The sequence below is a fragment of the Symphalangus syndactylus genome, chromosome 8 (genome assembly GCF_028878055.3).
Source record: "Symphalangus syndactylus isolate Jambi chromosome 8, NHGRI_mSymSyn1-v2.1_pri, whole genome shotgun sequence".
NCBI classification, from domain to species: Eukaryota; Metazoa; Chordata; class Mammalia; order Primates; family Hylobatidae; genus Symphalangus; species Symphalangus syndactylus.
The window spans coordinates 24,303,455-24,509,029 of record NC_072430.2 but is presented as its reverse complement, the minus strand read 5'-3'; the positions used below and the strand labels follow the sequence as shown (position 1 = coordinate 24,509,029).

Here is a 205,575-nt window from a genome sequence, read left to right as displayed (position 1 = left end):
ATTCCTGAGTCCTAGCTGCCATGGGTGTCACCGCAAACTTTAACATGCACACGAATCAGTTGGGTATCTTGTCAAAAAAGCAGATTCTGGTTCAGCAGAAATGGGATGAGGCCCAAGAGGCTAGAGTTCTAGCAAGTTCCCAGGTGATGTCCGTGCAACCGGTCAACATTGAGCAGTGAGAAGATAGATCAACCCTACTCACACCCAAGCCTGCTCACAGACGGGGCTTCTTATCAGTCTGCAGCAAAATGAGTACAGAAATCAAGAGAGAATATAAACATTGATGGAAATGTGATGAGTAATTTTGTTGGAATCTGGTTTTTTGGAAACTGGTTGCATCTTTCCAGTAATTTCTTTATATTGCATTACAAAAATGTCAGTCCACAATGGATTAAAATTATTTAAAAATATTGTTTGAATCTTGCCCACAGATAGTTCAAGAAGTTCTACTTTAGATGGGCTAGAAAACCCTTTCATTATAGCTCATTCCAGTTCATCTATGAGATAGGGTCCTTCCTACTTTGTAATTGATTTCCTGTCTTGGTCATTCCAGTGCATGGGCTTTGTGGATTCTTCAGGCCTTGTACTCAAGGCTCTGGGCATCCCAGTGTCCCTCATGGTATCTGGCACTTCATCGCTTACAAAGCCAATGAAACAGAATGGGTGTCATCCCCCCTTTACAAAGGGGTCTCTAGGCTAGTGACTCTGAGAACCAGCCTGAGAAGCCACGGCCCCTTCCATTGCCCAGGGCTGCCCGGAACAGATAAGGGAGCAGTGGTTCGGCTGAATCCGATCTGCCTGGGAGCTCGCCCCCTCAGCTGCCTTCACAGCCACAGCTCAGTCTCTTATCAGCTTGGTTTCTTTGCTTTTTGTTTTGGATTTGCTGTTTGTTTGCTTGTTTGTTTCAGAGACAGGGTCTTGCTGTGTTGCCCAGGCTAGACTTGAACTCCTGGGCTCGAGGGATCCTCCTGTCTCAGCCTCCCAAGGACCTGGGACGACAGACCTGGGCTACCACACCAGGCTTTCTCAGGTTGTTTTTGATGTTTCCTAAAAGTTGCTCCAGGCAATTGCAAGTTGACACAGGTCCTGGTGCAGGTGGTCTGCTGGTCCTCTGGTTCCAGGAGCAGGCCTCTCCCGGGCTTCTGTCACCTACATTTGCTGGCTGGTGTCCACCAGGAAGAGCAAAGTGGTAGAGTGGGGAGGAGACATGGGAGTGGGTTCTGACCTCTCTCGGTCCTCACCAATGGACTCTCTTCCACGACTCAGTCTCCACTCACTGCCTGTGAGGTCTGAACATCCTGTCCTCTGCCTTGAATGTCAGATCATGATAACCCTGGGCTTTTGCTCTCCTTGGTCATTCTGCAGATTTTAATACTGTAGATAGTGTCCTCCCGAATAAACAAATTCTCTCTTCGGATTCTCCTCTGCTTCTTCTTCTTCTTCTTCTTCTTCTTTTTTTTTTTTTTTTTTTTTGAGACAGATTCTTGCTGTGTCACCCAGGCTGGAATGCAGTGGCACGATCATAGCTCACTGCTGCCTTGACCTCCCAGGCTCAAGTGATCCTCCCATCTCAGCCTCTTGAGTAGTTGGGACTACAGGCGCATACCACCAAGCCTGGCTAATTTTTGTATTATTTTGTAGAGACGGGGTTTTGCCGTGTTGCCCAGGCTGGTCTCAAACCCCTGGGCTCAAGAGATCTGCCTGCCTCAGCCTCCCAAAGTGCTAGGATTACAGGAGTGAGCCATGGTGCCCGGCCTCCTTTGCGTCATCATTTCTCATCTCCTCACCTGGCTTCTCCTCCACCTGCTCCTTATACGAAAGTGTTTCCCTGCATTCCAACCTGGAGCCTCTTTCTCCTGCCCAGTGGTTCTCCATCCTGGCTGTCCACTGGAGTCATCTCTGGACTTGAAAACACACAGACACAGAAACATTTGTTGACTTCCGATGGCCTCAGTGGGTGACCTGAGGTGACCTGTCTCATATTTCTAACATCATCACACAGGAATGTCCCTTCTCCTTCTCCCTCTTTATCTTGCATGACTCTGTGCCTGTCCTCCTGCTACTCCCTCTGCTTGAAACAGCTTCTCCAGTCCTCTGTCCTGCAGAGGAGAGCCCATACTTCCTTGAAGGCCTTCCCAGACCCCCAGGCCAGAATGAATCACCTGCCTCTGGTTTTTATGATCTTTTGTTTATAAGCTTGCTTCTGTTGTTATTTGGTTATCATTCATTTGGAATGTTCTTGAACAAACTCAATCTGAAATATTCTCACCTGTGGCCCCCACCAAACATGGGTACAATCTGGGGATGTCTAAACTCATCTCTCATACTGGCCTTTGAAACCTAGAAGCAGCACAAAGGTTCTTTTTCACACATTGACTCATTCAACAAACGTACTGAGGGCCTATTCCGTCCCAAGCATCATGCCAAGTGCTGGCTGCAGAGATGGAGGGAGCTAAGTGTCCCCCAATTCTGGGAGGAGGTGAACTCAGGGGAGCTGCAGGAGCCCAGAGAATGGGCACCCAACCATCTCAGCAGTCAAGGAAGACATGGATTCAAGCCAAGGCTTAAAGAATGAAAGGTGTCAAGGGTGATGAAGGGGAGTCACGCACATAGACATACATTTAAATCACAGCAAACATCTTGTGATTTAAAAGGAGACAATGAATAACCAGGAAAAAGCACGATATAGAGATTATGAAAGAATTCCAAGTAGCTCAAACCGGAAACTTCATGGGGGCTACAGTGGGCTGAATAATGCGCCCCAGAGATGTCCACATCCTAATCCTCAGAAGCTGTGACTATGTTTTCTTACATGGCAGAGGGGAATTTGCAGGTGTGATTAAGTGAAGGATGTTGAGATGGGGAGATAATTTTGGATTATATGGGTGGGTCCGAGGTCATCACACTGTGCTCGTAAGAGGTGGCCAGGAGGGTCAGAGAGAGGAGATGAGCTGATGGAAGCAGAGGTCAGAATAATGTGGGGTCCATGAGCCAAGGAATGCAGGAAGCTTCTAGAAGCTGGGAAAGGCAGGAAATGGATTCTCCCCAAGTCTCCAGAAGGAAAGCATCCCTGCTGACACCTTGATTTTAGCCCAGGGAAACTCATTTTTAGATTTTTGACCTTCCAAACTGTAAGGTTATAAATGTGTGATGTTTTAAGCCACTAAATTTATGGTGATTGTTAGATCAGCCGTAGGACATAGCACAGGGCCCAGGAGTGAGAGTGGGAAGAGAGAGAGATGCAGGTGAGGGTGCATCTGAGAGTGGGAGGGCCTTGAGGGGCAGCCAGTGGGGAGCCACTGAGGGCGGCTTCCCAGAGCAGCAGCTGCTCTGGATTCCAGTTTCTGAAGGGCCACCCGATGCAGTGTGGAGAATGGCTGGGATGAGGGAATGGTAACAAGACCAGAACAACAGCCATCAGCCAGGAGCCAGAAGCCCAGAAATGAGGTGAGGCCGTTTGCGGAGAGGAGAGCTCGTCTCAGGGCAGATGTTCAGTGTTTGCAGGGTGACTTGTAGGTGCATGTGGAGGTGCTGTCACCCATAGAATTTGTGAACTGATTATTGAGAGAAGGGGGAGAGAGGAGGAGAGCAAAGCTCCCAGCCCTCTGACAGGGAAGCCCAGGGGAGGACCAGGTTTGGGGCATGGGAGATGATGAGTCCCATTTGGAATCGTGGCATCTGGGAAGTCTTTGGGGTTTGGGCTGCGTGATTTGGCCCCTCAGAGACCCTCATCTCATCCTCTGCAAAACTAGGATGGTGAACCGCCTGCAAAGGGTTGTTGAGCCCATGATATGAGATAATGCATCCCTGTCACCTGGTCTGGTGCCTCCAACTTAGCCAACACCTATGCATGGCCACCATGATGGCAGGCAGAACGCAGACACTGTGCAGCAAGGAGGAACTGCTCCCCTCAAAGCTTCCACTCTTGTTCCCTTGCTGCCTTCTCTCCAGAAGGCTGGTCTCCCCAGGGCGAAGGAGGACATGATCTGGAGCTCTTAAAATTTGAACACTGGGCTTGGGCGTGAAGGGGATTCTGGAGCCTCGTGAGTGCCTCAAGCCTGGGTGCCTGGGATGAAGGTTTCTCCTACAAGGTGGGAGACGGCTGCCAACCTTGAGGCTTGGCCCTGGGGCTTGGGGATGGAAGAGGAGATGGGATGGGAGCCTCTCAGACTGCCTTCTCCAGGATTTCGGCTGTGGAAGGAAGAGTGTTGAGAGAAAAGCTGTGGGAAGCAAAGGGGGCCTAGAGCCCTTGCCATGCTCCCCCTTGGGCCTCTGGAGGAAGCGCTGGGCATGGTGGTCAAAGCCAGCTGGGCTGGCCCACAGAGTCCAAGGGAGGGCAGCATGGCCGGGCATGCAGGGAGCCAGCTTCCCATGTGTGGTGCTGCTGACCTGCAAGCAGGGGCTGACTTGGGCCTTCTGGGCCAGAGAGCTGGATGTGGCAGAGGGGTCCATAGGTCCAGTGAGTTGCTGGACGCTGAGCCGGCACAGTGCAGCCAATGGGTTGCGACCAGGCTGGGACTGAACTTCTTGTGTCCCCGGCAACCCCTCAGGCTGGGGCAAACTAACATAGTCAGTCGCCCCAGGCCAGGGCCAGCTTCCTGGGGATGTGACCCATGCAGTTGCACAGGGCTTGTGCTTAGAGGGGGCCCACACTTAGAAGCGTCCTGCGCTAGGCTTAATGCTCTGCTGTTGTAATGTGTAATTCTTGAAATCTGTGCTTTTTTTTTCAGGAGGGGGCGAGTGTTTTTATTTTGCACTGGGTCCCAAACATCTCATAGCACATCTTCCCACAGGCCAAGGTCACCCATGAGGACCACACCCTGCAGGTCAGAATCTGCAGCTTCTGTCCACGAGGCCCTTGGGAGGTGGAGACATTGAGTCTCCCTAGCTGGTCCTCAACATCACCTTGTCCGAGGCTTCACTAATTAGTGGCAGCTGAATTGAACCCAAACTTATCCAAACACGCCTCTTGGCACCCCTGTCAGGGGAAGGGCACCAGACGGAAGGCATTGAAGAGCCCACCGAACTAGACATCTGTTCTACTCTTATAAAAATCAATAAAGGAAAAAAATTAAAAATAAATCAATAAAGGGAAACTGACATGTGTCATGAACTTACAATGTGACGGACACTGTTAGCCACTTTCCATATAATCCTCACAAGCAGCCATGGGGTAGGTGTACCTCTACCCATCTTCCAGAAGAGAACACTTGGGCCCAGAGAGGGTAAGAAGAAACTTGCCTAAGGTCACACAGCCAGCAAGTGGGGCTGAGACAGGAACCTGGGCTGTGTGGTTCCAAAGCAGCCAGAGCTTCTGCCCCTCCCTGCACCCCCGCCCCACCCCCCGCCGGCACCCAGCCAACCTCAACAGCTCTTTAAGGAAGCGAGTCCCCATTTGGGAATGTTCTTACCTGAAGTCCCAGAAGCCTCCTGCTGAGTGCACACCTGTCTGCAGACTGTCACCTGGGATGACAGCAGAAGCCCAGGCTGGGATTGTGGCTGAGAAGACCAGTGTGGGATCAGATTTCCCCTCAAACTGACTGGCTTGTTGCCACACCGTCGTTTCGAATGAACCACCCTGGTTTATTACAGTGAAGGACACTTGAGAACACATTTGATTTTCAGAGGAAGTAAATATCCCCAAAAAGGAGAAGCGAAACAAAAACAAATCACATCCTTACCCCCAAGTAGTTAGGGAACATCTTTTTTGCTAAGCACACTATACAAGGAAGTGTCAGAGGCAGTCCTGGTCCTCCAAGCAAAAGACAGGCGAGCAGGATTAGCAATGATTAGCAGTTGCGGCACCTCTCAATGATGGGCACTTAAGTTTTCCTAGGCGGTACAGGCATACCTCGGAGACATTGCAGGTTCGTTGGTGGTTCAGTTCCAGACCAATTCAATACAGCGAATATCACTTTATTATGCAAGTCATGTATTTTTTTGGTTTCCCAGTACATATAAAAGTTATATTTATACTGTAGTCTATTAAGGGTGCAATAGCAGTATATCTACTGTGAGAAACCAATGCGCATACCTTAATTAAAATATGCTTTATTGCCAAAAAATGCTGACGATCATCTGAGCCTTTTTGCTGGTAGAAGGTCTTGCCTTCATGTTGGTGGCTGCTAACAGATCAGGGTGGTGGTTGCTAAAGGTCAGAATGGCTATGGCAATTTCCTAAAATGAGACAAGAATAACGTTTGCTGCATCGAAGGACTCTTCCTTTTCGTAAAAGATTTCTCTGTAGCGTGCAATGCTGCTTGATAGCATTTTACCCACCGTAGAACTTGTATCAAAATTAGAGTCCGTTCTCTCAAACCCAGCTGCTGCTTTATCAACTAAGTTTACGGAATATTATAAATCTTTTGTTGTCATTTCAACAATGTTTACAGTGTCTTCACCAGGAGTAGATTCTATCTCAAGAAACCACTTTCTTTGCTCATCCATAAGAAGCAACTCCTCATCCATTCGTTTTATGAGATTGCAGCAATTCGGTCACATCGTCAGGATGCCCATGTAATTCTAGTTCTCTTGCTATTCCCACATCTGCAATGACTTCCTCCACTGAAGTCCCGAACCCCTCAAAGTCATCTATGAGGGTTGAAATCAACTTCTTTCATACTCCTGTTAGTACTGATATTTTGACCTTCTCCCATGAATCACAAATGTTCTTAATGGCATCTAGAATGGTGAGTCCTTTCCAGAAGGTTTTCAATTTATTTTGCCCAGGTCCATCAGAGGAATCACTATATGTGGCAGCAATAGCCTTAGAAAATGTATTTCTTAAATTATAAGACTTGAAAGTCTAAATTACTCCATGGCCCATGGGCTGCAGAATGAATATTGGTGTTAGCAGGTATGAAAACAATGTTAATCTCCCTATACATCTTCATCAAAGCTCATAGGTGATCGATCAGGTGCATTGTCAATGGGCAGTCATATTTTGAGAAGAATCTTTTTTTTTCTTTGCAGTAGGTCTCAACAGTGGGTTTAAATTTTCAGTAAACCAGATGTGCTGTTTACTGTAAACCAGTAAACAGATGTGCTGTCATTCAAGCCTTGTTATTTCATTTATAGAAATAATGAAATGTTATTTCATTTATAGGAAGAGTTGATTTATCATAATTCTTAAGAGCCTGAGGATTTTCAAAATGGTAAATGAGCATTGACTTCAACTTAAAGTCACCAGTTGCATTAGCCCTTAACAAGAGAGTTCAGCCTGTCCTCTGAAGCTTTGAAACCAGGCATTGACTTCTCCTCTCCAGGTATGAAAGTCCTAGATAGCATTTTCTTCCAGTAGAAAGCTGTTGTGTCTCCACTGAAAATCTGTTGTTTACTGTAGCCGCCTTCCTCAGTGATCTTAGCTAGATCTTCTGGATAACTTGCTGCAACTTCTATATCAGCACATGCTCCTTCACCTTGTACTTTATTTTTTATTTTTATTTTTTTAAATACCCCTTGGTGATCTGCACACCTTGTACTTTTATGTTATAGAGATGACTTCTTTCCTTAAACCTCATGAACTAACCTCTGCTAGCTTCAAACTTCTCTTCTGCAGCTTCCTCACCTCTCTTAGGCTTCAGAGAATAAAAAAGAGTTAAGACCTTGCTCTGGACTAGGCTTTGGCAGAAGGGATTGTTATGGCTGGTTTGATCTTCTATCCAGACCACTCAAACTTTTTCCAACTCAGCAATAAGGCCGTTTTGCTTTCTTGTCATTTGTGTGTTCCCTGAAGTAGCGCTTTAATTTCCTCCAAGAACTTTTCCTTTGCATTCACAACTTGACCAACTGTTTGGTCAAACAGCCCTATCTTTTGGCCCATCTTGGCTTTCAACATGCCTTTCTCACTAAGCTTCATCATTTCTAGCTTTTGATGTAAAGTAAGTGAGAGATGTGTGATGCTTCCTTTCACTTGAACACTTGCAGGCTTCCATTGCAAGAGAGGGACCATTGTAGGGTTATTAATTGGCCTAATTTCAGTATTACTGTGTCTCAGGGAATAAGGAGGTCCGAAGAGAGAGAGAGAGTAATGGAGTAATGTCTGGTTGGTGGACCAGTCAGAACACCACATTTATGCGTGCAGTTTATGGCACCCTAAAAACAATTACAATAGAAACATCAAAGATCGTGGATTAGAGATCACCATAACAGATACGGTAATGATGAAAAAGATTTTAATATTGTGAGAATTACCAAAATGTGACACAGCGACATGAAGTAAGCACATGCTTTTGGAAAAGTGGCTCTGATGGACTTGACACAGGGTTGCCACAAACCTTCAACTTATGAAAAATGCAGTATCTGCAAAGTGCTGTAAAATGAAGCACAGTAAATCAAGGTAGGCCTGCAGTTCTTTCCCTCATCGCTATCTTGAGAGTTAAGAGAGGTCTTGCTTCTAGACCTTTCTGTATACCATCTCCTCTCACTAGGATGCCCTTCCCTAATTTCTACCTGTTGAAATCCTATTCCAGAAAACTCCAAAGAACAGTGATTTAAAGAGAATAGGGCTCTATTTCTCCCTCTTGTAGAAGACGAAGGCACTCAGTGCAGGACTGGTGCTAGTGACCCAGACTCCTTCTGTATTGTTGCTCTGCATTCCTTAGCATATAGCTTCTGCCTCATAGCCCACAATGGCTGCCTGACCTCATCTTGACTGCAACCTCATGAGAGAGCCTGAGCCAGACCAACCAGTTAAGCTGCACCTGAATTCTTGACCCACGGAAACCAGGTAAGATTTTTTAAATGCCCATTGTCGTTTAAAGCTGTTAAGTTAGGGGGTAATTTCTTATGCATCAAGGGGTAACTAATACCGTGTATACAGATTTTTTCCCCATTTATTCACTATCCTGAGCCTCCATCCAAGCCATATGTGAGTGAATCAGACATGGTTAAAGATTGCCTTTCAGAACACAAGTTCCTGAGGGAGGGCAGAAATCACGTCTGTATTCTTGCCCTTGGTGTCCTCCCCCAATCTTGGCACACAGTAGGATTGCAGTGCCTGGCACACAGTAGGAGCTCTGCTTCCCAGAAGAAAGCCCCAACCTCCTGGCTTGCTTTCTGGTAGATGAGCCAACTTAAAGATGATGAGCTGCTAATGCTTAATCATCTGGCCCCTGGTCAAAAATGTGACTTTGGGACTGGGTGCAGTGGCTCATGCCTGTAATCCCAGCACTTTGGGAGGCCAAGGTGGGCAGATCGCTTGAGGCCAGGAGTTCAAGACAAGCCTGGCCAACATGGAGAAACCCCCATCTCTACTCAAAATACAAAAATTAGCCAGGCGTGGTGGCACATGCCTATAATTCCAGCTACTCAGGAGGCTGAAGCATGAGAATTGCTTGAACCTGGGAGAAAGAGGTTGCAGTGGGCTGAGATCGCAACAGTGCACTCCAGCCTGGACGACAGAGGGAGACTGTGTCTCAAATAAATAAATAAATAAATAAACAGTGACTTTGTTTCCCAGAGGTCACTGTTTCAAAGTCCATTTTCATTCTCTCCTTGCAAGCACTGCCAGGGAAAAGAACATGGTAACCAAGCAAGTGAAGGCCTTCCTGAGCCAACTGCCTTTCCATTGCCTGCAGCCAGTGCTTGAAGGCGCTGAGTCCTTCAAGGCCCACTCAAGGGCCACCTCCTCCCTCCTTCAGGCCTCCCTGACTGTCCTTCACAGAATGGGAGGAAGCAAAGAAAACCATGAAAAATGATTCTCTTATGCCAAACCTTTATGAACCATATTATCAGAGCAACTTAAATTATCTCTATAACTCATGGCCTCGTTTTTTTAAATAATAAAATATGTAATACTCTTTACTATAAATTCCACTTAGCTGACTGGTTTTCACAGAACGTTTTCACTGATTTTTGCCAAACTCTTGTATCTCTAACTAATCTATGGTTGCAATTGATGAATAACCTGAATGTTGTAAATGAAGACATTTTTGTTTATACTAACTGGGTACAATCCAAGGGAAACAATAAAGATATAAGTCAGAACTTCACTCATTCATCAACAACATGAATGACTTCACTGCAGAATAAGACAATAGTTTTTGAAAACTGGGAGAAAATGTTCTTAGTTTTTTATGCTTTTCACAACATAATGACTAAAGACATGACATAATTTTAAAAAACAGCTTCTTTGAAGTATAATTGACACATGATAATTGTCCAAGTTTAAAGTGTACAGTCTGCTAAGTCTTATATCTATGTATAGACCCATGAAACCATTACCATGATCAAGATAATGAACATATCAGTCAGCCCCAAAAGTTTCCTCATGCGCAGTGGCCTTGATTTTTTTTTTTTGCATTTCTACATGAATGTAGGGGGCAATGTTCTATTCTAATGCCAATATCCATTTTTTTCATCCTTCCCAATAGAATCTTAATTTTGATGAGGTTTCAACTTCTCCACAGCATGATCTGAGAAGGTTACTCTTACCCCAGGACCAGGCATAGATCCTAATTAACCTAATCAGTGCATGACATTCTCTTAGTGAGACTGGGGCAGGGATATGACCTATGTTGACCAATCACACTATACGGAATTTTATTCCATACTTAGGAGAGAGGGTTTTCCTGACTTCCTACAGGATGGACCCAGGGAACACGATCCTGGTTGTCACTGAAAGTTATCTTGGAACCATAGGAGAACTGGCTCTAGGATGAAGTCAACACTGAAGGGGTCAGAATAGAAAGAGAGACTAAATCAATCACTGAGTGATTGATGGCAACATTAAGTCTCTGATTGTTTTGCACCTGGAGCCTGCCTACAGCAGGCAGCTGTAGGCAGCTTCTAAGAGGGCTGCCAATTATTCTTGCCTCCTGGTCTTCAGACCTTTGACAATCCCCTTCCCTTGAGTGTGGGCAGCACCTGTGACTTGCTCCTAACCAATAGAACTGTGATGTCATGTCTGTGATATGGTTATATACTGAGAGCACTCTCTCTTTTGCCTTCTCAGCCTATACACTTTCATGATGGAAGTGGTCATGTTGGAGATTTCCACATGGCAAGGAGGTGAGGGTGGCCTCAAGACAACAGCCAGCAAGGAACTGAGGCCCTCAGTCCAGCAGCCCTCAAGAAACTGAATCCTTCCAACAACTGTGTGAGTTTGGAAGCAGATGCTTCCCCAGCTGAGCATTCAGATGAGACCCCAGCACTTGCCAGCAACTTGATTGCAGCCCTGTGAGAGAGCCTGAAGCAGTGACAAACATCAACATGTGCCAAATCTCCTAACTTACAGACTGTGAGATAATAAATATGTGTTAAGGCCTGGTGCCATGGCTTACACCTGTAATCTCAGCACTTTGGGAGGCCAAGATGGGAGGATCACTTAAGGTCAAGAGTTTGAGACCAGCCTGGCCAACATGGTGAAACCTCAGATCTACTTAGAAAATACAAAAATTAGCTGGGTGTGGTGGCACACAACTGTAGTCCATTTTATTGGTCAGGAATTCAGAGCATGAGGACTTGGGAATGAAAAGAAGACCCAGGAAGAGAGCAGAGGGCAAGTTTGGCCAAGGTGCACCATGGGCCACAACCAAAAGGGGCTGCTCAGATTCTTAATTGTGACCGTCTCCTCTATGGTCATTTATTAGCAACGGGGTCACGGTGGGGCTCCATCTGGTGTCCACCTGAGGAATTCTGGCTTCTCAGAGCAGGTGAGCACTGGGGCTAGGCCCATGGAAGCCAGGCTTGGAGAGACTTGTCCTGTGTTTCTCAGCAGTGATCCAGGCAGCTGAAGGAAACCTTTCAGATCAGCCTGGGAGGGGCTGAAGGACTGTTCTAGGTGCAGTAGTTATATAGACCGCTTCCCTGGGGTCCAGGGAGGTCTGAGAGTGGCCGGCAGACTTGTTTTAGAAACAACTAAGGAATAATAATGGGGCCCTGGAGGCAGGGGTCTTCTTGCCCATCTCATTTGTAGTCACTGTGTTTATAGATGAGCAAGATGAGCCTTTGGGAAGAGACGCTCAAGGCCACCCAGCCAGAAGCCGCTGGGGTTGAAGTTGAACATGGGTCTGTCCTCAAAGCCCATGTTTTCAAAAAGGGCTTTGAAACCCTTGGAAACATGTTACAGCCCTGCTGAGGGAGATGGTGGAGAAGATGACTCATTCCCATCCAGGAGGAAATAATTTAGCCTCTGGAGGAGCGGAAAAGTCAGTGGGGGGTGGTTATCACCTAACGAAGGGAACCTGTAGGAATCTGGGCAGAGGGGGAAGGGGTGTGAGCTGGAGCAGTCAGGGTAGCCTCCTGGAGGCTATACTTTTTCCCCCACTTAAAAAAAATAACAGCTTTATTGAGGTATAATTCATATACTGTACAATTCACCCACTTACAGCATACAATTCAATGGTTTTTACTGTAGCCAGAGTTGTGCAACCATCACTACAATCAATTTTAGAACATTTTCATCACCCCATAACTCTTAGCAGTCATTCCTCATTTTCTTTTCTTCCCCAAGATTCTGACAACCACTAGAGTACTTTCTGTCTCTCTGGACTTGCCTATACTGGACATTTCATATAAATGGAATGTGGTCCTTCGTGACTAGCTTCTTTCACTGAGCACAATGCTTTTGAGGTTTATGCATGGTGTAGCATGTGCCAGTACTTCATTCCTTTCCATGGCCTAATAATATTCCACTGTATGGATGTATCACATTGTGTTTATCCATTTGTCAACTGATGATATTAGATTGTTTCCACCTTTTGGCTAGTATGAACAATACTACTCTTTATAGTAGTATTATATACTATATATAGTACATACTATGATAAACTTATACATGAACACTCACGTATAAGTTTTTGCGTGAACATGTTTTCATTTTTCTTGGCTACATAACTAGGAATGCAATTACTGGGCCACATGCTTATCTTGATGTTTAACTTTTTGAGGAACTGCTAGACTCTTTTCCAAAGTGGCTGCACCATTTTACATCCCGGGGGGAGGCTGGACTTTTCGCGTGTGCTCAGATGTGAATTCTTTTCTTTCTAACTTCTGATAGGCTGATTTGGTGGAAATCCAGGGAAGATGGAGGAGGAGGGTGTGAGGGGAGAGCAGCAGGGCAGAGAGGCCTGGGGATCCTTTCACCAGAGCCCTGGGTTCAGTCCTGTCTGGTCCCCACTTGCCATATGGCCTTGAGCAAGTCACCTCCACTCTCTAAGCCTCAGTTTCCTTATCTCTAAAATGATGGTATTAGACCTGGACGATTTTGCCCCCAGAGGACAGTTGTGATATCTAGAGACATTTCTGGTCGTTACAGAGAGAGGCTGATGCTATGGGTATTTATGGATCATGGAGAGGCCACGGATAGCGTTAAACCTCCTGCAGTTTTGAAGGCAGCCCCAATAACAAAGCATTAGCCGGCCCCAAATGTCAGTAGTGGCCAGGTAAAGAAATCCTGCATGAGACTGAGGTGACCTAATAGGGTCCAGTCCTGCTCAGTCACTCTGGGAAATGCTCTGGGGAAAGACTGGGCTCCGGAGGCAATTTTGAACACGCAGGCACTTAGAAGAGAGGCCTCACGGTCCCACCTGGGGTTGCTGTGGGTCTTGCATTTGTGTAAGCTGTTCGGCGTTCTCCATCTGCGGTACCCGGCACAGGTGAATTAGATGCCAGGCTTGATGGACTAGCAGTCCGCCTTGTTGAGGAGTGAGCTCCTTGTCACGGGAAGCATCCAAGAGGAGGCGGCGTGCACATCTGTCAGGAATGTGGAGGAGGCGCCCTGGCTGTGGTCTGAGGTTGCCCTTGAACGATTTCGAGGCTCCCTCGGGCAAGGCTGTGGCTCCCAGTGGGACGAACTCCCCGCCAGCTCTGGGCCTCCCCACCTGCCTGCCCGCGGTCGGCGCCAGCACAAGTAGAGGGCGTCTTCCTTCCCCTGCGGCCCCAAGCCAAGTGGAAGACTTTTCTCTAAGTTTCCCTCTCCGAAGCCCCGCGGGCCTCCCGTGCACCAGCCCCAGCCCTAGCCCCAGCCTGCGGAGGCGGCACCCAGAGGTTGGGCGCCCGTGAGGCGCCTTGGCCTCAGCACCTCCCGCCCCCAGGCCCGGCCCCGGGGGCGCGGCCGCCCGGGCCTCCGTATGCCCCAGGGGGCTTCGGGCCGCGAGCCGCTGCCGAATGGCTTTTGACAAAAAAACCCTTGACCACCAAGGCCAGCCTCTTCCTGAAAGCCCCGCTCGCTCCGATACAGGAAGTAGAAGGGAGCGAACGCCCCAGAGCGCGGCGGCAGCGGCGGCCTGGCCCTTCCCGAGGGCCAGAGCCAGGGACATGCGGACGCCCGGGACTCCGCGTTCCGCGCGTCCCGGCGCCTGAGCGCCTCCGTTCCCTGTCCCGGAGCTGCCGGCGGCATGATCCGACACGCCGGGACGCCAGCGCGCGGGGACCCCACGGGGTAAGTCCGGGCGGCCGCCCCCTCCTCCCTCGCGATCCCCACGGCCCCCGTCCTGGCTGCCCCACTCCACTTCTTGTCCCCGAGAGTCCTCCGGGAGCGTGACCTCGGGGTTGTCGGGCTGAGACCGGACCCCCACCGTGGCCGAGGCCAGATCCCGGTTCTGCGGGGCAGGGGGCGGCCCTGGTGACTCCGCTGGACCTGACGTTGGCTAAACTTTCAAGGCCAGGCATTTCACTGGGAACCCAGTGCACACTTTAGGCTGCTGGCGGACGGATTAAGAGGCAGTGCGTCTCTACCTGTCAGAGCCGGGGCTGCCCGCGTGGACGCGGCCCCCTCCCCGGCTTCTGCCCCGCCTGAACTTTGCAAACAAACTCGTGGTCCCAGCCCCGCCAGCCTGCTGCACCCGCTGCTCTGCGAGTCCCAGCGCGCGCCCTCGGGCACTGGAGCCCCGCCGGGCGTAGGGTCGGAGACCCGGACCCCCTCAACTTTAGGTGCCCGCGGCCCAACAGCTGACCGGCCCTCCTGGACCGAGGGTCCACTGGGCCCTTTCCCCCCCGCCCCTCTGTCCTGGCCGTAGACGGTGACCTTCGGACCGGCCCTGGCCGAGCCTGGTGCTTGGGTAGGGTCCAGGGCGCACGGGCTGCGCGCGGGCTGTGGGATCCCGAGGGAGAAGGTGCAGCGTGGAATGCATGACGCCGAATGGTTTGGGAACTGACTTGGAGAGGAGTCCCCGGTGTCTAAGTCCCCGCTCCGCCTCCTTGTCGCCCCCAGCCCCACCTCGCGAGCTCGGGTATTGCTCGGGGCTGGGCTCTGGGAGAAAGTCCTCTCGCCTTGCCCAGCTCAGAGGGCGTCCTGAGAAGCTTCAGGTGGTGCGCCCGGTCGCAGGCGGATTCCCGGGGAAAGCCTATTTCTGGGCGCCCAGGAGCGCGTCTGGGGAGGCCATTCCCAGCTTTTTGGTTTAAAAGTCCCGGGCCTACTTCTCTGATGGACACCCTGCAGCTCCCTGGCTTGGCGGTGTGACCTCATCTCCCAGGCCCTCAGTTCTCTGCTCTGTGAAACAGGAGAGTTGGGCTCATCTTGTGCAGTCCTGAACTGGGGGACAGCTGGAGGTGGCTGGCTCTCACTCAGCTAGGAGGGACTGGGAGGGGGCCTTAAGCTCATCTAGATCTGAACGTCTCCCTTCCCTTCTCCCTCCTTCCTGCCAGCCCGGAAATTCTGGATACTGGTTTTATTCTCTCGAAAGCGACCTCTGCAAAGACAAATGCTATCCGGTGGGAGGAACTGGGAATTCGTTGGGGAAGAGCCCCCCCACCCTCACACCCACTTACAAGTATCTGCCACACCCAAGATGGCAGGGTGAAGCCGGAGAGGAGTTTCTCAGGGAGGAAGGGGAGGTGAGGGGCCAGGGCGCGGGCCTCACCGGCTTCTCATTTTCCCCAGAGATGACCTAGTGTGACCCACTTCCTCTTGTCTTTTTTTGTTCATTGCTGGGTCGTTTACTTAAACTCTCTGTATCTCAGTTCACTTATCAGTAAAATGATAAATAATAGTAACTACCCCTTAGAGTTGTTTTGAGGACTAAATACATAGAGGTGAATACATCAGCCTGTATGGTAAACCCTTAATCATAATTATCGCCACGATTATCATTTGTTCGGTATGATCCCTCCATTTGCCAACCGTGTAACCTTAGACAAATGACCTGGCCCCTGCCTCACCTGTAAACTGGGGGTACTAGCAACACACACCACATAGAATTGTTTCGTGGATTGGCTGAGTTCATAGCTAAGTAGCTGCCCCCAGGCAGCTTAGGGGAAACGCATCCCTTCAGGCCTGCTTAGAACTGTGCTTGGTACATTCTAGCACTGTATGAATATTGGTTTGTTGCTAAAAACATGGCTTTGTTTTGGAGGACCTTTTGGGTTGGAAGTACTTTGAAGGTTAGAGGATTTGCTGATGGATTGGAGGGAGAGAGGAGTGGAGGATGACGCTGGTGGGGCTCTGTCTGCCCAGGGTCCAGTGCATCAGGGACAGATGCCAAACTGTGTGGAGTCTGCTGGGAGTGGGTTCTCAGAGTCCACTCAGGCCAGTAGCTTTCAGGGGGTAGGGAGGGACCTAGCAGGCACCCCCATGCAGCCCCACCACGGCAAATAGACCAGTCACCTTTTCACATCTTTGCTATATTAAAGGTCTGCTTAAGATTTCATTTGGAAAAGGATTCCACTGCTGGAAAAAATGTGGCTGTCCTTGACCTGATCAATCCCCTAATTTAACAATGAGGAACCAGAAACCCAGAAAGGGGAAATGGGTTCCCTGGTATTGGGGGAGGTGGTGGAACTCATGTCTCCTGAGCCTTGGCCTGATCTAATACAAGGGTCCTGCTGGAGCCCTGAAGAGGAGCCCCTTAACCACTCCAGGCTGAGACAGGGGGCTCTTCTGGGTGGGGCCCACCTAGAGCAGGGCCAGTGATGGATTCAGGGTGTGAGCTCGCAGCTCCAGCTCTGTCCCTTGACCTTGGCTTCCTGGATTCAAGGAGCTAATGTTCCCTGGAGGTCCTGACTGGCACTTAGCTAGGAGACCTAGCCCTTTCCAGATCCTGACAGAGGCTCTGATGCACTGGAGCAAAGGGTCACCTCACCAGCTCAAGCCTGCCCTCCTGCCCCCCCACCCCGAGAAGCCCCAGTACATCCTCTGAGAAGCAGCTGGGAGTGCAAGGGGCTGGGGGTGCAGGGTCCCCTTGGGATGAAGGAGTCGTGGCACATTTATCCCTGAGGCCCTCCTCATCTCCCCTACCCTCTGGGTGCCCCTCTATCCTGGCCCTGGGTCCCTGATCCGTGATCTTCACTGAAGCGGCAAGTGTGAAAAGCTTGAAATGCCACAGGGCACCAGCATTTTAACCCAGGAGATACAGAAATCAAAACTGGAAACCTACCAGGAATTGATCTCAGCTGGAAGCAGAGAGAGGCGTGATATTTGAAGGAGGACACCCAGACCCTTCACCATCCCCTTAGGCCTCCCTGGAGCTCCCTTAGGACTCCTCCTGGAGTCTGAGGTGGTCTGTGGTGCCTCCCAGTCCCTTGCCAGAGCAGAGACAGGGAAAGAATGGGTGACAGATGGCCACAAACTCTGTCTCTGTGACCCCCTGGAAGATTCCACCTGTCATGGCAAGACATGGCAAGCTGTGTCATCTAGGCAGTGATGAGTGAGCACAGTTGGGTGGGCAGCAAGAAAGAGGGGAGGCAGCTCAGAGGAGGGGAGTGCCTGAGCAAAGGCTTGGGAGGTGGGAAAGTGTGGTGGAAGGGCTTGTGGGGCAGGGAGTGCACCCTTCAAAACCCAGAAGTACATGACACACGTTGCTTTACAAAGTGACTGTTATCAGATAACAGGGGTTGAGGAAACGGAAGACAAATTTTGGCTGGGGAGAGAATTACAGAAGAGGGGCAAAAGTATAAAGGGGGCTGCCCGCAGAACCCCATCCTTGGGGCCTGGGTCATCTAGGGGATTGGGGGCATCTATGTGTTCAGAAAGAGCCTTAACATGGGGCAAATGACACCCAAGGCCCCTTAACTTCCTGTTGGCCCCCAGCTATCTGATCCTATTAGGGAGTAACCTCTAGAAGAGAGTGGGGGGCCATGCGTTATCATCTTGTTATTGGGTAATTGGTTGGTGCTGCTCTGATGGCCAACTCCAGAATGTCCTGTTGATACAACTATTGCCCCGAACCAGCATTTATTCTGAGAACCAGGAAGTCGAACTTCTCCTGCCCACCAGGAGTGTCTGAAACATGGATGTTTTCCCCCAAGATTGGAGCCAAAGATGAAAATCACAACTTTAATGACTTTTCCAAACTGGATCTCTCCTCCATCCTACCCCACAATGGGCCCTTCTGATGGTTTGGTTGTTGCCAATCAAGCTAGAGGGACTCTCAGGCCAGGCAGGGAAAGCGGTGTGTCCCCCAACAGCCCCCTAATTGCCCTCAGGTGACATGCTGTCCTATTTGAAAGGTCCCTCAAGAAAGTCCTGCCCTCCGTACCCCAGCCCAGCCCTGCTGGAAGCCAATGCACAGCTTCACGTCTTCTGTCCTCCCCAATGTGCAGAGCTTGTCTGTGGTCTTGTACCTTTGCCCATGAGGTTCTTTCTGCCCTTTTTACAGGGTTCATCTCTTCCATGTAGCCTTCTATCCATGCCAGCTCACAGAGATTCCTCCTTTTTGAATATTCATAGCCTTTTTCACATGAACGGCTTGTTTGCCTAGCAATTTGAAAGAAGCCAAAACCTCTTTAACATCATGACTTCCTACTTCAGTTACAAACTTCCAAAGAAAGGGGCCAGGTCTTTTAGTTCCATATCCCTGTGTCCTACATGCACTTGGCACTCAATAAATGCTTGAGGCCAATGATACACTGATTGAAGTCTGCACAGCCTTTTCTTTTGTGTCCCTGGAGCCCCTGAATTTCTGGAAGTGTTTACAAGGTGGCCTAGATCAAAGGGTGGGGCCAAGTAGGGGGAGACCCAGGGCTTGGGAGCTAGGAGCCCAACTCCATTCTGCAGCAGCTGGTGACCCCCACCACAAGGCTACCACACTCCTTCCAAGTCTGGAAAGCGGAGGCCACCCAGGCAATTGAGTAGGGACCCTGCTTGGCCCCAACTCCCATAATTTTATCCTCCCCAGCTGTGCTCCTGATACTTGTCAGGGAGAAAGGATGGGGGAAGGAGAGGCCAGCCCTGGATACTGTTTCTCAGCCGGAAGAATGGAGAATAGCTTGGTGTACAGACTTGGGGGAGTCCTGGGGCGTCAGTGGGTCCCAAATGCGGGTCTCTGGACCACTGAGAAACTAGGAAAATAAGGGTGGCCTGTGTGTGTGTGTGTGTGTCGGTGGGGTGTGTGTGTGTGTGTGTGTGTGTGTGTGTGTGTCAGCATCAGCGTCAGCCATGGCTGCCAACATGTCTTTTCTTAGGCAGAACTGTCCTTTGCTGGTTTGGAGGAGGCGTGGGGACTTGCGTGTTGTAGGTCATCAGTAGGGCTAGAGAATCTGGAGTCCTGTCTCCTCTAGTATTTTAGGATTTTATTCTAGGAAGCCGCTCCCTTCTCTCTGGACCTCATTTTCCCATCTGAGAAAAGAGCTCCATGCTCTCAAGGTCCCTGCTCACTCTGACAGTCGGCTCCCCGAGTTACCAGCTAGCAGGCAGCGGAAGCTGGTGTCCTAGATTAATAGCGTTCGGGGGATCGAAGTGCCCATTGGAGCTGAAGTGGCCCATGGAACAGTCTGGAACATGCAGGCACTTTCACAAGAAACAAAGACCCGTCCAGGAGACTTTTGGCTCATTACCCTGACCAAGCTACCTGAAAGGAAATGGTTTTTCTTTTTCTTTTTGTTATTGCTGTGGTTTTATTTTGAAAAACCTAGTCTTGAAAAAAGTACATTTGGTTTTGGGAGCCCACTTTGGGGCAGGACCCATGGCTTCTTGCCAAGTGGACAGTGAACTGAGAAGGTTTCTCAGGCGGGGAGCCCTGGCGTGGCTGGAGTAGCCTCTTGAGGGTGGCTGGGCTGGTGAGGTGGAGACTGCCTGGCCATCAACTGTGGGAGCTATGGAGGTACTGAGGAGATCACAGGCAGCTGGGGGTGGGGGGCCTGGCCGTTTAAAGGTCGTCTGTGAAGCCTGCCTTTGTCAGGTTTGGAGTCTGAGGGGCGGCCCTACCAAAGGAGGATGAGACAGGTGTCCAGGCTGAGGGAGGGAGCTCTCTGCCAGGCCTCGGTCTCCCTGCCCAGGGCTGCCTAGAGATAGCCAATGTGTCCCTGTGCAGGTGGGGGTGGCAGTGACGCTGTGTCTCCCTCCCCATACACAGTGTAGTACAGTGAAGCCAGTCCCTCCCTCCTGCCAGCGTGGCCTTGATGGAGAAGAGAGGAGTGATGGGTACATGGAAGGCCTTCCCTCAGCCTGGCGTTCACTGGGCAGTGGGAAGGCATTATTATCTGTGTGCTGTCAGCATTTATATAAGAGTCTGGAAGCCAGCACTGTGTCCTCTCCTCTACTCTCCTGCCAGTAGGGCCTCTGTGCAGCCTTGGCATGTCTCCTCTCCACAGGGGTAGGGGTTGGAAGGACTGCCCCCAAAGCAGAAACAGTGCTGATGGTCAGAAGCTTTGAACATGGCCGCAGAACCCCCTGCCCAATTTGACCTCAGTAATACCCAGGGGTGCCCCCACCTCAACCAGTACGTGTTTAATGGAATGAACGAGGCTGCAATGAAATGTCGGTTCTCTTTTTAGCAGAAATGGCCTAGGCCGTGGTTGCGGTCAAGGCCTGTTGTCTGTATGTGACGTGACTGCACACACTTAGGCCACATCCTATGGGGTAATTGTGCTTGCATCCCCACCTTCTGGAACTGAGAGAGCCCCAGAGCCTGGCTCTACACACAGGCCTGGAGCCGTAGGGAGCAAGGATTTCAGTAGAGGGGGGTGGGAGTGGAGCCTTTGAGCCCATCCTCGATGGGCTGTCCTAGGGGGGCTCTCCTAGAGGATACCCTCCTGTGAAGGTGCCCCCCATTTTGCTACTGACTCTGGGATCTTTAGCAAAGCTGAGAACTTTTTATTCCCTAGTTAAGAGATGTGCCACCCTACCTCCCGACTGACATTTAACACGGGGTGTCAGGGACTGATGCGAAAGCCTGTTTTCTGAAAGATAAGCTGGAGAGAGGGGTGGACAGAGGGCACCCCAATAGTAGCAGAGAAGCCTTCCCCTCCTCCAAAGTTTCCCAGAACTAAATTGTTCTGTGAGTCAATAAGCGTGCTTCTTCACCCATCTTCACGGACTGAAGAAATAAAGGGCTTTGCATCTGAAATTCACAATCTGATGATCTCTGGCTAAAGGGAACAAGCTGTCAAGAAAGAAGTCACCAGGGACCTTTTCCCCTAACCTCTGTGTTCCCAGCTTCCTTGATCTCAGTCACTGTCAGAGATTGGTAATGTAAATTTCTCTAGGGATGTTGCAGTTCAAAGCAAGGACTTATCTCTCTACCGATGACACCTGGTGACAGCATTTATTATTGTTGCTTCTTTCTATTCTTGACATTTTTGACAGAGCATCCATCTAAAATATATTCAAGGACTCTTCTCACAATGGATGTCTTCTCATTTATCTTCACCCATCCTCCTAATCATCATCCAGACATCCACCTATCCATTCTATTCACCATCCATCCATCTATCCATCTACTTATCCACCCATCCATTGATCCACCCACCAACCCACCCTTCATCCATCCATCCATCTACGTATCCACCCATCGACCTATCCACCCTCCCACCCTTCTATCCATCCATTTATCTATCCATCCATCCATCCACCTACCCACCTACCATTCCATCCATCAATCTGTCTATTTACTGAGCACCTGAACACCTAGGAGTTTCCAGTTTATCTACTAAGGAAAATGATTTGATTTGGATGTTCATCCCCTCCAAATCTCATGTTGAAATGTGATCCCCAGTGTTGGAGATGGGGCCTGGTGGGAGGTGTTAGGGTCATGGGGGCAGATCCATCATGAATGACTTGGTGCCATCCTCACGGTAATGAGTGAGTTCTCAGTTCACACAAGATCTGGTTGTTTAAAAGAGCCTGGCACCTCCCTGCTCTCTCCCTCTTGCTGCCTTTCTCACCATGTGACATACCTGCTCCCCCTTCCCCTTCACCATGATTGGAGGCTTCCTGAGGCCTCACCAGGAGTAGATGCTGGCACCATACTTCTCATACAGTCTGCAGAACCATGAGCCAAAATAAACTTTACTCTTTTCTTTATAAATTACCCAGCCTCAGGTATTCCTTTATAGTGAGGCAAAATGGACTAACATAGAAAATAAGAGAAATATGTGCGTATTTAAAGCACAAGGTACTATATAAAAAGCTGCCAAAATTCTGTTACAGTTGGCTGTGCAGAGTGAGTAGGGAGCACTCCCTGACAGAGGTGGCATTTGAATCGGATCTTGAAAGATACGTAGGATTTTAACCACTGAAATCAAGCTTATGCAGAGAAGCGTATTGCAGATAGGAGAAACGCACCGAGTGGGAAAGGACAAGTTGTGTGTGGGAGCCCTAAGAATCTGGGGTGGGGGCAGGGAGAAGATTCCATGTGTGATGGGCCTGGAAAGGTGGTTGGGGCCCCCTTGGCTATGGGTGGGCAAGTTTGACTTTTACCATGGTGGTGAAGACCACAGTTCTGTTCTTCCGGGCAAGACACTGAAACGGAACCTGCCAGAGCACCTTCTTCCCCCTCCTCTGTTAGGCAAAAGTCAATCTCTATCGCCTGCTGTTGTTGCCAGGGTTACCTGAGATGATGATGTTCTTGTCTCTTTGGGTTGTGAGACTGGTGGGGGGCTCTTACCTGTATGTATGTGTGGTGTGTGTGTGTGTGCACGTGCTATTGATTTTCCAAAAAATGTATTACAGACTTTAAAAGTTCATACACAGACACGCACAAAATAGGGAAATTTAAAGCAGCAAACATTTTTATCACCCGGTGCAAGTATGTGTTAACTTGTGTTCTTTTTTCACTGAGTGTTACCTCTGGTACACATTCCTATGTGCTGTGTTGTGGACCTATGTTGCCTACCTGCCATCTTCGATGGTGTCATCATATTATGATCATTTTAATGGTCGGAATTATTTCATGTGCCTGTCTTGACTTCTTTCCAAGTCCCCTCTGTTTTAAAGGAAGCTCCTGAAAACTTCCGTGGGTCTAGGGTTTAGGGACCATTTCCTTGAGATCTGTCACCATCCTGGAGCCTTTGAGTCCAAGAGTGAAGCACAGCCTGCTGATTGGCCCCTGAATTTTTGCTGGGTGTAAGTTTTAGCTGAACATTTCCCAATTTTCTTGCAGCTAGGTGTGGCCATATGACTAAGTTCAGGACAGTGAGATATAAGTGGGGAGTATAATTTGCTTGGAGAACCCCTTAAGGGGGGTGTCCTTCTCTCATTTCCTCTCTCCTGTTGCCTGAAATACAGATGTGATGGCTGGAGTTGAAGCAGCCATCTTGGACTCTGAGGCAAACTTAAGCATAGAAGCTATGCAGGATAGAACAACAATATATTATAGTAAAGGTCCCAAACATGTTAGACCATCATCCCAGCTACAGACTGCTTACCAGTTTTTTTATGAGAGGAATACATACTATCTTGTTGGTTTGTTTGTTTTATTTTATTTTATTTTTGAGATGTAGTTTTGCTCTTGTCACCCAGGCTGGAGTGCAGTGGCGATCTAGGCTCACTGCAACCTCTGCCTCCTGGATTCAAGCGATTCTCCTTCCTCAGCCTCCCGAGTAGCTGGGATTACAGGTGCCTGCCACCACTCTTGGCTAGCTAGTTTTTGTATTTTTTAGTAGAGACGGGGGTTTCACCATGTTGGCCAGGCTGGTCTTTAACTCCTATCCTCAGGTGATCCACCCATCCCAGCCTCCCAAAGTGCTGGGATTACAGGTGTGAGCCACCGTGCCCGGCCATACTATCTTGTTTTAATTTCTTATTTTAGATTTTCTATCACTTACAAGCTTAGTTCTAATGAAGACAGAGAGCTTTCTATCTCTGTCACATAGCACCAAATTATATGCCCGAAGTACTCAGCTGCTTTGCAGGGTGACCTGTAAGTCCCCATTTCCTAGTGGAGGTAAGAAGGAGGAAGAGAGGGGAGAGAGGAGAGGCAGCTTTGTACCCACTAAGGCTCTTGTTTCAAGGACTAGATTGCAAACTTTTTTTTTCATATTAAGTGTTTATGAGCTTTAGATTTTGCCAGAAGCTTTAGACTGTTTATTCTGGTTTGTGTTTCTGACCCTCAAATCCTTGTGCTTTGACAGGGCTAGGTTTGCTGATCAAGGCAGCCATGCCTCTTCCCCCAGCCTCAGTTCTGTGCTTTAGGCTGAGAACTTGCCTAGGTTAACCCTCCCCGTGCCAGTGTTCTCCAGCTCCTCCTGAGAGTTGGTGTCCCCGCCACACCAGCACAAGAAAGGCCTGGAGACCAGGTGCAGTGGCTCATGCCTGTAATCCCAGTGTTTTGGGAGGCTGAGGTGGGAGGACCTCTTGAGGCCAGGAATTCAAGACCAGACTGGGCAATACAGCAAGACCCCATCTCTACAAAAAATTTTATAAATGAGCTGGGCATGGTGGTGTGCACTTGTAGTCACAGCTACTTGGGAGGCTGAGGCAGGGGGATCACTTGAGCCCTGGAGTTCGAGGTTACAGTGAGCTATGATCACACCACTGTACTTCGGCCTGGGTGACAGAGTGAGATCCTGTCTTTATCCAAAAAACTAAACTAAAATAAAGACCCGGGGCCCAGTCTCAACAATGCCTGCGTTCTTGCCGGATGCTGCCGTCACTCATTCATTCACCGTCTCTTCGTTGAGATAGTCTTGGGGTCTCTTGGGCGGTATCTTGGCATTTGCTGAGTGTCAAGCTGGGTTTGTGCTGACCACTGGCCACTGGGAGTCTTCGGTGGCCACTTCACCTCTTTGCCCAGCCTTGGGAAAGGTTTGTCCTGAAATGGCTGGGACTTGAATTCCCCTTTCCAGGGACAGCACAGCCCTGTTCTGAGCGTGTAAGAGCCTGCCTGGAGCTTCTCAACAACAGCCTAAGACCACTCCTGGGACATAAGAGGCCCCAAGAATGGCCTGGGATTTAGCTGGGTGGGCTGTCTGGAGGAGCTGGGCCAGAGTCCGTTGAAGTGGCCTGAAGGACAGTGAGGGCCTTGTTTCCACGGGGCAAGGCCACCCAGCCCTAGCTCTGCAGTCCTCAGGTGTCAGAGCTTCGTGTCACTCTGGAAACTCTTCATCCAGCCCCTGCTTACAGATGAATTGGTGGCTCAGAGAGGGGAAGTGGTTTCCCCAAGGTCTCCGGACCTGTGGGCTGTCTCCAACCAAGGCTGTCTCCAAGGCTCTGTGCAGCACCCAGGCCACTCCATGGCACGAGGCCCTAGAGATGGAATGTGGGCACATCTGCCTTCACTAGCTGCCTCCCTCTATAGCCTCTGGAAGGGGCTGAGCTCTTTCCTGCCTCTGGGTCTAAGTGCAAGTGCCCCACCTCTACCTCTTGGCAAGAAGCCTCCCAGGCTGTGTGAGGCCTGTAGGGCCGCTGTACACCGTTGCACAGGTTGTTTACTGCTCACGTGTTCCTGGCTGAGGCAAAGCTGGGTAGGGGCTGAAATTTCATTCTCTTGCCAAGCTTTGTGTCATGGTAGGTGTGTATGGGGGTGGGGTGGGGGTTGGCCTGCACCCATGGGCAGCAAGGAGCACCCTCTTCTAATTTATGCAGAGGCACCCTACAGGCTACCAAGGACCCCAGCCACCAGAAGAGGCGGCAGCACGCTGGGCGCTCGCCCCTGATGCCTGTGGCAGCTCATTGTGTCTGTTGCCCCACTAGACTGTAAGCTCCTGCCAGCAGGGACAGTGGCTCTTCCTGGCAGGGTGTGGGGTCGGTATTACCAGGTCAGCACCATATAGGGCACAGAATGCTCCACCAAGAACACTGGTGCTGAGCGAGAGTTTAAGGGGAGGGAAGGAGGATCTGGTGCGGGGCTCGGTAAGTGTTTGCTGAGTTAATATATGGTGGGTTGATGCCAAAGAGAGGGGTGAAGGGGAATTGCCCAGGACGGAGGGCCTCTGGGAGAGGGAATGGGGCCCGCTGGGAGGCCTGCCAGGGTGGAGGGGACTGTGAGCTGTGAACATCTGAGAAACAGAGTGGGCAGCCAAGGGAGAGGATCCAGCCACAGGAACAGGGCAGGGTCGGCCACAGTGTTGGGGAGGTGCCAAAGCCCCCAAATTCCCCTCAGCTATAGACTTCCAGGCAGCGTCTTGCCCTGGAGCCCCGCTGTGGCCTACACGGCACTGCGCCAGCCAGGATGTGATCACTCGTCCTTGTCCCAGGGACCCTCGGTCTTGTGGGGATGCAGGAGTGATATGCAGTGCTGTGGCCACAGGGTGCAGGATGGTCCTATGGAGCGCCGGAGGTCCCCGGCTGGCTGAAGGGCATCCTGCTCAGACTGGGGTGGCATCTGGGGAAACTTTTCCTGCGGCATGAGAGCCACGCAAAGCCATGCCTGGGAGTTTCCCAGGTAAACTCGTGGTGGGGGTGGAGGGGCTGCTGCAGGCTCCATGTGCCTGTCATTGACAATCTGCTGGATGGACAGGAGAGGGGACCAGATCACAGAGGCTCTTGGGCCGTATCCTGGGGGCAATGGAGACTGTAGGCAGGAATTTTTCCCCCATTTAAAAAACTGAGCTATTGCCTGGGCGAGGTGGTTCACGCCTGTAATCCCATCACTTTGGGAGGCCGAGGCAGGTGGATCACTTGAGCTCAGGAGTTTGAGACCAGCCTGGGCAACATGGCAAAACCCCGTCTCTACTAAAAATTTTTTAAAAATTAGCTGGGCATGGTGGTGCATGCCTGTAGTCCCAGCTACTTGGGAGGCTGATGCCGGAGGATCAGTTGAGCTCAGGAGGCAGAGGTTGCAGTGAGCCGAGATCACGTCACTGCACTCCAGCCTGAGTGACAGAGTGAGACCCTGTCTCAAAAAAAATAAATGGGCCGGGCACAGTGGCTCAAGCCTGTAATTCCAGCACTTTGGGAGGCCGAGACCGGTGGATCCTGAGGTCAAGAGATGGAGACCATCCTGGCCAACATGGTGAAACCCTGTCTCTACTAAAAATACAAAAATTAGCTGGGCGTGGTGGCGTGTGCCTATAGTTCCAGCTACTCGGGAGGCTGAGGCAGGAGAATCGCTTGAACCTGGGAGGCAGAGGTTGCAGTGAGCCAAGATGGTGCCACTGCACTCCAGGCTGGTGACAGAGCAAGACTCTGTCTCATAAATAAATTAATTAAAACTGAGCTGTGCCTCAGTTTCCTGGGACTACCATAACAAAGTGCCACAAACTGGGTGGCTTAAAACAATATAAATTTATTCTCTCAAAGCCTTGGAGGCCAGAAGTCTGAAATCAAGTTACAGCCATTCTCCCTCCAAAGGCCTTCTGGGAGGATCCTTCAAGCTTCTGGTGGCCCAGGCAATCCCTGGGGTCCCTTGGCTCGTGGCTGTACCTCTCCATTCTCAGCCTCCATTGTCACTTGGGGGTGTTCTCTCTGTGTCTGTCTGTGTTTCTCCCCATCTTTTTTTTTTTTTTTTTTTTTTGAGACAGAGTCTCGCTCTGTCGCCCAGGCTGGAGTGCAGGGTGCGATCTCGGCTCACTGCAAGCTCCGCCTCCTGGGTTCACGCCATTCTCCTGCCTTAGCCTCCCAAGTAGCTGGGACTATAGGCGCCTGCCACCATGCCCAGCTAATTTTTTTTTTTGTATTTTTAGTAGAGACGGGGTTTCACTGTGTTAGCCAGGATGGTCTCGATCTCCTGACCTCATGATCCGTCCGTCTCAGCCTCCCAAAGTGCTGGGATTACAGGCGTGAGCCACTGCACCCAGCCATTTCTCCCTTTCTTATAAGGACATCAGTTGCTTTGGATTTAGGGCCCAGCTTACTCCAATAGGACCTCGTCTTAGCGTTACATCTGCAACAAACCTATTTCCAAATAAGGTCACTTTCTGGGGTGCTATAGGACTATATCTTTTGGGGGGATGTGATGGGAGCTGTAACAAACTATAATTTACACGGAGTAAAAGTCACTCTCTTTAGTGTACATTTCTGCACGTTTTGACAAACAGCCATGCAACTGCCACTGCAATTAAGACAGAAAATTCCATCACCCTCCAAAAGCCCCCTGGGCCTTTTTGTAGTCAGGGCCTCTTCCTCCCCAGACCCCCTCGTTTCTGCTTCATCCCTACATTCTGCCGTTTCGAGAACGTCCTGTGAATGGAATCACAGTGTGTCAACATGTGCCTGGCTTTTTCTCAGCCACATGCATTTGAGGTCTGCCTAGGTTGTTGTGTGACTCGGGAGTCCGTTCCTCTTTGTAGCTGAGAATATTTCATTGTGTGGATCTACCAGTGTGTTTATCCCTTCTCCGCTCAGGCCTGTTTGGGTGGTTTCCAGTTTTGGGCGATGACAAATACAGGCACTAACAAATGTTTGCATGTAGATTTTTTCATAGTGGAGCCACGCGGGCAGGCTTGCATTTGGGCTGCTATGTGAAGAAGGATGTGGGGGCAGCTCAGGGAGAGGGGCGTGGAAGGGGGCTGCTGGGGGGTCCAGGTCAGGGCTGGTGCCTGGACTAAGGCCTCGGCGTCAAGGAGGGGAAAGGTGGGCTCAGGGACAGGAGGGCTCACTGGAGTGTACTGAGGAGGCTGAGTGAATGGAGCCCGGCGGGAGATGGGTGTGCCCTGTCGGGGCTGGGAGGCCGCCTTTATTCCCTCCCACCTCCTCACTCCCAGGGAGATGGCCATCGTGGCTGAGTGTAGCTATCTGGACATGTGGACATTGAGTGGTAGAATAGTATGGTGTGGTGGTCAGGGCTGTGAGCCCTGGAGCAAACTGCTGGGGTTCACGTTCCACTCTCTGCCTCAGTTTCCTTATCTGTAAAATGACAGCCTCTAATTCAGAGTTGCTGTGTATTACATGAGTGGACGCATGTAAAGACCTAGAAGAGAGTCAAGAATGTAGTAGGCGTTGTTTCCATGGTCTTCTGAAGGGCCCCGGTTCCACACCCCCTTGTCCACTCCACTCACAGTTTGCACTGCCTCTTGTGACCCCGTGGGGTTGTGGACGGCATGATCATCTGGGAACTGGGGGGCAGGTCCCCAGAGCCAGGTCTGCCCTTGCTTACTGTGAGAACTCTCTGATCATTGCTTCTTCCATTCACGCAGTGTGGAGATACAGGGCTGCACTGTGTCCCGGGTGGAGTGTGAGCAGTGTGTAGCACAGCAGCCCCGCACAGTAGGCACTTCGCAGTAGGCACGAAAATGTACAGCTTCATGATGTGTGCATGACATGATGGGGAGAGGCCTCGGTGAGCAGTTCGCAGGACACACTCCAGTTTTGGGGCTGGCAGAGGAACCCCATGCAGCTGCCACAAATAGCCCCTTTTCCTCCCAAATTTGTCCTCTGCCTCTGATGGAAGCTGACAGAGGTGATGGCTCAGCAGCCTCTGAGCTACACGGCCCACGGTGAGCTGGTGCCTGACCTGAGCTGGTGCCTGGCCTGGGCTCCAAGGAGGGAGGTATAGTGGGTCCCGGTTCAAATGCTACAGCAGCCCCCAGAATCCAGGCCGGCTGGTGGAGATCCCCCTGCTCTGAGATAGGCTTCATGTCCAGGTTGGCTATGATTGATACCAGCCTAAAAAAGGGATATTTACAGTCAATTCTCATTGTTCACAGATTCTGTGTTTGCAAATCAGCCTACTTGCTAAAATGCATTTGTAAGCCCCAGATCAACACTTTCGAAGCCATTCAAGGACGGAGGCAGAGTGATGAAATATTCGAGTTGTCCGACGGGCACATTCCCAGCTGAGGTTGAACAGGGCGACACTGTTTTGCTTCAGCTCCCGTGCTGCAAACAAGTGTCCTTGTCGAGGTCTATTTTGTGTCATGTTTTCTCATTTTCATGCTTTTTTTGGTGGTTTCACTTTTTAGGCTCTGAAGCATAGTGTTCAAGGGCTGCCTTGTGTTCCTAAGTGCAAGAAGGCTGTGATGTGCCTTACAGAGAAAATATGTGTGTTAGATAAGCTTTATTCAGGCATGAGTTAGTTCCGTTGCTGTGAGTTCAGTGTCAATGAATCAAGATTATATATTTAATAAGGCGCCCTTCAACAGAGACACACATAAAACAAGGTTATGTATTGATTGGTTGATAAAAATGTTGTGACCAGAGGCTTGCAGGAACCTAACTTTGTATTTCCCCTAGGAGCAACGATTCAGTAGTTGCTCAGTGTTCATAGTGACTTTACAAAACAAAACCACAATGAATGATGAGAATCAACTATATCTACCTCGTGTAGATAAATCTGCCCCTAACCTCTCCCCTGCACTGTGCACACTTCTACCATCAGCAGCTCATGCCTCTGGGTTGGGAAGTGCCCCATCTTAGCTATGGTCTTTCCTGAAAATGCACAAATCCTTGGGATATGCACTATCCCTCCGGTCTTGGGGCCTTGGTCCCCTCTCACCTTCAGTGACATTGAAGGGTTGGAAAGGACAGTTTCCAAGAAAGGTAGTGGTCAATTCTAATATTTTATTTTCTGTGCTTCTAACAGAAAGACTCTTGTAGGGAGTAGTGTATCAATCAAGGTAAATAAAAAGCAGGGCTTTTTGACTTTCACGGATTTGACACTAATAATCTCAGTGATTATGTCTTGAGCATTTACTCAGGGTCAAGTTTTTGTTTTGTTTTGTTTTGTTTATCAGTTAATAGTCATAGCCCCCTGAGGCTGAGACTACAATGCCCAGTTTACAGGTGAGGAAACTGAGGCACAGCAAATGACTTGATCAAAGCTCTTAGCAATAGCAGAGCTGTGGCCACTTCTCAGTGGATTCAGCCACCTGAACCCAGGTTTCTCTGAGTCCAGAGCCTCTGCCCTAGCCCCTGAACTCCCTGCATCTCCGTGCTTTATCCCAAGGTTCTGGGGCCCTACTGCCTTTTCTACATCCACGTGTGCCTGGATCCTGGAAGGGATGCTGCTGGAACCTCTGCAACCTTCCAAGCCCCACTGGGGGGATGACCTCCCCGTCCTCTCCCCAAGTTGGTTGTATGTGGACAACCCAGGTGAAGAACCTGGGAGGCGCAGAAAGGTGCATCCAGCCCCACCCACCAGTCTCTCTCTTGTCATCTGCTGGCAAAGTCCCACCCTACAGTCACTGTCCTTGGAGTCTTTGGGGGTCATTGTAACCTGGATGAGATGGGTGTGCCTGTCATGCCTCAGGACTCCTCCTTACAGCATCTTACCTCCTCATTGCCTCCCTATTGTCCCCAAAGTAAATTCACCAGTGTCTTCGTCAGCTTGGGCTACTGTAACAGAATAACACAGATGGGGTGGCTTACAAACAGTGGCTCTGGAGGCTGAGAAGTCCAAGATAAAGGCAGCAGCAGATTCTGTGTCTGGCGAGGTCCAGTCACTAGACACCAAGCCCTGTCATAGGTGGAAGGTCTGTGTCCCTGAAAAATGTATATGTTGAAATCCGATCCTTTCAGGGGACACGAACATTCAGTCTATGACAGCCAGTGTCCTCAGCTTCCTCTAACCTCTCACTCTTGAAAACTCACCCACAGTGACTTCATGCCTTAGCACAAGGGACTTTGCATGCTTTAAAATCTGATGGGGGCAGGTGGACATATATGTTAACAGGGAACAAAAACCTGGTGGTGGAATTTCTAGCTGGGGATGCCAAATCCACTTGGCTTTGCAAGGGTACCTGGGCCTGGCAGGCGGCCCCTGTCAAGAAGCGTCAGGACTGTAGTCGGCCTGGGGTGGGCACATGACACGCTTATTCCCCAGCAGAGGAAATGTGGTCACAGCAACTGTTAGGTGGGTTGCAGGGTGACTCAGTGTCACCAGGGGGTGGAAGCAATGTGACGCTGATGTAGTTTCCTGCATGTCAGGGCTGCTGTCCTTGGCCTGCACCCTCATGACGCTGGCAGTGCCTGTGAAAGGGCAGCTATGGAGAACCTGCAGTGCGTTCTGACCTCCTCCCTAGTGTAGAAACAGTGGTTCACTCTGCCAAAGCACAACTCCCGCCCCCTCTAGTTATTTTAAACCCCTCCCCCCAGTAAGCCCGTGAAGAAGTAAGTGGAGGCAAGTCTCCCTTCTCTTATCTTTTTTTTTTTTTTTTGAGCCTGAGTCTCACTCTGTTTCCCAGGCTGGAGTGCAGTGGCGTGATCTCGGCTCACTACAACCTCTGCCTCCTGGGTTCAAGCAATTCTCCTGCCTCAGCCTCCTGAGTAGATGGGACTACAGGCGCATGCCACAATGCCAGGCTCATTTTTGTATTTTTAGTAGAGACGAGGTTTCACCATGTTGGCTGGGCTGTTCTTGAACTCTTGACCTTAAGTGATCCACCTGCTTTGGCCTCCCAAAGTGCTGGGATTACAGGCGTGACTCCCTTCTCTTATCTTACTGCTAAGAGAACCTAGGCTTAGAGAGGGAGGGAGACTTGCTTAAGGTCACACAGCAAGCTAACAGCAACAGGCTAGAATAGACCCCAGCTAACTTTTCAGGATACAGTGTTTTCTGTACCACCCAGAGCTGCCCAGGATGAGTAATGTCCACAGCCACTCTTTACTGAGCCATTGTTAAGCTCTAGATGCCTTAGTCCTTCTGGTCCTCACAACTAATCCTATGGGGTCATCTCATTTTAGACACTGAAAGGCCAGCCTCAGAGTGGAAGGCAGGGCACCCAGGCTCCTTGTCTCTCCTTCTGGGGGAAGTCATGTCTACCATGGTGCAACTCCTCCCCTCTCCCTCTCCCTCCTCAGCCTCAGCAGGGGAGGGGGAGGCTGCCGTCTCCTCCCTAATGTCCCCCACTCAACCCCAGATGATGAGGAACTGCTGAGTAAGCAGCAGGCAGGACAGAGGCAGGGGTCACGGGGCCACAGTGGAATGTGTGGGCTGCCACAGGTTGCAGGTACTCTTAGAGGAGGGGTGGTCTCCTCAGAGCCGTCTGAGCCTCTTGCCCTCTTGCTCATTTTCCCAGCCTGGGCCATCCCTGGGCAGGAGAAGGCAGCCGAAGGGAAGTGGGCATGGGAGCTGGGAGGCTCTTGAAGGCCAGGGAGCTTGGAGGGGACGAGACTCAGGAGGCTCATCTCAGGCAAAGACCTGGTCCAGGAAGTGGCCTTGACATGTCCCAGCCTCCCGTGAAAGCTCCCAGGAGGAGGGGCCGGCAAACACTGCAACAGATGGCACAGGACTGGATTTGCTTTCCAGAAGAACTTTCCAAACAGGGTGGTGGCCAAAGGTACTAACACTCAACACGCATATAATTTTCCTCTTTATTTCTTTTTTCCTTCTATTTGAAAACAAATCCCACAAATACCACATGAATTCACATATACGCTGAAAAGATGTAAACTTTAGAAAAGTCTAGATCAGCATTGTCCAGTGTGATAGCCACTAGTCACATGTAGCTATTTTACAAGTTAAATTAATTAAAATGTGGCAGTAGCACAACCATTATGGAAAACAGTGTGCAGATTCCTTAAAGAACTAAAAGTAGAACTACCATTTGATCCAGCAGTTCCACTACTGAGTATCTACCCAGAGGAAGAGAAGTCATTATACAAAAAAGATACTTGCACACGCATGTTTATAGCAGCAAAATTCACAATTGCAAAAATATGGAACCAGCCCAAATGCCCATCAGTCAACAAGTAGATAAAGAAATTGTGGTCTCTCTCTCTATATATGATGGAATACTACTCAGCCATAAAAAGGAGTGAATTAATGGCATTCGCAGCAACCTGGATGGAACTGGAGACCATTATTCTAAGTGAAGTAACTCAGGAATGGAAAACCAAACATCGTATGTTCTCACTCCTAAGTGAGAACTAAGCTATGAGGATGCAAAGGCATAAGAATAATACAATGGACTCTGGGGACTTGGGGGAAAGGGTGGGAGGGAAGTGAGGAATAAAAGGCTACAAATTGGGTACAGTGTACACTGCTCAGGTGATGGGTGTACCAAAATCTCAGAGATCACCACTAAAGAACTTACCCAGGTAACCAAATACAACCTGTTCCCCAAAAACTTACGGAAATAAAAATTTTCTTTTAAAATGTGGCAGTAGCCTCATTTCAAGTGCTTAATAACCACATATGGTTTGTGGTGACCATACTGGATGATACAGGTAAAGAGAATTTCCAGCAATGACAAAATTCTATCGGATAGCACTGGCTAGACCAGAAGCTAGGAAAACCCCACCAGCCAAAAAATAATGTTTGAAATCAGCTTGGTTCTTTTGGGCTTGTTTTATGTATATTTACATATGTGTGGCTATCCATAGAGATAGCCTTCTTGAGTTTATAAAACCCCTCCACAAAACGATTGTATCTGATCTGCCCAGCATCTCAGCCCTAGGGGTATGAGAATGATGTTCCCCATTTAAAAAAATTATATCCTTTGAGTCAGTCATTTTTTTTTTTTTTAACAGATGAGGAAACTTAGGCTCATAGAAAGTAAATGGGGCTGGGCACGGCAGCTCACGCCTATAATCCTAAAACTTTGGGAGGCTGAGGTGGGTGGATCACTTAAGGTCAGGGGTTCGAAACCAGCCTGGCCATCACGGTGAAACCCCGTCTCTACTAAAAATACAAAAATTAGCTGGGCATGGTTGTCAGGCACCTGTAATCCCAGCTACTCGGGAGGCTGAGGCAGGAGAATCACTTGAACCCAGGAGGCAGAGGTTGCAGTGAGCCAAGATCGCGCCACTGCACTCCAGCCTGGGTGACAGAATGAGACTCAATCTCAAAAAAAAAGAAAAAAAGAAAGTATACGGACAAGTGAGGAGAGGTTGGAATGGGTTTGTTCCTTAGGGACAGAGCTCCTTCCCCTGAGTTTGTCCAGGGCAGCCGAGGGGTAGCCAGGCAGGGGGTCTTTCATGGTCTTCTCAGATGCCTACACCTTCTGCTATCTTGTATGTGAGAGGCTCTGACGAGCACATTGATCTGGGAAGACTCATGCCTGGGTGTCTATTCTCCCATTTTTATTGTTCCCCCAGAAGTCTTCACCTGTTTTTTTAATTGTCATTATAGTACACATTTATTGTAAAATGTGGAGTGTACAGAAAAGTGCAAAGAAGGAGAAAGAAATCACTTCATCTCAGGATGAACCGCCACAGATGTTTCAGTTTCCACTCACACCTGCAGAATAGGAGAGCTCTGGTTCTTCCGCATCCTCCCCAGGCCTTGATAGTGTCAGCCTCCATCGTGACACCCATGGAGATGGGCTCTTGTTGTTCAATTTACGAGTCCCTGATCCTCATGCTGTTGAGAATCTTCACATGCTCACTGCCATGTGGAGATCCACCATAAGAAGCGCCGGGTCAAGTCTCTTGCTTATTTCCCTATTCGTTGTCTTGTCTTTTCCTTATGGGTGTGTGCAATGTGCTTATGAGCTCTTTGTTGGGTGTGTGTGTGTAAAAATATCTTCTCCCACTCAGGGCTTGTGCTTTCATTCTTTTTTCTTTTCTTCTCTTTTTTTTTTTTTTTTTTTTTTTTTTTTTTTGAGACAGGGTCTCGCTCTGTCGCCCAGACTGGAGTGCAGTGGTGTGATCTTGGCTCACTGCAGCCTCCGCCTCCCGGGCAAGCTTTCATTCTCCTAATGATGTCTTGAAGAACAGGAAGTCTTTGTTTTACTGCATTCAATTTTATCAGTCCTTTCTTTTAAGATTGGCGGGTGTGGGTGTGTGCGTGCACGCACGTGCATACTGTTTAAGAAGTCTCTCTACCATCAGATTATGAAGACATTCTTTACTTTCTTCTAGAAGCTTTTTTGTTTTGCCTTCCACCTTTAAGTAGTTAGGACACAGTCTACCTGGAACTGATTTTTTTTTTTTTTTTTTTTTTTTTTTTTTTTTAGACAGTCTGGCTCTGTCGCCCAGGCTGGATTTCAGTGGCGTGACCTCGGCTCACCGCAACCTCCGTCTCCTGGGTTCAAGCGATTCTCCTGCCTCAGCCTTCTGAGTAGCTGGGATTACAGGCACATGCCACCACACCTGGCTACGTTTTTTTGTATTTTTTAGTAGAGACCGGGTTTCACCATGTTGGTCAGGCTGGAACTCATTTTTTAAGTTGTGAAGAAGGGACCAGGCTTCATTTTTCCCTCAGTTGGATACTCAGTTGTTCAACACCCTTTATTGACAAGACTGTCCTTTCCTCATGTGCTACTATTGCGGCTGTGCAGAAATCAGGTGACTGTAAATGTGTGGCTCTATTTCTGGACTTTTCTGTTCCACTGACCTGTGTGTCTGTCCCTGCACTAATGCCACGCCATCTTAATCACTTCGGCTTTATCATAAGCCTTGATATCTTGCAGAACAACTCCTACCCCCTCTTCAAGTGCAGCCTGGATCTTCTCAGCTCCTTTCATCTCCCTCTGCCTTTTCACACACCTTTGGGATTCTAACTGGAATCACACTGATTCTGTAGATGGTTTGTGTAGAATTGATAGCTTGACAGCATTGTCTTCCACGCCATGGACAAGATCTGTCCTTCCATCTCTCCATTCGCCTATTGTGTGTCTGTGATGTGTAATGTTTATATCATAAGCATTCATCAGTAGGAATTTGGCAGTGATTAGAAACATAGACTATTGACTCAAAAAACTGCCAGGGTTCAGCCGGGAGCAGTGACTCACATCTGTAATCCCAGCACTTTGGGAGGCCGAGGTGGGCACATCACGAGGTCAAGAGATCGAGATCATCCTGCCCAACGTGGTGAAACCCTGTCTCTACTAAAACTACAAAAATTAGCTAGGCATGGTGGCAGGCGCTTGTAGTCCCAGCTACTCTGGAGGCTGAGGCAGGAGAATCGCTTCAACCCGGGAGGTGGAGGTTACAGTGAGCTGAGATAGCTCCACTGCACTCCAGCCTGGCGACAGAGCAAGACTGTCTCAGAAAAAAAAAAAAAGAAAGAAAGAAACTGCCATGTCATATCCCAGCTCTGCCGCTTGCTAATTCTGTAGCCCTAATGACTATGTTTCTTCCTCTCTAAGATGGGAATGATAACCAGAGTAACCTTATAGCATTCTTTTAAAGGATTAAATTGGTTCATGTACGTTAACCAGCAACAGCAATGCATGGCACACAGTAAATGGTAAACTCTGGAAACATAATTTATTTCTGAGTAGGTAATATGCTCATAGGATTTAATATATAACGAAAAAGATGTACAGTGAAGAAGTCTTCCCACCTGGTCCCTTCATGTCCCTGTTTATACCCCTTCCTGACACTAGTTTCCTGTGTCTTCTTCCAGAGTTTCTTTATGCAAATACAAATAATTATTCTTTTTTTTTCCCAACAAGGGAGTACAGTATACATACTGTTCTATATGTATGTAAGTGGTTAATATTTCCTTAACCACTTAGTGGTTGGGTTGTTTCATATGGTACTAATATTTCCTACGTTGCTTTTGTCCTTCAACCACACACCCACCCTAGGAATCTTTCCATGTCAGTACACAGAAGGTATTCTCATGATTCTTCTTACAGTTGTGTAGTATTCCATTCTTTTCCCTGGTCCCTTATTGATGGACATTTAGGTTGTTTCCAGTCTTTTCTCCATTACAGAAAATGCTCCCCTGAATCCAGTAAGTACTTTTGTCTATGCATCATTTTGCATGTATGCAACTGTACTTATAAGTTCCCACGATTGCTGGGTCAAGGGGCCTATGTGTTTGCAATTGTGATAGAAGTTACTGAATTGCCCTCCATGAAGGCTCTACTAATTTATGCTTCCACCAGCTATAAGTGAGTGCCTTAGGGACTTTTTTTTTTTTTTTTTTTGGAGACAGAGTCTTGCTCTGTCGCCCAGACTGAAGCACAGTGGCACAATCTTGGCTCACTGCAGCCTCTGCCCTCCTGCCACCAGGTTCCAGCGATTCTCCTGCCTCAGCCTCCTGGGTAGCTGGGATTACAGGTGCATGCCACCACGCCTGGCTAATTTTTTTTTTTTTTTTTTGAGACGGAGTCTTGCTCTGTCACCCAGGCTGGAGCACAGTGGTGCGACCTTGGCCCACTGCAACCTCTGCCTCCTGGGTTCAAGTGATTCCCCTGCCTCAGCCCCCCAAGTAGCTGGGACTACAGGCACCCGCCACCACACCCGACTTTTTTGTATTTTTAGTAGAGACGGGTTTCACCACATTGGCCAGGTTGGTCTCAATCTCTTGACCTCGTGATCCACCTGCCTCGGCCTCCTAAAATGCTGGGATTACAGGCGTGAGCCACCACACCTGGCCATACCTGGCTAATTTTTGTATTTTTAGTAGAGACAGGGTTTTGCCAGGTTGGCCAGGCTGGTCTCAAACTCCTGACCTAGGTGATCTGCCCGCCTTGACCTCCCAAAGTGCTGGGATTACAGCCATGAGCCACCATGCCTGGCCCTTAGGGACTATTTTTAATGGCTATATATTATTCCATTGTTTGTATGAGGCTGAACATCCCAAATTGCTTTCTTTATAGGTCAAAAATGGTTGGATGTTGCCAGTTTCATATGGTACTAATATTTCCTTAACCACTCCATTGTTGAACACTTTTTCTTGAGCCCTTATTCACTGTGGGCCGGGCTTGGGCACACAGTGGTAGATGGGCCAGACACCGGAACCCAAAGCTTGAGTTTGGGGGAGACCAGCATGTTACAGGCAGTATTGTTTGTTTCTAGTTTTCCACAACTGCAAGTCACGTGGGCAGTGAACATCTTTGTCCGTTAAGCTTCATTTGCATTTTAAAAGTATCTCTTTGAGGTCTATTCTAGAAGGGAAATGGCCTACACTGTGCGGTCTTAGCCAGAACAAGAGTGCAGAGTTCTCTAAATACGCCTGTACACAGCCCAACTCTGTGCCACATATGAATACTCTTAAGGGAAACTTTATTTTTCAAAGTTTCAAGTTGTTTTAATTGTTTTTTGAGTACGCGATATAGTCACACGGTTCAAATTCCAAAGGTACAAAAGAGTTCATATCCCAGCTCTGCCACTTGCTAATTCTGTAGCCCTAGTGAGTATGTCTCGTTTTCTTCTTTTCTCCATTACAGACAATGCTCCCCTCTACAGGGGAGGGCCCCCTTCCCACCCTGTCCCCCAGCCTCCCAGGCCCCCTCCCAGGGGTCTGTCCTTGCAGAGATGGCCTCAGCTTGTCCCAATATATGTGACAGGTGTGCTCAGGGCCTGCCCGTTGCCCTTGGTGACCTGGTTCTTGTGTCCTTGCTGCCTCCAGCTTCAGTCCCAGCCAAGACATTGGCCCCTACATCCTGTCTTTTCCCATAACTATCTCCATGTTCAGTGAAGTTTCTGGGGATCTTGGGGTGGGGGGATGTCAGCTGCTCTTTCATATGACTGTTATTGTAATTATTAAGACGTTAAGCCCAGAGTGGGGTCTGGGCCCATAGTAAGTGCTGAATAAATACTTACTGGGCGAATGAACGGTGGATACTAACATCACTGAATGCTTCCTGGACTCCAGGCACTGTCCTGAACTCTTTATAGCAAACTCCTCAGGTAGGCATGCTTATCTTTGCCATTTTAAATATAAGCAAATTGAGGCAAAGAGAGGCTGAGTCACTTGTGAAGCCACCGAGCTGGGATTCTAACCCAGGCTGCCTGGTTCTCAAGCCCATGCTTAAACCACGAGGCTGCATAGCTCTGGTTGATGACTGAAGGCCAAATTGCATGCAGTACCGGGGACAGGATTGGTACTGTCACCTGTGAGCTCGGGCCTGGCGGGAGTGGACAGACCTGCCCAGAACAGGTGGTGGGGTCAGCAGGACAGGCAGGCTGAGTCAGCTTAGACCTGGATGACCCAGATAGGCAAAGTGGCTAGGACCTTTGAACCAGAGAAGATTCCAGAGGGAGGGAGGGTGGAGGAACTCAGTCCAGGTTCCTAGGAGGCTGGAGGTGTACAGGGTTCGCAAGAGCAGAGCCCAAGGAGAAGACAGAGCAGCTGGGACTAGAGGCCCAACAGAGCAAAGCCACGAGTCGTCAACCACAGTGGCTGAGCAGGGGCCTGGGGTGGGTCTGTCGTGGTGGGAGCCACCACCAGAAGGGCCTGGGGCTGAAGCTGGCTGTCTCTGCCAGCTCCACCAGGCCTCCACACGTTGCGGTCAGTGTGGGCAGGTGGAGCCCAGTAGGGACAGCGGGGCACCTAGCTGGAATCAGGAAGGCAAGACTGGTAGCTGGAGAGTGCTGGACACACACTAAGTGACAGAAGGCCTGCAGCGCACACAGATCTGGAAAGTTGGAAGGTCTTTGACCTGCCAGACCCCTTGATGTGGGCTGTGACGTGTGAGCTGAGGCAGTCTGGCCTGCTCTCAGCGCTTCCGAGGTCCGGAAGACCTGCCCAAACTGACTTCCCCTGCTAGAGGCTGTGGGCAGGGGCCCATAGAGCCTGTCCCCTCTTCCTGGGGCTGACCCACCAAGGGTCGGGGGTCTTAGGCTGCACTCTCTTCCCCACCTCCTAATCGAAGGTCTTTTGGTTTCCCAAGGGAGGAGAAACCCAGGGAACTTTCTCACAAGATTTTCCAGACACTGTTCTTGGAGCCACAAGCATCGGTGAGAAACTGCCAGGGCCTTGTACACTTATTTAGCCCCTGGAAATAGGCTGGAGGCATTTGTTGAGTGTTTGTGCTTTGTGCATGTGTGAGAGATCCTAGTTCTGAAACTACTACTTCTCTTCCATCCCCATGGGACCTCCAAGTTCAGCCTGGAACTGTGTTTTAGTTTCTGTATGCACGAAAGCCTGGGCCAGAGGTGGAACTAGGAAGCAGCTGTGGCTTAGCTTCACACACGTCTAGGAAGAATGATCTGGCAGACACAAAGCCATGGAGAAGCCAGCCTGGCCGCCTGCCTTCTCCCAGGCTGTTCACTGGGGCAGGGCCAGCCTGGCTTGGAAGAGAAGCCTTCAGGTGGCAGCTAGCCAAGGGTCGGTTGAGTCACAGAATTGTGGAATTCATAATGCTGGAAGGAACCTTAGTCCTTGGTCTGATCCATGCTCAGGAAATACCTAGCACAGCTGCTGCTGCTCTCCCAGGCAGAGCCCGTGGCAGACATCACTAGTAGATCCCTGCATTCTTTTAGTCGAGCCTTCAACATAACAGTCTAGGCAGCTGCTGTCAGTCAACTGGGGTTCACATAGGAAGTTCAACCTACTTGCCATCCCAGATCTGATCCAACCTACTATTTGTATTAAGAAGCTGCTGAACCTGGAGAAGGAAAGTGAGTTGCCCAAAGTCACATAGTAAACAACAGAACCAGACAGTGTCATTTCCTTTATATCATACCCATTCTTATAATGGTTACAGCATTTACCGTGTTACTACCCATCTCATAAAGCCTTGTTATCTCCATTCATCTCCACAATGTGATTCCACCCTCTAGATCCAAATTAATTTCACAAAAACATTGTGGAGCTACAGAAGAACTGATGTTAGGTCATGTTAATACAAGTAGAGTATCTAGTTTTAGAGAGGTGATGGTCACACTTCTTTCTGTGCTGCTCAGGGCACACCTAGGTATTGTTTCTATTTGGGACTCCACATTTCAGAAGTGCAAAGAAAGAAGGATACTCATTATACTCAGAAGGATAAAAGCAGTGTGATGGGGAGGCTCAGAACCACTCCATATTTTATGGTCAATTGATTTTTGACAAGGCTGCCAAAACAATTCAATGGAGAAAGAATCATCTTTCAACAAATGGTGCTGGAACAATGTGGGATATCCACATGCAAAAGAATAAAGTCAGACCCCTACCTCATGCCATACATAAAAACTAACTCAAAATGGGACAAAGACCTAAATGTAAGAACTGAAATCATGGGCAAATTTTCTTTTTTTTTTATTTATTTATTTATTTAGGTTTTAGGGTACATGTGCACAATGTGCAGGTTTGTTACATATGTATCCATGTGCCATGTTGATTTCCTGCACCCATTAACTCGTCATTTAGCATTAGGTATATCTCCTAATGCTGTCCCTCCCCCCTCCCCCCACCCCACAACAGTCCCCAGAATGTGATGTTCTCCTTCCTGTGTCCATGAGTTCTCATTGTTCAATTCCCACCTATGAGTGAGAACATGCGGTGTTTGGTTTTTTGTCCTTGCGATAGTTTACTGAGAATGATGTTTTCCAGTTTCATCCATGTCCCTACAAAGGACACGAACTCATCATTTTTTATGGCTGCATAGTATTCCATGGTGTATATGTGCCACATTTTCTTAATCCAGTCTATCGTTGTTGGACACTTGGCTTGGTTCCAACTCTTTGCTATTGTGAATAGTGCCGCAATAAACATACGTGTGCATGTGTCTTTATAGCAGCATGATTTATAGTCCTTTGGGTATATACCCAGTAATGGGATGGCTGGGTCAAATGGTATTTCTAGTTCGAGATCCCTGAGGAATCGCCACACTGACTTCCACAATGGTTGAACTAGTTTACAGTCCCACCAACAGTGTAAAAGTGTTCCTATTTCTCCACATCCTCTCCAGCACCTGTTGTTTCCTGATTTTTTAATGATGGCCATTCTAACTGGTGTGAGATGGTATCTCACTGTGGTTTTGATTTGCATTTCTCTGATGGCCAGTGATGATGAGCATTTCTTCATGTGTTTTTTGGCTGCATAAATGTCTTCTTTTGAGAAGTGTCTGTTCATGTCCTTTGGATGGGCAAATTTTCATGATCTAAGATTAGGTAATGGTTTCTTAGGTATGATGCCAAAACCACAAGCAACAAAAGAAAAACTAGACAAATTGGACTTCTTAGATTAAAACTTTTATGTTTCAAAGGACACCCTCAAGAAAGTGGAAATGCAGTCCATAGAATGGGAGAAAATGTTTGCAAATCATATATCTGATAAGGGACTTATATCCAGAATATATTAAAAACTTACAACTCAGTAATAGAAAACCCAATTCAAAAATAGGTAAACGATCTGAATAAACATTTCTCCAGGGAAGATATAAAAATGGCCAATAATGGGCCAGGCCTGGTGGCTTGTGCCTGTAATCCCAACATTTTGGAAAGCTGAGGCAGGAGGATTGCTTGAGTCTAGGATTTTGAGACCAGCCTGGGCAACATAGACCCTGTCTGTACAAAAAATAAAAAATTAGCCAGGTGTGGTGGCACATGCCTGTGGTCCCAGCTACTTGGGAGGCTAAGGTGGGAGGATCATTTGAGCCTGGGAGGTCGAGGCTATAGTAAGCCATGATCACACCACTGCACTCCAGCCTAGTTGACAGAGCGAGACCCTGTCTCAAAAAAAAAAAAAGCCAAAAATGAACAGATGCTCAACATCAATAGCCACTATAGAATTGCAAATCAAAACCACAATGAGATACTACTTCACAACCAATAGGATGGCTGTAATCAAAAAGACAGACAATAACAAGTGTTGAAAAGGTGCTGGAGAAATTAGAACCCTCATATGCTGCTGGTGGGAATGTAAAATGGTGTAGCCACTTTGGAACACAATCTGGTAGCTCCTCAAAATACTAAACACAGAATTACCATATAATCCAGCAATTCCACACCTAGATATACACCCAAGAGAACTGAAAACATATGTTCCATACGAAAACTTGCACATGAATATTAGCAGCATTATTTGTAATGTCCCCAAATTGCAAACTACTCAAATGTTAGCTGATGAATGGATAAGTCAAATGTGGCATCTCCATACAATGGGATATTGCTTGGCAGTAAAAAGAAATGAAACATTGATATAGAAGTACTGATAAAGTCCACTAGCTGCTAGTACATGGATGAACCTTGAAAACATGATGCCAAGTGAAAGCCAGACACAAAAGACCACATAGTGTATGCCTCTGTTGGTAGGAAATGTCCAGAATAGGCAAATCTATAAAGACAGAAAGATTAATGGTTGCCTTGGGCTAGAGGGAAGGGGGCAGGGCCGGGGAGGAGTGACTGCTCATGAGTAAGGGGTTTCTTTGTGGGGTGATGAATATGTACTAAAATTGATTGTGGTGGTGGTTGCACAACTCTGTGACTATGTTAAAAAACCACTGAATTGGATTCTTTAAATGCTGTTAAAAAACGAACCACCCTATCTGGAAATTCTTGGAGACACCCAGCTCAGCATCAACCATAGTTGACAAACCTTCCCTCTGGGTTGCTGTGTGGAAGCCTGGGACTGTTCCAGCTGGAAAACAGAAGACTCTAGGGTGGCAGATGCACAAACTGTCTTCACATAGTTTAGAAGCTTTATGGGGGGTCGGGGGAGTTGTCCTCATGGCCCTATAAAATGTAGAAAAAGCAACAAGAGGAAACACTTCAGGGGAACAGGTTTCATCTGGATAGAAATTGAGAATTGCTTCTCAGAATAGGTTGCCTGGTGAGGTAGCTAGCTCATGTGATTAAAGGTCTTCAAACAGATACAACTGCTGCTTGCTAGGGATGGTAGAGAGGGAACAAGTGTTAGGGTTAGGCTCTCAAAAGCCTATTGTTAACTATCCAGAAATTTTGCTAGCCAGGTGCAAACCTTTAGAGAGCTTGACCTCAGCAATGGTGGGAGCATTTACACCCTACACCCTGGAAACTGGCAATTGCTACACATCAAGGCTTTTGCTTTTTTTTTTTTTTTTTTTTAAATCTTGGCTCACTGCAACATCGGCTTCCGGGGTTCAAGAGATTTTCCTCTCTCAGCCTCTCAAGTAGCTGGGATTACAGGCACCCGCCACCACACCCGGCTAATTTTTAAATTTTTAGTAGAGGTGGGATTTCACTATGTTGGCCAGGCTGGAAGGCTTTTGCTCTTCATTTACTTATTCATTGTCCTAGACAAGTGTTTTATTGGCACATCTCTGATCCAAACCAGATACTCCAACAGGTATCTCTGCGTGCTCACCTGCCTCCTAATAGTCTCAGAGCCACCTCCCTGCCCAGTGGGAATTCCTTCTCCGCTCTGTCCTGTGTCTAATTCAGCCCTAGCTTCCTCCAAGAACTGTTCGGGAAGGCTCTCCAGCCCCCATCTCATTTGGTAGTTACCATTTGCTAAAAGTCAGCTGTGGGCTGGGTTCTTTACTTATGCTGTCCCATTCAATCCTCATGCAATCCTTGCGTTGGGTGGCAGAGTCTCCCTGCTTTACGCAAGAGGACTCTGAGGCTCAAAGAGGTGGAGGAGCTGACAAGGATCACAGGCCCTACCCAGCCTGAAGCCTGTATCTGTTCATCACACCATGGAATGAGGAGTGAGGAGTTCTCCCAGCCCCAAATGCCTGCAGGCCACACCTTACTCTTCCCGCCTACATCTACACCTGGAACCAGGAAATTCAGAGAAAGATGTCTTCTGGCATCAGCTGTTCTTTGTCTCTAATGACCTTCTCTGGCTTCTGCTCTGGTGGCTTGTAACAGCTGTGGGGGGGGGGGAGGGGGGCCAAAAAGTCCCCTGGGGCTGATTCTTTGGATGGCCAGTTGAATCTGTTCCTGGGGCTAGACTCATCTTGATGACCTTCCAACATGGGACTCTCAGGCTTCTGAACTGACTTTAAAATGCCAAGAAAAAACAGCTGGAGTGGTCATGGGGACAGGGCACTAGCAGAAGAAACAGGCCTGGGTGCCTGGGCTTTGCTCCACTCCACATTTCCTTGACTTGTGGCATGCTCTGGGACCCGGGGGTGTGTGTGTGTATATATGTGAGCTTTTTTTTTTTTTTTAAATTAAATATCAAGTGTAGAGAAGTCTAGAGAACAACATTGCAGTGCCCTATGCACCCATAATTCAGCTTTGTTAATTCCTATCACTTCGTCATGTTTGCTTCAGATCTTTTTGTTTGGTTTAATAAACAAATCATTGCGGAACTGGTTGAAACCTCCTGCGCACCCCTCCCTGATCCTATTTTTCTCCTCAGTTCAAGGGCAGCCATCTTCCTGAGTTTGGTGTGTGCACGTATCCACAAACAGGATATAGAACTGTGGTGCGTGTTTTTTTATACTTTACATAAATGTTTTCATTCCTTCTGTAATTTGCTTATTTCACTCATTAGGGTTGATTTTTTTTGTTTGATTGCTTTTTAAAATGTTTTCTTTTAACTTTCTGTTTTTTGTTTTTTGTTGTTTTTTTGTTGTTGTTGTTGAGATGGAGTCTTGCTCTGTCCCCCAGGCTGGAGTGCAGTGGCACGATCTCCAGTAACTGCAAGCTCCGCCACCCGGATTCACGCCATTCTCTTGCCTCAGCCTCCTGAGTAGGTGGGAGTACAGGCACCTGCCACCAGGCCTGGCTAATTTTTTTGTATTTTTAGTAGAGACGAGGTTTCACCGTGTTAGCCAGGATGGTCTTGATCTCCTGACCTCGTGATCCACCTGCCTCGGCCTCCCAAAGTGCTGGGATTACAGGCGTGAGCCACCGCGCCCGGCCTAACTTTCTGTTTTGACGTGATTTCAGACTTGCAGAACAGTTATAGGAATAGTACAGTGAATTCTTGTTTGTACACTCCTTTCGCCAGATTAATCAATTATTAACATTTTGTCACATTTGCTTGTTTGCACTCTTTCTCCCTATTTTTTTTCTTTTTTTCTTTTTGTTTTTTGTTTTTTGAGATGGGGTCTCACTCTGTCACTGAAGCTGGAGTGCAGTGGTGCAATCACTGCTCACTGCAGCCTCAATCTCCCCGGGCTCAGGTGATCCTCCCACCTCAGCCTCCTGAGTAGCTGGGACTACAGGCATGCACCACCACACCTGGCTAATAATTTTTTTCTAAACGATTTGAGAGTAAGTTGCAGACATTTTATCTCTTTACCCCACATACTTCAGTGGATATTTCTCAAGGACAAGGATCAAAATCAGGAAATTAACATTCATGCAATAAACAGAATTTCGAGATTTAACCATCTGTGTAGCATTGATTGATTCTGGCCCTTTTCTTTTCTTTTTCTTTTTTTTTTTTTTTTTGTTTTTTTGAGACGTAGTCTTGCTTTGTTCCCCAGGCCGGAGTGCAGTGGCACGATCTCGGCTCACTGCAACCTCTGCTTCCCGGGTTTAAGTGATTCTCCTGCCTCAGCCTCCCTAGTAGCTGGGATTACAGGCACCTACCACACCTGGCTAATTTTTATATTTTTATTAGAGACAGGGTTTCACCATGTTGGCCAGGCTGGTCTCGAACTCCTGACCTCAAATGATCCACCTCCCTCAGCTTCCCAAAGCGCTGGGATTACAGGCTTGAGCCACTGCACCCGGCCCCTGGCCCTTTTCTTTTATTGATAATAGGTGTACATATTTTGGGTGTACATATGATCTTCTGACGCATTCATATAATGTATCAGAATCAAATCAGGGGAACTGGGATATCCATCCCCTTAAATATTTATCTTTTCTTTATGCTGGGAACATTCGAACTATTCTCTACTTGCTGTTTTGAAGTATACAATAGATTAATGTTTACTATAGCCACTCCACTGATTTATTGCATTTCCTGCCTTTTAACAGCTGTGTGATTGTCCAGGGGGGACTGAGTCACAGCTTTATTTATCCATTCTCCTGTGGCGGTCATTGGTTTTCCCCATTTTCTCCATGTAGTAAATGCTGCAGCAGCAGTGGCCATCTGTAAACGTGTAAACGCGGGTGTTCGGGGAGTGGGGCTGCTGGAATCTGGGCTCCAGCGTTTCTTCTCTTTTAAATTTTGATAGATTGTTATGATAGTGGGTGCAACTGTTTTCATTCTCTGGGGAGCTTTGCCCCCCGCCCCCAGCCTGAGACCATTCCTCCTGCCGTAACAAGTGAGAAGCAGTTGGGGTGAGTAGGGCCTGTTTGGGGGAATGAGATGTCCCTGGTGGACTAGGTTGGCCAGTGTCCCCAAAGCAACAGGTGTCCCTGGGAGAGACAGGGCATGACCACGTGTGTGGTTGCTACATCCAGAAAAATGTGACCTATTAAAAGTGTTATCATGGGCCAGGTATTACCAGCTCCATTGTACAGATAAGAAAACTAAGATTATTTTTATTTATTTTATTATTATTACTATTGAGACAGGGTCTTGCTCTGTCACCCAGGCTGGAGTGCAGTGGTGTGAACACAGCTCACTGCAGCCTCAACCTCCTAGGCTCAAGCGATCCTCCTGCCTCAGCCTTCTGAGTAGCTGGGATCATAGGTGCACACCACTGTGCCCAGCTGATTATTTTAATTTTTTGTAGAGATAGTATCTCACCACGTTGCCCAAGCTGGTCTCAAACTCCTCAACTCTAGCAGTCTTCCCACCTTAGCCTCCCAAAGTGCTGAGATTACAGGCGTAAGTCACTGTGCCTGGCCTATTTAAGATGATTGTTTTCCTTTTTGAGACAGAGTCTCACTGTGTCATCCAGGCTGGAGTGCAGTGGCACGATCTCAGCTCACTGCAACCTCTGCCTCCCTGGTTCAAGCGTTTCTCCTGCCTCAGCCTTCCAAGTAGCTGGGATTACAGGCATGTGCAGCCCTACCCAGCTAATTTTTTTATTTTTAGTAGAGACGGGGTTTCACCATGTTGGCCAGGCTGGTCTCGAACTCCCGACCTCAGGTGATCTGCCCGCCTCGGCCTCCCAAAGTGCTGGGATTACAGGCATGAGCCACTGTACCTGGCCTATTTAAGATGACTTTAAATCATGTTAGCAATGCATAATTATTATAAAAAAATTGAAACAAACTCCCTTAACTTCTCTGAAATAACTCTAATGACATCTTACATAGCCTTCTGGAAATTATTTCTATGTATATTTCTATGTCACTGTGTGTGTTTGTGTGTATTCCCAAGTGGAATAATGAACATTATTGAACACCCTTTCTTTGCCAGGATACATAAACATGAATTTTTTTTTTTTAACTTTCAAGAGCCGGAAGAGTAGAGTGGTTAGAAGCATAGACTCTGGAGCCAGATTGCCAGGGTTTGAAGCCCAGTTCTGCCACTTACTGGTATGTGACCTTTGGTGAATTATTTAACCTCTCTGTGCCTCTGTGTCTTCATCTTTACATGAGACCACTAGGGGTAGGGTAGGTATATTCGGTTCCTAGGGCTACAGTAGCAAGTTACCACTAACTTTGCAGCTTGAAGCAGCAGAAATTTATTTTCTTGTGGTTCTCAAGGCCAGAAATCCAAAACCAAGGTTTCAGCTGGGCAGGTTCCTTCTGGAGGCTCTAAGGGAGGATCCGTGCCCTGCCTCTCGCCCAGCTGCTGGCAGTGGCTGTCTACCTCTGGCACTCCTTGGCTTGGAGCATCGTAACTCCAGTCTCTGCCTCTGCCTTCACACGGACCTCAGCTGTATCTCTCTGTGTCTTTTCTTCTTAGAGGGACACCTCTCATTGGAGTTAGGGCCCACTCTATATTTAGAATGATCTCATCTCAGTAGCCCTAAATTATATCTGCAAAGAAAAAGATCCTTTTTCCAAATAAGGTCACATGTACAAGTACTGGGGTTAGGATTTGGACATATCTTCTCGTGGGACATAATTCAACCTCTGAGCCTGAATCAGGCAGGTGTGAGGATGACTGAATTAACAGGATTTGGGGGCCCACAGTGGGCACCGTATGGTGTGGACTATGAATACGTGAAACAGGCCAGTTGCTGCCCTGGCTGGCATCACCAGGGCTCCCACCCATGCCGGCCCCCGCACTCCCTCTGTGTACTCATGGTGCTTTGTCTGGAGGGACTGTGCCATGCTGTAACATTTATCACCAGAGCCACACTAGCTTCTACTGGCCCGAGAGCCCTCTAAGGCCAGGGACCAGGCCTCTCCATTCCTATAGACCCCGTTTGTCTTGTTGAAGCTGGAAGGCCATGCTGCCTTGGGTCAGGGTGGTAGGTGGGGTAGTGACGGCCTTTTCCGGTCCGCCCCTTCCGGCACACACTCCCACCTCCCCACCCCCTGGCATGTTCTGGCCAAGTCTATACAGGAAGGCCTCGGTTCCCACTGTGAGGCTGCATTGGAACTCTCTGAGCTGCTTCCTGGGGCTGACATAGGCAGCCCAAAGCCAGCACCCCGTGGAGCTGGGAAACTTCTGTGCCTTCCCCCTACCCCTATTAGGCAGCATCTAGCCAGGGCCCCACACCCCAAGCTGCCATACTCACCGCTCTGTCCCCACACTTCGTCAGCCCCTTGGGCTAGCTATCCACCCTGGGGCGGAGCTTCCCTCTTCTACCCCCCAGGCTGAATAGGCCTGAATGTAGACACAGGCACCATGCCAGGAGCTGGGCACACTCAAGGCCAATTCCCGCCCTCCTTTAGGGAACTGGTGAGAAAATCCCCATAGAAGCTGAGAGGTTGAGTCCTGTAGCCCAGGGGCTGGGTTTTCCCGAGTGTCTGCTGGCGCTGCGTCTGGCAGGGCGGTCTGGGTGGGTGTCCGGTGGCAGCCTTAGGATCAGAAGCCCGTGGGCCTGCTGCTCTGAGCTCTTTGCTCTGTTCCCCATGAGTGGGAGAACAACCCATTTTGGAGCAATTTCTCTTTCTGGTGGAGCTGCTCCAAAGCTTCTAAGGCTAACAACGCCTTTCACTATCCAAGGTCCCTGTTCTGCCTTTGCAGGGTCCTTAGCGGAGTTGGAGTTCAGCTGGTGAGAGGGAGGGCGTGGGTGTCAGAGTGGCCGGCTCTGCCAACAGACGGCTGACCCGATGCTGGGGGGGCTTAGCGACGGTTCCTGGCAGCTGGAGCTGCTGTGGCCAGGCCAGTTGATAAGCGTCATCACAGCTATAAAACAAAGCCTGCGTGTCACCCACTCTGAGCAATTCCATCTTTGCCATCCTGCCGCAAGTGCCATCCTTGGCACAGACATTTTCCAATCGGAAACAGAATCCCAGGAACTCCAGTGACCTATGGCAGCTGCCTGGCTCTGCCACCCTTCTTAGGCCTGGACAGAGAAGATGCCATGTCACTTTGTCCTTTAAGAGCCCTGTTACTTCTGGGACCCAGTTCAAGGTCCAAACTTCCCTAACTCCAGCTATTCTTCTCTAACTTCTAGACATTGCTCAAAGCCAAGAGGCTGCAGCCTTTGACCTTTTACAGATTCCTCTCCACCCTGAGATCCTTACATCTGCCTACCCTCCCGGGGGCCCTGAGCAGGTCTCTGGGAGGGCCCTGTGTTCCAGCCACACTGGACCACCCAGAGGGGAAGAAGAGCATCACAACGGTTGGGCAATTCCTGGAAAGCTGAGGCTTAGGGGCCTTTGTCCTCTGTGTTTGAGTCTGAGCCCTCAGGCTGGCCCCTTCAGCACTCAGCGCTCCGAGGTGCCTGGAACGATCCTAGGCCTTATTGTCTTTGCACAGGGTGGGAAAGGAGTCCTTCCAGTGGTTTATTTCTGTGTCCATGCCAAGCCACGTGGTTCCCGGGCACTTGAAATTGTGGGTTAGCCTGGGGCCAGATGTTGGGCACAAGACAAGCAAGACACAGATGTGGGCCACAGTCACGTCAATCAAATGTGCCTAGTCCCAAAATCAAGGTTTTAGAGTGAGAGAACTGTAGCAGGAAGAGGAAGAGAAGCGTTTGTAACTCGGGGGTTGGAGGGTTGGAGGGTTGGAAAAACTGTAACATTTACTGAATAGTGTGTCAGGCACTGTGCTAAGTAGTTGACAACTCATGAAATTTTCCCAGTAACCCTCTTAAATAAAGACAATTACATTGTTTTTACTTATTTTTATTTTAGTTTAGTTTTATTTATTTATTTCTTTATTCATTTTGAGACAAGGTCTTGTTCTATTACCCAGGCTGGAATGCAATGAGGCGATCTCAGCTCACTGCAGCCTCCGCCTCCAGGCTCAAGCAATCCTCCTATCTTAGCCTCCTGAGTATCTGGGACTACATGGGGCACACGCCATCATGCCTGGCTAATTTTTCAAAAATTTTTTGTAAAGATGTGGTCTCCCTATATTTCCCAGGCTGGTCTCAAACTCCTGGGCTCAAACAACCTTCCTGCCTTAGCCTTAATCCCAAAATGTTTGGATTACAGGCGTGAGCCACAGCACCCAGCTTATTATGTTTTTACAGGTGATTAAACTGAAGCCCAGAGAGGTAAAGTATTAATAACTGGCCAGAGGTCATACAGCTTGCATGCAAACCCAAGACTTCTAATACAGCAGGCAGGCTTCATCTGAAGGGGCCTTAAGGGATGGGGAGAACTGTTTTCTCAGTAGTTCACTATTAAAAATTTAAAAGATACAGAAGACTTGAAAGAACTTTGCAGTAAACACCCATACACCCACCAGTAACCCTCAATATTTTTCTCTATGTGTTTTGTTACATATCTTTACATATCTATGAATGTACCTTACTTTTTGATGTATTTCATAGGAATTTGCAGACCACCCCCTGAATGTCAGCATGACTAGAGTTAACTAGAGTTCAGTATTTAGTTAGGATTATCTTTTATAGTTTTGGTATAAAATTTGCATGTGGTAAAAGTGAATGCACACATATAAGTGTACTGTTTGAACTTCATATAGATGGATTCATGCCGTTTGTACTTTTTTGCATTTGGCTTCTTTGACTCGGCATAATGCTTCTGAGATTCATTCACGTGGTTGTGCGTGTGGGTAATTCCTTTTTATTGCTGACTACTGGCCCTTTGTGTGGACATGCCACAGTTTGTATATCCATTCTGCCGCTGATGGACACTGGAACCAAGTGGTATTGAGCTGTTAGGAGGAGAGCTGCTTTGACATTCGTGTGCATGTCTTTCTGGACATATACTGTCATTTCTCTCGGGTATATACCTAGGAGTGGAATCGCTGGGCCATAGGGTACGTATATGTTTAGGTTTATTAAGAAGTGCCGTATCTTTGTCTAAAGTGCTCATTCCAATGTACGTTCTCCCCAAGAGTGCACTAGCATTCTGATTACTTCCCATTCTCACCACTATGTGATGTCAGTCATTTTAATTTTAGCCATTCTAGTGGTTTTGCCATGGTATCGCATTGTGGTTTTAATTTGCATTTCCCTAATGACTAATGACTTTGAGCATTTTTTCACCTGCTTGTTGTCCATTTATAGGTCTTCTTCTTTGAAGTATCTGTTCAAATCTCTTGGCCATTTTAAAAATTGATTTGCTTGCTCTCTGTTGGATATATGTTTTGCAAATATTTTTCCCCCAGCCTGATGGGCAGAAGTTTTAAATTGTGATGCAGTCTAACTTATCTATTTTTTCTTTTATGATCATTGCTTTCTGTGTCTGGTTTAATACTTTTGCCTACCAGTTGGAAATAATCTTGGGAGGAAGAAATAGACCCTGAAGGAGGTGCGGGTGGACAGAGCAGCATGAGCGTGGGCTCCGGGTGGAGAAGTGCATGTTCTGTTGGGTGATGGAGAGGAGCCCTTTGTAGGGGGTGTCTGGTATTGAGGGGCAGAGGCCCAGAAAAGGAATGCCTTAAACATGAGGGGACTGGACTGGATTCTTTAGGCAGTGGAATCCATTGCAAGTTTTAGAGCAGGAAGGGATGTGATCACAAGACAGTGAAATGTACAGTCCTCGTGATGTTGGAGCCTGGGGCAGAGTTTCCACTCAGTCATCCTGAGAGCAGCAGCCTCGTGCTTCAGGATGCAGGTGGGACTGCTGGGCTGGGAAGCAGGTTTATCTCTGTGGATTCCTGCAGACCCTCCTGGGCCCTGAGACCACCCAGGTCCCCCCAGATCTTCATGGGCCCATTTATTCTTGCCAAGGAAGCCTGAGCACTGGGCTAGGCATGTAGCTAGCTGGAAGCCCAGCCCCTTCCCCCAACCCTGGGAGTGCTTATACATGTGGATTTAGGGCCTATGCTCCCCGTGGCTCCAGATGCTCATGGGGCCCTCCCCCGACCCCCTCTGCTCTCACCTCCTGCCACTCTCACCCTTCTCTCATTGTCCCTCCTTGCACTTGCTCCGGGAGCAGGAACTGGAGGCTTGGGAGTTTGCTCTTCCTTCTGCCTGGAAATCTCTTCCCCAGATACCTGCAGTCAGGCATTTATTCCACAGTCACCTTTTCCGGGTGTCTTCCCTGGCCACCCAGTTTGGAACTGTCCCCATCCCTAGGACCCTTTCCTCTTCCTCTTTGGCGGTATTACCATCTAACATCCTCTAGTCACCCATTTGCCTTGTTTATTGCCCGTCTCCTCCCCTAGAATGTAAATACCATGAAGGTTTTGGGTTTTTTTTTTAACTCTTTTGTTCACTGCTCTAACCTGTGCCTGGAACAGCATTTGACATTGGCAGGTCCACAGAAACTAAGCACGGCCCGAGTGAATGAGAGGCCCACTCCCTCCTTACTTCCAGAACCTCTCTGATCGCAGCTTTGGTTCTGCAGGTAAAAAAAAAAAAAAAAAATGGGGATGAGCCCAGGTCACGTCTAGGGCCACCCAGCAAATGGAGGAAGCTTCCTTCTCCCAGTCCCCATTGTACAGATGAGGAAACAGACCTTGAGAGGGAAATGACTTGGCCAAGTGCTAAGCCATAGTTCATGGCAAAGAAGAAATGAAGCCGATTGCCCTCACTCCCTGCTATTGAAAGTCCTAATTGGCCTGGGGGAGGCTGGGGCCCAAGCGGGGATGTTGAAGGATGATTATAGCATCGTTTGGTGCCAGAACATATCTTTGTGTTTCCAAGTGGGGTTGGAGGAGCCTGCAGACCGGGGGTTTCTTTTCTTTTCTGGGAAATTCAGACCTCCATCATTTTAACTTTTCCCAGACGAGATGCTGGGACTACACTCAGGGCCTGGGAAGTGGTTACATCAGTATCAGCCAGGCCGCCCTGGCCTTGAGCTCCAAATGAGACTGTTCGGCCCCAGTTCCACCGCCTGTGGACTTTCACAGAGCCATCCTACCCCGCCCCCACCAGCCCCAGGATTCCTGCCGTTGCCCGGGACACTCCTATTTTCCTGGTGACCTGGCTCCTTCTTCTAGGTAGGCTACAGGCTGTGGACCGAGAGGGGAAATCCACAGGCAGCCGGGAGCACACACAACATGCGTGAGAGTCAGGGCTCCCCGGAGGATGTGGGAGGGAATTTTCTCCCCGGGTGCAGACTTCACACTGACCTTCACACACCCCTCCTCGTGACAGGCAGTCCCAGTCAGTTCTCTCGAAACCCACTGCTCAAAATTCACAACACTGCTGCCCCTGTTTCATCCAGCGCTGCCTGACCCGTCCACCACCCTGAGAACCCCCAGGACCCCCACAGCCCCGCCTTCAGGGGTGGTTCCACTTTCCTTTGCCCTTTTACAGGGCTTACCCTGGCCTCGTCCCCCACCTCCCCCAAGGGGCTCCTTATAGCACATGCCCTGGATGCTTCTGGAACCAATGCCAACCTTGATCCCTGGTATCCCGGGCAACATCACAGAGACACAGGGCAAGATGGAGGGCATCACCCATAGCTTCGTGGCTTTCTGAGTACCCTCGTCTGTCTGATTAAGGTTTTCACCCCTGCAGGTACCTTGAGAGACTTGGTGCCTTAGGTAGAATGCACACAGTCCTTCCGGCCCACCCAACTCAGGATGTGAGGCTCCGAGATGTTGTTCCTCCTTTTCTGGAATCAAAACCAGCCTGTGTGTGTTGGGATGGGGAAGGCAAACATGAGGGTCTTGTGGAGGGTCTGGGATCTCTTAAACCGGCCAGAACTGTGAACAGTACGCAGTGCCCATTTCCCAGCGAAGCCCTCCGTTTGACTTTGTTGTTTCTTGGGTCTGTGATCCTCCTTCCCCCACCGTGCTGTGTTGACATATCCTCATTCTGGGGGCTCAGGCACTGTTGACTGGGAAGGGGTGAGAAGGAACTTTCTAGAACTGTCCTATATCCAATGGAAATCTAATGCAAGCCACATATGTCATTTTATATATTCTAGCAGCCGTATTAAAACAGGCAAAGTAATTTTAATAATATTTTATTTAACCTGACACGTTTAAAATATTATCTTGCTGGGCGCGATGGTTCACATCTATAATCCCAGCACTTTGGGAGGCTGAGGTGGGTGGGTCACTTGAGGTCAGGAGTTTGAGACCAGTCTGGCCAACATGGTGAAACCCAGTCTCTACTAAAAAAATACAAAAATTAGCCGGGCATGGTGGTGCATGCCTGTAATCCCAGCTACTCGGGAGGCTGAAGCAGGAGAATCGCTTGAACCCAGGAGGCAGAGGCTGCAGTAAGCTGAGATCACGCCACTGCATTCCAGCCCGGGCGACAGAGCAAGAATCTGTCTAAAAAAAAAATTATACTGACTTGTAAACAATAAAAATATTAATAAGCTATTTTATATTCTTTTTATCACACTAAGTCTTTGAAATCCTGTGTATGTTTTGTGCTTACAGCACTTGTCAATTCAGATAAGCCACTTCTGGCTAGTGGCTCAATAACCTCTTCTGGCTAGTGGCTACGGCAGCACTGATCTCTCTATCTTTATTTGGGTGGGAGTTACACAGGTGTAGACATATGTAAGAATGTGGCTAGCTGTACACTCAAGATGTGTGCATTTCACTGTGTGTGTTACTCTTTAAAAGTTTTTAAAAATCCTCTTCAAGGCTCTGCTCAAATGCCACCCGTTTTCCCGAACCCATCCCGGGTTGCAGTTAGCCGCTTCTGTTGTACTGTGCTTCTGTTAGATTTATACTTGTACCATAGCTGTGTCTCGCCATTTCCTCACAGACTCAAGTCTTGGGTCTCACAGACCCAAGAAACAGTAAAATCAAACTGAGGGGTTCACTGGGAAATGGGCACTGCCTACTGTTGACAGTTCTGTCCAGTTTAAGAGATCCCAGACCCTCCCCAAGACCCTCACATTTGCCTACCCCATCCCAACACACACAGGCTGGTTTTGATTCCAGAAAAGGAGGAACAACATCTCAGAGCCTCACATCCTGAGTCAGGTGGGCTGACATGTTTCCTACAAGCACCCTAAGGTGAAGACTATGGTTTGTTGATTTTTTTTAAATTCCCCAAAGGGCCACTGACTACCTCATGCTGGATAAGTAAGCATGGCTGAATGGAATCCCCAGGTGTTGTAAACCTTCTCTGGGCTGGCTGCAGGATGACTGATCATTGAATTCTGTTTTTCAGTCCGGTTCCAGTTGTTGGCAAAGGAGAGGAAGAGGAAGATGGCATGGGGCTTTGTCTGCCAGCCACCCCGAAGAACTGCCTTCCTCGCCGCCGGGGCATCAGCGTCCTGGAGAAGCTCATCAAAACATGCCCGGTGTGGCTGCAGCTGAGTCTGGACCAGGCAGAGGTGGCCAGAATCCTGCACCGGGTGCTGGCCGGGGTGAGTGGGGGCATCTCCAACTTGGTAGGCACACACACCTGTGAGGAACTCAGACGTGCTCCACGCCTGCCCTGGCTCCCACAGGGAAGCAGCTACCATGCAGATGGCTACGTGTTTATTTCCCTTTCCTACATTTGTCAGCTTTTTGACCACAATTTTTTCCCAGAACACAGGCATGGGGGGCTGGTGAGAGGCCTGGTTTCTTCTTTGGGGAGCAGGTGTTTGTGGCTGGAGAGCAGGGAGTGGGTGGCTTGCAGGCTCTCGGGGCATTTGGGCACCTGCGAGGCAGGACTGGTGCAGTCAGGAGGACCATGCTGGCCTGCTCTGACTTTGAGAGCCCAGCCAGGCATCCAGGGTCTAGAGAGTGTCGATCAGAGCCAGGGTAAAAAAATGGCTTTATGCTCCCTGTTTTACATATGCAAATAAGGGGCTGTGTGATGGAGTCAAAAGATGTTTTGGAGGTCAGGCTCTGTGAGCTGGGCACACGGCTTAAATTTTCTAAGCCTCATTTTTGTTGCTTTGAAATAGCGGCATTCACACCACCCCCGAGGTTCTTATTCCTATTGCATGGGAAGATAGATGATGGATGCATGGATGGACAGATGGACGGACAGACAGACAGATGGATAGCTAGATGGATGGACGTATGGACATACAGACAGATAGATAGACAACAGATAAGTGGGTGATAGATGATGAAATATGAGTCAGAGCTCATCATATGTTCCTTTCACCTCCCACACACATTTTCTCCTATACACTCCTTCCTTTTAAAAACAACTTGAATTTGTTTAATTACCGAAGTGATACACATATGTGTTCATTATTTAACAAAAACCCAAGCTGGACAGACATGTAAAAAGTAAAGATCTTTTCCACCTACTGCAACCAAACTCACTCCCCAGAAGTGTGTTCTTTTTTTAATTGAGATGAAATTCACATAATATAAAATTAGCCATTTAAAAGTATATAGTGCAGTGGCATTTCGTACAGACACAATGTGGTACAACCACCACCTCTATCTATCTAGTTCGAAAACATCTCATCATTCAAAACAAAGCCCTACACTCCCTCCCCCTTCTCCCCTCCTGCAGCCCCGTAACCACCAATCTGCCTCGGAAGTCACATTGCATGCGGTACGTCTGTCCGCACATTTTGCATGCATATTCATGCATATTCATGTAGCAGCAAGCATTCCCTGAGTACTTGCTTTGCTCCAGGCAGTCTTGCAAGTTCTTCATGTGAATCTGCCCATTTAACCTCACAGCAGCCCTAGGAGGTAGGTGTTGCCACCTTGCCCATTTTATAGATGAGGTAACTGCGATACAAAGACATTGAGTGCCCTCCCCCAGGGGACACAGTGAGTAAATAGCAGAGTGGGAATCTGGACCCAGGCAGTCTAGGTGCCCTGTGCTATGTTAAGCACACACGTTTTATTTGGCTTAGCTGGACTCATGTCCCCCAGCCACCATGCACTTTTGATGGTCTCTCCCCTGCTGTGGTTGCAGGCCTTGTCTGCCTCCCAGGAAGAGTCCGGATATTAAGTATAGGGCTCAGATGGCGAACGGACTCGTTCACCTCGGACGAGGTAAAATGCATCAAGTCGCCAGTTGTACCTGAAAATCGGAATTACTAGAACTTACGGGGCCTTCTGCAAAGTCCTGACCTCCCCTTGCCACAGAGACCCCTATCACAGGGAGTGGGGACTGTGGTGGCCTGGAAGCACAGCAGTGTCCTGCCAAGACCAGGGGGACCGCTGGCCTGGCAAGGCCTGGGTAGAAAAAAAACCAGGGTCTCCTGCCGGTGGGTGTTCAGCCGGCACCCGCTGTGGTCCCCAGCTCCCCTGGTAGGTTCTCAGAAATGAGCTTCCCACCCTTGCTGGGAGGATGCAGCTCAAAACCAGCCCAAGGGGAAAAGTTTGGATGCCAGGGGATGGCCATGTTCTGGATTTTTCTTGGTCATCAAGAAGGGCATGTGCAGAGCAGGTGTGTGGATGGGAATTACCAGACAGTGGGGGATGGTCCCAGGAGAAGGTGCTGGCTCTCCAGAGCAAGCTGGGTGGGACATAGTCATGACTGCTCTGTCAAAAGATTCAGTTCTCTCTTCAGAAAATTAGCCTGGGGGCAGTGGTTCATGCCTATAATCCCAGCAGTTTGGGAGGCCATGGCAGGGGGATTCCTTGAGCCCAGTAGTTCAAGACCAGCCTGGGCAACATGGCAAAACCCCGTCTCTACAAAAAATACAAAAATTAGCCAGGCACGGTGGCGTGCACCTGTGATCCCAGCTACTCGGGAGGCTGAGGTGGGAGAATCACTTGAACTGGGGAGGTGGAAGTTGCAGTGAGCCTAGATCATGCCACTGCACTCCAGCCCAGGTGATGGAGTGAGACTCTGTCAAAAAAAAAAAAAAAAAAGATTAAAAAGTTTAAAATAAGCACAATTAAAAATAACTGTAGTGGTTCCTTTTGGAGAATGCTTAGTAATTCCAGGCTCTGCGCTTTGCAGATATCATCTTGCAATCATCCTGTGAGGTCAACTCTGCCATTATACCCATTTCACAGATAATGAAACTGAGGCTAAGAGGAGTCCTTTAGTTTGGGTTTCCCCAGAAGCAGACCCTGAGACAAGGATTTGAGTAAGTGGATTATTTGGATAGTAACCCCAGGAAGCACCAGTAGGGGAACCAAGCCAGGCGAAGGAACTGATGCCAGTAAAAGGTACATTGTCATGAGAGTTACTCTTGGGGGCAGCTGGAGCTGAATCCCCCTGGGGAACTCTGGGAGCCAGTGTGGAACACACATCTCATGGTTATCCCACCCGAGAGGTGAGGGAGCTGCGTATTATTCACCAACTCCTGATAGTCGTGGGTCAAAGGCTGTGAGGAGTGAGGATTCATCTTCCAGCACCTTCTCTCTTCCTTTTGGTTTTTCTTTTCTTTTCTTTCTTTCTTTTTTTTTTTCTTTTTTTGTGAGACAGAGTCTTGCTCTGTTGCCCAGGCTGGAGTGCAGTGGCACAATCTCAGCTCACTGCAACCTCCACCTCCTGGGTTCAAGTGATTCTCCTGCCTCAGCCTCCCAAGTAGCTGGGACTACAGGCATGTGCCACCATGCCTGGCTAATTTTTGTATTTTTAGTAGAGACAGGGTTTCACCATGTTGGCCAGGCTGGTCTCGAACTCCTGACCTCAGGTGATCCACCCACCTCGGCCTTCCAAAGTGCTGGGATTACAGGTGTGAGCCACCACGCCCGGCCCCCTTTTCTCTTCCTTGACTGTAAGATCTGACTCTTGCCAGAAATGGTCCTTGGGTGAAGAGATGCAGAGCTGGCTAGTGGAAGGAGGTCTGGAGTCCACTAAAAAGATAAGGCTCCACAGGGATGGGTGGGGCACCAGCCGCAGCTACCACTAGAGTGGGCTAACTTTCCCAAAGATCACACAGCTAGTGAGGCACAGGGCTGAGGTTTGAACTCAGGCCTGGCTAGGCTCAAGCCCTTCCCTCCAGAAGAGAGTAGCAGGAGAGACATAAAAGTAGTTTTCTGAGATCAACCAGTGCTGGATGGGTTTGGGTATGAGCCACGTTTATAAAGATGGGTAAGATACAATCTTACCACTGTCCTCTCCGAGGGTCTGGCGGGGACTCCATGCACAAATATGAACCGTAAAGTCACCAGGAGGGGTTAGCTAAGTGCTCTGTGAAAGTCAGGGCAGCGAGTTACCTGGAGCAGGAAGAGAGCACATCCAGGTGGGGTGATCTGGGCAGACTTCCTGGAGGAGGCAGACACCAAGCTGGGCCATGAAGGATGGATGGGCAGGTTGGGATGGGGGAGCTGACAGAGTCTGCTGGAGAGTAGCGGGTGATGGAACAGCAAGGGCTAAGGCCCAGAGGTGGACGTGAGCCTGGCTGAGGCCCTTAGGGATGAAAGAGAGTGGAGGGATTAGAGCCTACCGGAAGCCTGGAGAGCAGGACCATGTTGCATTCATCTACCTGTGACACCATTGACTGATTCGGGTCTGGGAGCACAGAGTGAGCCTGGCTCTGGTTGTTCACTGGAACAAATGAATGAGGACAGCAGGTGTGCAGGTCTGCTTCTTCCAAACTGACAAAGCCAGGCTAGGTTGCTCAGGGCCTGTGGCAAGAGGCAAAGGCCACGGGGCTTAGTTCATTTTCTAGGTGAGCACAAGTTAAAGCAAGGCCTTAGGCCTTAATCCCAGCCTCAGTGGTGCAAGAAGGCCGGACTCTCCTTCAGCCCCAGCAGGGGAGGCACCCAGGCAGCCGAGGCCCGGAGAACTCTGCTACAATCCAGGTGCTGAGTATAGAAGATGTTGAGACCGCAGGAGACTGCACTAAAGGAGTCAACCATTCCCTTCCCACTGCCGCCCCCTCGCCACCCCCTTCTGAGGGCGCAGCCGCTGGGTCAGCCCTGAGAACAACAGAATGGAGGAGCCGTGCCATCTGTTGCCTTCCCTGCTCTCTGCCTTTACACCCCACTCCTCCCCGTGCACCTCTATATTTTCAAGCATAAGGAAGGCCCTGAGTGCATGTGCTGGTACGAAGATTGGCAACTTTTATCCAGAGTTGCTATATGCATGATCTTACTTGATCCTCAGTGATTTCTATCAGGTAGGCGTTAGTGTTCCCATTTTCAGATGAGGAAACAGAGGCACAGAGAAGTCAACTCACATGCCTGAAGTCACACAGCTGGTAAAAGCAGAGTCTGTGTGGTATGAGCTTCAGCTGGCAAGGCACTTTGCTGCACAATAGCGCTCGCACAGAACTGGCATCTATGCAATGATGTCATTGTTTCCAAAGATACAGACACCTGGCTGGGTGCGGTGGCTCATGCCTATAATCCCAGCCCTTTGAGAGGCCAAGGCGGGTGGATCACCTGAGGTCAGGAGTTCGAGACAAGCCTGGTCAACATGATGAAACCACGTCTCTACTAAAAATACAAAAAATTAGCCAGGTGTGGTGGTGGGCGCCTGTAATCCCGGCTACTCAGGAGGCTGAGGCAGGAGAATCACTTGAACCTGGGAAGGCAGAGGTTGCAGTGAGCCAAGATCGCACCACTGCACTCCAGCCTGGGCAACAAGAGTGAAACTCTGTCTCAAAAAAAAAAAAAAAAAATGTGTATATATATATATATGTGTATATATATATATATATGTGTATATATATATATGTGTATATATATATGTGTATATATATATATGTGTATATATATATATATATGTGTGTGTATATATATATATATATATATATATACAGACACCATAGGTGGTCCCCAGGCTGTGGGAACTCCAAAGGTCTTCAGAGACCACCTGGGTCTACCCATGCTGGCACCAATGAGAGGCAGTGCTTCATTGTATCTAGCGCTGGTGCTCAGGAGGCTGGAGATCCAGGCCCTTTGTTCCAAATATCTGTATGACCTTGACCACATCCCACCCCTTCCCCACTATCCACCTCCCCTCCCTGCAGCCTGCTTCTCTGATAAGGTTTTGGGAACATATTGGCCCATTTTTTTATTTGTGTGTATCCAGAAGCAAGGCAACCAAACAGCCACCTTTATTTGTTCTGCATTCAGGCTGATTTTTTTTTTTTCTATTTTAGAATAGTTTTAGATTTACAGAAAAGTTGCAAAGATGGTACAGGGAGTTCCCATATACTCCACACCAGTTTCCCCCATTGTTAACATCTAGCATTAGTGTGGTACATTCGCCACAATTAAGAAACTGATCTTGATACATTAGTATTAACTAAAGCCCGTACTTTATTCAGATTTCCTGAGTTTTGTTTTGTTTTTGAGACAGGTCTTGCTCTGTCACTCAAGCTGGAGTGCAGTGGCATGATCATGGCTCACTGCAGTCTACCTCCTAGGCTCAAGTGATTCTCCTGCCTCAGCTTCCTGAGTAGCTGGGATTACAGGCACACACTACCATGCCCAGCCAATTTATTTTTTACTTTTTGTAGAGACGAGGTCTCCCTATGTTGCCCAGGCTGGTCTTGAACTCCTAGGCTCAAGCAATCTTCCCACCTCAGCCTCTCATACCCCTGGAATTACAGGCGTGAGCCACCACACCTGGCCAGCTTTTACCTAACGTCTTTTCTCTGCTCCGGGATCCCATCCCACGTTACCTTTAGTCATCTTATCTCCTTAGGCTTCTCTTGGCTGTGACATTTGCTCAGAATTCCTTTGTTTTTGATGACCTTGGCAGTTTTGAGGAACAGTGATCAAGTATTTTGTAGAAGGTTCCTTAACCAGGACTTGTCTGATGGTTAGACTGGGGTTAGGGGTTTGGGGAGGAAGACCACAGTGGTAAAATATTCTATTCACATCATATGAAGGCAACAGACTCTCGGAATGACTTAACCACTGGTGATGTTGACCTTGATCAACTGCTGGGGTTGTGTTCGTAGGGTTTCTGCACTTCAAAGTGACTCTTTCCCCTACTGCCTCTCTAGACTGTACTTTTTGGAAGGCAGTCGGTGTGCTCAGCCCACCTTTAAGGAATGGGGAATTATGCTCCACCTCCTTGATTTGGTATCTAATAAATGATTTGGAATTTGTACAAGAGATTTGCCTCTTCTCTCCCATCTATTTATTTATTTATTTATTTTTTTATTTTATTTTATTTTTTTTTTTATTTTTTTTTTTTTGAGACGGAGTCTCGCTCTGTCGCCCAGGCTGGAGTGCAGTGGCGCAGTCTCGGCTCACTGCAAGCTCCGCCTCCCGGGTTCACGCCATTCTCCCGTCTCAGCCTCTCCGAGTAGCTGGGACTACAGGCGCCCACCACCACGCCCGGCTAATTTTTTGTAGTTTTAGTAGAGACGGGGTTTCACCCTGGTCTCGATCTCCTGACCTCGTGATCCGCCCGCCTCGGCCTCCCAAAGTGCTGGGATTACAAGCGTGAGCCACCGCGCCCGGCTCTCCCATCTATTTATTAAGCCATTTACTTATATCATTGTGGAATCAGGGGTACTTTTATACTTTGGACTGTAATCCAATACTACTTTAATTATTTTGTTGCTCAAAGCGTTCCAACTTTGGCCCCTGGGAGTCCTTCAGTTGGCTCCTGTATGCCTTTGACACACTGCCCTCACTGTGCATGTGGGTGTGTGTTTTGTTTTTTGGAACACATCGTTATTTCCTGGCAATATAAGATAGTCCACACTCATCTTATATATTTCCTGCCCCAGTCCTAGAATCAGCCATTTCTCCAAGAAGCCCTCATTCCTTTTATACAGAATGATATTAGAAACCAAGATCTGGGCACCACAGGTGTTTGTTGCTACTGGATTGTCAGTTGCTTCTAGGCCAAGGTGGTTTTTAATAAAAGAAACCTCTTTTAAGGTTGCTTTTGGTGGCGAAGGAGGTGAAAGGTTGGCTCAAAAGTTGTAGTAACCTGAGTTGTGATATAGACCAGCCATCTAGGTGGTTCAAGGCACCCTCCCTAGGTGTGAGCCCAAGGATTACCAATTCTGTTCAGTATTAGTTTGGTAAAAACCTTCAGTGGGCCAGGTGCAGTGGCTCCTGCCTAGAATCCCAGCACTTTGGGAGGCCGAGGCGGGTGGATCACTGGAGGTCAGGAGTTCAAGACTAGCCTAGCCTGGCCAACATGGTAAAACCACATCTCTGCTAAAAATAGAAAAAAATAGCCAGGAGTGTGGCAGGCGCCTGTAATCCCAGCTACTTGGGAAGCTGAGGCAGGAGAATTGCTTGAACCCGGGAGGCAGAGGTTGCAGTGAGAAAAGATCGCACCACTGCACTCCAGCCTGGGCAACAAGAGCAAAACTCTGTCTCAAAAAAAAAAAAAAAAACCTTCAGTGAAGCCTCTCTGTTGTGAGACCAGGGAAAAAGGTATAATCATCAATTATTGCAGGATTACTTTGGACTAAGCACCATCTCTCATTTTTCCAACAACCCTGCAAAACAGGGGTGTGATCTCTATTCTATAAGTGAGGAAACTCAGCTCTGAGATGGTAAGAAGCCTGCCTGAGTCATATGGCTACCAAGTTGTGGAACTTGATTTAAACCCACAACTGACTGTCTCCAAAAGCTTCAAAAAAACAGTGTCTTGGCCTCACCCCCAGAAATGCTTCTCTCTTTGTTTTGGAGTGAGCCTCAGCCATCAGCATGTTTTAAAAGCTTCCTGGGTAATTCTGCTATGTAGTCAGAATTGAGAATTGCTGCTCTGTGCTATGCTAATGGGAAAGGTGGGCCTCAGTTTCCCCATATGTAAAATAAAGATATTGGGCACTATGTCCTTTTATTCCATTTCCAGTCCTCAGTGGTTCTGAGGATTTGTGGCTTGACTTTCTTACATCTCTGTACACACACGAACACACACCCACACACACACACCCCTAAGCTCTGTCAGAGTCAGGACTGAGGAATATGAGGACCTTTGTCCAGGATGGGCCCCAGCCACTGGACTGCCAGCCTCTGCAGGCACAGCCCCTGTGGACGTAGCCTCTCAGAACAGCCAGACACTTCTGTTTCTGCCCTAATGGGCATGATTGGAAATTTTCCCTAAGCAGCTGGAAAATAATCCTAAAATAACAGAAGTGGAAAAGCAGATAGTTCTGAATTGTCCAGGCCAAAAATGAATAGTAAAAACAAAACCCCTTATGGTGCTTTTAGCTTTGGATAAAAATCCAGATGTATTTACTTGGAGAGGAGGAGGGGAGTGTGGTGGCTGCATAATTCTCTCCCTAAGCATATTCTGTCCCAGCTGTTAGTGAAATAAGTTGGTCTTTCCAAAACTCACCCTGGCTGAAGATAGACAGGAAGAGGGTCTGAAGACTGGTGGTACCATTTCCTGGATTGCGCTAATTTACCATGAAACTCACCCTCTTGCAAGCCTCTTAGGGAGTGGGAAAGACCCTCAGGGCACTGAGGCTAGAAGAGTATCTTCTAGAAGAAAGGAGTCCTGGAATTGTTCAGCCTACTTCCCTTGCTATAGACTGGAAAAAGCCAGTTCAGAAAGGGGAAGTGACTTGCTTAAGGACACAGAGCAAACCAATGTCAGAACTAGGAAGGACATAAGTGTCTGACCCCCAGCCCAGTGTTCTTACCACTGCCCGCTGTTTTTTTGGTGGGGGGTTGCTTGGGGGAGTCCTAAATCTTCAAAGAAAATCGGACTCTCACAGTGGCAAGAGCCCAGCAGTTTGTACAATTGATGGAGGAGGATTTTTCTGCTTTCTGAGGGTCCCTAATGCAATGCAATGAGGGATGAAAAATGGAGGAAACACACACACACACACACACACACACACACACACACACGAAGGAACAGCTGACTCAGCAAGGCACCAGACCAGGCTTGTTCCCAGAGAGGAGAGAGGTTGAGTAAGGACACTGGGCCTAGCAAACTTCGTTAGTGGCTAATCAGGGAAGGCTTTCAGGAGCAGTGGCCGATGGAGGGCCCGCCGTGGGCATGAATGTGAACTGCTCTGTTTGTAGGAGCCCCTGGCAGCCCCCTGTGAGTGTCCTGGAGGTGGACAAAGATGGCCCCAGCACTGGCACTTGTCTCCCTGTGTTCCCTCACTGCCCCACCTGGCTCATCTGCTCTGCCTGGCTAATCTTCCCATCGAGGTTGAGCCCTGAAGTCTGGAGCTGCCCATCAGTATGCCTTTCCCTGTCCAGGGTGCCCCCTGTCCTGCCCTGTTGCCCTTTTGATTCATGTAGCCATCCATGAACACTGACATCAGGAATGCTAGGGGCTTTGTGACATTCGTTCTCAGGGCCAGGAGGCGGGTAGAGGGGGTCTAGGGAAGGAAGTGTTACCAGAAAGGGGTCCCAAGCCAGACCCTAAGAAAGAGTTCTTGGACCTCAGGCAAGAAAGAATTAGGGCCAAGTCCAAAGAGTAGAGTGAAAGCAAGTTTATTAGGAAAGTAAGGGGATAAAGAATAGCTTCTCCATGGGCACAGCAGCAGCATGGGCTGCTCAAATGAATATGCTTAGAGTTATCTCTTGATCAAACAAGGGGTGGATTATTCATGAGTTTTCTGGGAAAGAGGTAGGCATTTCCTGGAGCTAAGGGTTTCCCCTCTTTTTAGACTATATAGGGTAACTTCTGGACTGCTATGGCATTTGTAAACTGTCGTGGTGCTGGTGGGCGTGTCTTTTAGCTTGCTAATACATTATAATTAGCACATAATGAGCAGTGAGGATGACCAGAGGCCACGTTCATTGCCATCTTGGTTTTGGTGGGTTTGGGCTGGCTTCTTTACCACATCTTGTTTTATCAGCAGGGTCTTTGTGACCTGTGTCTTGTGCTGACCTCCTGTCTCATCCTGTGATTAAGAATGCCTAACCTCCTGGGAATGCAGCCCAGCCGGTCTCAGCTGCCCCAGCCCCTATTCAAGATGGATCTGCTCTTGAGCTATAAGAAAGTCAAGATGGATCACCTCTGACAGAAGTACCACATATTGACGGCTTACTATGTAGCAGGCACTCTGCTGATACCACCTGTGCAGGCTTTTCAATGATCCTTTGAGGCACTGGGTTGGTGGTGAATGCATTCAACTTCAAGTAACAGCAAGCCTGGCTATGGTAGCTTGAGCCATAAGGATGCTATTGTTCATCTAGTGGGAAGTCTGGAAGTTGGGGTCCAGGGCTAGTTTAGCAGCTCTTTGATGCCTTCAGTTCCCACTGTGTTCCCTCACTACTCCGCCCGGGCTTCTCTCTACCTTTCTATTCCTCCATCTTCAAGGTGTTGGCTTTTAGTCCTCAGGTTTCTCACCTCATGGTTGCAAAATGGCAGCTGCAGCTCCAGACACCTCACCCATTCAAAGGCAGGAGGTCACAGGCAAATGGCTTTCTCCTCCTAGGCTCTGCATTATTGTTAGGGAACACATGTTGTTCCAAATGCTTTATTGACCACCCGTGATGTGACGAAGGCTAGGAAAGGGGGTGAATGGCCAAGGAGAGCAGGATGGTCAAGATCGGCTCTGACCAAATGTGACACATCTCCTGAGTCAGGGTACGTTGCCACCGGAGCCAGAATCAGGGTCTGTTAGCAAGGAAGGGGAGAGGGGACTGGTTCTTGGGGAGCTAACTCAGTAAGTATCACAGGCAGGGACTATTATGACCCCATTTCACAGAAAAAGAAGCCGCCCAGAGAGCTCAGATAGCTCCAAGTGGCTAACTAAGGACTAAACTTGGAAAGTTTGGCTCCGGAGCATGCAGGCAGAAGGTCTTACATGAAAGGGTTCAAGGCCCAATACTCTGGATCTGCCGCTTGAATGCCCGTCCCCTTTCCCGTCTCCTTACCAATCTGCACCTCACACTATTTTCTCATATACATAGAGGGTGTGATATTCAGAGCCTCAGGGAAGGAGCTGTTGCAGGTATCTAAAATCCCTAGCCTGGTGCCTGGCATGGAGTGTATGCTTATTTAACACCAGTGAGTTGGTTGGGCTAGAGGTTATGTATTGTAGTGGTCACAAACATGGCCTGGAGGTCACGTGTCTTGCATTTTTCTTGTTCTGGCTCTGACACTAACAAGTGATGTGACCTCAGGAGGTCATTTTGCTTCTCTGGGTTTCTTTGGCTGTAGAGTGAGGGGCTGGACCACATCACTGGCTTTGAAACTTTCCCGCTGAGCTATGCGTATTCGTCAGCAATGCCTGATGGAAGAGAGTAGGGAGATACCCAAAGGTGGAGGCCCCATGTCCGTATACCTCATGGCTCTACCATTACCTACTTTACATAACAAACCAACCCAATATTCAGTGGCTTACAACAGTCACAATTCTATGGCTCAGCAATTTGGGCTGGGTTCAGCTGAGTGGTTCTTCTGTTAGTCTTCTCTGGGGTCAGTCATGCAGCTGCAATCATCTGGCAGCTTGACTAGAGGGGGATGGTCTATGATGGCCTCACTCATGTGTCTTGCGGTGGGTGCTGGCTGTTGGCTAGGCCACACAACTCCAGCTGGCTAGCTCAGGCTTCTTTACATGACAGCATGGTCCAAAGGGTGACATGGAAGCTGCATGCCTCTTGAAGTCCAAGCCTCTTCTGCTGCATTTTTTTTTTTTTTTTTTTGGTCAATGCCAGTCCCAAGGCCATGCTATTTTCACCAGGAGGTGAAAATAGACTCCATCTCTTGATAGGGGAAGCGGCAAAGACTTTGTGGCTCTTTTTAATCTACTGTGGAGATGAATGCTCTTTCAGTCCTTTTTCCTGTCTCTTTGGTCCAGCTGCAAGCATAGTAATAATCCCATTAATAGTTGTCATTTATTTGTCTAATGATATTAGGCACTTAAAATCATAGCATGTGACTTGGATCAGTAAATGAGAGCAATCTATCATAATAATAATTAATAATTAGGATTATAAGTTATTAAGTACATTTTCTGTGCCAGGCATTTTATATACATGATCAGCAATTCTCACAGCAACCCTGAATGATGGATATTATTGTCCTCATGTTCAGATGAGGACATTGAGACCCCAAGAAATAAAAGTAACTTGCCCACAGCTGGTGAGGGGCAGAGGTAGTATTTGTGTTTCACTGTGTCTCTAAACAGCTGGCTGCAGGGGGCAGAAAGGGAGAAGTAAGGTGGGCTGTGAGACTTTTCACATGGAAACCCCAAAGGTGTTGGAGAAGGGGCTCTGGGTGGTCCTTCGGCTCTCCACCCCACCATGTACTCACCTGTAACAGCCATCATGGGCAACATCCCCTTGGAGTATGACCTGGGAACACCCAATCAGGGAGTGGGCAGGGGGGCGATATGGATATAAACAACTCGTGAAGATGGCTGCTGCCTGACACTGACTTGGGCCAAACTCTGCCAGGTTTAAGCCGAGATAATTTACCATAATCTAAAATGTTCTTCAGGCATCACTGCGGCACAGTGATGCTGTTTTTGAGGTGCTGTCTGTGAATACCTTCTAGAAGGGTCTCCATGACTAGCTCAGCAGCTAAACCTCCCCAGAGAGGAACAGAACAGACCTTCTTATTCCAGTTGGCCAGGGCAGACCACTGACCTGGGCTCTGCCCACAGCAGGTACCTGTCAGTGTCACCCTCACCCATGGCCACCTGGGCGGGAAATGTCAGAGGACTCCTGGAGCCACGCCAAACTCAGAGTCCCTCCCTGCCCCACTCTCCATCGTAAACTCACAGCCTCCAGCCTCCTCTGCCCCAGGCCAGTGCCTTATCATGGTTGTCAGTCAAAAGACAAGAGCCACATGAGAGCCCTTTGGCCATGCTGAAAGGGTGGGTGATGGGTTCAGAACTGGGGACTGGCAGAGTCCAACTCGGGGACTTTCCAGCCCTGTCGACACGCTGTGTAGTTAACACAGCCCAATAGCAAGAGAGGAGCGAGATGCTTCACCATGTGGTGGGAATGCCTGGCCCTAGTCCTGCTCTGGCAGTTGCCACTGTGTGGCTCTGGGGAGGACTGAGTGATACCAGTCCTGGTGCCTGTAAGGCGCCTGGCCCAGTGTGCACACGCCAGCTGCTGTTTTAACTTATGCCTCCGTACTGTGGACTTGAACCACTCTCTCTTTAGTTTATAATCCTGCATTGCCTCCTCTTGCCCTGGATCTGTAAGTTTCATCTCTTCTGGGGTCAGGCAATCCCTTCTGATTCTCTTTCACAGTAAACACACATGGTGGACAGACCCCCAGATCTAGGTGGAGCCTGAGACCAGGAGACAGAAGCACAAAACCAGCTGCGGGTGGGGTGAGTGGAGCATGGTCCTCAGTGAGCATCCTGTTGGCTGCTTTCCTCTGCAGCTTCTCCATTCATCTTCCAACGAGAGAGGCAGGGCCTTGGTTTCATTTTTTGTTTCTGCTGGGTGGTGGCAGGTGTTGCCACCCCCATTTACGGACAAGAACACGGAGGCTCAGAGAAACCACACAATCACCCAGGGTCCCAGGGCTGGTAACTGGCTGCTCAGGGTTGTCTGAGAGCCCAGAAAGAAATGCAGTTTGTGGGCCTGTCCCCAGCTGGAGCATCTCCCTCTGAGAGCTCCTGCCTTTTTTTTTTCTTTCTCTCTTGGAATGTTAGGATGGAGAACAGGGTCCATGTCTGAACAAAGTGAGAAAACCTAGAAATAGCTATGGGCTGGGTGTGAAAGAGCCAATTCAATGCAGAGCAGCATCGAAGGACAGCCTAGTTGAATCCAGCAACCAGGATTTGTCATGCCAGTCACCCTAGGGAGAGATCAGTGGGGACTAGGGGCATCAAAATAGTAAGGGGAGAAAGTAACCATCAGTAGAGTAAAAATATGTATGTTGTACTGTGACCCTGGCCCGTGTAGACCTGCACCCTCCAACAAGAAGTCTACCCTTACTATAGGCAAGGGTCTTCTATTTTATTTTCTTTTGTTTCATTCTGGAAAAAGAAATTTTGGGTAGCAGTCGCACTAATGGGTCATGACCTGCAGTTCGAAAAACACCGCCCTTCCTTCCTGTGCCATCCCTGGTACCTAAAGATGGGGCAGCCCTGCCATGTGCCTGTGCTTCTAACCAGTGACCTGGGTGTGTGTTCCCTGCACGTGCACCACAAAGAGAGCACTTTCCCAGTGTGGACAGAAATCTGCAGTTTGGTTGCAATTTAGGAGGGCTCCAGCCTCAGCTTCCGTCCTGGCCTCAGGGTCAGGGGTCAAAGTTTGCCTTCCCAGGGGCACCACTGGCTCCTGCTCTGCCTTTCTTTCCATGTCCTGTTCAGCAGAAAGGCCCTGGGGGCACCCCAGAGTTCGCTCGTGGCAGATACACACACACACACACACTCACACACACACTGTCCACCTTAACTAATGACATTCAGGCCAGGCGCGGTGGCTCACACCTGTAATCCCAGCACTTTGGGAGGCCAAGGTGGGCGGATCACTTGAGATCAGGAGCTAGAGACCAGCCTGGCCAATATGATGAAGCCCAATCTCCACAAAAATACCAAAATTATCCAGGCATGGTAGCACGCACCTGTAGTCCAAGCTACTTGGAAGGCTGAGGCGGGAGAATCACTTGAACTCTGGAGGCAGAGGTTGCAGTGAGCTGAGATCACACCATTGCACTCCAGCCTCAGCGACAAAGTGAGACTCTCTCAAAAAAAGAAAAAGAAGTGACATTCAGAAAATGTGATTAACTATGGAGTTTATTTTACCATAAAGCACCTTGAGGGTAGCCACCCGGGAGACACCGACTCCATATGAACAAGGCCAGCGTTGAAGGTGAAGTTAAGGTTTTACTTATACAGGCAGAGACAGAGAAGTTTTAGCAGGATGACATTTTCCATATGAGACCACTGCATGCCCCAGTGATTTGATTGGTTACAGATTGCTACAACCTAGGAAGATTACTTTATTACTCCTGTTAAATTAAGTTTAGCCTAACGCTGCCTCCTTACGTATTTGAAGTTCTGTCTAAAGGTTTTTCTGGACATAGTGAACTGTAACCTAACTGGAGGTGTAAACAGACTGTAAAATACTCCTGTGGCAATCACTGAGTCTTGGCCAGTCAAAGGTGGCCAGCTGGTCCAACGGTGTTCAAATAAGGCAAATGCCGAGCTGTAACCAATCCAGCTGTTTCTGTACCTCACTTCCAGTTTTTGTCCATTACTTTCCTTTTACTGTCCATAAATCTTCCACTACATGGCTATATTAGAGTATCTCTGAACCTATTCTGGTTCAGGAGTTGCCCGATTTGTGAATCATTCTTTGCTCAATTAAATTTTGTGAAATTAATTGGTCTAAGGTTTTTCTTTTAATACTCCATAAGAAGGGGAGTGTTCTGAGGGGGTCGTATCTCTGCTGCTGTTTGGTCTTCAATATTTACAAGAAATCAGCTGCAGAAGTTGCAGTTGCAGGCAGTGTTACTCAGGCTACAAAGCCACATTCCTCTCAAGGCTCTAAATAATTTGAAGTTCCAACAGCTTTAAGTCCCAATTATTTTAAGTTTGAATTTAATTTCACAACACTCACCCACACTCACACACAGACACTCACTCACAATTTTCTGACACAAGCTGGGTGTCCAACAATTTGGACACTGGCCAGAGTTAGTGCAGACTCCACGGGCTGTTCCTCCGTCAGATGCCAGCCACAAGTGGGCTTCCCAGGCAACCTGCACTTCTGTCCAATTTGGCTTCAAATTCAGGAGTTCCCATGATCCCCATTCAGGTTTGATAATCCGATAGGACAACTCAAAGACTCACAAAGTGTTATACTTCCAATTACAGTTTTGTATAAAAGATACAGCACAGGAACCACCAAAGGGAAAAGGCACATAGGGTGAGGTCTGGGGCGGGGCAGCCACAGAGTCCCCATCACCTCTCCTCCTATTCGCAGGGGGAGTCCAGACGGGTCTGCAGCATCCTCAGTTCTTGCCTCCTCAGAAGAAAGAATTTGACCAAGGGGGCATAAGGCAGAGTGAGAGACCGAGGCAAGTTTTAGAGCAGGAGTGAAAGTTTATTAATAAAGCTTTAGAGCAGGAACAAAAGGAAGGAAAGTACACTTGGAAGAGGGCCAGGTGGGCGACTTGAGAGATCAAGTGCATGGTTTGGCCTTTGACTTAGGGTTTTCTGTGTTAGCGTGCCTCCAGGGTCTTGTGTCCCTTCTCCCCCGAGTCTGAGTGGGCTTCTTCCCTTGGGGCGGGCTGTCCTCATGCGCAGTGGTCCGCCAGCACTTGGGAGGGGCCACATGCGCAGTGTGTTTACTGGAGTTGTGCGCATACTCATTTGAGGCCTTCTTCCCTTACCAGTCCGGTGTTTCTAGAAGAAGGTCCTATACCAGTTACACTCCGCCATTTTGCCTCTTAGTGCTCATGCTTGAGCCCACGGACACAATTTGTGAGATGTTATCGAGAAGATGCTGATCACCAGTTTTCAGGTTTTTTCTATCTCTTGGGTGACTGTGTTTCCCTGGCGTGCCAGCTGCGACCAATTATTAGAGAGACAGGTAATAACCGCCTGCCCATCATCTGATGGTCACCTGACATTCCTGGTGGGGGAGGGGACTCTCCTGCCCTGCTCATACCTGACTACCTACTGTAACATTTTCCCTTCAAGAGTCTAAGACCCCAATTGCTTGGGGAAAGTGGATGGTCATCTTTCGTAACTGCTTCCTGCAGTTATAGAGAGGGGCGGTGGTGGTGGTTCTGTGGGTCTTGGCCTCTGCTAGCTGTCTGGGCAGTGTGGCTCCGTGGGTTGGTGAAAGCAGTATCCAGCCAGGTCCAAAGGAGATGGACAGAACGTTGCCTCTGTCATGTCCCACTGATGGGAAGTCTAATGGTCTCCTGTAGAAAGGTGACTCTTTTTTTTGCTCTTTTTTTTTTTTGAGATGCAGTCTTGCTGTGTTGCCCAGGCTGGAGTACAGTAGTGCAATCTTGGCTCACTGCAACCTCTGCCTCAGCCTCCTGGGTAGTTGGGATAACAGGCATGCACCACTATACCTGACTAATTTTTGTATTGTTAGTAGAAATGGGGTTTCACCATGTTGGTCAGGCTGGTCTCAAGCTCCTGACCTCAAGTGATCCACCTGCCTCGGCCTCCCAAAGTGCTGGGATTACACGCATGAGCCACTGTGCCCGGCCAGAAGGGTGACTTTTGAATATTGAGGGGACGGCATCTCTCACTGAGGATCAGCTGGAGACAAATCAGGCTATTAGATTTAGAAGAATGTCAAAACAAAATAAGTGGGTGAGGACAGCTCCAAAAAATCCCAAGGTTGGTGACACACCCAGGTAGCTAACACTCCTAGAAGCTGGGTGCATCTTCCTCCCAACACATCAGTGTGTTCACCAGCCAGAAAGTCCAGAGGTTTTATTTCAGAGGCATGATTGATTAAATCATTGGCCATGTGATTGAACTCAGTCTCCAGTCCCCTTCTGTTGGTCACACGGGGGCGCCGAAGGTTCCAACCCTCTAAGCAGGTGCTTAGTCTTTCTGTGGCCAGCCCCTCCCTTGAATCTAAGGTCCCACCAGGAGTCCCTGTTTAATAGCAGAAACTCAGGTAAGGTCAAAAGGGGCTCATTATGAATAATAAAAGACACTCTCATCTCTCAGGAAATGCCAAGGGTTTTTGAAGCTCTGTGCCAGGATTGGGTACAAAGACTGGCTATGTGTTTCTGTCTTACTATATACCACACACACTCACATTCCCTTATGCACTGCTGGTTCCCATAGGCCTGGTGGCCAAGGAGGCAGCTCCACCTTGAACCTCCATAGAGGCAAAGCAACCTCATTTCTTTGAAAGACACCACGTCCTGGTGTCAGTTCAATTTCAGGTGAATGCACTAGTTCATGGATGCTGCAGCTCCAAGTAGGGTGACGATTTGGCAGGAGCCGAGGCTTGTCTCTGAGCCTCTGAGTGGAGAGCCAGGCCTGGCAGAGGCATCTAGAGGTAAGCCGATGTCCAGCAGGAACACCTTCCAGGCAGGCACCACCCCCACCCCCGCCGTGAAGCAGCGTCGTTTGTCTGGGGTAATACCTGAGGTTTGTTTCCTCACACCAAGGAAATAAACGACACGGACACACAAGGAATGAGGTTAAGGGCGGAGGTTTAAAAGGTGAAAGAAAGAGAAAAGCTCTCTCCTGCAGAGAGAGGGGGTCCTGAACGGGTCTTTCGGTCCATGGTGAAGTGCAGGAGGTTTTATAGATGAGCTTGAGGAGACAGTATCTGATTTACATAGAGTACCAGAGATTGGCTGGACAGGTGTGTCATTTGCATTGCATGCAACGAAGCTGGCAGCCCTACCCTAATCTTTTATTATGTAGATGGATTCTCTACCTGGACATGTTGCCTGCCTTTCTACTGTACACGTGGTGACAAAGAAAAGGGAAGATGGAGCCTCCATGTTAAACATACCTGACTTCCAGGTAGCCCTTTTCTATTGGCACAGCTGCCGGCATTCACCCGTGCAAGCTTCCAGCTTGTTTGTCTATGTTTGCAGCTTGAGTTTTCGGGCCGTTCTTTGTTAAAAAAGAAATGATTTGGGGCTGCTTTTTGTTAAAAGGGAAGCTCACCAGAGGACTCTGTTACCCTCACTATCTGCCTAAATAATTTCTTTTTAGCTCCTGTATCACCAGGAGTACCCCTTCCATCGCCCCCCTTTGCTCCTGGTTCTAATTCTCTCTTCATCCTGCTCTGCTGGAGGAGAGCGGCTGCTAAAAACTCATTTCCAGCCTCGGTTTGGTGACTAATGATTCATTGTGCTGCTGCTCTGGAAGGGCCATACACTCTCACGGAGACCAGGATCTTAAGCCTCAGGGCCACCCTCTGTAAGCCAAGTGGAGGCAAAATTGAGCACTCAGGATCTAGAGTTGAAGGTCCTGAGTTTCAGGTCTCAGCTCCACCACTTACAACCCTGTGATTATGAGCATTACTTGCCTCTCTCTGCCTCAGTTTCCTCATCTATAAAATGGGAATAACCATAGTGTCTCCCCCATAGGTTTAATAGGAGAATTAAGTGAGATCATAGAATCTAATGCACTAGTATTTGGGTTTGGGCCAGACTAGAGAGGCCATTAATCAATAATATTGATATGGTTATAGTATTTTATTAACAATTATATATAACAACTATAAAATAACAATGATTATGATGATACAGCAATATAGTAATATTAGTAATCAGTACAATGGCAGCAGAATTTGGGATATCACCAGAGCAGGGTCAGGACAGAGGGCTCCTCAGGAGCCTCCTTGCTTGGGGCCGTATCCTCGTGTTACCAGAAAGGGCTCCCCATCCAGACCCCAAGAGAAGGTTCTTGGATCTGACACAAGAAAGAATTTGGGGTGAGCCCACAGAATAAAGTGAAAGCAAGTTTATTAGAGAAGTAAAGAAGCAAAGAATGGCTGTTCATCCTGGTACACTGTCTCATACTCATGCTCCACTGATTATGCTTATGGTTATTTCTTGATTATTTGCTAAACAAGGGGTGGATTATTCATGGGTGTTCCAGGAAAGGGGTGGGCAATTCCAAGAACTAAGGGTCCTCCCCTTTTTAGATATAGGGTAATTACCCGACGTTGCCATGACATCTGTAAACTGTCATGGCACTGGTGGGAGTGTCTTTTAGCATGCTGATGCATTATAATTAGCACATAATGAGCAGTGAGGACGACCAGAGGTCACTTTGGTCACCATCTTGGTTTTGGTGGGTTTGGGCCGGCTTCTTTACCACGTCCTGTTTTATCAGCAGGGTCTTTGTGACCTATATCTTGTGCCCACCTTCTATCTCCTCCTGTGACTTAGAATGCCCTAACCTCCTGGGAATGCAGCCCAGCAGGTCTCAGCCTTATTTTACCCAGCCCCTATTCAAGATGGGGGTCACTCTGGTTCAAATGGACACTCAGATATCCCAGTGTCCCTGCTCCCCAGCCTGCCTTCAGCAACCTTGGCCAGACACCTAGTTTTCCAAACTCTAACCCAGAAGCTTGGGGCTGGAGTGGGAGAGGCTTAAGCTCCAGGGGTGGGATCAAGACAGGAGCGGGGAGGGGAAGACACGGACCAAGTCCTTCCCCTATCGAGGGATGCCCCCTCCCCCTTCCTGAGGAAGCTGTGCTACAGGAGGCTGGGGAGAGTCCAGAAGGTGTCACCTGGAAAGGAGGGATGAGCTTGCTGAGACCTGCCAAGACTCAAAGGACATTTTAAAACAGCAGAGTTTGTGAAAGGCAGCAGAATCCCGCTCCCCATGCTTGCCCTCGGGACCCTCACTGGAGCAGAACCATTTCTCAGAGCGTGAGAAGGAGAAGCGAGTGTCCGTGAACATGCTGGCTCTGGGTGAGACCTCGGCTAGCGTTTGGTTTCTAGAGCACAGCTGCATCCTCACGGCCTAGAACCATAGTTTTATCAGAAGAGAATAAACCCACAGCAGAAGCAAGTCTTCCTGCTCAGGACTTGGGGTCTGCATGCAGAGGCCTCGTGGCATGGAGGTCCCAAGCGTTGACACCACTGTCTGGGGGCCGAATCCAGTTCTTCCCTTACAGCTGTGAGACCTTGGCCAGGATCACCTTTCAGGGCGTGTCCTGTGGGCCAAGCCCTAACGGGTATTAACTCAGTCAGTCATCACACCAGCTTGAGGAGGGGATGTCCTGTTATAGTCAGAGAGTACCTCAGTTCCTTCATCTGTAAAATGGGGATAATAATAAAACTCATGGGGTGATGGAGAGGATGGAGCAAGTTACTATATGTGGAGTTGTCATAACAGCTCCTGTCACAGCGAGAGCTCTGTATTAAGTATTAGCTATTTTTATTTTTTCAGGGGAAAAAAAGGTGTGAATGGACTAATATCTGTGATCGTTTCCAGCAGCCTCCCCCAGAGCATACGTGCTGGGGTGAGAGTTGAAATTCAACCTGACTCCCGTACATTAGAGCTTTTCTGAGTGTAGATTCAAGACTGCTCACATAAGAGCCAGCCAATTCCAGCCCCACTTACAGAACCAGCGTCTCAGGGGGCGGGGGCATAGGGATTTTAAGAACTCCCCCCGCCACGGACTCTGTGCCTCCAATACCCTTACAGAAACGTTGACTTCATTGAACCCCTCAGTGGGCGAATGAGAAACTGAGCATGCAGGATCCTCAATGTGGACATGGGCCAGGTGACACAAGGCTCTTGGGGCAGAATCCCCAGTGTCCCTGAGGCATCCTTGATCTCCCTAGCCTGCCTCATCATTTCAGGAACCTTCCAGATGACTTCCGTCTCATGGTTGTCCTCCTCACCTTCACCCAAATCTTTAATTCACAGAGCTGCATCCCCTTCTTCGGTTTCAGATGTTCCTGGTCCGCCGGGACAGCAGCTCGAAGCACCTGGTGCTCTGTGTCCACTTTCCTTCCCTGAACGAGAGCTCGGCCGAGGTGCTCGAATACACCATTAAGGAAGAAAAGTCGAGTAAGTACCCGTCTTCTCTGTTTTCACTTTGACCACACGGCAGCAGCAGCAGCAGAGAGGCTGCACCTTCTAACCACAGACTCTCCCGTATGCACTGATGGTGTTTAAAATTAGAAGGAGGAAAAGCTTTCAGTCACTGAAGTTACTTAGCCAGACTTGTTTTGAACTCAGTTCATCATCCAAAGTCAGTGTGAATTTCCACTCACCCTCGTCGCAGCTGGTTGGCTTTGCATTCTCATGGCCACATTGAAGTTTCTTCTTGTTAGCTCAATGCAGGGATGCTGGAGAAAGGGAAGAAAAGGAGAAGAAATGTCTGCACCCTTGAGTCCTAGTGTCAGCTCAGCACACACTCAATCCGTGATTGCAGACAAGTCACTTAATCTTTCTGAGCCTCAGTTTTCTCTTCTGTCAAGTGGACATAATAGTCACAGAGCTTTTTTGAGGGTCAAATGGACAAACACTTTGAAAGACAAAAATCTGGGCCAGGCTTGATGGCTCACACCTATAATTCCAACACTTCAGAAGGCAGAGGCAAGAGGATTTCTTGAGCTTAGGATCTGGAGACTAGCCTGGGCAACATAAAATAAAAATAAATAAGCCAGGTGTGGTGGCATGCACCTGTGGTCCCAGCTACTTGGGAGGCCGAGGTGGAAGATTGGCTTGAACCAGGGAGGGTAAGGCTGCAGTGAGCTATGATTGTGCTACTGCATTCCATCCTGGGTGACAGAGGGAGATCTCACCAAAAAAAAAGAAAAAGGAAGGACAAAAATCCTGTGTGTGCATAGTACTGCTGGAAGTAGGCATGGGCCTCAGTGGGAAAATGTTTGGGGGCCCGCTCCCTAGGGCGGATTTGTTCTGATAATACAGTGTCACCGGGTTTGGGGCCCTTGTGGACTGCTGGGCACCCATCTGTTCTAGCTTTCTCCTCCTCGCATGGTGTAACCGCTCATTGGGTACTTCTCCCCCTCTGCCCAGATAGACCCAATTTTTCATGATGGGAATTGCAACAGAGAAAGTTTGTTGTACATAAAGCCAACTAAACAGGAGACGGAGTTTTATTATTACTCAAATCAGCCTCCCTGAAAATTCAGAGGCTAGGGCTTTTTAAAGACAGTTTGGCAGGTAGGAGGGGTATGGAGGGGGAATGCTGATTGGTTGTGTCAGGGATGGAATCACAGGGAGTTGAATCTGTCTTCTTGCACTGAGTCAGTTTCTGCGTGAGGGCCACAAGACCAAACGAGCCAGTTTACTGGTCTAGGTGGCTGGCACCAGCTGATCCATAAGAAGGAATGCAGACCTCAAACACCAATCTTAGGTTTTATAATACTAACATTATCTACAGGAGCAATTGGGGACATTAGTGATCTTGTGGCCTCTGGCTACATGACTCCTGACCCATAATTTCTTTTTTTCTTTTCTTTTTTTTTTTTTTTTTTTGAGATGGAGTTTCGCTCTCGTTGCCCAGGCTAGAGTACAACAGCGTGATCTTGGCTCATTGCAACCTCCGCCTCCCGGGTTCAATCGATTCTCCTGCCTCAGCCTCCCGAGTAGCTGGGATTACAGGCATGTGCCACCACACCTGGCTAATTTTTGTATTTTTAGTAGAGATGGAGTTTCTCCATGTTGGTCGGGCTGGTCTCGAACTCCCCACCTCAGATGATCCACCCTCCTCAGCCTCCCTAAGTGCTGGGATTACAGGCGTGAGCCACCGTGCCCGGCCTTGAGCCATAATTTCTAATCTTGTGGCTAATTTGTTAGTTTTACAAAGGTGGCCTGGTCTCCAGGCAAGGAGGAGGTTTGTTTCAGGGAGAGGCTGTTACCATCTTTGTTTCAAAGTTAAACAATAAACTAAATTCCTCCCAGAGTTAGTTCGGCCTATGCCCAGGAATGAACAAGGGCAGTTTGGAGGTTAATGGCAAGATGGAATTGGTTAGGTCAGATCTCTTTCATTGTCATCATTTCCTCGTCATAATTTTTGCAAAAGCAGTTTCAACGGCCATGTGTATACATGCCAGGCATTCAGATCCAAACAGCTTCTTAGAAGAATCTATAGAATATTCCAAGCACTGGTTTACATCTCTTGTAAATGGATCCATCTCTTGTAAATGGAAGCCTTTTACCCTCGGCTAGCAGCAGAGTGACAACAGTTAAGATTCATTAAATATTCTCAAGTGTTTGTTTCTCAAGAAACATGTGTGCCTGACACTGGGAAGATGCAAAGATGAAGAAAACAGAGTTCCTGGCCTCAGGGGCCTCCAAGTCTGGTTGGAGGGTGGGGACACACTGGCATGGGGAACAGACATCACTTGTTGTGCAGTATAGCATTACTGCATTTGCATTACTGCAAAGGGACCTCTGGCTGGGGACACAGAGGATACAGGTCACTGTGGGGAGGATTCAGGAGGGTGTCAAAGAGGAAGAAGCCTCAGGCTGGGTCCTGAAGGTGAGTATATTAGTTCAATTGAAGGTTAATCTTCTAGCCCTAGAAGTAGACTAGGAAAGGAATGCAGAAGCAGGTTACCTTTCCTGCTATAAGGAGGTCTTTCCGCAGAGACCCAGAGCCCCATAGAATGGATAAAACAACTCGTTGGGCACGTTGGCTCAAGCCTATAATCCCAGCACTTTGGGAGGCCAAGGTGGGCGGATCACGAGGTCAAGAGATTGACCTGGCCAACATGGTGAAACCCCCTCTCTACTAAAAATACAAAAATTAGCTGGGTGTGGTGGCATGCACCTGTAGTTCCAGCTACTTGGGAGGCTGAGGCAGGATAATTACTTGAACCTGGGAGGCGGAGGTTGCAGTGAGCTGAGATTGCACCACTGCACTCCAGCCTGGCGACAGAGTGAGACTCCATCTCAACAACAACAACAAAAACAAAACACAACCCACACATTCATGTGTTCAGCAGAGAGTTATGGAGTGCCCACTCTGTGCCAGGCACTGTTCACTGCCTCTCAGAGCTCACTTCAGGTGGAGGGAGGGGATGATAAGCAAGTAACCATCCAGGATGACTGGCAGATGGAGAGGTGTGCTATGGGGAACGTGTAAACATGGATAATTAGCTAGCTACTGCAAGAACCAGCATAATGGCTTAAACCCAGAAACTGGTTTCCCACTCAGGCAAGATTCCTGGCCAGTGGGGAAGGAACAGGGACCCCAGTGGAAGAAGAGGCTCTGCCGCCTTCAGTGTTCAGCCTCCAGTTTCCTAGGACTGACTCCAAGCCAGTAGGCTGGAAGGGAGAAAGAGCATGGAGAAGGCTTGTGGTCGGGTCTTCCTGCCAAGGCCTAGGAGTGGGTGTGTCACCTGTGCCCCATTCCATTGGCTAGAACTTGGTCACAAGATCACACCTAACTGCAAGGGAAACTAGGTCCAGCCACGTACCCAGGAAAAAGAACAGCACCTGGGTTTTGAACTGCTAGAAGCCTGATCCATGGGTAGTGAGGATAGTGAGTGTGGGGTTGGGGCAAATCATTTATATAGCAAACTTGATTGACCTCTCCGTCTTGTGAAGTCCAGTGGGGAAGAAAGTGTGAGGTTCTCAAAGAAGGAAGAGAGTGTTATGGTTTTCCCAGACCAAGTATACAGCACCCTTTGATGACAGCAGAAGAGATAGGACTATTTGGGGCATCCACTGCTCTCCAAGAACCTGAGTGCCTTCTCATTTGGCCAGGGCCAGGCCTTCTTAGCAGGTGCCCCTGGGGTCACACAGCCCCTGGCTGTGCTTATGGTCTCCCATGAGATAGAGAGGACCATCGCCTATCTATTAGTAGATAATAGAGACCAGGAGGGTGCAGACCTGTCTCTTACTAAGAGCAGCCAGGCTTTCAGGGACTCGGCTGCCACCTGCCAGTTACCTACAACTTTCAGAAACCCTAGAGCCGAGTGTGCTCTTGAATTTCCACAGCAACATTGGGAAAGTAGCTGAGGTTGGAGGTTATGATGAGCTGAGCTTATCAGCCGGTGCTCTAGGAGCCTGAGGAGGGAGTGCTGTTCACGGGCAGGGTGGTCAGGAAGGCTTCTTGGAGGAAAGGCACATCAGGCTGGACCAGCAGACTGTCTGAAAGTTCTGCCGACGTCCTTTGCACGGTACTACTTCCCCACCTCCCCGCCCAGCCTTCAGGGTCACCAATCCACTGTCTCTCCAACCCAATGACACCCCTGGAAACCAGAACATTGTATCTGGTTTCATGTCTCATTTCCCATTAGGCACCAATGAAAAACCAGAGCTGGATGGTAGTTAAAGCAGTAAAAACAGGATTTGCTCAAAACTGTTGCAATAAGGACAAAGAGACCTCAGTATAGAACTGGGCTCAACTGTGAATACAGCATGGGCAGGTGGGGGTTATAGCCAAGGAGCAGGGTGGGAGGCAGCGGATGGAAAATCACTAAGGGGAAACATCAGGGGCAGGGAGGATTCTGGCGAAACTGACCCAACAGGATTCTTGCTGAAGGCAGGCAGGTGATCAGACAGCACCAGGGGGGATGGTGGAGGACAAGGAAACTGATCAAATATTGACAGTGATCAGATATCAAGGGAGAGGGGTTTTTCTAAACCAGTGAAGCAGGATTCTTGCTAAAACTGAATTTTAGGAGGCACAGATGGGCCTAGGAGAAGGGTCAGGAGTCTGACTAAAGTTTGGTCAAGCAAAGAATTTTTTCAGGCCTAAGGGACAAATCAAGTCACTCAGAGACAGAGATGGCCAGCCTACTTCTATGGGTTCTTTCTTCCTCCCGGGGCCGTGTGGCCGAATCTCACTTTCTATTTTTAAACTTTTAAAATTCAATGCTCAATTTGCTGAAAATATGATGAAAACCAAAAATCTTTCATGTAACCTAACTCTTCTATCATTGTTCATGTGCATTCACTATAAATACACAGATGTCATCCATAAGTTTGTGTGTGTGTGATTTTGCTATTTCCTTTTTTCCTTTTTTTTTTTTTTTTCTGAGATGGAATCTTGCTCTATCACCCAGGCTGGAGTGCAGTGGTGTGGTGTGATCTTGGCTTACTGCAACCTCTGCCTCCCGAGTTCAAGCAATTCTCCAGCCTCAGCCTCCTGAGTAGCTGGGACTACAGGCATGCGCCATCACGTCCAGCTAATTTTTGTATATTTAGTGGAAACCAGGTTTCACCATGTTGGCCAGGCTGGTCTCGAACTCCTGACTTCAGGTGATCTGCCTGCCTGAGCCTCCCAAAGTGTTGGGATTACAGGCGTGAGCCACCCCGCCTGGACTGCCGTTTCCTTGTATTACTCCATTGCTCTCTAAACCTCACTCTCCTGAGGTGAGCCACTAGGGTGCACCCTGAGAACATTAAGAAAGGAGCAGGTAACTTGTTTCTTTGCTGAGTTAATGTGCCGCCCCTGCCTCTTTGCTCTCTTCCTGTTTGATGCCCTCCTCCTTGGCACAGCAATTGAGACAGACCATGGAAGCCACACAGCTTTTTGAATCCCAGCTGTTTTCTTCTGCCTGTGTGACCTTGTGCAAGTTACTTTACCTCTCCAGGCCTCAGTTGCCTTGCCTGTAAGATGGGGATAATGATGGTGCCGCCATCACAGGGCACTGGAAAGGGTTCGTGTGTCTACACTGCTTAGGACTTTAGACGCTGTGGCCACGGTGACTGCAGTGCGGGGTGATCTGAGGGGGAAGTGGTCAAGGGAAAGGCCCAGGCCTGGAACTGGGGCCTTTTGTTGGGGTTCCCCACACAGAGCTGAGGCAAGGGAAGGAGACATGGGGATACCCCAAAAGGGGTAGTCAGCTTGATCTGTGACCCTGCTCTGTTTGAAGAAGAAACACTCGCTCTGACCACTTCCATTTCCATGTGCCTGGATTGTCCTCTAGTTTCTTGTTAAGTGTTTCCTTGAAACTCCCTGAAGCAGTCAGCTTGGGCTAGTCTTGCTGTGGTAACAAACAATCCAACCCCAGTTGCTTGCACACATGGGTGTGTACACAAAGTAAAATGAGTGTGCAGCTGGCCCTCCAACCTGTGGTTTCCACATCCACAGATTTAATCAAACATGGGTCAAAAATATTCAAAGGAAAAAAAGATGAAAAATAACAGCACAATAATAAAAATAATGTAAATTAAAATATAGTATAACAACTGTGTATATAGCATTTACATTGTATTAGGTATTATAAGTAACCTAGAAATGATTTAAAGCAGAGCTCCCCAGCCTTTTTGGCATCAGCTTCATCCATGTCCCTGCAAAGAACATGATCTCATTCCTTTTAATGGCTGCATAGTATTCCATGGTGTATATGCACCATATTTTTCCACGGATGTGATGGGGGATGGTTTCTGGGTGAAACTGTTCCACTTCAGATTATCAGGCATCACATTCTCATAAGGACCCTGCAACCTAGATCCCTTCCATGCGCAGTTCACAATAGGGTTCCTGCTCCTATGAGAATCTAATGCTGCCACTGATCTGGCAGGAGGCAGAGCTCCAGTGGTGAAGCTCGCCCTCCCAATGCTCACCCCCTGCTGTGCGCCCCAGTTCCTACCAGTTCCCTGGCCCAGGAGTTGGGGACCCCTGATTTAAGGTATACAGGAGGACGTGCATATGTTATAGGCAGATACTATGCCATTTCATATCAAGGACTTGAGCATCCTCAGATTTTGGTTTCTGAGGGTGTGGGGGGGTCTTGAAACCAACCCCCCACAGATACCAAGGGACAATTGTATTTCTCACTCAGATGACATGCCATCTGAGGCTCTTTGCAACAACTTGTGTGTATTGCAATGCAGGCTGAAGGAGCAGCACCCATCTGGGGCATTCAGGTGGGAAGAGAAAGCAGAATCCATGACTGTTCCCAAAGGTTCCACTCAGAGAAGGCAGGTGTCACTTCCCTTTGCATCTCATTGGCTAAAATAGGTCACATGGCCAGGCCAGCCTCCAATAGGATGGGAAGTCTAATCCTCCGGCATGCATGTGACCCACAGGGCGGGGTAGCCACCATTTTGAACGAGCACTATTGTGAACAACCATCCCCTGCATCCCCAGTCCTCCTCTCTGCTGCACAAAGGTGACAAGAGATGTCTTGGTCACCACTTGGCCTCACTGGGGACCCTCAGAGGCCCGATGTGTGTGGAGAGGGAGGGGATCAGCAGAAGAGGCATGGGGGCAGGGGATGTATGGGATGAAGGGCCGAGACTCAGGATGGAAGGGAGGCTAGCACAGCTGCTGAGCTGCAGCCTGCGTGTTTATGGCTGAAACAAGCCACCTGGCCAGGAGGACACTAGCTACTTTTTCATTCATGGGCTTTGAAGATGGTGACAATGACAGATTCAGGTGATGGCATGTTTCTGCTGGCCACTTTATAAAGAAGACCACTTGGCCCCATCTCCAGAAGAGGAACCATGAGATAGTGACAAATGCCCATACAGGAAGTGAGCTGCCCAGCACTCACGACCTGAGCCATTTGTCCCGTGTTTCCAGGTAGCCCCTCTTCATTCCCTGCCTATTTCCCTAGCTGTTTTGCTTTATTTATTTATTTATTTATTTATTTATTTGAGACAGAGTCTTGTTCTGTTGCCCAGGCTACAGTGCAGTGGCGCAATCATAGCTCACTGCAGCTGCAGCTGCAACTCCCTGGGCTCAAGCGATCCCCCTGCCTTAGCCTCCCAAGTAGCTGGGACGACAGGTGTGTGCCACTGTGCCTGGATAATTTTTTAATTTTTTGTAGAGATGGGGGTCTCTGTTGTCCAGGCTGGACTCAAACTGGCCTCCCGAAGTGCTGGATTTACATTTTGATTTAAATCCAGGTCAAATCTCTTTCTAGGGTAATGGGTCAGCTGGTGAAAGGGTCAAACCTAAGAGCAGAACTCAAAGGCATTCTGGGTGATGCTGACACCCATGCACATGAATCTCCACTGCCCAGGAGGACTCATCTAGAATTTCTCCTTTCCTGAATTTAAAATGTCCCCATAGTCCAGTGGTGATAACCACCAATGCCAGTTAGCACAAGGGTTCACTACATTTGCCCATGAGATGGGCTCCCTTCCCAGGGACAGATGTGTCAACTTCAACTACTTAACCTAAGAGCATGTGCCTTAGAGTGGGAGACTTGTTCAGTGCAAGAAGCAATCCTACCTGAGCTAGTCCAGCAGGTTTTTTTATTTGTTTGTTTGTTTTCACAGTCTCGCTCTGTCAGGCTCTGGAGTGCAGTAGTGTGATCACAGCTCACTGCAGCCTCGACCTCCTGGGCTCAAGCGATCCTCCCCCCTTAGCCTCCTGAGTTGCTGGGACTACAGGTACACGCCGCTGTGCCTGGCTAATTTTTGTATTTTCTGTAGAGACAGGGTTTCATCATGTTGTGCAGTTGCAGTCCATAAAAAGTAAGGAGTGATTATTATTAAAAGAGGGATTGGTGTCAAGAAGGCAGCCTCTTGATATTTCAGCAGTGAGGAAGTACTGATTGCATCGTGGTAATCTTGCACTCTTGTTAATGCAAACCTGTTTTGAGAGCATAAGCTTTAGAAAGGCTGGCAGTTCTGGGTTTTAATTCTCTGTCACCTTGTGACATCAGACATGTTAATTTCTCTGCTTCACTTTCCTTATCTGCAACATGGGAACATCTGCAACACAGCTACTGGGAGGAGTGATGAGCAAATCAATCTGTGGCTACACGTAGGGGCTTGGGACCGTGTTGCCTGGCACATGGGACACGCTCCACAACTTTGTCTCCTGGATGAAATGGGGACATTTATGGGAAAAAGCCTGCGTGTAGTAAGCACACCATAAATACTAGCAGCTATAATTATCTATGGAGTTTGAGCAGCATGCAGTTCATACCACAAAACCCATCGTTTCCTGCAACACTTGGCTCTTGGAGAACTCCTGTAAGATGTTGATTCGTTCTTCTTATCTCACATTGGTTATTACTCATAGAGGTTTTGGCTAAAATAACCACAGCTTATTTCTTTCCGTTTTCAGCATTCCCCTTTTCAGCCTCCAACACTGGAGTTGGGCCAGGAAAAAAATACATCATGAGATAATTTAACTCCAAGAACTTTATTGTAAAACTTCAGTGGTGAATTTCTTTAAAAAAAAAAAATAGATCTTGTATCATAGTGGCGTATTCTTAGCCTCCTTTTTTTTCACTTAGACGTTTTATTATGAGCTTTTTCAGTGTTATTGAACACTTCAAAGACTTTGCAACCAATTAAATATGTGTTGGATGGCTTCTGAAGGAAGACAGTATGACAGGCTTGAAGACAGGGCATTGAACCAGTGGGAGAGACAGGCTCATGCATACCTAACGGGAAATACAAGTCATTCGAACTGTCCTAAATGTTAGAATGTAAGCATGTACTCTGGGTCATCAAAACCAATGACACTCAGGGAAATCCACCCAGGCCTACTTTGGGCCTTGGAAGATGGAAAATATTTGTGAAAAAGAAAAATTGAGGAACAGATGTGTTAAGCTGAGTCCACAGCCTGCATCAGGGCTCAGAGGCAGGAAAAAGAAAATCAGGAAAGAGTAGAACTCTGCTGGGGGAGAGGTGGATTGGAAGTAGAGTCAAAGTTGAAGCTAGAGGGTGGGATTCGGCCAGGTCATGAAAGACCTTGACAACCACCCCAGGGTGTTAGAGATTTGGTTTGTAGTGTTATCGGAAGCCACGCAAAGATTTTGAGCAGGAAGTAGCCCTATGAGATTGGTGCTTCAGAGTAGAGCTTGACTGTGTGGGAGCTGAACAAGACAGTTACTCTGCCAGGACAGAGGAAGAGGAGGAAGGTGCTTGAGACACCTGTCTCATGGCTGCCTAGGAACTGGGACTGGGGAGCTAAGATAAGGGGCAGGCCCTGGGGCAGCCATTACCCACAAGAAGGGAAGCCCTTACCCACAAGAAGGGAAGCCCTTTCAGTAGGTTGGGGCCTGTGAGGGGCTGCAGTACAGTAATGCCTCTCCAGGAAACGGGAACACAGGAACAGTGGAGGAGTTTGTTTTGCAAGGAGAGAACTGGACACAGGAAGAAGTTTTGACAGAGATGGAGAAAGATCTAGAACACATGGCCTCAGAGGCAAGAGAAAAGGCAGAGATGAGGGAAATGGGTTAGTATTGTGGGTGGCCAAGCCTGCGTGTACATGGGCTGCCACCTTCAGGGGCCTTGCAGCTTTAGAAAGTACATCTAAGTTGGGAAAGCAGCCCAACTCAACTGTCTTGAGGGGCCAGAAACCACTGCATAGACACCCCTCTTTTGGAAGTGACTACAAGTGGGGTCAGGGGTCAGGGTCTAGGTCAGGGTTTGGATAATCTTGGCTCAGTATGTCTTAGTCTATTTGTGCTGCTTTAACAAAATACCAAGACTGGGTAATTTATAAAGAATGGAAATTTATTTCCCACAATTTGCGAGACTGGGAAGTCCAAGATCAGGACACCAGCAGGTTCACTTGTCTAGTGAGGGCTGCTCTCTGATCCAAGATGGTGCCTTGAAGCTGCGTTCTCTGGAGAGGAGGGATGCTATGTCCTCACTTGGCCAAAGGCAGAAGGGCAAGAGAGCTGAATACTGTATGAAGGCTCTTTGTTATCAGAGTCTTCTTAATCCCATCCACGAGGGAGGAGCCCTCATGGCCTAATCACATTTTAAAGGCCCCAACTCCTCATACCATCACGTTGGCCATTAAGTTTCAACATGTGAATTTCAGAGGGGACCCATTCAAGCCATAGCACTCTTTTTTTTTTTTTTTTTTTTTTTTTTTGAGATGGAGTTTCTCTCTTGTTGCCCAGGCTGGAGTGCAGTGGTGCGATCTCTGCTCACCGCAACTTCCACCTCCTGGGTTCCAGCAATTCTCCTGCCTCAGCCTCCCAAGTAGCTGGGATTACAGGCATGTGCCACCGTGCCTGGATTATTTTGTATTTTTAGTAGAGACAGGGTTTCTCCATGTTGCATCAGGCTGGTCTCGAATTCCCAACCTCAGGTGATCCGCCTGCCTCGGCCTCCCAAAGTGCTGGGATTACAGGTGTGAGCCACCATGCCCAGCGCCATAGCATTCTTTTATAAGGGCACTAATCCCATTCATAAGGGTGGATCCCTCATGATTCCACCCTCATGACGTAATCAGTATCCTAAAGACCCTACCCCTTCATACTCTTGCATCAGGAGTTAGGTTTCGTCATAGGAATTTGGGGGGACAGCAGTATTCAGATCATAGCAGCGTGAAAGGAGGCAACATTTGCATTTGGGTAATCACCTTCCTTTCAGGTTGTGCCTGCCTCCCTCTCCCACCCTCCCTGAAAACCTCTCTGGAAATTCTCTACTCAGTAACCATACTAGTACTAGCACGTGCAAGACTAACACCACCATAAAGCAGCGCTCTCTGCCAGGGCAGTGTGCGTCTTAGCAGGAATAAAAGCTCTCGTACTGGTGTTATCATGGAATGTCAGTCATTAGCCCATGAAGTGTGGGAGTTAGTTTGTCCTGGCCATCCTGAAATAGCAAAGGAGCGGAAACCTGTTCTGTGTAAGGCTCTTTCTGACTGACAGCATCCTCCCCTTGCCCACATTCACCCAGACCCTCTGACTTCCTTGCAAGGCTACTTAGGTGCACAGTGAAGTTTCTTGGTTTCTTGCCTGTTCTTGCCTGTTCAGAGCAATTTCTCCAGGTTATCACAGTGCAAAGCCCCCTGGAAGAGTAACAGTCCCTACAGCCTCCTCCAGAACCACGCTGCTTCATTTCTCTCTTCTCTTTTGTGTGTATTGTGTTCACTCCCGCCTCTGAGCCTTTGCTTGTGCCATTTGCTCTGCTTGGGTTGGCCTCCCCACTCCTCTCAGCTCATCAGGTGTTCCCTATCCTTCATTGTCTGTTTCATATTGTCACATCTTCTTTCCCCAGCTGGGCTGGAAGCTTTGTGTCTCATACAACATCTGTGGTCCATTGTCCAGCAGAGGGCAGAGCCTGTTGCAAGTGTTCAGCAAATACTGGTCGACTGGCTAATAACAGCTCACACTTGTGCAGGGAGGCAGCCTGATCTGGATGGACTGAGAGGGCGGGCTTTGGAACCCAGTGGATCCAAATTAAAATCCCACCCCTTTGTTTTCATCAGTTGTGAGATCTTGACAATGCCGCTCAAACCTCTACCTCACTAAGCCTTGGCTTTCTCAACTGTGAATTGGGCTCATAATCATAGTGGTGATTAACTGAAACTTTGTGTAATAATAGTGCCTGGCACACAGTAGGTGCTCATAGACAGTTGTCTCTCCTCCATTCCTGATTGCCCCCCTTCCCATGTGATATGGGTGTTTAGGATTAGAAAACCTGGGTTCTGTCTGGTCTGGCATGTTAGAAACTTGAAGTCGCCACTTGGTCCTAATAAGTAAAACCCTGACCAAACTGAAAAGTCAAGAACTCTTCTTGGATCTGTCATAAAGGTGGGGTCACAGGCCAAGTCACTGCCCCCAAATTGGGATAGACTAATAGGCAAATGCAGAGAACTGCAGCTTGCCAGAGCAGAAACCCACAGGCACAAACTCCCATGGGAACCAGTGCTGAGCTAGGGAAACCCAGTGTGTAACTGATGAAGTAGTGGATGTTCACTGTGAACAAGCCTGAGTTAAAACTCCAGGGAACCCAGTCATCTAGGGACCTCCACACTTTTGTGAGTTTTACCAGTGAATATCAAAGATCTATGTGTCCTGCAGGAAGAAGGGAAAAGGAACAGTTTGGAAATATGCCAGAGCACTCTGTTCTTCTCAATAAGGTATGCTTTCAGAGCTGATATAGTTTGGCTGTGTGTTTCTGCTTAAATTGCGTGTTGAATTGCAATCCCCAATGCTGGAGGTGGGGCCTGGTGGGAGGTGTTTGGGTCACAGGGGTGGATCCCTCACAGCTTGGTGCTATCTTCCCAGTAATGAGTTCTGGTGAGATCTGGCTGTTTAAAAGTGTATGGCACCCTCCTGCTCAACCCAACTTGCTCCTGCTTTTCATGTGAAGTGCCTGCTCCCACTTCACCTTCCACCATAATTGAAAGCTCCCCAAGGTTTCACCAGAAGCTGAGCTGATACGAGCACCATGCTTCCTGTAAAGCCTACAGAACCATGAGCCAATTAAACCTCTTTTCATTATAAATTACCCAGTCTCAGATATGTCTTTATAGCAACGCAAGAATGGCCTCATACCAGAGCCTAACCTACCTGGGAAAGGGAAATACCCAACTTCAGCCCATTTTAGCCATCCTGCCCAGCTTAAAGGGGGAAAAAACTGAGACATACTTTTGAAGTTAACAGTCCAGAGGCACAGGCTCAGTGAAAGATTGAGACTTACCCATAGGGTTTAGAATTCTCCCCCTCCCCAACACCTTCTCATCGTATCACTAAAGGCCTGTTTATAGCAGTTTCTTTTATCTAGTACATTACAGTTAGCCGTCAAGAGAAACTTACAAGACATATTAAAAGGCATTAAACACTGTTTGAAGAGGTATGGCAAGCATGAAAACAGACTCACATATGGTAGAGAGGTTGGAATGGTCAGACCAATAATTTAAAGCAACTATAATTAAGATGCTAAGGACTCTAATGGCTAAAGTAGATGGCAGCATGCAAGAACAAATGGGGAATGTAAGCAGAGAGATGGAAGTTCCAAGAAAGAACCAAAAAAATGCTGGAGAGCAAAAACTGTAACGGAAATGCAGAATGCCTTAGATGGGCTTGTTAACAGACTGGACACGGCTGAGAAAAGAATTTCTGAGCATGATAATATCTTGGTAGAAACCACCAAAACTGAAAAAGCAAAGGGAAAAAAAAAACTGAACAAAAACACAGAACAGAGTATCTAAGAAATGTGGGACAACTACAAAAGGTGTAACAGACATACAATGGGAATTCCAGAAGGAGAAAAAAGAAAGGCACAGAAAAAATATTTGAAACAATAATGACTGAGAACTTCCTCAAATTAATATCAGACACCTAACCACAGGCTAGGAAGGTCAGTAAACACTGAGCAAGATCAATGCCAAAACAACTAACCTAGGCATACCATTTTCACACTACAGAAATTCAAAGAAAAAGTCTTGAAAAAAAAGCCAGAGGGGGGAGAAAAACACCTTGCCTATAGAGGAACAAAGATAAGAATTACATCTGACTTCTCCGAAATCATGCAAGCAAGAAGATAGTGGAGTGAAATACTTAGTGTTGAGAGAAAAAAAAAACACCAACCAAGATTTCTGTACCATGTGAAATTGTTCCTTCAAAAGTGAAGGAAAAAGACTTTCTCGAGCAAACAAAAAGTCGGGGGATTTGTTCCTATTAGACCTGCCTTGCAAATGTTAAAATTTCTTTAGAGAGAAAGAAAATGATAAAGGTCAGAAACTCAGTTCCATATAAAGAAAGGTCAGAAACTCAGTTCCTCTATAGGCAAGGTGTTTTCATTCTTCATCATTCCTTCATCAGAGAAGGAATAAGTGAAGGCAAAAGAAAAATGTTTACTGTTCCTATTCTTAATTGACCTAACAGATAAGTTTGTTGGAAATAATGGCAACAGTATATTCTATTACTTATGCTTATGTGTGTATGTATATCTATGTATAAGCAAAATGATGGCCTAACAATGATACAAGGAATGGGAGGAAGAAATTAAGATTGTTTTGTTATTGGAAGGTACAGTTGGCCGGGTGCAGTGGCTCACGCCTGTAATCCCAACACTTTGGGAGGCCGAGGCAGGTGGATCACCTGAGGTCAGGAGTTTGAGACCAGCCTGACCAACATGGTGAAACCACGTCTGTACTAAAAATACAAAAAATTAGCTGGGCATGGTGGTGCATGCCTGTAATCCCCGCTACTTGGGAGGCTGAGACGAGAATTGCTTGAACCCAGGAAGCAGAAGTTGCAGTGAGCCTAGATCATGCCATTGCACTCCAGCCTGGGCGACAGAGTGAGATTCTGTCTCAAAAAAAAAAGTACAGTTGTTCCTTGGTTTCTGTGGGGGATTGATTCCAGGACCACCTTCACAATTCCAAAATCAGTAGGTACTTGAGTCTCTGATAAAAAATGGTGTAGTGTTAGCATATAACCTATGCACACCCTCCTGTATACTTTAAATCACCTCCAGATTGCTTGCAATACCCAATACAATGTAAGTACTATGTAAATAGTTGTTATACTGTATTTGCTTTTAAATTTTGTATTATTAGTATTATTATTGTGAGACAGAGTCTTACTCTGTCGCCCAGGCTGGAGTACAGTGGTGTGATCTTGGCTCACTGCAACCTCTGCCTCCTGGGTTGAAGAGATTCTCCTGCCTCAGCTTCCTGAGTAGCTGAGATGACAGGTCTGCACCACCACACCCAGCTAATTTTTTGTGTTTTTAGAGATGGGATTTCGCCATGTTGGCCAGACTGGTCTCGAACTCCTGACCTCAGGTGATCCACCCGCCTCGGCCTCCCAAAGTGCTGGGATTACAGGCGTGAGCCACCATGCCCAGCCAAAATTTGTTTTTTCTTTTTTCCTGAATATTTTCAATCCATGGTTGGTTGAATCTACATGTGTGAAAACTGCAGATATGGAGGGCCAACTGTCCTCACAACCTGTGACGCAGTATAGTGTTATTTGAAAATGGACTTGGATTGGTTGTAAATGTATATTGCAAACTCTAGGACAACCACCAAAAAAAAAATAATTTAAAAAGAAGTATAATAAAGGAGAGAAAATAGAATCATATAAAATGCCAATTAAAACTACAAAAGGCAGAAAAAGAGTGGAAGACAAAAGTGGGACCAAAGAACAAGGACAACAAATAGAAAACAGTAACAAATATGGTAGATGTCAATCCAGCAATATCAATATCACTTTGAATTTTAATGGTCCAAATGCACCAATTAAAAGAGAGAGGTTGTCAGAGTAGATCAAGAAACAAGACCCACTATATGCTGTCTACAAGAAACCCACTTTAAATATAAAGACACATATAGATTAACAGTAAATGGATGGAGAAAGGTATACCATGCTAACACTAAATTGGACACAGGAAGGGGAACATCACACACTGGGGCCTGTCGTGGGGTGGGGGGAGGGGAGAGGGATAGCATTAGCAGATATACCTAATGTAAATGACGAGTTAATGGGTGCAGCACACCAACATGGCACATTTATACATATGTAACAAACCTGCACGTTGAGCACATGTACCCTAGAACTTAAAGTATAATAATAATAAAAAAAAACCTGAGGTAACTTTATTAATTTCAGTCAGGGTAGACTTCAGACAGAGGAAAGTAAGGGATAAAGAGGGGCATTAAATTGGAGCAGTACGCCAAGAAGATCTAATAGTCCTTTATGTGTGTGTACCTAACAACAGAACATCAAAATACTTAAGGCAAAAGTTGATAGAACTACAAGGAGAAATAGATTAATCTACTATCATAGTTGGAGACTTCAGCACCCCTCCATCAGACATGGGCAGTTATAGCAGGTGGAAAATCAGTAAGAACATAGTTGAATTCAGCAGCACCATAATCAACTGGATATGGTGGACATCTATAGACTATTTTATCCAACAATAACAGAATGCACATTCTTTTGAAGCCCACCTGGAACATTCAACAAGATAGACCACATCCTGGACCATAATACAGACCTTAAAAAAAATTTTAAAGAATTGCAATCAGACCAGGCATGGTGGCTCAAGCCTGTAATCCCAGCACTTTGGGAGGCCAAGGCGGGCGGATCACCCGAGGTCGAGAGTTTGAGACCACCCTGAGCAACGTGGAGAAACTCCGTCTCTACTAAAAATATAAAATTAGCCAGGCATGGTGGCGCATGCCTGTAATCCCAGCTATTTGGGAGGCTGAGGCAGGAGAATCACTTGAACCTGGGAGGCAGAGGTTGCGGTGAGCCAAGATCATGCCATTGCACTCCAGCCTGGGCAACAAGAGCGAAACTCCGTCTCAAAAAAAAAAAAAAAAAAAAAAAAAAGAATTGTAATCTTTCAATGTCTTCTCTCAAACCACAAGGGAATTAAACTAGAAATCAATAACATAAAGATAGCTGGAAAATCCAAAAGTACTTGGAGATTTAACAACACACTTCTAACCAACATACAGTCAAAGAAGGAATCTCAAAAGGAATTTAAAAATACTTTGACGTAAATGAAAATGAAAACACAACTTACCGAACTTTGTAGAATGCAGTGAAAACAGTGCTTAGAGGGAAATTCATAGCGTTGAATGCATATATTACAAAAGAAGAAAACCTGGTTTTATATTTACTTCTCCCACTTAACTAGCTCTGTGAACTAAAGCAAGTTATTTGACTTCTGATCCTCATTTTCACCAACAACATGATGGGGTTAATGATACCTCCAGGCCTCATGTCTGACTGCTTCCTTAAATAGTTTAGGCAGAAAGAAGTTGGTGAGACAAGCATAAGACTGTGGCTTCCTCTGGGGCAGGTGGGCTGCCTGGACACTGAGCAACATGTGTTTTCCTTTATAATCCAGGTACTTGGGATTATATTGTTGTTATGAGGAGCAGACAAGAAAATATATGTGAACATACCTAAAATCTGACAGAGATCCAAGAATGAGCTGAATACTGCTGCATTCATTGATAACATATTCATGCATATAGGTAACTAGCATCTATTGAACCCTGGATCATGATAGGGTGGTGTCTGTGTCCTCAAGGAGCTCAAATCTAGTCAAGGAGGCAGAGTTGTCAATTGCAACACAGTGTAATCAGGACTCTTGTGATCGAAATGAGCCAAGGGAGAAGGAAAAAAAAAGAGGGTTGCAGGAATGGCATTACAGGCAAAGGGATGAAGGTGGACCAGCTTCTGCTCTCAAAAGGATCACTTGGGTAGCTGAGTGGATTGTGGCAAGAGTGGAAGAAACAAGACAAAGAGCCTTTGCAAGTGCTTTATTCTCACAGCATCCTGTGTGGACTCTCAGCTTGCCCTGGGCAGATCACATCATATAGAGGACTTCTAAAGAGATGTTTCTAGGGGAACTTGGCTTTGAGGGGGTTTTCCCAAAAGAGAAAGTCGATTATTACCTCTGAGCACCTCTGAACCCACCCCCCAGATTTGCTTTGCTCTGGGAGTTCCTAGGCGGCCTCATCTCTAGGAAGTGTGAGCAGTGTTAGAGCCAAGGTGAGCTTGTGCAAAGCCATGGGAGTGTGTCAGTAACCTGGGTTCTAATCAGGCTTCCCCAGTAACTTGCTATGTGGCCTTAAGCAAGTCACTCAACATCTCTGAGCCTGACCTCACCTGGCAAGAGATGGATACAAAATGCCTTGGAAAGATAAAGCCCCACACAGACGGAAGGCGCCATTCTTCTTTTGCCTAACCCCAGATGTCCCAAGCACCTGGATGGTAAAGGAAAATACATGTTGCTCAGTGTCCAGGCAGCCACCTGTTCTGGAGGAAGCCACATTCTTGTGCCTGTCTCACCAACTTTTTTCTGCCTAAACTATTTAAGGAAGCAGTCAGACATGAGACCTTCTGGAAAGTTCCATAGAAATAAACTGATGTTTTCTGTGTGTCTTTGTGTCCATCTCCCCTTATCTGCCCAGTATCAGTGAGTAGTTTGCACTGCTTTTATCATCAGTCCTGATCCTGTTACATGTTTTATTGTGCTTATTGTTGTCTCAGTCTTAGTTTTCACATTAGAAACTTTTAGGGAACTTGCCCCAGAGGAATTTCCCCTGCGGGAATGTTCCTTTAATGTCGTTCCCAGTGCAAGGCTGCCCTTTATACCTACAAAAGTAGGATCCCCCGGGTGAGACCCAGTTCTCCAATAACTAGGCCGTGAAATCTTTTCTTCAGCCTTCATCCCCAGTGACTGGGGAGCTGCTGTCTACCAGGTGCCATGTGGGTATTCATAGACATTGGCCCGTCTGTCTTCATCACGCTATGAAACAGGTGGTAGGATCTCTAGTCTGCAGCTGAAGTGTGCCCCCAGATGTAACTGGGATTAAACCTGGGTCTGTAGATGCCACGTGCAAGCTCTTTCACCTGAGCCAGGTTGTTTCCTGTCTTATCTCCCATATTCCTCATCCAAATGACTCTCCAAGACAGGGGAAGATGGAGGACTCCAGAGAGGAAGTAGAGAAGTTAATAATCAATCCTTTATGCTCTTTGTGTGGTTGTGTCTTATCCTTTCCTCTTTTAGCAGGGGATTTATTTAACAAAGAACGTTGGAATTACCCTTGGAGTCTGAAGCCTAAGCTAAGAGTATACTAAAGTGCTTTATGTTCATTGCAAAGTACCAGAGTTGTGCAGAAAGGGGGCAGGCTGGGACTAGATGGCTTCAACAAGGACAGCCATGGTGAGGAAGGGTCACTCAACTTCCAGGCCTGGCTCTCCCTCATAACAACTGAGTGGAGGTGGGTTTGTGCCTGAGCTGCGTTTTTGGTGGCATGCTGGAGCTGACTCATATCAACTGGTGACAGCTGATTGTGTGAATCTCTTCTCAACTTGGTGGTAAGTAGCTTATGGAAACTGGCAAATGCTATAAATCAGGGTTTTTTTTCTCCCCCTGGGGAGCTGGATTTAAGCACTTACCAGCACACTACTGCTCAGTTTCGTCGTCTAGAAAATGCGGATGGTAATACTCATCTCATAGAACCATGGGGAGGTGTCATGTATGTGAGCATTTTGCAAAAAGCATGACGTGTATGTGGGTCAATAGGATGATGTGTGTTTATATATAATTTTTTATAATTCTTACATGAAAAGCTGTGTCTTTTTTTTAGCTGTATCTTTGCAGAAACAGGAAATAAATTTCAATCAGGGCGTGATAGGACACGTGTAGGATAGATTCCCAGAGAAATAAGATGGATAATGTGAGACTATTAGCTGATCATGGGATGACCTTTGAAAACATCAAGGCTGAGGGGCTTCTTCTCATTGGCTCCAGGGTCCTGAGGACCAAAGCCCTGTCATTCATTGAGAGGATCCGGTCAAGCATTTTCCATGGTTTTCTTTGAGGAACGCCAGTGGCAGTGGCTGTGGTGAAAGAAGCCAACAGACAGGCAGACCTAGATTTGAAACCTGCTTTCTCACTTACTACTTGGTTGAACTTGGGCAAATTCCTGAGCCTCTTCAATCTCAGTTTCCTCATCTGTAAAATATGGTACCTCCCAGATAGAGTTTTGGGAGACCCTTGGAGTGGGGTAGATTCTACTGGATTTCTGTTAGTTCCGTTCTCTCTCCTGGGCTTCCTCAGAATTCTGTTCTTATATCATGGTCTTAGGACTCCAGTTAGATCCCTAGTTTGCAGAATATGGCTCCAGATTGTGGAGAAGAATCTGGAGAAGAAGAATTGTACAAGAAGCTCGCTCTGTGTAGTCCGACCTAGAATGTTCCCTATGTGCCTCTTCTACTGAGTTATGACACAAAATATTTATTGAGACTTTGCTGGGTGCTCAGGCCTTGAGGAAGTAGAATCATAATAGCAGTCACTTGTTAAGCATTCTATGTGAATTAATTTAATCTGCATATCAGCCCTAGGATATAAACAGTACAGTGTGGCAGAATAAAGATGGTCATGCACCCTTTGACAATTCTCCCATCAAGAGTCTATTGCCTCTCTCCCTGGATCTGGGCTAGCCTGTTACTTCTTTGAGCAATCAATAAAATCAAGCAGAAGTGACACTATGCCAGTCAACAGATGTAGCTTTTAAGAGAACTGACAGCTTCTGCCTGGACTCTGGGAGCTCGGAGTTGTCATGTAAGAAATCTGATGACTGACACCACCATACTGGAGAGACCATGTGGAGAGGCCTGGACACTATATAAGGAGGGAGAGAGGCCTAAGAGGAAGACAGGCCTGGGTGAATCCAGCCTTCCAGCTATTCCTGCCAAGGCACCAGGCATAAGCAAAAGTGCCTTGGACCCTCCAGACCAGACCAGCCCACAGCTGAATACCACTAAGTGCCCTAGTCAGTGCCAAAAAGAGCAGGATAATCACCCAGCTGAGCCCTGCCAAATTCTTGACCCACAAATTGTGAGCTTCAATAAGATAGCTGTTATTCTAAGCCACTAAATTTTGCAAATGATTTGTTACAAAGCAATAGATAACTGGAACCATGCTCACCCTCCTTTTACAAATGAAGAAACAGAGGCACACAGAGTTGAAGTGGCTTAGTTAAGATCACATATTAATTAGTAAGTGGTGGGGACAGGATTTAAACCCCAGAAACCTGGTTCCCAACATGAGTTGTTAACACTGTGTTGTACTGCTCTTGAGTTGAAAACATGTCTCTGCTTGCAGGGAGACTTCTGTTTACTTTGGGATGCAAGAATCACGCTACAGAAATAGCAGTTATGGCAGAAATAGAGAATTATAGAAGACATTCATTTATTCACTTTAAGGACACTAGGCCCTAGGGATACAGGGATGATTATACTAAAATGATGTTAGGATTTTACTGCAGTCAGAGGAAGGACCCCCACCACCCCACAACACTGACTGGTGAGTGACACCCCAGGGGAACAACTCTGAGGGGTGAGGACATTTGAATTGTGTCCTGAAAGATGAATAGAAGTGTCCTGTTTGGAAGAGCACACAAGGTGGCAAGATAGTCCACACAAGTGCACAGAGTGGCAGAATGGTGGGGTGCCTCCTGGGAGAGTCCAGTGTGGCCGGTGTGGAAGGGAGGGAAAGCCGAGAACAGGTGCATCAGCTGGAGCCACTCGCAGGGCAATGTGCATCCAAGGCTTGAAGCTCAGCCTCTGTCTAAATGGCTCTGGGGAACCCCAGCGAAGGACATTAAGTGTGGGGGCACGATCTGATGTGCCTGCTAAACAGAAGCCCCCCACCCTTGGGGGTGTGAAGGCTGGAGTGCAGGGGAGGTTGCCGAGGATGAAGACCAGAGGAAGCTCCATGGCAGCAGTCTGGTGACAGCATGGCGGGGCCAGACCAGGCAGTTATGGCAGGCATGGAGGGGAGGGGACATGCCCCAGACATATTTAGGAGGAGGACTCTTGGGCCTGGTTGGCAGAAATGGCATGATGAAGGAAGAGGAGCCAGTGGTTGCCTCAGGGGTACCTGGTGTCAGGGACTGTGGGACAGCATCACCCCAGGCCCAGGGAAGAGCAGTTAGAGGGACAGCTAGGGACGCGGTGAGCGTCGGTGCCTGGGAGAAGGAGAGCACCCCCCTGGTGCCTGTGACGGAGTGGGTGCTCAGCAAATACTTGACAAGGAAGATCAAATGGACCCCTGGGTCTGGGTCTCTGGAGGGAAGGAAGAGTGCAAGGTAGAGATTTGAGCGTCACCAGCACAAGAGCGGCTGGAGGGGTGAGATGCTAAACTATACCACATCCTTCCATTGTGTTCTTGACCTTTGGACTGAAGAGACCTGTTTCCACCTCTGTTCTTAGAGACAAAGCTACTATACAAGTTGTATAGTTCCTACAGCGCTATACAACTCCCATCTTGTCGCTAAAATGGGAGTTGAGTTAGATGACTAGCTAGAGAAATCTATGACTGTGTGGATATAATTGCTTGGGAGCTTTGAGCCCTGACCCCGGGCAGTCACAAGGAACATACCCATGCCAACTGAGAGGCTTCTCTTGTTACCATCCCTGACCTGGGGCATTTGTAGTGATTCAGAGAGCCCCCAGTTCTATGCCTGTGGTGGATTTAGGGATAGGAGCAGTGCTCTAAATGATACCCCTTGCTTCACCACCTGCGCTCAGAACCAGTGAGGAAATAGACAAAGGTGAGGAAGATGCAGATCGGTGTCAGCTTTCTTAGCAATGGGCTGAGCTGAAGGATGCAGTGTGGGCACATGATAAAAAGGAAAATGAATAAGGAAATTGAGAGGAAGCCTCACAGTTAGAAGGGGATGTAGTTGTGGGATGCAGTTAGGGCATAATCTAGTGCCCTAACACACACCCTCTTTGACTCTGCTCCCCGGTGCTGCAGGCCTCCCTGTCCCAAGGGCTGGGGCTGCCCCAGGATGCCTAAGGGGAGTGGGAAGAAAGCTGCACCCTGACCCCAGCAGGCTGGCTATTTACAAGCATGGATCAGTAGCATCTCGAAGCAAGTGAACTATCAGTTGTGCTGAGACTGATCCCTTGTTCTTTATTTCACAACTCATTTCCTGGCTCTTGGTGTCTCTGCACTGCTGGTGAAGAGGATGGAGCGTGATTCCTCTGAGACTGAGTCATGGGCCTTGCTGTCTTCCATTGAATTCAGTTCCAAGCACTGATTTCGGGTACCCACTATGTGCCAGGCAGCACACTAGGTGTTGGCGTCCATGGCACTCCTGGTCTCCTGCCAGTTCACTCGAGGAGCACAAACTGGTTCTCTCTCTAGAGTAGGGTGTCTGAAACACGGCACTGTTGGCATTTGGAGCTGGGTCATTCTTTGTTGTGTGGACTGTCTTGGGCATAGGAGAATGTTAGCGGCATCCCTGGCCTCTGTCCACTAGATGCCAATAGCATCACCCTCCGAGTTGTAACAATCAAAAGTATCTTTACATATCACCAAATGTCCCCCTGGGGGATCAGTTTGCTCCTCGTTGAGAACCACGGCTCTAGGGCTGTGCCAACCAATATGGTAGCCAGGGGTCACATGTGGCTAGTGAGCTCCTGAGATGTGGCTCAAGTATATTGAGATGAGCTGTGAGTGTAATATACACACTGGACTTTGAGCACTTAATATGAAAAAAATGTGAAATGTCCTATTAGTAATTTTTAATATATTTATGATATCTTAAAATGACAATATTTTGGATATATTGGGTTAAATAAAATATAGAATTGGGATTAATTTTACCCATTTCTGTCTACTATTTCTAATGTGGCTATGAGAAAATTGATATTGCACACATGGCTCACATTCTCTCTCTGGGTTCTAGAGCCACACCAGCCCCATGTGGTGGGTGATGGCACAGACTGCAGAATCAGACCCGCCCAAGGCCACGTCCTAGCCTCGCCGCTTCCTAGCTCTGTGACCTTCAGTGAGCTACTGAGCTTCTCTGGGTCTCACAGTGGCGGTCACTTTCTCCAAGACCGCAGATCAAAGTTCCCAAACTTGCAGGGGAGATGGTGAACTTTGTAAGATTCTGATGTTGAAGCTGGTATTTTCTGGACATTCTTGGAGGTCCTTCTGTGGCACTCAGGGCTGTTGTCACTACCAAGGTGTTACCCACCTCCTTTTCCCCCGTCCCCTCTGCTCCCAGACAGAACAAAGTGTTTTTTTCTCAATGGGTCCAGTCAGACATCTCCCCGGCCCTGCGGCGTAAGCAGGGAGCAGGTGGGATTGCTTTCCCCGACATGCACCTCTTTCCAGGGTGGCGCCTTTACCCAGCATCTCCCCCCACTCCTTCCACCTCCCCTTCCCCCAAAAATCTCCCCAGCCTGGTTTCTCTTTATTTAGCCTTCCCTGACACTTGGCAATTTGCAAGTCTGTCCAACATCTCCCCTTCTATTTTGGCATCTGAACCTATAAATAGCTCCCAGACAAAGTCCTGGCTGCATTGTGACAGTTTGTACGCTTGCACTGTATTCCTTTTCTCAGACTTTTAAAAAGCCACATCTACGCACTTGCTCAATACAGAAGAGCAGATTCCAAAAAAAGGAATCTTTTATTACAGCGTGAACAATGTAGTGGGGAGTCGCCTCAGCGTGACATGCTGCTTGCAGCAACGACGAGCCCCATGAAGCATGCGAGATGGTCCAGGCAAGGTCCTGGACCCAGGATGGTAGAAAGAAGTAAGGTCTGGGCTCTGCTCTCTGGAAGCTTCATACAGGGCCAGAGCTGGGCCTGTAAATAAATCATGATGTGCTGTAATCAGCTGTAAAGTCGGCTGTGTGCCCAGTGCTCGGGCCAGTGGGAGGGGCCAGAAGTTCTGCCCAAGAAGGCCTCACCAAGGGATCACCTGGGGACTGCCCGAAGACAGGGGAGATGGTGGCCCACAGGAAAGGCATCGCTGCCGACAGTGAGGCAGGGACACGCCGATTGCATTCCTGTAGGAGGCACTGGGACATCCTTCCTCCAGCCTGCGCCTCCTCTCTCAACAAAAGGTACCTGCTCTACTGGCCGGTGGGCCGTGGTCACAACTTGGCCACAGCCTTGGACCAGTCACTTAGCCTTCCTGAGCCTCAGTTTCCTCACCTATTAAAGGTAGATAATGGAGTCATCATGATGATTAGAAGTACAGAGACTGGCACAGTCAGCACTTATTAAATGGAAGATGACATTATTATTATTATTATTATTATTGAAACTTTGAAAACTGTAACCCTCCATGACTCCTCAGGAGGCTCGAATCTGTGCAAAGCCCAGTGCTGGGAATTTGGGAGAAGGAGGCAAACAATGACAGTTGCCATTGAATCAGAATCTGGATTCCAGAGAGCTCTAGAATCCAACTCTGGAAAGCACTCGGGCTGATCCCCTCTCTCAAGCTGATGATGTGCCACCTCTGGACCTCAGTTTCCCCATCTTCTCCATGGGGACGGTGCAGAGCTATCCCTTAGAATCCTTCCGTCTGGCTTTCAGTGGTTCCCTGTCCAGGGCTGTAACCTGGGGCATTTGGAAGCGGCCTTGCTTGACCATGGCTGCTGAGTGCTCCCCATCCCTTTCCCATTGGCCTCCAGCCAAAGGCCAACTCAGGCAAACTCACTATGCCCTACTCTGCACTGCAAGCCTGCATCGCACTCGGCCCAGGGCCCTGGTGGGTGGAGACCAGGGGTAAGGAGGGATGATCTTACACTGAGAGCTGCGGACTGGACAGGTGTTGGAGCCTTACAGAGGGAGACTCAGGCAGGCTGGAAACATGCAAGCTCCAGGGCCAGCTCCAGAGGCAAAGGTGCCATCCCAGATCATCAGTAACAGCCAGCGAAAGAGAAAGGATGCTTTTTTTCAGCACATTTGCCCAATCGGCATCCTCTTCCAGCTCCCTGAACCCTAACTCACCCTTTGCCCTCCCCACCATTCAGCCCCCTGCCCAGGTCTTGGAGATCTCTATGCTGTCTTGTGGAGCAGCTGCTGTCTTGCACTCAGAGCCTCTGTCAGGGAGGCCTTCAGCCTTTGCGCAACAACCCAGAAGGTGTGGGAGGGGCTCAGTTACTCTTCTCCTCACCTGGCACTTAGAGAAAGCAAGTCTCAGAGGCTCATGGTATGTGGTTGGTGGACCCAGGGGCCTGCACCCAGTCTGTGCTGTCCAGGTTTGGACTCTGCCTGGAGCAAAAACAAGAGCTTGCCCATGCCGTGTTGTGGTCCTTACATGGTAGCGAATCTCAGAGAACACAGGAGCCACTCAGGCTGGCATGGGGTTGTTTGCTCTTCTCACTTTTGGCAGCTTCTACCCTCTGCTGGTACCAGCAGTGCTGGCAGCCCTGGTCTAGCAGTGCCCTTTCCTCAGGCAGGAAAGGGTGGTTCTCTAGCATCACCTCAAAGCCAGTGGGTGCCAGGGCTGGGCCTGGAACCAGCGGGTCCCGGGGACTCCAAAGAAATTGCTATCTTCCCCACTTCTACCCCTGGGAACACAAAGCAATTTCCATCTGTTTCAGAAAATTGTGCCTTTGGATAGTAAGCCCTGTGATGGCAGCAGACGTTCCTTTCTCCACCTCAGCCACAAACTGGCCAAGTGGTGGTTCCCATGGCAACTGCGGTGTTGCTGGGCAGCCATGGACCCTGGCCAAAATGTAACTATGTCCTTCAAAATGGGGAAGGAGCCTGCCCCTTGCAGGGGCCTGCAGGATGGCCCACAGGCTGGCCAAGGTGGGTGGGGGCCATGGAAGAGTGGGCATGGCCCTGAAGGGCCTCACTTCCCCATCCCCAGCCCATGGGGCCCTGCAGGCGCCCCTCCCTCCCAAAGGTCCCCTCCTAGCCAGGTGTGAGGGCATTTTTTTATTCCAAGCATTGAGCCCTTTGAAAGGTCAGAAACTCCCATCTCCTGTAGGGGTGGTGTCCAAGCCTTCCTTGTGTCCCTGGATGACAGTTTCCTCCTGGGGCAATCCTAATCTCTCCATTGTAATCCATCCAGTGCTCATTCCATAAGCATGCATATTGAGGCCTTCTGCATGCAAGATTTTCCTTAGATAAAATCAATCGACATCTCTCTCACCCTACCAACCAAATGTTCAATCATCAAAAGAGAATGAGCTGATTGTTTTTGAAACTCTACCCACCCCTCTCCACCAAGAAAGAATTACAGGTAGGTCCCAGGGCCCATATACCGGCAGGTTCCCTGTTACCCTTCTAACTGTGAGGCTTCCTCTCAATTTCCTTATCCATTTTCTTTTTTTTTTTTTTTTTTTTTTTGAGATGGAGTCTCCCTCTGTCACCCAGGCTGGACCTCCTTGCAACCTCCACCTCCCAGGCTCAAACGATCCTCCTGCCTTAGCCTCCCAGGGTAGCTGGGACTGCAGATGTGAGCCACCATGGCTGGCTAATTTTTGTATTTTTGGTAGAGATGGTGTTTCACCATGTTGCCCAGGCTGCTCTCAAACACCTGAGTTCAAGGGATCCGCCCACCTCAACCTCCCAAAGTGCTAGGATTACAGGTGCGAGCCACCACTCCCCACCCCATTTACTCTTCATTTCTACATACTATGAGCGCAATAAGTCCTTGTTGATGAGTAAATACATAAGGAAAAATGTCCTAGCCAAAGAGAAACTCTGACCAAGCCCCTCAAATGGGGGTCAGAACTGGAAAATTTATTAACAACTCCTATTGTCGATCGAAATGTGTTATAAGTGGGATCTCTGGGGTTAACAAAGCTGTCTGCTAAAATGAAACATTGGGTTTGTGTTTCACAAGTATGTGTATACTTCAAACATAATGACCCTTGGCAAGGTACATCCTCGTTCCATGCTTTCATGTCATGATCTGTTCCTTCTCAAAGCAAGGATCAGGCTTGGATTAACAAACGCTCACACTTCATTTGTTAGCAAAGATAAATGAGACTGTAATGAAGGCGTGTGTCAATAGGCATTCTTTCTCTAGTGTCAATGTGATGAAGGACAAGTTTTCATTTGTTGAATACATTAACCTCAATCGCTGGGAACTTGTAGTAATTAAAAGTAGGCATATCTGAAATTTACCTTTGCACCATCTGTGAAGAAAGCATCTACGAAGGGAAATAATAGTGTCAATAAAATTACAGAGAGGACTTTGGCCTAGATAAGAATAATAACTGATTAAAGGCCAACAATTCATTAATGATATCAATAGAGAGAAGAATTGACCGTTAATTAAAGCAGATTGGGAATGGCCCTATTGAATCATTTATATAACACCCATTGTGTGCCTACTATTTTCCAGACAAGCTTGGACAGCACTGTTTTATTCTTAAATATTGGAAAGACCCTGTTAAGAGGATGAAAAGACAAGGCCAGATGCAGTGGCATGCACCTGTAATATCAGCTACTTGGGAGGCTGCAGTGAGAGCATCCCTTGAACCCTAGAGTTCAGGACCAGCCTGGGCAGCAGAGGGAACCCCAGAGCCGTCTCAAAAAAAAAAAAAAAAAAGGAGGACAAAAAGACAAACTACAGAATGAGAGAAAACATTTGCAAATCACATATCTGACAAAAAAAAAATGTGCATCTAGAATATATAAAGAACTCTCTGCCGGGTACAGTGGCTCATACCTGTAATCCCAACACTTTGGGAAGACAAGGTGGAAGGATTGCTTGAGCCCAGGAGTTCAAGACCAGCCTGGGCAACATACTGAGACCCCATGTCTATAACAACAACAACAACAAAAATTAGCTGGGCAAGGTGGTGCATGCCTGTAGTCCCAGCTACTTGGGAGGCTTAGCTGAGAGGATTGCTTAAACCCAGGATGTTCAGGCTACAGTGATCCATGATCGCACCACTGCATTGTAGTCTGGGTAACAGAGCAAGACCCTGTCTCAAAAAATAAATAAATAAATAAATAAAGACAAGTAACCCAATCAAAAATGGGCAAAGGATCTGAGAAGACATTTTTGCCAAGAATATATGGAAATAACCAATAAACACACGAAAAGACTCTCAACAGCACTAATCATCAGATATGCAAATCAAAAAACCACCATGAGATACACTTCACACCCACTAGGGTGACTATCATAAGAAACCTGGACAATAACCAGTGTTGACAAGGGCGTGGAGAAATTAGAATCCTCATACATTGCTGATGGGAATATAAAATGGTGCTGTCACTTTGGAAAACAGTTTGACAGTTTCTTAAACATACACAATTGCCATATGACTGAGCAATTCCTCTTCTAGGTATATACCCAAGAGAAGTGAAAACATATCCTCACAAAAACTTGTACACAAATGTTCATAGCAGCGTTACTCGTAGTAACCAAAATGTGGAAACTACCCAAATGTCCATCAACTGATGAGTGGAAAAATACAATGTGATATATCCATACAGTAGAATATTATTCAGCCATAAAGAAAAACATTCAATTAGAAAATGGGCAAAACACATGAACAGACATTTCGCCAAACAGGATACACAGATAGCAAACAATCACATGAAAGGATGTTCAACATCATTAATTATTTGAGAAATGCAAATTAAAACCACAATGAGATATCACTCTTCACCTATTGGAATGGTTAAAATAAAAAGTAGGGATAACACTAAAGGCTGGTGAGGATGGGAAGAAACTGAATCACCCCTGCAATGTTGGTGGGAATGTCAAATGGTGTGGCCTCTCTGGAAAGGAGTTTGGCAGTTCCTTTGAAAACTAGAGGCTGGACATGGTAGCTCATGCTGGTAATTCCAGCGTTGTGGGAGGATTGCTTAAGGCTAGGAGTTCCCCATCTCTACAAAAAATTTAAAAATTAGCTGGGTGTGGTGGTGCATGCCTGTGGTCCCAGATACTCGGGAAGCTGAGGATCACTTGAGCCTGGGAGGTTGAGGTTGCAGTGAGCCGTGATGGCGCACTACTGCACTCCAGCCTGGGCGACAGAGTAAGACTCCTTCCCCAAAAAAGGATAGGAAACTACAGATGGCCTTACCACATGACCCAGCAATTTCACTCTTGGGCATATATCCCAGAGAAATGAAAACACATTTTTTCACACAGAAATTTGTATGCCAATGTTTACAGCAGTTTCATGCATAGTAGCTAAAAACTGGAAACCATCCAAATGTCCTTCAGTGGATGAATGGCTAAACAAACCCATGCTACATCCGTGCTACAGAATATTACTCAGCAATAAAAGGCAATGAACTATTGATTCACGAAACAACTTGGATGAACCTCAAGGAAGTTACACTGAAAAAAGCCAGTCTTCAAAAGATACATACTTTGTGATTCAACTTATATGACATTTGTGAAATAATTCGATCATAGAGACTGGAACAGATTAGTTGTCAGGCCTAGTGTTGGGGAGGGGGTAGATGTGGCTATGAAGGGATAGCACAAGGGAGCTCTGTGGTGTTGGATGAGCTAAATATCTTGATTGTGGTGACTGCACGAAGCTACCTATGTGATAAAATTACCTAATACTATACAAACACACACACACACACAAATGAATACATATAAAACTGCTGACATCTGAATGGCGTCTGGGGATTGCATCGAGGTCAATTTCTGGGTTTTGACATTGTGACCGATGTTACCACTGGGGTGAACTGGGTGAAGGGTACACAGGACTTCCCTATTCATTTATTTGCGACTTCTTGTGAATCTATAAGCATTCCAAAATAAACCATTTTATGAATACAGTTATTTATTTTAATAATTAAATAAATATTTGAGAACTGGCAATGTACCAACCACCATGGTATATGCTGGGGGTCCTGTGCAAAACAGAAGATGCACATGCAGTCTCTGCTCTTGACAGTTCATTTGCATTACTGAATAATAAAACTGAATTTCTCTCTCTCTTTTTTAGCATTTTTTTTTTGAGACAGAGTCTCTCTCTGTTGCCCAGGCTGGAGTGCAGTGGCACGATCTTGGCTCACTACAACCTCTGTCTCCTGGGTTCAAATGATCCTCCTGCCTCAGCCTCTTGAGTAGCTGGGATTACAGGCACCTGCCACAATGCCCAGCTAATTTTTGTATTTTTGATAGAGACGGGGTTTCACCATGCTGGCCAGGCTGGTCTCGAACTCCTGACCTCAGCTGATCTGCTTGCCTCAGCCTCCCAAAGTGCTGGGATTACAGGCGTGAGCCACCGTGCCCAGCTTCTCTTTCTTCGCATTTTTAAAGTTGTTTATTAAATTATACAAAAAACTTGCATTTTAAAAATTTATTTATTTTAATTTGGGGGTACAAGTGGGTTTTGGTTACATGGATAAGTTCTTTAGTGATGATTTCTGAGATTTTGGTACACCTATCACCTGAGCAGTGTACACTCTACTCAACATGTAGTCTTTTATCCCTCACCCCACATGCAGCTTTCCCACCGAACTCTCCAAAGTCCATTCTATCACTCTTGTGCCTTTGCGTCCTCATAGCTTAGCTCCCACTTACAAGTAAGAACATATGATATATAGTTTTCCATTCCTGAAAACCTGAACCTCTTTACAAACAAAAACACCTAATCGCTTTCAGTTCTTCATGGATGTTCCGTTTTGATGTTGAAATTGTGAGTGCCAGGAGCTGGGCTGGCATGTGTGTACCCAGCATCTCTACCTGCCCCGACCCAGCCTTGAGGGTGAGTCACTGGTGAAAGGCTTCCTTTCTTCTGAGCCAGGGCAAAGTCTGATTGTTGTCACCTGCTGTCAACTTGGAGCGCACTGGGTTCGGCTGCCTGGTGCCTGTTCTCACAGCTCACCTCTTGTTTACACAGGGTCTGGTATGTTTCCCCTGAGGCTTTTGTTGAGGGATATGGAAGAATGTACTCAGTGTGACAAGTCTCAGGAACTGCTGGAGCTGGCAATTTTGTTGGGAGGAGCAGGCTGGCCCGCTCCCTGCCCAGGGCAGAAGCGGGTGCTGGTCGGCCTGAGGCTCTATCAGATCTGTCTTGGCAGGTTCATGAGTGATGTGGTCTCCTGGGCAGTAGGTGGCATGGGGGCTTTTCAGCTGTGTTAGTAGGGTTTTGAGCTGCTACTGAAAGCAGCGTGAGCTGAGAGGACACTGGAAACCAATGGCCTTTAGAGAAAAATCTTGACTATGTCTCTGCTTATAGAAGTCGTATACGCTCATTATAAAAAATCGCAGGAAAACAGAATGCAGGAAGTGAAATTCAGTGTGTGTGTGTGTGTGTGTGTGTGTGTGTGAATATTTCTGGTTTAATAACAGCTTTATTCAGATGTATTTATTTAATGTATCAATATCTTTTTACTAGATAACAGCTTTATTCAGATGTGTTTATTTAATGTATTCAATATCTTCCAAGATCAAGGCGCTGGCAGAAAAAAAAATTAAGTATTAAATATCATACAGTTCAGCAATTTAAAGTATACAATTCAATGGCTTTTAGTGTATCACAGAGTTGTGCAACCATCCTCACAATTAAGAACATTTCATCACCTCAAAAAGAAACCTTGTGTTGCATAACAGTGTGAATGTACTCAATGCCACTGAACTGTACACTTAAAAATGGTTAAAATGCTAAATTGTGTGTAATTTATAGTTTACCATTATAAAAAGAAAGAATGAATGAAGCCCATACCGTTTAGCTAGCATCCCCCTATCTCCCCCTACCCCCAGCCCTAAGCAACCGCTAATATCCTTTCTGTCCCTGTTTATTTGGCCTGCTCTGGATCTTAACACCTGAAGGCCCCTTTTGCCCGACTGTTCTTTACGGGTCCTCACTGTGTGGCAGGCATGGTGTTGGGCTCAGGGCAGGGGACAGGGCAAAGTGAGACCGTTCCTGCCCCAGCTGTAGTCCAAGAGCCCCTGCCTCTCACTCACAGTAAAACATACATGTGGCATTTCCCTGATGGGCATTTTGGGCAGCGTACCCTGTGTGTGGCTTTCCGATGGGAGAGGGTGGAATCCCTGGGAAACAAAGGCTTTGGGGTAGCAGGTGGATCTAGAGCTGGACTCTGGAGGAGCAGGGATTCTCTGCGCAGGACAAACAGCATGAGCAGAGGCAAGGAGGTGGGAGTGAGGACTGTAGGAACAGGAGAGAGGGAAGAAAATGCCCAGCCAACAGACAGGGTTTCTGTTGAGGAGCAATAGGAAATGAGACCCAGTGGGTCCGCAAAACCCTTTCCCTGCACCCCTGCCTCACACCACATTGCCTTGCATGTGTAAAATGACAGTTTAGTAATATTCCCATTGACTGAACACACGGGCACTGTTCCAAGCCACTCCCATGGCGTAATTTATTTCATGCTCACAGTGACGTTTATGAGGTGGTGTAGTCGCTTCTTATGGCTGCCACTGCAAATTACACAAACTGGGAGGCTTAGAACAATATAAACTCATTCTCTCACAGTTCTGGAGGCCAGAAATTGGAATCAAGGTGTGGACAGGCTTGGTTCCTTCTGGATACTGTGGAAGCATCTGTTCCATGCCTTCCTCCTGGATTCCGGTGGTTGCTGCCAATCTTTGGCATTCCTTGGCTGGCATTCCTTGCATCACTGCAATCTCCATCTCCAGCTTCCCATGGCATTCCCCTTGCTGGGTCTGTGTCCCATGCCCTCACATGGCCTTCTTTGTTTTGGAGACAGAGTCTCGCTGTATCCCCCAGGCTGGAGTGCAGTGGCACGGTCTCACCTATGCCTCCCGGGTTCAAGCGATTCTCGTGCCTCAGCCCCCCGAGGCACCCGCTACCACTCCTGGCTAATTTTTTTTATTTCTAGTAGAGACAGGTTTGACCATGTTGGCCAGTCTGGTCTCAAACTCCTGACCTCAGGTGATCCACCTGCCTCGACCTCCCAAAGTGCTTGGATTACATGCGTGAGCCATCGCACCCAGCCCATCACATGGCCTTCTTATGAGGACACCAACCATTGGATTTAGGGCCCACTCTCATGCAGTATGGGGTCAGCTTGGTTACATCTACAAAGACTCTTTCCAAATAAGGTCACATTCACATGTATTAGAGATTCACACATATTCACATGTATCACATTCACATATCTTTTGCAGGAACACAAGTCAATCCTCAACAGGCGGGTACTTTACTACCCCTGTTGTGTTCGTCTGTTCTTGCATTGCTATAAAGAAAGGGACTGGGTAATTTATAAGAAAAGAAGTTTAATTGGCTATAGTTCTGCAGGCTGTACAGGAAGCATGATGCTGGTATCTGCTCAGCTTCTGAGGAGGCCTCAGGAAACTTACAATCACGGTTTAAGGGAAAGGGGGAACAAGGTGCCTCACATGGTGGGAGCAGAGCAAGGTGGGGGGCAGGGGCCACACACTTTTAAACAAGCAAATCTCATGAGAACTCTATCAGAGAAAAGCACCAAGGGGGTGGTGCTAAACCATTCACGAAGGACCCACCCTCATGATCCCATCACCTCCCACCAGGCCCCACCTCCAACACAGGGGATTACAATCGCACTTGAGATTTGGGTGGGGACACAGATCCAAACCATATCACCTGTTTTATAGGTGAAGAAACTGAGGCACAGAGAGGAGAAGCAACAACCTCGGAACATGCTCACGTGCAGGTGGTGTGGCCTGGGAACCCACAGACAAGACACCCAGCCAGTGCAGTACAGGACAGGGGGCAGTCTAGAAGCTAAGCCCACCACCGGTCAGAACAAAGGATTGTTTGTCTTGTGCCAGTCTGCACTCACCTTTGTTCTAGAAAGGTGTGAGGCTGTTTGTTGGGACTTCCTCAAGTCCGAGGTGTCCCTTTGGGGCCCTAGAGGGAAGGGCCATCAGCCACATGGTAAGAGGTCCAAGACCCTGTCCATGATGCCCCTGTGGCCTTTACCCCTCTAGAGTGTCTTTTCCAGACAGACTTTTAGTAAACATTTATCAGTCTCCCATGCACTGTGCTGGATGCTAAGGGAGACTCAAAGATGGACCAAACCCTGCCCCAGCATACAGGGTCTCCCCGTGTGTGGCCTTCATGTGAAGGGATGCTGTTTGCATAGTCAGGAATGGAAAGGTGGCAGAAAGGGCAGGGGCTGGGGCCAGGGGAGAGGTTTAATTGCAAAGAAACAAGCATGAGCCTTAAGAATTACTTATGAGTTTACAAATCTGGGGTTTTAGCAGTAAAACAGTAATTGGGCCTCTGCACCTAGCACCGTGTTGGACCCTGGCTGCCAAAGTGAATAAGCCCTAGTTCCTGCACTAGCAGCTAACCCAGCAAATGGACTAGATACCAAAGCCTTGTAAGGATGCTGTTTCAGGAAGGGAGTCCAGGGCTTTGTGTAAAGTGCCAGGGGGCACAGAAGGGGGCGTGACTGACTTTGTCTTCAAAGTTTATCTGTGTTCTGCAAAGATCAGGCCGTGCCTCAGTGGGAAGGAAAGCCGCTGATTGTTGAGTGTGCCTGGTATGTAGGCTGGGCTTTTTGTGTGTATTACCACTAACCCACTCCAGGCATTCCTGAGGAAGGTCCTTCCTTCCCTTCCCATCTTACAGATGGAACCTCTCTCTCCCCTCCCTGCTGCCAGAAGTCTTTTGGCCCCAGCCTCCCTTGGCCACACCTGTGCTGCCCCTTGTGGAAGGAGTCGGCAATGCACCAGATGCGGGCACTAGGTGGCACTGGGACGCCTGGGGCATCCTGTGAATTCCAACACCACCAGCTAGGGTCTCTCAGACTTAAGTCATTTGTAGGCATCCTCCAAATACCTCCTGTACCACCATCTAGTTAATATTTTATTTAAATTCTCTTTTAAAATTTTGTCTCTATCTCCTTGCCATAGACAAATATAATTTTTTTAATTATGTGAACTGTTAAGAACAGTGTTGGCCGGGCGCGGTGGCTCAAGCCTGTAATCCCAACACTTTGGGAGTCTGAGGCGGGCGGATCACGAGGTCAGGAGATCGAGACCATCCTGGCTAACACGGTGAAACCCTGTCTCTACTAAAAATACAAAAAATTAGCCGGGCGTGGTGGCGGGCGCCTGTAGTCCCAGCTACTTGGGAGGCTGAGGCAGGAGAATGGTGTGAACCTGGGAGGCGGAGCTTGCAGTGAGCCGAGATGGCGCCACTGCACTCCAGCCTGGGGGACGGAGCAAGACTCCGTCTCAAAAAAAAAAAAAAAAAAAAACAAAACAAAACAGTGTTTGATATGCAGAAAGAAGGCAAATATAAAAAATGAAGCTAATCGAACACAACATGTTGGTTCGCATATCACTATAAGCATCTCACAGACCTCTAAGGCTGTGGAGTGCTGTCCTAGGCTTTGAAAACAGGTCCGCAAACTGATGTCACCTATGTGCGTGTGGCTTTAGGGAAGAGCTCCTTTCCCTTTACAGGTGGAAGGACAGAGGCACTGAGAGGGGAAAGGGTGCACTCTAGGCCTCATTGTCTGTTCCAGGCTCAGAGCCAGACCTGGAAGCCGGGTCCTGCCTTCCCTGTCCATCACATGGAAACTAGAACCTCGGGAGACCAGGACCACAGTGGGACATGCACGTGTTTCCTGGCCCCTCTGGAGCCAGAGAGCACTCATGTGGGGCTCCCACGTGCAGGGAGCATGACCATTTGAGTGTGAGGATGAGTCAAGAGTTGTGGGGCAGGTGCCTGTGGGGCACTGATGAACAGTGGGACCTCCAACAACCTGCTGAGCCTCTCTGAGCCCTTCGCCCTGGCTCTCCCAAGCAGGGCAGAACATGGTGCCATGTTCTCCGCTGGTCAGTCTGGCCCCAGCTGCAGGCACTGACGGTGGCATCCTGGCACCCTGCCCCTCTGAGGAGCCCCATCCACCTTGGCATGGATTTTGAACAAATGCTTTGATCCCTCTTCCTTGCCAGAGCTGTAAAACATCAGGGTAGCCCTTGCCCTTGGGTGAGCTGTGCAGCCAATCAGGTTAGGTTCTGAGAGGCCCTGGAGATCTGGGTGACAGGCCAGTGGCCCCACTTTAGTGCCCCAGACCCATGTTCCTCCTGGAAGCTGAAGCAGAACTGGGCAACACCCTTCCTCCTGGCCTCTCCTGGGCCTCAGAATTGCCAAATTCTAAGACTGTTGCTTGGGATGACTGTGATCTATTAAATGTTTAATTCTGCATTTACAGTCTAGAACCTTCTGTGTTATTTTGTCAAAAATGATGAGTGTATATTAACACCAGCTATCCTAATAGTGATATGGTTTGGCTGTGTCCTCACCCAAATCTCATCTTGAATTATAGCTCCATAATTCCCACAAGTTGTGGGAGGGACCTGGTGGGAGATAATTGAATCACGGGGGCGGTTTCCCCCATACTGTTCTCCTGGTAGTGAATAAGGCTCACGAGATCTGATGGCTTTATAAGGGAAACCCCTTTCACTTGGCTGTCATTCTCTGTCTGCCACCATTAAGACGTGCCTTTTGCCTTCCACCATAATTATGAGGCCTCACCAGCCACGTAGAACTGTGAGTCCATTAAACCTCTTTTTTTAATAAATTATCCAGTCTCCAGTATGTCTTTTTTTTTTTTTTTTTTTTTTTTTTTGAGACAGAATCTCACTCTGTTGCCCAGGCAAAATGCTGTGGTGGGGTCTCGGCTCTCTGCAACCTCCGCCTCCCGGGTTCAAGTGATTCTCCTGCCTCAGCCTCCCAAGTAGCTGGGATTACAGGTGCCTGCCACCACGCCGGCTAATTTTTTGTATTTTTAGTAGAGACAGATTTCACCATGTTGGCCAGGCTGGTCTTGAACTCCTGACCTTGTGATTCGCCCATCTCGGCCTCCCAAAGTGCTAGGATTACGAACATGAGCCACTGTACCCGGCCCGGGTATGTCTTTATCAGCAGCGTGAAAATGGACTGATACAAGTAGGTAATACCCTGAAATCTCAGTGGATTGACAAGGAATTCCATTTCTCACTTACCTAAGGTCCAGCTGGCAGTTGATGTGTATGGGGGCCGCATGCAGCCCAGCATGGGACCCAGAATGAGTGCTGCAGGCACGCCCCCGACCCCATCCCTGCCACCTTCTTCCCCCATTTCCTTGGCAGGATACTCACCTCACCCAGGTCCCTTCTTGTCTCTCCCCAGTATTGTACCTGGAAGGCTCAGCTCTTGTGTTTGAGGACATCTTCAGACTGATTGCATTCTACTGTGTCAGTAGGTGAGTAGACCCGGCCCTGCAGGAGGTTATCTGGTTGCAGCAAACATCACATGCAACCCTGGATGGGTGCAGGGGACTTCACAGGGAAGCCCCAGAGGGAGGGGTGCGGCCCAGAGGATGCAGAGAGAGGGCACAGGCCCCTCTGGGAACCACAGGGGACGTGTTGGCTCTGAGGCTTTCTCACACTATCTGATAAGAGCCCCTCCCTTCCACACCTGCCCCTCTGGCTCACTGCCTGTCTCCCAGCTTCCTGTGTTTTCAGCTTCAAGGACAGCCTGGAGTCCTGCGTGGACCAGTCCTCCCATTGCAGGAGTTCTAGAGGAAACTTCCTGTAGGGGCAGCAACAGGGGCTGATCCCCCTTTATGGGAGGTAGCTTATGATTACTAAGCAGCTGCTGGGTGGAGTGGGTGTCTGCTAACCACCCTGAGAACTGCCTGTTTATTCATAACTGGTTTGGGGTCAGTAAGAATTTAAAAATACACTTTGGTGCCATAAGTCAATGACTTAAGCTACGGGACCGTGACAAGGGCTGAGTAGAAATGGGGTGGTATGTGTTGGGGTCCAGCAGTGGGCTCCAGGCCCACAACCCCTGCTGCCTCTGAAGAAAACCATGCTCTACCTAGAGCACCCCTCCCCACCTACCAGGACCCTCCTGAGTCCAGATGGGCAGGAAAAGTGAGGCTGATAATGTCACCGGTGGAGGGTGTCCAGGTTCTTGGTGTCTTGAACAGAGAATTGGACAAAACGCACAAAGCAAGGAAGGAATGAAGGGGTTTATTGAAAATGAAAGTACACTCCACAGTGTGGCAGCGGGCCCAAGCATAGGGCCTCAAGGGCACCATTACAGAATTTTGGGAATATTAAATACCCTCTAGAGGATTCCACTGGTTACTTGGGGTACACCCTATGCAAATGAAGAGGATGAAGTAAAGTTACGAAGTCTTTTACTTGGCCTACACTGTATGGAGAGGATATTTCCTGTTATAACTGAAGTGTGAATCATCCTTATGTTCCCTGCCTGCAGACCCTATTTTCCTGCCTCATCTCTTCCCTGAGAGAGGTGATCCCCATAAATCTTTATAGGAGGCAGAGGGACCAATGGTCTTTTTTTTTCTGTAACTGCTTCATGCTGGCTTGGGGTGTAGTCCCTACCTATTGGGGATCAAGGAACTCTCACCCTGCTCTGTATAGTGGAGGCAGGGTAGCTTCTTGTTGGCCAGGGTTGGTGTCTTCACCTGCAACTGGCTGGAACCTTTGTTGCCTGTTCATCTGAAGCTTGATGGTCTCTATGCAAGAGGAAATGAATTTGGTTAAAAGATTTAATGGGAACTTCAGGGGGTAGATACCTATGCTGTCAAGAATGTTTGTTACAGAGATTTGCAGGAGAAAAGAAGAAAACCTGGTCTGTTCTAAAATCTATGTGTTTCCTTAAAGTCTTAGCACCAACGACACCATTTTGGTTTGGTTTGTTGGGGCCTAGTGCATGAGCTTAGTCCAAAACAATGGCCTCCCAGAATTTTGTTTAACAAGTTCCTGGCCAGGCACGGTGGCCCACACCTGTAATCCCAGCACTTTGGGAGGCCGAAGCAGGTGGATCACCTGAGGTCAGGAGTTCGAGACCAGCCTGGCCAACATGGCGAAACCCCGTCTCTACTAAAAATACCAAAAATTAGCTGGGCATAGTGGCGGGCGCCTGTAATCCTAGCTACTCAGGAGGCTGAAACAGGAGAATTGCTTTAACCTGGGAGGCAGAGGGTGCAGTGAACCAAGATTGTACCATTGCACCCCAGCCTGGGCAACAAGAGCAAAACTCCGTCTCAAAAAAAAAAACCAAAATAAATAAAAAATTTCCCCTTTTTGGTCAGGTTCTCACTTAGGTGAGAATGTGATCAAAACTTAGGGCCTAGTGCCGTTCTCTGTTACCATCATTTTGGGTTTCTGGTCTTACTTAGCCCATCATTCATAGGTTACGGTGTCCTCATGGTCACATATTTCTTGCAGCTCCTGTTATTCCAGTTGGAGAGAGACCATATGACATTCTAGAGATGGCTGCATGCAAGCATTTAAAACCTTTGAGAGAATACAGCCCAACAGGGTGACTATCACTATGACTATTGGGAGGATAATAGTAAGAAATTGGAATATGCTCCTTACCCAAGGTCCCCACAAGCCAAACCTCCTAAAATCAAAGAGACCAAGGAATGACTTAACTAAGCAGTTTCTTTGTTAATCCCCTAGCACTGAATTTCTATAATCTTCATTTGATGTATTTCTCCATAGGCCACATGTGCCAGCAGCTGCACAGATATGTCTTTGTTCAGCCAATTCTATCATAACTTTCACAAGAAAATTTAAAGTCTGTTGTGTAACTGTAGCCTTTACAGTAGAATGTGCTGTAGAGCCTGTCATAAGGGATATATTGCTAATCACTGCTTCTTTTACTTTAAAACATGGAAAAAGGACCTAATAAATTATGGCCTTCTAGAAGAGTGAAGGCCTCCTGGCAGTGATATCTTTAACCCGTGATGTGGGTTAAGAGGAATGAACCAATGTTTTGTTTCTGACTGATTATGAGGCAACCATAATGAGGTACCATTAAAGTTTTTTTAACCTGCATTGGGCCTTTATCCTTTATCCATCAAAGTATAAAGTTCTTCATGTATAAGGCTGGCTGCAAACTCCTTCGCACATAAAAGTACACCCCATAAGTGCACAAAACAGACCCCTTTTCCACTTCTATTGTTCATAGAGGCATAAGCAAGGGAAAATATTCAAAGATGAGTTTCATGATAGTGGAGGCCTTAATCTGTGAACTTGGGAAAAGCCGTTCACATCAAGGATGCCATCCTCTTCTGGGGAGAAATCCCCCTGGTTAGCCTTACCCTGAGGGTTCCAATGGGCATACAGTTCCAAGAGTATGGAGGGACCCTTCACAGTTTTGAGATTATGAACCCAAAGTTCCAGGTCCCGAAGTTTTGTTGCAATGTGGATGGCAAGGACAGTCTTTCTCTGATGTTCTCAGAAGATCTAAACTATAAAAAGCTTTTTTACCTGGTGAAAATACACTATAGACTAATAATCTACTGTTACAACATCAGCTCTCTCGCATGGGAAAGCTTTTATACAACCAGAACACATGCACTGAAAATAACAATTGAATGAAATCCCTTTGTAAAATGTTTAAGTGGCCTACCAGGTGACCAATTGTACCTGAAGCTTTAATTGTTTTCCCAGGAATATGGGATCAAACATTGGTTATAAACTATTTTAGTAATTTATAAGTCACTACATCGATGTATTCAATTTGGATCATTTTATCTTTTCCATGTTGAGTCATGGAATGCAGAACTCTTAATAATAAAAGCTTTAAGGACTTAGGAAGGACAAGGTGGCCATCCTGGTTCTCCACGAGGCCCTGCTTAATTAACATTAGACTTATATTATCTCGGATACTAGTTGTTTTTCCAAATTAGGTACATAGCACTGACAAGAAAATTTGTTTTTTGTGGTTTATAATAACTTAGCATAATAATCATAATTATAATTGATAGTGTCTACTTAGATATTAACACTTTAGAAATCCCATACAATTTTGTAACACGTATTAGTATTATTCACAAAAATATAACCTAAAGAAGATCGAACATCATTTTGGCAATCTCATGTACCTAAACATGTCAAATAATCCTGTTTACCTCCTTTCTGGATGTTTTCAGGGGCCCTCTGATCCATCCAAAAAATCAGGCATTAGGAAAGACAATTTTGAAACTGAAGTTTGATTTTGGAATTCCAGAGTACCATAAATTATTTATTTTGCCAAAATGACTCAGAAATTTTAAAGAAGTAAAAACCTTTTATAACCTTTTACAAAAAAACACACACACACATTCTACTGTTCTTATACACCTTGCATGTAAAACTGTTTCTAGTAGTCTTTTTTTTTTTTTTTTTTTTTGAGACAGAGTCTCACTTTGTTGCCCAGGCTGGAGTGCAGTGGCACAATCTCAGCTCACTGCAAGCTCTGCCTCCCGGGTTCACACCATTCTCCTGCCTCAGCCTCCCGAGCAGCTGGGACTACAAGCACCCGCCACCACACCCAGTTAATTTTTTGTATTTTTAGTAGAGACGGGGTTTCACTGTGTTAGCCAGGATGGTCTCAATCTCCTGACCTCGTGATCTGCCCGCCTCGGCCTGCCAAAGTGCTGGATTACAGGCGTGAGCCACCATGCCTGGCCTCTAGTAGTCTTAACTGCATGTTATAATGGCGAATTTTAAAGTAAAACCTGCTAAGTTATGTTCTGGTAAAGTTTGACTATTTCCAGCATAGCTAGAAGCGTGGCCAACTCCGCACGTCCCCAGGCCTTACCTAGCTGGAAAGCAGGCAAGTTAAACAATTTTCAAAAGCCAAAGAAGCAGCTTATGACCTTCAAGCATTTAGCAAACCCATTATTTGAACATAATTTGGACCACATGTTTACATTTTGAAGACATTTATATTTTACCAATAATCTTTAAAACTGTCTTTATTTCCCAAAGATTACTCAAGTCACGTGAACTAAATAAAAGGCATTACATTTTTCACTTTTCCGACAAAATATTTGACTTAAGCTTTTATTATTATTAAACCAATTAATGTAAAACTTTACAGAGGAGACAAACAGTGACTTTTCCTTTATATTTAACCAGTTTGCGCAGAGAGAAAGAAGCCAGAGACTGACTAGTAAGAAACTCTCTCCCTTTTGCTGGCATGCCAGGTTTCTGGGTTCTCTCTCCCTGAGTGGCCCTAGCCACCCTGCCTGACCATATGCAAACAAACACATTGCCATGAATTAAGAATATTCACAAATAGTTTACAAATTTTGGAGACATGAGGCAGAGAGAGAGAAATATGACTTAAATTCTATTTACAAGAGTATACTCAAGACACTTAAATTATCAGGAAGCCTAAAATCCAAAAAGTTAGTTTAAAGGTAGAAAGGTGGTGTGCTCCATTAATTCCTGTGGGCCCGACAAAGGTAGCTTTGGAATTCCAGATAAATGGAATGAATGATGACTTGCTAGAAATACATGGGAAACAAAATAACTATTCACAGAACCAAATAAAAGCCTTCCACTAGGAACTAAAAAGAAATCATAGTTTTATACATATGGATACACAAGCAAAGCCAGAGGAGAATAAACAGCAAGTGAATGAAAACTAGAAGCCAAAAACAAATAAACAGGAAACCAACCCTAAATTTTCCTACTCAATTTACCCTGGAGGCTACAGTGTTACCTAGGGCCTCCAAAAACCCACATAATGAATATTTTAATCCCGACACATAATTCCGTATCCTTAAGTTCACCAATATTTTCATACAGCCTCTGCAATTAAGAAATTCACTTTAGGCACATGGCCAATAAGTACTCCAGCACTATCCATGCAAAACAGTAAACATAGTGTGAAGCACTGCAAGCATGTATGTGAGATTTGGCTTTGCGCTAAATCCAGCTTCATGCTTAACTATATTAAAAAAAGAATTGCCAGGCCAGGCACAGTTTCTCATGCCTGTAATCCTAGCACTTTGGGAGACCGAGGCGGTCAGATCACCAGGTCAGGAGATGGAGACCATCCTGGTTAACACGGTGAAACCCCGTCTCTACTAAAAATACAAAAATCAGCCGGGCGTGGTGGCGGGCGCCTGTAGTCCCAGCTACACAGGAGGCTGAGGCAGGAGAATGGCGTGAACCCGGGAGGCGGAGCTTGCAGTGAGCCAAGATCGCGCCACTGCACTCCAGCCTGGGCGACAGAGCGAGACTCCATCCCAAAAAAAAAAAAAAAAAAAGAAAAAAAAGAATTACCAACTTCCGATGCATTTTTTTTACAATACTTGTTTTACTGTCGATGAAAAGAGTCAAACTCTGTAAGATATTTTAAGAGATTTATTCTGAACCAAATATGAGTGACCACGGCCCATGACCCAGCCCTCAGGAGGTCCTGAGAACATGTGCCCAAGGTGGTTGGGGTACATCGTGGTTTTATAGATTTTAGGGAGGCATGAGACATCAATCAAATACAATTAAGGAATACATGAATACATTGGTTTGTTTCAGAAAGGTGGGACAACTTGAAAACGGTGGGGTTGGGGAGCAGTGTTCCAGGCTATAGGTAAATTTAAACATTTTCTGGTTGACGATTGAGTTTTTGTCTAAGGACCTGGGATCAATAGAAAGGAAATGTTCATAAAAGATTGTGAAAAACCAAGGTTCTTATGAAGTCTCATAGTGGCTGCCCTTAGAAACAATCGATAACAAATATTTCCTATTCAGACCCTTTAAAAGGTGCTAGACTCTGCCAGTTTTGGTAGACAACATATAACAGTAAGTGCACATACAAATAAACACATCTAGATGTGTATACACACACATAAATGAAAATCCAGTAGCTTGGAACCTTAGCCATGAGATAGCAATACAAGCTTACTGTTTTACTTTGCCCCAATAGATAAGCCAATGAAGGCTACGAACCAAAATTTCGGGTAAAGCAGTCTCCTTGGCAGTTTGGTTGTTAAAGGCCAGACCTCCCCAGACTCCAAAGAGTGCTGGAGCCAAACAGTACCAAAGGAGGGCATCACACATTAACCAGGCTCCCTGCTTAGAACAGCAGCACAAGTGGGATCCATGCAACACCATCCCACTTTCCCAGTAGACAGTAAACTCCAGATTCTAAACAATTTTGGGGCCAAGCAGCCATTGCAACTGCAAGAGAAAATTCTAAGGAGGGCTTAGTACTAGACCTCAGAACCTCTGCCAAGAGCATCCCCTTTGGGGAGGTTGAGGTCTGCAGGATCCCCCAGAGCATCCTCCTGTGGGCTCCAATCTTAGAGTGTCAGATGTCTCTGACCTTAGGTGGGCACCGGCGCCACTTTGCATGTGTTCCTTTCAGAGCCTGCGATGAGCTTTCCTTTGGTACCTGGGTGTAATCCCTGACTTTTAGCATCCTTATAATTTGATAAGGCCACACCTTCCCATGCCTCCTGTTCTGTTAGAAACAAATTTTCGGTGCCACAAAGTGAACCCAGCACTCAGGCAAAAGTTTTCTCAGCAAGGCAATTTACTTATATAGAAGGGTGCTTCTGGCATGCAAGGCAGAGGCAAGGGGGAGCATGCAAAACAAAGGAGAACAGGAGTTTCTTATCCCTAACGCAGACCCTGTTCCTGTGTCTTCCCCCTGTGGGCTGGGGTCAGACCGCACAATCTAGGCTAATTCCGATTGGCTACAGTTGACATCATCAAAGGAGGCAAGGGTGGGCCTTTGACAGGAAGGACAGGTACAGTACATTTTGGGGTGTTTGGGCACAGCAGAGAGAGGGAGGGCTGATAGATGAATGGGTATGATTACCTTTTAGAATAGAACAAAGAACCAGGAACAGAAACTCTTTGAAGAGGAACTATTTGTTCTCAACAACAATTTCCTCCTCTTGAATTTATACATTTTCCTTAAACCTATCTAACATGATTTGGATTTGGTGATCGTTCAGGGGGAAGAATTTATTACTATAGGATTGGGAAGAACTAGAGAAGTTTTTGTGAATAGCTGTCTCTATAAGTCTTTGGACTAGTCCACGAATGCAGGGCATGATGCAGCATCCAACAAGAATAAGCACAGCTATTGCGATTGCAAGAGAGGTAACAATAGAGGTCATGAGTCCTTTCCATTTACCAAACCATTTCCCTAACCATCCTGTGAAAGGGTCACTTATCCCAGAATTTGTGGCTAATTCATCTGACAAGGAGGTAAGACCTTGTAAAGCTTTTGTAATTGTTCCATCGGGGGCTGTATTGTTGGGAATGTAGGTGCAGCATTGGGTTCCTATCATAACACAAACTCCACCTTTTTCTGCTAATATCATATCTAGGGCCATTCTGTTTTCCCAAGCCATTTGGCTAGTAGGCCCTAATTGTTCAGCTATTCCTCGGATAGCATCCCTAGTGTAATTAATAAATCGCTGCTGGTTATAATAGATGTAATTTATCCAACCTACATTCTTATTAACAGCTACCGTTGGAAATAATGATTCAAATCCTGCAGCTATTGGGTTTCGGGCTTTGAATCTATCGGGTACCCCCTGTGGGACTCCAATTGCATCTATATAGACACTGGAGTCGAAAGATCCTTGAGGGGCCTCTCTTGTTTTACGGTGTTGTAGTTTCTCTTTTTTTGGTTGTTGAAATGCCAGGGTGAAAGGGATGGCCAATTGAATTAGAGCACAAGTACCACTCCAGTTGTGTGGCAGAGTGTCCAGCAGGTGTCTACCACAATACCACCATACATCAGCTCGGGCATGAACAAGGGCAGACTTATTGGTAAGCTTTTGGAAAGACTTAATCTCACTGCATCCCTGTAGGTCCCCAAGAAACTGCAAATTTTTTCCCCGTCGTGAGAGACAGGAAGTAAACTTGGCATCTGGAGATGGAGGCTGGAAGGCCCTCTGGGGCTCACCCTCAAGTTGTTGAATTTCAGGGAATCTCATAGAGAGACTTCGACAGAATTCACTATCCCAGGCTGTGGGGTGTTGGAAAAGAGCCACCATGCAGCCCATGCCAGGTTGGGCAGAAGACCATCCAAGTGGAAAGGGGACGACTTGGGCCTCTGGCCTACCTTGCGCACAAGCGTAACAGTCGCTTTTGTTTAGACTGCGAACAGAATATTCAATCCATTCCATCCAGGCATTTGCTTCTTTGTATCCTGTTTCAATTGTCAGTGTTTGTTTTAAATTTTTAATCTCTACAATAGATACTTTGTTTTTGTCGTCAGGTGAAGAGACAGTGGTCTGGTCAGCGGGTGTAGAAGAGGATAGACGTGGAGATATGAGGGGTGGAGATGTAATGAGGTGCAACTTGAAGAATCCTATGGGGTCTTTCCCTCTTACATCTGCTCCCATACCATAGAAACGGTTTAGGGTGGGGGAGGAATCTCGGAGAGTTGAGATGGTGATGGAGATTTGCACCGGGTTACATTGGTTATATCGACAATTGGGAGGGGCACTTCCTTTAGTAAAATGGATATAGGGCTTTAGAACCGCTAGCGGGAAATCCTTTGAGGGGACCCAATCTTGGTGTTGAGTGGTCCAAACGACATATTCCCAAGAATGACAAAACGGAAACCTACGCAAGTTAGAAGCATCTGCTTTGGAGGGGCAGAGATATTTATCTGCTGCTGCAAGCTGTCTCTGGCTTTGGAGATCCCCACAAGGTATAACTAAACAAGCATCAAAGGTAATGGTCTGGGGTGAGTCTGATCTAGTTACGTTAATAATGAGGTGGCTAGCAAGAGAACAAGGAAAGAAGAAGGAGTAACAGAATAGATGAAAGAGAATTAAACTTTCCTTAGCTTTAGTTGGGTAGGATTTTCCCCTGGGACTATGGCCCATGACCCTGGAGGGGGCGGTGCTTTCTGGACTCGGGCGTGATGGGTCCATCCTTTCTCGGCAGTTCAGACTGCAGTTTCAGTTGTTAGGAGCACTAGATATGGTCCCTCCCAGGACGGTTCAACTTTCTCTTCTTTCCAGCTCTTATTGAGGACGTAGTCTCCGGGCCGGTGCTGATAGACTGGAAACTCAAGAGGCAGGGTTTACGCTAAGAGATCTTCAGTCCTAAGGGAAGATAAGGTAGAAGATAGACCAAGTATATAATTCCTAAGGAATTAATCTTTGGTCTCAAAAGTGGGAATATCACTAGTGGAACTTAAGTATGGTAACCTATAGAGCATTTCATAAGGGGATAAGCCAACATCTGTTTGAGGGACAGTTCGGATCCTGAGTAGAATGATGGGGAGACACTTAGTCCAGGGTAATGGGGTTTCTAAAATTAACTTAGATGATTTTTTAAAGTCTGATTCATCCTTTCTGTTCTTCCTGATGAGGATGGATGCCAGGGGCATGATACTCCCATTTGATTCCTAAAGTTTGAGTAAGCCCTTTAATGATATTTTCAGTAAAGTGAGTCCTGTTGTCTGAGTCAATGTTTTCTACTGGCCCGAACTGAGGTATTATCTTCTCTAGTAATACTTTAACCACATTATTAGCTGTTGCACTGGGGAGGGGAATGGCTTCAACTCAATGGGTGGGGTGGTCTGCTATTATGCCACGAGCAGAACAGTTTCTTTTTCCTTCCCCAACTCGGGGCATTCTCTTTCGAAGTGGCCTGCTCTTCCACATTTGAAGCACCTATCCTGTCCTCCCTCTCTCTCATTTCCAGGATTATTTGACCTTGCTCCCCCACACTCTTTAGAGGGCCTGGTAGCTGAGGGTCTGGGTCCCCTAGTAGGAGGCTTGGGTCCTCCAAATGGGGTTTGGACCCTTTATAATTCCTGGCCCCCTGGAGTCTCTGTTTAGAAGCATATGGCTTGAAGCCATCTGTTGGAAGGTGGATAGCATAAGTTTCGTTTTTTGTTTTTGCTTTTCTTAATCTCTCCTCACATATACTTTTTGGGCTTCTCCTAGGGGTTCCTCTCTGGACCGGTTTTTCGTTTTCTAGTTTCTGCAACTTCTTTGCTATGTCTGGCCAGCTATTTGTGACAAAATGTAGCTTTAATATTCCTTGCCCAAGAGGGTCTTCTGGATCTAAATCTGCATATTTCCTTATTTGTCCCCTTAGTCTTTCTAGAAATTTCATGGGCCCTTCATCTTTTTCCTGTTGCATGTCAAATGTTCGAGAAAGATTCTGAGCATGGGGCACTGACTCCCAGATTCCTTTAATTATCATTTCCCTAAGATCTTTCATGTTTTCCCAGCAGACTGCGTTGTTATTATCCCATTGAGGATCTTGGGCTGGGAATTTCTGGTCTGCTGCAGGAACATTAGATGGCCAGGAGAATGTTCACATTCCCAAATTGTCATAGCAGCCCTGCGAATCATCCCCCTTTCTTCCCCTGAGAAGAGGATACCCAGGATGGACATTAATTCGGCCCAGGTATATAACTGGGGGCCTAGGAATTGATCTGCCAGCCTGTATGGGTCATCTAGCAGTGGCTTAAGTTCTTTCTTTAAACCTCGAACCTCTGAACTAGTCAAAGGAGCATTTACAAAGCCAGTAGCTCCTCCTCCCTGGGGCACCTCTCTCAAAGGGAACAGAGTTGGAGCTGATTCCTTAGAGGCAGAGGGGAAAGGAAGATTTTGAATATCCTTCTTACATGGTAGTCCCTTTAGGAAAGGATACTTAGGCTGACAAGGAACAGACTCATGGGGTGGTGGTAATTCTCAAGAGTCAGAGTATAAGGGGGAGGAATAATAGGAGTAGCAGAAGGATCTGGGACCGAGTCCAGGGTGGCAGCAGCTGCCTGTGGAGGGGGCAGGTCAAGTGGGGGGGAATTAAATGGGGAAAGGTGGTTTAGAGGGTTCCAGGAGTTGGGATCCCTCTGCCTAGGGGTTGGTTTTTCTACGCCTTCCCCTGCATTCTTTGGGGGAAAGAGGAGAACAGGTTGTTTCCTCCAGAAGAGGGCATAGTCTCTTCCTGCAAGACCAGACTTTTGTCATTCACATACTGAGTTAAAAGTTAACAGACCCAATCCTCATCTGATCCATATTTTGGCAAGAAGATGGCAGGTTTGAGGATGGGTTCCTTGGCCCAAATGAAACAACAATATTTTATCATCTGTTGCTTTTTCTTGTGCCTATTCCTCTCATTCTCCTTCCAATATTTTAGCATGAGACCTAGAGGACTGTCGGAGGGGATCTGACTATCCCCGTCCTTACCTTTCCCTGTTGTACTAGGAGTGTTTCCCATCTTGGAGGTTTTGGATGCCCCCTTGAGTGTGTGTGTGGCCCAATCTCTCTTACTAGAGTTCTCTTGCCTTCCCTTTTCTCTAGAGGCTCAACCCTCATTAATGGAGGTTTCTTGCACTCCTTTCCATTCGCTTCATCCTATCTGGCCACTTCCTTCACAGGAAATTAGGTCCCTCTTAGCATTGGCATGCTATAGCCCCACAGCAGGATCTGCCCTAAGCCATTTGAAGATGAGGTGACCACAGAACCACCGATAGTACCCACTCAGCCTGGACAGCAGTAATGCCTATCACCATTCACACAAGCAGCACTGCATGCAGTAGTGCCTATGACCATTCATACACACTTTCAACCTCCAAGATATCCCAACCACCAACGAAATACTTCACCGCCCCTACGGCTTTTCTTACTTTGGTCTTGTGTGCAAAGTTACCTGGTTGCCACGGTATTTGTAGGCAAGCCTTTCCTTCCAACGTTGCCGAGAGTCCAGGTTTATTCGTCACAGCAGGTGGGGTCCCGATCTCTAGCCCTTGAGGCCACGTCAGCAAGGCAGTGGGTCACGTCTCCCCCTGGGAGATGACCAGAGACCACTTCCCCAGAGGAGAATGGGAATCCTGGGCAAGGCCACAGATTGTTAGAAACAAATTGTCAGTGCTGCGAGGTGAACCCAGCATTCAGGCAAAAGTTTTCTCAGCAAGGCAATTTACTTCTATAGATGGGCGCTTCCTGCATGCAAAGCAGAGGCAAGGGAGAGCATGCAAAACAAAGGAGACCAGGAGTTTTTATGCCTGAAGCAGACCCTGTTCCTGTGTCCTCCCCCTGTGGGCTGGGGTCGGACCACACAATCTAGGCTAATTCCGATTGGCTACTGTTGACATCATCAAAGGAGGTGAGGGTGGGCGTTTGACAGGGAGGACAGGTACAGTGTATCTTGGGTGTGTTTAGGCACAGTGGAGATAGGGAGGGCTAATAGATGAATGGGTAAGATTACCTTTTAGAATAGAACAAAGAACCAGGAACCAAAACCCTTTGAAGAGGAACTATTTGTTCTTAACAACAGCAGCACAAGTGGGATCCATGCAAAGCTATCCCACTTTCCCAGTAAACTCCAGATTCTAAACAATTTGGGGGCCAAGGAGCCATTGCAACTGCAAGAGAAAATTCTAAGGAGGGCTTAGTACTAGACCTCAGAACCTCTGCCAAGAGCATCCCCTTTGGGGAGGTTGAGGTCTGCAGGATCCCCCAGAGCATCCTCCTGTGGGCTCCAATCTTAGAGTGTCAGATGTCTCTGACCTTAGGTGGGCACTGGCGCCACTTTGCATGTGTTCCCTCCAGAGCCTGCTATGAGCTTTCCTTTGGTACCTGGGTGTAATCCCTGACTTTTAGCATCCTTATAATCTGATAAGGCCACACCTTCCCATGCTTCCTGTTCCGTGAACTTTAATGATAGGAACTGGAGGCTGGGTGGGTTTCTTTTGCCCTTAGCCAGTTGAATAGGAGAAGGGAAGAATTTAGCATAAGAAAAGAAGGTTTAAGTCCTGAAACATGCGAGTTTGCTCTGAGCTGTGCCACATGTAGGGATCAGGGACCACACTCAGAAAATATTTTTTTTTAAAAAAGAATCCTTTCCCATTCTGGACAGGGCAATTATTCCCATTCGTTCCTAGGCCTTCAGGCAATACTGGAGAGTGACCCCAGCCAATTATCCTTAATTTCCAAGGAGCTACTGGGAAACAGCCACTGAAAGACTGAAAAAGAAAGAGAGATAAAAAAGAAATGAAAAAGACCCTGGTCCCTTCAGTGAACTGGGCGGTGGCATTTAGGCTTCTCCACATGGAAACCCCTTGGTTTCACTGGCCACGGCCAGAAACCTGCAGTTGCTTTCGTATTTAGGCGCTGCCCACCAAGGGTCCTGAGTTGGAAAAGAAGAGAGAGAGGGAGAGAGAGAGAGATTGATTGATTGATTGATTGATTGATTGATTCCCCTGTATGGAGCAAAAAGGAAAAAGAGAAAGGAGAAAAAGAAATCCCAAACTTTGGACTTACCTCTTCATCCCCGCTGGCTTGCCAAAATATGTCACCAGTAGAGGGTGTCCAGGTTCTTGGCATCTTGAACAAAGAATTGGACAAAACGCACAAACAAAACAAGGAAGGAATGAAGGGGTTTACTGAACATGAAAGTACACTCCACAGTGTGGGAGCAGGCCCAAGCATAGGGCCTCAAGGGCACCATTACAGAATCTGGGGGAGTTTAAATACCCTCTAGAGGATTCCATTGGTTACTTGGGGTACGCCCTATGTAAATGAAGAGTATGAAGTAAAGATACAAAGTCATTTGCTTGGCCTGCGCCCTATGGAGAGGATATTTCCTGTCATAGCTGAAGTGCGAACTGGCCTTATGTTCCCTGCCTCCAGACCCTATTTTCCTGCCCCAGTAATGTTGATGCTAACAGCTGCTGCCTCTTGAGGGCACACCAGGTACCTGGCACTGTGCTAAGGGCTTTTATAGCCATTCTCTTTTTAAATTTTGCAAACAATTTCAGGAGGGGAATGCTCTCGTTATCCCCATTCTACAGATGAGGAGACGGAGACTGAGAGAAGTCACTTGCCCAGCTGGTAAATGGCAGGGCAGGGTTTCAAACCAGACACATCACCAAAGTCCACACTGTCTGCTCCAGAGGCCTCACTGTGTGCATCCTGCAATAATTCTGATGCCTGTAGGCCCACAAGGCAAAACATCAGAGGCCTCCTGGCCCTTGGTACATTATGACACGTTAGGCTGTTAGAGAGGTAGGTGCCAAGCTCCTAACCGTAGCGGAAGAAGCCTAACAGTGTTAGTTACATGTTAGGTGCTGTGAATGAACAAATGATGGCATAATTCCAAAGCCCAGAACTTGAGCTTGTTATTTAATCTCCCTGAGCCTCAACTTCCTCTTCTGTCAAATGGGAATGATGATATCATTATATTGGTGCTGAAGGAGGGAATAAGAAACACATGTAAAGAGACAGCACCGACCCAGCGCAGTGGCTCACACCTGTAATCCCAGCACTTTAGGAGGCCGAGGCGGGTGGAACACTTGACGTCAGGAGTTCTCAAGACCAGCCTGGGCAACTTGGTAAAACCCCACTCTACTAAAAATGGAAAAATTAGCCAGGTGTGGTGGCGCATGCCTGTAATCCCAGCTACTCGGGAGGCTGAGGCAGGAGAATGGCTTGAACCCAGGAGGCAGAGGTTGCAGTGAATTGAGACTGTGCCACTGCGCTCCAGCCTGAGCGACAAAAAAGAAACAGCACCCTGCCCCACACCCAGTCAGTGCCCTTGTTCTACTTACATGAATTGGGCCATAGGGGTTTGCTGGAGCAGCGACTTTGTCTATGCTCTGGAGCCATGGTCACCAAGCTCACTGCTGTCACCACTCAACCTTTCCTCCATGTTCCAGAAAAGCAGGTGCCCCTGGGCCTACCCTCAAACTCTCAGGGTACCCTGGGAGGCCACAGGGCACAGAGTCTGGCATCACCATATTTTGAGGGATGTCAGCTCCGGGGCCTGAGTTTGTGAGTAGCTCAGAAGTGAGATGCTGTGGGAGGGATAGCCCCAGGCTGGGAGTTGGAAACCCATCACTTAGAAGCTTGTGACCCTGGGCAAGTCACCTGACCTTTCCTGGCCCCCAGTTGCCTCCCCCATCAAGGGGATGTTAGCCAAGATGGAACTTCAAAGTTCTAGAGCTCTGTGGTTGTGCAATTCTAAGATCCCGCCCTACAGACTCCTCCAGAGCCTAACTCCTGGAGGCAGCAGGTGATGTCCCAGAGGCATATCACGTGCCTTGTGTCACCTCCAGGACATGGCACAGAGGGGTGTTTCAGTGGATGCTTGTCAGTCCTGGCGTTTAGTTAGGTATGTGTCCCCAGCACCATGCTGAACCACAGGCCTGGTCCTCAGCAAGCCTATCCAGGCCCCTTCCCCTTCCCAGAGCCTCTTGTCAGTGAGCACTTGGGGCCCCGGGGGCTGGGCTGGGAGCCTGTTCCTGGATCTTATTCCCCATGACAGCATGGCAGCCCCCAGAGGGCCAAGCTGCACAGTGAAGATTCCCCAGAGCAGGACGCCCCCGTCCCTCTCAATCCAGCACTCAGGGAGCACATTCTGTGCTCTGTCTGCAGCCTCTGCCCCCAGAAATAAAAAAGAGATAGGTTCTCCTTCAAGATGCTCACTCCAAACTAATGCAAAGCCTAGGTGGACTGGCGTAAGGGCTCTAGAGAGGGTTTCCAGACCTGGCTGGGTCCCACAGTCACCAAAGAGCTGGTTAAAAATACAGACATGGATGAAACTGGAAATCATCATTCTCAGTAAACTATCGCAAGGACAAAAAACCAAACACCGCATGTTCTTACTCATAGGTGGGAATTGAACAATGAGAACTCATGGACACAGGAAGGGGAACATCACACTCCGGGGACTGTTGTGGGGTGGGGGGAGGGGGGAGGGATAGCATTAGGAGATATACCTAATGCTAAATGACGAGTTAATGGGTGCAGCAAACCAACATGGCACATGGATACATATGTAACAAACCTGCACATTGTGCACATGTACCCTAAAACCTAAAGTATAATAATAAAAAAAAAAAACCAGACTCCTCCCAGGAGATCCTGACTCAGTGGGTCTGGGGTGGGACGCAGGAATCTGCATTTTTTTTTAGGGAGGGTGGTTGGAGTCTCACTCTGTCATCAGGCTGGAGTGCAGTGGCGTGATCTGGGCTCGCTGCATCCTCCGCCTCCTGAGTTCAAGCAATTCTCCTGCCTCGGCCTCCCGAGTAGCTGAGACTACAGGCACACACCACTACCCCCCGCTAATTTTTTTTGTATTTTTAGTAGAGTCAGGGTTTCACCATGTTGGTCAGGCTGGTCTCGAGCTCCTGACCTCAAATGTTCTGCCCACCTCAGCCTCCCAAAGTAGGAATCTGCGTTTATAATGAGCCTGTCTCAGACCAGGGTTTGAGAACTGCTTCCAGGTGAATGATAACAATTGCTTACCTGGGGGTCTCCTAGGGGCAGACTTTGGGACAAGATTCATATAAAAGGGGTGATTCATGACAAGATTCATATAAAAGGGGTGATTCAGGACTTGCCCTCGAGGAGAAAGCAGGAGGGAGTAGGGGAGCAGGACTGGGAGTGGGAGAAGCCCAGTGAGGGTGCGACTGCAGGGTGACCCCAACCTCAGTCTGGTCCTGTGGGCAGCTCTGGAGCATAAAGTAAACCTGGGGCCACTACTAGGCATGTGTGAGGCTCCAGCACCAGGACAATCCCTGATGGTCCCAAGGGCCAGCACTTAAGGCAACCCCCACTGAGGCTAGGGGATGGGTGTGTAGAGCCGGTAAAGCCTTCAGGGTAGTGGGATGTCAACAGTGATTTCGTGACTGGCTCCTGCTGATGGGGCATCTGTGCTGAGTGAGCCTTTGTGCTGCGACTGCCCACAGAGCTCCCTCTAACCGCTACAGCAGTAACAGCTTTAGGGAAGGTATTACTGCTTCAGTGATGTCAGCCCCCAGGGCTGTGCTGAGGATCAGACTCCATGATCCTTGGAAGGGGTTTAGCAGAGCGCCTGGCATGAAGTAAGGGCTCAAAAAACAATCAAGCGTGTCCTCATTACTGTTACAGATAAAGAAACTGAGGCTGGGGATGTGACCTGCCTTGGTGTCACAGCCAAGTTCTGAGCCGATTTGAACCCAAGTGTATGTGACCCGCAAGCCCCAGCTGCTTCTGCCCAGGAGACTGACTGCCAGGCCCGTGGCTGGGAGGATGCCTGTGCTGCCCCCTCTCCAGCCGCTCCCTCCACATATGGGAGCCATGTGGCCCTCTTTATTGTGATGTTTCGAGCCGGGCAAGGAAGGGCGGGAAGGGAACTTAAGGCAGAGGAGACAGCATGGGCAAATGCCTGGCAGTGGGAAAGCTATGGGCAGCCTCAGGAGTGGCTTCATGGGCAGAACTGCATAATGGGTGGGAGGTAAAATGCTTGGAAAGCCTTGAACGCTGTGCCTAGGGATTGCAGGGACTTCCTTCGGCAGGTGCTGTGAGCCTGTTGCTGATACCAGACTGCTCTTCAGTGAGCAACCTGGCCACAGCAGGTGGTGGGATTGGAGGAAGGGGAGAGCAGAGACCAGCAAGGGGCTACTGCAGCCATCCTGGCCGTATGGGGAGGTGACTGCCCCAGGCAATGGCTAGGGGAACCAGAGGGGTGAGGGCAGCCACTGAGGGAGGGAGCAGGGGGAGACTGTGGAGATGCCAGGGTTTCCATCCTCGACGACAGGAGGACGAACATGCTTGATGGTTTCCTGAGTATTTGCTTGGTGCCAAGGTGCTGTGCTCAGCACCTTGCAAGGATCATGGGGCCTGATCCCCGGCACAGCCCTGGGCACTGCAGTCATTAGCCTCAAGAAGTGGGCTCCATTACCCAAAATGAGGAAGGAAGAGAAGAGCCTCTCAGGCCTGCCCCACCCTAGGATGTGCCCAGTGTTGTGACTAAGCCGCCACCCTCCTGTCCCGGAGGAGGAGATGGCAAGAGGAGGGGATGGCTGGCTGGGCATCCTTGCCCTAGGAAAAATCTCGTCACTGTGCCTGGAAAGCTCTGATCTATAGCTGGCCAGTCAGAAGCCGGCTGGTGGCCTGAGACAACTGCATCTGAAGTGGGGGCAGGCTTGGAGGACTGAAGCCTTAAGTCTGTAGAGTCTAACTCTACATCCAGGTAATTAGTGTCAGAATTGAGCTGAATCGTTGTATACCCAGTTGGTGTCTGGAGAATTGGAGAATTGATTGCTAGTGTTGGAAAACACTTCAGAGGGGTTTATAAAATCAGTTTAGTGGGTCATGGCTTTTTTCTTTTTAATGAAAAAGTAAACTGGACTAGAAACTATCAGAATCTCACGTAGCTGGAATAAGTCTTGTTTTGCTAAACTTTTGTTTTCGTGGTGTGTAGGGGGGCGTGTGTGTGTGTGTGTGTGTGCATGCACATATGCTGTGTCATGATGTCAAAGGTATTTCTCTCTGTTTACAAAGGTTTGGAAAGCACCAGCTAAAACAGAGACCTCCAGAGAGAGGCGCTGGCTCCCTGGGAAGTACACAAGCTACCCTCTAGAGTGTGGGGGAAATGTCACAATATTTATTCTAAAAATTCCCCCCCCTTTTTTTTTTTTTTTGAGATGAAGTTTCACTATTGTTGCCCAGGCTGGAGTGCAATGGTATGATCTCGGCCCACTGCAACCTCCGCCTCCTGGGTTCAAGCAATTCTCCTGCCTCAGCCTCCCACGTAGCTGGGATTACAGGTGCCTGCCACCACGCCCTGCTAATTTTTTTTATATTTTTAGTAGAGACTGAGGTTTCACCATGTTGGCCAGGCTGGTCTCAAACTCCTGACCTTCAGGTGATCCACACGCCTCAGCCTCCCAAAGTGCTGAGATTACAGGCATGAGCCACCGCACCCAGCCAGCTAAAAATCCCATCTTAAAAATTCCTGTTGTTGTGAATGCTTTTTAGTGGATTTCATAGTTTATAAGGAAACACACACACACACACATCAGGAAGGTTGCTTAATTTTAATATTTTTTTAATAGCCCTGACCTTGGGGGCCTGTGATTCCCACCGAAGGCTGCATCCACCAGGATCCTCTCAGGAGCTGTTTAAAAATGTGGATTCTCGGCTGGGCATGGTGGCTCACGCCTGTAATCCCAGCGCTTTGGGAGGCCGAATCACTGAAGGTCAGGAGTTCAAGACCAGCCTGGACAACATGGTGAAACCCCAGTCTCTACTAAAAATACAAACTTTAGCCGGGGGTGGTTGCAGGCACCTGTAATCCCAGCTGCTTGGGAGGTTGAAGCAGGAGAATTGCTTGAACCCAGGAGGCGGAAGTTGCAGTGAGCCGAGATCGCACCGCTGCACTCCAGCCTGGGTGCCAGAACGAGACTCTATCTAAAAAAAAAAAAAAAGGTGGATTCTCAGCCTACCCCCAGACCTGATGCTAGGCACCCTTGGTTGGAAACCTAGCAATCTGCATTTCTAGCAGCTCCCTAGAGGATTCTGATCCAGGCAGTCTGCAGAGTATAAATGGGTGTGGCGGCCCCAGTGGAGTCCCTCACAAGTGTCTAGTTCCCTTTGGTTTTTTGTTGTCAGTGAGTGTTCAGGTGGAGGCCTCACCACTCCAGCACCCTATCTGGAGGTTTTTCTTGGCATTTTCCAAGAACTAAGGACTCAGCATTTGGAGACGAATAAGCTGTGCATGGCGGCACCAGGTTCAGACGCCTGCCTTTCCCATCTTCACACCCTGCTAATGTTTACTGAGGCATGAAACTGACTTGCCCTCCAGACCCCAAACTGGGCAATTTGCCCAGGCTCCACCTTTGTCACAGAGCAGGACGGCACCATGAGGACACACTGAAGCTGAGATTGGAGGACTGGGGTGTTTACTGTCTTTTATTATGGAACTGGGAGGAACCAGTACAGGCTGCTCCATTAGCTTGGGACCATTTACTCCTCAGCCCATCATAGGCATTGATGGAGTGTAAATGGGAGCAAGCTGGGGAAAAGGGGATCAGTTTGGTAAATTCTGTCATTTCTCCAAATATATCTACCTTGTGGCCCGGCAGACTCACATCTAGGAATGTATTCAATAGAAATACTAGCTTGAGGCTGGGCATGGTGGCTCACACCTGTAATCCCAGCACTTCGGGAGGCTGAGGCAGGCAGATCACTTGAGGTTAGGAGTTTGAGACCAGCCTGGCCAACATAGAGAAAGCCCATCTCTACTAAAAAATACAAAAATTAGCCGGGCATGGTGGTGCACACCTGTAGTCCCAGCTACTCGGGAGACTGAGGCAGGAGAATCGCTTGAACCCAGGAGGCAGAGGTTGCAGTGAGCTGAGATCACACCACTGCACTCCAGCCTGGGCAAGAGAGGGAGAGTCCGTCTCAAAAAAGAAAAAAGGAATACTAGCTTGAGGGCAGAAAGATGATGTGCTCAATTCGTTCTTTGCAGCACAATTGGATCCAGTGGCAATTAGGAAATAATTTTTTGCTAAAAACAAGTAGTCTCGGAGTTACAAGCCTGAACCCTCCATTCAGATGCAGGCATTGTCACTTACAAGCTGTGGGATAGGGGCAAGCCACTTAGTCTGTCTGTGCCCCAGTCTTCGGAGCTGCGAGATGAGCATGAGGAAAGTACCTGCTTCATGGAGCTGGTAAGAGGATTTAAAGAGCTAATATATGTAAAGTGCTTAAAACTGCTCCTGGACACTTAGTAAGCTCTGTAATGGTTAGCACTGATGAAAGAAAGAGAGACAGAGAGGAAGATAGGAAGAAAGAGAGAGAGGGAGGGAAATAGAGAAAGCAAGCAAGCTTGGATGACCATCAAAAGAAGAAAAATAGTAGCTGGGCACAGCAGCTCACGCCTGTAATCCCAACACTTTGGGAGGCCACTGTGTGGATCACCCGAGGTCAGGAGTTTGAGACCAGCCTGGCCAACATGGTGAAAACCCATCTCTACTAAAAACACAAAAATTAGCCAGGCGTGGTGGCGCACGCCTGTAATCCCAGCTACTTGGGAGGCTGAGGCAGGAGAATTGCTTGAACCTGGGAGGTGGAGGTTGCAGTGAGCCAAGATTATGCCATTGTACTCCAGCCTGGGCGACAGAGCAAGACTCCATCTCAAAAAAATAAAATAAATGACGGTTATCCCATGGAATACTCTGCAGCACAGAAAAAGAAAGAAGCCAGTATACATGTACGGACGTGCTCACTGTATAGATCACTTTACTGTTCAGTAAAGAAAGCAAGCTGCAGAGCAATTGATGGAACACAGTGCCATTTTCATTTTTAAAATACGTGATGTGGGTCAGGCGTGGTGGCTCACGCCTGTAATCCCAGCATTTTGGGAGGCGGAGGCAGGAGGATCACTTGAGGCCAGGAGTTCAAGACAGGCCTGGACAATTTAGTGTGACCCTGTCTCTACAAAAAAATTAAAAATATATAAAAAATAGTAAAGCAAATTGTGTGTGTGCATGTGTGCTTGGGCACGCATATGTGTGTATTTTTTTTTTTTTTTTTTTGAGACGGAGTCTCGCTCTGTCGCCCAGGCTGGAGTGCAGTGGCGCAATCTCGGCTCACTGCAAGCTCCGCCTCCCGGGTTCACGCCATTCTCCTGCCTCAGCCTCTCCGAGTAGCTGGGACTACAGGCGCCCGCCACCACGCCCGGCTAATTTTTTGTATTTTTAGTAGAGACGGGGTTTCACCGTGGTCTCGATCTCCTGACCTCGTGATCCGCCCGCCTCGGCCTCCCAAAGTGCTGGGATTACAAGCGTGAGCCACCGCGCCCGGCCATATGTGTGTATTAAAGAAGGGCCAGCAAGTTTACTCTCCAGAGTGTAGACCAGCAGTCCCCAACCTTTTTGGCACCAGGGACCACTTTCGTGGAAGACAATTTTTCCACGGGCCAGGGGTGGGGTGGGGATGGTTTTGGGATGATTTAAGCACATTACATTTATTGTGCACCTTATTGCTTTCACTATTGCATTGAAATATATAGTGAAATAATTGTGCAACTCACCATCATGTAGTACCAGTGGGAGCCCTGAGCTTGTTTTCCTGCAACTAGATGGTCCCATCTGGGGGTGATGGGAGACAGTGACAGATCATCAGGCGTTAGAGTCTCAGAAGAAGCACAAAACCTAGACCCCTCACTCACATAGTTCACAATAGGGTTCACGCTCCTATGAGAATCGAATGCTGCCGCTGATCTGACAGGAGGCGGAGCTCAGGCAGTAATGCGAGTGATGGGGAGCGGCTGTCAAGACAGATGAAGCTTTGCTCACTCACCCGCTGCTCACCTCCTGCTGTGCAGCTCAGTTCCTAACAGGCCATGGCCTAATACCAGTCTGTGGCCCAAGGGTTGGGGACCCCTGGGGTAGACAGCAGGACCCTCTGGAGAAGGGAGGACCTGCACATTTTAAGTACTTTTGTATTGTGTGACTTTGGCTGCGGTAAATCTGTTTCTTTTCTAATTTAAAAAAAATCCAACATTTTAACAATTGTTGACAATAGCACTTACATCACAGGATTGCTTCAAGGGTTAAGTGGGATAACAGGGAAAGCTCTTGGTGAGTGATTGATAACGCTTAACAAGTGATAGTTCCTTTTCCTTAAAAAAAATGTAGTAAGTGGCTTGTGATACTGATTGAAAGTTTTGCCCTCTAGAGAATCAAATTTTATATTGGTATAGATTTTTAAATGTTTCAATGTTTCTGTCAGAAACTTACTACTGGCTGGGGGTCTTGGGTGAGTCCCTTAACCTCCCTGAGCCTCTGTGTCCTCTGTAAAACAGAGGTACTAATGCCTGTCCTCGAGGTGCCTGTGATTTAGTAAGAATATCACTTAAAGCCTCCAAAACACCGAGCCCCATGCCTGACACATAGTAGATGCTCAGCAAACACCCACATCCTGTGTGTGCTTTCGTCTGGACGGAAGAGGCTGCCCCTGGGTGCAGTGGTGAATTGGATGGGATGTGGAGAAGCAGAGACACATGAGACCCTTGCACCCCAAGTTATGGAGGAAGAAGAGTCCATGGTGTGGCCTCGAAGGATGGATAGAATCTAAGTAGATGTAGGTGCTGGGGATGAGGGGCTATTCCCTCTATGCGTAAGCTCAGAGATGGGAAATGAGTGGGGCACACCCACTAGAGGAAGATGAGTGTGATCATTTGGGAGCCAGCAGGAGTCCCCCAAGTGTGGGGAAGGGACTGTGGAGGGCGGATGTTGGGGAGCAAGCTGGAAAGGCAGAGCAAGGCCAGACCAGGGGAGGCCCTGGATGCTGGGGTTCGAGTCTGGGGTGTGACTGCAGCTGCAACTGCAGCAGACTGAGTAAAGTGACAAGGTGGCAGGAGGCTGTCCTGGCAGTCAGGGGGTGGGCACACATGAGCTGAGCAGCCTCTCCTGGCCATTGTGATTTACATGGCGACGGAGGAACCATTGGAAACCCCACTGAGAGGCCACCATGTAACTGAAATAAATTGAGGCAACTTGGGATGAATGTTGCTACCCTTCAAAATTAGAGCTGGGGTTAGTGGTGGTGGGGCAGGGCCTGAGATGGGAGTGCAGCACTGAGGGCCCATCCAGTCTGGCCATCAGAAGACCTCGGGTTGCAGCAGAATCACACGACAATGACAGAAGATGCCAACGTCAGCTGGCCGGTCCCCAGACCATTTGACAGTGGAGAAGCCCAAGGCCACTCCCGAGACCTGAGAAAGGGCCCAGAACCTGGGCCACAGCCTGCCCTGTCCAACTCTTCCATAAACACAAGTGTCCCAGCTCCATCGAAGCACTTCCCAAGGGGCCATGGGGGCACCTGGGAGGCCACAGAAGCCAACATCGCTGAACAGAGGTGCCCTGGCAGGGGCCAGCCCCATGCCAGGCGTTCTCTGCTCTGCTATGCCTCCAGTTCAGCTCCTGAGTTTGGCTGGGTCCATTCAGCAAATAGCCTTGGAGCCTCGTGGTGAGTGCTAAGCACTGCGGGGCTTTGGAGACCCGGAAGGCAGCCCCCACCCGTTCCAGGAGCTCCCAGGGCTCCCAGCCTCATGTTGCCAGGAAGAGGAGGCATAGACAGCAAAGCCATGAAGACCCCAGGGAGGAGGTAGTTCTGGCCGAGGCCATGGTGGGAGGCTCAGCAGATGATGGACGATGGGATTTCAGTGACTGGCATCAGGATTTGGGGAGAAGGTGGACGAAGCGTGAGCGAGGGAGGGTAGAACAGGTCGTGAAGAAAGTAGTGGTGGCTGCCAGGTCTTGATAACCGCTGCTGGGCACCCTGTCATCCATTCCTATCTTCACAGAGGAGGAAATGGCCTCAGAGAACAGGGCAGGTGGGATAATGAGGAAGGAGCGGGAGACATGGCTGGAAAGGGGGTCCCCAGGCCTTAAACACTAGGAAGAAACAGAATCGGGAGCACCCATCCTGGGGCCCTGGCAGTGCCACATTCCCCTTCCTGACCGTGTGAAACAGCCCTGGGCCAAAAGTCAGGAGCCCTGGCCTCAGCACACAGTGTCTTCCACTACCATGTGGCCTGGCCACCCCTTTTCCTTTCCGGGCCCCTATTTCCCCATCAGTCCGAACTCCTTCTGGAAGATCTCTGGAGGAACCCTGAACAGTTCCCTATTGTGACCAAAGCCATCAGATGGACCTGCCTGACTGCGTTTGCTGGGAGATGCCTGACTGTGTGTTCGTCGGGGGCTGCCTGACTGTGCGTTTGCTGGGAGATGCCTGACTGTGCGTTTGCTGGGAGATGCCTGACTGTGTGTTTGCTGGGGGCTGCCTGACTGTGCGTTTGCTGGGAGATGCCTGACTGTGTGTTTGCTGGGAGATGCCTGACTGTGCGTTTGCTGGGAGATGCCTGATGTGTTCGCTGGGAGATGCCTGACTGTGTGTTCGTCGGGGGCTGCCTGACTGCGTTTGCTGGGAGATGCCTGACTGTGTGCTTACTGCACATCTCAGTGAGCACCAGCAAGGGTCAGAGGGCAGGGAGGGGTGGGCCACTCACTTTACCTTAAAGAATGCCTTGAGAGGAGCTGGGCTGGGCTCAGCAGGCAGGAAAACCAAGGAGAAGCAGTGACCCCACGCCCCCACTCCTGAGTAGGGTCTCCACCTCTCTGGTTCCCTGGTGCTGGCTCAGGACCTAGAGTTGACTGGATGCTCCTTCTGCCTCAGAGTCTGCCCCTCAGCTCCAGGGAAGCTTCCAGGCTATATGGAGACCCTGGCAGCCAGCAGAGATTGCCAGGGCTCTTCCTTTGTGGAGGCTGGGAATGGACACAGTGGCCCCAGACATGACTTCTGCCCCTCGTGTCTTCACAGAGACTTACTGCCCTTCACACTGCGGCTACCCCAGGCCATCCTCGAGGCCAGCAGCTTCACGGACCTTGAGACCATCGCCAACCTGGGTCTGGGTGAGTCCTCTCCAAGGGGTCAGGGGAGCTGGTGGGGCGTTAGGAACTGGGGCCCTAGGACTGCCCCAGGGGCCGCCTGTGCAGAGGGACAGGCTGAGTCCCAGCTCCCATGGGACCACCCACACCCCTGCCTCAGGCTGCTGAGCCACGTGACAGGGAGATTGTCCAGTTTCTAAAGAGTCGCCTCTATCAGCTGCCCAGGACGCCCTGAGGCCCAGCTACGTTTGGTCTGAGGAAGCAGGGCCTGGTCAGGACCAGAGAGGCTGGCGTGGTCCTGGGAGAAGCCGAGCTTAACCCCAGGGCCCTTCTGAGTGGGGGCCAGAGAGCTGGGCCTGGCAGCCACCACAGCCCTGGCCCCCCATCAGATGGGAAAGCAGCATGAATGTGACCATGAACTTGAGTGTGGCCCTCGCGGGGGCCTGTCCTGTGCCCAAAAAACTGGCCCTAAGCACGCCTTACCCCACCCTTCCGAGGGGTAAAGAGGGGAGCGGAAAAGAAGAAGGGGAGGGAGGGCAGGGTGTGTCTGACCCCAGCACTTTCACATAATTATACGAAGAACTCACGTTTAGTGGGCTCTTTCCATGTATGGGCAATGCCAAGTGCCCTACAAGGAGGAAATCAGCAGGTGCCCACCTAGAACCAGGGCCTCACCTCGCTGGCCCTCAGGAAGCCCAAGCATGCCAAGTCTGTAGCTGCTGAGAGGCCAGGCCACCTACCTCTTTCAGCGTGTGTTGGGAGCAGAGAATTTTTTTTTCTTTTTCTTTTCCTTCTTTCTTTTTTCTTTTTTTTGAAACAGGGTCTCACTCTGTTGCCCAGGTTGGAGTGCAGTGGCATGATCATGGCTCACCCCAGCCCCAACTTCCCAGGCTCAGGTGATCCTCCCACCTCCACCTCCTGAGTAGCTGGGACTATAGGCACACACCACCATGCCTGGTTAATTTCTTATATTTTAACCTGGTCTCTCCATGTTGCCCAGGCTGGTCTCAAACTCCTGGCCTCAAGCGATCCTCCCACCTTGGCCTCCCAAAGTGCCAGAATTACAGGTGTGAGCCACTGTGCCCAGCCCTGGGATTTCTTACAAGGAAAGGGAGAGTGTGTTTCACACAGCTGCTCAGGAGCCGCTGCAGGCCCCACAGCCTCATAACCTGGGGCTGCCAGGTCACATTTATGAACAAAGCAGCTCATCAACAAGTCTTTAGTAAAACTCAGCTATACATAGGACACTGTGCTCCATGGGGCTGAGCACAGTGCCCAGAAAACTGGTGCCTTGTTCACCAGTGTTGATGGAATGGAAGAAACAGTGACCCAGAGGGCAGAACCAGGTCACAGAGGAAGTGAGGGACAGACCTGGGATCAAAGAAGACACCCGCTGGTTCCCAAGCCAGGCCACTGTTCACCGCTTAGAGGGGCCCATCAGGAGCAGCAATGCAAGAGACACCACCAGGCATCCATGGTCAGGGGCCAGGAAGTAGGAGGAGTTCTGGTCCTTGGGTGTTAGCACTCCCTGAGCACTGACTGCGTTCTAACCTCTTTAGCTGCCATTGGCTCATCGCAGCTTCAAACAATCCTATAAAGCAAGTACTATTATTATAATTCCCCTTCTATGGCAGAGGAAACTGAGGCACAAGAGGTTAAGTCATGTCCAGTTTCACACAGCACATGGCAGAGCTTGGATGAACCCAGGCCGTTTAGCTCCCACACCTGCCATTGTCTCATGGTGCCTCTTAACTCTTTTTTTTTTTAGATGGAGTCCACGCCCAGGCTGGAGTGCAGTGGTGCGATCTTGGCTTACTGCAACCTCTGCCTCCCAGGTTCAAGCGATTCTTCTGCCTCAGCCTCCCGAGTACTGGGACTACAGGCACATGCCACCATGCCCGGCTAATTTTTGTATTTTTAGTAGAGACAGGGTTTCACCATATTGATCAGGCTGGTCTTGAACTCTTGACCTCATGATCCACCCGCCTCAGCCTCCCAAAGTGCTGGGATTACAGGCATGAGCCACCACACCCGGCCGCCTCTTAACTTTTATCCAGATTCTTCTAGGTCTAATTTACCCAGTTATAACCCTAAGGGCAAGTTTTCAGTTGCTTTTGGGAATCAACTTGCTATTAAACTTTGCTTCCCAGAATGTTAGTTGTTGGGCTCTTACCCTCCCAGGATCTTGGATGTGGGACAGGTGACAGTTTTGTAATTTGCACTTTTGTAAGGTGCAGATGACCTCCCCCTAGGGGTTCGATGACACCGATCATTACAGAGCACTTGGCATTGTCTTATGTCATTTTTGTGCATTTTAAAGATAGAACACTGGCTGGACATGGTGGCTCATGCCTATAATCTCAGCACTTTGGGAGGCCAAGGCGGGCGGATCACCTGAAGTCAGGAGTTCAAGACCAGCCTGGCCCATATGGTGAAACCTCATCTCTACTAAAAATATAAAAATTAGCTGGGCATAATGGCCTGTGCCTGTAATCCCAGCTACTCCGGAGGCTGAGGCAGGAGAATTGCTTGAACCTGGGAGGCGGAGGTTGCAGTGAGCTGAGATTGCCCCACCGCACTCCAGCCTGGGCAACAGACTGAGACTCTGCCTCAGAAAAAAAAAAAGTTAGAAGATCAAGTTTTAGCTCCGCTGGGAACCTTGCGTGAAGTGCCCCAGACAAGATTTGCACCAAAGGCTTTCTGTCCTCAGCGGTTCTTGAGCAGCTGTTGAAACATGCTCTCCTTTTCCCTGCAGAAATCCTCAGGGCTGGGCCTGGTGGCTCACACCTGTAAAGTGCCCCAGACAGGATTTGCACTGAGGGCTTTCTGCCTCTGAGCACAGCCTTTCTACCGCTCCTCAGCTGCACCTCCCCACCTTCTCTGTTGTTTTTGCAACGAGAAGTCAGTGGCCAGTTTGCAGGCCATGTTGGTAGAGTAAGTGAGATGCATGGCCTCAGTCTATGACACATTGCTGCACCTCTTGACCCCGCTATGGGGTTTAGGCATCCCTAGGACTAACTGCCGGGAGACTCCCTACAGGTTCCTCTCACCTGCAAGAGCGTAGCTTCTCTTAAGACCTAGGAACACGCTTGTTTTTTTTAAGGGAGATGTTCCTCCTGGAAGAACTGCATTCCTTTCTGGAACAGACAAGACCTTCTCTCCTGGGAGAATTTGATCTCAGGCACAAGGAGGAAGTGGAGAAGGGAGGGTTCCATTTGGGAAGCCAACAGCAGTTCAGATTCGTCTATCAGCACTGAGTGTTGTTGTAATGTAATGTAATGTAAATGTAAGCTGAGTGTGTTGCAGCTTAGGAGCTAAAGGGATCTGTGCAGACCTGGTGTCCCTGAGTGCTGAAAGACATAAAGCCAGGCTCACCACAAGCATTTTCCCCTGGAGCCAGGGAAAGTTTCACTTTACAGTCATCTGAATGGATGGAGGCCCAGGGCTCAAGGAGCACATCCTATCAAAGGCCAGAGACCTTGGCCCTGGCATGGGCAGGCTTGGGCCCTGCCAACCTTCATGTGAAATAGTGATAAGAAGTATGGAAAGAGCAGCGTTTGTCAAGGGCCCTGACACACCAGGCATTGTGCCTGGCATGTCACACATTGTTCTAGGAAGGGACTTTGGTGGCAAAGAAGTGAAAGCCACTCAAACTAGCATCAAAAAGGGATTTAGAGAAGGGACACCAGGGACCCTCTGAGAAATGGAGATGGAGGGTTAGCCGGGCTTTGTGGGCAATCGCAGCTGCTCTGTCACACGTGCCAGCCCCTTGCTCCCTGCATATGGCCTCCTTGCTGACTCAGGTTCCTACTCCCATGCTCCCCCAACTAGCGGGGCTCTGACTCAGCTCGAGCCCCACCTGACTACTGTTCTTCATTCAGATTGTCCAAGGAGAATCCAGATGATCCCTGGCCAGCCTAGTGATGAGGCCCTATGAGCCAGAGGTTACCTTGTATAGTCAGCATTTCAGGGAAGACCAAAGGACAATGGGAGGCAAATTCATTGCCACATGCCCACACATACATTATCTCATTTATTCACGTAAAAGCCCATTTTACAGATAAGGAAATGGAAAGTTAAGGAGTCTAAAGGGTTTATTTAGCTATAAAAAGGAATGAAGTGCAGGAACTGACACATGGTGCAGCATGGAATAACCTGGAAAACATGCTAAGTGAAGGGAGCTGATACAAAAGACCACATATGCTACAGTTCCCTTTAAATAAAATGTCGAGAATAGGCAAATCCATAGAGACAGAAAGCAGATTAGCGATTGCCAGGGGCTGGATAGAAAGGGGAATGGAGAGTGACTGCTTAATAGGCATGGGGTTTCTTTTGGGGTGATAAAAATGCTCTAAATGCCGGGCGCAGTGGCTCACACCTGTAATCCCAGAACTTTGAGAGGCCAAGGCGGGCGGATCACAAGGTCAGGAGTTCGAGATCAGCCTTGACAACATGGTGAAACCCCATCTTTACTAAAAATACAAAAATTAGCCGGGTGTGATGGCACATGCCTATAATCCCAACCTCAGGAGGTTGAGGCAGGAGAATCACTTGAACTCGGGAAGTGGAGATTGCAGTGAGCCAAGATCATGCCATTGCACTCCAGCCTGGGTGACAGAACGAGACTCTGTCTCAAAAAAAAAAAAAAAAAAAAAAAAAGCTCTAAAATTGATTGTGGTGAGAGTTGCACAACTCAGTGAATATACTGAAAAACATGGGCATGTTTTTTAAATGAGTGAACTCTGTGGTATGTGAGTGATATCTCAATAAAGCTATTATCCAGAGAGAGAAAGAGAAATCGACTAAAGGGCTTTCCTCATTTTGGGATGTAAACAAAAGCTGAATTCATACTCAGGGCTTGCTGAGTTTGAACTCCGTGCTCTGCCTGCACTGTGCCCTGATTCTCAGCCAGCCTCGCTCACCACTTCCCGCCCCTCAGCCCTTTCCTCCACTTGCTGTGCCTGCAGTGGAAAACAGCATGGCGCCCTTTTGCCAAAGAAAGCCTGGATTTGGCATTGGGATAGGCAGGGTAGTGGGCCCCACCCTGTGTACCATTCCCTCCACATGCCCACCATGTGTTGCTTTTTCTTATGACACTTTTTTGTCTTATAATAAAAGTCAAGCATGTTGTGTTTGTTTGTTTGTTTGTTGTTTTAGACGGAGTCTCACTCTTTTTGCCCAGGCTGGAGTGCAGTGGCACGATCTCGGCTCACTGCTACCTCTGCCTCCCGGGTTTAAGCGATTCTCCTGCCTCAGCCTCTGCAGTAGAGTAGCTGGGATTACAGGCACCTGCCACCACTCCTGGCTAATTTTTGTATTTTTAGTAGAGATGGGGTTTCACCATGTTGGCCAGGCTGGTCTTGAACTCCCGACCTCAAGTGATCCAGCCCGCCTCGGCCTCCCAAGTGCTGGGATTATAGGCGTGAGCCACAGCTCCTGGCTGTGTGTGTTTGTTTTTAACTGACAAGACCAGAAAAGGCTGAGGATGAAAACCACGTATAATCTCACCCCTGCTGCAAGTTCAGGGTGTGTTTCCTTCCAGTTTCTTTTCCTTAATACACCTAGACGCAACTGAAAATACAGTTTTGGTTTCTTGCCTTCTGATTTTGTGCGAATATATTTGTGACTTTCAGTTTTTTCTTTCGAGCCAAGAGCCAAGGAATGTCTAGTTAAGGCTAAAGATTTACTGGGTTTCCAGTCCGCTGGATGATCTTGTAGTTACAGAAAGTTCATGAGGCATATGTGTTTCTTATCATTAGTGTCATCAGTTTTATTTTTTGGCATGCCACTCATTTTCCTATGAGAAGAATGCAGCAAATATCCAAAGAGTTGCACCAGGCCTGCTGTTGAGATAGGGATGATGTTGCTGAAACTCAGCTATTAACTTGCAGGCCAAGTGCCATGTGATGGCTCACAGTGTGCCTTCATGAGCCGACGTAAGAAAGTCCAAATTCGGACTTGGAAAAGCCAGCGTTCGAAAGTGCAGGCTATATAAGGTGTAATCTTGACTTTAAGAGCTTACCGGTTAGTCAAGGCCAGAAAACTAACATAAGGAGGAGCAATTCAGCCCTCAACAATATTCAGCAGTTGATTACAAGTGTCCAAGGAATTTAGAGAATAGGGATTACTCGCAGTGGTTTTCAAACATGTTACAGTGTGTACGTGTTTAATACTTTAAAAATATGTTTAGGAAAGGCATCTGTTCTGTGGCTCTTCCAAGTTTGCTTGTAACTTGCTTTTTCCTTTACATCAGATGATGAGCATTTTCCTAGTTATTAATAATTCATTGAAAACTTGACTTTGACTGACTGTGCAACAGCCTCTGTCTTTGGGATGCCACATGAATATTTATTCACTGACCTCGTTGGATTTTTTAGTGTTTCCATGGCATCTGGAACACTTTGCTGCCTTTACTCATCCCCTTCCTGTCCTGCCACCAGCCCCAAGCTCCCCAGGGGTAGAGTCTGAGTTTGCCCTCAGGACCTACGGCCCAGCCTGTGATGTGCCCCAGGTTCTCTGAGGATAGAAAGAGTGGGCATCTGGCAAGAGGTGACCCCAGCCAACGCTCCACAGGCCTTGGGGCCAGCAAAATCGTGGCCTCAGTCTGAGGCCAGGGCAAGGATGGGCCCTTCTTTAGGGGAAGTCCCGCAGCAGAGCCAAAGCTTAGTATGGTGCCTTTGGTGATTGGACCCCACAGCTTTGCCAACCAAACCACTAGGATTGCATGACACAGGGTTTCGTTTCTCCCCTGGCCTTGGCGTTCTCAGGCTACAGAGAAAGTTACTCACTTCCCCTTTTTTTTTTTTTTTTTTTCCTTTGGAGCATAAAGCCCTGCAATGCCACTGTGGTTCCCTAACAGGCCCCAAGACCCCAGGATGCAGCCCTTTAGCTCCTGGCTTCCCCTACTCCTTGGAGTCACATTGGCTTTGAGACCTTTGCCCTGCCAGGGTGCAAACCCCAGGCCTGTCTTGGGGCAGGGAAGCTGTGTCCCAGGTACCCAGGCCAAGAGCCTATTTGCCTGAACCCGTGTCTGCTCTGTTCCTGCCAAAATCCACACCTGAGCGATGGGAAATGTCGTTTTGTGTTCTGTGCCTAATGGAGCCATCCTGTCCCGTGGCAGGCTGCCCGGCTGGTGGCCCATCCGTTTACGGGACTCCTCTGCCCTCCTTCCTGCCTCCCTCCTCTCACTGTCTTGTCTTTACACATCCTCCCGTGGTTCAGGTTGTCCCCATCTTGCCATTGAAACTAACCTTGCCTGTGTCCCCTTCCTCAGAGGCCTGACTCTCCACTCCGGCTAAGCTAATCCACTCATGGGTGCCAAGGGGCTGACACTGCGCCCCTGCTCTGGGCCAAGCACTGTCTCAGGTGCCGGGAATACTCAAACAGCTGAAAGATTTGACTGCCTTCTGGAAACTCGGAGTCTGCTGGGAAAGTCAGGCAAGAAACAGATAATTACAGTCCCAGTGATGGTCACTGCTGTCACAGGCATATCAGAGCTGCAGGAACACAGGCGGGATGGGCAAGGCCTAAGCACATCAGGGAGGTGCTACCAGACAGGTCGCATTTGACCTGAGCCCTGAAGGATGAGTAAGCATTTGCCAGGTGGAGAGGGTCAGAAAAGAATTCCATGCAGAGAGAATAGCATTAGCCAAGACCTGCTGGTGGGGCAGCGTGTGGCACGTGGAGGAAGAAGTGAACGGCAGATAGAGTGGAGTGAAGATTCGGTAGATGATGCCAGAGAAGATGTTCAGGGGTCAGGTCCTGCAGACTCGAATGCCAGGCTAAAGGGTTGAAAGCGATTCTCTACAGAGAACCACCAAGGGCCTGCCGTATGCCCAGCCTAGGACCACAGGAGGAGAATGGAGCAGAGGGGCGGCTACAGCCGTTATCTGGGTGAGCAGTCATGGGGTGTCCCAGTGCCAGTGGGCAGTTCTATATGTTGTCTACCCCCATGACACCACCTTCGCCCACAGGAAGAGTCTGGAGGTGGGCACCGGGGTCTCAGCTCACATGTGGGGCTCCTGCCCAGTTACCGTGGGATCAGTCTGGCTGCCTGCTTCTCCTTGCTAGGAAAACTCCCAAGGAGGCAACTTTGTTGGGCCTGTGTAGACATGGGCACAGTGCTTCAAACACTCACTCCAGGGGCCAGAACATGTATGTACTCGAGGCAAGGTGCCTGGGAGAGTGAGGCATATATGGAGAAGCCATGAGCTGCCCATGAAAGCAAAGGGCCCCGGCAGTCACAAAGAGCAGCTCGTCCAGGCCCTGGGAGAGGCGGCTCTGGATACCATGTCCTCGGTGACTGTGATGGGCACAGAGCTTTGCACATTGGAAAGAGTCACAGAAAAGGTTGTCATGTTTGTTAGTGTGGTGAGAGCTGGCCTCTCTCCACTGGCTGTGATATTCAGGCGGCCAGACGCAGGGTATCTGCCCAGGACAGGGCTTGGGGGTACACCTCAGAGGGATGCACACAGCTGGTGGGTTGCAGTTCACTTCCGGTCTGTTTCTTCAGTCCCTTTGTCCTGGGAAGGCACCTGCTTACCCTGATTGCATTGGCGACCCCGGCCAGCAAGATGGCAAATGCCTACATCCCTGATAGTGCCCACCTCTTAGAGGGAGCACACGCGTGGCTGCTCCAGGCCATCTTGTGAGGTCTCCTTTCAACATCAAGAGCCTGTTGTGTTGTTGCCACATCCTGAGTTCTGGGCTGTAAGCCACCCTGCTACTCACCGATGCCGGGGAGAGCAACCAAAATATGGGAAGTGTCGCAAGTTCCTATGAAGGAAGGCCGCCTAACACAGAGGCTAAACACACAGGCTGTAGAACCAGCCTGACCTGGTCAAATCCCAGCACCTCACTCCCTAATCCGGTGACCCAGGGCGTGTGCTTTCATGTTTCTGAGCCTCTTACCCTCATCTGTGAACTGGGGGCAAGGCCTATGATCAGGGGTCAGCGAGATAACCCAGGTAAAGCAAGGAGCCCGTGGGCTCACGTGCGGCAAGAACGCCATGAGTGTTTGCTCCTCCGATTATCCTTGATGTTCTTTTCCATAGTTTTCTTAAGGTTGAATTCCTCCCAGGAGTAAAGAGCCCTGGGTGAAAGGCTGGCCGCACCAATTCACAAGGAACTCTGCATCTGCCTGGGTCATCCTCTATCCAGCTCCAAACCTAGCAGGCTGAACAAGACCTGGGACCCATGTTTCTCTCCAGGAGGAAGCTGGAGTGAGCGCAGGGTGGCCTATGCGCCGACTGCAGTTGTTCCCAAGATGCATCCTTGTGTGCTCTTTGGAGGGTGCTGAGCCTCCGTCAGATGCTTGGCAGAGTATGGTCCCCACAGATCAAGATTGCCTGTCCCTAGCCTGCTTTGGTGGCCACAGCCATGGCTGAGCCCCTGGGGACTGGGTGGGTAGAGAGGCATGCACTAGAACTCAGCTCCGCAGTGCAGCAGCCTTGGCTTCCCCTGACTGGGGTAGACGACCAGCTTCTTATTTTAAGCTCGAGATTGACTGGAGTCAGAATCACTTTGTGGTGGGTGGCTGCTCCCCACTTGGACAGCCGGGTCTGATCTCGCTGGCCACAATCCATAGGTTCGTCCTTCCCACATATAATAACCATGAAGGCCAAAACAGGCCCAATGTTCCTTCCTCCTCGCACGCCTGTGATGTGTGTACTGTTGTGACTCCATTTTAGGGATGACTAGACTGAGGCCTAGGAAGGTCAAACCACCTGCCCCAGAGCACCCAGCTGGTTGGCCGCAGGAACTCCAGGCCTTCCGTCCCCTGTGCTCTCACCATGCCTTCCCCATGGCTCCAGAGCACAGTGGTGTCACCCCCCACCCTGTGTCATCAATGCGCTCCAACGTGGACTCACACCAAGGAAGAGAACTGAAGCTGCGCTTGTCACATCACCCCCAGCCCCACCCTACACTGCTGGGGAGGACTGAGTGGGGCTTCCCCTCTCGAGGCAGGAAGTGGTGGGAGAGGTTTGAAAGCGTCCAAGAGGGGAAAACAACCTCGGAGTAGTGAAGCAAATGCCTTGAACAGCCCTCCCACAGCCCTGTGCCACCCCGCCTGTGGACCCCTCCCACAGACCCCGCCCAGCACAGCAACACCTAGTCACTGGCACAGACTGACCGCCTGCCCCTCTCTTGCTTCCACAGGTTTCTGGGACTCCTTGCTGAATCCTCCACAAGAAAGAGGGAAGCCAGCAGAGCCCCCAAGAGACCGGGCCCCCGGATCCCCCCTAGTCTCCAGCCTCAGGCCCACAGCCCATGACGCAAACTGTGCCTGTGAAATCGAGCTGTCGGTAGGAAATGACCGCCTGTGGTTTGTGAATCCTATTTTCATCGAGGACTGCAGCAGCGCCCTGCCCACCGACCAGCCACCTCTTGGAAACTGCCCTGCACGCCCCTTGCCGCCCACCTCTGATGCTACCTCGCCCACCTCCAGGTGGGCCCCACGCCGCCCACCACCCCCTCCCCCAGTGCTGCCCCTGCAGCCCTGCAGCCCAGCCCAGCCCCCTCTGCTTCCTGCTCTTTCCTCCGCCCCTGCCTGTCCTTTGCCCACCTCTCCCCCAGTGCCTGCCCCCCACGTCACACCCCATGCCCCGGGTCCCCCAGACCATCTGAACCAGCTGCCCATGACAACCTGCGAGAGACTCCCATGCCCCACTGCAGGCCTGGGCCCCCTCAGGGAGGAAGCGATGAAGCCAGGGGTAGCCTCCAGTCCCTTGCAGCAGGCCCCCGCCCCGCCACTGCCTGCGAAGAAGAACCTTCCCACTGCCCCTCCCAGACGCCGCGTTTCCGAGAGGGTGTCCTTAGAAGACCAAAGTCCGGGGATGGCGGCAGAGGGGGACCAGCTCAGCCTGCCTCCCCAAGGGACCTCAGACAGCCCTGAGGACACGCCCCGGGGGAGCACGGAGCAAGGCCAGGACACAGAGGTGAAAGCCAGCGATCCCGACAGCGTGCCGGAGCTGCCCAGGAAGGCCAAGCAACCCCCAGTGCCGCCCCCCAGGAAAAAACGGATCTCTCGACAACTGGCCTCGACCCTCCCCACTCCCTTAGAGAACGCTGAGCTCTGCACACAGGCAATGGCCTTGGAGACACCCACGCCAGGTCCACCCAGAGAGGGCCAAAGCCCTGCTTCTCAGGCTGGGACTCAGCACCCTCATGCCCAGGCCACTGCCCATTCCCAGAGCTCTCCAGAGTTCAAGGGCTCCCTGGCCTCCCTCTCAGACAGCTTGGGGGTGTCTGTCATGGCCACCGACCAGGACTCCTACTCCACCAGCAGCACGGAGGAGGAGCTGGAGCAGTTCAGCAGCCCCAGCGTGAAGAAGAAGCCCTCCATGATCCTGGGCAAGGCTCGGCACCGGCTGAGCTTCGCCAGTTTCAGCAGCATGTTCCACGCTTTCCTCTCCAACAACCGCAAGCTGTACAAGAAGGTGGTGGAGCTGGCGCAGGACAAGGCCTCGTACTTTGGCAGCCTGGTGCAGGACTACAAGGTGTACAGCCTGGAGATGATGGCGCGCCAGACCTCCAGCACGGAGATGCTGCAGGAGATTCGCACCATGATGACCCAGCTCAAGAGCTACCTGCTGCAGAGCACCGAGCTCAAGGCCCTGGTGGACCCCGCCCTGCACTCCGAGGAGGAGCTCGGTCAGTGCCCTGGGAGGAGGTGGCAGGGAGGAGAGGGCGGTGGGGCTCACAGACTCAGGAACCCCTTAGGACAAAAGAGGCCTATTCAGTGGACACTGTTGGTGCCCACCCCCCATCCCTTCCTGGGCACCAGCAACTTTCTCCGGCTGCTGCAAGGTAAGCTGCTAATGGTGCCCGGCTCCCCCCTTTCCTAGAGAATTGACCTTGAGCATATAGGATCTATATTATCTGCACCCTCTCTTCCACCATCAGGGGCCCACTGCCAATTACTCCCTGTCATGGGGGGACAAAGACTGGCCCCTTGGCCTCAGGCAGGACCACTGTGTGATGCAGTTTATGCTCCAGGGCCTGGCGAGATCTGGCTGAGGCTGAGAGTTCATCCTTGCTCAAGCTTGCTCTGTGGCTTCCCACTGCTCTCACTCCCTGTCTTCTGAGAGTCTCCGCAGTGAAATCACGTGCACCCCATCCCTCTTTCATGCTCTGCTTTCAGGGAACCAGCCCAAAACAGCTCACTCCTCTGACCACGCCTTCTAAAGTAGCCCCCAGCCTTCCCCACCCTCACCAGCCTCGAATCCAATAATTATCAAAGCTTTTTCCAATTGTGGTTCACGGTGAGAAGTAGTTGTGAACAACCACACACCTACATATATTAAAAATATTCAGGCCAGGCGCACTGGCTAAAGCCTATAATCCCAGCACTCTGGGAGGCCAAGGCAGGAGGATCGCTTGAGCCCAGGAGTTCAAGACCAGCCTGGGCAACATGGCAAAACCCCATCTCTACAAAAAATACAAAAATTAGCCAGGCATGGAGGCACGCGCCTGTAGTCTCATCTACTTGGGAGGCTGAGGCAGGAGGATTGCTTGAGCCCTGAAGGCCAAGGCTGCAAAGAACCAACATCCTGCCACTATACTCCAGTCTGGGTGACAGAGCGAACCCTGTCTCAAAAAGAAAAAAATAGCTGGGCATGGTGGCTCATGCCTGTAATCTCAGCACTTTGGGAGGCTGAAGTGGGTGGATCACTTGAGGTCAAGAGTTCGAGACCAGCCTGGCCAACATGGTGAAACCCCATCTCTACTAAAAATACAAAAATTAGCCAGGTGTGGTGGCACATGCCTATAATCCCAGCTACTCGGGAGGCTGAGGCAGAAGAATTGCTTGAACCTGGGAGGCAGAACTTGCAGTGAGCCGAGATTGCGTCACTGCACTCCAGCCTGGGCAACAAGAGCAAAACTGTCTAAAAAAAAAAAAAGAAAAAGAAAAAAATACATTCTGTCAGTTCGCACTGCTGTAGCCAAAGTGGTTGCTAAACACTGAGCTGCTTCTGAGCTAGCTGGTAAATAGTTACCGCCCCAGCCGTCCCCTGGTGTCCCTAAGCCTCTCCTTACCCACCCAATAATGAAAGAGTCAGTGCTGGGTACGGTAAGGGACACGTGAGCCTCTGAACACAGTAGCTTCATAGCGAATGTTTCTTAGGAAAGGAGCTTCAGGTATTCCTTTCTCAGGGCTACTGGATTTTGCTAGCAGACTCCTGAAAACGAATAGGTTTGCCAGGCCACAGGATTCATGATGGCATTTCAGGTGTGGTGAGGGGTGATGGATTGAGATCTGAGGCCAGTGCTGTGTGTGTCTGCACAGGGCCCTGTAAGCAGATAGTCAACAAAGAGTTATTGGGCACCCAACTCCGCATCAGGTGCTGGCTCAGATATAGAGACAGAGGTGAGCAAAGCACTCAAAAGTTTCTGCCTACAGGGAGCTTACGGTCTATCAGAGGTGACAGGCAATCAGCAAGAAGGATGAGTAGGGCCAGGTGCAGTGGCTCATGCCTGTAATCCCAGCACATTGGGAGGCAGGTGGATCACCTAAGGTCAGGAATTTGAGACCAGCCCGGCCAACATGGTGAAACCCCGTCTCTACTGAAAATACAAAAATTAGCCAGGTGTGGTGGTGCGCACCTGTAATCCCAGCTACTCGGGAGGCTGAGGCAGGAGAATTGCTTGAACCAGGGAGGCAGAGGTTGCAGTGAGCCCAGATTGTGCCACTGCACTCCAGCCTGGGCAACAGAGCAAGACTTTGTCTCAAAAAAATAAAAGTAAAAAAAAAAAAAATAGAAAAATTAACTGGGCATGATGGCATGTGCCTGTAGTCCCAGTTACTCAGGTGGCTGAGGCACAAGAATTGCTTGAATCCAGGAGGCGGAGATTGCAGTGAGCTGAGATTGTGCCACTGCATTCCAGCCTGGGCAACAGAGCGAGACTCCATCTCAAGAAGGAAAAAGAGAGAGAGAGACAGAGAGAGAGAGAAGAGTAAAGTATAGTGTAAGGAGACACATTAGTGAGTTCACGTGGATGGAAGTGAGGTCAGGAGGCTGTTGGGGGGCAGGACCCCAAGGGCCTTGTGAGCCTATCAACCTGACTTTTCCTGTATGTGAGATGGGGTCGTGCAGGGTTCACGTCCGAGGGTGAGTGACCTCACTCACATGTGAACATCACTCTGGCCATCACGCCGAGTGGGAGCAGAGAGACTCAGACTCAGTGTGAGGCTATTGTCAGAGCCAAGGTGAGCAGTGAAGGCGGCTGGGACCAGGACAGAGGCAGCACAGATGGGGAGATATGATTGGACTCTGCCTGTTGTGAAGCTGGAGCCACAGGACTGGCTGGAGGCTGGATGCAGGAGTGGTAGAGGGGAGGTACTGGGGAGGAGCATTGTCATCCCTGGGAGGGCACAGCGTCCATCCTGGGGCAGGTACTGGGGAGGAGTTGAGGAGTTCAGTTTGGGACATGTGACACTGGAGATGCTTATTAGACACCAGGTGGGGAGGTCGAGCGGGCTGTTGAGGGCTGAGTCTGCAGTTCTGGGGCTAAAGCGAGATGTCTGGGAACTGTCAGCACAAAAGGAGCCATGAGACTGGATGAGATCATCCGGGTCTGAGGACTGAGCCACAGGCACCATGCAGACCAGGAGGGCATAGAAAGGCATGGGAGGATGATGGAAGGGCATGGAAAACTCCAAGTGGCCCAGAGGAAGCTGTGGTCAGCCCTGCCTTCTAGAGTTGGGGGAGTGTAAGAGCTGAGGCCCAAAGGAGGAGTCAGGGGTGCTCAGCTGTGGAAAGGGTGGTGGAAGGACTTTCCTTCTGGAAAGGGATGACAGCATGGACAAAGGCCGAGAGGTGGGGAACGAGGCTGGAGGATCACGGGCCATTCACACAGGCAGTGAAAGTCAGCCTGAGGGCCGGGCGCGGTGGCTCAAGCCTGTAATCCCAGCACTTTGGGAGGCCAAGGCGGGCGGATCATGAGGTCAGGAGATTGAGACCATCCTGGCTAACACGGTGAAACCCCGTCTCTACTAAAAATACAAAAAATTAGCCGGGCCTGTTGGCGGGCGCCTGTAGTCCCAGCTACTCGGGAGGCTGAGGCAGGAGAATGGCGTGAACCCGGGAGGCGGAGCTTGCAGTGAGCCGAGATCGCGCCACTGCACTCCAGCCTGGGGGACAGAGAAAGACTCTGTCTCAAAAAAAAAAAAAAAAAAGAAAGAAAGTCAGCCTGAGGATTTGGCCCAGAGGTGATGGAGCCCCTGAAGGGTGTGTTTGGAGGGCAGAGCAGAGGGGACAAGACAGGGGGACGGCTCAGGAGGCTGCGGCGGGTCAAGGCGGGTACCCGGTGGCCTTCAGCAGAGCAAAGGAGGTAGAGCACAAGCTGGACCTCTGCTGGAAACAGCAGGAATGACTTCAGCCTCAGGGCAGCTGGCTGGCAGGATGCAGACACACCTTGGGTCCTGTTAAGGCCAAATCTGCCTCAGGCACCAAGATGTCAAGAGGTGCTAGACTTGGAGTTTGTCCAGGCAGGTGATACGGCAGAGTGTCACCAGAGCCTGCCATGGGCACGAATGTGTGGGGCAGAGAGGTTTCCAGGCAGTGAGAGGTGGCAGCTGAGCTGAGCCACCAAGGACGGGAAGGGCTGGAGCTACAGAGATGGAGAGAAGGGCCCTCCAGCCTTTGAGCACAGGGTCAGCATCCACAGCAACGGTGCCATTCCAGACACTGCACATGTCAGCCTCATGACTGCAAACCAGACCAGATGGGCTTGGCTATCGTCATGCCCAAGAAGCTCAGAGAGGTTTGGTGACCCGGCCGTGAGGACAGAGCTCGTAGCAGAGCTGGGCTTCAGACCCAGGCAGCCCAGCCCTTTCCCTGAGCTGAGTGCTCTGCCTCTTCTTCCGAGCTCTGCCTGTGTGTGTGGCCAGTCAGATGGTGAAGGAACTTAAACCACATGAAAAGGCCAGACAGGGCGGGGTGTGGTGGCTCACACCTGTAATCCCAGCACTTTGGGAGGCTGAGGAGGGCAGATCACTTGAGATCAGGAGTTCAAGACCAGCCTGGCCAACATGGTGAAACCCCATCTCTACAAAAAAATACAAAAATTAGCCAGGTGTGGTGGTGGGTACCTGTAATCCCAGCTACTCAGGAGGCTGAGGCAGAAGAATTGCTTGAAACCCGGGAGGTGGAGGTTACAGTGAGCCAAGATCATACTACTGCACTCCAGCCTGGGCAACAGAACAAGATTCTGTCTCAAAAAAGAAAAGGAAAAAAAAAAAAAAAAAAAAAAAAAAAAAGGCCAACAGAACTCCATGGTTAGGGTGCTTCTGGTTTTATTAGGGAGACAAGTCACAAGGAACAATTGGATACAAAACAGTCCTGACGTGAGGCTGCTGAGGGCCCGAGTCTGGAGAGGAGGTGCCAGGAAGAGATCCTGCAGCTCTTAGATGTGAAGGGGCCGGGAGGGCGTGGGCACAGCCCTCTCATTTTGCATTTCAGGAAACAGGCCCTGGGAGGGGAAGGGACGTGGCCGAGGTCATGCAGAAGCCCAGGACAGAGGGGAAGTTCAAGTCCCTGTTCCCAGGTCAACCCCCATCTGTGCCCATCTCTGCCTGCGGAGGCTCCAGTGAGGTCGGGAGGTGGGCGTGGAAGGAGGGTCAGGAACGGGGTGAGGGAAGTGAGGGCAGCCCTGTGTTCTGCTGAAGGGGAAGAGGGAGGCAGCAGCAAGGGACCCAGGATGGCCATGGGCCAGCCCCAGGCCTGAGTGGCAGGGAAGGGCTGTCCGGGCCTCTGTTGAGACCTAGCCCCGTGGGAGCATGAGTCCCTCCCTCCTCTCTCAGGGCTAGGGCAGCACAGGTGTCTCCCTACAGGAACAGGGCTTGGGACGTCCCCTTACTGAGCCCGTAACCAAGACCCATCCCCTGGAGACAGAGGAGGGCCAAAACAACTTCCTAAGAATATGTTTCTCCAGTCACCCAAAGCAACTGGACATCCCCTTAGTATCAAGTAGACATGAGTTCAAGTCCTTGTTCAACCCCCATGAGAGCCTAAGTTGGTCCATCCTCAGAGTGGGCATCAGAGCACATATACCTCAGAGCAGCTACAAGATCAGAGCGCCAACTCTTGCTCCAAGAGCTGATCGAGAATGCCTCTCAGATAGGACGACATTCGAACAGTGAAGGAACCAGCCATGCGGACGCCTGCGAGGCAAATGCACCACGCAAAGGGAACCGCAGGAGCAAAGGCCGTGGGGCAGGAGCAGGCCTGGCAGTTGGCAGAGCAGCCTGAGTATGGGGAGCAAGCAAAGCAATGAGTGAGAGGTCACAGGGCCCGATCACAGCGGGGCCTCATAGGCCACGAGGAGGCTTTGGCTTTGATTTGATTGCGTGGGAGATGGGGGCCATTGGAGGTTTCCAAACAGAAGAATGTTATGATCAAAGATGTCATAACAGGACAACACCAGCTGCTGTGCTGACAAGAGACTATAAGGGCCAGGGCAAAAGCTGACTGACATAACCCGGGCAAGAGATGATGGTGGTAGCCTGACCAACCCAGGTCAAGGTAGTAGCCATGGAAGTGATAAAAAAGTAAGGTTCTGGATGTACTGTATTTTTGAGACTAGAGTCAAGTGGGTGTGGGAATTGGAAGGGAGATATCAAGAATAATTCCACCCATCATTTACTGGGCATTCAGACCATCAGCATACAGCTGCCCAGGTTGTACACTGTTCAACTCCATTGTGAGTAACACCCTCTGAAGTTATGTACTCGTAGGCAGCCCTGTGAAAGTTTGCTCTCTGCGAGGCCCTGTGAAAAGCATCAGGATACAATGACCAATTAGTATTACTTCCCAGGGGCTCCTGTGCCAGTGCCTTTCCAGTGTGGCTTTCTGTTGAATAAACTGTGCTCTCTCATGTGTCAGAACCACAGCGTATAACTGCTGGGGCTGTGAGTGTCCTTCCAGGGGCCAGGGGATGGGGACGGCTGTGCTGTTGGGCAACAGAACCAGGTGGCAGGATCCCTGCATCTGGTTTCCTCACCCTCGCTCTCTTGTTTACCTGCAGAAGCAATTGTAGAGTCTGCCCTGTACAAATGTGTCCTGAAGCCCCTGAAGGAAGCCATCAACTCATGCCTGCATGAGATCCACAGCAAGGACGGTTCGCTGCAGCAGCTCAAGGAGAACCAGTTAGTGATCCTGGCCACCACCACCACTGACCTAGGTGTAACCACCAGTGTGCCGGAGGTGCCCATGATGGAGAAGATCCTGCAGAAGTTCTCCAGCATGCACAAGGCCTACTCACCTGAGAAGAAGATCTCCATCCTGCTCAAGACCTGCAAACTCATCTACGACTCCATGGCCCTTGGCAACCCAGGTCAGCGGGCAGCCGGGAGGGGTCTGGGTGAGGAGCTCTCTTTGTATGGGTCCATGACCCCACCCTGACAAGGACTCCAGAGCCCTTGGAAGGCCCCAGACTTTCCAGATTCCGATCCCCCTTGGGGAGGAACTGGGTGTGGGTGGGGTGTAATTCCTGGGCCCTCGTGGAGTTACCTGGGGACTGGGAGGAGAGCCGTGATTGGCTGCTGCCCTGGAGGCAAGCAAGGAAGCCAGCCCACACCTTAACTTTGCGTGAATTAGGAAAAGCACTGTGTTAGTTTGCTAGGGCTGCTGAAACAATACCACAAGCTGAGTGGCTTAGCCAGCAGAAATATATTGTCTCACAGTTTTGGAGGCTGGAAGGTTCAAGATCAAGGTGTGGGCATGGCTGTGCTCCCTCTAAAGACACCAGGGAAGGTTCTGTTCCTTCCGAGCTTCTTGTAGTTCCTTGGCTTGTGGCCACAGAACTCTGATCTTCACATGGCTTGCTTCCTGTGTGCCTGTCTGTGTCCCAATTTCCTCTTTTTGTAAGAACACCAGTCAGACTGGATTAGGGGCCCACCCTACTCCAGTATGCCTTCATCTCAGCTAATTACAGCTGCAACACCCCTATTTCCAAATAAGGTTAAGGGTTAAGACTTCAACATATAAATTTTGAGGAGACACAATTCAACCCCTAACAGGTGCCTTAAACAATTAGCATTGATTTGACATGTAAGTCCACCCGGCATGGACAACTATCTGATCTGGATCAGGTGTGCCTGAGCTTGGGTGGGCTTACTCATGGATCTGTGGTCAGAGGTGGGCCAGTTGGAGGCCAGATAGTCTGGGATGGCCTTGCCCACATGCTGGGTAGTTGGTCAGCTGTTAGCTGGTCTGGGATGGCCTTGCCCACATGTTGGGTAGTTGGTCGGCTGTTAGCTGGTCTGGGATGGCCTTGCCCACATGCTGGGTAGTTGGTCGGCTGTTAGCTGGTCTGGGATGGCCTTGCCCACATGCTGGGTAGTTGGTTGGCTGTTAGCTCCTCTGGGATGGCCCTGCCCACATGCTGGGTGGTTGGTTGGTTGGCTGTTGGCTAGTCTGGGATGTCCTTGCCCACATGCTCAGTGGTTAGTTGGCTGTTAGCTGGTCTGGGATGGCCTTGCTCATGTGCTGAGTGGTTGATGAACTGTTGGCTGGTCTGGGATGGGGATGACTGAGCCACGAGTTTCTCATCCTCCAGCAGGTTAGCACAGGCGTGTGCCCATGGCAATAGCTGGGGCCCAAGAGAACAAGCAAAGCCTACAAGGCCCATTGAGGCCTGGCCCTGAACTGGCATGATGTCGCTCTGACGCCTTTCATTGACTTGTTTAGGCACAAGAGACCATCCCAGACTCAAGGAGTGAGGAACATTTCCCGTCTTGATGGAAGGAGTACAAAGGCACATTATAAAGGGTGTGGATGTGGGAGGGGAATCAGTGGGACTGTTTGTAATCATTTGACTGCAGTCCTCCAGGCAGACAAGAACAGGCATCACTGCACGAAGGAGCACAGCTCAATGAAGAGAATGCTGGCAGGATTCATCCCTTCAGCTGGTGCCCTTGTGCAGTGAGCAAACTGTGTACCTGGACACGGCTGCCATGGCAACAGAGAGTGGATGGATAGCCGCCTCTATAGACTTACAGACGTGGGTTCGAATTCCTGGTCTGTCACTTCCTACCTATTTAACCTTGAATGATGTACTTAACTCCTTACAGCCCAATTTCCTCACCTGAGGAAGCTGCTTTACAGAGAGGGTAAAACACCCTAAGACCCCTAATGTTCGGAAGCCACACTCAGTCACTTGTGAGCATTAGAAACAATGTATGTAAAATGGTGGCCTCCATGCACAGCAGCTGGCAGGCTCAACAAATGTGGCTGTGTTAAGAGAGGGATTCTCTTCATCTCCCCTGGAGAAGGGCAGGCCAGTTTGGCCATAGAACAACAGAAAGCAATTGTGGGTATGATTGGGGTATGGTGCCAGATCCCCTCACCTGAGAAACCTTTCCTCTCAGATCTGGTACAGGCCACAGTCCCAGGTTGGAGTTACATTTTTATGGTAAACTGATTTGTGTCCTGCGACCATGTGTTAGAACTGTGCTCCCCAGGCCAGGTGCGGTGGCTCACGCCTGTAATCCCAGCACTTTGGGAGGCTGACGTGGGCGGATCACAAGGTCAGGAATTCGAGACCAGCCTGGCCGACATGGTGAAACCCTGTCACTACTAAAAATACAAAAATTAGCTGAGTGTGGTGATGGGCGCCTGTAATCCCAGCTACTCAGGAGGCTGAAGCAGGAGAATCACTTGAACCCGGGAGGCAGAGGTTGCAGTGAGCCGAGATCATGCCACAGCATTCCAGCCTGGGTGACAGAGCGAGACTCCATCACACACACACACACACACACACACACACACACACACAAAATAGAACTGTGCTCCCCAAAAGCAGACACCACGCCAAGGCGAACTCCGTATTAACACTTTATCCTGATGTTGGAGATATGATGGGAAGAGAGAGGGTTGTAGTAGAAGCAGGATGTAGTGAAGGGTTTGTTTTCACAGAGCGGGCATTAGGCTCGGAGGTCGGGTGTCTTGTGCAGCCTGGAGCCCAGAGAACAAGCCAGGGATGTAAACTCCACAACTGAGTAACCTCCAGGAAAAATCCCCAAAGAAGTACGGGGTGGGACAGGGGGCAGCCTGCAGAGCCCAGAGCTCTCGGCGAGTTTGACCTGGTCAGCCCCAGAGGGCTGGAACCCAGGGAAAGAGTCGAGTATGCCCTGCCAGACGACATGAGGCGGAGGGTTAAGACGCCCTCATGGCCTGGCAAAGGGTGTCTGAGAATGAGAGAGGCCTTCTCAAGCCTTCTCGGAGAGAGGCAGTCCTGGCTCTCTCCGCAGCAGCAGGGGTCGGTGGGGGAGGCAAGCTCAGAGGTGTCCTACACGGCATGCAGGGAAGCAGCAGTCAGACTGCATCAAGGCAGAAAGGAGACAGAGCCCGGGGGGACCCTTTGCTGGCAACAGCCTCGGGGAGAGCAGGCAGGCTGGCCCCGGGACCCTGGGGGGATCATGGAAGAGCAAGGTCCAGGCTTCCTTGCCGGCTCTGCCGCTTCTCAGCTTGTGGCTGTGTTCAGATGACTTAGGTGCTCAGCCTCAGTTTCCTCTTGTGTTCAATAGGCACAGCCATAACCACCTTGCAGGCCTGTCTTGAAGCTTAGAGGAGTCTGAAGTTTGCATGTGGCCCAGCAGTTGGCACTTAGTCACAATAGCTGTTGATTGGTTTCAATGCTGAATTTCTAATTAGGGAAATCATTTCCCCTGGATTTGCTGGGCTTGGTGGTAAAGTCAGAGCCAGGGGTTTTATAGACCCTGAGACATGATCAGGGAGACAGGCTGGAAGGGGCAATTCCATTCTCGATGAGTCCCAGTTTATCCAGAAACTCCTAGCTTCCTGGAATTCTTTTTAAAACCCCATGACTGAGCAGCAACATTCAAACACCATGATTTTTTTTTTTTTTTACACAAGGTCTTTTTCTGTCACTCAGGCTTAAGTACAGTGGCATCACCCCCCAGGCTCAGGCAATACTCCCACCTCAGCCTCCAGAGTAGCTGGGACTACAGCCATACACCACCACACCCGGCTAATTTTTGTATTTTTTGTAGAGATGGGGTTTCACCATGTTGCCCAGGCTGGTCTCGAACTCCTGAGCTCAAGCAATTTGCCTACCTCGGCCTCCCGAAGTGCTGAGATTACAGGTGTGAGCCACCACACCCAGCCTTTTTTAAATTGACAGATAAAATTATATGTATTTACTGTGTACAACATGATGCTTTCAAGTATATCTACATTGTGGAATGACTAAAGCTAGCTAATTAACATAGGCATCACCTCACATAGTTATCGTCCTTGTAGTGAGAGTCAAACACCGTGATTTTTGCTAACAAGGAATTCGCTTTCTAAAGACTTACCAGAGAGCAGGGATTCAAGGAAGGAATGGCTAATTTTGAGTAGGGAGGAGGAGCAAGAAAGGCAGCTGCTGGAAAGGGCATGGCTGGTGCTGCATGTGGTTGAATGGAACAGAACCAGGTGCTTGCTGCTTTCCATCCTCAGCAGGCGAGAGGGAGGGAGGCCGGAATCTCTGCAGATCCAGAAGCCAGGCCCAGTCGGGGAGACTCTGAGACATGAAGGTCAGGCCAGGGTCTCCCCCCAGAAACCAATGGGTTTCTTATCAAGGAACAAAAAGAATGTCTCCCTCCCACTACTGGTTGAGCACTGAACTGGGAGCAGCATGACTCCCAATTTCATCTCTGAACCGGGCAGGCCAGGGCTGCTCCATTCGGAGCCTCAGCATCTTCACCTGGGTGGAATTAGGTTCTGCTCAAATGGGTTTGGGATTTGTCAACCCCAAATCCAAAGAGCAGAGGATTTGGGGTTCATCCACGGTCCTGGTTTTGAACCCCAGCTTCGGTGCTATAGCCTTGGACATTAATCTCCCTGTACCTTTGTTTGTGTACAAAATGAGGGCGGAACACTGGTCATGTTGCAATGCAGGGGCTGGGACAGCACATGGGACAGCCTAGGTGCTCAAGGAGTTACTTCCTGAGCCTCAGTTTTCCCACTCGTTAAATGGGGCTAGGAACACCTCTCTCTGGGCTATTGTGAGGATCAGTGTTTATGAATGAGTGTTTAGATGTTAGGATGCAGGAACAGCTGCCTTCCAGCCACGTTCCCAAAAATACAGAAGCTGAACTCAGTGGTTTTCAAGATGGATTCCCCAAGGCACCCCAGGGGCCACCAAAGCATCAAAAGACAAGCTGGGCCCCAAGCCAGCTCCACTCCAGACAACCCTGCTTGTACCTGTTTTACACTTGGGGTTCTGCATGGGATTTTGTTTCAAATAAAGAGTTCTATTTTTTTAACGTTTCATTTGGAAATAATTTCAAACTTCAAAAACTCTAAGAATAGAAACAGTACATAGAAACAGGAACACCTGCAGACCCTTTGTGAATTGTTAACATCCGACCCCCTCCGCTTCATCATTTTCTTTTCTTTTTTTTTTTTTTTTTTTTTTTTGAGATGGAGTCTTGCTCTGTCGCCCAGGCTGGAGTGCAGTGGCACGATCTCGGCTCACTGCAAACTCCACCTCCTGGGTTCACGCCATTCTCCTGCCTCAGCCTCCCGAGTAGCTGGGACTACATGCGGCTGCCACCATGCCCAGCTATTTTTTTTTTTTTTTTGTATTTTTAGTAGAAACGGGGTTTCACCGTGTTATCCAGGATGGTCTCGATCTCCTGACCTCGTGATCCGCCCGCCTCGGCCTCCCAAAGTGCTGGGATTACAGGCATGAGCCACCGCACCCGGCCATTCATCATTTTCTTTCTCTCTCTGCATACATAATGTTTTGTCTGAATAGTGTAAGGGTAACTTACATATACCTGGGTCCTTTACCCCAAACACTTTCCTAGGTATTTTGTGGCATGTATGTATGTAACATTACATAACTCTTACATAGCCACGGTGGAGTTGTCTGTTGCATAAATTTATGTTAATACAGTGTTTTTGTCTAAACTTCCAGGTTGTCACTTGACCTAATAAGATCCTTTTTAGAATTTCCCCCTCCTGTTCAGGATCTGATGAAGGGTTAGATGTTCCACGTGCTTGTCACATGTCTTTAACCTCCTTTAATTTGGAATATCTCATATCTGTTGCTGAATGATGGAAATACAATCTGAGTGAGGAACGCGTCATTAGGCAATTTCATTGTCGTGCAAACATTTTAGAGTGTACTCACACAAACCTAGATGGCACAGCCTACTCTACACCTGAGCTATATGGTATGGTCCATTGCCCCCAGGCTACCACCCTGTACAGCATGTGACTATACTGAAAACTGTAGGCAGTTGTAGCTCAGTGGCAACTATTTGTGTATCTGAACATATCTAAACGTAGAAAAGGTGCAGTAAAAGTCTGGCATTATGATCTTACGGAACCACCGTCATATACGTGGTCCATCGTTGACCGAAAGTTCGTTATGCGTTGCGTGACTGTATTTCCACAGCCTTTGTCTCTTTTTTTTTTTTTTTTTTTGAGACGGAGTCTCGCTCTGTTGCCCAGGCTGGAGTGCAGTGGAGCAATCTCGGCTCACTGCAAGCTCCGCCTCCTGGGGGTCACACCATTCTCTTGCCTCAGCCTCCCGAGTAGCTGGGACTACAGGTGCCCACCACCACACCCGGCTAATTTTTTTTCGTTTTTTTAGTAGAGACGGGGTTTCACCACGTTAGCCAGGATGGTCTTGATCTCTTGACCTCATGATCCACCCGCTTTGGCCTCCCAAAGTGCTGGGATTACAAGCCTGAGCCACTGCGCCCGGACTCTTTGTCTTTAATGATATTGATGTTTTTGAGGGATACTGGTTTTTTCCCCCACCCCCAGCTTTTCTTAATGAAAGTTCCTCATTTTGTGTTTGTCAGATGTTTCCTGATGATTAGATTGAGGTTATGCAGTCTTAGCCAGATCCCAACTGACTTCAATTCTGACTTTGATGTTCAGCAATTTTAGAACGAGGTCCCAGGCATTCAATCACACCTCCCCCTGGCAGGTGATCCAGGCAGCTGTGTAGTTTATGGCCTTGCTACCCGAGGTGCGGTCTGCAGCCCAGCAGCTCTTCGTTGAACCCTGGGAGCTGTGAGTGACCCCACAGGGAGGCAGACTCCAGCCCGAGCCCCGCCTACCTCCACCACTGACCTACTTCCTCCACCACTGACTGCTTTAAACAGAAAACAGCCCTCCCTGTCCACCACTCCTGACTTCCACCCTGCCTAGCCCTGCCTCTAGTCTTCCCAGCCCCCTCACCTCCAGGGAAGATGCCTCACCCACCTGCCTCATTGCTATGATGCAGGCAACAGTAGCTTGATGTGGTACCTTCATGGCCCGCTTGAAAAGGGAATAAAATAGGGGGAGCTGCTAGCAAGACCTGTTGGAACAGTGAGGAAAGGGGTAAACATGGAGACACAAGATCTAGGTTAACTGGCCGTGCTATCTTCTCCAGAAAGATAGGGCCAGGATTAAAGCTAGTATCAGTGCACTCTAAAGCCTGTGCTTCTATCACCTTGCCAGTGGCCGGCCCGGGAATGGACCCCAAGTTTCAGAATCCTGGTCGAGTGCATTTTCTCCTATCACAAGTTTAGAGTCCTGGGTTAGGCAAATTGGGGAGTTCGCTTAAACAAATGGCTTTGGATAAACTGGCCCTCCATCCTGGAATCAGGAGCAGAGCAGATTCTTCATGGACTTCATGAGGCTTGGTGAGAGCAGCCAGAACTTCTAGATTCATCTCTTCTATTACTTTGACAAAGAAGTCATTCCCACCTTTTTGATGTCTAAGACTAGTCATTCAGAGCCGGTCCTGCTGCTGGTGAGAAACAGATTCAAGCCCAAGAAACCCTCCTCAAGATGGGAGGGGGAGAAAGAGGGTAGGGGTGCAGTTCGGGAACCTTCTAATGTGAATGCCGAGCAGGAGGCGTCCCAGAGGGTACTGACAGCCAGAGGCTGCCTTTTCAGCTCCTTGAGTAGTCTATGTAAACACCCTGATACCACCCACATGAGCTTCTGGAAACAGGGCCTGGCCCCTAACCCCAGGGGGATGGAGCACACTAATGACCAGGTGGTGGGATGTGGGGGCCAACAGGGTGGTGATAGAGTCCCAGGTCCCTTGCCATCCACTTCCCTGGCAGAGACCACAAAGTCAAGAGTCCACAGCTGGTTCAGGCAGGGGCAGCCACAGAGGAATTGGATGGGAGGAGGGCTCTTGATGGGGACCCCAGGGGTATGGAATAATGGGCCTTGTGACATTGACTGGGGGTAGAGAGGACAGGGAGGGAGGTCAGGCTGTTGATATTTTTTAATCTGTGTTTAAAAAAATTAAACTGGGCTAGGCACAGTGGCTCACACCTGTAATCCCAGCATTTTGGGAGGCGGGTGGATCATGAGGTCAGGAGTTCAAGACCAGCCTGACCAACATGGTGAAACCCCGTCTCTACTAAAAATACAAAAATTATCCGGGCATGGTGGTGAGCACCTGTAATCTCAGCTACTCAGGAGGCTGAGGCAGGAGAATCGCTTGAACCCAGGAGGCGGAGGTTGCAGTGAGCCGAGATCGCACCATTGCACTCCAGCCTGGGTGACAGAGCAAGACTCCATCTCAAAAAAAAAAAAAAAAAAAATTAAACTGATTTTTGATGATCAAAGTCACTTATGTTTATAGTTGCAAATGGATCAGTAGTATGTTGGTGAATTTCTTTCTAGTCTTTTTGAAATAACTACAGATAGGTAGATAGATAATTGGTTAAGGAAACATTTGCTGCTATAAACATTTGCTGCTATTTGATGCTGGATAAGCCTTCTCATCTCTAACTCAATAGAAGTGTATTTCTCACTCATATAAGTCCAATTGCATGGAGGAGGGTTGGAGGTGGAGGGCCATGCTGCATGTGGTCATTCAGGGATCCATGCATAAGAAGACTTCCTAGGTCTCCCTAGGGATTGACATCCAGGTGACAGAAGTGGGGGGCATCTGAAAGAGAGCTTTCCTTCTCCAAAAGGTTGTGACTCACAACCTTGCTTTTTTACCCCACAACACAAATGGAGTGCAGGCCCCTGAAGATGTCATGTTCTGAGGCTTATAGGACAAACTCCCCTCCTGTCTTTCATAATAATTGTGTCTAGCATTTACTAGTCCTTGCTAATCACCTTCCATCTGTCTTGTCATGTCATCCTCACAACCACTCCAGGGGATGTGGACACTGTGATTATCCCCATTTTACAGCTGAGGAAACTAAGGCTCAGTGAAGTAGCATGCTTAGGGTCACACCTGATGAGCAGGTGAGTGGTTGACCTGAGACTTGAACCCAGGTCCTTTGCTGAAACCCAGGACCCTCCAGCCTCTCCAGCCTGCCTCCCCAGGGTATCCTGAGGTCACAGATGACCTCAGAAAAGACAGACACAATGGTCATGGCTGAGTTTTGCATGCCTCCAACCTCATGCCTTTTCAAGCCAGAGTGGGACTTCGTGGCTTCAGACCTCAGAGCCCACAGCCTGCGTAGCTGACTGGCTTGTGGGCTGAGCTCTCTGAAGAGGAACCCAGGGAGCTGGAGTGTTTTCCTCAGGGACACAGTGTAGCTCAGAGCAGAACTGAGACTTAACCAGCATCTGTGCAAAGTGCAAGCAACCAAACAGGATAGCTTCAAGGAGCTCAGTGGGTGAGAGGGGCTGGGTTCTAATCTCATGACAGCCACAGACTTTACAAGTGACCTCCAGCCAACCATTTCTCTGCCGAGGCTTCAGTTCTTTCATCTGTGCAGCTGAAAGTTCAGACTAGATCAGTAGTTTTCAAACTATTTCCAGGAAACTCTCTAGGGGCCACAGACATAGCTGGGGGCCACCGTGGGAACAGTGGAGGGGCATAGTTGAAAGGAGATGAGCAGGCCAGCTCTGCTGCCCCACCCTGAGAAGCTGAACTCTGTGCATAAGGTACCCATTACCAAAGGCTTCCATTGCAAACACAGATTCAAGTCTACTGTTCTAAATGGCCCCTACTTCCTGCTGTCATACGTTTTTATCAAATAAATTCATTCATTCAACAGTTCAACAATTTTTTTTTTTTTTTTTTTTGAGACGGAGTCTCGCTGTCGCCCAGGCTGGAGAGTGCAGTGGCGCGATCTCGGCTCACTGCAGGCTCCGACCCCCGGGGTTCATGCCATTCTCCTGCCTCAGCCTCCTGAGTAGCTGGGACTACAGGCGCCCGCCACCTTGCTCGGCTAATTTTTTGTATTTTTAGTAGAGACGGGGTTTCACCGTGTTAGCCAGGATGGTCTTGATCTCCTGACCTCGGCCTGATCCGCCCGCCTCGGCCTCCCAAAGTGCTGGGATTACATGGGTGAGCCACCGCGCCTGGCCTTTCAACAAATTTTTTTTGACAATGCAGATGTTAAGAGCAAAACCCAGAAGACCCAGCCCATGTTTTTAGGATGTTCACAATTCAAGCTAAAAACAAGCATTAAATAAGCGAGCATCTTGCAGTGTGATAACTGATACTCATTCATGCTTTTAGCAAATACTTTTATTAAACACCTTCTATAGACCAGGTACCGTTGAGGTGTCAGATATAAACACTGAACAAGGTAAGGTACCTGCCCGAGTAAAACTTTCATTCGAGGAGGGAAGATAGACAATAACAAGTAAACAGAAATGCAAAATATATCCTCCAAGGTGAAATGTGCAACTGGGGTGGATAAAGCAGGGTAGGGGGTCTGAGGAGTGTTGGAGGAGTTTGCTGTCCTGGGACTGGGTGGTCAAGGAAGGCCTCTCTGAGTTAACATGTGATATTGACTTTCCCATTCTGCAATGCCAGGACTGGGGAGAGCCATTACAAGGGCATCAGCCCTAGCTAAGGAGGTCTTCAAGGAAGACTTCTGGGAGGAAAAAAGTGGCTTTAAGTGGGAATCGTGGTGGAAAGCGAGGGCCAGGGCAGGGCACAGTCATGAGCATCCTGCTGCCCCAGGGTTGCAGCATCAGCCACTGGCTTTCAGTAAGAGCCCAGTCAATAAATGGGGGCCTTGGGTGGGGGTGAGGTGGGGAGTAGTTTTGATAGGATGCTCAATCCTTTCCTCTCCAACAAAGTCTGCAAACTGTGGCCCTCCCAGCCAACTCTGGCCTACCACCTGATTTTGCAAATAGTTTTATGGAACACAACCCGTATCCATACTCAGCATCTAGGGCTGCTTATGTTCTAAGGGCTGAGTTGAATAGTTAGGACAGAGACCGTGTGGCCCATGAAACTAAAAATATTTACTTTCTGGCCTTTTACAGAAAAAAACTTGCTAGCCCCTCTTTTGGACAATGCTTCCTCACCCTGTCACCCAGGCTGGAGTGCAGTGGCACAATCATAGCTCACTGCAGCCTCAACCTCCCGAGCTCAAGCAGTCCTCCTACCTCAGCCTCCAGAGTAGCAGGGCCTACAGATGCATGCCACCAGACCCAGCTGATTTTTTTTTTTTTTTTTTTTTTACGTAGAGACAAAGTCTCACTATGTTGCCCAGGCTAGAATTAGGGCCTTTCTAATCTTCACTGTCTGTGTGACCCAGCTGAGCACCCCTTCAGCTCATTTTGATCTTAAAGAGAGCTTTCCTTCTCCAAAATCTCCCAGCGGATGAAATATGCATAAAACCCCAGCCAGGTTTTGAAATGTGATCAGCTACCTACAGATGGCAAACAGATGTGACTTGGCAAAAAAGAAAGCAGAAATCACCAGGAAGTGGAGGCTGCAGCCAGCAGGGCATTTGGATGCACAGCCAAATGGACGTGATCTCTATGTTCAGCTCACAGGAGAAGTATTTTGCAGTGGCACTTTCCGAGGCCCTGAAGTGCTCAGGGCTTAGCCCTGAGCCTGGGGTTCCAGGCTGCTCAGGAAGGAGAGGGCAGCCCTGCCAAAAGGTTGGGCTGGGACCCAGTGCATTTAAACAATGCTTGAAGCTTGTGTTGGTCCATGAGGAGTTATCATGCCTGTATGGATACTTTCTCACCAACGTCAACAGCCAGAGACCCAGATTCTAGTCCCAGCTCTGCTACTGACCAGCTGTAGGGCTTTGAGCAAATTTCTCCCATCTCTGAGCCTCAATTTCCCCACAGTGTGGTTGGAGGTGATAAACTAAAGCCGATGATGGTGTGCTGGAGTCAGCTCGCACCAGCTCATGGGAGCTGATTGTGTGCATCTATCTCTTCCCAGCTCTGTGTTCTTGTTGGTAGCTTGAAGTTGGAAATTGTGGAAATATTTAGATCATGGAAATTGGCAAATGCTACAAATCAAGGTTGATTTTTTTCCTTCAGAGAGCCAGTTGTTAAGCATTTCCTAGCACATCACTGTCTAAGGCCCACAGGACATCCCAGTGTCTATGACCATGACTCTACCCCTGGCAGGACAGAGTGGCACCCAGTAAGAACACACATGGGACATAGTTCATTCCATTGTCAGCAGCCTATGTCCCAAGCCTATGCTGGGGGCTGGAAAGGCAGTGATGCGAGAGGGGCTCAGAGAGGGTGAGTGACTCACTCTGGCTCACACAGCCTCCATCCCTGCCCTCAGCATACTCACAATGTGAAGAAGAGGGCAGGCTCTGAATCAGTCAAGGCATATGGGAGCCGGAGCAGGAACTGTCCAGCTGTGCTGGAGGATGTGGGAGAGCACAAGGAGAAGTTGATAACGGGAAGGTAGGGAGGGGGCCCCAGGCAGGGGGGAACTGTGTGTGCAAAGGCCTGGAGAGGGGAGAGTGCACTCAGAGTTCAGGGAATGGGCCGTGGTGCAGCCCAGTGGGATGTTATGTGGGAGGGTGATGGAGGCAGAATGTCATCTCCAGTTGGAAGATGTGAAGTAGAGTAAGCACCAGTAACCCTGGGGCAGCCCAGGAGGGCTTCTTGGAGTTGGAGGAGGCAGGTCTTGAAGGACAAGTCAAATTAGTAGGAATGTGGGATTGTCGGTCAAGATTCCTCAAGGAAAACATGGGGAGAAGAGCAGGTGAAGGACCTTCCATAGCCAGGGGATACAAAGCCGCAGTCCCGGGCCCCCTCCCTTCCTGCCCCCCTCATACCCACATGGCCGGCCCTGAAGTCCTCAGATCTAGGGCCCCAGCTGGGCCATCCTTTGGCTGAAAGTCATTACTCCCTCAAGCACGGTTTCTCACTGGTGGTCCTGTGGACATTTGGGGTGTCCTCTGCATCCCAGGATGTCATCAGCGTCAGTGTTGCTGGCCCATTTTGCAGATGTAGAAACTGAGTGTGGCCAGAAAGGCAGGTCACAAGGGACCGCATTGTCTAAAAAATTAAACAAGGACGGGCCATGAGCAGAATCCACATTCACTGGACAAAAATGACTGGAGGCCTCCATGGTGCCAGTGTTACACTGCAGGAGCCAGGACTTAGAGACAAGGCCGCCCAGGCTATGAGGGAAGATGGGAAATGGAGTCTTCATTTGGGGTGGCCCTATCGTGGCTAAAAGTCAGGAGTTCTGTTACTTTGAAAATAGAGACTGGGGCCGGGCGTGCGGTGGCTTATGCCTGTAAACCCAGCACTTTGGGAGGCTGAGGCAAGCAGATCACTTGAGGTCAGGAGTTCAAGACCAGGCTGTCCGACATGGCAAAATCCCATCTCTACTAAAAAAAAAAAAAAAAAATACAAAAATTAGCCAGGCTTGGTGGCAAGCACCTATAATCCCAGCTACTCAGGAGGCTGAGACAGGAGAATCGCCTGAACCTGGGAGGCAAAGGTTGCGGTGAGCCGAGATCGCGCCACTGCACTCCAGCCTGGGCGACAAGAGCGAGACTCCGTCTACAAAAAAGAAAAAGAAAATAGAGACTGGACAATGCAGGAGGAAGGAAAGCAACCACTAGTCTCTGTTACTCACACCAGGCTAGAACAGACTGCGCAGGCCAGGAACATAAGAGCCCTTGGTCGGCTGAATGTGATCCTGAAATCACAACCCCTGGCAGGGAGGCAAGACACTCGCCTTAAGGGCAAAATGCAGGGGGATGCCCAAGAAAACACAACCACAAAGATAAATTATATATATATGTATGTGTGTGTGTGTGTATACAGATAATTTTTAAAACAATTCAGTGGTTTTCAGTATGTTTGCAAGGTCATACAGCTAAAACTACTCCAATTCCAAATGATTATCACCCCAAAAAGAAACTCTGTACCCATTAGCAATCACTCCCCATTCTCTTTTCTGCCTAGCTCCAGGCAACCACTCATCTTCTTTCTGTCTCTGTGGGTTTGCTTATTCTGGACGTTGCATAGAGATGGAATCCTATCATACATACAATATGTGGTCTTCCATGGCTGGCTTCTTTCACTTAGCATAATATCATCATGGTCTATCAATATCACAGCGGCCAGGCGTGGTGGCTCACATCTTTAATCTGGCGCTTTGGGAGGCTGAGGCGAGTGGATCATTGAGCCCAGCACTTCGAGACCAGCCTGGGCAACATGGCAAAACCCTGTCTCTACTAAAAATACAAAAAGAAAAAAAAAAATAGCCAGTCTCATAACCTGGTCTCAAAAAAATGAACAAATATCAATATCACAGCATGTATGAGTAGCTTGTTCCTTTTTATTCCCAAACACTTTTCCATGGTGTGCATGCAACCACATTTTGCCTGTGTATCCACAAGTGATGGACAAGTGGAGCCATCTCCACTTCTTGGCTATTATGACCAATACTGCCATGAACATTTGTGTGCAGGGCTCTGTGTGGAAATGTTTTTGTTTCTCTCAGGTGTATCTATAACTAAGAGTGGAACTTTGGGCTCATGTGACAAGATAAGTACTATTTTAATGCAGTATTTTTTAAAAAAAATTAATGCAAAGAAAAGCTATGATGAACAAAATATCCACTTTTTTTTGAGACAGAGTTTTACCTTATCGCCCAGGCTGGAGTGCAGTGGCACAATCTTGGCTCACTGCAACCTCCGCCTCCCAGGTTCAAGTGATTCTCGTGCCTCAGCCTCCCGAGTAGCTGGGATTACAGGCTTACGCCACCACGCCTGGCTAATTCTTGTATTTTTAGTAGAGATGGGGTAGAGATGGGGTTTCCCCACATTGGCCAGGTTGATCTGGAACTCCTGACCTCAGGTAATCCGCCTGCCTCGGCCTCCCAGAGCGCTGGGATTACAGACATGAGCTACTGCACCTGGCCGCCACATCTTCAATGAAGTCAGGCTGTTGTCTGTTTTATGATCCTGCGTTACTGTGCAACAGCAACAGTCATTTCCAATCAGCCTGCAGTTTCCAGGCCCACATACTCTTGTGACGGCTGACAGTAGAAAGCGAACAGATTGGCAACCAGATTTTAGATACAGTCGTTGTTTCTTGAGTGTAGCGCGTTTATTAACTTTTTCCACCTGGTTCAAAATATGAGCGGCTGTTTTGATAAACACATATGGGGCACACAGTTTTCCTTTTGCCTCAGGCTTTGCTATGGCTCTGACCACCTGCGCCATTTCAATTAATCCTCAAACATCCTCGGGCGCCTTGTTCTCCAACCTCCCTGCCGAGGTGAGAGGAGGGAAGGAGCTTGCTACAGTCCACAGCTGGTGAGTAGTAGAGCTGGGATTTGAACCCAGGTCTGGGGTTGGAGACTCGGCCTTCACACCGTGCCTCTCAGCAGTGTAGCGTGCAGTTGCCCAGGAGGGTCACTTTAGTGCTCTGAAGTCTTTTATTCAGGGAGGAGGCAGCCTCATTGTTAGGAAGACAGATGTGAATGTGCAGAGTTCACTATGAAATCTGACAACCTGGGCAACATGGTGAAACTCCATCTCTACCAAATAATATATACATACAAAAATTAGCTGAGCGTGGTCGTATGTGCCTGTAGTCCCAGCTACTCAGGAGGCTGAGGTGGAAAGATTGCTTGAGCCCAGGAAGTTGAGGTTGCAAGTGAGCTGAGATTGAGCCACCATACTCCAGCCTGGGCGACAGAGTGAAACCCTGTCTCAAAGGCCAGGCGCCGTGGCTCGCTCCTGTAATCCCAGCACTTTAGGAGGCTGAGACGGGCGGATCACTTGAGGTCAAGAGTTCAAGACCAGCCTGGCCAACATGGTTGAAACCCCGTCTCTACTAAAAATACAAAAATTAGCTGGGTATGGCAGCGCAAGCCTGTAATCCCAGCTACTCAGGAGGCTGAGGCAGGAGAATCGCTTGAACCCGGGAGGCGGAGGTTGCAGTGAGCCGAGATGGCACCACTGCACTCCAGCCTTGGCAACAAGAGCAAAACTCTGTCTTAAAAAAAAAAAAAAAAAAAAAGGCAAAAAGAAAGTTCCCTCCTCCCTCCCTTGGAAGTGCTTGCCATGAGCTGCACCTGACACAATGGTAGGACCATCACAAGTCAAACATCCGTGTGTGTGGTAGCAACTTGCCAGGCATGTCTCTCTATGTTCCCAAATGAAGCCACATGTATTTTCTTTTAGAGCTAAGAGTTAGAAAAATAATTTGATTCCCCCAAGAAATAGGTATATTTTTTCTTCATGGACAGTGAGAATATAACTGATTGTGTTTTCCTCTTTGCTTTGGCCAGCAGGAAACTCAAAGCCAAATTTGCTGTGAAAGAGTAGTTGTGTAGGTTCTTGCTTATTTGCATTTTTATGTTTCCTATAGTAGCATCCCTCTAGTAATTTATATTTGTACTGATGGTTTTCAAATTTTTATTTAGATGTTACTGTTTTATCAGGTGTATTTCCTGATGGTCCCCTAAATCCTTTGTAAACATGTCAAGTAGAAATACACTTTTTGCAAGAGCTATACATTGCTTGGCATGTGCTTGGATGGATTATTAATCTCACCCAAAACACAAAGGTAGCAGCACTGGCGTGGGTTATTCTGGGGTCCACATCTAGACCTGGTAACCCCCAGCTGAGTCTGGAGACCTTTGCCTGAGCCTTGTACTCCCTTTGGTTAGAGGAAGTGAGAAGGTGGGCTGGGGACCAGGGGTGGCCATTCCCACCATGCAGAACTGCTCACCGAAGCTTCATTTCTCCAGTGCACTTGCAGAGTCTGGCTAGAAGACCAGCCAAGGGCCTGCAGGAAGATTCTATTCTGGTCAGAATTCTCCACCCACAGTTCCAGCCTTGGGCTTTGCATTGCCAAATGGGCAATCTTCAGAGCCAGCCAAGAGCCACACTGGGGAGGCATCTTTCCAACCCACCTTCCACCCTCCTTTCTGCCACTGTTCCTTTATAGAGCACCCTCCATCTGCCACGCAAAGTGTCTGTTGCTGTCAGGATGCTCTGAGCCCTGTGAACATCTCCCTCAAAGGCAGTAGTGATGAGATGATACTTCAAGGGGTCTTTACGTTTCAAAAGAAGGCCTTAGGAAAGGGCACTGTTTAACCCAAAAAAAGGAAGAAAGCTGAATGGTGACATTTCAGGTCTCGTAGTGTCTGGGTGAGGAAGAGGTTTCTCTTTCACTGGTAGGAGGGAGATGTATGATTAGTGGGGATAGGGAACCTTGCCAGGAGCCATGAATGCTTCTGGGTGGGTCCGCGAATAAATGCGATGTGAATTTGACTGTCAATCAAGCAGCAGGGGGCGGTCATGGAGAGGGAGGACTAGGAAAGGGGAAGGGGTCAGGGTCTTGCTCCACCCAGCCGAGAGCACTTTCTCAGTTCCTTCTTCCTAAACCCGGACTGTTTCTCAGGCCTCCCGAGGATACTGCTCCCTGGGTCCTCTCTGTCCTGAGAATCAGGAGAGAGCCGGAGCATTCCTCTTCCAGGGATCGCCATCCACACTCAGCAAACCCTGTCCCCTACCCTGGGCAGACAGCATCTCACAAGGAGAGCCTGGAACTCATCTCCCTCTGCCTCCTTCTTCTTCCCAGGGAAGCCCTATGGGGCGGATGACTTCCTGCCTGTGCTCATGTATGTGCTGGCCCGCAGCAACCTCACGGACATGCTTCTCAATGTGGAGTACATGATGGAGCTCATGGACCCCGCCCTGCAGCTGGGGGAGGGTGAGTCACCACCCCCCGCCCATCAGGTGTATTGCACACCCGCAACTCAGCCATGCCACGGGCACTCTAGGTGGCCCAACAAGCACCTCCTGGATACCAGACTCTGGCTGAACTCTGGACCCACGGATGCAAATGTGAATCTTACACAGGTCCTGTCCTGCAGGAGCTAACAGACTAGGGGGAGAGATGAGCCAGTCAAGAGACTGTGCCACCTCCACGTAACAAGTGCTGGAATAGTTGGAATCCCAGAAGGCATAGGAGCATGTTACCCAGACTGTGCAGTCAGGGAAGGCTTCCTGGAGGAGGTGACATCTGAGCTGAGCAATGAAGGATAAATAGGAGCCAGCCGATTGAAAAAAAGGGAAAAGGCAATCTTTGCAGCGGGAACAGCAGGAGGTAGTAGTGGTATTCATCCACCCATCCACATATCCATCTACCTATCCACCCATCTATCCATCCACCCACCGATCCATCATCCATCCATCCATTAACCCATCCACCCATCCATCCATCCAGCTCTGACAGAGAGTGACAATCAGTTCTTAGACAGGGGTGACCCCCAGGGACTTTTGGCCCCTTGCTCATAAGCCCTGGGTCAGGACCTCCATCAGTGGGAAGTTAACGATATGAGTAAGAAGCCCTGTGCTCCCCAATAGGATGAAGGCAGAGGTGTGGTTTGGTCCACCCCACACTCAGTTTCCCTTCCCCTTTCCTCCTTCCCACCACATCCTCCCACCCACTTAGCCTCAGCCACCCATCCACCAAGAATTTCCTGAGGGGCAGCCAGTCCAGATATCAGCTCTGAGGGAGCCCTGACTTCCCCTCTGAGACATCAGCCTCAAAGGAGGGAACCATCCTCCCAGGCCCTGAGGGTTCCCCTTGGGCTTTGTGGTTCTTGAGATGAGCAGACCCTCTTTGCATCTGTTCGCATTTTTTTTGCATGTTCCAGTCTCTGGGGTGATAGTTTGATGAGATAGTTCCATGAGTTGTTGACAGCTCAGGGGAGCGTGTTAAAGCCATGACGTTTGCTGTCATATATAACTTTGGCTTGTGGCACTGGGACCTCTGTATCTACCTTTTTTTTTCTCTGTAGTTAAAAATGTCCTGTAATGGGAACAAGTTGTCTTCCAAGAGGTCCAGGAATTCAAGAGAAGCCAAGGTTTCCTCAGCAATGGTTATCTGCTGCCCAGTGTAGCCATCTATCCATCCATCTATTCATCTGTCCATCCATATAGCATCCATCCACCCATCCATCCACCCATTCACCTACTCATCCATCCATGCATCCACTCATCCACCCACCCACCCACCCACCCATCTACCCATCCACCCACCCATCCACCCATCCACCCACCTATCCATCTATCCATCTGTTCACCCACCCATCCATCCGTCATCCATCCATGCATCCATCTACTCATCCAACCACCTACCCATCCACGTATTCACCCACCCACCCATCCACATATTCACTCACCCATCCACATATTCACTCACCCATCCACATATCCATCTACCTATCCACCCATCTATCCATCCACCCACCGATCCATCATCCATCCATCCATTAACCCATCCACCCATCCATCCATCCATCCACCCATCTATGCACTCATCCACCCATCCACATAACCATCTACCCATCCATCCATCCACCCACCCATTCACCCATCCATCCACCCACCCATTCACCCACCCATCCATCCTGCATCCACTCATCCACCTAACCACCCACCCATCCATCCATCCACTCATCTGTCCACCCACCTGCCCATCCACATATTCGCCCACCCACCCACATATTCATCCACTCATCCACATATCCATCTACCCATCCCCCTACCCATCCACTTATTCACTCACCCACCCACCCACATATTCGCCCACCCTCCACATATTCATTCACCCATCCACATATCCATCTACCCACCCACCTACCCATCCACCCACCCACCCACATATTCACCCTCCCACCCATCCACATATTCGCACACCCACCCACCCACATATTCGCACACCCACCCATCCACATATTCACCCACCCTCCACATATTCATCTACCCATCCACATATCCATCTACCCATCCACCCACCTACCCAATCACACACCCATTCATCTACCATCCATCCATCCACCCATCGACTCACCCATCTACCCCTTCACTTATCCACCCACCCATTTGTGCATGCCAAACACCTGGGCTGTGGTGTAGGACAAGACAAGTAAGGCTGATAGCCTTGTGTGAATGAATGAATGCCTCATTCTGCATCCCACATTTTGGGACTTCTACCTCATCAGGACTTCGTGGGCCTTCTTCCTTGGTTTCCCCAAGGAAGGGAAGCTCTCAGCATGCACACAGAACCACAGGCACAGTGGCTGAGCAGGAAAAGGGCAGGGACATCCTTAGGCCAGCAGCCCTCTCCTATGGACTTGCGTCCCCCACCCCAATCCTGCCATGGCCTCCTGGGATCCTTCTTCCTGTTCCCAGAAGCCTAGGGGATTTGGGTGAGAAAGAGAGAAGTTCTTGAGGCTGGAGAGCATGTCAACTCTGGGCTACTTCAAGTATTTGGAGGACAAGCCAAAGTACAAAAAAGTTCATAAAGGTGCTAAACAGTTCCTAGATTCTGACCAAGGCTGCCTGCATGCCTTGCATTCAGCCCTTTTGTCAGACTTGAGTAGGCAGAGCCCCCCTACCCCACCTCTGGCCCCATAGGGAGGGCAAAGGGCACACTGTCCCTTCTGGCAGCCCTGTCTGACCACGGCAGTGTCACACCTTGCCCATGGCAGCTCCAAGGGCCAGAGGACAAACCCACACCACGCTGTGCACACCAGCAGGGGGGGTGGGTGGCACAGGCACATCCCTGCACCTCTCTCTGCCCTACTTCAATAGTCAGTGTGTGGGAGGTCACAGCACCTAGGCCAGCCAGCCTTGCAGGTGTTTGCCTCTGGCATCAAGATGACCTTGGGGCTCTCCAGCGAGGGCAGGGGTTTCCACCTTTCAACAGCCTGGACCCTTCATCTCAATGGATCTGGGTCCCAGGGCAGAGGGGCACGGGTGAGGCGGTGTTTCTGAGTTTCTCTGGCTTAGCCCTCCTGGCTTAGTGGGGTGGTGGTGCAGAGGTACCTGATCACCTCAACCTCTGCGGTGCAGGTGGGGAAGGAGACTGAGCCCTGGCAGAGCTCAGAGATGCTTAGAGTGGGAGGTGGGGGGTTCCCAGAATCCCCAGACTCTTGGGAACTTAAGTTGCTAGAATCTAAGAGAACTAACACAAAGTGGAGTAAAAAGAGCAGTTTGGAGGCTGGATTTGGGGCCCACTTCTGCCTCTGACTGGCTGGAAACCCTGGGCAAGTCACCTAACCTCTCTGGCTTGCAGAAGTGAAGACATCAGGCTAGATTGGCAGTTTTCAAACTGTCTGGATGCTCTCATATTCTGCAGTGGTGGCTGGGTGTTAGTTTGTTTGGGATGCTTAATAAAATACCATAAACTGGATAACTTTGGAACCATGGAAATGTGTGTCTCTCAGTTCTGGAGGCTGGGAAGTCCAAGATCAAGACACCAGCAGACTCAGTGTCTGGTGAGAACCCCACTTTCTGGTTCATAGATGGTGGGTTCTTGTTGTATCTTCACATGGCAGAAGGGACCGGACAGCTCTCTGGCACTTTTTTTTTTTTTTTTTGAGACAGAGTCTCTGTCTGTCACCCGGACTGGAGTGCAGTGCTATGATCTTGGCCCACTGCAACCTCTGCCTCCCAGGTTCAAGCAATTCGCCTGCCTCAGGCTCCCAAGTAGCTGGGATTACAGGCCTGTGCCACCACACCTGGCTAATTTTTGTATTTTTAGTACAGACAGGGTTTCACCATGTTGGCCATGCTGGTCTCGAACTCCTGATCTCAAGTGATCTGCCTGCCTCAGCCTCCCAAAGTGCTGGGATTACAGGTGTGAGCCACCACACCCAGCTGGCACTTCTTCTATAAGGGCACTAATCCCATTTATGAGGGCTCCACCCTCATGACCTAATGACCTCCCAAAGGCCCCACCTCCTAACACCATCACATTGGAGGTTAGGATTTCAACATAGGATTTGGGGGTAGGGGGACCCGAACATTCAGACCTTAGCACATGGGGCAGGATGAGAGATGGAGCTGGGCCCTGCCTTCCAGTGTTTCATAGTTCAGGTGAGCAAGCCATTCTGTGTTCGACAGAAAGCCTGCAAGTCAGATTCTGTGCACCTTGGGACCTTCAAATTCTCTCAGCCTGTTCCACGTGCTGCAGTTTAGCAAAAGATGAGCCATGGGGTCCCACTTTCCTTGCAGCAGGCATTTGGGGCAGGAGACATCAGGGACTTGTGCAAGGAAGGGCCTGAGTGCCAGCTTGCTGGGACCTCCGCCCCCTTTCTAGCCTCTCTCTTGTGTTCCCACTCCCCCCACCCCCTGCCCCTGCGAAGTCGTGGGGCAGACAGGTGACCCAGGCAGCTGCTGGGCACCTTGCTGGAGCCAGCCCAGAATCCTAGCCTCTGCTAAAATCCTGGCCAGGCTGGTCCCAAAAGTGCCCTCATGGACCCCTTTGCCCATGTCCCTTCCCTGGTCTGCCTGACAGCTGGCCATGCCGGGCTGGTATCTTTCCAGGGGCAGTGGGTTTTTCTAATCAACGCATTCGCCCCAGAGAGAACAGCCTGCTCCAAAACTCACGATGGGGCCACCTGCCACCTAGTGGTCCTGGCAGGCATTTCATGGCCCCAAGTCAAAGAGGAAGGTTGGCCCAGAGAGAGGCCTCCCGAAGAAGCCAGACTCCAGCAGGCGAGAGTGCGGCAGCAGGGCGTGGCTGCTCCCCTTTCACCTGCAAGGGTGAGACGCCCCCAGAGCACTTCCTTGAGGCCTCGTAGCCACCATGCGTTATTCATACATTCCGAAGGCCTGTACTTTACACATACTCATTTCCTTTTCACAACTTTATGGCATTTGCAGATGAGGAAACCGAGGCATAGGGAGGCCATTAGCTCACCTGAATTACAGGGCTGGCTGCTACGGAGCAAAGACCTAGATCCTGTTGTCTGACTCCAAAACTGAAGGTTTACAGTCAGCACACTGCACTCACCTCTTCCATTCCCAGCCTGGAAGACATAAGCCAGACAGGAAACAGGATGACTGAGGGATGCCAGGTAGAGGATGTGGACTCGGGGCAGCAAGGGCTGGGGGCACCAGAGCCGACTTCCTGGCCTGGGGCTTTAAACCTAACTTAAAATGGAGATACATAAGTGGTTTAGTGTTTCTTCTCTTACTAGGGACACCAAGCCAACCTCCATGGTAGCTTTAATTTAGTTTTTTCAAAAAATGTCTCTATTTATTTTTATTATTTTTTTAATTTGAGATGAAGTCTCACTCTGTCACCTAGGCTGGAGTGCAGTGGCATGATCTCAGCTCACTGCAACCTCTGCCTCTCAGGTTCAAGTGATTCTCCTGTCTCAGCCTCCAGAGTAGCTGGGATTATAGGCATGTGCCACCATGCCCAGCTAATTTTTGTATTTTTGGTAGAGACAGGATTTCGTCATGTTGGCCAGGCTGGTCTCGAACTCCTGACCTCAAGTGATCTGCCTGCCTTGGCCTCCCAAAGTGCTGAGATTACAGGCGTGAGCCACCACGCCCAGCCATCACTTTTCTATACTGCTATGAAAGGGTGGGTGATCCTGTGGCCATAAACCCTTTTATCTTACCCCCCGCCTCACCACCTACTGGACCAGGGTGTGAACTTGTCCCATATTGGTTGTAGAACTGGTGGAGATATGTGGGCCAGCTTCACCCAATGTAACAGCTAGGAATGCTTTGGGCTGCATGTAACTTACAAAAGTAACTAATAGTTGTTTAAGTCAGAGCAAGAAATTGGTTTGTCTCTTGCATCAAGAAGTCCAGGCGAAGCACCTAGTAAGGATGGCATTTTGCATCCAGGGAACAATGGGCCCAGCGCTTTCCATCTTTCCTTACCATGTGGGCCTTTGGCTTTGTGTCTGTCACCTGTGATCAGAAGACAGCTGCAGTGCCCCCAGTAATGCCTCTGGGTTCTAGGCAGAAGGAAGGGTGACAGGCTAAAACCCAAAGGGATACATCCACTGAGTCTGTCTCTTTCAAAGGCTTTCCTGGAAGCCCCACCCAGCCTTCCACTTATATCTAAGGGGCCACAGCAGAGTCTCCTGCCTCTACCCAAGCTGCAAGGGAGTGTGGGAAGTGAGCATTTCAGCTGATGTTACTTCCCCAAATAAAAGCACACTTCAGTTAGGTAGAAGGGGCAGATGCGATTTGAGTGGGGCACTAGCAGAATCTGCCTCATGTCAAAAATAATCATCCTGGCCAGGCATGGTGGCTCACGCCTGTAATCCCAGCAGTTTGGGAGGCCAAGGCAGGTGGATCACTTGAGGTCAGGAGTACAAGACCAGCCTGGCCAACATGGTGAAACCCTGTTTCTATTAAAAATACAAAAAGTTAGCCGGGCATGGTGGTGCATGCCTGTAATCCCAGCTACTCAGGAGGCTGAGGCAAGAGTTACTTGAACCTGGGAGGCAGAAGTTGCAATGTGCCAAGATCACGCAATTGCACTGCAGCCTGGGCAACAGGAGCGAAACTCTACCTTAAAAAAAAAAAAAGAAAAAAGAAAAAAATCATCATCCTGGCACTGGAAGGGCTGGGCAGAAAGGCCTGTCCAGTGGTGGGAAAGCCCAAGGAAGCACCATGGAGGTGGGTGGCGCTGGAGACCCGAGAGACCAGGCTTTCCAGGGTCTCCTCGCCCTCCTCTGGGCCCTTGATCTCTCTATGACCTTGGCCAAGCCACCCTCCCTCTCTGGGACTCGGTTTTCTCTCTCTAAAATGAGGGGGCTTAACAAAGTTAGTACTTCTCAAACCTTTAACCAAAGTCCCAAACCAGCTCAGGAGAAAGAATTTGTAAGCATCTTGTAAAATATTGCCTTTTATCTTAAAAGTTCATGAAAATTTTGCAGTCTGAAGTATCTCAAAGCTTAAATTACCTTAGGAAACATTGTGTATTAAGAATATGTGTGAGGCCAAGGCAGGAGGATCACCTGAGGCCAGAAGTTCAAACCAGCATGGGCAACATAGCTAGACCCCTTCTCTATAGAAAATGTAAAAATCAGCCTACAATTGCTTGAGCCCAGGAGTTGGAGGCTCCAGTGAGCTATGTGTGAATTAACTTAAGAAATGGATACATAAATGATTCAAATTTTATACTTATTTAAAATCTTTAAAAATTGCATGTAATAGTATAACCATAATTAAAAGTTCCTCTCTTCTTTTTTTTTTTTTTTATTTATTATACTTTAGGTTTTAGGGTACATGTGCACAATGTGCAGGTTTGTTACATATGTATCCATGTGCCATGTTGATTTCCTGCACCCATTAACTCGTCATTTAGCATTAGGTATATCGCCTAATGCTGTCCCTCCCCGCTCCCTCCACCCCACAACAGTCCCCAGAATGTGATGTTCCCCTTCCTGTGTCCATGAGTTCTCATTGTTCAATTCCCACCTATGAGTGAGAACATGCGGTGTTTGGTTTTTTGTCCTTGCGATAGTTTACTGAGAATGATGTTTTCCAGTTTCATCCATGTCCCTACAAAGGACACGAACTCATCATTTTTTATGGCTGCATAGTATTCCATGGTGTATATGTGCCACATTTTCTTAATCCAGTCTGTCGTTGTTGGACATTTGGGTTGGTTCCAACTCTTTCCTATTGTGAATAGTGTCGCAATAAACATACATGTGCATGTGTCTTTATAGCAGCATGATTTATAGACCTTTGGGTATATACCCAGTAATGGGATGGCTGGGTCAAATGGTATTTCTAGTTCTAGATCCCTGAGGAATCGCCACACTGACTTCCACAATGGTTGAACTAGTTTACAGTCCCACCAACAGTGTAAAAGTGTTCCTATTTCTCCACATCCTCTCTAGCACCTGTTGTTTCCTGCTTTTTTAATGATGGCCATTCTAACTGGTGTGAGATGGTATCTCACTGTGGTTTTGATTTGCATTTCTCTGATGGACAGTGATGATGAGCATTTCTTCATGTGTTTTTTGGCTGCATAAATGTCTTCTTTTGAGAAGTGTCTGTTCATGTCCTTTGCCCACTTTTTGATGGGGTTGTTTGTTTTTTTCTTGTAAATTTGTTTGAGTTCATTGTAGATTCTGGATATTAGCCCTTTGTCAGATGAGTAGGTTGCAAAAATTTTCTCCCATTCTGTAGGTTGCCTGTTCACTCTGATGGTAGTTTCTTTTGCTGTGCAGAAGCTCTTTAGTTTAATGAGATCCCATTTGTCAATTTTGGCTTTTGTTGCCATTGCTTTTGGTGTTTTAGACATGAAGTCCTTGCCCACGCCTATGGCCTGAATGGTATTGCCTAGGTTTTCTTGTAGGATTTTAATGGTTTTAGGTCTAACATTTAAGTCTTTAATCCATCTTGAATTAATTTTTGTATAAGGTGTAAGGAAGGGATCCAGTTTCAGCTTTCTACATAGGGCTAGCCAGTTTTCCCAGCACCATTTATTAAATAGGGAATCCTTTCCCCATTTCTTGTTTTTGTCAGGTTTGTCAAAGATCAGATAGTTGTAGATATGTGGCATCATTTCTGAGGGCTCTGTTTTGTTCCATTGATCTATATCTCTGTTGTGGTACCAGTACCATGCTGTTTTGGTTACTGTAGCCTTGTAGTATAGTTTGAAGTCAGGTAGCGTGATGCCTCCAGCTTTGTTCTTTTGGCTTAGGACTGACTTGGCGATGTGGGCTCTTTTTTGGTTCCATATGAACTTTAAAGTAGTTTTTTCCAATTCTGTGAAGAAAGTCATTGGTAGCTTGATGGGGATGGCATTGAATCTATAAATTACTTTGGGCAGTATGGCCATTTTCACGAGATTGATTCTTCCAACCCATGAGCATGGAATGTTCTTCCATTTGTTTGTATCCTCTTTTATTTCATTGAGCAGTGGTTTGTTGTTCTCCTTGAAGAGGTCCTTCACATCCCTTGTAAGTTGGATTCCTAGGTATTTTATTCTCTTTGAAGCAATTGTGAATGGGAGTTCACTCATGATTTGGCTCTCTGTTTGTCTGTGATTGGTGTACAAGAATGCTTGTGATTTTTGTACATTGATTTTGTATCCTGAGACTTTGCTGAAGTTGCTAATCAGCTTAAGGAGATTTTGGGCTGAGACAATGGGATTTTCTAGATATACAATCATGTCATCTGCAAACAGGGACAGTTTGACTTCCTCTTTTCCTAATTGAATACCTTTTATTTCCTTCTCCTGCCTGATTGCTCTGGCCAGAACTTCCAGCACTATGTTGAATAGGAGCGGTGAGAGAGGGCATCCCTGTCTTGTGCCAGTTTTCAGAGGGAATGCTTCCAGTTTTTGCCCATTCAGTATGATATTGGCTGTGGGTCTGTCGTATATAGCTCTTATTATTTTGAGATACGCCCCATCAATACCTAATTTATTGAGAGTTTTTAGCATGAAGGGTTGTTGAATTTTGTCAAAGGCCTTTTCTGCATCTATTGAGATAATCATGTGGTTTTTGTCTTTGGTTCTGTTTATATGCTGGATTACATTTATTGATTTGCGTATGTTGAACCAGCCTTGCATCCCAGGGATGAAGCCCACTTGATCATGGTGTATAAGCTTTTTGATGTGCTGCTGGATTCGGTTTGCCAGTATTTTATTGAGGATTTTTGCATCAATGTTCATCAAGGATATTGGTCTAAAATTCTCTTTTTTGGTTGTGTCTCTGCCTGGCTTTGGTATCAGGACGATGCCGGCTTCATAAAATGTGTTAGGGAGGATTCCCTCTTTTTCTATCGATTGGAATAGTTTCAGAAGGAATGGTACCAGTTCCTTCTTGTACCTCTGGTAGAATTCAGCTGTGAATCCATCAGGTCCTGGACTCTTTTTGGTTGGTAAGCTATTGATTATTGCCACAATTTCAGAACCTGTTATTGGTCTATTCAGAGATTCAACTTCTTCCTGATTTAGTCTTGGGAGGGTGTATTTGTCGAGGAATTTATCCATTTCTTCTAGATTTTCTAGTTTATTTGCATAGAGGTGTTTGTAGTATTCTCTGATGCTAGATTGTATTTCTGTGGGATTGGTGGTGATATCCCCTTTTTCATTTTTTATTGCATCTATTTGATTCTTCTCTCTTTTCTTCTTTATTAGTCTTGCTAGCGGTCTATCAATTTTGTTGATCTTTTCAAAAAACCAGCTCCTGGATTCATGAATTTTTTGAAGGGTTTTTTGTGTCTCTATTTCCTTCAGTTCTGCTCTGATTTTAGTTATTTCTAGCCTTCTGCTAGCTTTTGAATGTGTTTGCTCTTGCTTTTCTAGTTCTCTTAATTGTTATGTTAGGGTGTCAATTTTGGATCTTTCCTGCTTTCTCTTGTGGGCATTTAGTGCTATAAATTTCCCTCTACACACTGCTTTGAATGTGTCCCAGAGATTCTGGTATGTTGTGTCTTTGTTCTCGTTGGTTTCAAAGAACATCTTTATTTCTGCCTTCATTTCATTATGTACCCAATAGTCATTCAGGAGCAGGTTGTTCAGTTTCCATGTAGTTGAGCGGTTTTGAGTGAGTTTTTTAATCCTGAGTTCTAGTTTGATTGTACTGTGGTCTGAGAGACAGTTTGTTATAATTTCTGTTCTTTTACATTTGCTGAGGAGAGCTTTACTTCCAACTATGTGGTCAATATTGGAATAGGTGTGGTGTGGTGCTGAAAAAAATGTATATTCTGTTGAATTGGGGTGGAGAGTTCTGTAGATGTCTATTAGGTCCACTTTGTTTAGAGCTGAGTTCAATTCCTGGATATCCTTGTTAACTTTCTGTCTCGATGATCTGTCTAATGTTGACAGTGGGGTGTTAAAATCTCCCATTATTATTGTGTGGGAGTTTAAGTCTCTTTGTAGGTCACTGAGGACTTGCTTTATGAATCTGGGTGCTCCTGTGTTGGGTGCATATATATTTAGGATAGTTAGCTCTTCTTGTTGAATTGATTCCTTTACCATTATGTAATGGCCTTCTTTGTCTCTTTTGATCTTTGTTGGTTTAAAGTCTATTTTATCAGAGACTAGGATTGCAACCCCTGCGTTTTTTTGTTTTCCATTTGCTTGATAGATCTTCCTCCATCCCTTTATTTTGAGTCTATGTGTGTCTCTGCACGTGAGATGGGTTTCCTGAATACAGCACACTGATGGGTCCTGACTCCTTATCCAGTTTGCCAGTCTGTGTCTTTTAATTGGAGCATTTAGCCCATTTACATTTAACATTAATATTGTTATGTGTGAATCTGATCCTGTCATTATGATGTTAGTTGGTTGTTTTGCTCATTAGTTGATGCAGTTTCTTCGTAGCCTCGATGGTCTTTACAATTTGGCATGTTTTTGCAGTGGCTGGTACCGGTTGTTCCTTTCCATGTTTAGTGCTTCCTTCAGGAGCTCTTTTAGGGCAGGCCTGGTGGTGACAAAATCACTCAGCGTTTGCTTGTCTGTAAAGTATTTTATTTCTCCTTCACTTATGAAGCTTAGTTTGGCTGGATAGGAAATTCTGGGTTGAAAATTCTTTTCTTTAAGAATGTTGAATATCGGCCCCCACTCTCTTCTGGCTTGTAGAGTTTCTGCCGAGAGATCAGCTGTTAGTCTGGTGGGCTTCCCTTTGTGGGTAACCCGACCTTTCTCTCTGGCTGCCCTTAACATTTTTTCCTTCATTTCAACTTTGGTGAATCTGACAATTATGTGTCTTGGAGTTGCTCTTCTCGAGGAGTATCTTTGTGGCGTTCTCTGTATTTCCTGAATCTGAATGTTGGCCTGCCTTGCTAGATTGGGGAAGTTCTCCTGGATAATATCTTGCAGAGTGTTTTCCAACTTGGTTCCATTCTCGCCGTCATTTTCAGGTACACCAATCAGACGTAGGTTTGGTCGTTTCACGTAGTCCCAAATTTCTTGGAGGCTTTGTTCATTTCTTTTTATTCTTTTTTCTCTAGACTTCCCTTCTCTCTTCATTTCATTCATTTCATCTTCCATCAGCGATACCCTTTCTTCCAGTTGATCACATCTGCTACTGAGCCTTCTGCAATCTTCACGTAGTTCTCGAAACTTGGCTTTCAGCTCCATCATCTCCTTTAAGCCCTTCTCTCCATTGGTTATTCTAGTTATCCATTCTTCTAATTTTTTTTCAAAGTTTTTAACTTCTTTGCTATTGTTTTGAATTTCCTCCCGTAGCTCAGAGTAGTTTGATCGTCTGAAGCCTTCTTCTCTCAACTCGTCAAAGTCATCCTCCATCCAGCTTTGTTCCGTTGCTGGTGAGGAACTGCATTCCTTTAGAGGAGGAGAGGTGCTCTGCTTTTTAGAGTTTCCAGTTTTTCTGCTCTGTTTTTTCCCCATCTTTGCGGTTTTATCTACTTTTGGGCTTTGATGATGGTGATGTACAGATGGGTTTTTGGTGTGGATGTCCTTTCTGTTTGTTAGTTTTCCTTCTACCAGACAGGACCCTTAGCTGCAGGTCTGTTGGAGTTTAGTAGAGGTCCACTCCAGACCCTGTTTGGCTGGGTGTCAGCAGTGGTGGCTGCAGAACAGCGGATTTTCGTGAGACCACAAATTCAGCTGTCTGATAGTTCCTCTGGAAGTTTTGTCTCAGAGGAGTACCCGGCCCAGTGAGGTGTCAGCCTTTCCCTACTGGGGGGGTGCCTCCCAGTTAGGCTGCTTAGGGGTGAGGGACCCACTTTAGGAGGCAGTCTGTCCGTTCTCAGATCTCCAGCTGCGTGCTGGGAGAACCACTACTCTCTTCAAAGCTGTCAGTCAGACAGGGACGTTTAAGTCTCTGGAGATTCCTGCTGACATTTTGTTTGTCTGTGCCCTGCCCCCAGAGGTGGAGCCTACAGAGGCAGACAGGCCTCCTTGAGCTGTGGTGGGCTCCACCCAGTTCGAGCTTCCTGGCTGCTTTGTTTACCTAAGCAAGCCTGGGCGATGGCGGGTGCCCCTCCCCCAGCCTCGCTGCTGCCTTGCAGCTTTATCTCAGACTGCCGTGCTAGCAATCAGCGAGACTCCGTGGGCATAGGACCTTCCGAACCAGGTGCGGGATACAATCTCCTAGTGTGCCGTTTTCCAGGCCCGTTGGGAAAGCGCAGTATGAGGGTGGGACTGACCCGATTTTCCAGGTGCCGTCTGTTACCCCTTTCTTTGACTAGGAAAGGGAACTCCCTGACCCCTTGCGCTTCCCGAGTGAGGCAGTGCCTCGCCCTGCTTCAGCTCGCGCACAGTGCGCTTCACCCACTGTCCTGCACCCACTGTTTGGCACTCCCTAGTGAGATGAAACAGGTACCTCAAGCAGAAATGCAGAAATCACCAGTCTTCTGTGTCGCTCGGGCTGGGAGCTGGAGACCGGAGCTGTTCCTATTCCCAAAATTTTTAATTAATGAGTTCCTCTCTTCTTAAAAATTATTTTTAGAATAGATAATGCATTCACATGGCTCAAAATTCTAAAGCATATCAAAGTTCCTTAATTTACAGTGAGGTTGTGTCCTAATAAGCCCATAATAAATTAAAAATATCTTAAGTTGAAATGCATTTAATCCACCTAACCTACTGAACATCATAGCCTAGCCTACCTTAAATGTTCTCAGAACACTTACATTAGCCTACAGTTGGGCAAAGTCATCAAAAAGCCTATTGCGTGTGTGTCAAAAATCAATCACACAGGCCAGGCACGGTGGTTCATGTCTGTAATCCCAGCACTTTGGGAGGCTGAGGCGGGCGGATCACCTGAGGTCAGGCATTCAAGACCAGCATGGCCAACATGGCGAAACCCCATCTCTACTGAAAATACAAAAATTAGCCGGGCATGGTGGCATGCGCCTGTAATCCCAGCTACTCAGGAGGCTGAGGTAGGAGAATCGCTTGAATGTGGGAGGTGCAGGTTGCAGTGAGCCGAGATCACGCCACTGCGGTCCAGCCTGGGCAACAGAGCAACAGACTTAGTCAAAAAAAATAAAAAATAAAAATAACTCACACAAAGCATATTTTATAATGAAGTGTTGAGTATCTCACGTAATGTATCGAATACTGTACTGAAAGTAAAACACAGGATGGTTGTATAGGTCCTGGAAGCATGGTTTCTACTGAATGTATATCACTTTCACACCATTATGAAGTCAAAAAATCATAAATGGAAGCATAGTAACTCAGAGACCATCTGTATGTGATACATACACAGTGAGAAGTCTCCTGCCCACCCTGTCTCCTGGCCACCTCTTTCCCCACACTGAGATTTCTGTTTCTTGTGTATCCTTTACATTTTTTAATGTTTTAAAAATCGTTTTTTAAATAAGCAAGAGTTTCGTCCCCAAGGGGAGCCAGTGAAAAGTTTTGAGCAGGGCCCAGACAGCTCAGGGCTGGACTCTAGGAAACTTTCTGAGGCTGGAGGGTGGGCGTGGGGTTGAGCTCAGCTGTTGAAGCAGGTGTTGCAGATGTGCCTCAAGCAGTGGTGGTGGGCGGGGCTTGGAGGAGGTGGGTGGGGCAGGCCAAGCTCCTTGCCTCTGGTGGGCGGAGGCGGTCCTGGCTCAGATTCCACACCCTTGTCCAAGCAGGTTCCTACTATCTGACCACCACCTACGGGGCTCTGGAGCACATAAAGAGCTACGACAAGATCACGGTGACCCGGCAGCTGAGTGTGGAGGTGCAGGACTCCATCCACCGCTGGGAGCGCCGGCGTACGCTCAACAAGGCCCGGGCCTCGCGCTCCTCCGTGCAGGTGAGGCCTGAAACTGAGAGCGGGAGGGGCCCGGTGGGACCATGTCCCAGACACCATCCCTGCTGCCTGCTGGCTAAGGAGCCACCTGGCTGCTCCAGCTACCCAGCCCTGCCTTAGGGGAGCAGTGAGACTCCCCACACCAGAGGAAGGGCCCCCAGCCCCTGCTGCCAATGTGTGTCCAGGACTTGGGTGCGTCTAGAAACATATCAGCAGGCATTGGTGTTCTCCCTGGGCAAGCAGGAAGGGTGCAGGAGGAATGAGACACACCCATCATTCCTTAGCGCCTCCTAGGACCCAGCACCCTGCAGGGGCTGGAAATGGGGACTTGTCATCCCAGTCCCTGCTTTAAGGAGCCCACAGGCTGATCTACAGCCTTGCTCCTTAGTCCCTGGACAAATGCAGCAGCTGCCAAGGGTCTGTGTAACCCCCACCAACCCAGTGACCCACCCCTCCCCATACCTCTCTCTATACAGACTCAGTATTCAAACCAGTCCTGCCCCTCCCCAACTCCATCACCCCACCCACCCCCAGGCTGCATCAAATCCAGCTGCCCCCAGTTCCCCAAACATGCCCAGCCCAGTTCACTGGCTGCTCAGCCTCTGCCCTCACTGGTCAGTCTCCCCTTGTCACTGGCTGTCACTGCCCATCCTTTAAGACGACTCAGTTTCTCCAACAGCCCCTCCTCTGAGAAGCCTTCCCTGATACACACACACACGCACACACCGTTTCCCACAGGCTGGGTGGGGTGCCCTCCTCTGGGCTTCCTGCGGCCTCCCCCTGTACAGTGCATATCACATCCTATCATCCTCTGCATATGAAGAAGCCGTCACCTCTGGGAGGGCACAGCCCATGGTTCACATGCCTCAGGGGCGCCAAGCCCAGGGCCTGGGACAGAGCGGGACTGGGTGTGTAAAAAAGGGAGAGAGTTGAACTAGTGAGCCAGGCACATCCAGAGCTGTGAGCAGCTATGCAGACTCACTCCTCTGACACCCAGAGCACACCAGTCCTGAGCCCCACTCCTGGCTTTCAAGATGGTGCATCTATAATAAGCAGGGCCCAAGCCTGGGAGACAGGAGGCTTGAGTTCTGGACCCAGCCCTGTACTAGCTTGCTGTGTGACCCTCAGCAATCCCTGCCCCACTCTGGGACTCAGTTTTCCTGCCCACACAGGCCGACTATGGCTAATCAATTTAATAACTGACTCTCTGGGGAGAAAACAAAAGCTCTAATTTTAGCTTCTGTCCATTTCCATGGTGTGAGTCCTCCATGGCCAACTTCAGCTTGGCATCACTGAATGTGGAGTTGCAAAGAAGTGTATGCAGTCGGCTGTCCCTGGAGGGTGTGAGCCAGCTCCAGCACACCTCTGTTCCCATCCTCTCCCAACACCCCGGCCTCCCACGGACTGTAGGGACATGGACACTCTTGGTCCAAGTCTGGCCCAGGCATCCCGTACTTCCTGCTTCTACCTTAGGGGTTCCTGATGCTGAGCCAGGCAGAGTATGGATGAAACGGACCACCCACTGTTTGGGAGACGGAAATTTCGGAGGGGGGTCCCCTCAGCACCACATCTGGGATCTGGGGAGGGCACCACCCTCTGCCCCCTCCCAGTGCCTCCTCTGCACAGCATGCTTAGAGGGGTGGGCACCCTTCCCTGGGGAGGGGAAGCCCAGAGCTGGACAGTCACCAGCAGGTGGATAGTGCCCTGGGAGGCCTAATGGAGGACAAGGAGCCCTAAGGCAGCCACTAAGACGGAGGGAGTGGGACGGGCTTTTCCCCTCCTGGAAGAAATGGGCGGTTCCCGTGAAGCTCTTGACAGGAGCCCGGCCTCGCCTAAGCCCTAGCCACCAGTGGCCATCACGGTCTCCGAGCCGGGATCCTCAGCCGCTTCCCGCGCAGGTCTGCTGTTTCCAATCCCGCCACAAGGGGGCAGCCCCGCTCGCAGCGCCTCTGCCTGCAGCCCTGAGCCCCGGGGAAGGCGAGGCCGCTCCGGGCCGGAGCTTCCAGCGCCTGCTCGCCCATTTCTGGGAGGCGGGCGCTATCCCCACTTTACAGCCGAGGCTCGACGAACCAAGGCCACACAGGCAGTGGGAGCAAATTCAAAGCCAGGCAGGTGTGGGGCTGGGTCCCTAGGGGTGAAGGACGGCGGGCGGGCGCCCTGCTCGTGCTGCGAGTGCCCAGCCCCAGCCCTCAGGGGTCGCCTCGCCCTGCTCCCCCTGCTCATGCCGGGCCTTCCCCACCCGACTGTGCCCAGCCTCCTTCACCCGGTCCCCTCCCGCTTTACCAATCCCTGCCCCACGCAGCTCCTCAGAGCCCCAGGGCCCCTGCAGCCCTAAGAGGCTGGACTGTGCTGCCCGCCCGCACTATGGGATGCCCGGGTGGGCCCGCACCTCCCTTCTTATCTGTGCTGCCCTCCGTGCCCAGCATTGAGCCTGGGGTGCAGGGAACTCACCTGGAGTGGGGGGGAGGGAATGAATGAATGAATGAATGAATGATGGGGAGCCTGTGGACCAGCAGCCAGGGGACGCGCCGGCTCCCCGTTGCAGGGACTCCGAGACGCCCCTTAATTCATCTCCCAGAACGGTCGGCCCAGCTGGGAAGCCAGGCAGGGAGGGGGACGGGACCCTCGCAGGCTCGCTGCAGAGACGGGAAAGGCGCAGGTGCCGGGCTCACAGACCGCTCGGCGCCCGCCACCAGCCTGGGCCGGGAGAGGGCGCCTGGGGAGGCAGGGCCCCGCCGTGACCACAGGTCCCGCGTGTCTCCACAGGACTTCATCTGCGTGTCGTACCTGGAGCCCGAGCAGCAGGCGCGGACGCTGGCGTCGCGGGCGGACACCCAGGCCCAGGCTCTGTGCGCGCAGTGCGCGGAGAAGTTCGCGGTGGCGCGGCCGCAGGCGCACCGGCTGTTCGTGCTGGTGGACGGGCGCTGCTTCCAGCTGGCGGACGACGCGCTGCCGCACCGCATTAAGGGCTACCTGCTGCGCAGCGAGCCCAAGCGCGACTTCCACTTTGTCTACCGGCCCCTGGACGGTGGCGGCGGCGGCGGCGGGAGCCCACCCTGCCTGGTGGTGCGGGAGCCCAACTTCCTGTGAGGCCCTCCCGGGGCGCCTCCCCTCACCCCCAGGCTCACATGTGGCCCCGCCTTTGGCTGCGCACTACCGACAGCGACGTCCACGCAGCAGAGGGACACGGGCCATTCCATGACGTGCCCAGGCCAACGTCGCAGGACAGATGGGAAATAACATGACGCTCGGCCAAGGCCACTTCCTGAGGGCAAGTCCTAATAGCACTGAGACACCGAGACGGCATGTTCTTCATTAGACGGAAAGGGAAACTGAGGCTCAGAGAGGCGAGAGGCGCTCCAGGCCACTGCAGCCAACAAACCCGCGCCCTCTTCACACGCAGCTCCTCAGGCCATTCCCCATGAGTCCCCCACACCCACCCCATCCTCGGTCTTTGCAAAGAAGGGCCCGAGCTTAGTTTCCCCAGGATTGGCCGAGGAAGGAGCACCGGCCACAGCTGCTCCCGGTGCCCCTCAGGGTGGACCCAGCATCTCAGGAGCACCTCAGGGTGTGGGTTAAGAGACAGGCCTCCACCCCTGCACCAGAGCCTGCCCTTAGCTCCCGGTGCCCCCAGACCCCGCAGCTCTGTGCCCGGCAAGAAGCAGCTAGACACACGCCGGGGCGCCAAGCAGGGCCAGTTCCACGGACCCATGGACAAGCCCAGCCCTGCCTCAGGGAAAACAAGGCCTTTCCTTACAGGACACGCCCCAGAGCTGTGGCAGATTGCAGGAGCCATCGTGTGGGGAGAATTTAATAAAAGCCCTTTTGAAAATGACATTTCCTTTTCTGAAGGGGCTGGAGCTCTGCACAGCCAGCCCCGCATTCACAGCCTCACCTCCTTCCCACGTGGCTTCAGAAGACCCCCTCTTTGCCATGGGGATCCTGTCCTCTGCCAGAACCTGTGGCATACTCTCGGCCACCCTCAGCACCCTCAGCCCTTGGGACCCTGGCCCCTGTCTGCCCCTCAGCCTCCCACCATCCTTGGCTCCCATCATCCCCAGCTTAGGATCAGAACCATCTGTCACCTCTCCCAGGGATACCATTCCTGTAGTCTTTGCCTGGTCAACTCCTATACATCCTCCTCCAGGAAGCCTTTTTTTTTTTTTTTTTTTTTTTAGACGGGGTCTCGTCTCATTTCTGCTGCCCTGGCGGGAGTACAGTGGTGTGATCAGGGCTCACTGCAGCCTCCATCTCCTGGGCTCAGGAAGTCCTCCCACCTCAGCCCCCCAAGTAGCTGGGACTACAGGCAAGTGCTACCACACCTGGCTAATTTTTGGTATTTTCTGTAGAGATGGGGTTTCACCATGTTGCCCAGGCTGGTAGGAAGCCTTTCCTAATTCCCCAGGTTGGGCCAGATGGTCCTCCCATGGTCTGTGTAGCCCAAACATGCTCCCACAGCCCCCTGGACTTGTCTGTCTCACAAGTGAGAGACTATCAAATTCTAACTATCTACCGACGCCTCTGCTTTCCTTTTTTTTTTTTTTTTTTTTTTTTTTTTTTTTTTTGAGATGGAGTCTTGCTCTATCACCCGGGCTGGAGTACAGTGGCTCAATCTCAGCTCACTGTGCAACCTCTGCCTCCCGGGTTCAAGCAATTCTCATGCCTCAGCTTCTTGAGTAGCTCGGATTACAGGCGCCCGCCACCACGCCTGGCTAATTTTTGTATTTTCAGTAGAGACAGGGTTTTGCCATATTGGCCAGGCTGATCTCAAACTCCTGACCTCAAGTGATCCAGCTGCCTTGGCCTCCCAAAGTGCTGGGATTACAGGTGTGAGCCACTTCACCCGGCTGACGCCTCTGTTTTCTTCACCAGATTTGCACCATTTGTGTCTGTGTCCTCAGCGTTGATTGGAAATAGGCACTCATGAGTGCTTCCCACATGTCAGCGCTTTGCTAGGCCCTGAGAACCAGCACAAAGCTCATGTGGAGCACCAGCATGAGTGGTCCTGAGCTGGGCATCCAGGTAATGGCAACTGGAATGGGCTGAGTTAAATTCCTGGGCACCAACCAGCTCACTCAGCCAGTCAACAAACACCTGTTAGACTCTAGACCTGGGCCAGCACGATGGGAGCTGCAAGGGGTGGTCCCAGATGCAGCCTGGTCCTGGAGGTCGGCGTCACCGATGTTGAATAAAAGGCAAATACCCAGATGGTGAGGACACCCAGCCATGATCCCAGATTGCCCCCCCCCAACCCTCACCCCAGTCCCCGCCAATGCAGACACCACTCTCTTCCTCTGCTTCCAAGCTCCCGTCAGTCCTGGGCTGGCCTGGGCAACACAGCCTCATTCCCCAGCTCTCAGGTCAGCAGCACCCTGCCACCCGCTAGGCCTGTGCAGTCTCACAGGTGCTGGCAGATGCCCATACATTCTTCAAAACTCATCTTCAGGCTCATAAGCCTGGTGGGAAAGGTTAGGGGATTTTGTTTCCCCAACTACCCTGTGGGCCAGGTATGGCCCAGGCTTGGGGTGGAGCTGGGGTTCAGAGGGTAAATGAGGCACCTGCCCTGCTTTGGGTTCTGATGCCTGCTTCCCAGGAAGGGGACAGAGCTTGCCAGTGGGCTGGACTGAGGGAGCCGCAGTAAGAACGTGTGTATGTGTACGTGCGTATGTGTGAATGTGTGTTTGCACGTGTGTGCCAGGCCCTCCATCCTGAGGCCAGTGCTGGAATCCACCTGTCAGGAGAGGCTGGTGAGCCCTCATGAGCCCCCGGAGAGCAGGAGAGGGGTTACCTGGAGCACTTGTCATCTGGATGCCTCTGCCCCCAGGGAGCTGTGACTGGGAAAATTGGGGGGCCTTACCCAAGGCCAGGAGACAACATAATGTGAGCTTCAAGAGTACCTGGCCCTGGTTAGCGATTTCTCTGCATCATTTTATTTAATCCACGAAACAGCCTCTTGGAGGGAGGTATTTATGGATGAAGTCATAAAGGCCCAAAGAAAGATGTATTGGTCTGTTAGGGCTGCCATAGCAAAGTGCCACAGAATGGGGAGCTTAACAGACACTCATTTTCTCACAGTTCTGAAGGCTGGAAGTTCAAGACCAAGGTGTCGCAGGGTTGGTTTTTCCTGAGACCTCTCTCCTGGGCTGGCAGAGGCCACCTTCTCTAAGGGCCCTCACTCAGCCTCCTCCCTGTTCACACATCCCTGGTGTCTCTTCTTATAAGGACATCAGTCGTATTGGATTAGGGTCCACCCAAATGGCCTTATTTAACTTTATATATTTATTTATTTATTTACTTGAGACAGAGTGTCACTCTGTCCAGGCTGGAGTGCAGTGGCGTGATCTCAGCTCACTGTAACCTTTGCCTCCCGGGTTCAAGCGATTCTTCTGCCTCAGCCTCCTGAGTAGCTGGGATTATAGGTGCCCACCACCATGCCCAGCTAATTTTTGTGCTTTTAGTAGAGACGGAGTTTCACCATGTTGGCCAGGCTGGTCTCGAACTCCTGACCTCAAGTGATCCATTGCCTCGGCCTCCCAAAGTGCTGGGATTATGGGCATGAGCCACAGTGCCCGGCCTAACTTCAATCATCTCTTCAAAGGCTCTATCTCCAAACGCAATCACCTTCCCATTTTCTCAGTCCCTGGAGGCAGAGGCATCCAGATGAAAAGTGCTCCAGCTAACCCCTCTCTTGCTTTCTGGGGGCTCACGAGGGCTCCCTGGCCTCTCCTGACAGGTGGACCCCAGCATTAGCCTCAGGGCAGAGGGCCTGGCACACACACATGTACGCACACACACATGCACGCACACACACATGTACGCACACACACACCCATGCACTGGGGTGCTGGGGTTAGGGCTGCGACATACACATTTTTGGAGGGACACGATTTAGTCCACAGCAGGGGGTGACATGTCCTACCCAGTTCATGCCAGCAAAATGAGTCTGACCCTAAACCTGCGGCTCTCTAGCCTGCCCCCATGCGGCATCCCAAGTGCTGTATCTGTAGAAAACCAAAGTCGGACAAGCCTTGGCTGTCAAACTCCAGCTCTTAGGGACCCTGCCTTAGGCAGTGGCCATTGTGACCTGACTGCCAGGCCCAGGATGCAACTGATGAGCCCGGGCATCCCCACAGCCCCAAGTGAGGGCTGAGGAGTCCACAGCTGGGCGTGTGTGTGTCCAAGGGTGACCTGGCCACAGGCCGTGATGCATGGGGGGGTCTGTCTATGTCTCCTCCCTGGCATTTATCCCTCTCCCCATGGCCGGCTGGCTCCCTCCTTCCTGCACTTTTACACTGCACAGCCTCTGGGTGATGCTAGGCCAGCGGTGCTGGGAGAAGCCACCCAGGGTTTTCATAGAGAGACCGGGCGTGCCTGGCCCTGTGCCTCCCCATCCCCTTGGCCCTCCCAGACGGCTGGGCACAATGTCCTGCCTGCCATGAAATGTCCCAAACTGACACTGAAGAGGCCTGGCCTGGGATGGCCCCACAACCCTTTAATGGGGTGTATTGGCTTCGCCCCAGGAATGAGTAAATTTCTTCTGTAAGGGTCAGGCCCACAGGTGAGGTGGGTAGAGAGGAACAGAGACCCAGGGGCAGGGGGCAGCCAGAGAAGCAGTGGCGGGGGTCCCCTGGGTGCAGGGTAGACACTTCCCCCACCCCACATACACTCACAGATGAGCCTGCCCTCCCCAACTCAGCAAGGCAAAGCTGGGCACACATTTGCGAGTCTGGTTGCCAGGTACCCGCGCAGCTGGCCGGGATCCAGGGCTCAGAGGGCTCATCGGTGGAGGAGAGGGAGCAGCTGTGGCTGGCAGCAGGCCCTACCTTCACAGGAAGGCCACGTGGAGCAGGGCTTTGGAGAGAAAAATGCCACCTCCCAGTGGTGGCTTTTCTCCTCCCCAGTTTGCTGGGAAATGCTAGCTTCCGGGAAAGCTGTACAGGAACCTCCTCTTTGCAGCCCGTGCAGCCCTAAGCCAGCAGGAAACTCTGAAATGTTTGGCTTCGGGGTCAGAAAACCTACTCAGCAGTACAGTGGGAAGAACTGAACTAGAGCCAGAAGACCTGGGCTCCAGGCCAGCTGCAAGCCCTGTGCACATCCTTAATGGCTTCGTGCCTCGGTTTCCCCATTCTTAAAAGAGAATACATATTATATCCTAACCTTCCAGGCTCATTGCAGGGATCCTCCAAGTTCCTGGGTGGGGGCAGGCACGGGAAGTCTCGGATCTTGAAGAGGTAAATCGATTCAAGGCTAGCACATACGGGCACGGAGGGTGTCCACTGCCAAAGTTGCATGGCTGAGGGGACAAGTGGAGCTGAAATTCAGTCTATGTGCCACTTGTCAGAGCCTACACCCTGTCTTGGGCCCACGTCCACTCAGAGGAAGGGACATCTTTTCCAAATCTGTAGGAAGGAATTTTTATGGTCTAGAGTGAGAACAAGACTCAAACCTGGGGGTTGCTGAGCCGTGGGGCTCCTTCCGGTTCAGTGTGACCAGTAGAAGGCACAGCACTTTGCGGGTCCTGCAGAATGGAGGGCGTGCAACCAGCCTGGAGCAAGGAAAGAGGGCGTCCTGGGGACAGGGGTGCCTGCGCTAGGTTTTGAAGGAGAAGAGGTTGGCCAGAGCAGACAGGAACAGAAGAACCCCTTCTAGACTATTTGAAGACAATTCTCCATGGGTCACTTGCATTTCTGCATGTATACTGAAAAGTCATTGACAGCTTTTCTTCCAGACTGTCTTTTCAAGAGTACTTGAGTATCTCAGATGATCCAGATAGTTTCTCCCTCCTGGAAAGAGCGCAGATTTTTTCTCCTAACCAGGATGATAAAATCATACCTCTCACTTTGAAGAATAGTGTCTCCCTCCAGGGCAAAACGCGGGCAGGAGTGCTAGCCGCCTTCTCTAAATGATTGTTTCCCAAGCTGGAGATTTCTGAGCCGTGACACAGACCCACTGTGTGCTCAGCACCCACCTGGGTCCACCTCTGTGTGACACTCAGAGGACCTGACAGGTAGGAGTCATCAAAGCAAACATGAGGCTCGTGCACCCTGCTGCGCCGTGAGTCATAGAGTCCTTTGTCTTTGACAGTATCTGCCAGTACCTATGAGACTGCACAGGCTGCCTTGCTAGCCTGCAAGTGGGTAAAACCCCAGACTCCTGACAGTTCTTGACAATGAAGAAGGAAGAAGACAGTGAAAATTAAAAAGACTCTGTGGTATGCAGGGGAACCAGCCACTTCAAGATGGCTTAAACATAAAGCCTGAGACGAGAAGTGGGAGATGGGCCTGAGTGAGCACGCTGGACCAGGCCCTGAATGGTCTTGACTGGCAGCAGACGGAGTCTGGAAATCGTCCACCCACATGGAACCAGATTGGAGGGGCCGGGTTGAGGCAGGAGAGGCTCCACTGAATCCTGCCCTGGCACTCTGGCCAGGAGGGGAGGTCTGAACAGGGAAAGGGGTGTGGGATAGGAGGCAGAGTTAAGTTTGGGAAATGGTGAACATGGAAAATCAGCAGAACGTAGTGGCCGACTGGAATGTGTGAAAGGAGAGAAAGGATCCTAGAGAAAACTTCCAGATTTCTGGGTTGGATGCTGTGATGAGGGGCGGTGCTATCAGCTCAGCAAGCAGGGAATGCAGGCTGGAGGGCAAACAAAATGCATCAGCTTTGGGTGTGTGGAGTGTGAGGGGCACGCAGGACACCAAGTAGATGTGGGGTCAACAGGAGCCTCTGTGCCTGTTAAGGGTCAAATATTCTGCAGAGGGGAGGGCACCCCTGCCTCTGGGAAGTCCTTGCCTGTCTCATAGCAAGCACCCAGGCCCCACTTCCAGTCCTCCTAGCTGGCCTGGTGACCATCTCCCATGAAAGGCTGCAGCCACCTCGCCTGACTTCGAGACTTGTCCTGGGTGAAATGCAGCGACCAGTTCTCCTGGGGACAATGAAAACATACTACAAAGATGTGGCCCCTAAACAGCTAAAAAATGCAATCTGCTATGTCAAAAAGAGGTAAGAAACATGAAAAAAATTGAGACAAGATGTGTGGTGCAGTGGTGCATGTCTGTAATCCTAGCTACTTGGGAGTCTGAGGCAGGAGGATCGCCTGAGCCCAGAAGTTCAAGACCAGCCTAGGCAACATAACAAGACCCTATCTCAATAATTAATAAATAAATAATGTTAAAGACATGAACAAGTAACCTAAACTGGAATCAGGAAAACTTAGAACTTAGATAATATAACTGAGGAAAAAATTAGAATCATTTCAGAAATAAAAACTGAGAAGGAACAGAAGATCACAGAAACACAACTAAAAATGCATTATTTGGAAAAGATGATTTTTTTCTTATTTTTGTTTATTTATATTCTTAGAGACAGGATCTTGCTCTGTTGCCCACTGCAGCCTCCAACTCCTGGGCTCAAGTGATCTTCCTGCCTTAGCCTCCCAAGTAGCTCAGACTACAGGTGTGCACCACCATGCCAAGCGAATTCCTTTCTTTCCTTCCTTCCATCCTTCCTTCCTTCCTTTCTTCCTTCCTCCCTTTCCTTTCTTCTCTTTCCCTCCTTCCTTCTCTTTCCCTTTCTTTCCTTTCTTTTTCTTCTTTCCTTTCTTTTTCTCCTTTCTGTCTCTCCCGTCCTCCCTCCCTCTCAGTTTCTCTTTCTTTATTTTCCTTCCTTCCTTCTTTCCTTCCTTCGAAGCTCCCTGCTGCTCTCCCTCCCTCCCTTCCCTCCTTCCTTCCTTTCCTCTCTTCCTTTCTTTCTCTTTCTCATTCTCTTTCTTCTTTCTTTCTTCTTTTTTCTTCTCTCTCTTTCTTTTCTTTTCTTTTTTGCTTTCTTTGCCAGGTCTCACTATGTTGCCCAGACAGGTCTTGAACTCCTGGCCTCAAGTAATACACCTAATAGGAGGTGAGTAGCTGGGATCATAGACGTGAGTCACCAAGATGGCTGATAAAATATTTTTCAATACAAAAGAAATATGGCCAGGCACCATGGCTCACACCTGTAGTCCTTGCACTTGAACAAGGCACCCTTGTTTTACTTAACGATGGCCCCAAAGCTTAAGAGTAGTGATGATTAATATGCCATTCAGATATGCCAAAGAGAAGCCATGAAGTGCTTCCCTAAAGTGAAAAGGTGAATGTTCTTGACTTAGAAAAAAAAATCGTATGCTGAGATTGCTAAGATCTATGGTAAGAACAAATCTCCCATCTGTGAAATTGTGAAGGAAAAAGAAATTCGTGCACGTTATATATAGGGTTCCACGGTTTTGGGCGTTCACTGGGGGTCTGAGAAGGTATCCCCCGTGGGGTAAGGGGAGACTACTGTAGCCAGGGTTACTTTTACACGTTTTTGATGAATCCATCGTGAATACCTCCCTGTCTGCAGCACTGGACCAAGGGGAACACAGAGAAGTCAGGCAGCCCTTCTGGAGGAGCCCATGGCCTCCAGTGAGATGTTCCTTTCCTGCCCCAGTGCCTGGGGTAGGGCAGACCTGACGACACGGCTATTAGAGACGTGACGACGGTGCAGCTGGACAGGGGACAGTACTTCTGCAGTGGATTCTTAGAACTTTGTTGCCTTGGCAGCCACTTTGAACATAGTTAGTTGGACTTTCTCATGCGACAAGCAGGGCTCAGCCACCCTTGACAGTTTCCAGTTCTCCACCTCCTCCCAGTTCCTCCGTGTGGTTGATCCAAGTATCTCTGCCACATACAACTTCCTCCTGGTGGCCACCTCTCTATGGGCCAGCCACATACAGCCTGCAGGACTGGCCCCGACCCTCGCACCCTGCGTGGGCTGTGGAGATAGCCATAGTGACCTCTCAGCTACAGTGCAACCTCCTGGAACTCATGCCGGCCAGCTCTAAACCCCCAATTAGAGCTCCCCTCAGGAAACTTGTTTCAATAACACCCTGGACCCAAAAAGGTGGTGGTCCATGGGTCCCTCTTTCTCTCCATGCACTCCCTGACCTGCGTGTATGTGTGTATGTGTGTAGCCTGCAGATGTGCTGCGTACACCCCAGATCCTGTAAGTAATCTTTATATTTTGTGTCTCCCCTCATCATGGAAGGGGTGCTCTTTACTTTAAAGATTCTAAATGAAAACAACTTTTTTTTTGAGATGGAGTCTCACTCTGTCGCCCA

General features: G+C 49.0%; 1 protein-coding gene and 1 long non-coding RNA gene across 8 annotated transcripts; one reads left to right on the top strand and one right to left on the bottom strand.

Annotated features, from left to right (window-relative positions):
- The first annotated feature begins 13,812 nt into the window (after positions 1–13,812).
- On the top strand, positions 13,813–197,278 carry RIN3 (Ras and Rab interactor 3). Of its 7 annotated transcripts, XM_055288360.2 has the most exons (11): positions 13,817–14,383; positions 56,980–57,178; positions 78,895–79,012; positions 116,962–117,034; positions 142,682–142,773; positions 152,908–153,196; positions 153,539–154,401; positions 160,777–161,085; positions 178,521–178,652; positions 193,283–193,446; positions 196,210–197,278. In XM_055288360.2, exons 1-11 carry the CDS (start codon positions 14,340–14,342, stop codon positions 196,531–196,533), a joined length of 2,607 nt encoding a protein of 868 aa, XP_055144335.1. In that variant the 5' UTR covers positions 13,817–14,339; the 3' UTR covers positions 196,534–197,278. The 7 variants fall into 7 exon arrangements, with proteins under 7 accessions (XP_063500025.1, XP_055144335.1, XP_055144331.1 ...); XM_055288356.2 differs by having other exon boundaries at positions 152,908–154,401; XM_063643955.1 differs by lacking the exon at positions 178,521–178,652 and having other exon boundaries at positions 13,813–14,383; positions 152,908–154,401.
- LOC129487514 (uncharacterized) lies at positions 126,583–131,035 on the bottom strand. The gene is made up of 3 exons (XR_008659349.2): positions 130,847–131,035; positions 129,234–129,414; positions 126,583–126,670 (listed from the first exon to the last, which is right to left on the bottom strand). It is a non-coding gene; the product is annotated as an uncharacterized lncRNA (long non-coding RNA).
- Positions 197,279–205,575: the final 8,297 nt, after the last annotated feature.

Coding starts and splice junctions, on each gene's coding strand:
- RIN3 (XM_055288356.2), top strand. CDS start 14,340: ATGATCCGACACGCCGGGACGCCAGCGCGCGGGGACCCCACGGG. Junction 14,384..56,979: donor GCGCGCGGGGACCCCACGGG/GTAAGTCCGGGC, acceptor TCTGTTTTTCAG/TCCGGTTCCAGTTGTTGGCA. Junction 193,447..196,209: donor CCTCGCGCTCCTCCGTGCAG/GTGAGGCCTGAA, acceptor GTGTCTCCACAG/GACTTCATCTGCGTGTCGTA.